General features: G+C 42.2%; 4 protein-coding genes and 1 long non-coding RNA gene across 10 annotated transcripts; 2 read left to right on the top strand and 3 right to left on the bottom strand.

Annotated features, from left to right (window-relative positions):
* Window positions 1–112,234: 112,234 nt before the first annotated feature.
* On the bottom strand, window positions 112,235–242,719 carry CCNG1 (cyclin G1). Of its 2 annotated transcripts, none has more exons than XM_053376480.1 (8): window positions 242,539–242,719; window positions 240,226–240,489; window positions 238,298–238,551; window positions 237,814–237,892; window positions 237,625–237,723; window positions 235,900–236,095; window positions 233,535–234,472; window positions 112,235–112,247 (listed from the first exon to the last, which is right to left on the bottom strand). In XM_053376480.1, exons 2-7 carry the CDS (start codon window positions 240,487–240,489, stop codon window positions 234,390–234,392), a joined length of 975 nt encoding a protein of 324 aa, XP_053232455.1. In that variant the 5' UTR covers window positions 242,539–242,719; the 3' UTR covers window positions 112,235–112,247; window positions 233,535–234,389. The 2 variants fall into 2 exon arrangements, with proteins under 2 accessions (XP_053232455.1, XP_053232456.1); XM_053376481.1 differs by having other exon boundaries at window positions 233,535–234,474; window positions 242,394–242,710.
* On the bottom strand, window positions 188,577–203,037 carry MAT2B (methionine adenosyltransferase 2B). Its single transcript, XM_053376479.1, has 7 exons — window positions 202,889–203,037; window positions 201,293–201,487; window positions 198,966–199,080; window positions 198,481–198,633; window positions 195,199–195,392; window positions 191,822–191,935; window positions 188,577–190,053 (listed from the first exon to the last, which is right to left on the bottom strand). The coding sequence occupies exons 1-7, from the start codon at window positions 202,949–202,951 to the stop codon at window positions 189,883–189,885; spliced, it is 1,005 nt and encodes a 334-aa protein (XP_053232454.1). The 5' UTR covers window positions 202,952–203,037; the 3' UTR covers window positions 188,577–189,882.
* LOC128407737 (uncharacterized) lies at window positions 204,395–209,004 on the top strand. The gene is made up of 3 exons (XR_008328869.1): window positions 204,395–204,463; window positions 204,581–204,749; window positions 208,886–209,004. It is a non-coding gene; the product is annotated as an uncharacterized LOC128407737 (long non-coding RNA).
* On the bottom strand, window positions 205,631–223,291 carry HMMR (hyaluronan mediated motility receptor). Of its 5 annotated transcripts, XM_053376478.1 has the most exons (19): window positions 223,163–223,227; window positions 221,837–221,895; window positions 221,612–221,710; window positions 220,603–220,676; window positions 219,754–219,843; window positions 218,254–218,442; window positions 216,544–216,624; window positions 215,915–216,015; window positions 214,340–214,411; window positions 212,848–213,026; window positions 212,412–212,530; window positions 211,799–211,971; window positions 211,317–211,433; window positions 209,930–210,088; window positions 209,266–209,412; window positions 208,746–208,845; window positions 208,004–208,180; window positions 206,407–206,569; window positions 205,631–205,842 (listed from the first exon to the last, which is right to left on the bottom strand). In XM_053376478.1, exons 3-19 carry the CDS (start codon window positions 221,613–221,615, stop codon window positions 205,799–205,801), a joined length of 1,989 nt encoding a protein of 662 aa, XP_053232453.1. In that variant the 5' UTR covers window positions 221,616–221,710; window positions 221,837–221,895; window positions 223,163–223,227; the 3' UTR covers window positions 205,631–205,798. The 5 variants fall into 5 exon arrangements, with proteins under 5 accessions (XP_053232453.1, XP_053232448.1, XP_053232450.1 ...); XM_053376473.1 differs by lacking the exon at window positions 221,837–221,895 and having other exon boundaries at window positions 223,163–223,290; XM_053376475.1 differs by lacking the exon at window positions 221,837–221,895 and having other exon boundaries at window positions 211,799–211,947; window positions 223,163–223,290.
* On the top strand, window positions 224,057–229,365 carry NUDCD2 (NudC domain containing 2). The gene is made up of 4 exons (XM_053376482.1): window positions 224,057–224,324; window positions 226,822–226,870; window positions 228,312–228,463; window positions 229,030–229,365. Exons 1-4 carry the CDS (start codon window positions 224,136–224,138, stop codon window positions 229,111–229,113), a joined length of 474 nt encoding a protein of 157 aa, XP_053232457.1. The 5' UTR covers window positions 224,057–224,135; the 3' UTR covers window positions 229,114–229,365.
* Window positions 242,720–288,358: the final 45,639 nt, after the last annotated feature.

Here is a 288,358-nt window from a genome sequence, read left to right as displayed (position 1 = left end):
TTTTGATTTTTTTAACCTACCTTACTGGATCCAGATAGTTTTGAATGTGACACAGAAACACATACCACACACCAAGTCCAATGCAAGAATGTAGATCCATGTGCCTCCAAATATTCGTGATATTCTACCTTAAATGCAAAAGTTGCCATTAAATACAGTTCAAAAAACCTACCTGCACACTCTGATGCATTTTTGCGTATGTTCACAGCATTCTGCAATCTGCTGCTATTTCATCACTATGTTTTTAAGTTAATATGGCTTCTTCATGATACGATCCCAGCTCTGTTGCTGCACATTGGATTGAATAAATGCTTAGATTTAAATTAATTCTGGGACTGTTCTGAATATTATATATTTTTTTAAAAAAGATATTTATTAAAGTTTTCAATTTTTATACAAACAAAAAGAAAAAAGAAAAAAAGAAAAATCTTTAAAACACATAAATTTCACAACTTATTTTTCAATAACATATTTCCCTGACCTCCTCATACCTCCCCTTCTTGTATCTCCAGTTCGAATTGTTTGTTCAGCAAATCCTTATCTCAAAGCATTACCGCTTATAAAAACACCTTATTTTCTATCCAACATCTTAGGTTATTATAACCTTAAATTTTTACTTATAAAAAACCATTTTTTCATATACCATTACAGCTAAAAACCACTTAATTTCAATCCAACATCATTCAACATTCCTTAATTTTACAATATTTCTGTAAATAGTCCTTGAATTTTTTCCAATCTTCTTCTGCCGACTCTTCTCCCTGGTCACGGATTCTGCCAGTCATTTCTGCCAATCCCATACAGTCAATCAACTTCATCTGCCATTCTTCCAAAGTGGGTAAATCTTGCATCTTCCAATACTTTGCAATGAGTATTCTTGCTGCTGTTGTAGCATACATAAAGAAAATTATATCCTTTTTTAACACCAACTGGCCGACCATGCCCAAGAGGAAAGCTTCTGGTTTCTTCAAGAAGGTATATTTAAATACCTTTTTCAATTCATTATAAATCAATTCTGAATGTTCTGAATATTATATACTGGGGGGTGGGGGAAGGATATTTGAAGACTTCAGCATATTGACAATCTTGATGTATTGTGAAATCTGGCCCCTTGATTTGACTTGGTATGAATCATCTCTCTTCAAAATTGGTAGAAGGCCTTTGTGTGAATGATAATGTATGTGTTGGTCATATTTCATCAAAAAGACATACAACATTATCATCTCCATGTCTAATTGGAAGTAAGTTCCATTGAGTTCAATGCAACTCTTTTTCATGTATATGTAGAAAGCGTGTTCTCCTTCATGGAGAGCACGTGTTGCGGTGGGGTCTGCTGAGCCACCCCTCTGTTACCAGGCAGGGTCTCTAAAGATGGCCTGGGGCAGTGAATGGTTCACTGGGTTGCTGGGGTAAAAGTTATGTTGCAATTTTGGTGGGAGGGGTAAAATGTTTAAATACTCTGCACGCAGCCTGGAGCTTTCTCTTTGCTGTGTGCAACGGATCACCCGCCCACCCGCCCTTGAGTAAGGGGTTGTTGCATTGACCTTGCTATGCCTGTCATGGGGCCGTCTGCCATTGGGGCAGGGGCTTGGTAGGAATTTTGTCCATCTGGCTGATTGGCTGGGCCATTTGGTTTTTGCCTACTGCGTAGCAAATCGTCACAACTTGTAAGGTTGCGGTTAGGCATTGGTTATAAATTGGTGGAGGAGGGGTTAGGATAGGCTGGGCCTGCCCCTCCATGGTTGCTGTGGAAAGGGAATTCCGTTAAAGGAATCCTGGGGCTTGCCATCTTTTCGTCCAATCCCTGGAATGGGACTAGGGCCGGCAAGCCTTCGGGGAGCATGCAGATGAGAATTGAGGGTCTGTGACTCAGCTCCATTTCTCCCCGACTTGCTTTCCCCCACACTGTCTTTCGGTGGTGCCCGGAAGTCAGTTCTGTCCCCAGGCGGGGGGACAGATAGTCTTAACCAATGCCTAAACAACCACTCACGGTTTTGTATTTAAATAAAGTTGTGGCCAAAATTATGCCAAAAACCTTAAACAAAAATTAAGTGTGTGTTGTGAGTTATTTGGGGGGTGGCTTGGGGACCTCGACACGCAACTGCATTTTACATAGTATCGGGATAGATAGATAGATAGATAGATAGATGATACATAGATAGTTCAGCTCAGCTCCTATACTACATCTCCAAAATGATAATAATGGTAAGCATACAGTGTCAAGGGAATGTAAGTTAATGATTAAATTACGTTTTTCATTTTTAAATGGGCACCATACCCTCAACAACCATGAAATTTGTTTTTAAGCTTGTGGAATTGAAAGCTGGTGAAGAAAACATTATGAATTAAAGAAGCCAACTGATATTTGAAAACCAGGGTCAGATATTTTCCCCAAAGATACATTCCCATTCCTAGAGAAATCAATTGTGAAAAGTCAATCAATTTTACACGGATCCTATGCATGTTTACTTAGATGCAAGTTCCATTGATTTCAACAGATTGCTGTTGAAGAAGTGTGTTATTTAAGATCGCAAGTGATGTCTACAGCTCACAAGCCACTGGACAGAAGTTTGGAAAGGGTCCTTGATGTCTGGGGTCCATGGAGATTCTCTGAATCAACGCTGTGGCGATCACACAGGGTCCCCGGATCATTTGACGGTCTATTGATCCCTGTGCCACCACTGATTGCTTTCCCGCTGCCACTAACCCGTTTCTCTCGGGTACACACAGAGTCCAGACAGTTGTTAACATTAACAAATAATCAAGTTTATTTTATAGGCATGAACAAGCTTATGGTTTCAGTTAATTTTTCTTGTCAGTTTCTTATTCTTAGTTTCTTTACTGTCCTATACGTACCTAACAACTTCAAATTGATTATCCCAACTATCTATCTGACTCCACCTAACAGTTCCTCTCACTCTCTCACAACACAACTCGACCAACCCACAGACTTATCCTCCCTCTTCCTTCTCCAACTCCCCACTCTCAACTGACTTCCACACAGCTCCAACTGACTCTAACTCCTCCCCTTGGGTTTCCACTGGCCAATCATATCACACCCATTTAACCCTTTCCTTATGACCCACCTAGGAGGCAAACGCCACATACGCTATGGCTGCAATCCTATCTACAGTTACTTGAGAGTAACCTTGACTGAAATCAGCACTACCGAGCTCTTGAGCAAACATAGATAAGATTGGGTTGTTGAAATACGTGACCTGAAGATTGCAGTCTTTGGTTCCATGTGGAGTGAGTTCATTGGCCATGAATCGCTGCAAATTTCATCCCACAATTTAAATTAAATAGCATTCATTTATTATTTGAAGGGAAACAAAAATGTCATTGTCACATGCTGTGGAAGCTGAGGTGCATGAGTTAGTTTCTGGGACTTTTAGATGATTGGAACTGCTATTAAAGTGCCATCAAAGCATTTTCAATTCTGTAGAATTAATCATGAAATCTGTTCCTGCCAGCTCACTTATCATATCCGAAATATTAATTTTGAGCAAAATTAAATCGGACACCCACCGACAGCAACATTTTGCCCTTCAGAACTCCCCTTCATATTGATTTATTAACGGCTGCCAGAAGTGTGCACCATAGCAATTTATTACTACTTTCTCAATGTTTTTCTGTGCGTACAAATAGTCCTCCAAAGTGAGAGGTCCTATCTGACAGCATTGTGACAAGGGTGCATTCTTCAATTTGCATAATTCTCTTTGGATTTATTGGGAGGTAGAGAAATGAATTTCATTTCACTATCAACAAGAATGAGGCAATTCATTCTGTTTTAAAGAAAAGTTTCAGACTCTTCAAAATGTTCTGCATCGTGTCTCTTTGAAATAAGTCAGGCCTCCCATTTTCACTGGCGAGCAGTGCAATTCTTGTATGGCAGCCAGCAAATTGTTTCATATATTCATTTGCACTGCCTTTTGCTGACATTACAAAATATGGTTGCTAAACACTGAGCAAAAACAAGCTAAACATTGGTTTGAAAATAATAATACAGTGGTACCTCGAGTTACAAACTCTTCAGGTTACAAACACCTCAGGTTACAAATTCCACTAACCTGGAAGAGTTACCTCAAGTTGAGAATTTTCCACCAGGATGAGAACAGAAATCGTGTGCTGGTGGCACAGCGGCAGCAAGAGGCCCCATTAGTGAAAGCACGCCTCTAGTTAAGAACAGTTTCAGGTTGAGAACAGACCTCTGGAACAAATTAAGTTCGTAACTAGAGGTACCACTGTAATCTAAAACTTGCCAAATTGAGGTGCCTGCTTGCGTCCTGCTGCATTCAGTGCAATGATGTATTTGCTGTGGACAAGAATCAAACACTGGAATTTGAAAACAGCTGTTTATGATAGCTCAGTTGGTTTGATTCCCATATGGGACAGCTGCATATTCTTGCATTGCAGGGGGTTGGACTAGATCATGAGTCAGCAAACTAAGGCCTGTAGGCCAGATCAGGCCCAACTGCCTTCTAAATCCGGCCTGCAGATGGTCTGGGAATCGCCGTGCAGATTGCCAGCGCATGGCTCACCAGTGCACGTGTTCTTTCCCTCTCTCTTACATGACGGCGGTGGTGGCAGTGCCTCCTCCCTCCCTCCTCCTGGCTTCTCCTTGCCCTGCCTAGAAGGGAAAGGGGGCTGGGCTTTGTTGGTGCCAGCCCCTCTCCAGAGCCCTTTTGCATGCCGCTCATCGTCCCTCCACTGCTGCCTCCAGCCCCTGCCGCTCGCAAGACACAGGAGCTGTGGTTGGCTGAGCACTCCTCTCAAGCGGCCGCCATTTACAGCAGCCCCTCTCCAGACCCCTTTCATGCGCTGCTCATCATCCCTCCACTGCTGTTCTCCCCCCCTTCAAAATATAGTCCGCCCCCCACTCAAGGTCTGAGGGACAGTGGACTGGCCCCCTGCTGAAAAAGTTTGAGGACCCCTGGACTAGATGATTGTCAGAGTCCGTTCCAGCTCTACAATTCTGTTGTTATAAATGTAGGCTCCCCACCTCCTTTTCCTGTTGATGGTCAGTGAACAATTCTGGAACTGGGATAAGAAACTTTTACAAATGAACATGGTAGTTAGCAATGGTAGCAGCAGCAGCAATGGTTAATCCTGTGAGGGTAATAGGTAAATATGGTAACAGGAATTCAATGTAGCACTATGGGACCCATTCCATCAGTGCACGCAGTTCCTCCTCTCCCCCTCCAACACTGTTCTGGTGGTTCTCCCAACACATCCAAGCCTATTTTGGAGGGTGGGGTGCAGGGGCAAGCTCTTTGTGGCTCCATAGCAGCAATCCCAAAGCAACAGCAGCCTCAAACCCTTCACGAATCGAGAGACACAGTGGATTCACCCCTCTCTACTGAAGTCGCCAACCATATCGCCTGCCGGCCACGTGCTTGGCAAATGTCAAAAGGAACCCTATCCATGTACCAACATATGAAGGCAGAGCTCCTGCTCATGAGGGGGGACCCTTATTGGTCCAGGATCCCTCTCCCAAGGAACAGCTCTATGCATGTACATTGGTATGTGTATAGGGCCCCTTCTCACACTAGTTGCAGAAACAGCCAGTAGGAGGCAGGGCACTGGCAGTGGAAAAGAGAAGAGCTTATACAACCCCATGTCCCCTTTCCATGTGCTTTAAATACATGAAGGAGTTCACCTAGCTGTGTTCATGATGCAGTGTGATTCACCCATATTACTTGGTCAGGTCAGTTTATTTCGGCACCCTGACACTTTGGCACATGTTCATAGCTAAGTCCATTTTTATTTCACCTGAAACTTGAGGGAGGAAAATGGGGGAGGGGGTATCACACACTAAAATTGCATCCATGTATGCATTTAAATGTGTTTTTTTGAACATTTGTTTCTCAGATGGCTGAGTGGGGAATCAAATCTTTATCTTCCAACTATCTAACCATTACATTTATGCATATATTACATAGATACTCATTTTTATTTTTTAAAAAATATTACAGATATATTGTTTTCTTTTTGCAAGTGCAGGCAAGAGCCCAAAACTACTTTCTGGGTTTTTCTTGGTCTTTTTAAGTATATTTTAAACTTCAGCACAGCAGATGATAACATAAAGAATGTTGTTGTGTGTGGGTTTCTTTTCTTTTTTTTAAGGATGATTTTTTTATCAACTCAAAAGTTAATTTGGGTGAAATTGAACTGAAGTAGTTCCTTTTTTTAAATGGATTTTCCAAGCACTGGCCAAAACATAGAAGTTCCTTACATTACCACGTAAATGGTCACTTTTTAGTGATTGAAGGGACAATGTTTAGGAGATAGCTACTCTTTCCTAGACAATTACTCATCCACCCGCTCTCATTAAAATTGTAGAGCCAGATTTTAATTACTAGAAATTTGAAGTTCAAAATATAATGAAAAGGTGTTTCTAACATTACAGCCTGAATATGGAAACTATTTTGTGCTTATCTAAGACACAAAGACCTTCATCTGGTGGCTGAAATATGCAGTAAGCCATAAAATCCAAATCATGATTTGATCCATTATTCGTGTCCAAAGCTCTGCATCATCATAATTCATTTGGAAGGGAGACGTTAACATCTGTCCCCTTGTTATCATCCAGTCCTTGTTCACCTGTGAGCTGCTCTTGATCTGAAATGCAGGCAATAATGTGAGGGTGCATGCTGTTTGTTGTCCACGCTGCAGGTAGGCAAACAGCTGCGCCACTGAAAAACAGAATCCCAGATGGAGGACATACCTAGAATATTTTTATAACCATATAAGGAAAGCAGCATTTAAAATCTAAGCTGAAACTTTGGTAGCAACATCACATTTGCAACCTGCCACCTGCAACACACACACACAAACACACACACCAAAAAACCTCTAACCCCAAAACTACTTTATTTCTGACTCAATCACTGCCATGATTCATAAGTAAAATGGCTTCAGCATATTAATCTTTCAGAGTGCTCCTCTGCTACTCTTACCGAACCAACCAAATGTTTCTGATCATTACACACACAGTATGTATTCCATAATGCGCAGATTCCCTGTTGTTCACAAATACATACATACTTAGATCCAGCAACGGGTTATTTGACACTTTTAAGGGCAATTATGCTAGTAGCAGTAGAGGACACTCCCCCCCCTTTCCCAAAAAAGCAACTCACAACTCAACAGCAATACCTGTTATGTGTGGTTTCATGTGTGTATGTAGAATGGGGGGGGGGGGTGAGAAGAAAAGAGAAGAATGATCAAATGTCAGGAAAAGGCCAATCGAAATGCTGGAGACTTAAGGTTTTGTTTTCACTGGGACACAAAACTTGTACCTGAACTGAATCTCTGCTGACCCCATTGGAGGCTCCATGATCTAGTGCTCTGCTATTATAGCAAATAAATATCTGCCCACAGAAAGCTACATGTCAGGAAGGGGGATTCTAGCCTAGTCTTAGCCCCAACATGCTAGTGTTCTGTGGTGCATGGTTTTCAGAGATGCTGCAACATGCTGCTGCCCCCACCAGCAGACTGCAATAAGTACAACTGAAACTCAGGTTCTTCAACTCAGTAAGAACTTGGTCTAAAACAAGACATGGCATTGTTGATTGCATCATGTGACATCTGCAAGAAGTCAGGGTTACAATACCGGGACAACTCCCCCTCCCCCAATTATATTGTTGCAGAAGGGGTGGGAGGAAGAGGACATATTTTTGATTTACATCAAGAGGCTTAGTGGTGACGCTCTGAGGGGGAGATTCATCACCAGTCCCTGACAGTACCACAGTAAACAGATACAAACTCAGGCAATTGACTCCCACACGTACTGAATAGATGACCAGAGAGAATTGCAGTCATTTCACACGGAGTCATTAATTTGAAAACGTCAACCAGTTTTATTTCAACAAGTACTTGTGGCCTATGGGTAATTGTTCAGAAGGAGAAGGTAGGGCTGCCAGTTATAATTTGTATTACATCTCAAATTAATGGGCAGTTAGCGCTCCCCCGAAGAGCCCTTCATCATGTATTTCTTAAAGCAACATCTCCCTTTCTTCTGCCAGTGTTTTCACCCCAATCCCAGGCATTTTTAATTGAAAGCAAGTCCTATTGATTTCCATAGAACCCATTTAGAAATAAGTGTCCTTAGGATCACAGGTTTTGGCACTCCCACGCTATCTACCTACTGCCTTTGAAGCTGGAACAACGTTACAACAAAAGGAAGTGCTCAGGGTCTTCTGTTACCATAGAACGGTAGATAGATTTCCTAGCCAATTATTATGTGACTTGTTTTTGTTTGACAAGAAGCACTCCACTGATAATATTTCATTGTTAATGTGAAGATTTCTCTTGGCAGCATACTCATTTATTTTACTAAAGAACAACCCACCATTAAGCATCAAGGTCACTGAATGAAGGCTGCAGCGCAACAGTCCTTTACTTTCATAATCAGTTTTCCCCCATTGTAACAGCACGTCTGTTTCCAATCCAAGATGGCCTGATGAATAAGATGGCATTTATATGTAGGAGTTGGATCTATGTGGCCTGGACTATGTGGTCCCACACAGAACAAGCAAGAAATGTTTGCCACAGCTGGTAAACATGGATTACTGCAGCACTAGCTCTTGTCTCTGAAATTGCCACCTTTTAGTCACTCACCTTTTTACAGATAATCTATTTTTTTTTTAAAAAAAATGATATTTATTCAAAATGTCATCAATACATAAACAAAAACAAGAAAAACAGAAAAATACAGCAAAAAATAAAACCAAAAGGAAAAACCAAAAAAAAGAAAAAAGAAAAATACAAATCTCAGATTACAACTTTTCATTTGCTTATTTCTTGAACCTCCTCACACCTCCCTTTTTGTATTCTAGTTTAATTCATTATTCCAGCAAATTCTTCCCATGTTTCTCAATTTTAATTTAAATGATTAATCTTCACAATCTATCTTATTTATTAATTCAACATAACCTTTTTTAATATAATCTGTTATTCAATTTACCTTAATCTCTTTAACCTTATCTTATCTTAAAAATCTTAAAATTTCAAAGTTTACATCATATTCATTCATATCTCCTTAAATCATTTCTGCTAAAGCCAATTTAGTTCCTTTCCAGCATATTCCCTGATATTTCATTAATGTTACACTAATTCCAGAATTAACAAAAGAATTTCCCTTGATATCTCTAATTTTTATCCAACGTCCCTTCTTCCTGGTTTCGGGTCATGTCAGTCCTTTCTGTCCATTACATCCAGTCCATCAATCTGGTGTTCTTATGTCCGAGGCCCTTAAGTCTCTTCTTGGCCCCCTCTGCACATTTTCTTGTCCTTGTTTGTGCTTGCACACTTCTTTGTCTATTGTTGGTTTCTTGGGGAGTGGGTCTCCGGAGGGTTCCATCTGGTAATAATTTCCATTTTCCTTCGTCAGACTGGCCCCTTCCCCCCAGTCCCACTCCCCGTCGTCATCTTTGTAATCCAAAAAGTATTTATCCAAAAGATAGTTGTTCACCTGTTTCATAGTCCCACTAGAGTTAAGAGCTTCCTTGACTTCAAACACTTCCCAGCACTCTCCAAGTTCAATCTTCCAACGCAGTGGCTTTTGTTCCTGCAGGACTTTGGATCTCTCCATTTGTGTTGTTTGAGGAGTAATCACTGCCACTTCCTTCTTCATCTGCCCTTGGACTTGCCTTGTCAAACCAGATTCTTGAATTGGTCGCTGTATAACTTCTTTATCCTTGTTCCCTGTTAAATCATATTCACTGGCCACAGCACTCATCAAGTCCAATTTTTCATGCATCAAGTTCATTTTCTCATTCCGCTGCTCCAGCAAGGCATTTGTCATGCCAAGGGCAGACACCAAACCTTCCTTCCAACACATTTCTATTCAAGGTCAAACGGCTGGTCCCACGATCCAAATCTCGCAGCTGTAAAGTCCAAGTAAACTGCAACAACAAACTGACAGGCTCCCTCTAGGGGACACAATTTCTATTTGTATCCATTTTTAAAATGTATCCAACAAAGGAGATTACTTTCGATTTCAAATCCTTTCGATTTTCAAATACTTTGTATCTTTAAAATACAGAAACGCAGAAGGTAGCATTGAAGTTAATTTGTTTCTCTTCTTTTTTTTTAACTATCTGTCAAAGCACTCCACTTTCAATCAACGGACGTCTCAAACAATTTCTGTCCCGACACCCCGTCCCCAGGTTTGAGACGATGGAAACTTAAATTCCTTTACTCTCCTCCTGCAGGATTAAACAGTCAAATCCCCCCCCCCTTTTCTCCTGCTTCCAAGGGGGTTTTATTGGTTGTGGATGCAGGAAATTTCCAACTTTAAAGCAGTTTTCCAGGCTATTAGGTTGCAAGGTCTTTGCTTCAGTCTATATACAAAAAGCGGAAGGCGGACTTCCTGTTTAAACCTTCCTGCTTGTGCCTAATTCATAAATTTTGCAAATTTCTTGATCCAATTCTCCGTTTTTACTCACGGGTACTTGATTTTTAGAGTCCAAATGTCATCAGGAAAAAGTCAGCGCTCTCCGGCGATGGCTGTGCGGCTTCCCTCCATGGAAATAGCGATCGGTTCACAGCACCGCTCTGCTCACCCCACTTCACTCCGGAGCCCCGAAAAGGGGTTTCCTCATGAGTAGGGGAGGCGTTCTTGGTGCTCTGCCGAACCCCACATTCCCAGGCTTCTCTGCCTGGGATTTCTAGTGGGCCCCTGCCTTCGCCGCGGCGGGAAGACCCAATTTCCACAGAGCCCGTTCCTCCGATCGGAGGAACTCCGCCATTCGTCATTGGCGCTAACCCGGAAGTCCTTTTTACAGATAATCTAGACTGTTTAAGGTTACTGATAAATTGTCTAGGAAACTCCAGCCCACAAGCCCATCACCAAGTGTTTCTAGCCAACCTCTAATACTCTTACTGAAGAAATGTACCTATGCTGCCAATTCTTGTAGTAGACCAGTATAAGGTAAGCAGCACATAAGCGGCACACAAAACACTACCAAACCATTCTACGTACTAAATCTTATATTAATAATCCAAAAATTGAGAGAGCTATGTACAAGATCTACTACAGAAGCCACAAACAGAAAACTCATTCAAATTGTGTCCAAAAGGAAGAATTCAGTCCCAAAAGTATCCAAAAAGTATTAAGACAACAAGAGACAAAATTGATTTTTATGTTCAAGACATTACAGCCGTGGGGACTGAATTTGGATCTCGACCTTTCAGTGTTTTATTTAAAGCTCTAAACTAAGAGTTTGACACATAGAAATAATACAGGTACTGTAAGTATTATCAGTATCCACATCCTCCTTTTTCCTTTCTAATGATTATCACCTATTAGACCACCCTTTGCGAAATGATATATATATCTGATCCAAAAACAGTAAATTTTGCTTGGTAAATGAATAAATGCTTAAGTCAAGAAAGAACTTAGCATATGAAGTGTAAGTATTGATTTTTGTATTTATATTCTCAGAAATTATACAATGAATGTTTAAAGGTTAATCAGATTTTGGTTTCTATTACCAGTGAATGTATGTAAACACACCAAAATCTTGAGGGAGAATTTCCTGAAGAAAGAAATTAAATATTGTAACTTAATCTAAGAAGAAATGCAACATATGGACTGTAAGTATAGACTTGTCTGCTCAGATATTATTTAGAAATTTTGTTTAAACACTAATAAATTTTGGTTTATGCCACCCGCCAAATGCGGTTGTGCTCCATCTCGGCGAAAATGACTTGGTCATTTGTAAAAGCATAATTCTTATCAAAACAGCGATTGTATATGCCACTCACCCCAATATCACGATTTTCTGGTCAGAACTGCTGCCACGCTTACATTGGCATGGCAACATCAAACCCACTAGACTTAATTACACTGTTGAAAAAAATCAATAGGGCAGTGCGCTCTGCAACCACACGCATGGGAGGTCGGGTCGTGAAACACCCCAACATTAAAGTTTACATGAAGGAGCTATTTAGGCCTGATGGCTTGCACCTATCGGACCTTGGTAACGAGCGTTGGCTGAGTGACATCAGGCATGGCCTGATTGACTGGTTGGCGGATGGTGAAGGGTCTTTTCAGATGTAGGTAGTCTTGGCGGCGAGACGGCAATCTTTGCGGTCTTGGGTGGCGGTATCAGGCCTTGGGCGGAATCCTTTTGTCCATCTTCCTCTTTGCAGCAGCGATACCAGGGTTCCCCGCTAAATGGGTTTCTGAAGGGAGGCTTTGACCGAACACCAAAAGGTCGTCATTGCTCTCCCCTGCGGCGGCGGCGTAACGGGGGCGGCTATCTCTGCTTGAGCAGAGCCGGCCCACCCCACACACAAACACTGGATAACCCTGATGCTCCCTAGGTCCCCGGCTGGGGACTGGGGAGGGAGAACGCCCAATGCCTGAGCCAAGGTCTACCCACATTTGAAATTTAATAAAGTTGTGGCCAATGTAATCCCATAGCACGTTGTCTTGAGTTGTTATTCCACATGACGGGGGGGCGCTCAGGATCTGGGGACTCTGCCTGTCCACGCAATGACCGCTCCCCGCATAAAACAGGGGGCGACCTTTGCGTGGACGCGCACAGCCCCTGGATCTGGAACGGCTCCATCAGCATAGACTTGGCTTTGCCTTCCCTCAGGTGGGATACCTGGAGGTCTCCGCCTACCCCAGTCAGTTGTCCAATCCCATCTGGGGGAGGCTTTGCCAAGGAGATCAGGCCAGGTAGGGGAGGGATTACCTGCCCACACAATAGAGGGTGGATCTTACCTGGGAATCCTGACTTGGCTCCAGAGCTTCTCCCACCCTACCCACCCTCAGTTAATGCCTTATTTTGCAGGTTAACTTTTCTTCATAGGTTTTGCAGGTTAACTTTTCTTCACAGGTATGCGGGCGCTTCTATGTTAATGTCGCTGTCAAAGGGCCGGAAAGGAATTTCATTGCATTGGCAGGTTTTGCCTTTCTCGTAGCAAAACTTCACAACTTCGGCGGTATCAGGCCTTGGGCGGAATCCTTTCTTCTTTTTTTTTCCTCTTTTTTTTTATTAAATATTTATTGGTATTTTATAACAATCAAAAAAAAGACAGAAAAATAAACAAAATAAAAACCACACAAAAATACATAAAATTCAAAACTTAACAGAAAAAAAGAAAAAAAAACACATCAAGTTTCAAATACTTATTTTCCTTAACCTTATTTCTCAGACCTCCTCACACCTCCCCTTCTTGTATTCTAATTTAAATTGTCAATTCAGCAAGTCCTTAACTTATTTCTTCACCTTAGCTTGAACATTTGTTCTAACATACTATTATTTTACTTTACTTCTTTTTTCCATTTCCTCAATTTATTTTTAACAGCCTTATTTTCAATTAATTTAAAAAAAAACAAACCAATTTTGCCTTATCAAAATTACACATCAATACTTATACCTCATTAATTATTCTTAAACCTTTTTCCTAAAGTCGACCAAAATTTCCCTTCCACGATTTGCCCAATTTCCATACCACTAACAAAATATATATAAAAAAAAGACAAAGCAAATTATACTTATGTACCCTTTGGATTCCCAACCTCCACCCACCCTTTTCCCGGTTCCAGTCCCCAACCAATATCCATCAGTCTTTATGTTATTTATTTAGCCTGGAGATCTCACGTCCGAGGCCCTTATATCTCTCTCAGTTCCTTTCTGCCGGTCTCTTTGATAGTCCTTGATGTTAAGCCCCAAGTCTCGGAGAGGCTCCGGCCCAACAGGATCCATGTTGCTTCCAGCCAGTCCTCCATACTTAAAAGCAAAGCCTATGGGGTACTCCAACTCTTGTTTCAAATTTCTTTCAAATCCAGATGTCCCCAAAGCTCCAACTTTCACCTTCAACAAATTTGTAATCCTCAGGTCTTCAGATCTCCTCCAAAGGGGATCTCCCCATTCAGACCAGGCTTTCCGCATCCAATTTTTATTGTCCTTTTTTATCATCATGTCAGGCCTCATATTGCAACTCTCCTTTGACTCCTGCAAACCTCCAGCTCCTCCTTCATTTTCTTCAAAAACAACATATTGCTCCATCGTATCTACACTTTCAGTTTCATTTATTTGTTCAGTTGAATGGGCTTCCTGTTTCAAGTCCTTATCAGGCTCAAAACTGTTGTTTACTGTCCAGTGTAGTAGTGAAACCTCTGTAGACAAAGCATTGTATTCATCTTGTAAGTTTCCCAAGAGAACAAGTGCTCTGTCCAATTCTGCTTGAATTTTACATGCTCCAGCCATTTTTGTGATGTAGTGTCCCTATTACCCCTCTAGGGGGATTTTAGTTCCTTAATATTCCTTTCAGCTCAAAACCAAAAGTCCAGTTATTTTGTATCAGCCCTCCTTATTTTCAACAAGTTATACCGAGTAAACCAGCAAAAACAGCAGAAACAATGTTCTCTTTTTCCAGCTGACAACTAGCTGACTGACAGCTCACTTGACAGCTGTCAAACTCTTCAATGCAACAGGCTTTCTCATAGGACGTTCCCGGGTCTAGGGGGGGGTGAAATTTCAGCTCCCAAAATTCTTTTTATCCTCCAGTAAATCTTCTTATAATGTCAAAACCGTGAAGTCAAGATCTTTTATTAAAAAACAAGAAACAGATTCTCTCGACCTTAGCTGCCCGGTCCTTTGCTTTAAATTGTTTACAAAGAGGGGGGGGGTGGACTTCCTTTTTAGCCCCTTCCCGCTCGTTCCAGATCCAAAATAAAAAAATTTTTAAGGTTCCAATCTCCGTATTACTCACGGGTTTATGTTTTAGAGTCCAATCGATCTTAGAAGAAGTTGGCGCTCTCTGTCAATGGCTTGCGGCTTCACTCCGTAGACGAGGGAGTACTCTCAGCACCACGCCTCACCCTGCCTCCGTTCCGAAGCCTTTAAAAAGGCTCCGTCGCAGATTGGGGGGGCGCGAATGGTGCCCGCTGAGTCTCTGTGTTCACAGGCATCCGCGCCTGTGATTTTAAGGGTCTCCGCTTCGCCGCAGCGGCCAGACCCAGACGCTACGGAGCCGATTCCCTCCGGAGCTCGGAGGGAATCCGCCATTAAACAATGGCGCCAACCCGGAAGTCGGAATCCTTTAGTCCATCTTCCTCTTTGCAGCGGCGATACCAGGGTTCCCCGTTAAAGGGGTTTCTGAAGGGAGGCTTTGACCGTACGCCGAAAGGTCGTCATTGCTCTCCCCTGCGGCGGCAGCGTAACGGGGGTGGCTATCTCTGCTTGAACATATGTTCTCCAGAGCCGGCCCATCCCCCACACAAACACTGGATAACCCTGATGCTCCCTAGGTCCCCGGCTGGGGACTGGGGAGGGAGAACGCCCAATGCCTGAGCCAAGGTCTACCCACAGTTGAAAATTAATAAAGTTGTGGCCAATTTAATCCCATAGCACGTTGTCTTGAGTTGTTATTCCACATGACGAGGGGGGCGCTTGGGATCTGGGGACTCTGCCTGTCCACACAATAAATTTTGGTTTATGCCATCAGTGAAGTTTTATTAATATATCAAAACCATGAGAGAGATTTTACTGAAGAAGCCCGAGACTCTTCATGGGCGAAACAGGTGACAAACGCCGCACCCTGTCTAACACTTGTGCGTAACATCACTGACACTTCGTTTGATCATAGTTATCCTCGTTGATATCTAACCCTTGAGTGCAACATTGCCGACACTTCGTTTGATCAAACTTACCTTTGTTGATATCTATAGGAGCCTGGCTAAAGGAACTTTAAAGACTGAATCTTCCTTTTGGACACAATTTGAATGAGTTTTCTGTTTGTGTCTTCTGTAGTAGATCTTGTACATAGCTCTCTCAATTTTTGGATTATTAATAAAAGATTTAGTACGTAGAATGGTCTGATAGCGTTTTGTGTGCCGCTTATGTGCTGCTTACCTTATACTGAACCTCTAATACTCTGGCCAGGCCACATCCTCTTGGATATACCCATACCCACTTCACAACCCCCTATCACCGGGCATGCCACACTGCAGCAGAGGTGCCAACTTGCCCCCCCCAAAGTGTGTGCCCAATGTCAACATGCACTGCGCCACACTGTAATGACATTGCAATGTTATGACGTCATTATGTTGTGCCGTTATGACTGAGTGGCTCCTGTGCCGTGGTAGCGATTGGACCAAGGCCTCTGAGTGCTGACTGCCACAGCAGCTGCATCCATGCGCCGCGCACAGCCTGGCACAGCTGCCACTACCTGCTGCCCCTCCTGCTAGCTCCTCTTGTCCCCCCCCCCCATCAGTATGTTCAGTACACACATAAGAAGGGGCTATATGTGCTGGTGTATGCTGTAGAGATCCTCCATGGGAATAGGGCTTCTATTTGAACTAGGAGCCCCTTCCCACATGCATCAAGCACCAAGTATTGGCAGTGAGAAGGGTACTCGTCTTCTGCAACCAACTGGGAGAACGGTTGATTCCCCACAACACTTAGCATATTGCTCCACTGATCATAGAAATCCTGCACTGTAGTACTACATTTTGAAACACCAGCACAATTTGCAAACTGAATTGAATCCCCCCCCAACCCTAGTTGGGGGACCCATTTAGAACAGTGTGGCAGGTAGTGCAGCAGGCTGCAAGGGGACAGGGAACCAGCATAAACTGCCTCTCTTCCCTTCTGCTGGTGAAAGCTTCCACTGAAACAGAGAAACTTCCACAAGCACAAGTGATGTCATGGGATATAATCCAGGGAAAGCAATGCAGAAATCTGAAGTTTCACCAGTCACAGTGCCAGCCACCTCTGCACCACTCCTCTCACCAAGTGTTTCAATAATATTTTGCCTGTCACAAAGTGTTTTTTTGTTTTGTTTTTTAAGGAACACAACACAGAAAGCACAGTATGCAAATGTTTAGTTATGGCACTGACTTCATTCTATGTAATAATTGAATGCTAGTTCCAGATAATTTGAGACACAGGGAACCAATCCAAAAAAGGAATAGGGAGGTGTGAGTAAGCATCTGAGGTGCACTGATGAAATGCAGCATCCCATTATTATTTAGAACAATGATTCCCAAACTCATTTTCCTACAGACCAGTTGAAAATTTCTCAAGGTCTAGGCTTTTATGATTTTTTCTGCCTGCTGTAAGTAATTGTAACACACTGTGCTGGTTGCTGTGTGATTTTTTAATTGTATTTTTAGGGGCTCACCACAGACCACTTGAATGAAGCTCCAGACCACAGTTTGGAAACCCCTCATTTAGAACTTAGTGTCGAATCCACATTTCTGCTAAACTGTAAAAGTGCAAGAGACCACTGTGATAAGCATTCTGTAAAGTCTTCGAAGGACAAACATTATGGCTTAAAAATCACTAAATAAATTCCAAAACAAGTTCCTTCTTTTTGGGTTAAAATTCCCTTTCCTACACACACACACACACACACACACACACAACCCTGTCCAAAGTCTCCACCTCCTTTTCAGTGTCCACAGAGAACTCCATCCAATTCCAATCTATTCCAACCACTAGCAAATTTCTCCCTTGCTAGAATGATATAAAAATGAACTGGATTCCTTCCTTCCTGGTAAACTCAGAATGAAAAGACATAACTACTGATTTATCTGTGTTCCAACTTCTTTAAGAAGCACCATTTTCCTAGAGAAATGTTCTTTTTCTGCAGGAGTTGTGTAGAGCAACAGTGACATCCAATGGCTGGCAACATCAGCCTTCAAAGGAACATCTCTTCCTTCCAAGCTCCACTTTCAGTGGGGGAAGGGAGGAAAGAGGCTCTTGCTTTTAATAAGGGTGAATTGAGCATTAGCTGTTCTATGTGCAAAACAAGCAGAATGTGTCCCTAGAAACACATCCCAAGGTGTTAAGATTTATCTTGGAGCGCAGACTTAAGCAAAAAAAAGAGAGAGAAAGAGAAATCCTGGAAATTCATTCCATTACCTTGCTAACAAGTAAGTCCCTTTGGGATCATGCAAATGAGCAAGAATTATTTTCATATTTCATTTATATGCCAGTAAGATGTGCAATTGTTGTTCTTGCTGTGAAGGGCATAACAATCTGGAAGCTGCTGTGCTTCTTTCATGTAACCAACAGGAAACAGAAATGTGACTGCATCTACCATATCACTTCACATGCAAAAGGGGAGGGAGGGAGGTTACGACAAGTGTTAAAATGCAGCCATTATTTGCCTTGCGGGGAAGCAAAATTTACATTCTCTAAATGTAAAGGAGTTCAGGCTTTAAAACAGAAGTCAGCTAGATAAATTTTGGCTTTTTTAAAAAAAATAATGGCATGGAGTCCAAAATCTAAATGCCTATTAATAGTACAGATGAATAACAGGCTTCTAATAGTTTGATGGCAGCGAGTTTCATTATGCAACAATAAAACTGACTTTATGACTTGCTTAAATACAGCCACTTCTCCATAGTGGGGAGTTTGGTCATTTTAATGTGTCTGTTTTTACATGCAATACAGAATCACTTTGCTGTTACTGATTTGTCCTGTTCTGATGCCAGATTTTCTGCATTTGTTAAAACATTCATTTATGTAACTCAGATTTCCCACTGATGGGTTTTCTTTTCTTTCTACAGCCAGAAACCCATGGGACATAAATGACAGAAGCAGGGTAAGGGTAATTTAAATGCAGCAGTAGTCCAAAGCAATATGAAACAAGGATGTGGCTAAAATTGGACAAAGTGTGACAGAAGGAGAATAGGACTGCAATCCTCTACCTATTTACTTGATAGTAGGCTCCATGGGACTCAATGGAACTAACTTCTGACTAAACATAGAATTGGACTGTAAGAAGGCTTGAAATTAGAAGTACTGTATGCAGCACTGTGCCTCCAGATGTTGTTGGACTGGAAATCCCATCATCGTCGACCACCAGCCATACTGGTCCAACAACTTTGCTTAAAAATGCTCTCAGCAAATGGATAAGCAAACATATGGAATATGCCACATTGGTTGCCCACATCCTTAAAAAAATATTGTATAGTTGATCCTGAAGTTTGCTTCTCAAAGTTGGGATGGGGAGAAGTAGAGTATGAGAGGAATAAGAATTTTGCACCAGGTATGCCTAATTGTTGGTTGTAGAGAGGCAGCTGAGCTAGAAAGGCAGCATCAATAGGGGGATCCCTCTTATTTTCAGGATTAGTTCTAGGATATTAGGGTGACCTGAGCATCGATGGTTCTTCATCAGTGGATCCTCTTAATCAATGAGGGATTGAGAGAGGCGGGTGATTGAACCAATTTAGTACTTAAAACATGACTCTTCACTGCCCCAGAGTTCACCCAGTTCTATCTTCTCCATTACTTGCATTCACCAAATCTTAGTCAAAAGGTTATTTTTTTTTAGCATAGCACACATGGGGAAGATTCTGTAAATAAATGCTATTACTTTTTTTAAATGATCTCTCTCTCTCTCTCTCTCTCTCTCTCTCTCTCTCTATATATATATATATAAAGCCTCTTGCTAATATTGGAACACAAAGGAAGCAGGACTTGGCAAAACAAATAAAAACAGATTGAAGACCAAACTTCTCATGGTCTCTCTTTTCCTGTTTCTTATGGCCCAGAATACTCATGCTTGAACTAAAGGAGTAAAATCCTAGTGTATCCAACAAACCCCACCTGTAGTTCTAGGCAGGCTCCCTCTGTTCCTCCAATAATCCATTCACTGCTTTTCAGCCACTAATCTCGACAGGGCAGCTCAAGATAAGGAGAGCTGAAGATAAGCATCTGGCTGATTTCAGCATAACCAAGATTGCAATTCTTCTCATTGTTTCTTGCATGTTATGTCTCATTGCACGGTCAATAAGAATTACAAATACGTGGCTGTCTATAGGATCACAGTCTAAGTCAGAGCACCAGCCTGAAGCTCTCCAGGATTCTTGACCCAGACAAATTAGATTTCCTCCCATCGTAAGTATCTGTGCATTTTTTGATTTGTTTCCCTTTCTATTGAGGTAAAAAGATGTGCAACATCACTAGCTCTGTGGGCTGTATATGTGTTTCTAATTAGCTAGTTCCAGTGGCTCGCTAGAGGGTATTTTGGAGTGTATACACTCTAATTGTCTCTGCTGGGTGTCTTGGGCGATTCCATAGACAACTTAACCTCACGGTAGGAGTGTTGAGCTTGGGGGCATGTCTCCATGCTACTTTCCTCCTTCCTAAAATCTTTGTCTCCAGTGCCACATGAGGGTGGCATGAATGCAATATGCTTAAAAATAGAATAAACATAAAATGAGACAATAGCACAAAGAGAATATGAACCCACAAAGTTAAACATCTAAAGTGAAAATGTACAGGGCTGCACTGGTAAATTGAAAAGGTTCAGATTACCTTTCTTTCTTGTGGAGTCATCTTTCAGGTTTGTCTAAGCATTTGTGGCTTTTTCATTCTCTAGAGAAATGATTTCAACCAATCTGGAATGGCAGGAAATTTGGCTGTAGTCAGCCAAATTCTATTTTTAGCCACTTTGGATGAATTTTATGGGAAAGTAGTGTATAAGTGTCATAAACAAAGAAGTAAGCAATAATTTTTTATGGTTACTAAACAAAAGACAAAAGACCTAATCAGGATAGATAGGGGGCATGGCTCAGCTTAGCAGAGCCCCAAGCAAAAGTGGTTTTATGGCATCACAACCAGTTTGGCTGGGTGCCGAATGTTAGAATCGCATAAGGGCGCCACTGAAATTTGAGAGCTCCAAGTCTGCCACTGCCCCAAGGGCTGAACAGAGTTTGGAGGACAGCATTTCACTTCCGGACCCAAGGAATCCCACTCCTGCCCATAACTAACCACTTTTAAAAGCTAGCAAAGGTTGCAGAAGGAAACCTGAAATAAGTTTCTAAACTTGCTTATCCAAGCTCAAAATAGAAGTTCAAACATTTGTCTCAAAATCTGACTCTGTTCAGGGTTCGGGGGTGGGGGGAATGCTGCGGATGTTAATTAACTAAAATCTGTTCTTAAGTGATGAAATAGGTAATGAAAAGAATGGCCACAATGCAATTCTTTGACATTTAAGTGCATTCAGGAGCCAACTTTTTTCAAGAGCATTAAAGGACATAAAATTATTGGGGAAAGCACATTCTGTAAATTCTACCATACTGTGAGCTACAAGCTTTGACCAAAGTATTTCAAATAAAATATTCATGCCTCCTATTACAAGGGCAGTAAATTCAGCATCCAGTCATGGGGATTACAGTGGCTGCAGTAAAAACTCCAAAGAAGATATGCTATAATTGTTTTTATAAGCAATGGTTTCAAACAGCTTTCGTTTATAATAAAGAGGATTTTCAGCACAATCCTCCATCTGAAGTTATGCAGCCACTGCATGCCCTGGTGCGGGGACTGGGACTGGAGCCAGCTGATTCCATGCAGGAACATTATTCCTTCATCTCCACAGTTACTGTGCAAGTTGAGCAAACAGGACCAACCACATGGATACAGCTTAGTCACAGCTCAGTGCTGATAATTTCTGGATCACGACTAGAGAGGCAATGGAGCAGAGAGGAGGCTGATATCAGTGCTAGATTTCTGAAGAACAATAGACGTTAACAACTCTGCAGACCATTGCAGTTGCTGTAGTAAGTCAGGAAATCAAATGAAAAGCCTCACCTTACCAGTAGATTATATGGAAGGGATGGCTCACTCAGACCTTTTAACCCTGCTATAACCCTATTTTTAAGTGGAGCAGGTGGGGCCACAATCACGGAGCTTTGGTCCCTCTGGTCCTCTCCAACAGAGCTTACTGTGACAATCCAGCCCTGTCACTGGAGAATCAGGTGACCTCAGTGACTAGGGGTGTCTTTTCCCAGCTCTGATTGGTTCACTAGCTATGACTTCTTCTGCACAGAAATGACTTGGCCATGGCAACTTCCAGATTGGATTGTGTACAGGGCTGCTGTTGAAGATCACTTGGAAACTTCAGTTGATCCAGACAATTGATTACAGGCTGCACATATAACCTTTGTTTTAAAATAGCTGCACTGATTGTCCAATTCTAGGTTCAACTCCAGGTGCTCGCTGTGGTGTTTAAAACCTTAAATGACTCAGGGCCCTAGTATATACAACAGCTCACTTCCTTTTGTTCCTTCCTCTCAGATTAAGATCAGCTGGGGAGAGCCCTCTTGGTAGTTCCCCTACTTTCAGAAGCTCAGGGAGAGAGGGCATTATCTGTGGCTGCCCCTAAGTTGTGGAACTCCCTCCGCATCTGGTAACTTCATAATGCAGTCTTTGAATGCTGAAGTCACACCTCCCAAAGCAAACCACCAAAGACCGTCTCAAAATGCCAAGATGAAAAATGACCATGAAAACAACCAACAAGGCTAAACTATCAGCAGCAGATAAAATAGTTATTAAATATAACCTCTTTAAAAAAAATCATCCCCATGCAGGCTGCCTTGTCTTCTTTTCCTGTATCTGATCAAACAAGAAGGCAGGGCACTGTTTTACATGATATCTCCATATTTTTCCAAAATATGGATTTGTGTGTACACTTTCTTCTGATATATGCATTTTGCATAAAAAGGTAAAGGTACCCCTGACATCTTTTAGGGAAAACTGCACCATATAATTCAGAGAAGTTGTGAAGGATACTGTATTACTGTACACTTTTTTGAGAAGTGTGGATTATATAGGTTTGCATTCATATTTGGTCTGAACTGTATCATTTCCCTCATCCTTCCTGTGCAACTCTTTTTGCAGGAAGCAGCAGTCAAGGGAAGAGGAGGGAACAGTGAGAGTCACCACTCCCTTCTTCCAGATGCTAATACAGGCAGAGCAAGGCTTGAATATATGTTTGCTCATTATGAGGGAAATGTGTGAATCAGCCCAAAGAGGATGTTGTGCCTTGGCACATGTTCATTTAACTTATCCCTGCTGCATTCAGCCTAAACAAGTATTACAAATGATTTCATTTTTGTACTTCAGAATTATGTCTTATAAAATCATTAGCTTTGCAAGGAGAATCGCTTTACATATCTGTAGGCTTGCCATGTTCTTTAAACGAAGCTGCATAATAAAGAAAGGGTAATTAGAAATGCCAGGGAGTTTTTCAAACAGATTGTGCTTAAATAAAACACATGCCCAGGCCCCTCCAGTTAAAAATCCAAATGTGAGACATGCGTACAAATAGTATTCTTATACAAATTTATGTGCGGGATAAAAAATGTTACCTGTCAGAAAAAGCCATAAAAAATTAAATACCTGCCTACCGTGAAGCTTCAAGTATTGCAAATGCAGCATTCATTATCATAAATGCAGTAGCATGATCTAATTATGCATTCTGTACTCAATTTGTCAGATAACACAATTTAAAAATGGCACAACTAAATCAAACATGTCTACTTACCTATTGAGCGATAGTCAAATTGCACATAAAAGACCTGCCTTACAGTCAGTTTTGTGGTGCTACAAGACTCGAGGATTTTGTTCAAGTCCAAACCTTCCGTGTTGGAAGTGGAAGGCAAATGTTGGATTGAACATTCCAGGAATTTCTCATTGTAATTGCACAGATTATTGCTACATTGTCTGGATGTCAGTCTGGCGTAGGGCAGGAGATATTTCAGGCCTCCTGATGTCCGTGACGCCCTGTGCGATGCCAAAATTTGGCACCCCATGCCTCATGCTGCCCATTCTAAATGATAGTTCTGGCATGCCACTCTCTTCATTTCCACCTTGTTGTGCAATACTTCCTTAAAACCCAAAACCTGAGAGAAAACCCGGAACATACAGAATATGGGTGAGGTAGAATATGGGTGAGGTAGAAGAAAGTTATTGATGACTCCTCCTTTAGTCTTAGACATTTGCCCTGCCCCAGATGCAGCAGCAGACATTTCCAGCTCAGTAAATTTTTGCCCTTTTAACTCAGACCCTGCAACAGTAGCTTTGGAGAGCTGCTGGAGACTGAGCTAATGAGCCACCATTTTGTATTTTCTATGTTTTATTGCTTTGGGGTACTGAGGGAAATTTAAATGGTGGATCATACCTGCTTGCCACTGCCATCAGGGAACTCCCAGCCCATCAACTTAGGAAGGGACCCTCCAGAGGATACTTTGCTGTGGTCTCCCCTCAACTGAGGTAACTTGGTTGGACAGTCTCCTCATCTAGCTCCCACATCATAATGATTCAGGGGTAGACTAGTGAATGATGGAATGATGCTGTACCAATACTGTGTGTCATCCCTATCACCTGGCTGTATCCCTCTACTACCTAGCCATGGCTGAAGCTGCAGGTATTCCACAGGCGTAATACCCTGTGAACACACCCACAACTTGGCAGTGGTCCTCTGTAAGCTTCAATCTCAAACAGAAGATTCAACTTTATTCAAAACATGAAAAGAGTAGATGAAAGGAGAGAAAAAAAATTATTAAAAAAACCAAACCTCTAGCATGCTTTTGCTGCACAGCATTTCTGGAGGGACAGAATTGGGCAAAAGATGAAGCAGAATAATGCAAGCAAGCCAAACTCCATCTATTTCTGTAGGTAAGGGGAATAAAGAATGACAGTAGACCAGAAAAAGAAATGCACAGTGTCTGATCTAATCTACTTGTTCTGTGGAAGTATTTGATACTGAGCTTCATAGGATATTAGTTACTGAAATTTTAAAAGATGGGTATCAATGCAGTTACAATCAGAAGGGCACACTCCAATTGCAAGGAGGAAGACAAAGTGTTGTAGCAAAAGGAAAAGGAAATATTTCAAGCTGGAGAGGAGTGTTCCATTCCTCAGGGATAAGTCTTGGGACTAATATTCAATATTTCATTTGTGGACTTGTGAAGGGAAGTGGAAATGTATAGGTGATCTTGAAGATAATGTTATATACTGCCATGCTGTGAAATGCAGTAGCTTCATACCAGCTTACATTCTACCCCATCACCTGGCCCTAAACTGTGTAGATTTGATCCCCTGTAAGCACACCTTGACTAATTTAAACTACAATCTCATCCAAAGTTACCTAGGAGTGAGGCCCAATGAGACTTGCTTCTGTGCAAGCATGTGTAGGATTGTGCTGCTCAATCTCTGTAACGACCAGGGGATAAAAACATTCAGTATTGCAATTCAGGGATAGTTTGAAGACAAATATGTTTATCAGCCAAAGGCTCATCAGCTGAAATTTATGAGAAAAGTGATCGCAGGAAGAATATAATCCAGTTTGATGCAGCTGCACTGAAAACAAATACATTTCTAGTATAGATAAGGAAGTGTTTGCACTACTATTAAATATACCAGTGAAAGCTTATTTGGAATGTACTGCTCGTCTCTTTTCTTCCCATTTCAGGATTCATACAGTTTGAGGAAGGGATTGGGAACAAACACCAAAATGGGAGAGGACATGGGTTGCATGAAGCAAAACATACCATTTTAGGGGGAGAGGGGGCCTAAAGACGTGGTTCTTAGTTGTTGTAAAATAAGCTTGTAATAGCTACCAACTCTTCATATTTTTTGTTGGCAATGTGGGTCCTTCCTTCCTATAATGCTTCTCTCTCTCTCTCTCTCTCTCTCTCTCTCTCTCTCTCTCTCCCTCTCTCTCTCTCTCTCTCTACTTGTGTGTGTGTGTTGGGGGGTACACCCCCCAAAGTCCCCCAAAACATTCCAGGCAAAGTCTTGCAGCTCTCACAAATAGCACTCAAATTACCACTCCCATTAGTCACCCAAGAATGAGGTAATGTGCTGGTCCCGGGGGCTAACCAAGAGGCAAGGTCCAAGTCCAGTCCGAGGTCGATGGTGCGGTATGGAGGCTGTCTGTCATAGCTGTAGCTGGGTCCAAGGCGGGGAGTCAGGTGGGGTCAAGAACTCTGGCAGAAGAGCAGGACAGGGTGCAGGCAGGAACAGGCTAGCAACAACGTTGCTCCCGCAACCTGGGACTGGGGCTAACTGGTTTTTATCTGCCCCGAGGCATAGGGCGGCCCCGGTCCACAGGTGACTCGCCTCTCCTGGCCTGGAGGCAAGCACTTCTCCTGCAGGAACTTAGTTCCCTCCGCCTCTCTGCCCTGAGCCTCTGCAGCTCAGGAGAGGCTGGAGGCTTACCAGACCCAGAGGCAACCTCCTCTTCCCCTGACGGGGCTGAGAGTGGAGCACCTGCAGGCAATGGGTCCTCCATCACCTCAGGGGCCAGAGCAGACTCAGCTGGTGCCTGCACCTGAGGATCCAGCACAGGTAAGGACTCTTCCGGCTCAGGCCCCAGCCCCGGCTCAGCTGGTTCTGGAGGCAGGGACTCCTGTGCAGGCTGGGATTCCTCAGGTTCAGCCTCTGAGTCCGAATCCCAGGCCATCACACGTAACCAGTTGGGGGCCATTTTGGTTTGTTTTAATGCAGTTTCCAGTTCATGGTCCCCTTTGCTGGAAAAGAGTGGATACAGATGGGCAGGTGTGTGTGGAAAAAAATCACAGCTGGACTGACTGAAGGAATACAAATATCAGCAGGGAAATTGAGCTGCAATTGCCTCCATTTCATCGTAATATGAATTCAGCCCTTTTGATCAGAACCCATGGGATGTGGCTAGGTTTAAGAAGACGGTCGATACCAGAACTAATGGTTACCATTTGTCAATGTATCCATTTTGGAGCTTTTAAAAAAATTCATTTGATTTAATTTTCCATAAACAGCTACATATGCATATAGTATTTGTAACCCCCACTCACCCCCACTTAAAAAAAAAGACAAAAGAGAAACAATATGGTATTTGGTGGCAATTATGCCTCAATGCTCAACCTAAATGTATGGTTGAGTGTTAAAGCATAATTGCTATGAAGGGAGGGAGGAAAATGAACAAAAGAAAGACAAACTCCCCTGCTTCAGAACAGAGCTGAGTAAATTTATGAAAGATTGAGGGTACAAGGAGAAGGGGATGACAGAGGACGAGATGGTTGGACAGTGTTCTCGAAGCTACCAGCATGAGTCTGACAAAACTGCGGGAGGCAGTGGAAGTTAAGAGTGCCTGGCGTGCTCTGGTCCATGGGGTCATGAAGAGTTGGACATGACTAAACAAATAAACAACAACAACAGCTTTGTGTTTTCATTCTCATGACTTCCCTGTGCCTAGGAGGTAATTTTGGGTTTCACCTCCACATAGTCTTGGCTATGCAGGCAAATAAATTCTATGGAGGGAGAGTCCATTGTGAGAAAGTCACCAAATCCATCATCCTGCCAAACTTGTGCTGTCAAGGGCATTACATGATGGCAGCTGCAGAGAAAATAAAATAATTATGCCACTTCCAGGGCTTCTGAAGGCATATCAGGAGAATAGGAGGGCTTTGGATCTTGCCAAAGTCTTCCTCAATCCACTTCAGAACAAGCCTTCCTACTGTTATCAGAGCACTGGTGGAATATAGAAAGATGCTTGTTACTAAGCATCTAATGGTCCATCTAATGCCTTCTGCGAGCAAAACGAATGCTCTGCCACTGAGCTATGCCCTTTCCATTACGAGGGGAGATGGCTGTGGAGGTTTCCACAGTCACCATGAGAAAGCTTCTGGAGGCAACAGTCCTTGCCCACCTATAGAAAGGGATGCCCAGTATAGCCTACAGCCCCAGGCATGTCCTCTCAGAGTCCAAGAATTGTGACTTCAGTTGATCTATTATCTGTTTTTTCTGTTGAAAATGTGAACATGTTTATCTACAACTCCAGGGGAAAATGTTTAAAATAAAAATACGGTATATCCCTACAACAGAAGGGAAGTAAGCATACTGAAGGACCTATTATGTTCAGATTAAACCTTCCAAGCTTTGTGGAGTGAGGGTTCCACACACGGACTCATAGGCACTTCATCTCACTCACTGCAAACCTTTGCATGCCAGAGAATCCACTTTGAAATTATGGATGTCTTTGAACAGTGCTGGTCCACTTTATTTGAGATGAAGTTCTATCTTTCCTTGATAGCTTTTGGCTGCTCGTCTTAGAGAATAATTCATTTAACGTGAGTCTTTCTTCAAGAGGTGTCAAGGACTTTTTTGTCATAGAATCCATTAATTTGCATTTAAAAGATTGGGGGGAAATCTTCAACTAATTATAATCAGTGGCTATGTCTTTATGCAAAAGCCTTTGTACATTCACAAAGAAAAAGATCAGCAGACACAGTTCTATTTTATGCTTCTCCGTGTTTTTCCCCAAATGGTGTTTTATTATTACTCTCTATGAATCTCATTTTCGTTTGCATTGCCTTTTCAGCATATATTTTATTGTGTACTTTTGAACATCCTCTGAATTCCAATATTCTTTTATTTAAGTGCATGTTACCATCCCTGCCCCTAGTCCTCCTCCTTTCAGATTTTATTCTCTTTAGTGTAGAAAGATTACAAGAAAACACATGACTTTTCCTATGTAACAAAGTGGGAAACCTGTTCACACACACACACTCAATTTGTTAATCTCTGTTTTGTTAAGCACAGTACTGTGCATATTTAATTAAAAGACACATATTGTGAATGTTTTTTAAATGTGCAGAAAAACTGAGTATGGCTGATATCTAACAAAGGGAGTTGTATTAGCAGGAGGCTGCTGGGTTCATAGCCAGAGTTTTTCTTTTGTACTATTGCTGCAGAGAGGCAAGCCATCTTGTCACCAAAAAGCAGCTTATCTTTTGGGCAGAAGGAACCAAGGCAATAAAAAAGGGGGTGGGGCGGGACTCTGGATAAAGATGCAGTTTTCTCAACTGTATGTCAGGGGAATGAGGAATGTATATATAACCCTAAAAGTATATGATAATAATGTACTCTAGCTCGAAGTCAAAGGGCAATGCACCAATATCTCTCTGTGTAGTAGGACTTCCAAGTTTCTTGCTTCTAACATTGATCTTGCTGCTTGAAAAACTGCTCACAAAACTCAAGACTCAAGAGAACTTCTGAAATAACTTCCAGTGCAGCCCGAGAATGGAAAATGAGAAATATAAGGATCCACGTACTACTACAAAGCCTTGTACTTATGGATTTTTTTGATGGATGGATGTGTGTGAATCTTTTGGCTTTGGCTCAACCCACGTCTATCTTTGGTCTGATCTGCTGCTGGTATGTGCCTCTCTGGTCACTTTCTCCCAAGGGAATGCTGCCTAACTTTTAAAAACTTCCTCCACACATTTTATTAAGATGACTTAATGGATCCTTGGTTACTAAAGAGAACAACATGGTCAGGGTTGTAATAATTATGAATAGACAAGTTAATGAAATAGCAATAGAATGACAACTGAGTCGTCCTACGCACATTCCTTTGTCAAAGAAACAACAAATTTTGCTCAGTCGGAAATCAGACCAACTCTCAATAAGGGGGCTCAGTCCAAAGAGTTGTTACAGTAGCCAGAAAGGGCCTGACTACATTGCAGAATAATTTTTCTTTAAAAAAGAGAAAAAATATGAAAAGTCACGTTGGAAGAGACTGGTTCCAAACAGATTATCAATGGGCAGGGGAAGGCTTAAACATCCCTCATAGCTTCTCTGATCCATACAGAGTGAAATACTAAATATGTGTGTGTGTGTGTGTGAGTGAGTGAGTGTGTGTGTGTGTGTGTGTGTGTGTGTGTGTATTTCATCTCATTTGTCAATCAATTCAGACAATAGTTAATCTGGAATATCAATCTGCTAAATTGCATTACGGGGTGGGGGTGGGGTAGAAAGGCACAAAACTATTATAAGGAAAAAACCAAGTGAAAATGGTCATAAGGTTTCTGTGCAAGTTGGAAAAGAGTGTCAGGTTTTGCTTTCCAGAGGCAACTCATAGAAATCACATCACAGCACTAAAAGTATGCTAATTTGTTTTGAGGCTGCACAGATAGATCTGTGTATTAGGTATATCTTATGCATACGGTCGGGTGTGGAGTGGTGTGTGTGGGAGGATAGTTTATTCTTTGTTTCATTAAGAAATAATAAATAATTCAGTTTTAAAGGACAAAATCATCAAACAACCCAGTCTGTCTAGCTTTTCCACTTCAAATGTGTCCTATTTAAACTAAAGTCGCTTTCATAGTTTCCTTTCAGAAAGGACAATTTCCTCTTCTTCGGGAATACTTCATACATTTCTAATGAGCTTCTCTTCACTGCAAGGCAGTTTACAAACAATGGGAACAATTTGACAATTCCCATCCGTTTCTATGGGGTTGGCATACAAGAATTTCATGTTGGAAGTAATATTATTAAGCATCGTAGGAGATTCTACTCACCCACCCACGCCAAGCTATTTTTATTCCTCCTGTATAGACAGGGTAAAAGAAAGACCAGGCATGGAGAAAAGCAAAAGAAACTCCCAAGTCCAATCTTTTGCTCTCAGTTTGGACAAAATGGCAAACCATGATCTTCCTCAAACTGGCATGGGAAACGGAGATCCCCTCATGTGAAAGAAAGAGATAGGGAAACAGAGTGTATAAGTTGCTTTCGATGCCACTGTGACATTATGTCATGACTTCGTGTTGCTCCTATCAATGTATGCAATCTCTCTGACATTTCAGATATGAATAGACTGCCCTTCAGCCATGCTTCCAAGGCAGTTTGAATAAAAATGAAACAATAATGCAGATTCATAATATAGAGCAGCATATAAAATAAACCAAAAGTTCAAAAGCTTGGAAAACAAAAACATGTTTACCTGGAGCTGAAAAGATGACAATTTTGCTGCCAAAACAGCTTCATAAGAACATACATGCATAGTCCTGCTGGATCAGGTCCAAGGCCCATCTAGGTCCAAGGCATCCTATTCTTATGGTGGCCAACCATAAGCCCACAAGCAAAACATGAGAGCAACAGCACTCACTCTACCTGGGATTGCGTGGCAAGTTCCCAACCCCCCCCCCCCAGGTGGAAATAATGACACATGACGCAATTATTAAGGTTAATGGGCTAAAAAAGGCCACAATTTTATTGGTTACAGGTGATGAGCGGTATTGGCTTAGGCATTGGTCCTAACCGACTATATCTGACTTCAGCCCGTCCGCTTGAAGTCCCGGAAGGGTTAACTAGCAGTAGGGGGAGTCCTGCTGATGCACATCAAGTAGGAACTCTCCCGGGGTCACTGATTGGGGGTGTGCCTTAGGCCCTAACCTCCCTAGGCTTTGGACAGGGCCATGCCCCCAGAATCCTTTAACAGACTACCCTTCAATATGTGGGGCGGGTGATGGCACTACCTCTCCTCTTCCATCTACAGAACTATACCAATGCCTAACCGCCAATACACAGAAAGTTGTGACAATTTGCTACGAGGTAGGGGAAAACCAAGTGCCCCTCAACGGCAACAGCACTCACTCTACCTGGGATTCCCCGCAGCTTTCATTCACAGGCACCCGGCCCATGACCATGGAGGTAGAGCATATTCATCATGACTAGTGGCCCTTGAGAGCTCTATCCTCCATGAATCTGTCTACTACTCCTTTTTTAATAATAATAATAATAATAATAATAATAATAATAATAATAATATTTATTGGATTTTCCAAGTATAGAATTGTAACAATACAAAATACATATCCATGTTTAGATATTTCTTCGAATGTCTGGACTTCCCCCCTCCCCCTCCATCAATCCTATTATCAACCTTTTCACCTGCGTATTATTTTATAATCTATATTTTATGTCACTCCATTTTGTCCATAATATTTGCTACGTTACAAGTGCTATTGCAATCTTGCTAATGCTTTCATCTGCTTACAGTGGTCTCCCAGGTAAATTATAATTTCCCCCATTCTTTATTAAAGTTTTGGTATTCTTGGTTCCTGAGCTTTCCAGTCAGTTTTGCCATTTCGGCGTACTCCAACAGCATAGTTTGCCATTCCTCTCTGATAGGGACTTTGTCTTCTTTCCATCTCTGTCTACTCTTCCTTTAAAATCATCCTTGGGGATAAGATTTCCCCAAGTCAAATGTTTTGCCTGGCAGGTGTGTTCAGGAGAGTGGTGCAACACAAAAAAACCCTTGTCTTTTCAAAAGGTGTGCAGTTAAAACTTTTGCCTTTTACATTTCTTGCAACTGGCCTGACAGCACAGCCAACGCACATCTAAAGCACATGGCTTCCCGCAAAGGATCCTGGGAAGTGTGGTTTTCTCTTCTCAGAGCTACAATCTTCATTCCCATAACAAACTATGGGTCCCAGGATTCTTTGGTGGGGGGAGTGATCTGCTTTAAATATATGTTGCGTGTGTTTAAATGTATTGTGTGGATTTGTCCACATAAAAGCTTTGGAAGCCAGTGTACTGTAGTGGTTAGACTAAGGCAAAGCCCAGGGAGTGTCTAAAGACTAAGTACAGACTGCGACCTGTAGTGGAAGCAGAATTGTTGCAGTTATATCTCTTACACATGGCTAAATACAATGAAGTCCACTTAAGTTTCCACTTTTACACTTGAATACCACATGTTTACTGTGGTGAAATATACCTCCTGTCTCCTTAGGAAAAAAATTGCCAATATGCCTTCGAACGTTTGTCTTGTTGATGCCGAAGTCCAGATGTTCCTGGCTTTGTTTCATTCCACACAGGCTATAATAACCTGCATTCTGCTGGTCTCCCTGCACACACAATTAGGGAACACAGCTGGTACAAAATGCTGCCTTGCTAGTCTTCTACCTGATGCCAGATGGAAAGCAAGTACATAATGACAGCCTTGTCTCAGCTACAGTGCCTGTCAGTCAGATTTTCTCTATAAAAATTTCCAGGTTTTTCTTTCTTTCTTCTTCATATACAAATGCTTTAAATAATGCTTTCAGATTTTGCCCTGTCTGGTTTTTATTTTTTTGTGCCATTTCTTCAGGTTATATCACATTGATGTATGACATGAAATTGAGTGTGGGAAATGGAAGAAAGCTGAGGGAAATGACTAATGTGCAAACATCCCCGAGAAATAAACCATTGGTCAGATTTATGAGTTTGCATCATAATGCCATAAATAGAACATAAGGGTTTTAAGAGATTAGCTCCTGTAACAAAACCAAGCTCAAATGCCTCTTTCCATTTAAAAAGCTGGTATCCGTCATTGACTTTTTCCTGTGTCCAGCACTACAAAGAAGGTTCTCATTGTCCATAATCTCGAAAACCACCCAACATGTAGACACTGATTTATTCTATTGCCCATGACAGAAGGAAACATCTGGCAGGAGGAAAAATGAGAAATCTCCAGTTTACACCTTTTCTAGATAGTTCTCTGGTCTGACCAAGTCTTGGGTACTGTTTCCTCCTTACCTATGGATCGAGGAAACCAGTCCTCTCTGATTGAAGGCTAACTCATTTGCCTATGCAATTCCCACTCTCCCCGAATTCATCCTTAAATTGAGATGGGCTTTCTGCTTCCATTTGCCTTCAGCTGAAGCTAGTCAGGACCAGGTTTTGAGATTCTCCCTTGTCAATGGAGGCTGTAAATCTATTGAACTAAATAAGGATTGTAATCATACTTTAGCTAGAAAAGAAATCACTGTTTCAATTCTTTTTCCATAAACGCGACCTCACTACTTGAACTTTATGGAATCTTTTAAATAATAAAATAAAACCCTCAAATGGGAACTCTGGAAGTATTGGAAGGGTAATCTTGGGCAATGCAGGAATATTTTGCCCAACGGGGAGCTCAAACCCAGGACTCTGAGATTAAGAGTTTCATGCTCCACTGACTGAGCTATTCCTGGAGTCTACCAAGAATGAATTGACAAGAATGCTCTGCAAACTAAACATTTGGCACTGAGGACTAGTTCTCAGCATTGTTAGTGGGTCTTGTTTGTGCAGATAAAGGCCTCTGCAACAGACTGACCATCCGTGCAAGCAGTGTGTGGATCAATCTTTTGAAATATGCAAGTGGTTATTAGTTGTTGTGTTGCTGTAGCTTAACAATCTCCTTCATATAACCAGTGGGTACAAGTGGCGCTGTGGTCTAAACCACTGAGCCTCTTGGGCTTACCGATCAGAAGGTTGGCGGTTCAAATCCGCACAACGGAGTGAGCACACCAGTGCAAGTAGATAAATAGGTACCGCTGCGGCAGGAAGGTTAACAGCGTTTCCGTGCGCTCTGGCACTCATCACTGTGTCCTGTTGCATCAGAAGCGGTTTAGCCATGCTGGCCACATGAACTGGAAAACTGTCTGTGGACAAACGCCAGCTCCCTCGGCCTGAAGTGAGATGAGTGCTACACCCCATAGTCAAGTTGGACTGGACTTAACCATCTAGGGGTCCATTACCTTTACCTATATAACCTATATAAGCAAATAATAAGGCTGACTAAATGAAAGTATTTATAATTGCAACAATATAATCGCACAGTTAGAAAACAACTAAAAAGTTACAGTTGTAAAAACAAGGAAAACCATTCCAGCTAAAACAAAACAGAATAGATTGAGCCAAAGAGGTCAGTCTTACAAAACAAAATACCTTAACTATCAAATGTCAGGGTAAAGAGGCACATCTTCAGCAGAGAGTGGTAGCTGTACACAGAAGTTGCTAGAGGCACCTCTGTGGTATTTCAGGGCCTCCAGTCTGAAACATGCTCTGTCTGCTATGCCAGGAACAAGCCTCACAAAGAAACACTGGGGTGCACACACTGGGAGTCCCTTATTCATGCCGACTCTTACCTGAGGCTACAAGCAGGATCACTAAATTCGAGGAGAGTGAAGCAGCATGCAGTAGCACGAGCAAAAGAATGACAGTCCATGAAAGAGAATCAGAGTTATGGAAAAACAGAGGGTAGAGGGAGATGACAAATGCTGCTGCTTATTTAAAAACAAAAACAAAAAGGGAGGGTTGAGCAGAATGTGGGATTGAGCCAGTGTTAGGCACTTAAGTCCTGTTGATTTCAGTGCCAGAGGTCATAGAATCATAGAACTGTAGCGTTGAAAAGGGTCCTGAGGGTCATCTAGTCCAACCCCCTGCAATGCAGGAATCTCAACCAAAGCACCCATGACAGATGGCCATCCAACCTTTGCTGAAAAGCCTCCAATCAAGGAGAGCCCACAACCTCCCGAGGGAGTCTGTTCCACAGCTCTCACCATCAGAAAGTTCTTCCTGGTGTTTAGCCAGAATCTCCTTTTAAAAAATTAATTTCCTTTCTTATTTAGTTAAGCAATATACATTCAGACTTTGCTCACTATGGGGTTGGCCAACTCAGGTGGCACTGTTCTCACAATCTGATTTGTACATGTATCTTCATCAGGTAAGTCACCTTACAATAATCACCTAAAGTCACCCCAAGTGAATAGTGCTAGACCTGAATAAGTAATCAACTATTTCTTGAATATATGGTGTATCAGTGCACTGAAAATTCCAGGTAACTGTTTGCAATTTTTCACCATCAGATTAAATTATTTCATGCATTATAGATTTAATAGAGAATTTGTCCTTGAACATTAAAAGAAGCTATTTTCTCATGCAGTTTATAATCATTATTGATTTTTGCTCCATTTATTTGTAGATTTATTTTTATGTTTTGTTTAACACTCAAGCATCAGAACCTGTAGAGTTTATAAAATGTGATATCTTATTTGCTTTTTACAATCTTATTAGAAAAAAATTGACTTGCCTCCAAGACAGATCATTTTGTTCCTATTACAACATGAACATAAATTACCCTGGCAGTAGAAGGGAAATGGAGATTTTGCAATTATAGATATAAGTAAAGAATGAGGAAAAGAAGAAAGTGAAAAGATTACTGAAACATTTATTTTAAACATTTTCATGAAGGTCATTAAAGAAATTGACACTAATAGATATATTTGTTTTCTAAGCTTCATGGATATATATTTTTATAAATGTTAATACTTCATTAAATGAATGCATGTGAATACAAAGAACGAGTCCCTACTGTGCACTGTAAATATTTTGTTATGAATGCACCTCATATTGTTTTATTAATGCATAATTTTTATAATCATGCAAAACGATTTTACTTCGGGATAAGGCAAGGTATAAAAGGCTTTTTATGGATGAGCAATGATATAAGCTTATTTCATGACTGTTTTTAATATTCCTTAGTACAGCACAGAGAAAATTATCCATAATATATTGCCTACTTCTAAATGTCACATCCAAGTTATGAGCACAAGCATATGGGCAAGAATGACCAAGTGAAGATTTGCTTTTGAAATGGAATAATGGAAATGGAAATGGAAAAGTTAAAGAAAGGCTTTATAATGTAGGAGCAGACTTTCACTTCACCAATGAAATCTTCAGCAATACTGTGATTATGTTTTACTGGAGGAACTTCACAAACCAATGTAGTAAATCACCTTTACTTGGGCCAGAAGCCCTACTCTTAGGAAAGTGAATCAGGAGGATTTTCCAGAAAGTCCTGCTCTTCTTTCTCACCATGAAAAACAATAACCACTTTCTCCCCACCACCGCACACATGTTAGACCAGTCCTCCTCAGCCTTAGGTTCCCAGATGATGTTGGAATACAACTCCCATCACCCACAGCCAACAGGGACAGCAGTCAGGGATGATGGGAGTGGTAGTCCAACATCTGGGAAACCACAGTTGAGAAAAGTTTGGGTCAGACCAACATCCAAGCAGGTTTTCAGTCAGGGATGTGGGTGTGACTTACATATCTCAGTAGGATTTGACAAAGGACACCTGAATTGCAGATTGTTCGTGGCCATGGCACGCCAAGTCCCAGAAATGCTTGACCAGAAGGTAAGCATAGTTCAGCACAATATAGAGCCACCAAATGTGATCAAATTTGTTAACTATATCTTACTGCAGCATGTGTGGCATATTGAGAGAAAGGACCAGACTTCAAAACACAAACACAGGGCAATCCTATTGAAACTGAATTTAAATAGAGTATCCTAAAAGAGGGCAAGGCTGGCTGGCTGGCTGGCTGGCTGACTAGAACCCTGAACAGAAGCACTCCACCCTTGTTACCCACTATTTCTGAATCAATGCATTCTTTGAAGTACTATCTTTGCCATCTCAAACAAATTTTTCATATTTATGGAGTAAGTTATAAAGTCAGTATCCTTAACACAATCCAAAAAGTAAACATGTAAGTCCTCCCTCCTAAATTTTACATTGTCCACTCCATATAATGATCCACTCAGCATCTACAGCCCTGTGTGTTATATGCACACAAAACATGGAAGCAAAAATCCATCTGTTACTAGTATCACCAGTTTTTCACTAACTTTTAAGGTACACAATAAATTGTAGACTAACCTTGGATCTCTTGATTAGAGGCTTACTTGAAAACTGGATCTTAGAAAAAGTCCCAAGGTCACTGAGTGATGCATTCTGTAAAAATGTGTGTTAACATTTTAATTTTTTTGCAGTAAGTTTTTAGGTGATTAAGTTTTATAATTCTGTTTCCGTTAATGGCAGCCTTACTCCATGTATTCCAAGCTAAGCACTGAGATCATCAGGAGGAGGACCATTAGTGGTCCTAAATGGACCAGAAGCAAGTCTTGTATCAACAAAGAGTTGTGCTTTCATTGTAGTGGGCCTAACTCAGTTGAACTCACAGTAAAAGCCAGACAGGTACCTGCTAAGTTGCTGGTTAAAACAGTTTAATTTCAAGAGTGCTTTGCAATAGAAACATTGTTCTAATGTTTTTATTTTCTGATGTCTTAATCTATGTTTTACATTCTGAATAAGTTATGTTCCATGTTTTCTGTAAGTTGCTTTGAGACATATAGTGAAAAGGGGGGTTTAAATTCCTTAAATAAATACATTTTTAAAAATACAATACTCAAGAGACTTTTCAAGATGCCAAAGCAATTCAATACTAAGTTATGACAAACAAGTTTTGTTCTCAGCATTAGCTATTATGAGAATATGGCACAGTGACTGCTCTGTTCCAAGAGAGAAACAGATTTGAAGAGAAAAGAAAAGAGACACGAAATAATTAAATGCTAAACTTCTACTTCGGAAAGAGGGGAAGTATTTTGTACATATCACATTATTCATTCACTGTACAAAAGAAATTACATTTCACTATTTTAATGGCATTGCAAATATTACATTTCATCAGAATGTGTGATTTATAAATACATTATTATAAGAATAAAATGAAATATTCTGTTTAATCAAATCAATTTGAAATAACTTCCATTGCTACAACCATGGAATGTGCTTATTCTTTTTAGTCTTTTGTTACAGTCTTCTCTAGTGTATTTTGACAATTATCCATGGAAAACTCATTTTCAGCCCATTATGGCACTCACCTTTTCCTTGATGTGGTTTCATTTATCTAAGCTTCAAAACTCAAATATAGGATCCTTACATTATCTCCTTCAGGGCCCAGTCAAACACTTAGCGAAACATTCATGAAATGAATATCCTGGCTGCAGCAGAAGCCTGCTCCACAAATACATGGAAGGTGGCCATAGTGTAGCCTGGGGTGTCATTAGGCTTCGCTACATCCATTACCTGTGTCAAATTAGGTAAACTGGTGAGGATGGGCAGGAGTGGTTTTGTGTGTGGAAAGACTGTAAGCTCTCTTCAGGTACTCAAAACAAATTTCTGGGCTCAGGGTTATTTCATTTTAGGTACATATCATTTGCATTATGCTTCAGTGAATCTTGGGATTCTACAAGGAGAAGGAGAAGAAGAAGGAGAAGGATTTATCCAGTCTGAAGTCTACCTACCTCTGTGCTGGCTCTGCTCACCTCTCTCTCTCTCTCTCTCTCTCTCTCTCTCTCTCTCTCTCCTTCTGCTATAATGCTATGTACAAAGGTCTGTATCCCAGTTCAGTGCTAAGTAACTGTCCCAATAGCACATGTGTGATAGGACTATCCCCCTTCTCCCCATCACACATGCCCCCCTCCCCATATCTTTTCCAGAGAGTTGGGGGATTCCACAGAACAGATTTAGGGACAGCACAGGGGAAGAAAGAGGAGAAAGTCCATCATTGCACAAACAGAAATCTCTGTACTGATGGGACCCTTGCTTAGCATTGCGTTGGACGGAAACCCAACTGTGGAGTGATATAGTTACCTTCTCTGCACATTGGAGGTCTCAGAAGATATTGCTTGAGGTCTAACCATGCTACACCTCACTCAGCATGCCCAAAGTAGATTCCTGAATGCATTCCAGATGTGGCTATCCACACCGGATTTTTGGCAGAGCATAATAAATTCATTCCACCACCACCCAAAAAAATATATTTTTGGAGCAGAACCAAATTGTTCTGCTCCTCTCTGCTTTTTCCAATAAGCTTCCAATGAACCTCAGAGTTCATCGGAGCGTAGTTTGAAAATCATGGCTCTAGAGATATTATCTCTAAATACTATCACAAACTGGCACATGAGCAATAACTCCAAATGCTAAGATCTTTTCTAAAGGCAAATACTAGCCCAGAACCTGACATTCAAATGTTATTTGACAACACCAGCTTGAAATATTCAAAGCTGAACAAAGCTGAACTCAAAATCTTTGGAAAGTTGCACTTGTATCAGACGGATTACTGCATTCCTGTAAAATCCTCTTCTGTGAAAGTGTTGGAATAGTTAAGATTTTTGGGTTTCTGTGAAAGTGGAAGATTAAGGGCCAAACTACACACTAAGTATACTTAGGCTGGTCACTTTTACTTAGAAGTAAAAGAAGCACTGTATGGGACTAACCTGGGACAGGCTCTCATTCCAGATTGATGGATCCACACTGATGTCCTGCTGAAAATCACCTCCTCTTCTGCTTGCTGTTTATCAACAAAAGTGGTATTTTCTCCAAGTTCTTTTCAAGGCAAATAGCAGGTGGGGAGGATTTTTGTTGTTGCTGCTGGAAAGCGACCTAGGGCCCCAATCCCAGTTATGAACATGTTGTGCATCAAGGGCCCACTGGAATATGGAGTCATCTAGAATCTGACTGCAGTTAACTCTTATGGGGTGAAGATTTGCGGTAGTTCAGGCACAAAGATCAAATCTAGCTTTGAACTTGCATTCACAGTTTGAGGATACTTTTCCAACAATTTTTGGGTCATTGGGTAGGAAGTTAGGAAAGTCAGATAGTCTGCTATTTGAAATGAAAAGGGAATACAATGAGAACTTTCATCTAATTGGCTGGCACACAAATATTCTCTCAGAAAAAAAGAGGGGAGAAACCAGGGCACCTTCAGGAAACAGGCATATTTTATCACCCTACTTCAAAAGCCCAATTGCCTTTTTGCTAAGGCAGGTGCCACAACAGAAAGGGAACAAGGAGGGGGGGGATTTATTCTGCACAGATGAGTTGACCTAATTCTATGGGTGTTTTTTCATCTTAAGTTTGGGATAAGACTTTTTGTGTGATGAAATCAAATACAGAAGGAAGCACCCTGGGTTTATCTCTGTCTTTTGTTTCAGCTTCACACCACACATTACAAAGTACTTCCTGAAGAAAAAAAGTAACTGCTATGACTACTGGCATGTTGGTTCATATTGTATTGAACCATTGATCAATACTACAGAGGAAATTTTCTATCATCCTTGTATTCCTCCATGTACCTCAGGATACCATATAGTGGGGTTCACATGGTATCTGTGCAACAACTGTATGAAATAAGTTAGGTTGAGATATGGTGATTTGGATACTGAGTCAGAAACTTAAATACAAGCTTCTCTCCCTCAAAATCAACGTGTCCATGCAGCCTTGATCTTGCGGCTGCCTGGTCTGTCTCATCTGGCAGAGACAGATTTAAGGCTGTGTCAGTGGTGTGCACACACTGGGTGCTGAGCTAAGGGCGTGCTCTCTCAAAGCCTGGTAAGTGAGGTACTGGACTTTGGGAAGGAGATGGGAGGGCTCTAGGACCCTGCCAGAGCCTCATACCTCCTTCCCAAAGCCTGGCATCTCCTTAGCCACCTTTGAGAATGCAGTGTGAGAGCTTGGGAGAGGGGGACACACAAAATTTTGGCCTTGTGTAAGGTGTATCCAAGTCAGCCACTGCATCCAGGCAAGGTCTGGCAATGCCAGTGTCAGGATGGCAGCTCCAAATTTCTGCCCCACCACACTAGACAATACCGAATATAAATAAATTCAAATAAAAAACAGCTAAGATATGATGTATCTATGGCAGTGTATTTCCAGCCCCATAGTATTTCTCTGATACTAATAGTTGTTATTAGGCTTTCAAATACCCATAAGATTGGACCCTGTTATTTCCAGATTTTGGGTTGTTGTTTTTTGTTTGCTTTTTAATTATTTTTATCTATTCCTGTAAGATATATATATATATATATATATATATATATATATATATATATATATATACACACACACACTCAGGGGCTTAAGTGTGAATAGTATTGTGGTGAGTAAAGAGCTGATATTTATATGAGGAGTCATCTGCTTTCCAGAGGCACGATGGAAGAAAGAAGCTCTTGTTTTTGATGTCTTTATTATTAATAATAAGATGGCTGATTGTAGTTAAAGGCTGTAGGGCTACAATTTTTTCCCTTCAAAGAATTCTAGGCACTGTAATTTGTTAAGGGTCACTGGGAACTGGAACTCTGTAAGGGGTAAACTATGGTGCCCAGAATTCTTTGAGGGAAAGAATGTGCTTTGGATGTGCTTTAAAGGTATTGGCAGCATGAGAACACGTCTAACTCTCTATTACAGCACAAACAGACAAAGAATATTCCAGGCAGGAAGGATGAAACGGAAGGATTGTGCTTTCCCTTGTTGTCAAAGAAGATACAAAAGAAGCAGCAGCAGGAGCCAAAAGGAGCATTGGGGGGGGGGGGCGTTGGTCACATGTATTGATGAGAAAGGTTTAGACCCCATTGTAAAATTATATCATCAGGCATGAGACATAATATTGAACTGGACTCAGAATTAACCAAACAATTTCCCAGATTTTTTCAAGGGCTTGGTTTGTCAATCCAAATCCTACCCTGTAGGGAAGCTCTGGGCCAGAAAGGGGGTGTGTGGTACTGCTAAGAAGTGCCAGTTCTCCAATGTTTTATCCTAGAAATCCATTCATATTGTACAGTCAGCTCTAACTGTCCTCTGTTTGCTTGCTCTTTAGAGATAAAGTAATTTTCTTCTTTCCAATCTATTCATGTTCCTCATTTGATCCTGCTCTTTTCCCCTGTTGCATTATCAAATAAAATTACATCTCTTTGGTCTAGCCTGCCTGTTCATCAGTCTGGCTTTACTGATACATATGTCTGAGAAACTGATAACTTCAGATGGACAGGCTTTGGATTCTATAATAGGAGACAGTCTAGTATGTCTCCCCCCCCCCTTAATGGTTCTTATTAATGAGTTTTGTAGCTTAGGGTTCCATGCAGTGCTTTTTGTTCATTGTTATAACTAATACTTGTCAGTCTAGGGAATTTGTCATTGAAATCCTGATAATGTCCTTTATTCTTTAGTTCTCGAGAAATGTGGGACTGGATTATACCAAATCTGATCAATTAATGAATTTCACATGAGCCAGTCAGTCGATTATAAGGATTTCAGTAAAATAACAGGAGCTTATTTCCACCCCATCCCCACCCCCCAACTGGAGGTTGATACAGAAAATTTCTAATGCTTTATGTGTATAATTGGGTGTTTCATACAGCATTTTTTGTTATATTCAGACAAAGCTAAATGTTGCACTAGCTTTCACAAGATGTAAAAGGTTGTATCCAATTCTGTGTGCATGGAGTTTTGCTCATGCAATGGGACTTCCTCTTCCTCCCCTCTCCCCATATACCCTCAAAATCTTCTCCAGTCCTCTAACCCTCTGGAGCAACTTTTGAGGGTGCATGAGGGGCTATAGGGAGAGGAGGGCAAAGATCAATTGCACAATCAGAGCGGAAAGACACTATTGGATACAATCCAAAAAAATTCTGGCATCCCTTTCTAGTCAGATATTTAAAATGCACACACAATGATGAATAACATTTTCTGTTATTTTATTTGACAAAGGTTGCATGCCCACACATACCAACCTCAAATTAACAGGAGTGTACAGGGGAGATATCAGAGCCAGTAATGTAATAGTAAATATTGGAAGTGTAGGAGCTCATCATGAAGTCCCCATATCTATGTCCTCAAAGACAGTCCATAGCCATATATCTGCAAGGAGAGCAGAAAGAAAAGGCACTAGGGGTATCAAGTGTCATGACTGCAATTCTATGCCTAGCTTCCTGGATGAAAGCTCCATTAAGGTTTATTTAGAGACACTCATAGAGAAATCATTCGTATATGCAATCCAGCACCGGCATTCTGAAATGGTAGAGTCCTAGGAACACTATAATCTACATTGCCTATATACCAGTAGGTAGATCAGCCTCAAACCAGTGGAAGCTACCATGTGTTGTTTATTTCTGTTTTTTCTTTACAATGTTGTCAACGCCCATTAGGACTTGTCTCCATAGAAGTCTTCATCACCTACTTTTCTCCAATTTGGTCTCCAAGGTCAGCTGCAAAAAATCTTCCACATTATTCCTACATTATAGTAGCATAATCTGTACTTTTTTTGTTATCCCACATTTGCTAGCCATTTAATTTCCCACTCTTGAAAGGTTTGTTACGGTCTTTAATATGTCACCATCCTAATAAGCTAGTTGCCTCATATGCAATTTGCTATTAAGGCAATAGCGATACATTTTTATTTTTATTTTAGCATTTGAAAAGCACTGATAAGTTACAACTTTAATATGCTGTTTAGGGCTTTGCTGATTAGTGTTACAGCAGCTCTCTGTATTGAGTGTATTGTATGCTGATTTATTTTTTAATAGTTGCCCAAAACTTTATTATTATTATTTGTAAAGATAATGTTCATTGGTTGTGCTATTTCCTGTGTGTCCTCACTGATTATATTAGCAGTCTGCTTCATCAAGCTGGGTAACTACAAACATGCATGTGTGTATGAGTTGCACACCTACACAACACAAATAGATTTGAAAAGCTGCACTGAAGTTAAAACCTAACAATCAGGTGGGAAAATAGAGTGTTCATATGTTTGTTCCTTGCGTCCCATTACTCATTTTCTATAGCTTCTTGAGTACTTTATTGATTTTGCACTTTATTATAGGAATGCCACACAGAATTAATAACTATTGGACAATGGCTGACATATTTATGCCAAGCCACCATAAAGAGAGGGATTATGAATCATCCTCTGGCGTTATGGGTAAGCTATCTTGATTTTGGACAAGAGATGAATCTTTTAACACTCACCGTATAATTTTAATGGTGGTGGCAACACCTCCTTCTAGAATTCTTCTGATGAGCTGGAGTGTGGCTCTTTCAAGGAACCCAGGCTGGTTAGTTCCTGAGATGCACTCACTAGTGGACGACTTCTCAATGACTTAACACATTAAAAAGTAATAGACACTTGTTCTCTCATTTGAAAAAAAAAAATACAGAGAGAGATGTTTCTGTAGTCAGCTCTGATTAGTTCAAATCTAGCTCTCCAGAGGGGAAGGACATGACACTAAGACATTGAGTTTCTCTCTTCCAAGAGGCTTATTCTTAATAGCATGGATAGGGGAGGTGGGAGGAAAGAAGATTCTTTTGATCTTGTATTTTAATCTTAAATTTTAATTTGCACCATAAAAATTTAATCACTGTCCTCCTAGGTTTCAAAGAGAACAGCACTAAGTATTTCATGCACACTGCATATTACACATGTAAGGCCAGATCCCTTTGTATTTGCAACAGCTTTGAGGGCTGTTTATTAAATTAGTAATGACCATCCGTTGGAGACCGTCAGCACCTTTGAGCAGACATTGTGTCCTAAGCCGCCACTAAATTACATAATAACATTAGAGAGGTTTGTTTTCATAAATACCGCTGGACTGTGGAGTGATTCCACTTATTGCATCCACAGGGAATTCTGCATTCATTTACTATATTTCCTGCATTTTGTCATGCTTAAGGAGGTTAAAGTGCAAAACACTTGCTTGCAATGCTTAGAAAACAACCCCCTTCCCCCAAAGCCAATAGTAAATTTCACACAGTGCAAGCCGAGTATCATAATTCTACCAGGTAATGGGCAACAATTCCTCTTCCTTTAACATGAGCCCAAGGGGAAACAAGGTTAATTCACTTAAGAGGCAGTTATTACAACCTGAAGATTTGTTCTGGCTCTCTTAAAAGTGACCAAGGGCTCTATTTTCTGGGGGAAAGGAGCAATTTTTCTCTGAGCAAAGGGAGATAAAATGGTACTTAAACTGGCATGCATTCTGGCTTGTAACTTGCAATTGTTGCAGAACAAGGTGCTTTAGGCTCAAGCCTTTGCTCTTCTCCCGGTAATAAGAGGGTGGCTGACCACAGGAAGGTATTGCATCTTGGACAGCAGGACACACACGCTGCAGGGGGGAATGTCTTTGACCACTGATGCATTCTTGTGGTTGTAAACACAGTTGCACGTCATTCTGATCTCTGAGCGCTGAGAGACTTCAGGGGTTCCAAGTACTTTTCCCAGTTTCAGTTTCCCAGTTTCCCAGTTTCAGATTCTTTGGAAGGAAGGTCAGTGGGGACTGTGGTGTGGGGAATGGGGATTATTTGTCAATGCAAACTGCAGGCATGGGGGCCTGATCTGGATCATGACCACAGCGCAGGAAGAAAATAGAAAGCCTCCTGCCTCCCATTGCTAGGAACTCAATCCAGGTAAACACACTCACACTTGCAATCTGTGTTTTAAAAAAAACCTTGCCCTTAAAGGCAGCAATATGTAGATAACATATCCTCTATTTTGCCCCCACAGTAACCTATGCACTTATTAGAAAGCTTGTACTCTGAATGTGGAGGCTTATGTTTTCAAAATGGCACCATCTGTGTACCAAAAGGAAAACATGATCAGAAATGGGGTGGCCCCAAAGTTTGCAAAACTACAAAAAAAAAACCACAACCTTTAGAAAGCTGGGGGAACCAAAACAGCCCAATGGCCACAAAATGCTGAGTCTCTGTTGGGTGGAACGTCTCCTGAAAACTGGACAGGGAAAGGGATATTAAATGGAATGTCTGGCCTACTGGAACCCTGAACAAGAGCATTCCACACTGAAACATTTTGTTGCAGCTCCCACTTACTACAGAATCAAAGCAAGTAATTACTTTAAGAAAAGCCAAAACTCCATTTCACTTTGCAGTACCAAAGAGGCAGGTTTCCCACCTTCTGAGTTGAAAAGGACATGTTAGGTATCTAATGCTTGCAAAATGTGATGCTGTAGGAGAAGGCAAAAGAGACATCTGAGGCAATAAAGGTTTCTTCATTTTCTATTCCCTTTTATGCTCGTTGTTATTCATTATGAACTTTCCTTACATTTTGCAGGCAATAAAAAGTGAAAAACTTCTTTTCAGCAAATTGTTCAACCCCTTCTTCCTCTCTTTTAAAAATGCTTGCCTAAGGGGAAAAATGTGATAACTTTGTGCTTCTGACATGGCCCTTTATGGAGCCAAATGAGGGAGGAAAGAGGTCACATAGCAACTCATGTTTCTCTATTGAGGGAAGGTAAAACTTTTTGATGTGCTTCACTTTCCTTGCTTTCATCCTGCTTGTTACTGGCTGCAAATGAGCATGGGCCTACTGCATGGAAATGCAGCAAAATGTATCTTTGTGCAGTTGTCTCAGGTTATTTATCTCCTCGTAATGGGTGTACTTTTGCTTGCAAGGAACCAGTGTTTTAAATCACTTCCAGACTACTGCTAAATTTAGAAACATAGGGAGCTCCCTTATACCAAGTCAAACCATCAGTCCATTGCTTATTACTAGCGACACTGACTGGTAGCACGGTTTCAGCACCTTTCACAGCCCAATCTGAAGATACTAGGGATTGAACCTGCAGCCTTCTGCATACAAAACAAATGCTCTGCCACTGTGCCCTTCCCCAAATTTCCTGTTTATACCTGACAAAGAAAAAACTGTGACAGTTCTGCCTGTTCCCAATACAAAGTCCACAGCAAGGCAAGATGCATCACTTTGGGGTCCCACTACGAATACCTCTTCCTCAAGAAGAGGCCCAGACTGGTCTGGCACCACAGTGGACACAGGGAAGAATGAAATTGGACCACTTAAGGTTGAGGCAGATTGCTAGACAGCACTCAAAGGTGAAATGAGGCCAATAATATTTGCCTCTTGCCCCTGCTCTGTGATAGGTCAATTGAGAAGCCTCCTTCAAAGTATCAAACAGGCTCTGAATTTACCAATAATTTGTTTCATTCTTAGGGACAGGTTCTTTCAGAACTTCCTCTAGACTGGAAGGAGAGAGGCCAGAAATGAGGAAGAATGTTACTCTGTGATTGCCCCTCTCCCAGGATATGAAAACACATATGTATCCCTATTAGCACTTCTCATCTGGTTACAGCTCCCATTTGGGGGAAGGTTAATCTTCAGATCTCACAAGGAGTAGCCTGAAACAAGCAGCAAAAACAAGGAGAGTAAACTGCTGTGTTATTGAATTATCTGGCTTCTTTGGCGTGAAGCTTCTGAAGGAGCAACCTGTTGCGTATTCCAGCTCATGCTGAAAAGCCCAATTAGCACATGCCCACATGGGTGCTTCCAGGAGAGTATTTGAGCTTCTTGCTTCTTTTCCCCCTCATCATAGATGTGGCATTATTAGAGCATTGTTGAACAACGTTTGATAAGCAAACCCTGTGCAAGTTGCAACCTACCCAGATATGCATCTAGTGTGCATTTGATCTCTTCCGGCAGTTCACATCTGCCATCTCATGCTTGCTAGTTTCACACTTGTCCTTGTTTATTTACTTTGTATAAGCAGCAGTTGATGTAGACACAGCATGGGCTCTGTGGGGAGCACTACAGGGTCAGCTCATACTCCATTTAAGACACACTTACATCAAGTACTGCTGACATAAACATAAACAGCAAATGCTGTGGAGTTGGGTGATGGATCTCTTCCAGGTGTTTGATTTATGCTAGATGTATACTAATATTTGCCACCTGATGCTATTTGATATTGGATCTTGATATGTGATTTCCGTAATTGATAGCTGGCTCATTGATGCAGTGCACATGCAATTTCATTTAGAATTTGACAACTTAAAGCACTTGATATTTGACACCTGAGTAAAGCTGAGTCACACACCCATACACCAAACACCCAAGAGACTTCCAAACAACTCTAAAGCTCTCACTTTCAAATTCAAAGGTGAAATGTTTAATTCAAAATCTGAATTCTGTACCATCAAATTCTGATATATTCAAAAACATTCAAAAATATTAGGCATGTAGGATAAAATGGATGATGAAGGATATCATTCTCAGGAATTCCCATGATCACGGTTGTATCCCTCCAGTATATTGTACTTGCCTCCACAAATATCTCTGCACAGTTGGGAAGACTGCTCACATACTGAGGGTCTAGCTAGACTGGTGGGTGGTTGTTTTTTTGCTGGTGCATTTTATACTTCACTCATGCATTAGTAGTACATTTATTCTGGACTACTGCTGAATTGTTATGTGATGCTTCCCCAATGCTACTGCATCATTGCCTTCAGGAAGGGCACCCTTGCACTATAGTGCAACAAAAGTAGAATTTAAAAATGGAACATTTTAGGTATGGAAAGTTGCAGGACTTCAGCATGAAGACCTGCACCAATGGAAACAAAGCAGCATGGGTGCCCTGAAACTTTTGCAGGCACAAACAGTATTGAAAAGTGGGATTGTTTAGAACTGTTTTGATACCACTATGAGCACAGGTCATCAAGACTGCACAATTAAAAAGGACATGGCAGGGAGGGGTCCTGAGCCAGCCTACCACAAAAAGTCATGTTTCAAGGCACATGCACCATCCCAAGGGCTCAAGGAGCTGCCAGCTGAATGTCACCTTTAATTTCCTTTCTGCCTATTTATTTAATATGCAGTTGAGCTAAACATGTAGATTATGCATATGTATGTGTAAAAGCCTTCCTTCTCAACATGCTATTTTCCTTTAGATCTAAGTTTTATACTTTCAAGACAGAGCAGAGGAGACAAAAGCTTTGCAAGGTGACCCTTTGTTTGGGTTATCATCAAAAACTAAATCAGCATCTCGATTAGCTGCCATATATTCATATCCCTGCAAGACATGCATGTGTTGACTGCGCAAAATGATTGTTTTCTGATCAGGTGTTGGCACAAACACTTCATTCTCTCATTTTAAAATTATGTGATTTGTTGCAGAGTGTCTGGAAGGCTACATAACTGAGAGTTAAGGATTAATGATTATACATTTTAAAGCCTCACACTATTGATTACAGATGCTGCCTTTGATGACACTAAAAGAACTTAATAATACAGGGACATTTAAAAGTCAGAGTGTATTGAAGGTGAGCCACGGCATCCCATGTGCCAAAACTGATAACCTTGCTTGCCTAAAGGGAAAACTGTGCTTCCCTCTTTACTAGACAGAGTGGAGAGAGAGAGAGAGAGAGAGGTGGATCTAGAAGTATCATAAACACAGTAAAACAGTATTATAAACACAGTAAAAGCAGGAATTTGGAAACAACAGTCTGATCTGATGGGTCAGGAAAAGCCTTAACAAAAAGAGTATGCCACCACAAGGTATCTGAAAATATAGATGATGATGTTTTACATATGGCACAGGTAAGGGCATTCCACAGTACAGTGGTACCTCGGGTTAATAATTCGTTCTGGAGGTCCGTTCTTAACCTGAAACTGTTCTTAACCTGAAGCACCACTTTAGCTAATGGGGCCTTCTGCTGCTGCCGCGCTGCCGGAGCACAATTTCTGTTCTCATCCTGAAGCAAAGTTCTTAATCCAAGGTACTATTTCTGGGTTGGTGGAGTCTGTAACCTGAAGCATATGTAACCTGAAGGGTATTTAACCTGAGGTACCACTGTATAGAGGCAATGGTAGAAAATGCTTGTTTTCGGGCCACAACCCAAAGCTAATGACAAGCAGAACAGAGGTGGATTTAGGGCAGCGTGACTTGTTTTGCCACACTGGACACCAAGCCTAGAGGGCAGCACAGGACATCATAACTATGATGTAGTGAAGGCAGAGGCGGGGTGCGTGCCAAATTTTGGCTTTGCACAGGTTGCTGCTGAAATGTGAAAGTCGAAAGTTCACCCCGGGTAGAGACAACTAATTCTAGTTTCAGCCCCATCTTCCTACAAGGGCAACAATGAGACTAAGGAAGAAGAAGCGGGCAGACTGTGTCAGTCCTCGACTGGTTGTAGTAGGCAGGTGGGAACTGGCTGGTGGCAGACTGAAATTGGTGGGTCAATGCCCCATTCACCCAAACAGACTGGCTTCTAGCACTTTTATGCTGGCAACAAGAGATTGAATTATATTGACTAAACAAAAATTATTTGGTCACCTGAAATGTTATTTGTGACTCTGATTCTGCTGCAGGAAGTAGGACCAGGAGATGAGTTTTGGGAGAAATGCTATATTTGTTCTGAACTGTTTTTAACATTGTGCCTTTTAATTGCTGTAAGCCACCTTCGGACCTTGACAACATGCTTTGAACAAGTCTGCATACAAAAATGTGGCAGCATTTGTGTCTATCACAACTCATTTCCAAGTTTATTATTATTTGGCTGGAGAACTGTATTCAGAGAAAAAATCAGAGAAGTGCAAATCTCAAAAGATTGTTGCATTTCAAATTGAGAGAGCCAGTGTGGTGTAGTGGTTAAGAGCAGTGGACTCGTAATCTGGGGAACCGGGTTCGCGTCTCTGCTCCTCCATATGCAGCTGCTGGGTGACCTTGGGCTAGTCACACTTCTCTGAAGTCTCTTCGCCCCACTCACCTCACAGAGTGTTTGTTGTGGGGGGGGGGGAAGGAGAATGTTAGCCACTTTGAGACTCCTTAAAGGGAGTGAAAGGCGGGATATCAAATCCAATCTCTTCTTCTTCTTCTTATTGTATATTGCTTCAGGAAAAGTGAAATAGGTGGGCTCCTCTACCACAGCATGCTAGAATATCCAAAACCTCACTTATCTTGAATCCATGGTGGTATAAAGGTAATAATAATAATACTTAATAATGTGATGCCTATTCACGAGACCACTCTTCTATGAATCCCATCAAGAGAGACTATAAAGATCAACTTACAGTAAAGTCATCAGTGTTGTGTAAAACCATACTACATGTTCATTTAAAAAAATAAGAAATTTTATAGGCCTCATGTTAATAGTCGTAAAGTGATGAGTTAGAAGCAACAGAAATCTATATTACACAACAGGAAATTGTGCCTGTAAAGCATACTAATTTCAAATTACATCTCTTTCTCTTGTTTGTGATTGTTTTTGCCATATCTACTAGTTGTTTGTGGGCACACACACTATATTCCATATGCAAACAGCTAAATTGATTCTATTTTTCCATGCACTATTTTACTGTCTTAATTTAATAGAATATTAGTAAAACCATGCAGAGGAACAAGAATGCAAAACACACTCGACTAACTTTTGTCAGTTCCAACTACCAGAAAAATGGCCTTTTATTCTTAATCAGCCAACAATAGATTCCAAGGCTGGAATTCTGCCTTTTAAGAGAAAATTGTGAATGTCTATTCTCCAAATGAATTCACATGGGGAGCATTTTAATTTCCCACACTCAAGAGCTGTTGACCTTAGCGACCGGGCAAAGTAAAGTATTTATGATCCAGTGGCGTCGGGGATTTTTCTGCAAGGTTTAATTTATTTATTTTTTAAAGTATTGTTTCTATATATATATATATTTGTAAGATTTGTATTTCTTGCTGATGTTTTTGGCATTAAAAATCACTCAAGCTGTGCTGGAATATAATGATGTTCAGTGAACCATAGTACAGAAGGATAATTCAGTTCAGGAAGGTTATTCTAGCTCATCATGTACACAAAAGCTTGAAAGAAAATGCAGAGGAATCTCAGTTCTTGACATATGCTCTGTTCAATCTCTATTCAAGAAAAGGAAGATTCGCTTATAGACAGAAATGTAGTGGCTTACATCTGCAGAGCAGACCAGCTCTGGGATTCAAGATGCATACACAGCAGTGCTTCATTTGGTCTCCCTAGAAACCCCCATTTCTTTTACTGTAATCACATCAACAACAAACAAAGAAGATATATGTCTCTTCTCTTTCTCCTTACAATAACGTCCCTTGTGGGATAGCGGTGGCCATGACTTTTCAAGCAGACTGCGGCATCAAACTCCAGAATAGTTTTGTTTCTTTCGGCTATCGTTTGTGCTATATTTTCTTTCTTTCTCTAGTTCATCCCTTGGCCTTATTTATTCTCTTCTCTTCTCACCTCCTCCTCCTCCGCTTTCCTCTCTTATTCATTTGCTCTTGTTGCTTGTTGACCCCACCTGCTATTGTACAAAAGCCAAGTGGAAGAGGCACATTATATACTGAAAATGGATTCACAGAGGCCTGTCTCTCCCTCATCCTATGCAACAGTTTCCAAGCAAACACAAGAGGCACAGTTAAAATAATGAAATGCCAGAAATCGCTTCATCATTCCCAGGGCAGCTGAACACATGTTTTGCATGTAGAGAGCCCCAAAGTTAATCCCTAACACAGTTGCGTGTTCAGACCCAGAAACCTCCCCCCTAAATAAATTCACACTTGACTCAAAATTTTGGTTTTGGTTTTTGGCAGAATTTAGGCCACAACTTTATTGATTACAGAAGGTGACTGGTTGCATAGGCTCTGGTTTGACTAGCTCCCTGCCATGCAGGTAGCGCTGACCCAGGGTTCCAGCATAGGTCAGCCAAGGGTGGATAAGCGGAAAGCCGGGAATGGGCTAACTCCGCCACCCAAATGTCCCCCTGGACTCAGGCACGAGCACAACCCACTCACAGGGGTTGACCAAACCATCGAGTCCCTGGATTCCTTTAACGGAACACCCTTCACATAGGGATGGCAAGAGCCTTCTCCCATCCCTATCACCTGAACCAGAGCCTATTGCTATGTGGCAAGCGAAACCCAAATGGCACCAGCCAATCAGCCAAGCGGGGAAAATTCCTGCCATGCCCCTGTCCCAATGACAGACAACACACGATGGCATAGCAAAGCCCTAAAAGTAGGGAGAGGTGGGCAGGTGTTCCAAATGCACGAGCTGAAAGAGGAAGCTCTGGGTCACATGCATGAGCCTAAACAGGTCCCTCAAACTGTTTGGACTGCATCCCATTGGCCAGATTACACCCAGCTTCGAGGGGCCTACCAATCGGGTGTTGTGGCTGACCAATCGTACCCACAGGGTGTCGGTTTTCCAGGTCTCACCGCAATACGTGCCCTCTTTAAAGGAGGGCCCGATATACCATCCTCAGATCTCAGATGGCAGGACCTCAGTTTGAGAACTTGGAATTCCACAGCAAATCAAAGGAGACACTATTGGGGAAGATGGGTCTTGTAGTCTTTCTCAACAGAAGACAGTTCAATATGTTCTGTGTTTGAATACTGAACAACAGGGGCAGAGGAAGAGGAGTGTGGGGGGAGTGCACCACCCCCGGCAGTGTGATCCCGGTGGTGTCCCATCACGGCTGTCCCCCCTGCCTGTGTTGGGCGCCTCGCCCCCACAGGCGGCATGCCATGCCCCCGGGATGCCCACCGCACCCCTGTGGGTGGCGCGCCATGCCCCCGGGATGCACACCAGCTCTTTGCCCCCCGGTGCTGGAGCATGAAGCTCCGTCACTGCTGAACAACAGTATTAGTGCCCTTAAGGCAAGAGTGGGGAATCTGTGGCCTTCCAGATGTTGGTGGACTACAACTCCCTTCATCCCTGAACATTGCCCTGCTCCCTTCCTTCATGAAGTGCTTTTTCCAGTCTTTAATATATTCTTCAGCTGTGATAATAACTCTTAATTGCTTAGGTTGGTTGAGTGTGTGTAGAAAGCTCTGGAGTTTTTTTGTGCATATGGCTGGTATGTAGCCATGTGTGACATCTGTTGCTCCACCTACCTTAGCCCCCCGGCCCTGTCTACCACTGGCATGTGTCCCCCAAAAGGGTCTCATGAGGAAATGTGATCCTTTGACCCTAGCTCTACAGAGTCATTTGTTTTGCTTTATGATATGAAGAGTTAGCACTTCAGTGCAAACAGAGATGGTGTGGGTGGCTGCTATCAGCAGGAGCACATCATCTTCTATGGGTTTTCTGAGTTTGTTGAATTTAAATTAAATATTATAGCATGGAGTTAAGATGGCTTCCAACTTTTGTTGATAAAAGTATGCCTACAGCAGTAGTTGTCCAAATCTTCTGCACATCTTGAACATGTAAAACCCATTTCCACCGCATCCACCCTGGAAGACAGTGTGCACTGTCTTCACGTGTAAGACTGGCAAGCCAGGTGTCTTCCATCTTATATTTGTGCCCTAGGTTATTCCTGCCTAAGTGCAGAACCTTCCATTTGTCCCTATTGAAATTCATTCCGTTAGTTTTGGCCTTTCTCCCATCTGTGAAGGTCATCTTGAATCCCCATTCTGTCTTCTGCGGCATTAGCTACCCATCCCAGTTTGGTATCATCTGCAGATAAGATGCACATCCCCTCAATTTCTTCATCCAAGTCTGCATTTGTGCCTTCAATCTCTCTCCTTTAAGAAATTACCATCCATCTTGGACACTTAAAAAAAAAAAAGTATTTCTGACAAAGGACAGTTCACTTAAACAGAAACACAAAACCACTTTCAAGGCCACACTTTTACGGTGCCTTCTTTGACACACACACACACACGCTGCCATTTTGCCAGTTATATTCCTTAAAGCCTGCTTTAGAGCCATAATGGAGGACAATTGGGTCCATTTTCTGCTCCTTTGCTTTGAAACACCATCAGCTTGTGGAATCCCTGCTTCCTTCTTGGGAAATACTTAAAAGAGAATCCATATTGAAAGTTTCATGATTATAGCTTTGCTTTGGGTTCATAAAGGGACTAAACAGCTGCACACTTTATAAGAGCTAATCTAAATACCTGCTCCTCGTATGCGAGTAGAGGGAGATATTTATATTATCTATCCAGCTTTCCGCTAACCGTTGGGCTGAATACTCCCTGCAACTTTGCTGACTCAAAATAATGACTTGTAGGGGAGCTCTAATGACAGAACAAGGGGCAATTATAGACACAGCGTGAGGCTTGGAATAACTGTGTGATGTATTTTGTGCAGTTGATTGACCTCGTGTTCAAGTTCATTTGCGCTCCACTGGCGTAGATATAGCCTGTGCCTCAGGGTATATGGCTTGTTAATTTCAATATAAGAAGACAGAGCAGATTAGATCAGATCAGGCTGCTCCCAGAAAAACAAAAGCAGCAGCACTGCAAAGAGGATAAGTGAGAGCAAGGTGCGTAGGCTGCAGCAAAGAAATCTTTGAATGGCTTCAAAGGACAGAGCACAAGGTTATTATAACAGCGGAGATCGTCTTATCACCGATCTCGGCATATCAAAAACCCGAGGAGGTGGCATTGTTCTTTTTCTTTACATATTCAGAGAGTCTGTTTCTCCCCCTTCTGCTGGAACTTTTAAAAGTCAGGATAAATACATTTCCCCAAAAGTTTCTGAGAGAATGAGCCTGAGCACTTCTGAGCCAAATTGATTCTCTGTCTCTCCCCCTTTTAGATCCTTCTTCTTCTGACATATATCTTTGCTGGGTGGTATAAATCTCTAGCAAAAGGAGAAACAAGGTTTCCTGACAGGTTTTCTCTGACTTGGAGCTGGCAGGATGTTTTCGCTAACAAAATCCGCAGAAGGAAAGCCAAACAGAGGATGTTACGCGTTACTGAACAACCAAGTCTATGTGCATTTGTCAAAACAACAAGAGTCATGTGGGTCCTTAAAGACGTGTACAATTATTGTGGCAAAAGCTTCTGTGGCGCAAAGCCCATTGCGTCGAATGCAAGAAGTAATTGATGCACAGCTACATTAGGCAGCAGCTGGTTGCTATTCTGTATTTATTTAAGGGTGGTTCCAACATGGTCTATTCATGGCTTCGCCTTGAATCCAAGCTGACCCTCCCCTCCCATCAATTCAGTTTAGATTTGTATGTGGTAAACAAATTATTTTAATAGTTTGACATGAGCTTAGAAATGTCAGGAAGCACACATTTCCACTATGGAATACAGCCAAACTCAGCTGTTTCATTGGGTTCAACAGAACTTAGCCACAACTAACTTTAGCTGGATCCCAAAGCCAGGACTTACTTCATGAGAAAGTTCTGCTCAGCTATCAGCTTAAAGCAGGCTTCCTCAAACTCGGCCCTCCAGGTGTTTTTGGCCTACAACTCCCATGATCCCCCTAGCTAGCAGGACCAGTGGTCAGGGATGATGGGAATTGTAGTCCCAAAACATCTGGAGGCCTGAGTTTGAGGAAGTCTGGCTTAAAGAAAAACAAATTCCTTGAGGTTTGAGGCAGGTGCCTGAACTTCTTCTCCAGGTCACACCTAGAACTAAAGGGGTTGGAAGATACAGCACATAGAGCAGGGGTCAGCAAACCTTTTCAGCAGGGAGGCCAGACTATTTTTTTGGGGGGGGATGAACGAATTCCTATGCCCCATGAATAACCCAGAGATGCATTTTAAATAAAAGCACACATTCTGCTCATGTAAAAGCACACTGATTCCCAGACCATCCGCCGGCCAGATTTAGAAGGCAATTGGGCCGGATCTGGCCCCCGGGCCTTAGTTTGCCTACTCATGACATAGAGCATAATTTCTTAATCTCTGTTTATCTGACTTCTCATTCTATACTCTTCGCTATTATTCGTTTATATTTCCTATTCAGCTTCTAGGACTGGGGATTGGGGGACTTCTTTTTTGTATGTTGTAAAGCCAAAAGGCTAAAAACCTCAAACTTATAGATTTGAAGATGTATGACAATCTAGCTGCCTCATCTGAAAGCAACACTGATAAAGATTTCTCAGGTCAGAATCATGTGAAATATATTCGGACCGATCAAGTTAAGAGGGCTAAAGAAAAGTAATGTTTGGCTTGAGTGCCATCTATTCAACATGCTCATTCAATATTAGCACCCATCTGATACGTTTCAGTGGTGCTGTGATGTTTAGAAAAGCCATCTTTTCACTTGTGTTATATCCCAATTACACAGATAAATTCTACAATGCAGCACTCTGGAACCAGTTTTCTTTTTATCCCTGTCATGAGAATGTCAGCAAGACTATTTCTTTTGTTGTAAAGGTCAACTTCTGATTACCATCTGTATTTGAAACAAAATAGTTTAATGAAACATATCTCAAAGATATGGTATCTTAAAAATAATAATAATACTGATTCGCTAATCTGACATATGCTGTAGCGTTGTACACACAATGACCTTTCTTGCCGCTAATGAGGATAAGATCTCAGTATGTACAACTTTGATTTACCATGTACATGAGTCGACAGCGACAAGATAAAGGGGGGAATGCCTTTGTGGGTTTTAAGTCTGCTGTTTTTATTTCCTTCACTGCATGCATCTGGGCCGGTCAGGTTCATCTAGCAAGCTGCAACCCTAATGAGATCTTGCCTGTAAAGTTTTGAAGAGTATTAAGACAAAAATATTATTTCTACAGCACCATCAATGCACATGGAACAGAGCTGGCTAACATAAGGAAAGGGGAAAGTTTCCTTTTCTGAGGAGCTTAACATTTTAATTTTGACTGCAGTGGGGGCATCTGAGAGATAAGGAAAGGGAAGAAGACAGCAACAAAAGCAGAAGAAGTACTTGGACATCTTTTAGTTGTTAAGTGATGATTAAGACTGGGCTGTCATGCTACCTTGGTAGTATGGGAGCAGCAGCATTTGAGGGGGAGTAAGAAGGATAAATTGGCTCTTCATATTCATATTCATTGCAGACTGACCTAGAATAATAGAATTGCAGGTTCAGAATAGCCTGGATCTGAGCAGAACTACAAGACCATCTAGGCCTGGGTCATCATGCTGCCCTAGAAACAGTGGAAGGAGTGATACTGTGGTGGCTTCCAAATTTCACCTCACTGAGGTAACCTAGGCCCAACGTATTGCTGTCCTTATGGTTCAGACTACAACTCCCATCATTCCCGATTATTACCCACCTCAGCTGGGACCAATGAGAATTGGAGTCCATAATTATCTGGATTACTACCCATGGTCTAAGTTGTAGTGTAGCAATAAAACTGCTGGCACATTTGCAAAGCTAAGCAGGGCCTGGTATGGTTTAAATTGGATGGAGGTCCACATGTTGAGATTCCAGCATTTCATGTGGTTGGACTAGATTATCCTTCGGGTCCCTTCCAACTCTACCATTCTGTTATTCTATGATTCTTAATGTGACCATTGCCATGGGGCAGAGGTGGCTCCGGAGGGTGAGAATGGGAAAATGTGACCTGTTTCCTTTCTTTCCTACTGAAACATATGGTTGGCTTCTCTAGAAGTGTGGGGAAGCGAAGCTGCAGGTGAGGCAGCTCTTAGCTGATCTAGGAGCAGGTGCAAGAATTATGCCTACACTTTACATTTTCTCTAGGCTCTGGAATTCAATGAGTCCTTCCTGAGACCCTGCTTCATTCATAATTTCCATTCCAAGGAGAAGATTTGAAAGCTTTATTGGCTGAACTGTCCTGTGCAGCACAGGGAGCGGGAAACTGCACACAGTTCTGTACAGGCTGAGGAATTGAATAGAAAGGAAGGCACTGGAGAAAAATTCCATAGGTGCAAAACTAATGTCTTTCATAAAATTCTGAGTTTTTGTTGCGGTGAAACAAAAAGCAATTTTATACATTACAAGGCAACAAATCCAATTTGCCTCTAAGGAGCCACAGCCATCCCTGGACCTCTGTGGTTTTTAGTGACCATTTGTGGGAGGAGAGCAGGCACTAACCCTTCCAGCATGGTGCTTCCCCATTGAAAATGGCTCCCCCTTCCAAGCTTCAGTTTGCCCCTCGACACAAATGCTACTGGTTTTCATGTGTTTGTCTGTTTCATTCACAATTTACATTTTTGTGTGTGTACCTAAGGCAGTACCTGAAAGTGCGTACCTGGAAGACACAACATGTTGTGGAAGACAACTCTTATCCTCTTATTTTCATTGAACTTTGGTCATGCTGGCTGGTGCAGATGGGAGTTGCAGTCCGCATGATCTGAAGAGCAGTATGCTGGCTACCCTAAGGCATTTAAGTTTATATTTATATATGCAATGTGCAAAGAAGCCCCAAAGTAAAATCACCCCCCAAACATTCCAGAATGTCTTTTCTTGCTCCTGCAGAAAGATGCAGCTGTTGATGCAGACCAGGTTAAAAAAAAGGTTTGGGGGTTTTTTTGGCTTTAGGATCATTGAATATTCTTTGCCTGCCAATTACCCTCTCAAATAAAAGCCTCACTCATTTTTCTGCAGGTACGTGATGCTCTTTAACATTAGAACAGCTACAGCTAATGCCTAACTGCACTGTATTGTCAGTGGCTTTCATGGGAGTAATAACATTAATGCAAATGGCAAATAGCTGAAAGTACAATCTCTGCTCATTTTGTGAATTACAGCTTGTGGCATAATAAAAAGAAAATCAGCAGCTCTCCGAGATTTAAAAAGAAAGATCATGTCGTTGGCGGAAAAGGTGAGAAATTATGTTGACAAAGGCTAAGTAGGGTACATTCCAAAGTCAATTAGGAACCTGGTTTTATTTCTTTTACAAGTGACACTATGAAATTAAAAGTAAACCTTACAGGCAATGAGGTTTCAAACACTTGGGGAAACTCTTTGCAATTGAGGACGTGGAGTATGTGGAAGATTCAATAAATTGGCTGAAATTCATTTTCATATCCCCTGCTTTCTGGTCTTGCTGATGTAAAATAAGAGTCATGAGGGCAGAATAGCCTGAATCTAAAGCTGTACTCCCAGTACAAAATCATATGGCCATAGGTCAGCCATAGAGCTTATGCTTTGTACTCAGAAGGTCTCCAGTTCAATCCCTCGCCTCTCCAGGTAGGGCTGGGAGGGACTCCACCTATAATCCTGGAGAGCCACTGCCAGTCAATGTGGATATTACCTATTTAGATGGACCAGTCTGTATAAGGCAGCTTTCTGTGTTCCATACATACACCATAGAGGCGCTCATGTTGACCAGATCATGGTGTTCTGTAACGGTTGAAGAAGCCAAATAAACCCAAACCCAAGGGCTTTAATGAACCAAATTTAAGACAAATCTGAAATGCTGGAGTGCTGGGCCAAAACTCACAATATGACATTCAGCAGAGGTATTTATGTACAAAGACTCAAAGGCCTGGTTCACGTGTAACGCTAAACCTTAGTTTAAAATAAATGATAATTTTAACATGATGGATTGGTGAACTGGTGCACACAGCTCCCTGTTTCTGCTGTGCTGTGTACAAAACAAGACAGTCTAGCTTGTTGTGAGGTCCAAATCCAGGTTCATGGTTTGTTTCCTCTAAATAGACCATGAGCAGTAAGACAAAAGCAAACCTTGGCTTCAACCATGGTTTGTGAGGAAAGAAAAAAAACACAGCCCAGGTTTAGACACCATGACTAGCTGGACTCTGACTTGTTTTCTGGCAGAGGCAGGGAAGCAGCAAAGCAACAATGTCTTGGCTGTGCCCACCATTCATTGTCCAGTAGCACCTTAGAGACCAACTAAGTATAAATAAATAAAATTATTATTATTATTATTATTAAGTTTGTTCTTGGTATAAGCTTTCATACATGCTGGTCTCTAAGGTGCTACTGAACAATTTTTTTAATTTTTTATATGTATTTCGACTGCTCAGACCAACACGGCTACCTACCTGAATCCACACCATTCATGTGCATTAAACCATTGTTTATTTTAAAGTACGGTTGAATGTGATGTGTGAAGCAGCCCAAAAACTTAGGTATAGGAAGGGAGAGACTTGGCTTGGCATGTGAAAAGGTTGCAGGTGTCTTAGTTGATCATAAGTTGAACATGAGCCAGTGTGATGTGGCTGCTGAAAAGAAATGAATGTGATCTTAGGCTCCATAAACAGAAGCATAGTGTTCAGATCATGAGAAAGAATAGTTCCACTCTATTCTGCACTAGTCAGGCCACATCTGTGTCCAGTTCACAGTGGCACATTTAGGAACATCAAGAAAATGGAGCACATCACAAGGATGAGAATCAGGATGATGAGTGGTTTGGAGTAGAAACCAAGCCCTATGAGAAAATTGAAAGAGAGAAAATAGGGGTCTTCAGATATCAGATAGCAAATATTAGAAGGGCTCTCACACAGAAGATGGAGCAGACCCGTTATCTGTTGTATCAAAGTGCAGGACTAGAACTAATGGGTGGAAATTGCAGAGGAGCTGAAATTAGCTAAACCTCAGAAGACACTTCCTAATGGTGACAGGAACAGGTTGCCTTGCAGGGGGTGGAGATGCTCGGTTTTGCTAGGAGTATTTTTGAGACTAGGTGACCATCTGTCGGGGATGCCGTAGTTGCATTCTGCATTGGAAAGTAGGGTGGACTAGATGGCTTCCAAGGTCCCGTTCAACTCAATGATTGTAGTCAACTAAAGGGCCCAGTCAGCATTAGGCATTTAGGAGCTCTAGATGGCATATTATTACATCACACTATGGCATTTCTTTAGAGATGAGTGAGATGTCCACCTCCGATTTTCATCACCGCTCTAGATTCTCTGGTATACAGACTGACCAAGGAGTTGCACATGAAATAATATCCATTTGAGAAGGAAAAGAAAAATGCACATATCTCCTCAAGAGACCTACACAAACACCAACAGCTCCCATTGCTCCACCTATGTGATTTTTTCTGTGTGTGTGTACCTCACCTGATAAAGAAGTGGCACACAAAAAGAAAAGAAAAGTGAAGCATAATTATAATGGAAAACATAAAAATAAAAGCCTTGGTTAAAAGATGTCCTATGCCTGCTTGACTGCCTTTATTTGTTGTTTCTAAAGTTGACTGAAAGAGCATTAAAGTGGCAGGAGCTAATAATAGGGAAGCAACCTCCAAGATGCTTTATAGATTCTCAACAAAACATCTTTACTGATATGATTTTAAAGAGTTCTCTCAGGCACATTGTTCAATTGCTGTAAGGAATAGAAAGCAGGCACCCTGTGAGAATGACAGATGGCATCCAAGGTGACTTGTCTTACAAACAGGTAAGCATTCATTCATTTGTAAATGGCAGTCATTTATCAAGGTCTATACAGCAGGGCATCATGACGGCAGAAATAAAATTTTAAAGGAAGGCACTTTATTTCTTTTGCCCCTCAGCAAAGCTGAGCCTTTTAGTACTTCATTTAAAATAATCAGAGCTCTTGGGGTGGTTTCCCTCCCTTTCCTTTTACATTTTAGAGGATTCTGGGTTTAAGGAGGGGGAAGAACCATAATGTCTCTTTCCACAGAGACAGCAGTGTAAAAGTAGCTGATTTCATCTTTCTCCCTCCCTCCCCTCCCCACTCTCTCTCTCTCTGTCTGTCTTTCAACCAGCAGGAATGTTCAGAGACATATTAGTGCTGGTGGCAAAAATGTGCCATTGCAAATGGCTATTTGCAGTCCTCCCTAGCAAAGCCTAATGGTTGCATCAGATGTTCATGACAGGCAAAATTCCAAGAGACCCTTGCAAATCACATCCTGTAAGTGGCGGGCAATTCAGTTAAAGGTTAACATTTCCCACATGCTCACAGTGACAGAGAGTCTCCATGGCAGTGCAACAGATGAAATTTCACTTGGAAAGGACAGAGGAGTACTCTGATTGTAGGGGTGACTGCACACATGAAGACAGCCCAGGGGCACATTCTGAAGGAAGCTGCATTGCAGCAGGGACAGATGAATGGCAGATCTTTAAGATACAGCTCTATAGCACCATGTTGAAGGTTATCACCTTCTCCAGCACCTGGAGTTTTATTTGATCCAGTAAATATACACCATGGTAACCTGAGGTCACTTCCCTTGAAATGCAATCTATGCACCATCAAAGCTGCAATGGGAACCAGAAGTTCTTAACACCTAGGGTGTGCCTCGTAAGGCTGGATTAACCTGGATTTCTATATATACAGTAGAAATGGGTAGGGAATCTGTGACCTTCCAAATGCTGCTGGACCACAATTCCCACAATCCCTGACCATTGGCTATACTGGCTGGGGCTGATGAGAGCTGGAGTCCAACAATTCCTAAAGGTCTACATGTTCCCTACCCATGCTGTAGAAAGAGATAGAGTAAGAAGCAGCACAATGACATGGTGCTTCCTTTGGTCCCTTCACTCTAAGGTCACTGCATCATCTCAGTGATGGGCCGGAAGGTGCCTTTGGCTATTGAGAGGGTATTTTCCCAGTACAGCAGAATCACTGTGTTTTTCTGACCTCTCAAGATACCGAGTGACTTAAAGCCACTTAAATGGTATCAAGTAGGCACAATAACGGCACACATTACATGAAACATAGGGAGGCCTCTGAAAACGAACTCCCAATGGTTAGTGTGCTACACTACAAAATTAAGATGCAGATTCCATTATACAGAGCATCCATTATGAGTAGAGTCTCCATACAGCTGCAATGATCCACATGGGAAGCTGATCTATGGTTTGGTTTGGACACTCACTTGGGCAAGTGGTGTCGAAATAGGCAGGCAGCTATCCCCAACACTGGGTATGGAAGGTAGTGCATCATATAAACATTCTGTGTGGAGCACCGAAGCTCAAATGCTTGATTTGCACAATCTTTCTTCCTGCACTGCATTGGATGTGGATTCACACCTGTTCTTTGGGTAGTATCTAAAGTGGGCCATGGATTTTTCACCCTGGAAGTGCTGTTTCTGGTATGTTATTTATTACTATGACTCTTTTATGATTTGTCTTTCGTATATTCAAGGTGATTTACAATCACACTATAGCTTTAAAAACAATACAAAACAACAACTAAGATAATTTTTAAGATTTACAGTGGTACCTCGGGTTACATACGCTTCAGGTTACATATGCTTCAGGTTACAGACTCCACTAATCCAGAAATATTACCTCGGGTTAAAAACTTTGCTTGAGGATGAGAACAGAAATTGTGCTCTGGCGGCGCGGCGGCAGCAGGAGGCCCCATTAGCTAAAGTGGTGCTTCAGGTTAAGAACAGTTTCAGGTTAAGAACGGACCTCCGGAACGAATTAAGTACTTAACCCAAGGTACCACTGTATTTATTTTTAATCCAGCTGGAAGCACTTGTCAATACAAAGAAAATCTTTACTTATTTCTGGAAACAACAGTATGCTTCTGTTGTGTATCAGCATGGATGCTATGCCACAAAACAGGGGCAGGTATGCTGAGAGCCCTGCTCTGACTTACTGTGGAATACAATGACCTACTGGGTATGTGAAGGCTAAGGGGGTTTCTTAAGTAACCACATGAATTTAACATGTGAACCATCCTTCAAGGCAGTTCCAAAAATGTCAACCTGGTTTTCTTTGGGCATTTTTTGGGGGGAGGAGGGAAATGAAAATAAATCACCATGAAAAAATGAAGAAGGTTGAGGGATTTGGGTAAAAATTTAGGGTCTGGGTGTGTGGGTGCTTCCTTTAATAACTTGGGGATGGGAGGGATTTGCATGAAGAAGGTCCCTGGGTCAACCCTTGACTTCTCCAGGCAGGGCTGGGTCTGAAAGCCTGCTTAGTGTAGACAGTACTGGGTCAGATGAGCCATTGGTCTGACTCTGGATGAGGCATATTTCTAGGTTTCCCATTTATAGTGTGAAGTGACCAAGTGCTATGACTGTTCTCCCTGATGCTAACTTTAGACATGCTTACCTTACCCTTCGAGGTGATAACCCTATGGCGGATTCCTATCATTAGTCCTTGATTATCTGCCAGCACTGCCAAAGCAGCACCCTTAATATCACACAGTAAGATCTCTTGCTTTATCATGTGCTGCTGCTGCAACAATCAACAAACCTGGCAAGCCTTTATGCGGCTAGACCTATTTCAATGAGTTCATGTGCAGCTGCTTCCAAGGGCCAGGGACATGTAGGCTTTTGAAAGAGTCAGTGCCGGATTTACATATAAACTAAACAAGCTATAGCTTAGGGCCCCACTTTCTTGGGGGGACCCAAAAAATTTAAAGGAAAAAACCCGATGTACATTTCCAAAATATAAGATTAAAAACAAATAAAATAAAACCTACATACAGCAACAGTGTTTTGTGTTGTGTAGGCTCCTATGATGTAAGTAACGGGCCCTGCCTGCTAGCCTGCTCATTAAAATATCACTGGTTTGCTCATTTCTATATACAGTGGTACCTTCATTCTCAAACTTAATCTGTTCCGGAAGTCTGTTCCAAAACCAAAGCGTTTAAAAAACAAGGCGCACTTTCCCATAGAAAGTAATGCAAAATGGATTAATCTATTCCAGACATTAATCCAACCCTTAAAACGTTGTATTTCACTGTTAATATACTTCTTCTTAATTGTATTTCAGTTCAACAATTACTTTGATAAAATACATAGTTTGTTATGTGCAAATGGCTTTAGATACCTATTAGGTCCATAAATTACCATATAGCATATATTCAACACACAAAAACAGTGACAATTTGTTGTTGACAAAAGACAGCTGGACTTAAAAAGGGCCCCATTACCTTCAGTAGCTTAGGGCATCATCAAACCTAAATCGGCCCTGGAAACAGTCCTTATTTGTACCCATCAGCTGTTTGGCAAGACCAGGGGAAATATAGCCCTCTTGCTCCCATCCTTGAACAGCCTATGCTCACCAAAAAAGTACTCTTCACCTGCAGCCCCAGTTGCTGGGTTGGAATGAAAAAATAAATTGCACACACAGCATCTGTTTGCATGCATGATTGCTCATCCAGTTAGCAACTGCCAGATGATCACCATTTCCATCTGCTGCAAGAAAAAAACAAAACAAAAAAGCATATTATAAAACCTTTAAAAAGCAAACATATTTAGCATGACAGAAACTTTGGTGGACTAGAGTCCATTCCATTCTTCATCAGCTAAGGACTCACATGCAGAAGCGTCTACTTTCTTTCTGTGGCCCTAGCACAGCTGGACCATCGGAATGGACTTTGGAAACCTTCATAGACAATCAAGAGGTGGGGAAAGCAGGCCATAAAAATACACACACCCCTTTAGTCATTAATACAAATATAGGAGGGGTCATGTTTGTACTGATATTTAAGTTGTTGTTTTGATGATGAACATCCAGCAACATGCAAAGCCACCTCTATTTTCCTCCCTGCCTTGTTATTCTCGAAACATTCCAATTCATCTGTCAAAACAATTGCTGATGTACTACAAGGGGGTTGCATTATCATCTGCTCCACAGTCTGCCTCTAAGCAATCTTGATCCACAGATTTGCATAACCAAAGATTATGACATCCTTGCCAGGCTTTTTGATATGTCTGTCAGCAAGATGTCAGTAGAATCAGCTAGATCCCTTCTTGATACCCACAAATAGCTGTGAGGCATGAAGCAATCATTCCAACACGAGAAAAGTTTGTTTTCTCAGGAAGAAGGGGGTGGGGTGGGAAATCTCTGACAAATTATTTGAAATAGCGAAAACACACACATACACAAAATAGGAGGATGTGTTGTTATATTTCCCTAGGGGCTCAAGGTGGACGGCTTTTCAGAATAATATTTAACGCTGATGTGCAACCTCTAAAAGAAGAAAAATAAAATTGACACCTGACCCTTTATATTTTGTAACCTTTGTCTGCAGCAACTATATTACACCTATCCTTTGAGATTTGCACTGGCTGCCGATTCACTACCAGGCCCAATTCAAAATTTTGTTGTTGCTGTTGTTACCCATCCTTTACCAGAATTCCCAGGGTGGGTTATAGCAATATAAAATACAGCATGAAAAAGCAGTTCGAAACAAATTACAATTACAACTAGAGTGGGTTGAGTGGGGGGTGGCTTCTAGATGAAATCTGGTGTTACAATGAGAGAAACCTAATTGCAATTAGTCCCAGGATGTCCAAGTATAATGTTACATTTTAGAAATTTGAGGTGTAATCTGGCTTCTGTTTCATTGTTGTCTGTATGGTTAGTCATCTGACTTAATTCCATACTACTCATCTGCCACTTGTGAGGAGGCCATTATAAGAATGTGCCTCTCATAAAGTTGGCTGTCCACCAATCAAAATCCAAAGAACAAAAGATCCTGACAAAGGTGAACATAAGAGGAGCCCGGCTGGATTGGACAAAAAGTCCATATAGTCCAACATTCTGTCCTCACAGTGGCCGGCAATATGCCTGTGGGACATGAGTGCAACAGCACTTTCTCAACTTGTGCTCCCCAGTACCTCATATTCAGAGACATGCATATTATTCTGATGGTAATATGCAGCCACCATGACTAGCAGTCATAGACTTTATCCTCCATGAATTTGACTACACACCTTTTCAAACTTTCCAGGTTGGTGGCTGTGGCGTTTGCCCTCCTATGTGTGTGACATCATACTGGGTTCATAGGGAAAGGGTTAACTAATTGTAAAATGACTAACCAATGGGAACCCAGGGGGCAGAGTTAACTGTGTATAAGGTTTATGCACAGGGGGTTTTTCTTGGTTTGTTTGTTTTTTGGTTGTTGTTTTTTGGAGAGTTAGAGTTGTTGAGAAGACAGACTGGAGTTAGAAGAGACAGATAAGAAAAGTCTGTGGGTTGGGCTAGTCTGGTGTGAGAGAGTGAGAGAATTTGTTAAGAGAAGTCAGTCAAACAGTTGAGATAATCAGTCAGAAGGTATTAGGAAGGTATAGGCCGGTAAAGAAACTAAGTTAAGATACTGACAGGAATATTATCTGAGAAACAATAAACTTGTTAATGTTTGTAAAATAAACTTGTTTTTTGGTTCACTTTTAACTGACTGGACTCAGTGTTTTACCAGAGAGTAACTGGTTGGTGGCAGCCAGGAAGCGAGCACAGTGGTGGCACAGGGAACAATAGACTGTTAAACGTCCAGGGACCCTGTGTGATCACCACAGTGGCCATCAGATCCCATGGTTTAATTATGTACAGTGTGAAGAAGTGGCATTATATGAGCAGGAAGCAGGAAGAAAGTGGTGTTATTCAACTTAAAGGTTCAGCTCTGGAAACATCCAAATATGGACTGATTCCAAAGAACTGCACAAATAGTTCCATATGCTCAAGGAAGCGCTGGGTTTGTGCTGCTTGAATAGCTATTTCTCCGTGCCACATAGTTGACCTCCTTTGGAACAGTGAAGAGGTTCAGGAGGCGTTTGGAACCTGCCATAGAGGGTCACCTCTACAAAGGTGAGGGAATCATGGTGCTCTTGGGCATGCCTAAAGTAGTTGCTTGGCTCTCAGCCAGCCAGAGCAATTCAGCAAAGATGAGATGGAAGATTGCCAAGCTGCCAGTGATGTTTTTGAGAGGAGGTTAGACAAACACTTAGTTAGTGCTTTAGCTGTAGGGTGTGTAGCTTCAGCTTGAAGGGGTGAAACAGTTGGACTGGATTATCAATTAGTTCCTTTCCAACTCTGTGATTCTGGAAGGACTTCCGGAACCTAGTCCTCTATCTGTTTTGTCATCTGCACTTATGAGTCAGCACTATATGCTCTGTAAACTGCCTTCTAAATAAGAGCAGTCCACAAGCTTGGTACATAGTGACTAATACCCACTTCTGCAAGGAACCTGTAAATTAACAATGCAACAAAGCTCTTGCTAAAATGAGTTGCAGGCTGGCCATGAGCACTCCCTGTGTACAGCAGGGAGTGTTGCAATGCCACCCACGTCACTGGGAGTCCCGGCCGTGTCATGCCCCACAGCTGACCAATCTGGTTGACCGGGGGTGTGGCTTACCTGATTTAAACATCCGTGTGGCTGGGTGTTCAGTCTCCTTTTCTCCTCCTGCATTGGGTCTCCTGCCCTCCCACCCTATTTTCATGCGTTCACCAGCTTGGCCTTGCTATGGACTACGATTGGTCACCTGTCTAGGGGGCCAGGTAGGAATTTTCCCACTTGGCAAATTGGCACCAGCCATGTGGTTTTCGCCTGCCTTGTAGCAATCGTCACAACTTTGTAAGGTTTGGCGGTTAGGCATTGGTAAACCTGGTTCATGGGAGGGGAGGTTGTGGGCTTCACCTGCCCCTCCTCTTTAAGGGTATTCCATTAAAGGGATCTGGGGGTGTGGATCCTGTCCGAAGCCCGGGTAAGGGCTAGGGCCATGCCACGACTCCATTGGGGACCCTGGGGGAGCTCACAATTGATGTACATCATGGGTAGGCAAACTAAGGCCCAGGGGCCAGATCCGGCCAATCGCCTTCTAAATCCAACCCTCGGACAGTCAGCGTGTTTTTACATGAGTTGAATGTGTGCTTTTACTTAAAATGCATCTATGGGTTATTTGTGGGGCATAGGAATTTGCTCATTCCCTCCCCCCCAAAAAATAGTCTGGCCCCCCACAAGGTCTGAGGGACAGCGGACTGGCCGCCTGCTGAAAAAGTTTGCTGACCCCGATGTACATCAACAGGGCTCCCCCTACTGGTAGTTGACCCTTATGAGCCAGTGTGGTGTAGTGGTTAAGAGTGGTGGACTTGTAATCTGGTGAACTGGGTTTGCGTCTCCGCTCCTCCACATGCAGCTGCTGGGTGACCTTGGGCTAGTCACACTTCTCTGAAGTCTCTCAGCCCCACTCACCTCACAGAGTGTTTGTTGTGGGGGAGGAAGGGAAAGGAGAATGTTAGCCGCTTTGAGACTCCTTCGGGTAGTGATAAAGTGGGATATCAAATCCAAACTCTTCTTCTTCTTCTTCTTCTACCTGCATGGTGGACAGGAGTCAGATATAGTCGGTTCAATTCCAATGCCTAAGACAATACCGCTCACATCTGTGAGTTGTGGCCTTATTTATCCCATTAACCCAAAATATTGGTGTCCGTGTGTTTCATTATCTAAAAAATGGGGTGGGGCTCGGCGGCTTGCCATGCAATAGAATGACTAGCACTCATCAGCATCTTCACTTACATGCAAACCTCCTTTATCTTCCTTGAACTTTTTGTGTAACAAGCCCAAGTTAAGTGTTCTGTCCCCCGTGCGTGTCCCCCATGTACTATTGTCCCTGACAACCCTCCTTTGATGGAACTGTCAACCTTAAATCCTCCCTAACAATTTGAAAGCTTTTTCCCATCAACGTACAGGCACCTGACACTTTATCTTACGTGCAGAAGGAAAGACAAAGATGCTTGACAGGTATTAAATATCATCACTCAGCCGAAGTTGGGAGGATCCTGCTTGGCCAAAATTGTCAAAAACCTTTGAACAGATGCTACGGCTATTCCAGTTATTACCTCAATTTCACACCCTACGTATTCACCGTGACAGCAAGTTTTGACAGTGTGCTCTCCTCTCTTCAGTTCTTTTGTCAGCTGTAGACATGTAATAGCTGGCTTACTGCTTAAACAATAGTGATTAGATCTGGTAGAGGAGGAAGCACAGTGGCAATAAAAATTAAGATGCTTCAGTAAGCCTTCAGGCTTGGAGCCCTTCAGTTCTAGGTAAATTTGGTCAATGCCACCCTCTGAAGTGTGCACTTTTTAGCAAACAAAGGAGTTACTTTTATTGCTTAGCACATTCATCCTCTGATTCAGCGCATAGCTAGCAGGGAGTAAGTTCCATAATTTTCATGGTACTTATTTCTATGCAAGAATGCATAGGATTATACTAATAAGACAAGTTGCCTGACTTTTAATATTTGAGGAGCTTGTCAGGCCTTTCTGGTTTCTGGCCTACGTTTTTGGGTTTTTTAAAAAAACCTTTTTCAGTTATCTAAATAGTAAGGCATTTAAGAAGGCAATCTATTAATAGGATTGCAGAGTAACTCAAGGACAATGGCTAGCATATTATTAATATAGGAAAGGAGACATGCCAATGCTGGATGAACAAATTAAGACAGGAGAAGCAACACAAAGGTTCTGAAGTGTCAAGGCAAGTTGGGGATCAACTGATTGCTTTTTCTAGCTATGCTCCTCCACTGTGGTCCTAGAGATGTGGGAGAATTGTGCTCCTTCTATTTCTTACAATAAAATCTGCAAAAGGAAAAAGCTTTTTTTCTAGTTAGAGTGGCCACTACATTTCACTTGGACCAAAAGGTTCCAACCAAGGCAAAACATACAAGGAATTATTAGGTGGGGAAGAAAGTGTTTTATTAAGACCAATTAACATTTCTGCCCACTCCTAATTTAAACAAAAGCATGAAACATGTTCAGTTCCATCTAAAGCATAATAACATGCTTCTACGTAGCATCACCCTGCTAGTGCACAGCCTATGTCTTTATCCCCACATGGTGTTGTAGAGGGGAAATGGCTAGGCCTAAACTTTAGTCAATAAAACTGTTTACCTGACAAGGGAATGAGAGAAGTGAGGAGGTTTGGATGGAAGTGACAAGGTTCCAAAATGCAAGAATAAGGACAAGAACAAGAACGTTCCTTACATTGGCAAACATTGCTTACATTGAGATACGTGTTTTGAGCTTTGAGCAGCGCTGAAAAATATGTTGCACTATAAGATAAGGAAATGCATTTGTTGTTCCAATGTTAGACTTTAGTTTGCTTATTCAAGAGGGCAGTCAGGACACCTTGTTGTACAGTGGCTTCTCCCTGCATGCTTATAATAAAGGAGCTACTTTCACTTGCAAATCATTTACTGCTCTGTGGTAGATGTGATTCTTTAATATTATTTCCAGCACTGCCATATCTCTGCCCATTTTCTCCTATATGACTACTTTTGTTATGCTATAATTATGTATTTTTTCATGTTTTAAACTGCCTGGAGCATGGTTTGAACTTTGGAAAGGCTTCATACTACTACTACTACTATTACTATTTTATTTATTAATCCCCGCCTATCTGGCTGGGTTGCCCCGGCCACTCAGAGTGACTTCCAACACACATAAAAATAATAATAAAGCATCAAACATTAATAGCAACAATCTGATCCAATATAAAGGCCCCAATAACTTTAAAATAAACAACATACCAAATAAGGCAATATTCAATAATCCATTAGAATCCAATAGTAAACAGTAAAATTAAATGTCAGCAAATAATGAAAAAGCCATTGCCTGCAGAAAGTCTCTCTCCCCTCAGTTCTTCCTCTGGAGCAGAGCAGGTCTCTTATAAAGACTCCCAGGACTGGAGGGTGGGGCAAGGCAGGTGGAAATAAAATTATGGATGTATGAATAAAGGCTTCCTGAATCTCTATCTTAGCATCTTTGGTGACGTCAACATTTGGTGCAGTAGGATTGATTCATGCTGCTATATTGGCAGAAGGAACTGGGTCAGTTCACATTGCTGGCTGAGGCAGCTCTTAAGCTGCAAAGCAGTCATCAATATTTCACAGTATATTTACCAGTGCAGTGGATCACAGCATCATGCTCTGAAATGACAAAAGTAGGGTTAATATGTTTGATCAGTAGATACTGCAGTGAATGCAATTCTTTGGGTTTTACACGATTATGCCCCCATAAAGCAGGCTGTACCTCTGCTAACAAGGCTGCCATTCGTTTTTTCAATAAATCCAGCCCAGAAGTATTAGGGTCTGTGAACTGACAATTGATTTACCACCTGGAAAATTATTCTTTATTGATTTATATTACATTGAGTTGACTACAAGCCTATAGCAGTCCTAATCAGAAAGAAAACACTAAAGTTAGTGTCATTCTTATTTAGTCAAGCAATTATAAGAGAGAATTGCTTTAGTACCTCTAGGTGACTTCTGCACATTATTCAATTATGAATTTCAGTAATCCATGAATTATAATACATAAAAGAGAGTGAGAGCAGGGTAATTAATTTTTGGTAATATGAACAGTGTCGTTTGTACAAGCAAGTATTTTAAATGTCAGTGCAAGGCTCTGTAATGCTGCATTTATATTTAAAGGAGACTTAATGAAAATTCTTGGCTTCTATAGGGAGCAAAACACTAATCTCTCTCTCTCTCTCTCTCTCTCTCTGTGTGTGTGTGTGTGTGTGTGTGTGAGTGTGTGTGTGTGTGTAAATTATATTATCAATGTCCATCTTCACAATCACATTTTTAAGCAAGAGCATCATCAAAATTGCATACTTTATGTTATTCTTGCCATGGGATAAAACAAAATAGTCACAAGATCTTTACAGTAAAACTCACTGGCACCCATCAGTGGTGGACTTTGGGTTCTCAAATTTCAGCAGTGCCCTGTGTGATGCAAAAATTTGTTGCCCCTTGCCTCTCATGCACCAATTCTACAGCATTGTTGTGGTGCCCCCTGCAGCACAGTATCCAGTGCGGCCAAACTAGTCCTGCTACCATTGAAGATACATCAAGGAAACATCATGAACAGTTTGGTCCTCAGAAGCAGAGACAACTGTGAGGGCATAGAATATCGCCTCAAAAGCATCCATACATTTAAAGAGCACCTTATCCTTCTGGTCTCATTGACATCTGCCAGACATCTATCCTAACCAGAGAATATCTCCTCCAGAAAAGTGAGGAAGATATGATCCATACCAAAACTTATTCATTTTTGTTGGAGACTGTTTATCCAGCATCTGTGATTTATTCTATGCCTTGGATAGCATATCAAGGATGCTGTGCAAACCGTTTCAGATCTTTGTACCTGCTTCACCAGATAAGCAACCACAGCAAACAAGGGAAGAGCGGAAGCCATCTGTTGCCTGACATATCATTCCTATCTTACATTCTAGACTACCACCAATTTGCATACTTGTCAACGTTTCCAGAAGAAAAGCTGAAAAATTCTGAGATACAAAAAGCAATGTCTGTATATCCTGTTGGAAAACTCTATGGTGGAGTGAGGAACCTCACACTCGGGGGCTAAATGTCATCTTCCAAATCACTCTGCTAATGACCCTTGCTTTTCTAGATGCAAAAGAGAGGGGTGGGTGTATAGAAACTCGCCTACTGTACAAAGATAACAGTTACATTCATTGCTGCATCCTGTCCACCACTGGAAAGAGAGCCCACAAAGTTTCCCAGAAGGAAATGCAGCAGTTTGACTGAAAAAGGTTCCTCACTTCTGCACAATGGCTTTAACTAGGAAGAAAGTTTAAGTTCAAGTCTCCTTTATAAAATCCTTTCACTTTTACACACCATATTTATTTGGAGAAGTTACCACTATTAGGGGGATGCAGGTGGCGCTGTGGGTTAAACCACAGAGCCTAGGACTTGCCGATCAGAAGGTTGGCGGTTCAAATACCCGCAACGGGGTGAGCTCCCGTTGCTCGGTCCCTGCTCCTGCCAACCTAGCAGTTCGAAAGCACGTCAAAGTGCAAGTAGTTAAATAGGTACCTCTCCGGTGGGAAGGTAAACGGCATTTCCGTGCACTGTTCTGGTTCGCCAGAAGTGGCCTAGTCATGCTGGCCACATGACCCAGAAGCTGTACACCGACTCCCTTGGCCAATAAAGCGAGATGAGTGCCGCAACCCCAGAGTCGGCCATGACTGGACCTAATGGTCAGGGGTCCCTTTACCATTACCTCTGTTAGGATCCTCATTGATATTCCAAGGACTATCCAGTGGCTGCAGTGCCTGTTTTGAAGGTGGAAGCAGAAACTGCTTGGTAGTCCCACTTCATTTTATGAGCAATTGCTTTCCTGCTTCCTGGGAACCATAAGATCTTTGGTGGTTTCCTCACACTATTTCAGGGAGGAATGGAAACAGTTAAAGCAGTCAATGGTGGAATGAAGAATGAGGCAGAAAAGTAAAGTGAAGCTAGCGCAGGACCAGTGTATGGTGTTATGGTGGCTCCAGGCTGTGAGGTCAGCAGGGCTGAGAATGCCCAGCAACAGTGTTGAGAGAATTGGTATACAAGCTAGTATTCATGCAGCTACATGCGCACACACACACACACAGAGAGAGAGAGAGAGAGCGCGCACTGGCTCCAGCCTTGCAACTCTAGCTACAGAAAATCTTTTCCTCTTCCACCTTATTGATGAAAGGCAATTCAGAATAATGACAAGGCTCAAAATCTCTGTGTCAAAAACCTGAAATCCTGTTGGCTTGGGGTTCAGCTACACAAATGTTTTGTTCATTCTATGGCTTTTCATGGAAACCAAAGTCTTTGGCCTTTGAGCATAGAAAAGTAGGTTTTCTTTGTTGTAGATGAGCAATTTAATGAAAATGATACTGAAATGCCTTTTCTATGAAAAGTAGTAAATCAATTACAAAAGCAATTTCCTTACCCAGTATGATTTTATTGTGTTTGACCAGGGCATTTGATAAGCATTAGTTCTTGCTGAGAGCAAAGAGTAAATTTTATTTCAAGCTTGCCTTTTAAGTATTGAAACGGATGCATCAGAAGGGCAGTTCAGTTGAATACTTGGTTTTTAATATATATCTCTATGATGTATGGTTAGATAGATAGATATTTGGGATATAGGTTAGGTTAGTATACCACAATCATTTGGTTCAATGCTTCGTATTTTTTTCTCCAGAAAATGAAACCTTATATCGAGATTTCGTCATATTAGTTGTGTTGAAGCTTTTGCCTGAGCATGTGAAGGGTTAAACTTTTGACAGGACAGAGACAAGCCAAGGTGTGCAAGCTACTCTTCAGATCTTCAAAAAAGTAGTGGGGGGAAATGAAACAGATATTGAAGGGTGTTTAATTGAACATGTTTAGAAACTCTCCCTGGGTTTGGGAATGCTGATAAACCAGGGTCCCCACTCACAGAGAGGTGTTGTTTTTTTAAGCCTGGTCAACTGAACATTCAGAGTTCTTAACAGTGGCTAGTGGACATGGTGGTGTGCCCAGTCTAATCATGGCTTTAGTGGGATGGACTTGCAAGCAGTGGCATATTGTGGGTTGCGAGCACCCAGGAAAAGAGGGGGGTGGGAGGGAAACAGACGGAGTACGCATGCACATTTAACTACATCACCCAGGAGATCAAAGCCGCAGAGATAAGAAAAGAAGAGTCGTTCCGCTGTCTGGAGAGGCCATTTCCTGGTTTGCATGGAGAAGCCATCTTCAATGGAGCAGAGTGACAGAAGCACGCAGCTGTATTGAGGCAACACCAGGTGTTAAAATTTCACACTCCTAAGAATTTTGCACCCGGGGCAACCACCCACACACTACATCACTGGGTAGAAATGGGGTATGTGTCTCTAAAGGGAAAAGCAGAAGAGACAGAGGGGCAACCATGTAACCTGGCAATTTGCCAAGGTAAAATCCAAGCTGTCAGTGAGTCTAAAGGAGCAGGATCAAAGCAGGAAACAGTGGTGCGACTAGGTGATTTTAGGGAAACCAGCCTTGTTGCATTTGGCAACTCTTCTCTTCATTCCACTGAGTGGGTTCCTGGGCATCTGCCCCAAAGTTCTGCCCAGTATGGCAGGAGACAGGCACAAAAGCAAAAGTTTAAATCAGGAAGCAGCCATTTTGGTAGGTGTGAAGTCTGGTTTAAAGCTGAAGTCCAAACTGTGCACACACAGAGAGAGTTGCAGTGAACTTACTGAGACTTATCACATCCACGCCATTCATTTAATTGATATAAATCCATCATGGCTTCCCTCAAAGAATGTGGGGAACAACTGTTTTCTAGGGGAGTTGGTAATTGTGTCTGTAAAGTACAGTTCCCAGAATTCTATGGGGGAAGCTATGGCAGTTTAAATGTTATGAGTACTTTAAAGGTGTGGAGTGGCTGTGACCGTACCCCCAAATAAAGTTGAAAACAGGGGTGTACTAACTTATGCCAGGGGGGAGTTAAAATGTGTGATTGCATACGGTCAAAGGGACAAAAATTATATTTAAATCCAAATAATTTGGTTAAACTGGTGTGTGGATTAGGGCGCCTCTTTTATATTAACACAAAAATATTTTCTTTGAGCGAACAGGAAGCTTCAATAAGGCCTTTGCATATATCTTCTTATATGGCTTCTGCCACAGCACCTGCACCTCATTTCCTTTGAAAGCAATTATAGTAGGGAGAAACCTGCTTGTCTATCTGCCCCAATACTAATTTAATACCAGCCATTTCCCTGATAGGATCAAATAAAGAATGAATCTATCTCCTTCTTTTATTAACAGTTGAAAGGAGACACCTCATTTCACAAATGATTATTTTTTCATTCATGTTGCTTGCTCAATCTCTATGTCTGACAATGGTAACATAATGTATGAAAATGGTATTTATACATTTGTGGGATATGGTGGTTCCAAAAGAGAAGCCAGCTGATATTTGATATTATTTTTCCTTTTTGTCATTGAAATGTTATCTTCCTCCCCATTCTTCTACCTGTCTTAAAAGTCTCACCAACATACATGAGCTCCTTGTTTCTCAAAGGACGTTCTTACTCTCTATTGTGCAGGACACTGAACAAAACTGAGGATACAAAAGGAAAAAAATAAAAATAAAAATATGTAATCCCATAACACCACATATCCATTTTCCAACAACATTTTATTATATCCTCAGAGAAGCCGCAGCCTCAGTGAGCATTTCAGCATATGGAATCATTTGTGGAAATTCTCTCCTCAAATTTAATTTGCTTTCATAAAAAAAACCCCACTAAAATGAAATGATACTGCAGCGTATTGGCAAAAATGTGATTCATTGATTTTAATTTAAAAATTGCTTGCTGAGATTCACCGACCACCACCTAGTGTGACAATAGCGAAGGTGCTTCAAGGAAACACTCAGAGCAATTTTCTTTTGTCTCCTCTCCTGCTGAATTCAATATTCTGGATCCACCCATAAAGTTAATGGAAACTTTATTTGATTGTGGATGTGTTTGATCTATGCCAGATATCCTTGCTAGGTATTTGAATCAGAGACAAGTGAGATACGCTTCTTTATAATGGGTTAGTTAGTGATAATTGCCCTGCAAACTAAAGTGGTTTGTTTTTTTTAAAAAAGAAGATCCTGTCATGGAAGCAATGACTTGATCTTTACTGCCCCAGAGGACATGACTAGACCTGATGGGGTTAAGTTACAGGAGGGTAGATTTGGGTTGAACATTAAGTGAGACACACATTTATTTATTTATTTCATAGAATTTATAAACTGCGGTGTTCATCAAGGGTAAAATAGTATAATAAAGAAAGAATGTCAGTTAAGAACAATTTCACATAATGTAACATTACAACACCAAAACTATACTGTACAAAACAGCCTAGCCCTGTGGCAGAATTAGTCAGTGCATCTAAAGGGCTAAGAGAAAAGATAGTACAAGCAGGTTGAAAATGGAACAGCAGTGCTCAAGCGGCTGCCATTTTAAGCAGCCCCTCTCCGGAGCCCTTTTGTGCGCCGCTCATTGTCCCACCACCGCCAGCTCCTGCTGCTCGCAATACACAGGTAAGCAGTGACTGCAGCTCGTGGTGCTCTTGCATCATTTTTCTTCTTCAAAATATAGTCTGGCCCCCCACAAGGTCTGAGGGACAGAGGACTGGCACCTGCTGAAAAAGTTTGCTGATGCCTGGATTAGACATACATGTTTTTATATTTATTTTAAATCCTTTTTATACTATTTTTCATTTAAAAATAAATCCCAAGGCACTTGACAACAATAAAATAATGAGAGTACTAATAAAACGTAAGAATAAAAAAGTAAAAAATGTTCCCACTACAGTACCAGGGCCATTAGAAGCTTTTGTCATTGGTTCCTCCATTGCCAGAACTGACTTGCCAATACACTTGTCCAGCTCAGCAGTGATTGAGAGGTTGCTGGTTATGGTGGAACCCAGGGACACAACATTTTGGGAATAGCATTAATTTTATTCACCATCTCTTGGTTTGTTAAAATGACTTATGGTCATAAAAGAGGATATAGCAACTACGGTACTTTTTGTTTATGATCATATTGGTAGATGGGAAAGTGTAATCAATCTATGAGTGAATCAGAAGTGGATCATGATGTCACCAGATCTGGGCATTGTTCAGTATTTATTCATTTGTGCAGCTCCTTGGCTATATTTATTACCTTCAAATCATGAAGCCTCATTTGTTGCTTTGGCAAAGGGCATTACTAAACTCAGAAAGCTGTAAGTTCATGTCAGTGGCAAAAGCTCCTTTTCCAGCACTGGACATTATTTTTTCACCGTGATGTACTAGTATATAATTAAGTCAGTACATAATAAATTTATTATGCTATTAAAACACTAATTGCATTACAAATACATCCTCTTATTTCTGAAATATTTATGATCTCATTGAATTGATTAAACTCCTATCCCTGTGCAATTATGCATTTACTGAACTCACGATGTAATCCATCACACATTTAGTTGGAAGGAAGTCCCAATACATTCAATGGGGCTTGCTCCTGGGGAAGGGTGGCTAGTGAGAGTGGAGAGCTGGATTTGGCTGGTGGGACAGATTATAATTATTATCTCCCCTGCCCCCCAAAGGCCAAATTTGACAGGTGGGTGGGATTGCCCACTGTCAGTCACCTGACATCACAGTGACATCAGGTCATGGAGTGTTTTGGGGTCTCAACAACTTTCAGCACTTTTTATTAGTATCATTAATTTTGTATAGCACCCGATCCGTCATCTTTGGGCTTGCAGAGAACCCTTCACAATGTCTTGAAGCGCCACTGGTCAGAGATCATCTGCACTCCAAAGTGCCAAGCAGGGTCCTTAGCCCAGAGCTTTGCAAGCCCTTTCAAGGATTGGCTAGTATGGAGTCGTCCATGGGAAACTCTAGTACAGGTGATTCCAGGGAGTCTGAAACAGCAACACATCAGTGCTGACTTCTGGCTCCACTTTCTGCTGGCTCAAAAGGCCAGTGTTGCCTCACCTGTGGTGCATAGGATTGTATTGTAGCCAAACAGAAGAAGAAAGGCAGCAGTCCGTTATATGAGCTAAAGTTAATCTCCCAGCATTAGTTCAATGGAGAGTAGAGAGGAGGAAGGAGGAGGAGAGCTGACAATACATCTTTAAGATGCTACCACTTCTCAATAAATTGTGTTTGGATGTGTGAGATCAAACTGTAGCTCTCTACTGGTTTATATATTGCATAAAGGCCCGCTTGTTGTTGTTGTTGTTGTTTACACATTTATCTACCTTAGTCACAAGAGACTTTGTTTCAGTGGCACTTTAATTCACATCAATATGCTTTGAACAGTTGTCTGAAATACATACATACTCTAGCAGATTTGTCAGGACTATACAGACAAGCAAAGAGGGTATTTCCTTAGAATCAAGGCTGATTATTCACAGCTTCCAGCAAACTTCACACTGTGAATGGCTGAAGGAAAATATGTTTGTGAATGAAATATAAGACTTGCCAGCACCGAAACAGGATGTGATGACACTCCTGTTTCTCAGTGTATTTCCAGCAAGAGAAAAATGAAGAAGCGGGCAATTTAAAATGCAAATGAGATGCAAGGTATAGCTTTAATTCAAAATGAGAGAAACCCAACGTTTGAAAGAATCAATTTCTTACAAGATGTATCCAGTTGCACTTTCTGGGGTGGGGGATTATTCTCTAAAGCAGATCTGGAAATTTTGGAGCAGCCTACTCTGGCTGAGGCCGTAATACTTCCAAGATCACTTCTGTTTGCTCTTTGTTTGAAGCAACCAAACACCCCTGTTGAATAGAGATTACACCCTTGTGCCTTATATCCTCGGCAGCTTGTGGCGTGGGAGCCTCTAGCTAGCATATCAAGGAAGCCTCTGATTGATTTCCCTGCCGCCTCTACTCAGGAGTTTGCTGAGATTGCACCACTTCAGGCTCCCTTTCAGAAACAGAAGATTTCTGTCTCCAATACTGCAGCCTTCTAATTTGACAAACACAAATATTGCCCCATAAAGAACAATGAAATGCCACACAGCAGAACGCGAAGCCCATAACAGAGACAAATGCATTGCGTTTAATCTCTTATCTCTTATAGAAGCCTAGAGAATGCATCCCGTTCCATGCTGCTAGCTCTTATTTATGGGCACAGATTGCCTAAGTGAGCACAATCTCTAAATAGCTGCACAGCTATTATGATAAGAACAGCAAGTGACCACTAAAACCTTGACATTTTATATACCTGAAAGGATGATGATGTGTTTGGGAGGTGTATCATAACACCTACCAAACACTTTAGGTGGCAGCAGGGACGTAGCTTCCCCCATTCAATTTCATTAATAGCAAGGAACAGAAAAATATGCATACCTCGTATGTACAAGGAGACACCCTCCAGCTTTCAGCAATTGCAGCTGAAGTGACCCCTTCTGCCCCAGCTGTCATCTCAAGGCTACATAAGAACCATCTTGTCCATAGCAGAGGAGAGAGCAGGTAGAGCCAGCCTGTCACCAAATAATCTTACTGAGAAGATCAGCATAAACAGAAGGGGAAAGAGCATATCTGATCATCAGCTCATGGGAAACATAGGAGGCAGGTACCGTGAACACAAGTTTTGAAGACCAGTGCAAAACATGTGTCACACATATTGTGAGCGGCACTGCATTAAACAGGGTAATGAGAATTTTTCATTGGGGAAATGGGGATGGAAGGAAAGGGTTTTACAGTCCCATGTGATGGTTTGGAGGTGAATCTTCTGAAGCCACTTCTAAGTGTACTTTAAAGGGGGTATTGCACATGTCCTTGTGTGCATCAGGAATGGGAACAGAGGTGGGGATTCCTCCACAATCAGGTTGGACTGCTGATCTAGTGAGTGTGTTAACTGAACCTGTGTTGTCACAAAAGAGTCAAGGATTCCCTCTCACCCCCCAGTTTAGGTAAGTGCTTTTTCTGTTTTAACCATCTTACACAATGTATCTCTTGACCCATTTACATGGCTTTTCTAAATTCTCTGTGGTGGTAACATACTTTAATTAGGGTTATGTAGGCTGACCTACTTGCTGGATCATCACCTTGTCGTGGTGAGTGGACTTGCATGTTCCTATGACCCTTGTGAGCTAAGCTGTCGGGAATCTCGTACTCCCAGCAGGGTCACCCAAGGTGGTAAGGTCAAAGGGAAGGAGCTAGACAAAGAATGATCCAAGATGTCCTCAACGGCAGAACAGGTGGGTGATAACAAGAGGTATGTTACAACGGCTATGAAGGCTGCAGCAGATAGGAATCTACCGGTTTGTCGTGACTACTTCATGCCATCGGAACAGACTCCTACTGCGAAGACTGTGCGTTGGTCAGCGTGCACTGATTTACACACATAAAACAAATTCACACACAAGCGTTTTCCAAAAACCCAAAAACTGTGTTTATGGAAGACAATCTTACTCGGCTATGAGAGATCACCAAAGAAGAAGATGTAGGCTGAGCTATAGCAGAGCGGCCTGTGATCTGATGTTTAAATCCATACTTTTTTTTAATATTGGAACTTCTCAGCTGCTGATGGAAAGCTGCTTTGTTGTAGTAGTGCAAACATATGGAAATAACAACCAAAGCCACCAGCTACTGGCCCACGCCTTCTAAAAGATCCAGGTTGTCATTGCTGTTTGCATATGTTGCTGCTGCACCATGGATTACTAAAAACATGAAAGCAGTTCTTTGGCAGCTACCCTGCCACCCAAAAAATGTGTGAATCCAGCCTTAGGGCAGGAGCTTTGAGGGAATGGTCTTCAACACCCTTATTGCCTCTTGGATGAATTTGATTCTATTGCCTCTTTGAATAATGAGTCCTTTGGAGCTATATAGCTTTAAGTTAGGAAAGTGTGGTTGTTGCGGTTGTTTTTACTTTCAGCCCTATCTGCTGAATAACTCTATAATAATATTACAGACTCCTCCACCCCTCAAGATGGGAGGGGGGCTCAGCCCCATCCCAACAGACATGGGGAGGAGGCTGAAGACCCCTAAGCCCTATAGAGTTGGCACCTATGCCTGTATTACTTCTATGAAAAACAACAGCAGAGGAACATCACCAAACTCATCTAAAGATTAACTGAAGGAAGAAAAATGTGCAACATTACATTCAAAAGGAAAAGCCAATGTGTACTTGACAACTGGGAGTTGGAATACTGATTTAGATGCAGGGTTATTCGGAAGGAGTGTGATTTTTCTTTTAAAAAATCAATGCTAGGTAAAGCGTTTATTAGGAATGGTTAAACGCTCTTATGAGGATTCCTAACTCATGGTAGAGGTTCAACCAGATGACCCCAGCATTTCATTCCAACTCTTATTATCTATAATTATGTGCTCTGTAGCAGTGACTCTCATGGACTAATTATGCCCTGCCAACAAAGAGATCAGAGATATTGTGTTACTGAAGGTTAATTAACATCATCATCATTCTAATAGATGTCTATAGTTTCCCAAGAATATTGGGTCTAAAAATGATGCTGAAAACATCTTCCTTCCAAAATAGTCTTTCACTGCATGTTTGACCTAAAATGTAAGCCTACACTTGTCTACTCAGAAGTAAATCCCATTGAGTTCCATGGGACTTACTACCAAGTTAGTATGTACAGTACAGGATTGCTGTCTAAACCACTTAGAATACACGGGGCACGTTTCCAAGCTATGACAATGGCTATATTTGCTAAATGAATTTAGTATGCTATGCAGTCTGGAAGAGTATTTAATAAATGCCAAGTCTGAACACACAGCAAGAAATGCAGTGGTTATATTTGCATATTTGTTCAGGATAATTGATAGAATTGTTAATTAAATGTTTTAAAAGGCAATGATCTAATTCAGTGTGAAGGGAAGAAAAAGTACTAAGGCAGGCATTTATTGGACTCAACTTTTTGTATAGTTAAACAAAGAATTATAGCTCTAAGAGTTATAGCTCATATTAGGTGAAGCTTCATGAGGAACTTCATGAAGCTCAAGATCTAGATTTTTATTACATAGACCTAATAAAAGTTCTAAGAAAAACAAATATTAAGAGATGTAGAGAGAAAAGATTCTTTGGTCAGCTCAATTGTACATCGTGGGTCGGCTGCCATGCACATCATAAAGATTCTACAGTATATGCCAAAGTAAGGGAAAACATTTCTGTTTTATCTCTGGCTAATTAAGTTTTCATCTTTCATTCACCTTTGGTCAGCAAATATTTCAAACTTTAGTGAAATATTTAGTACAGTTTTTCACTCCACTCCTACACATCTTTATTCAAATTCTGGGCCCATAGAATGGCAGCCATTTAAAAATGTACAGAAGTCCTGTAGATTCAAGATTTTAGTGAAAACAAACCTTGTCTCAAACCTCATAAAACTGCTTTGAGGTTTGTTTCTTTTTTTTACAATCAAATGGTATATATTCATTTTATGAAATAAAAATAAATAAAGGGCAAATGAAAAATAAACAACTTATTGGTTATTCCTGGTCAAGGGAAGGAAGGGATTTGTATGCTGATGGTTAGCGTGAACTGCAGTTTTCTAATGTAGTTAAAGTAAACATTCCAGTTGTGTATCACTGGGCAACCACCTAGACATGTTCTTATCTTAACTACAATTATGTCCCAATTTAATCTGTTAAAAATGCATAGATGCTTTAGTTCTTTTATCATCTGGAGCTGAGAAATGGAGGTGGCTTGTTACAATTAATTTCATTTGGCACATTAGCCAGCTGATTCCATTATCTCTAATTTGCACATATGGTTGAAAGCTACATTTGCGTATCTGGATTCAATTTCCTTTCATATATCTCTTTATTTGTGAAAGTGCTGCATTCGGAACAATCTTATTAATTGGCCACCTTGATACTGCCTTAGCTAACATATCGTTCTTTAAACCCTCTTCATGATCTCTTTTAGAGATAATTTAGTTTCTTCACTGTTAGCTTCAAAAGATCACACCACGATCATTACAATTTCATGTACTTTTAATTTCCTTTAGTCTTTTCACTGCTAACACTTAATCACTTTCCTTCTAGGAATATAATGGAGGAAAATGGATATTCCTCAATGTCTCAGAAATGTAGCCAAGGAGTGATAAGAAGTGCCTCATGATTAACACTGTTTCTAATCTTAGTTTTATCAGTCTGCAAACCTCCATTTTGTCTGCTTTCCCTAAATAAAAACGGTAAACTGATTTGCAGAAAAGCAGTATCTAATAAATGAATAAATGACATGGGGTGGCAGGCATATGGGGCTGGATCACGTTGTATCCCTACACTCCCAGAAGGTTATTGGATCTAGTGGAGGCTTCCATGAACAGAAAGTGAAATCTCAATTTTTTGGAGGTACAGGGAGCTTCAGATGGAAGAGCAAATGGGGGGGGGAAGCTTCCCTCTTTCATCCATTCACAGAAGCCTCCATGGGACCTGAGAGCCTTCCATTTAGCAGGTGTCACAGTCTAGTTTACAGGCGGTCAGAGTCTCGGCTGAGGACGTCGGGACCAGGAGCAAGACAGTGGAGTGGGAGCAGGAACGAGAGTCCTGTCGCCAGGATTCAGTAAGCCAAGAGTCCGAGGGTCAGAGAGCCGGGAGCCAGGAGTCAAGAAGCCAAGGGTCTGAGGGTCAGAGAGCCGGGAGTCAAGAAGCCAAGGGTCCGAGGGTCAGGAAGCAAGGAGTCACAAAGCCAAGGGTCTGAGGATCAGGAAGCAAGGAGTCAAGAAGCCAAACACAACAAGGCAGGAAGCGTGTTGCTGTGGCAAAGAGCCAAAGGGAAATGCTGACCTAATATCCCTTCCTGGCTCTTCACACCAGGTGCTGTGAGTTACCTATCAGCCTCACCTGTGTGGCCGCACCTTGCCTCTTCAGAACAAACTTAGGAAAGCCCCAGTCCTGCGAAGCACTACTGGTCACAGGGCCTGGCTTCTGCGTGTACTCCTGGCAGAAGGACACAATTGGATACAACCCTTACACAGTCATGTGTCTCATAACCACCATGCATTAAGTGGAATTCAGTGCTTGTTTCCTCTGCTCTATCCCACAGTGTCTACCAAACTGCCTAAATTTAGACAGAGGTGCATCCAAGCAGGCTTATCTCTGCTTTTATTCCCCCCAAGCTGTGTATTATGTATGTGTGGAGTGGGGGAAACCCACTGTATTCAGAATCCCTTGCTTTCAAAGACACTTCAGAGACATGGCTTCTGTTATATTTCACTCACATAGTCATGAATAACTCTTGCCACTAGCTCAAGCAACACATTCTCTCCCATACTCTTTTGTAATGATGGGCAAAAAATAAATGTAAACATTTTCCTGGCCTTCTTACAAAAATAATCCTGAACAAACCCAAATCCCACTACTTTAGAGGGTGAAGACAGGGCCCTGTCTACTTTTATCTGTGTAAAGACTCAACCAGGCAGAGGAACTTCTCAGTAGTGGCGCCCACCCTGTGGAATGCCCTCCCGTCAGATGTCAAAGAAATAAACAACATCTGAAGGCAGCCCTGTTTAGGGAAGTTTTTAATGTCTGATATTTTATCATATTATTATTATATCATCATCATCTATTCTGTTGGGAGCTGCCCAGAGTGGCTGGGGAAGCCCAGCCAGATGGGCAGGGTATAAATAATAATAATAATAATAATAATAATAATAATTATTATTATTATTATTATTATTATTATTATTATTATTATCCACACCTCAGTTTGCAAAGGCAGATCTAGGGGAGCATGACCAGTGTGGTCACACTGGAGCACCGCAGGGAGCACAGCAACTATGACTTTCAATGGAAGACGAGAGGCGCAGGAGGTGCCAGATTTTGGTGTCGCACAGTGCACCACTGAAATTTGAAGTGCCAAGGTATGTCACCGCCATTTGCCCCATGACTTTCCCCCGGGGAAACTGACAGTTTAGTGCTGAAACAGAACCAATGGCAATTGGGTTCTTGAAGGACTGTTGTTTGTTTTAGCAGTAAAAAGCAGGTTTTTTAGGGGGAAGCAAGTAGAAGTGTGAACAAGCCTTAAGAGTAAACAGTAAGCAGATAACAGATTACACTTAATGCAAACACTTAACGCAAAACAGCTTGTGTGGAATTGGCCACTTACAGGAATCCCCTTCAGACTTTCATCTGAACTCATGAGGGCTCAAAGTCAGAAACACAAGCCATGTCCTCACTGCCCCTCTGCCACAAATGAACTGCTCTTCAGATCTTTGTTCAATCAGCACAAAAGCCTAAAGAGGTTAGGAAATGGAGATTATTTCTGAATAAAATACTCCTCATTGGCCAAAATGTTTTTGATTTATGAACTTAATAACAGGCATAGGGCTATGTAATCAAAAGGAAAACGTGTGCCATAACACAAGCAGTGTGTGTGTGTGTGTGTGTGTGTGAGAGAGAGAGAGAGAGAGAGAGAAATAGATTACCCTAATCTAGCATATCCATCAGGCTATGAACATAGATTTTCTTTGAGAGCGAATGGCTTTTTATTAATAACTCCATCTCGTGACTGTTTTCATAACATGAATTCAGCTTGGAAGAAGGAATAAAACGCTTGCTACCTATGACTGATTTGACAACTTCCTAGCATTATGAAGACTGTATTATTAAAATCCTTTCCCAAGAAGAGTTACTTCACATCTCAATGATTCCTTAATGCCTTGCGATATGAGAGTTTTCTCGTCACTTTTCTAATGCAGCTCTGATTAGAGTATGGAAATGTTACTTCTTATTACTTCTCAAACAGCCCTCTCCACAATTTAAAGCTCTGCCAGCACAATACATTATTGAAGTTGAGAGCTCTAATATAACACAGGTCCAGAGATGGGACAGTTGACATCAGCTGAAGAAAACTTGAGTTATGAGTTTTAGTATGAACTATTGAGTTCTAGTTGTGCTGTCACCTTTAATTTATTGATTGACTGGTGGATTGATTGATAAACACAGTGTCCTATAACGGGGCAGAGAATGGTTTTAGGGTTTTCAGGGATAGAGACAGGAGTACCTAAAAGGAACCTTTGTATCTCTGGGAGACCTCCTGGTGCTGGGCACAGAGAGAAGCGAGCAGAGTGTCCCATGCCAAAGTTTGACAGTGGGAGTGGAAGCTGGCTATGGCAAAGGTATTGAGGTGAATGAGAGAAGACACACTGGGCAAATGACAATGCTTCTCTACATTTGTATGTGTGTTGTGGGTGGGGTTAAAGGTAAAGGGACCCCTGACCATTAGGTCCAGTCGTGACCGACTCTGGGGTTGCGCGCTCATCTTACTCTATAGGCCGAGGGAGCCGGCGTTTGTCCGCAGACAGCTTCCGGGTCATGTGGCCAGCATGACTAAGCCGCTTCTGGCGAACCAGAGCAGCACACAGAAACGCCGTTTACCTTCCCGCCAGAGCTGTACCTATTTATCTACTTGCACTTTGCTAGGTTGGCAGGAGTGAGTGGGATTAGGGAGTGCCAACTTGCTAGGTTGGCAGGAGTGAGTGGGATTAGGGAGTGAGTGGGATTAGGGAGTGTTAAAAGAAAAATAGCCCAGCTGGTGAGCAGAGGGTTCAATTCTGCTGTCTGCAGTGGTCTCCATCACCAGGGTCGTCTCTGCATGGAACATGCTAGAGAAGCAGCACTCCACAGGGCCAAACCCTTCTGCTCTCTGCAGTGCAGTCATGGGGTGAGGAGATTCAGTAGCTCCTTCTTCCCTAGCTCCCCTCCTGACTGGATATTTAATCAGGGTTTAAGAACCTCAATTAAATATTAACCCCACCCCTGAATTAATTTGGGCCTGGATCTGGGTCAGATGTTCCCCAGGCTGGGTCCTCAGGTCCTGTTACTTGGGTGTGCTCAGCCCTATTTAAAAAGTCATAATTCAGCACTCTTGATGAAGTCTAACCTGGATCCAGATGACATAAGCAACTATGGAACAGTGGCTAACATTCCTTTCTGAGCTAGGCAATTGGAACCAGGCAAACTTCAGTCACTTTTGGATGAAATGATTATCTAGGTTCATTTCAATTGAGTTTCAGGCTTGGTTTTGTGAAAGAAACTCCTTTGGTTACCCCATGGGATGACCGCTGTTTTGAGAAAGGAGGGTGGGATGGCTCTGTAGATTCTCCAGGACCTCCCAGTAGTTTTCAAAAATCATAGTATCCATCTAGATAGGCTATCCAGATAATATGCCAGAGGCAAACTTGGTGGTTGCTCAGCTCCTACTCCATATTTTTATTTTGTATTTAAATGTTGTTGTTTTTTTATTATTCTAAGAAAGTTATTTTATGAAGTGGCACACAAATGTTGTAAATAAATCAAAATATTGCAGGTCTGTGAGATGCCTCCTAATGACTCTCAGCACCTTTAGCAAACTGCAGTTCCTAGAGTTCTTTTGGGTAAGCCATGATTGTTAAAATGGTACAAAGAGTACTTTAAATGTATTGTGCGGGTGTGACCTTGGATGGCTTAAAAAAAGATTAGACAATATTATGGAGGATAAGTCTCTCAGTGTTCCACCTCCACTTGTCAGAGACAGTATGCCTCTAAATACCAGTTGTTGGAAATCAGAGGTGGAGAGAGCGCTTTCACTCAAGTACTGTTTGTGGGTATCCCATAGGCATCTGGTTGGCCACTATGAGAACAGAACATTGGTCTAGATATACTTTCTCATGCTAACTTTTCATACAGAGCTTACTGCAATTCTTGAAAGATAATGCTTGAAATATAGCTGTGCACAGCAAACTTTTCCATCCTGGCAAACAGCTTGGCTGTGTCTCTGAGATTTTCTCTCTATTATGGAGTAGCTGTGTTTGAAGGAGCACATTGGGGATTTGTTAAATTGAAAGAGCAACTCTTTTAAAGGCTCAAGGAAGGGATGCAATTAGCCTCCTAATTCAAACCTGATGATTGAAGTCAGATTATCCTTTGATTTAGAACAATCCTGAAAGACATTTTAATGGATAGACGTGTCCACTGGTGAACAATTAGAGCTGTCAGGATAAGTGGTCAATTGAAGAAGTAGGTTAAACTGCACCTTTTCAGATGTTCCATGACCTTGCACTTTGAAATCTTCCTCCGGAATCACAATCACAGGCATCGGCTGCCTAACTGGAATGTCAGAATCTAATTACAGCTGAAGAACTGGATTCTTTTCAAATATCTCACAAACAGATGGCTGCAGAAAGAACCGTCGTTGGATGAGTCAGTTCAACAACATATTAGCAATGGAAGCTATCTGACAGGGACCACGATCAGACAATTAGTGTGTGGACAAGCCCCTTGCTTTAAATCATACCTCAAAGGCAGGGGGTGGGAGAGGAGAAGGAGAAATAATAATAATTGTGGGCTCATTTTATCATCATAAGCAGATGGAGCTGGTGAATCTCAGCTGGTTGAAATAATACAGAGCTGCAGAGATCCTGTGGCTCTCCATTTCAGTACTAAGGGGGTGCCTATGAGACTGAGCATGATAGCTGTGGCTATTCTCATCCTGCTCCATGAGTTGGAGGCCAGCCATCTCAAGTGGGGGATGCTCCCTGCTTCAGACAATCATCCTCCAACTGAACTCATGAGGGATTATGAAAATGGTGTTTAGGGATCCTATTGACATCCCTGGGTTAAACAGGCAGCAAGACGCGATGCATAAAAATCTGATTCCTGCTCTCTGCTGATATATTTTAACCTATCTTCTTTTTCTACAGGAGCTGTTGACTCATCGAATGCCATTTACACCACATTTTGTAATGACAGCAAAGCATCCACTCAAGATGGGCCTAATGACCTGGAAGTAATTGGGAGAGTTGGCAAACAAAGATAGCTGCCAGATCCCAAACAGGCCTGATATTTTATTCACACAAGCTTCTAGCTACTACAATAAATCTGGATCAGCTACTGTACTCATTAAGAGAACAGATAATTAAAGCTTGAGAGAGCCTGGATAAACCCACCTGGCAATACCACACAAGAGAGAAGGAGAATGAACTCAATTAAAATAATGGGCTGTTGCTTTAGAAGAAACTACTGCCCTCTTGTCTTGAGTGCCCTACAGATAGCAGATGTAAGGACTGAGAGAAAATGATTTAGTATCCATAGACAGTGCAAGTTTTATCCCAAATCTCATTTTCTCATTCATTTTACAAGTCAACACTAACCTTAACCTGTCACTCAAGATGTTCTTCCCCCACCCCCACCTCTTTTCATTTCTCCTCTGATTTTAAGAAGCTTTGTGTTATCTCACAGTTGTAGCAGGATCTGGCAAATTTGGCAGCAACTCCATTAAAGATCTGCACTTATTAATGACCACCCACCCTCATAGCTGGTTGAACAGACTGGCCAGGGCCACCCACCCTGAGCTGGTTGAACGGACTGTGCCAGTTCAGATTGCATGAGGAAGAAATCTGTTTTTTTTTATGTCCTAAAATTATGTTTGTTTTTAAAATCTTTCCATACAAATTGAAAACTAACATAGTGCAGTTGAAATTTCTAGCCCAGTCTCTCCCTTCTGCACTAGTTTTCTTCTTGAAGGAAGGAATGCCTAATGTAGGGTCAATCAGTCAGAAATCCGAAGCCTCAGCTACAGACTGAAAGGATGCAGTCTATTTCCCTACATAAAAAAATAAAACTCTACCAAGCTGTTCCCACATTAGTCTTTTAGGGGACTCAGGCAGACACACATACCCCACTCCCAATGTGTTGAAAGAATGTGTAAGGCAGTTGTGAGACTCTCACAATATACCCCCAATAACAATGGACCTGGAAGTCATGTGCTCCTATCAGAATGTTTGGGTGGCATGTGAAGGGGTTTTATATGTGTACCAATGTACAGTGGTACCTCTGGTTATGAACTTAATTCATTCCGGAGGTCTGTTCTTAAGCTGAAACCATTCTTATCCTGAGGCACGCTTTCGCTAATGGGGCCTCCCGCTGTGCGTGCGCCTCTGGCACACAATTTCCATTCACATCCTGGGGCAAAGTTCACAACCAGGAGCAGCTACTTCTGGGATAGCGGAGTTCGTAACCCGAAGAGTTCGTAACCATAAGCGTTCGTAACCAGAGGTACCACTGTAACTGAATTTAACACAGGAGGGGTGGGTCAGGCCCATAATGGATCCCCCACGAGTGGAGGAGTTCTCTGCGAGTATCTCATTATGCGTGTAGAACCCCTTCACATGCTGCCTGAATGTGCAGGTGGCAGGAGTGCAACTACTAAATACATCAGCGGCCGTGACCTCCCCAATACACCCTTTTTTTCAAAACATGGATGGTTCTCAGTCTCTCTCACACACACACACTGGGGGAGCAGCTGGGTATACTTGCCCTAGACTTCAGAGGGCTAAGTGCCCAGGGGGTGGGGTGCCAGAGGCCTGCTGGACTTACGTGGTCATGCCAAGAACACCCAATGCCTCCCAGCCAACCAAGAGACTTAATAGGCAAAATGGCCATGGGTGGAATGCCTGTGCCTGTCCATATGCACTGCAAGACGCTGATAGTAAAATCTGGACCTGTGTTGCTCCGTACTAGAGGGTAGTGTCAGATCAGATTAAGCTGCAGCACCATGGTGGCACATCTCCTAGACTGCAAGTCTGTTCCAGCCACCTGTCTGGTCCTGGTGTTATCTTGTGTCAGCAGAGCTTTGAGTTTGTAACTTTATTCCAACAAGACTCCCACCCCGGGGCTCAGACAAGCTCTGCACTGGCCTGCACACACACCAACACACACCATGTAAATGGACAACCAGCTGATTATCTACATTCCAGGGGAATGTATGCAAATGTGTCTTTGCCAGGATCAAAAACATTTTATCATCCCATTGTGGCCTTGTTAAATAAACAGTGCTTAATAAATTCCACTTGAGTACCTGCACTAAAGGAGTCAGAGGCATTGCTGAGCTCCTCTCAGCATGATGCCCAGTAAGGCAGCAATGTCATCTTGGGGTTTCTCTGAGCAAAATCAGCCTCTGTCTTTTTTACATCAACCGCCACTTGATTGTAATTGCTCAGTGATCAAAATTCAATACGATCGATTCCCTTTACAGTTTCCTTTTATTCTGCTCAGAATGCTGAGGTGTTTATGATAAGAAACAAGTATATTAAATTCAATGATCAAAGAACCTGCCACTCTAAGTCCAAAGTAAAGATTATCTCATGTTTGCTCAAGCTCCACAAAGCTGGGAAATTGAGAGCTAAGGCCTTAACAGACATGCACCATGATCAGCAATGATGATGTACAATGTCACAAATTGCACTGGCTTGCAATTTACACTCCAGGGGCACAAACTTTCCATTAGTCCTTCAGGTCCAAATGCAGATGAGGAAACTGAAATGTCCCAGTTCTGTATTGCATTATGAAGCATCTGGGTCTCTCTCTACTGCTAAAGAAATCCTCCTGTGAGCTGACCCATGCCTGCTCACATCCGTAACTGGCAAGATGGGTTAAAGCAGGAATGGGGAGCCTATGGCCCTACAGAGGTTGCATTCCAGTTCCCATCAGCCCTAGCCAGAATGAGCAGCTTTAAAAGCTTGTAACATAGGAGAAGTTTCATTTGAATTGATACTGTCAGATTTGTAACTCTGCCGCCATATTCCAAAGCAGTCCATTCACACACCACTTGTATCCAACTGTGTGCTTGAAGGGTCCATTTACATGACTCAAATTCAGTTCAAGTGCTCTGCAACAGAGATGGGCAGGCGCTGAAACAATTATTGGATCGCTCCCCTGACAAGGAGGGGGATAAGCAAAATTATGTTGCTCATTGTGTACTTTAAAATCTTGGCTTTTTCCACATAGACAGCAATGTGGGGTGCATGGACCCTTAACAAAAAGGGAAGGGATGGGAAATTAAAATTTATATTAAAGGTATATTGTGGCAATAGCATTGCAGATGCTTTGGTAAAAGCCAAATGTCAGAGACAATAACAGTCTAATCCATGGTAGGGACAAGTCAGTTTTATCAATAGCAGAGTATTAACTAACAGAGATCAAGCAAAGAGATCATATCTGCACTGAAATAATTCCACTGGCTCCTATTAAGCTTCCAAGCTCAGTTCAAAGTGCTACTCTTAACCTTTAAAGTCCTGCATGGCAAAGGACCCAGTTATTTATTTCACTGCCTTCTCCCCCGTCCATCCACGGAGATTGTCAACTGTGACCATAATTGTTTCCAGTTGTGCCCGCTCTGTGACGTGGTAATGGGGGGTAAGGATAAAAAGAACATGTCAATTTCACCTCTCTTGGTTTCTCATATTTCCAGTCTTGAATTCAGTTCTTCACATTTCTGCAGCAATTTGCAATTTTCTATTTTTAAAAATTCTAAAGAAAATTCTGCAACATCTTAGTGCAATTTTTTTCTAATAAACATGCTTGTAGGCAGCTTTGACTAATGTGCACATTTTTGCAAGCAGTTTCACCTAATAGAGTGCATTTTGTATATTATCTTAGCTAAACTATTCATTTTAATTTACATTTCCACCAGTATTTGAACTTTTGTAACTATTGCTTGGTTGGAGAACTATTGCAAAATTCAGAAATGCATTCAGAATATTAAAGGACGGCTGTCTTTCAGCTCAGTTTTTCCAAAAAGTGTGAATTTGAACAATTCAGCTTTAAATGCAAACTGAATTCAATATTTATTGTTTTAAAATACCACCTTTATACCACAAAATATAAAAAGCCCTATAAGTCATATGGGGGGGAGCCTCCCCTTTTCCCACTGGGAAGGCTCCTTTTCTGTTGTGATTTTTCATCTTTGGAATGCCCTCCCAAGGGAGACATGACTGGAAACTTCGTTAGTCTCATTTAGGCACCAAGCTCTATCTGTCTGTCTGTCTTTCTCTAGGCTTATAGAAACTGCTAATGTCAGCTGATTTAGAGCAGTTAGATTTTACTGTCAATTTGAATGGACCATTGCTGTTTTAATTTGTTGTTCTAATTTGCTGTATTAGTTTGTATGAGTTATTATTTTTCAAATTGTACTTTTAGGCTGTTGCTAGTTTGTTAGCCGCTCAGGGAACATAAATTCACACTGAAGTCACAGAATATAAATTATGTAAATGAATGAATAAATAAAACTACTAAATAGGAACAGACACATTTCAGAATATCTCTCTACTTCTGCATAGTTAACCTGTATTTGTGTATTAAGAATCATACCGCTTGCTACTTGTATCACAGTCTTGTAAATGATTCAACAAGCTTATGGCATAGTTCATGTTCGAAAGCCTTGATTTTTTCCCTGAGGTTTCTGAATTCATGACCAGTACAGTATGAACAAGGTCACCTCATTTACATTAAAAGAAAGACACATTTAACCAGCTGGGAAGTATTAATGAAATTTGTGAATGAGATCTGTAAGTTAATAACTTGCCTTTAATATAATATTTACCCCTACTGGCTCTTAATTATGCACTTTTGGCTTACAAGTCATCTATGTGGGACGAAGCCTCCAGTTTAGCAGCAGCTCTATATAACCATATTTGAGAGCAATTTTTAAGGATCCATTTTCCTCCTCAAATTAAAATGTAAAGCACAATAACACCACTGATTTTGCTGTCAGGTAATCACCACCACTGACTTAGTCAGGTAGGGGGAGCTTCCAGGAGGCTGATGAAAAACCGAGGCACCTTTAACTTCATCAACTTAGTCAGGTAAGGGAATTAGTAATATAATGATTTATTTTATAGTTTTGGGACTATGGGTTTTATCCAGTGAAGTAACCCCATAAGTCCAAGGGTGTCTGGCTGCAGAATAGAACTTCCCTACTCTCACCTGTCCTCAAGCACCCCCACTCCCCATCCTAAATCTGTTCTCGGTTTCCCCCACCCAACCCCCTGGAGAAGATTTTGGGGGGTTGTGTAGAAGCACACAGAGAGAAGAGAGGGAGGAGAAGTTCTGTTGCACAAATGGAAATCTTTGTGCTAATTGAACTACCTCTTTGGATACAGCTCTGCAACTTCCATCATCCCTGGCCATTAGCCATTCTGGCTGCAGCTGATGTGAATTGGAGTCCAACGTGGGCTGATCTGTCAGATCTAGACACTTCTGCTATAAAATGACTGGAAAATGCCCAAACAGTTTGAGAGGTTAAAATCAGTAGTCTGATTTTCAGTCCCAGCAATCTATATCGGCTCTACTTCCTTTCTCACCATCTCCCTGGGCATGTGCTCCAGCTATCAAACACACCAAATTAAACACACACACACACAAAATAAAACTCGGGCGCTTCCCCTCTTTCCAATCTTCCTATTTCCTCTCTTCCTAATGAAAGGATAATAGTGTTGCCTTCTACCAAATAACAAGCATTTCCGGCTTGCTTTGTAATCTCCCATTTCCATGTAAATCACCCGCACAGTTTGTTGTGTGGCCAGCCAACATGGCAGTATTTTATGATTTCAATTTGCTCAAGTCCTCTGAATTTTGCTAAGAGTCTCCCATTTGGTCCTCGGGATTTTTACAGTTAACAGATGTTCACTTGATAGGACCTCACGTTGAGCTAATCATGGTGTCTCTTCTCCGCAAGAATGTGTACAATCAAAGATACCAACTCCTATGGGAGCGACATGCTTTACTTCCAAGAGTTGAAAGAAACCAAAGTGATAATCAGAAATCTGCCCCATCTCTTAGTAAGCATCTTGCAGTAAGTTTTGTGTGGGTGTGGGTGTTTTAATTCCAGCAGAATGTGTTCTGTTAACTAATGCATTCACTGGCAGTGGCTTTTCTTCCTCCTTGTTAGTGATCTGCAGCAGAGCCTGCAGCAATGGACTACAACAGAGAAACAAGCCAACTAACACGGCTTTATGAAAAACAATGTTGTTGCTGAATCAATATTTTCATGGCCTTGAGCTATTGGAAATGATGGTATTTTTAATACTGCCTGTACAATGTAGTGTCATTTCCAAGTTTCAAAGCTCCAGATCCCGACTTTGACAGGGAGAGAGGGAAAGTGGAGGGAGAGAAAGTAGATTTCTTCAGAAAAAAACAAAAAACCAAAATCAGGCTTGGCTTTGCATAAAGTATAAAAATCCAACTGTGTCTTTTTTTAAATCATTTTTTTAAGGGGGGGGGGGACAGATATGAAGCGGAAGCCTCTGAAACACTTCCAAGCTCATAAAGGAAGACATTTTGCCAAAGTACCTAACTTTTTTTAGGGCAGCTGTTGTGGCTGCCTAATTCTTCATTGACCAGGTTTTATGGAGTCTGTTGTAATGCCTGTTGTAATAGTGCAACTGAAAAAGAAAAGGCACAGTCCAAAGAGCTGTGTCATTGTCTGAGCAGATGACACACCAGCTCCCATATAGAACTTGTTTGCTGCGGTTGTTAACCAAAGACACCCTCCTGTCACCGCCCAAAAAACCCACACCCTGTTTCTCATTTTTCTAATTGCTATTATTGGGAAATAGAAATAAAATCCAAAATGATCTTTATAGAATGGGAAACTGGGCTGAAACTAACCACAGTGAAATTCAACAGAGACAAATGCAAAATTCTGCAGCGAGGATGATGGGGGCAGAATAAGGATAATATGGGAGATGCCTGGCTTGGCAACAGTGTATGTGAAAATGCTGGAGGAATTGAAGCCAATCACTGGCTGAGCAAATGAGCTGTGGTAGAAAAACTGCTCAACCCTTGCCATCAAGTAGGGCTGGGAGAGACTTGTGGCTGAAATCTTGAAGAGCTGCTACCAGTTAGATGAGACAGAACTGAGCTGGGTGGATCACTGTTCAGCTTAGGTCTCATGTTCAGCTTAGGAACATGGGGACCTCTCTTATCCCGAGTCAGACCCTTGGTCAATCTAGTTCCATATGTTGCTGGACTTCAACATCCATCCACTCTGACCAGTTGTCATGCTAGCTGAGGTTGATGGGAGCTGGAATCCAACAACATATGGAGGGCCACAGCTTCCCCACTCCTGCTAAGCACAGTTTAGCATTTCATGTGAAAAGATCCAATGAGGATTCTCGGTACAGTCATGCAGCTCGCCCAGACTTGCCCTTGCCCTGCCACTTTCCCCCAGGGGAAAGAGGCAGGGCAAGGGCAAAACCACACTGCTCTGTGCTTCCTAAGCATAGGACAAGTGTGAGTCTGAATGAGCCCTTTTATCAAGCACATGCTGAGGGCAGAGTGGCTTGGCTTCGAGAAAAGAAATGGGAATTCCCTTCCCAAGAAGGACAAAATAAAGCAGTGCTCCCCACCACCAGCTCACCCCAATCTTTTAGAGTTTGTGGAAACATTTGGAATTTTGAGGGAGTGCTGTGAGTCCTGCCTCACTTCCGAGTCACTCCTCTCTGTCCTGTTCAACTTTTTGGGTGCCACCCTCAGCTTTCCTCAGCTGCCTGGGTGCACATAGAGCAAATGGGCATGAGTAGGCTCTTCCCATTTCCTTTTTCACTTCGACGTGTTTGGGTGCTGATTTGAGTTGAAAGAAAATGCGAGAAAGAGGGTCACACTTCCAGATTCCTCCATCCACTCTTTGTCTTTCAAGGGGTGGGGGAAGAGACACCACTCTTGCCACCTCATGATGAAGGAAGGGGAACTGAGCAAGAAGTGGGGAGACAGAAGCTTCACAAGTTATGGGGAATGTCCTCGAGGGTCTAGTTGTGCACTGGGAACATTTGAGGGAGAGAATGCTGTCCCCCTTTGTTTTCTACCACTTATTGTGCATATTTAACTATACAATATAAAGAAAACCATTTATAAAGAAATAAAACTGGAGGCGAATCAGCAAGGCTAACATGAAATACTGACAAGTATGCCAGTGTGATGTGAGACCACTCATATTTCATATCATACATTTTTTTACCTTCCTGGACTCAGCTGCTCAGGCCAAGGTCTTCTGGGTCTGCGAAAAGAAAAAAGAAGAAAAGAACAGCCCCCAAGAGTGTTTATATTTTTTTGTTCATGACCATGCTGTTTAGTTTTAATTGGTACCAAGCTAGCCAGCCAAGAATTCTAAATGAAATTTCATTTCTCTGTGTACTGCTGATCAATATTCACTCAACGCACAACAGCTCTTTGTATCTCGGTGGAATAAAATAAATTGTCAGTCAGCAGCATGGTTTTTGTTGTCGCTGGGTCTTCCTCCCCCCAAGCTATATTATTCACCTTCTCAAAAGGCAATTTGATAAATGTTTATTTCTTCATAATGCATTCTAACAATCACTGATTTGTGACACTCGCTGTGAATAGAATTTAAATTCATAGAGGATGCTTTCTTTCTCTCTCTAAGAAGACGCTAAGAGAGACAGACGAGAAATGGCTCCTGGAATGTTGCCTCTTTTCCATTTCAGATATTGCAGTGGCCTCCCATGGTATAAGGGGCACTAATTGAATTTAAGAGATGTAATAAGTGAGAAGCGCACCCATTCACATTGCGTCAGAATAAGAGCTGGCTCAATGGATTTGGCAGAAGCAGCAGCACCGGGACAGCGCGTAAGCACCAATTTCACAGTAAAGCGGAAAAGACTGCAGAGCGGTAGAGTTCACTGATGAGTTCTAACAGAGGGCAGGGAGATATATATTGGGAGATGAAACTTTTCCCAATGCACAGCATTATGAAAAAGGAATCACTAGAGATAAACTTTGGGTAGGTTGTCTTCTAGCAAAATTCAGATTTATTTCTCTTTCATAAGTGCTGCAGCATCTAGTATATGACTGAGACGGCTATTGTTTACTATGCACAGGTAACCATATCTCTTTTTTCCCCTTTCCTCCTTCTTCCAATTTTCCTTTGGGGGAAAAGTTGTACTATTTTTACTATTGTACAAATATTGAATATTGTACTGTTCTGAGAATTAAAGTGTGGTATTGAGAACTTTGGGGGGGATGGAATTGTGCTTAACATCATAGCAATTCATTGTTCTATGAGGGCATATTTCCTTGTGGGTAACGGGAAGGAGGAATACTTGTCAGTGGCCCAGAGGCAAAAGTGAGAGGAGCAATGAATGTGAATCTTAAATTAGCCTGCTGTACAAAGTTCCCATGCGCATTCACACACACCCTTTCGATCCAGCGAGCAAGAAGCATTATCAGTGTTCAGTGGTACGCACGTGTGAGTCAGAAACTCTCAAGGAAGCTGCAAATCAGGGCTGGTGAGATATGTGACCTAGGAAGAGGGGATGTGGCCAGGGAGAGTCCCCTAGGTCCATCCAAAGCCTGGAAATGTCTTTGTGGAAACCTACATAAGAAGCTTTTAAACTGAGCTGCCACACATCAGGCACTAAGAATGAGTTTCCTAGTTTTTTCCCTGTTGACTTTCTGTTAGAGAAAGAGAAGGGGAAAGCTCTTGTAGCGCTGGCAGGAAGACTTTGAAGCAAGTTCTAAAGAACATGATGGAACCAAAGTTCATCCCATCCTTCGTTTTTTATCTCAAAGATACCCCGAATGTTCATCTCTCCTGGGATAAGACAGACCTGGAACATAACAGTGAGAATCTCACAGAGAAGGTTGACAGGTAAATGACAAAGATGATTAGTGGGAAATGGCCTCAAGCATCTCTGCAGCTGCTATCAACAGACTGCTGGGAAAGAAACCGACCATGAAAGAATATTTTGCGGTGGTAGGTGAAAGAACTAAGAAGGTAAGTCCAAAAGCAGAGAATGTAAAAGCCTGCAATATTCATCACACACAGAGGGAAGCTATTTGTGCTAATGGCCAGTCACATCCCACCCCTCGCTGCCTGCCGACAGTCCCCCACATGCTCCCATTGGCTGAAAGAGATGCAGTTTTTTTCTTACTATTTATTTTGATGCCCTGCTGGCCCTCTTTGTTTCCTTCTTGTAGCACCATTATATTTGTAGCTAAGGTTTCCTTGCTGCTTCACTGCACTCCATTCTTTGCCCATGCAGGACTAATGAATTCAGGTTTGATTCAAATGTAAAACAAGGCGGGACCAGCCTGCTCCCCCCCCAAAAAAAAGCAGATTTTGATGCAATGAAATGGACTGCTGTCTTTGCCATAATTCCACTCCTCTTGCCCATTAATCCAGTTTTGCCACCTTGAGCCATCATTTTCCTTTATTTTCTCAAAATTTACAGTTACATAGTATCATCCTTCCCTTGCCTCAAATCACCCTCCCACTAAAAAAAAAAAAATCCTCCCTAGAGCAACACATTTGCCGTGCTCAGCAATATACGGGAGCAATCTCACTTAGTAATTGCTAAGAAAATTCTGTGTCCCTCCTCATTGTATTTCTTGCAACTATGATTTCTTCCTCTCTTTCCACCTCCTAAGTCCCCTGCTGTGCCAATGAACTCTGATAATCATGCAAGTAGCACTGAGATAGAGATCAAGTGATGCAGCCAGCTCTATCTCAACTTTGACTTTCAAGTCCACATTTACTCGGATGCATGCATTACCGTCTGAGGAAATATAAAGTCATTCTTCCTCAAACGAAAACTGCTTTTAGCCTGTGGTATAAAGTGCCCCAGATTTTAAGAAGCAAAGGAAATATTCCTCCTTCATTCTAAAAATGGAACAAGCATTCCTTCTGTGAGCTGTTTCTAGTCGGTATCATCGCTTCACCCAGTCCATATTCATTCTGGCTGCAAATATGCAAATAGGAGGTCAGTGTTTATTGAATGCTTGACTCTAACTATATAACCCATATATGGATTATAACATAAATCTTGAATTCTGTTGTACTTTTCAATCTACTGTATTTTGAATATTAAATTGGAGGAGTACTCAATTTGGAGGAGGATTGGACAAATTCATGGAGGGTGGGGCTATTAATAGCTACTAGCCATGGCGGTTTAGCTGTGCCTCCATAGTCAGAGGCAGTAATATTTTTGAATACCAGTTGCTGGAAGCCACAGAAGGGGAGAGTGTTTTTGTGCTCAGGTCCTGCTTACAGGCTTCTCACAGGCATCTGGGTGGCCACTGTGAGAACAGGATGCTGGACTAGATGGGCCATTGGCCTGATTCACAAGGCTATTGTTATGTTCTTAAATATCTTTGGCAATATCCAATGTGCTCATTCTGTTAGTGGAAGGATTTATGCATGTGCAACAGAAACCCCTTGCTCCCCTTTCAGGCACTCTCTCCATATCTGTTCCAGGGAGCTGGGGGGATCCCTAGAACAGATTTAGGGGGGAAAGTTCTATTACACAAGCATATATCCTTGCGCTGATGCAACAATTCATGTTGCACTACTTTGGATACAACACTTAATCTTTTAAGATTCAGACTACTATAGAGGCTTTATTATTTCCAGTATATTTATTACTTGGGAGAGTGTTCAGAAAGGGTGTTTCTGCAGTGATGCTAATCTACCCTTCCTACCTATCTCCATTCTGTTGCATGTGTCTGTTCTAGGCCTTCATATGCAACTACATCAGCTGTCTTCCCTAAGATGTTTCCTGGGAACAGCTTGTGCAGTCCTTAACTTATTCAAGTAGCACAATTGATTCTATTTGTGTAAACTAGGCTCAAAAAACTCACACATGGGTCTTTATTTCTTTACATCTATATCTAGATTTTCTTCTGCCATGGAACAGACAGGTGGCATGCATGTGATTCCCAGCCACTCAACCAAGCACTGGCAAGAACCCAAATCTTGCTTAGCTTCAGTAAGGTGGTGGCTTCATGTGCCTTCAGACCATAACCTGGGTGTGGATATACATACATTGGGTGGGATTCAATGAATAAGTCCCATCAGCAGAAGCCCTGTGAAATTTCCACTTGTGCATTGGGGCTTTACTTACTTTCCTCCCCAGAATTGAACATGGAGAAGAAGAATCCCTGAAACAGCATTCAGAGAGAGGAGAGGGACATTGACCCATCTGGCAAACCTAATGTTTGCCCTGATAGAGCGAGTGCCTTAGTGCAACACTGAATTGCTTCCCTTGTGACTGCCATCGTCATAAGTCATTGCCACTTATCTATAGTGTGTACCTCAAATGGCCTCCAACAGGACAGATTTTAACCATCACTTTCCGCCTTTAAGCCACCCATATAGCAATTTTGTGGATCTGTCTCTTTCTCCTTTTACAACTGAACTGATTTCTATATCTTCCTCACACCTCAGACCTTTATGGAAGGCTATACCTCGCAGCAATCTTGTGCACTGAGTGTACAAATTCATTTGCCAGTTGTTGCCTGTCTTTCTGCTATCCTAGTATGCCTCTGTCTCTGAGTCACAACTTTGTTTACCTGTTGACACCAGCTAATCCCTTCTTCTAGTATTGTTGAAACTCGGTTGAATCCAATTGCCTCTCTGTATTAACAGAGGGCTCTTTGATCCAGTGGAAGCTTCTGTGAATGAAACATCAGAAGAGCCCTGCTAGATCAAATCAATGGCCCATCTCTGTCCAGCATCCTGTTTGTGCAGCTGACAACCAGAGGAGGGAGAAGTGGATTTTGATTTTTTTCTGAAGCCTCCACCTCCTACAATATGCCGCAAGAGGTTGAAAAACTCTCCAGAACAGTTTTGGGTTATTCTAGGTAGCCATGAAGCCTCCCTTACAGAGAGCACCCCTCTCTTTAAAGTAATCCTTTCTCTGAAGGCCTGCATGATGCAAGTCCAGTTTAAAGATAAAGAACCATAAGGCCTTGAAGTTGCCCATCAGCAGACTGGTCACTGTAACTCTTCCCCCTCTATGCTCAGATGTATTATATTTCTATTATCATAATGATTTCTGAATCTGTACATATAAATTGGCACCTGAAAACATATATAAAAAAATAAATCAAATTATATACACTTTCATCCTTTTTTCCCCCTTGCAACGTTTAAGTGGTTTCCCTATAGATAACTTCAGGAGCTTCAGGAGAAATGAAGCTCTAGAAGGGCTAGAAAGGCTGTTAGCCTGTTCCAATAGAGCTCTTTTTGTGTTCTTATACTGTTGAATCAGAGCTTGCACATGGGGGCAACTGTGTATGGAGGTGTGGGTTCTAGCAACTCCTAGCACAAACATCACAAAATCTTTGCTGCTTCTAGTTAGGCAAAGTCTCTTGCCTGCAGTCAGATCTCTCACAATCCATTTTCATAATCAAAAAAGCAAAAGATCATCCTGGATGCAAAATTTGCTTGGGTCTGCTCTCTATTTCAATATAAATTGAACATCATCTTTGATTTATTGTTGTGGGCATACTGCAAAGTGATATGCCATCAAGCGCTATAAAAATTGGATTTGCCCACTCCAAACTGTTTTTGCTGGCAGAAGTATTTACCAGGTGCCACGACATGAAAATATATCCATCAGTGAAGAAATATATAAGCCAACCATACAAAGAACAGCCTATGAGCTCAGATATCCAACCTGTCATCCCCGTACTATTTTATAAGGATTTGGTTTACGCTTCCTCTGACGGCTTTCTTTGGAGCAATCTCCTGAACTATGCATACATCCAATGAAATGACTCCTGTTGAATTCACTTGGATTACTTCTGAGTAAACATGTTTAGGCTTACACTCTCAAAGTCTAAAGCAACCTGCATGAGTTTCTGAAGCAATCATGACAGTTGGGTAGTAGTGGAAACCTAGGGGAATCAGCTATCCCCCTAGAAACTCAGTCAATTAAATTCAGCCCGGAAGGATACCAATCTAATATCAAAGATATTGCCAAAAGGATCAGTTCCCTGGAGCACAAGGTTAATGATTTAGAGCATGTCAGCTTGGCCTGGAGCAGATAAAATAAAACTAGAAATACACACACAAACACGCAAAGGTCAAAATATTAATAGATATAAGAAAATGCAACCATTACAATAATAATTCAAGGAAGATACACAAGGACTTACTGGAATCTCATTTCTCTGGATTTTTTTTAAAAGCAGTCCTTAATTAATATCCTTTTCCCCCACATTTAGTATACAGCAGGGTACCAGAGATTTGATGGAAAGTTCAGGAAGGAATCAGAAACTGGAGGTAGTGACCCAGTTTCCTTATATTAACAAGTCCTTATCATCTTTTGCTACAGAACAAAGAGGAAAACAAAAAATACGGAAACCAGAAGAACTATGGCCATGTCAACAAGCAACACTCCAGAGGGACAAAAACCACAGGCAGTTAATTTATTCAATAATAAAATGCCCTCAGTATTTTGAATGGGGCTCTTTGTTGGCTCAGAATCTATAAAGATTCCTTAAAGCAGATCTTTGGGCTCTTCCAGACGATCTGTTGAGAATCTGCTTGCACAAAGCTTACACAGTGGTTAAATTAAGTTGGGTCTTATTGAACACGAGTTCCCATTGGTTTCCCGGGATGTTATATGGCACTGAGCATTCATAGTGATTTGCTTGCATGGTGTTGATATCTCTTCTCATTAATCTTCCATTCATTTCACAGGTTTCAGTGCATTTGTCCAGCTGTGTTTGTGTGTGTTAAATACATTTGTTATATAAGGACAACTGAGCACTTTAATTATACAAACCTACATTTGTAGTATGTGCTCGAATCTCTCCCACAAAATCCTGACAGTCTGGAGGTGACCTGTGAGCGCAGATCTCCTGTAGCAGGTATGTTCAGTTTGAACATGACAGTATAGATTCTTCTCTAACTGAAGAATTTTGATTCCTAAATAAGTCATTTAATGGGCTTCTTTCTTTATATCACAAATATGGTGGTAGGGACAGAAATATGAAGGGCCATGGTAGCCACAGAATTGGAGAAACTTTGAAGGGAGTCAGTCTTGTTGCAGGACCATCATCAGGTGTTAGCACTGTTGGGTACTTGTTATCTGGGTCCAAAAGTGGGGGGAAGGACCTGCCTGGGATTCTGCCGGTCCGTCCTCTTGCAATTTCCGTTTACCTGACCTCTTTGAAGAAGAGCACACATCCTGTTCTTCCTCTATATGAGGAAGAGCTGAGACCATTAAGGGAGGGGAGCTCATTGAAAACATATTGCGGAAGCTCCACCTCATAACCCCGTGAAAACAATAGTCTTTCTGAGTGTATATGCTTAATAAAAGGTTCATGCTTGCCCTGTTCTTCTACTGATGTTAAAAACAAGTCAACCATCAACCCCTCACCCACCCACCTTGCTCTTGTTAACCAACTCTTTATGATAAATTAGCAAAAGCCAATCCATGAGAAGAAAAATAGTTGGACTTCTACCAACACAGAGGAAGAGATAGGTAAATGAGGCCATGGGAGGTGTTTTTCAGTAGTGCTATTATGACTGTATCTCCCTTCAATCCATGCTGCTTTTCTAATGAAGATTCAGAAGAATAGGAATGAAATCTATTGCATCAATTTGGAGAACATTGTAGTGGTCCCTCTCTGCAGAATAATCTTCCTAGAGCAAGCATAATCAAACTCCGGCCCTCCAGATGTTTGGGACTACAATTCCCATCATCCCTAGCTAACAGAACCAGTGGTCAGGGATGATGGGAATTGTAGTCCCAAACATCTGGAAGGCCCGAGTTTGCCCTGTCCTAGAGAGACCTTCCTGGCACCTACAGTGACATCATTTTGGCACCAGCCTGGCCTTTTAACATCTTTTAAGGTTTTTAATCTGTTAAATCTGACATTGATTGGTATTTTAGTTTCTACTTTGATAGTATCTGAGAATTTTATTTTCACCCTGATGGGATTATTGTAGCTCTCTCTCTCTCTCTCTCTCTCTCTCTCTCTCTCTCTCTCTCTCTCTCTCTGTGTGTGTGTGTGTGTGTGTGGATAGAGAGATTGCTGGTGTTATTTTATTAGCTTTGATATTTTATTGCATTATCTGAATTGTGTTATGTGTTGCCTAGCGAAGTAGGCAACTAATAACTGTAAGGAAATAAATAAATGCCACGTGTACCCTGTTGCATTAGTGATTAGAATGGGGAAAATATTTACAGTTAATTTCTCTGAACTTTATACTGAGCCTGGTACAAATCTGAGCATTTGTCAAAGCCATCCTCTTGACACACACAAACCAATCAAATAATACTTTGGAACTGGGAGGGCAGGCATCTAAATTTGTTGTATTTATTTCTCACATCTGAGTGGGATTTCCCACTCCTCCCAATAAGCCTGTGACATACATTAGCCTGAAAGAGAATAAATAGTCCAAGGTAAGCCAAATTTCTAATATTGTGTTCCAAGCTTTTTGGAATGAGTTGACCCTCTTGGCTTTGCCATTCAACTCCCTGTTTATCAATCTCCTTATTTTGGGAAATTTGATATTTTGAAGCCAAATGTGGCCATGTTGGATTTTCATGGCAAATGGCCATTTAAATGTATATTTACATGGTTCTTACTGCTTCTAGTGGACCATATACAGCCATGTAGAGCCTTTTCCCAAGATTCCCAAGATTCCCAAGATTCCCTGTCTTTTTGTTCAGACAAACATAGCATCTAGGGTTGTTTTCATGCAGAGTTTTAGGATCATCTCTTTGCCAAAAAAAAAAAAAGGAAGAAGAAGAAGAAGGAAGATATTTTTTCCTAGTGTCATGATATGGGGCTTGACGCAGATTAATTATTAATATTTTACAGCCTTCAATTTAGAAGACATCTGCCCCATTATCTTTGAAGGATGCCCCTATTAAACAATCCCTGTGAGGCTGCCATGGGGAAGTATTAAATATTGAGGAGTGTAACTTCTCTCTATTTTGTCAGCTTGATCCCAGCTAACTGATGCTTCCTGTCAAAAGACTGTATCGAATTATTTAATGAGGTAGATGCAGTGAGTTACCATGATTAGTAATTGACTGTTAATATCAGAATGAGCTGGAATGGGTTTCAGTTTATTAGGCTATTTAAAATGTTTGGACATTTAAAACAGTTATTAGTTCCGCTTTGCTCTGCACCTGACTTTTTACAGCACAGAGGAATGAAAAAGAAAAGCAGCAACTGCAAGCTGAAGTTTCAGTCTTTTAAAAATCAGCATTTGCTCTGCAAATCAGTAAGCATGCATGGTGGTGCTATTAGAGCAGATATACACTATAAACGTATGCCAGTTTTAGACATTTTAACAGCCAAGACTTACCCCTAAAGAATTCTGGGAATTGATGTTGGCTGAGGTCATTATCACTAGCCCTACAAGTTCAGCTATGCAAATAATTAATAATAATTAAGGCTTCCAGTACTTTTTTGATTGTTGCTTAAGTATATCAGGATTTTTGTTCAGCTCCTCAAAGTTCAGGCTGATCTGTGTTAATCTCAAACATCTATGATAATTATCAGGGCCAGCTCAAGACATTTTGCTGCCTGAGGGCAGGCTGCATGGAACACACAGCTCTATCCTCCAGCAGAAAGGAAAGGCTGTTGCCAATGCCCTCTCCAACATCACCAGCATCTGCCACCTGAGGTAGCTGCCTTCCTCTGCCAAATGGTAGAGCCAGCCCTGCTTATTGTATTGCTTTGGCAATTTAGCCTGCAAAACTACAGTGGTATCTCTGGTTACAAACATAATTCATTCTGGAGGTCCATTCTTAACCTGAAACCATTCTTAACCTGAGGTACCACTTTAGCTAATGGGGCCTCCTCCTGCCTCCATGCCACTGGCACACAATTTCTGTTCTCATCCTGAGGTAAAGTTTTTAACCCGAGGTACTACTTCTGGGTTAGTGGTGTCTGTAACCCGGGGTGTTTGTAACCCGAGGTACCACTGTACCTGAACCAAAATAATGAAGTTCCTGGTTGCCCAGTAATTTGGCTTGGCTTTATTCATCTGGGAGGAATCTAGTACTCAGGAAAATACTGAAGCTTTTTAGAGGGAATACAGTGGTACCTTGGTTCTCGAATTTAATCCATCCCTGGAGCCCATTTGACTCTCAAAATGGTTCGAAAAACAAGGTGCAGCTTCCAATTGGCTGCAGGAGCTTCCTACAGTCAAGCAGAAGCCATGTCGGACGTTCAGCTTCCGAAAAGCATTCGCAAACCGGAACACTCACTTCCAGGTTTGTGGCATTCGGGAGCCGATGTGTTCAGGAGTCAAGCCGTTTGACTACCAAGGTACCACTGTAGTTTGGAGAGAGCGGAGAAAGAGTCACTGTTCAAATAATGAGAAGGTGCAACAGAATCTACTGATTGCAGCAGAAGAGGGTGGCTCTTTCCACAAAAGGTGATTAGAACCGTCAATGTAGTTAATGAGGAAAAGCCTGAAATTTGTCTCCATTCCTAAAAAAAAATGGGGATTGGCTTAATGCTAGTCCTAAACTATGACGATGTTTAGATGCGCCATGTTCTCATTTGTTTGTCACTATTCCCCAAGCAAGAGGAAGGTTTTGGATTACTCTGACAAGATAGAATCATTATTTTTGCCATGCCTTATCATTAAATCACTTGAGCCCTTCCTCTTCCTTCCTCCCCTCCCCCCGCCCTGCTTGCTTTTGCATGTAGCATGGACAGAAATCCTTGAAAAAGAAAGATAAAGGAAGCAGCAGCAGAGGGACCTTAGCTTTAATGCATGCCTTCTGAGAGAGGTATTTAATGTTATCAGTAATACTATAAGCTTGATGCCTTTGAGACATTCCTTGGGGATGCTGCTCTAAGAGAAATACTGACTGAAACGGCAACCCTTCATCCGTAAGGTCACAGGAAAAGCCATTCTCATGGACTCGGTGAAAACTGATGTGAAGGATATGAATGAAAGCAAAGGAAAGTTGCCTACTGCATACGCACATCCAAAGTAAATAAAAAACCTTTGAAAGGAAATGGCACAGTTACCGAGGTGAATGAAGAAAGGGAGGAGGGGAGATAAATTATCTCAGGACACCAGATTCACTCCCCTGCAATAAGTCATTGGAAACTTGAGAGGTTGGAGCAAGAGAAGATTAGAAATTTTGGAAGGTTTTAATAAATCAAAGGCTCGATGACTTGCCCAATGCACATCCTAGGCCTTCTCAGCCTAGATCTGCTCTAGACTTGAAAGCAATGCTGAAAGCAATTAGATAGAGACTAGAAAAGGATGCTTTTGATAGTATGTTAAAGTCTGGCATATGCAGTAAACACATAAGACGCACACAGACAGGGAATTCTAAAAATGGAAGCGAGCAGAGAGTCAGGCAGAAGTGCAAATGAAAGGGAGTCATTGGGCCAGGGGGTTGCTTTTATCTATGTTGGCATAAATTCTTTTTAGGTGAGAAACTCTGGGTTTAGACAAGCAAACTGTAAATTAGCTGAGCCTCATTTGCAAACTGAGCAAAATACAAAGTCAAAATTTCACACAGCCATTCCAAAGCCTTGTTCTGGGAGGCTCCAGTCTCTGATGTGATACTTATTTCTAAGAACTATAAGGAGGACTATTGAAGCAGGCAATTCTCATTGCTAAAAATGGTGGCAGCACCTAATGGGGAAAGAAAAGGAAAGATCTATGTGAAGAGTGGATGGAGAAGAGTCAATAAACAGTGTTATGTACACAGTAAAATAGCAGGCCAAGTGAAGCAAAGCTATATATTCAGCACCGTGGCATTTATCTGTTTGACTGACTGACTGACTGACTGTCTGTCTGTGATGTGATAAGTGCTGAGAGTCACAGCCAATAAATTTCAAAATGTCAAGTAATAGCCCAGGCATGAGTGGGCAGAACTCTATTGACTGTGGAGAAAAATCAGAGAAAGATATTTGTGGGAAATCAGTATTTTTGTATTGCAATGCAAACTATCAAGAGGGAAATTGACATGAAGATAATAATCCATAGACTGGGTTGGCATGTTACGCTTCCCGCAACCCCAGGTTCAACAGCAATCATAAAAAGACAGACTAGATAGAGGCATGTAGAGCATACCCTTCTGATCCTCCTCAGCTACTTTCTGTCTTCTTCAAAGCGCTGTGTCTCTCCTGTCCTCTAAATCTTAAAATATTTCCTCTTCTTTTTGCCACCTTTAAACTCCCAAATGTCATTGCACCATTACACAGCACGCCCCTAACGCATTGTCTTAGCCAGTTGGCAAGGATTATTTCATAATTGTGGCCACCAGCCTAGATTTAATTATTGCAAGGAAATGGGCAACCCTGGCTTCAGAGTCTTAAAAGACGTCATTCTGCAAGCCTTTAAAACAAAATCATGTAGAACTGAGAGGGATGCAAATTCTGGCTATCTTGGCACATAAGATCCTTCTCAATAATCTGGACATAAGACCCTTCTCAATAATCTGGACATAAGACCGTTCTCAATAATGGCAGTGGTGCCCACCAGAGTGGTGCTGGGGCTGAGTTCTGGCTTGCGCCTCACAAGCACCAGGCAGGGCACTCGCCCAGCCCATGCCACCGGACGGGGGTGAGTGGAGGGTTTTCTTCACTCTCCACTCTCCCTAGCCCTCACTGCCATTGGGAGGGTGCTCACACACTGAGCAGGTGTGGGGCGCAGAGCGTGAAGAGCATCATCCGCACTCCCCAGCCCTCGCTGCCGACGGGTGGGCATTCGCCCTATGCTCCACCACTGCTTGGCCATTGTAAAATGGAACCAGACATGTAAAGCAGGTTGAGATCAGCAAATGGCGTATACAAAAAAGAAAGGGGTGGATTACTGCCCTTGCCTTATTATATCATTTGCCTGTGTGTGTGTGTGTGTGTGTGTGTGTGTGTGCATGTGTGCGTTCGTGTATGCATAAAAGTGGTCAACGATCTCGGTTAAATCCCTGCACATCCTCTGATTAATTTCCTGAGTTTTCTTCCCAGAAATCCCCAAAGCCATTTACACATTTACAAGTTCAGTAATTCATTGTGCTTGTCCTACCCAGGCAATAAAGTGTGTGATGCTCGCTAAGTGGCGGGAGGCAAACAAGGAGATTTCATAGAATTCAAGGTCAGGCAGGAGGACAAAGCTTTACATTAAGAAAGTGCTGCAGTCTACAAAATACTCCAGGTTGGGACATGCAAAGGACAAGAGGGAGTACAATTGGAATGGGGATTAGAGAAGAAGCTAGTGAGCGATGCTCATGTGACAATTGGGGGTGGGTGGGAAGAAGCAGTTGTATAGTCATTGTTTTAATGAAGTGAATTTGAAAATGGGTGGGGGACTTGATATCTTTCAGGTGCTCTTGGTCTCCAGCTCCCATCAGTTCCAGCCAGCATGACCAGTGGTTAGCAATGATGGGGGTTTGAGACCAGGAATACCTTGCAGGCCACAGGTTGCCCACACCTGTGATTTGGAGTTGGGTGAGAGAGAAATCTCACTGGCTTTAATTGTGGGAAATGATATTTGTATACAAAAGATGAGTCTGGACCTTGTCACCATGGTGACATGACAGCCTCGCAATAAAAATAACTTCTGATAGCTCAGTCTAAAAATATTTCAAAATCAGTTTACTAGATACGGCAGACTGATACGTCATCCGCTTAACAGGAAGACTAATTGCCCAGTATTTACGCTTCTAGGGTAATCTGTACGCAGCTTCAAAATGAGAGTTATTAAATTATTTTCAAATGCTAATGATGCTATTCATCTGAGGGTTGCACAGAAGTTTCAAGCAATTCAAGATGAACATTTGCTTTTAAGAAGTTAGCTTAATCTTTAAGAACGCAGCAGCAATGCTATAAATAATAACTCTCCCATGAAGAATACTGGTCTATGAGCCCTCTCCTCTGGTCAACTTGGAGAAATTCAGGAAAGGTGCAAATGAGGCAAAAAAGCTCAAAAAAAGCAGCAGCAGACACATAGGAATGAACATCTGCACTTGCTGCTGAGGGCTTGGCTCCTCCTCACACAAAAGCCACCAGTTTCAATTGCCTTGTGAGGAAGAGCAGCATGACCATCTGCTCAGGGAGTGGCGTAGGAACTGGGTCCCTGCTGGGACAGGAATGACAATAAATTGGCAGATTCTAGCTAGGCCATGGAAGGTAAAGTTCTCACCAGGGGTGGACTTTGGTCTTTCAAATTTCAGTAGTGCCCCATGCAGGTCCAAAATTTGGTGCCTTCTAGGCTCAGCACCCAGTGAGGTGGAACCGGTCACACTGTGCTAAACCCGCCTCTGTTCTCTCTCACTAAAGCCAACTAGTTCTGTCTGGGAAAGCTGGATTGTGTCCACATTATGGACTCATCCACACTTATGCTTTATGCCTTCTAGGCACAGGTCCAGGCTTTCTAGGTCGGTGTCCAAGTGGGTTTTGTTTTTGCTTTTTGTTTGGTCCCAGCACTTTGCCCAGGGAAACCCAATTGCCGCTTGCTTCAATTCAGTAGTAAAAGACAGGTTTTCCCAGGAAAAGGTTCAGGACAAAAAAGAAAACTTGCTTGCACCGGGACCTAGAAAGGCCAGAAATGTCGCACAAAAGAAAGTATGGATATGCTTCATCTCCCAGGTGCTCTCTAGGCTTGTATTTTTGTGGCAGGTTTTGGTTTTTCACTTTGATAGACATTTTCCCATTCAACTGGTCCATATATGAACCTTGTAACATCTGGAATATGATTCCCGAGTTTGCTTGCTTTTCTCTTCCTTCTCCATACCTTTTTTCCTTTTGTATGGTGTCCTTTTAGATTGCAGGTGCCGTGTCATTTTTATTGATCTGTAAGCCACTTTGAGAGCCTTTGCAGACTGAGATGGTAGGTTTTCTGTACCCAAAGTGATTACACTTTAAGCATATAACAGTAAGATGGTGACACGCCTGCATTTTGGAACACAGCAGCCACTTGACTGTTCTAAATAAGATAAGGATGATTGCATTGGGCATTTCATTAGGAAGTCCCTTTTTTGCCCCATTTCCCCTCTTCTCCAGCTCTCCCACTAGGCTTTGAGATCCAAAGTTACCACAGCAAAAAGAAGAGCAGATGTGGAGGAGTGATATTCTTATAACAAGACTGTAGGAAGCAACTTTGTACCAAATCTGCTCCATCTAGCTCAGAGTGGTCCAATACGCAGCCCAAGTGACCTTGAGGCCTTTTTTTGGGTGGCCCTCAGTATTATTTGATGCTCCCATCCTAGCTGCCATCTCAAAGCTAGGTAATGAAGGTTCTGGGCTTTGGAAAGGAGGCATGAAAGCTCCAACAGGGTCCTAGAGTCCTTTGGTCTCCTTCCCAAAGCCTAGTTAGCACTTTGGAAAGGAAATTGGAGGGTTTGGGGACCATACCAGAGCCTCATGCCTCACACCTCCTTCCGAAAGCCTGATGCCTGGCTTAGCCAGCTTTGGGAAAGCAGCTGTTGGGGGCGTCAAATGTTGCCCTTGCTTCCCCACCCACCATGTGATAAGGCAGTGCACAGCCTGTGGGTTCCATGCCAAAGTACTCTCATGGCCCATTTGGCATGAAAAGGTTGACTGCCCTGATCTAGATCAATATTATTGACTGGCCATTCTCCCAGATTTAAACAGGAAGCATTCCCAGTCCTACCTAGAAACAGCAGGCTTTGAACTGGGGACCTTCAGCATGTGACACATGTATTATTCTACTGAGCTTTCATCCTACAGCGTATGTGTGTGGTGGATGGGGAGGAAGTACAGGGAAGGGACATCTTCAGAATTCATTTCCACCCTCTGCTTCTCTGCCGTGCTACATTACAGTAATAGCCTCTACATGCTTTTTTAAAAGAAATTCGTGTATGAATTTAAGGCTACTTTCTCAAATGGTCTGGTTAAGCATGCCTGATAGGTTCCTTTGTATAGCTATCAAAGCTGTGGCAAAAGGAGAGTTTCAACTCTTTCAATATTTTCAACATTCCCTTTGTGCACCAGACAAAACAGATCTCTTCAGTGCCAGCTTCTGTTTATAGTATTGTGTATGTTTCTGTATGGAAATTTCATTTGGGGACTGAGCATGAATAGAACAAGCTTCCATAAATAGCCCAATTGCTCTTGTTCATTCTTACATTAAAAAGAACTAGGGAGTGGAACTTGAGGAAGACAGCACCTACCATTTCCTTTTTAACCTCTGCAAGAACATAAGGAGAGCCATGTAGGATCAGGCCAGCCCAGCATTGTGTTCTCACAGTGGCCCACCAGATGCCCATTAGATCGACCTTTTCTGGACAGAGCGTGCAGATGGAGGCTTTCCACATGGGAGATTTCTGACATGGGCACCAAAAGGAGTTCTGGAGAGACAATACTATAAGCAGCCATGTCTTTCCCCCAGAGATATGCTAGGATAAAGAGGCATCCAAACAATGTTAAGTTAGCGTCGTCTTCTCCCTTTACCCCAATAATCCGGACCTTGCAATAAATGCCAATGTGTCATCAGTTTACGACAGCCAAAACTTTAATCTAGTATTTGTGCCACCGCTTGCCTTAACAAAAACGAACCATCGCTGTTTTCTTTAGGCACACACACTACATGTATTAACAGATAACAGAAAGTCATAAAATATTTACAGAGAATAGCAAATGTCTCTACTTGGAGTCAGCGAGTTTTTCAAACTACAACCTGAGTACCTGTCATACAAGGATCAATAATCCATAAATCATGTGCCAGTTGGAATTGCCCTACACATCAAAGAGCACTCTTGGTTTGGTTCTTTGTACAGGGCCTCACAAAACTCAGGATGATGTGGAGCTTCTGTGGAAGGTCCATTGGGAACCATGACTCCCCTACTCCAGTTTTGTATACTACAATGTTGGACGTTATTGTCTCCCCTGTTTTAAGCTGTTAAAGTAGGTCAGCTTATTTGTATCGATTTGCTGAATATTTATATAATGTTGTATATTCTAATTTTTATACTCATTGACATTCTGACTACTTTTAGTTGTTCTTTATCAATTTTGTTATATTATTGTTCATCTGGTATGTTGTGAGTTGCTTTGTGGGAAAGAAGCATACAAAAAAATGGTGGTGGTGGTGATACAAGCATAATGAGTGTCACACCCCACAGTCACCTATGACTGGACTTAAATGTCCATGGGTCCTTTACCTTTTTTACCTTTTACATGACAGAATGACACACTGCTTATTGGACAGATCCAGCTTCCGTATTCATAACTGGGGACTAAGGTAATTATACATTAATGTCCCACAAAAAACCCCCGTTTTTTTGCCCCGTAGAATGATTAAAGTGAGAGTTTCCCACTGATGCAGGTGTATGGTATGGGATATTCTTCTAATTCCCAGCACTCCGCACATCAGCACTGGTGACCACACACCTGAGGTGATAGACAATTTTGCCTACCTTGGTTCCACCATAACCAGCAACCTCTCCATAGATGCTGAGCTGGAAGCATATTGGCAAGGCAGCTACACCGATGGCCCGCCTCTCCAAGAGAAGAGAATGGGAGAATGTGACACAAATGGCCAATACCAAGATGAAAGTCTACCAGAGGAGAAAGTTGTGGGTAACTTACAACCATTAGGAATCACACCTCAATGCCTTCCACGTGTGCTATGTCAGGAAGATTTGGGGTATCACATGATAGGACAGAGTTTCAAACAAAGATGTGCTCTCCCAAGCCCACATTCCCAGACTCCTGTCCCTGCAATGTCTACAGTGGCTTGGTCATGTACACAGAATGAAAGATAGCAGGTTCCCCAAGGATGTGCTCTACAAGGAGCTGGCTGTAGGCCCCAGGCCCCAGTGGCAGACCAACTCACGTGTTTCAAAGATGTCTGCAAGTATGACATGAAGGCTGGCAACCTCGACTCTGCCGTGTGAGAATCCCTTGCAGACGACCACAATGCCTAGAAACAGGCAGTCAAGTCATGTATCCATAGCAGTGACCAGAGGAGAAATGAACACTGGGAGGAGTGCAGAGAGAAGAAACGGTGTGGTGTATATGTAGCAGCAAAACCGGATGCCTTCATCTGTCCCAGCTGCAACAAAACATGTCTCTCCCATATCGGTCTCTACAGCCACAGCAGGCACTGCAACCTTCCAAATTTTGACTTCATCCCCAAAGGTGCGCTCCTCCAACAAATTCATCTTTTGTTCTGTAGGGTCAAATAAACCATTTAGGCTATTCATGCAGCTCTTTGTTGAATGTGGAACTGGGAACCAAGCTCAACATCATAAAAACACACATAAGATAACGGCAAGGCCACAATCTGTTTTCTAATTACTGAGGCATAGGTCCTGCAAATCATCACTATTCAACCTTATTCAGCTCACTTGATACCAATTCACCATTTGGGTGGTGTGGCTCACATACTAATAATGAGGAACTATGGTTAAATGAAGACTTATGGGGTTTATTGTAGTACTTTATTTATTTATTTGAAACCTTAAGAGAGGATGAGAGAAATGGTTCCGTCTATGAAAAAGGGACTCAGTATATGGTTGCAATCTTATTTAATATTAACCATGATAAATAATAATTTACTTAATTGTGTATTCAAAGCAGTTTAAACTTTTATTGGGCTATCTAGGCTATTGCATGGCTTTATTGTAACACATTATTCTTTTTCTGGTTTTATGTTATGCTTTCTGCTCCTAAATTTTTGTAAGTTGCTTGGAGATTTCCTTTAATGTGGCAAGCTACCAAATAAATTTAGTAATAACAATAATAGTAATAATTATAGAGATTCTGGGGGGCCTGTACACAGTTTTCATAAGAGCAACTCAAAATGATGGGAATGGGTATAAAGGAGAGTTGAACAGTTAATGTGCATTTTTTCCCTTATTTGTATTCTATAGCGCTGCACAAGAAAAAACAATTATAAAGCCATTCATTTTTGCTAATTAGACTTCATTTGGTTTGTTGCTCATTTTTTTAAAAAAATATATTGCACAAGGGACTTCCTTGTCCCTTTCCCCTATTTTCGCCCATGATCTATGGGGGCCACAGAGTTGTTTTCAGTCATAGCTGCCACTATAATTATTTATAATGCCCCAACCATTACAAGGTATTATGGGGGAAATGATGGTCCACAGTGAAACATGACAACACACATACATGCAGCATTATGGCAGAAAATGACAGCCCCCAAGAGTGGGTGCTTAACTCTGCATCTGCTGCCAGAGACATGAACGTGCCAACCACTCCCCCCCCCCCAACCCTCAAATTGGAAGTACTGAAATGCATACCCATTCTTTGCCCTGTGCATTCAATTTGGAATGAATGAAAATTAAACCAAATGGCCTTCATTCAGCTCAATTTTTTTGTCTATGCCAAGATCAATACACACCCTGACAGTCCATACACATCTCGCTTCAATTCTGAGCTTCCCCTTATGGGCATATTTCAATTTTTCTGGCACTTACCCTTATCCTTCTGCATTTCCATCTAAACCATATTGTGAACGTATGGCGGGATTTTTTATGCCATTAAACAGGGTTGGTGGGTTTGGTTTTTTTAAAAAAAACCTCTTCTCCCCCTCCCCCCAAGTTTCACACACCACACCCCTGCTGTAGGATCTAAACAGATGGATACATTGCAAGGCATGGTGGGATTAAACAAGGAAGCAGGACCAGGAAGTACAGACACCGCTAGACTTTCCTTCCTTCTCAGTAATTAACTTTCTTAGAAATGAAGCCGTGCATTAACTCTGGCACTAATAGACATCTTGTAAAACAAATGGTCACAGTTCTCTGTTTCATTTGAATAGGAACAAAAATGTTTGCTTAGCATTAAAACTGCAGCAGTAATCCGTGGAATCCATGTCAAATATTAAGTGCACACATTTGGATTCAACCACCATGAAGACTTCCGAGCATCATGTCTTTATGGTCAAAAAGTAACCATGCAAAACATCTCAGGTTCAAACCCAGGTGTCTCCAGGTAGAGATGGAAACATCCCCTGTCTGCAACAATGAAGAGCTGCATAAGCAGTTTTGGGCTAGGCAGTGCCCATGTGGTCTGGCTTTGTAGAAGGTAATTTGCTATGTTACAACCAGATGACTTGTTGTTAAACGCTTGTTGCTCATAAAGCTGTTGAACCTAAGTTGTACAGCTGTTCACTCCAAGGTGGGCCATTTCTAGCACGCCCCAATCTTCCAGCAGAAAAGAAACTATGATGGGCATGGCTAAAGGCAGTGGGGATCCACCCCCCTTATCTACTGACTTGTGTGCTATGCTTCCTTTCTATAGGCTATGGCATTGCATCTTGTCCCAGCAGTAGAATGCTTGGGTTGCTATTTTCTTAATGCCAAGCTACATGGGGATGTCAGGGAGCTTCTGTGTGAAGAACAGATACTCTTCCACTGAACTGTTTTGCTGGTAGATGAATAGCCTGTTTTTCTAGGGTTTTATATACAGTGGTACCTTGGGTTAAGAACTTAATTCGTTCTGGAGGTCTGTTCTTAACCTGAAACCATTCTTAACCTGAAGCACCATTTTAGCTAATGGGGCCTCCTGCTGCCGCCACGCCGCTGGAGCACGATTTCTGTTCTCATCCTGAAGCAAAGTTCTTAACCCGAGGTACTATTTCTGGGTTAGTGGAGTCTGTAATCTGAAGCCTCTGTAACCTGAAGCGTATGTAACCCGAGGTACCACTGTATAAATGTTGCTTCAAGGAAAGAGGGGAGGGTTAGGGGCACACACTTCCAAAAGAATCTCATGTGTTTTTTCAGCAAGCATACAGATACATAGGTGAGGGCACAGGCGCACGCACACACACACACACACACACACACAGAGAGAGAGAGAGAGAGAGAGAGAGAATAAACTTTAAAATTCTTTGCCCACCGCCTGAAAGAAGGAATGAAACAGTTGCTGAAGCCTGCACATTCGTAATTGTTAGTGCTGCCACAGTAAAACACACAGAGAGAGCCTTGGTGTGAATTATGGGACAGCATCATTTTTCTGTGACTTTCCAAACTTACATCTGCGCTAATAAAAACTCAGTTTGTCACAGTGGGATTTGTGTCAGTGCCCCATTTTCAGACTCTGCCAGCCAGCCTGTGTACGATCCAGAATAATGGATGAATGAGTGTGATATGAAAGATTTAATAAGGACTTTACCCAGCTGCTCATCCCTGTTGCAAACTCATATCAATGAGCACTTTATTTGTTTACAGATACATCCCGTCTCCCCCAGACTGTTTGCTGTTTGCTTCATGTTGAATACACAATTATAATGGAAGTGGGAGAGAGGGAGTCTTGACAACTCTGTGAGCATGCAATATCGAGAGTTGGCAGGGAAGTTGGGAGCGTGGAACGGAGTTGCTCAGCTACTGCCTTGCCCCTGTTTATATGGAGGATTTCAAACCGCAAACAAAATAACTCTTAACTGCTCAGTCTTCATCTGCTATCGAAATGCGGTCCCTTTAGAGGGAAACACAGCACACAGTTAACAGGACACTTTACAAAGCTGCAGTACGGTAGTAAAGGCAGCAAAGCGATAGGGAATGCCTACTGCTAATGAAATGGCAGGAAATGTAACACTGCAGCATTTGCATACACTCCATGATTTCCATAAAGTAACATTTACAATGTGACCCACACCATTCCCCCTTCTCGACTTTTCAGCATTTCCTCCACCTTCCGTGTCCTTCAGGATCAGAACCTCGCACAGCTGAGGAACAGTTGCTAAAGGGCTGAATATTTCAAAACTTGGAAGGGGAAATCAGCAATTCACGTGTATTTGGGTGATACAGTTATAGTTCATAAAGCTAGAGTGTCACCAAGTGGCCGGTAACTGAATGCCTGTGATAATCTGCTCTCTTGTTCTCTCGCTCTCTTTTCTTCATCTTCAGCTCACTGCAGGCCATGTTTGCTATATTATTAGTAAAAGTAAAATGGCCCAGCAGGTCAGTTTTACAGGAGAGGCCAGATGAATTCGGGTAACAATCCTTTTAATCTACAAATACAACATTAGGAAAGGGCGGACAGAGAGATCTCCTGCAGAGCTTAGTAAAGTGGACAGAATTTAGTAGCTCCAAGTAAGCAAGGAGCACTTAACATTCTGCTGCGACACAGAGACCCTCGTTGGCCTGGTGATGAAGCTATGGGCCTTTCTACACTTAACCATTTATAGTACAATAGTTGCAGGGGGCAGGAGGTTCAGATTTTTTGGAGCATGTTGCCATATGATGTCCGCATCGTTCAGCTAGGATTCCAGAATAATGTACCCCAAAGCCTGCTTTTTCAGATACTGCAAAAAGTATGACTTTTGTGAAAGATCCAGAACAATTCCTCAATATTTTCCATTGTGTGGCATGTGCACAAGCATCGTCCTGGTTTATGTGTGGAGCAGGTGGGGATTGATGGGGGTGGCTTGGGAGATGTCTATTTTGAGCCACTTCCCTCTGACTGGTGTGAGCTATCAGTCTGCAAGCTCAGTTCAGAGGAGAGATATGACAGATAAAGCCAGTGGTGCTGAATCAAAGTACTGCCCGTGACAGCAACCATTAGCTGCAGACAAAATTCCACCAGTATAACATAGGATCACCGTTGCTCAGGCAGACACATAGTTCCTCTTTGAATCTCCTATACTCCCACAAAATCAATATTCTTGGATACTTCATTGTTTGCATCTGTCTGTCTCAAGACAATGGAGTGCGCCTCCAGGAGTGTAGCCAAACCACTGGAGAATCACAGCACCCACTATGGCTGCAGAGACCGGTAATTCATAACTGCTGCCTCCCACATTGTTTTTGCTGCCTTAGCCTGGGGTGCAAGTCTGGGCAGTGTGTATGGAGGTCCTGGGCTGCACAGACAACAAGATGTGGTCCAAAAGAAAGCAGAGCAAAACAGAGACTGAAAAGACGCAGCTTAAGAACTACCGCCCCATATCACTGCTTAATGTGGATTACAAAATCTTTGCAGACATTTTGGCCAAAAGATTAAAAAAGGTGCTAGCAGAAGAAATTCATAAAGATCAAGCGGGTTTTCTCCCGGGTAGACATTTGTCTGACAATACGAGGAATATAATTAACATTATAGAAAAGCTACAAGTGAAGATTAATACTAAAGCAGTCTTGATTTTTGTGGACGCGGAGAAAGCCTTTGACAATATTTCTTGGAGTTTTATGAAGAAGAATTTATTGGGGATGGGGGTTGGTCAAGGTTTTGGAAACGGTATAGGTGTAATTTATTTAGAACAAAAAGCCAAGTTAATTATAAACAATGTAGTGACGGAATAATTTAAGATTGAGAAAGGAACACAACAAGGCTGCCCAATCTCTCCATTGCTTTTTATATCAGTCCTGGAAGTTTTGTTAAATATGATTAGAAGGGACCAAATGGTAAAAGGTATACAAGTAGGAGCCAAACAGTACAAATTGAAAGCATTTGCTGATGATTTGGTATTGACTTTATATGAGCCAGAATCAAGTACTAAAAGAGTATTAGAACTGATTCAAGAATTCGGTCAGGTAGCAGGTTTTAAGTTGAATAAGATGAAAACAAAAGTTTTGGAGAAAAATCTAACTGAGATTGAGAGAGATAAGTTTCAGAAGGAGACAGGATTGACACTGGTTAAGAAAGTGAAATATTTAGGGGTAAACATGACTGCTAAGAATGTGAATTTATTTAAGGATAATTATGAAAAATGTTGGACTGAAGTGAAAAAGGATTTAGAAATATGGTCAAATTTGAAGTTATCGCTTTTAGGCCGAATTGCTGTGATAAAAATGAATGTATTGCCAAGAATGTTGTTTCTGTTTCAAACACTGCAAATTGTGGATAAAATGGATTATTTTAAGAAGTGGCAGAGAGATATCTCTAGATTTGTCTGGCAGGGCAAGAAGCCTCGTATAAAATTTAAGATATTAACGGATGCAAAAGAAAGAGGTGGATTTGCCCTGCCAGACTTAAAACTTTATTACGAATCAGCCGCTTTTTGCTGGCTGAAAGAATGGCTGCTTCTTGAAAACACTGATGTGTTGGATTTGGAAGGTTTCAATAATGTATTTGGTTGGCATGCATGTTTGTGGTATGATAAGGTCAAAGCACATAAAGCGTTTAAAAGCCATATTGTCAGGAAAGCACTGTTTAATGTTTGGTTAAGATACAAGGATCTGCTTGAAAATAAAACCCCAAGGTGGCTGTCACCAATGGAAGCGAAAGCTCAGAAAAAGCTCAATATGGAGGCTAAATGGCCGAAATATTGGGAAATTTTGGAACAAGAGGGAGACAGACTAAAATTGCAGAGTTTTGAAAAATTAAAAAATAGAGTGTGAGATTGGCTCCATTATTATCAAATAATGGAGGCATATAATTTGGACAAAAAAATTGGCTTCCAGGTGGAAAAATCAAAATTGGAAACAGAACTGTTAGATCCCAAAATTAAGAACTTGTCAAGAATGTATAACTTGCTGTTGAAATGGAATACTCAAGATGAAACGGTGAAATCTGCTATGATTAAATGGGCACAAGATGTTGGACATAATATTATGATGGCTGACTGGGAACAGTTATGGACCAATGGTATGGAATTTACGGCATGTAATGCCTTAAGAGAGAATTTAATGAAAATGATCTATAGGTGGTACATAACACCAGTCAAGCTTGCAAAAATTTACCATTTGCCTGATAATAAATGCTGGAAATGTAAGGAGACAGAAGGTACTTTCTTTCACCTTTGGTGGACATGCCCAAAGATTAAGGCATTCTGGGAGATGATCTATAATGAAATGAAGAAGGTATTTAAATATACCTTCCTGAAGAAACCAGAGGCCTTTCTCCTGGGCATGGCTGGCCAATTGGTGCCAAAGAAAGACAGAACGTTTTTTATGTATGCCACAACAGCAGCAAGAATACTTATTGCAAAGTACTGGAAGACTTAAGACCTACCCACCAGGGAAGAATGGCAGATGAAACTGATGAACTATATGGAAATGGCGGAAATGACTGGCAGAATCCGAGACCAGGGAGAAGAGTCGATGGAAGAAGACTGGAAAAAATTTAAAGTATATTTTTAAAAATACTGTAAAATTAATGAATGCTAGAAAGATGTTGGAATGGATTTACATGGTCTTAGCAGAAAGGTTATAAAGAATTAAGTAAAAATGGATTGTTAATGGGTTAAAGTGTAAAATTTAAGGTTAAATTGTGTTAAGATAAATTAAGGAACAAAATTTGAGAAAAAGGGAAAGGACTTGCTGGAACAATTATGAAATAGAATACAAAAAGGGAGGCGTGAGGAAGTCAAGGAAATAAGTAAATGAAAGATAATGATATGAAAATACTGGATGTTAATGTTTTTCTTTTTCTTTTCTTTTTTTCTTTTTTCGCTTTAGTGTTGTATTTTTTATTTTATTTTTGAAGTAGTGTAATCTTTTTTATTATTACTGTCTGTTTTTCTTTTTTTGTAATTGTTAAATTTCAATAAATATCTTATTAAAAAAAAAGAAAGAAAGCAGAGCAATATGATTTGCAACTTGGCTACAGGAGATGCTGGAAGAAGGCATACAAGGCACCGTCCAACCAACTTTGGGACCCCACTTCAGATTTGTGTAGCTTTTTCTTCTCCCAAATATGTCCCACAAGGCAGCGGGTACAGATTTTTCCTTGGGTTTTACTCCTAAAGCCTTTCTCATTAATGAATATAGCCACAGGGATCAAGGATTAGGATCAGAGTTTTCCCTCTCCTAGATGAGCTACCATCCAAGGTTGATGAGCACCATTCGCCCCTTCTCAAATACTAGACATTAAATAAATAATCTTAGAAGCAGCAAAAGGGCTTTCCCCTTGCACATGATCATAACTCTAACATTTACTGGCTGGAGGAGGATACATTAAAGGTGTGACTACAGCCATGGAACTTTTCTCAATTCATGCTCAACTCACCACTCTTGTTCTCTACAGACCATTGTCTATTATTTTCAGGTAGTGATGGCAGCTGTAGTAAAAAGAAGATTGGGTGAGTGGGAGGTAGAATCTGCTTCATGCCAAATCTGTAACCTTATTTTAACAGCAGACTCCACAGATTAGGGCTATGGAGTCAGCAAACAATTAGTTTTTCATTGTAACCACCTGTTCTTCTGGCACAGCCTTGTCACCTGCATATTTCCAAAGGGCTAGCACAGTGACTCCCAATGCACATCTGAGGATGTAAGTTCCATCTTAAAAACAGGTCTAGTGTGAGAATCCCCCCTCCATGGCAGTACCATCTCTTGCATATTCTCTAAATGTTTAACCTGCCCACTTTACATCTTAAAAACCAGAAATAGGTGCAAAAGAGGGGAAGAAATGCCTCGTTTTCTTTCCTTTCTTTTTTCTTATTTACAAAAGCTTTCAGCATGCCCAGGTTTCTTCAAAGTTAAATATGTTGACTGATACTGTATTGTACAATAGCTCCTGCCTCCTTGGAGATCAGCAGAGTTGAATGGCAAGTGCCTGAAAATACTTACCTACCAATTTATCGTAAATGAAGTGCAGTATGTTGTGCCTGATTCTGAATTCTCTGATAAATGAATGTTTATCCAGGGATCAATGGATCAGGATGAATGGCAGACTGAAGTGCCAATTGCTTTTTTTTATTATTAACAAAAAGAATGATCCTAAATCAATCTCTTTTGTTTGATGAAACTTAAATTGCAGAAGGAATATTTAAAAAGAAAATCCATAGATAAAGCTACCGCAGACAGTATTTAGCAGAGCTAACTAGTGTTGACTCCCCACCCTCCCTTCCAATTCCAAACTGAATGCTCAGTCTAACTGTAGCACCATTAAGATCCCCACCCCTGGCCAAGATTTCCTGATAATTGGGATTCAGGTAATACGTTCACCTTGCCATACGGATGAGTTAGAAGATGAAAATAGTGAGCTGCTTGTGGGTTTCCCACTCTAGCTCAACTTTAGCCAGTGAAGAAACCCATTTTGCTGCTGTTAGCTAAATGAAACCAGCATGAGCATTCATGTGCTGTCATTACATGTGAGCACAGTGAGCAATCCTTCAGGAAGGAAGGAAGGAAAGACGGGCTATAGCTTTCCTGGAGACTGATTTACCTTATGCTTCATAATGGTGCTCCTGCAGGTCAAGTGCATATTTATTCTTGACATAATTCAGCAGCATGCAGAGTTCTTGGCTCTTAAGCATTTTACAGTCCTTTTCAACAAAGCATTCAGGTAACAGACTTGAGCAGCTGAAAATGGCATTGAGTTTGCACGGGAGTTTCACATGTTACAATTCAAGCTATGCCGCATCCGTAGTAACATTATGTACGCTTCCTGGGGTGAAGGTCCAGCTGCCACGTTCTTTGTGCAAAATGAAAATAGCAGCATTTTACACCCATTACTACCAAGTGTAACTGACAAAACCAACAGAGCTGGAGACACGGGTGTACAATGCATCCAAACTTTTAATTTCATCTCATATGCTAATAGTGCTTTAACTGGCACACAGTTATAGCCACATCTACAAATAGGAGCAGCATACAAAGCACTTCAAAAAGAAAGACCCATTTTTATTGCAAAGCATGTATGCTATATGTACATTGCACCAGTTAATACGGTCTCAGAAAGGTATGCTGTGATGGGCGAGTAAAATGAGTCCTTTCCCTCTACTATACAAATGCCCAGTCATGTGGGTGTTATACTGGACTGATTTATGCCTTTATAATTTTTTTAAAAAGAGAAGAAATACCATACAAACCGAGTTTTTACACATTTGTCATTTGCCACATCTGAGTGGTAGAGCATCGGCTTTCCATACAGAAGGTCTCAGGTTCAGTCCCTGGTAATCTCCAGAACAGGCTTAAGGAGACTCCTGCCTGATGTCCTGGAAAGCCACTGTCAGTCAGTATGGGCAATACTAAGCTAAATGGACCAGTGGTCTGACTCTGTATAAGGCAGCTTCCTATGTTCCTCTGCATGGAGGACCAAATTTGCGCAGGAGGATGAAATGGAGGGACGTGCCATCAGATTTGCAAATGGCACCAAACTGAGTTGGGTAGAATAAAACCTAGATTCAGTGTGATCTTGATGGGGGAGAACTAGGCAGAAACTAACCAATGGATTTTAACCAAGATGAATCTAAAGTTCTGCTTTTAGGTAGGAATAATCAAATGCACAAATCCAGAATAGGTGGCACCTGGCTTGGCAACTGTCTGTGTATAAAGTATGTATGGGTTTTACTCGGTGCTTTTTTCCTAGCATTGAGCTGGTACTTACCATGAAGTCATTACAGTAAGTGCCACATTTTTTAACAACAAAAAGAGGTGCCGGTTCTGCGTACCTTAGAGTACCCCCGGGGGGGGAGGAAGGACTGGTTTTACTAAACCACAAGTTAAACACGAGTCAGCAATGTGACGCAGCAACTAAAAAAGGCTAATGTAATTTTAGTTTGTGTCAATAAATGCCTAGTGTCCAGATCATGATAAGCAAAACTACCGCTCTAGTCTGCTTTAGTCAGACCTCCTCTGGAGTCCAGTTCTGAGCACCACAACTTAACAAAGACATCGACAAATAGGAACATGTCCAGAGGAGGCCAACAAACATGGTGAAGGATCTAGAGACCAAATCCAATGAGGAGAGGTTGAAGGAGCTGGTTATGTTTTGTCTGGAGAAGAGATGATTAAGGCACAACTACATCACCATCTTCAAATACAGTATTTGAAAACAAGCTTGTTATTGGTTCAGATACTAGCATCCTGACATTATCAAAAGGGACTTCAGCTGAACATTAAGAAGCACTTTCTGTCAGTATGAACTGTTTGACAGTGGAAAAGACTGTATCAGAAAGTGAAGACTTTCATTTGTTAGAAGCATTCAAGCAGCAACTCGATGACAATGTATCAGAAATGCTGTTTGAGTGGGTTTCCTATATTGGCAGGGGATTGGAGAAGATGACCTTTGAGATCCCTTCCCATGCTATTATTTCTCTACCTTGTTGCAGCAGCGCTGACTACTAGTGAGCATTATTGCACTGACAGTTACATTTGCATCACTTACCTCCTCCCTTCTTCCTACAGTGGAAATACTGGTTTTGCTGAAAGGGAGGTGGGGGTGAGAATCAATCTACTGAAGAGCTAGGGTGAGAGATAACTACAAAATACAAAATATATAAAAAATCCAAGCTGCACTGTGATTTTGGCAGACTTGCTGAGGTGGAGCTTGCAAATTCACATCCTACCTCTAGTTTAAAAAAACTTGGATATCAAACTGCATCACAATGCAGACCCATTAGTACCCTTTTCTACTTTTAACAGCATAAAATGCTAATGTTCATGTCAATTAGGTTTTAAGAAATATCTGCTCCAACTACAGCTGTCTTTAATGCTGATTTAGGTTGCCACCATCCACCATCCACTTTGGAACTCAACTTTATTCAGAAAATGTAATAGAAATCCTTTTTTTTTAATAGCTTCTAATTATATTCACAGTCCAACCATCCTCCCCTAAATCTTCAGTGCAGGTTTTTATTTTACTTTGTTTTTGTAGAAGGGTAGAACAGAGAATTGAAATATCACCCTGAGTCTAGAGCTGGTCAACCTATTGGAGGATAATATATATAATTGTCAATATCCACAAAAATAGGCTACCTGTTATAGGAACTCTGATGCACACCACGTTGCTTCAAGCAAATTCATACGCTTAGAGCAGTGTCACTATTTGAAAGAGTTTTTGTACTTTTGTCCATCCCTTTAAATGCCAACACAAGCTCAGGATATTCTCTGGCAACACTTAAAACAGTAGTCCTTTGAACAAGAATAGTCTATGTCAATGCAGACACCATTAAGCAGGGCCAGTTCTAGCTTTAGGCAAAGTGAGACAGGTAAACTCAGGTGGTAGCTGTTGGGGGTAGTGGCAGTCCCTTGGTCATCCCACCCAAGCTCACTCTGGTTGTACCCCCTAAGCACCCTGGCCAGTTCCATGCTTGCAAATCAGAAAAGCTCACATGCTGTTGTTCTCTAGTCCCTAAACTAGTCTGCTGTCCTCAGGTACGGTGGAGAAAGCTGCCCAATCACAATCATTGAAGTAAGAACAGCTGCCAGACTGGTGGGATTCTATATGTGAACGGGAGCATCTTGTCTTTTGCCAAAGTCAGCCTGTTTTCTCAGGACAACCCTGCTATAATAATAGTTGTTTTGCTGTTACATTCCTAGGAATAATGCAGCTGCTACATTGAACACAACACAGCTGCTGCTTTCTTTTTGTTGTTATGCTTCAATTTCAAGGATTGGCCAACTTTTGTCTTTTATGGGTATTTGGGGTTACTGTTTGCTTTCAAGATGGTGACTGACAAACACACACACACACACACACACACACACACACGTCATGTGTAAAAGCAGAACTGGGAATGGACACACACACACACACACTTGCCAACACATCCTCCTACTCTTGTGCTTCCTCAATATTTTCTGGCTATGGTTTCAACCTTGATCACCTTTTGTTATTTGTAGTCCCTTCTATCAGCAAGCCAACCCTTTTAGTTCTTCTCCCACCAGTGTTCCACACTGATTAGCTTGCATCAGCCACTGCCTGACCTCCATGGGGCAGTCCATGCCAGGTTGCTCCAACCCCAGATACCTCTTCTCCTAGCCTCCTCTACCCCATTCTCAAATTCCTGATAGGCTTCATTCACACTTACCCTTCTCTCTGTCTCCTTTTGGGTGCAGGAGTCCCAAGATACAGGCTTCATCCCTGGGCTACAGGCTGAGCTAATCGTGTTGCTTTGTTTCTTGTCAATTGCACACATGGCTGGAAAGCACAGCCACTCCTGGGTGGGAAGAGACCATGGAATTGACTCTGTCCACATTGTTCTGAGATATCTTCATTACCAGAAGAGCTTGAGGAAGTATCAGGGGGAAGGGCACCTACACCACCAAATTAAGCATGAATTGAGCCATAGCCACATATTAACTGGCCCTTTCTTGTTTGAACTGGGAAAGCTTAACTCTCTTCACATGTTCACTGACCGCACAAGGGGAGCAGCAGCAGCATGCCTACCCTCCCCATTCCCAATCTCCACTCAACAGAGATATGCATGTCCAACAGTGCAAATAAAGGGCTCTTGCTACAGAATGGGAACCCCTGTTTCTTCATGGTTGCTGATCTTTCCAAGCAGGTAGGCTTCTACACATGGAGGCGCTATTCACACCTACCACTAAAGCTCTAGGCATCACAATCCTACCCTCTTCCCTAGGCTCATTCAGTGACTAAGCGACTTCCATGTCAACAGGGTTCAATTGTTGGTCTAGTTCAAGTAGACGATTGGTTTTATTGTGTCTGTTTTCTGTGTCCTGTTCTGTGTGCAACAAAGGCCATATGCAAGGAGAATGGCTCAATCGATGTATCAATGCCAGTATCAAACTGGAAATGAAGAGCTGTATAGCGGTTGTTGTTGTTTTGTTTTAGATTTTTATCTTTATCATTACAGGAGATTTTGACAGTACTTCAGAGCCTCAGGATGACAGTTGAGGAAGTCTCCAATTTAACTCTGCCATCAATGAGTGATGAGCATGCATAGTGCCATTAATAAAACAGATCAAAATCAAACACCCCAAATAAAATTATGCAGCAGCTCATATTTCATCTTATTGCTATGCTGTGTTTTAAAGGGCCTAAACTAACCAGGCAGGTAAGGAAAGGCACACAGCTACATTATAATAACGAAGCCTCTGGCATGTCAAGAGTTAGGGTTCTTGCCATTAATTAAGGCATTTCGAAATCATCGCAGTACAAGCAAGAAACAAATTAATAACAGCAGCTGTGATAGATATTATCAAACTGTCATTTCGTAAACCTTTTAAGCATAACCAAGAAACCAAGTCATGCTAACCTCCAGAATATAAAAACGTGATGACACCCAGATAATAAACTGTACCCACCAACATACATGGAGTGTAAATCTTTATAGTCTCTTCCCAGGTTTTAGAGCCAGGTAGGCGTGAAATTAATTTATTTTATTATCAGGAAGGGAGTAACAGAACAGATACTCCCAACAACAACTCTGGAAATGAGGGAAATGGAACCTTTCATAAGGCCTTCAAACAATGCATCACCAATGGCCAGACAATGAGGAATTCAAAGTATTACTCAGTGGTAAGCCTATTAAATGAATTTGAGTTGCCTCACTAGCAGCGGCTTACAAAAATTAGTCCACTGAGCTAACTCTAGAACAGAAAGAGAAGGGGGTGCTGAGGTTTTGCAAAAGAATTTCCATAAATTAAGTTCATTCAAAAATAAGACCGTAAAATTGGCATTTTACAGGGATTATTTGACTACTAGGTTCTGTTCAAGAAACATTGTTATTTCATCAACAGAATAAGTAATTGCTGTCATCTGGGGTTGGCAAGGGGATATACATATAAAGCTTCTGAATGCCATACAGATTACAGTTGTACGGACTACAATTATAGTTCTTCACTAGAAAACGTTGCTGTCTATATGGCTAAGATAATGGACCAAGTTTCTAACAGTGGGCGAATCCTGATCATACATTATATCACACTTCCTAGCAATTTTGATGAAAACTACAGGTGGAGACAGATTATAATGGGAGCATCTAATTGAAATTCATCTCCGTTTTACTTCAGATGGAAGACACGCTGCTTGAGCCCTGAAACGTATTCAATTTTATTCAAATTGAATGCCGATTTTTCAGGCAAAACTACATTTGAAGAAAAAAAATGCTTCAGAGAAACCTTCATGAAGGCTGTAAATCTTTAGCGCTGTATTTTTAGAGGTGTGTGTGTGTTTGTGTGTTTATCGGTACTCTCCATTCCTTCATGTTGCTAACTCTAGAAGGCTTCCATGCTGAGGTAGAAGAACAGTGATATGAATCCCATAGAGATATACCATTTTGATGGCATCTTGACATGTTTCACTGACACTTCCAGTCACTTCAGGTCCTTGTGGATTCACTGGGATATTAGTTTTTCAGCATGGTGCCTTCCAAGAGCTTGCTATAAATATATATATAAAATGGACAGCCCTCTTTCCTTCCACTGAAACCATGACTTCACCTTGTCTGGCTGGCATTTCTCATAAAAGAAAAGGGGTAGCTAAAGACTTTGACAGAAAGATGGAGAAAGAGTCAGTTAAAGTAAGTATAATGATTCCTACTTTGTCAAAACCTAGCTTGTCCTAGACATCGGACCCATAATCTGGGCTACAATGGCCATTTGCTTCTCTCTGATAAAATGTGTTAATTTAAAATGTCAGCCTCTTCACCCTCCTGTCAGCTCACGTGTCAGGAATGACTATGAAAATCCAGACACAGTTAACATATTGCAGAGGAAAGTGAGATGCGGTGTATTTACATGACTAGCTTTCTGACCATCCACTTTCAGAAACTGATTCTCTTAGCAAGTTTACAACTGAAGTGATTCTGTTAGCAAGTTTACAACTGAAACTGCAACCCAATAGTCTAGCTTTACTTGGTTTCACACCCTGGCTTCAGACCATTCAGAGTTATTGAAGCTATTGGGACAGTTTATAACTATTTCCCAAAGAAGGTCACAAAAACTTGCCCTATATAAAAGAGGTCAGAGAAATGGAAAAACGTATCAAGGCTCCATATCAAGAGTGTAACTGCATAAGCAATACAAACTGGGACTAAAGCCAGATCTCACAACTGGTCGTTGTATACAATGAACCCATCATAACAGGCAGGCAAACAGAAGAGAGATGCCTAGGGCTAGGCCTATGTCACTAAGTCGTCTTATTCCAGTTCCCACCTTTTCATTCATCACAGATCATCATCATTTAAACCAGCATTCCTCACCTTCAGATATTTTGGACTTTGTTGTTTAGTCGTCTAGTCGTGTCCGACTCTTCGTGACCCCGTGGACCAGAGCACTCCAGGCACTCCTGTCTTCCACTGCCTCCCGCAGTTTGGTCAAACTCATGTTCGTAGCTTCGAGAACAATGTCCAACCATCTCATCCTCTGTCGTCCCCTTCTCCTTGTGCCCTCCATCTTTCCCAACATCAGGGTCTTTTCCAGGGAGTCTTCTCTTCTCATGAGGTGGCCAAAGTATTGGAGCCTCAGCTTCAGGATCTGTCCTTCCAGTGAGCACTCAGGGCTGATTTCCTTAAGAATGGATAGGTTTGATCTTCTTGCAGTCCATGGGACTCTCAAGAGTCTCCTCCAGCACCAGAATTCAAAAGCATCAATTACACTGGGCAACATTTTTTTACTTTTTGAATGTTGTCTAGATTTCTACAACTGCTTTAGGGTATTTTTGCACTGCTGAATCAGGAAATGGTATCCGTTTCTCTCCATCAGGTCATGTTTTTGTGCTATGTTAATTTGAAAAAAATCAGATCTTGTGACAAAATCGATTACATTTTTGTGGCATTATCAGCTGATTTTTGTCAACACATATCATCCTAAATATGTTTTTAAGAGAGAAAAAAATGTTTTCCCAACAACATATATTGATTACCTGATAGAAACATCGATTACTGTAAACTGAATGGTGGGCATTGATAAAGGTAAGTACACGTAAATTGCATGTTGCTTCACCATTTTTCAAACTTCAGGGCTTGAACTTCCGTTTCTTGGAACTCCTGGAATGCTCAGCGGCAGGGAGGTCTCTCTTCAGAGTCCAACAGTAGTCAGCCATCATGACTGCGTCCCAGCGACCCTGATACCTGGTCTCCATCTCTTTCATGTCCTGATGGAATCTCTCCCCTGCTCGTCACTCATTGAACCCAGGTTCTCAGGAAACCAGTCCATATGTGAAAATAGGTAGTGCATCTTGACGCTCATGTTGCAGCCCAGGTTTCTGAAAGCAGTCAGCATGTTGTTGACAAGTTCTGTGTAGTTTCTGGCCTTATTGTTGCCAAGAAAGTTCTTCACTACCAGAACAAATGCCTTCCACGCTTCCAGTTCCACTTCGTTCATTGAGTTTCTGAACTCTGGATCTCTGAGGAGCTGACGGATCTGAGGACCGTCAAAGATGCCAGCTTTCAACTTCTCCATGGTCAATCCTGGAAAAGCCTGGCACAAGTAAGTGAAGTAGTCACCGTCCTTGTCCAGAGCCTTGGTGAACTGCTTGATTAAGCTGAGCTTGATGTGCAGCGGTGGGAAGAGTATTCTGTCTCTGTCCACCAGAGGGTCGTTGATGACGTTCCTTTTTTTGCAAGCCACCAATTCCTCCCGCACAAGCCAGTCCTTCTTCGTGTAATGCTGAGCACGGTCCCTACTATCCCACATGCACAGAAAACATGGGTACTTGGTGAAGCCAGACTGTTGTCCCAACAAAAAGTTCACCATCTACAGGTCAACACAAATAAACCACTTATGCTGATCATAACTAATTTTCTCCAGCACATACTTCACCGCTTCATAGTTCTCCTTCAGTGTACTCAAGTGAGCCAGGGGTATAGAGGCAAACTGGTTGCCGTTGTGTAGCAGAACACATTTCAGTGATCGCTTGCTGCTGTCAATGAACAGTCTCCAATCTTTGGGTTCATACTGTGGCGCTCCAAGCTTGAGCAGAAACTGTGCAATATCTGCACAGTACACCAAGTCCTTCTTTTCCGAGAAAAAACGGAAGTACTCTTGATGCCTGTTGCGGAAGAAGCTGATGCAAGCACTGTCAAGGAGGAGGTTTTTTCCCTTCAGTCTGGATGCCAACAGTTCGGCAGAGTCCTTTGACAAGCTGAGGTCATGAACTAGATCATTCAACTCCTTTTGGGAAAATGGATGTGGAGCATCATCTTCAAGAACCACTTCTTCTTCATGTCCTTCAACACTGGAGGCATCTTCGTCACTAATGTCAGGAAGTTCTCCAAAGATAGGCACTGGAATTTCATCACAATGAGCTACAGGACGACATGCTGATTGAAGATCAGGATACTTGAGGCTGCTCCGGTTCTTTCTGTTGATCCCAGTCACATCAACAGCGCAGAAGTAGCAGTCAGTGACATGGTTTGTCGGCTCCCTCCAAACCATGGGAATTCCAAAGTTCAGACTCCTCTTGCCATTGGTCCACCCATGTAGAGTCTCGGTGCATGCCTTGCACACCATGTGTGGCGCCCAAGCTTTATCCTGGTCACCAAGTTAAATACCAAAATAACTTTATGCTTTGCCGCACCAATTTATGGAAGATTTCGAGGTTTTATGACTTCAAACTGATCCCTTTTTGACATAATCACCCAGAACTATCGGACCTGAATACTTCTTGTCATTAAAATAATCATTTCCAATCAAAACAATTATTCAACATGGCATTTTACCCCCACCAACTTCTTCTAAAATGCTCCACAAGCGTACATGTGAACAAAAACGTAAAAAAACAACATGTGGCCATAGCTCAAAAACTTGACCTGATTCAGCAAAACCAATGTGATTTTTGGATTCAGCGCATCAGATTCGTCCCAAATCATCTGAAAAAACGCAGACAACAAATTTGTTGTTGAGCAGTGTTATTCGACGATCAGCCTTCTTTATGGTCCAGCTCTCACTTCCATACATCAATACTGGGAAAACCATGGCTTTAACTACTGCTTTTTGGACTACTGCTCCTATTATCAGCATTCAGTTTGAATAAGAATACTGAATATGGTGATTTTGAACACATTCAAGAACCACTCTGGATCTTTCACAGATGTAGGGGGGTATTTTTTGCGATAGAAGGAAAAGTGATTTGATGACTGCAGGGCAGCCCCGGACATTTTGCCACTTGAGGCAAAACAGAAAATATCACACACACACACACACACACACACACACACACACACCTACCTCTGCCTCTTCCTCTTCCTTCTCCACAGCACTGTCCTGCTAACACCGACCCACCACTGTTACCACTGCTGCCGTTTAAGGCGAGCTGGGGAAGCCTCAACATGCTGAAGGAAGCATGGGAGAAAAAAGGAGGCCGGATAGGAGCAATGGGAGCAGGTGTTATGGTGGAGGAGAAGGAATAGGCAACAAAGGAAACAGAAAGCAGTGCACTCCTTGGGGCAGTGGATTTGCCATACCTCCCTGCTGACCTCAGCCTCCTGCCTGAGGAATGGTAACAAAGTAACTTAGAAGCATGTAGGAAAAACAGCATCTATAGTGCTAGAAATGGTATGAGTAGAAGGGTCCTCTGACTCTGACTATTTGTGCTCATCCATTCCACTAACTCAGTGGTGGACAGCAGCCGAACATATTACAATGAAATAAGTATAATTCCAACAAAACTGAAGTTCAAGGCGAGTCCAAGCAGAACTAAAATAAGTTGATCCTGTAATAAATTGTCATTTTCAAAAAAACTTCACAGGGTTTGCATTTAATTTTGCTCTGATTTATGACTCAGTCTCCAAAGTGCCAATTGCATATAAAAATTCATTAACTTTTGAGAAGGCAATTGTTAGTATTTTTATAATATAAAAAACGCATACTGTTTATCTCATTATTGCTTAGGAAATTAGGTAACATGCCTTCTAATAGCCTGCGCCAGAATACTGTAGCAAACCACTTAACTCACAATAATAGAATATTGACTTGGTACAGTGATATGTGAGACAGTACTCCAGCCAGATTAGACGAGTTCCATGCTGAGTTAGAGTCCTGTGGCAACACACTGATGCTACCTTAGCAGACTTTCAGAAAGAGATTAGCTGGAAATACTTAAGAAGATCAAATGGAAAATATTTCTCTGTATTGCTTTGTTTTTAATTTATAAACACTTAATAATGATGTATCTTCCCTTCTTTCAGGCAAATTATCCCTCTCCACATAGTATAATACTAAGCACTGGGTTGGAGTTGGCGTTTAATTGAAAAGAAAAGAAAAAATTAGGCGGCTCCCTGTTTTCTGCAAGAATTATACCCTCCAGGGAACTTATATTAAGGGAGGATTACATCAAAGCTTAGAAGTTTCAGAACTTCTGTTCAGATGACATTACAGGCCTGTGAATGTCATAGGGTAGCACCACAGATTAATAAAAGAAGTGCACTGGTGTTGTGTACTTGCAGATATGCAACTATGCACATGCAGGGAGCCAATATTGGAGCACCCATGCAAGCACTTTTGGGTGCTTATGGGGACTCCCAGACTTGATGTGTGCTTCAATCACACAGAAGCACAGTTTGTGAGATTCAGTGTGCCTCTCTGTAGAACATCTCAAATCTGCTTAACTGAAGTGGCCTGGAAAAGGTCTACTACGAGCGAACAAAATTGTGATGGCTGCATTTATAGTTAGACAAACACACACACACACACACGAGAGAGAGAGAGAGAGAGAGAGAGAGAGAGAGAGAGAGAGAGAGACCATTACTCACCATCTGTGCCTCTATATGAGGTAAGATTGGCTACAGGCCAAGTGGCAGTCCCAACATGAAGTTCCTGGCACTTACCCAGAGTCTGTGTTTCCTTTGGAATGACATATATACAACCTGAGCCTATGATGGGGAGGTTCACAGCTTTAACACCCCAAAAGGGCCTTGCTTCCCCCATAGCCACAGCCTTGGATTTAAACAGAAACCAAGCATCGCTCTGTCTCTCTCTGTTCCCTGTTTGCTTCTTTGCTTCTAGCTCACATCACTCCAAACCAACTGCTCTCAACTCTCTCTTTGTCCTTCTAACTACCCACAGGTAGGGTAGGATTCCCCACCCATTTTCAATCTCTTCCAGAGCCCCTTTCTTTGTTTTCCTGAATGGAATTACCCAGGCTATCACCTGATTATTCCAAGAATTAGAAGCCTTCATTAAATTTCAGCACTTGCTCGATCTAGGGATTAGAAGGGTCTACAGCTTAACACCTTGCACTCATAACACTATGCATTTTTGTGTTTTTATATTGTAAACTACCCTGTGATCCTCAGATGAAGGGCAGTATAAAAATACAACAAATGGAAAAATATAGAAATTTACTGGAAAACAAATCACCAAGGTGGTTATCCCCAACAGAAGCAGAGAAAAGAAGAAAAATTACATTGGGGATAAATGGGGTACCTACAGGAGAACCAAAATTGGGGGGGGGGGAATAGATTAAAGAATATGTGTCGGATTGGCTAAATTATTACCAAATTAACTCAAAATTTAAGGCAGACAAAAATTTGGGATTCACAGAACAAGCATCACAATTTGAAAAAGAAATATTAAGATCTAAGGTTAAAAACCTATCTGAAATGTATAAAATATTACTTGTGGGAAACAAAAGAAGAATTAGTGAAATCACCCATGATCAATTGGGCATAAGATGTGCATCACAATATTGATTTAAATCTATGGGAGCATCTGTGGAAAACAAATCTAAATTTTACTGCTAGTTATTCGCTAAAAGAGGCCTATTTAAAAATGATCCACAGGTAGTATTTGACACCAAACAGACTAGCCAAGATGTTTAGATCTAAAAGTGACAAATGTTGGGAATGGAAAGAAACAGTTGGTACATTCTATCATTTAGGATAGTGCAGGATAACAAAAGAATTCCTGGATGTGGTGTATAATGAACTTAAGAATGTGTTTAAAAGAACGTTTCCCCAAAATCCAGAAGCTTGTCTTCTGGGAATAATAACGACAGAAATCCCCCCAAAAAAACAAATTACCTTATGCATGTATGTAACTACAGCCACTTGAATTCTAATTGCACAAAAATGGAGAATACTGTAGATACAGTACCATCAAGAGAAGAATGACATCTCAAAATATTAGAATATTTAGAAGTAGCCAGTATGACAAATAGATTAAGAAATAAAGATGATAAGAGACTGAAAGAGGATTGGATATTATATACAGATTATATGGAAAAATATTATAACAAGAAAATAATCATAACAGGTTGAAAAAATACTCAGCAGTAGATGTTATAACGTGAGATTATGTAAGGTAATGAAAATAATTTAGTAGATTAATAAAATGCAGATAAAAGGATAGTAGATAGGAAACCATGGAAAGAGTTGAAGGGAGGTATAAGTTAAGATATATAGGATATATTGGTTTGTAATTATTATTATCATTCGTTCATGTTTTATATCTATGCTATCTTTTTCTTATTATTTTATGTTTGACTGTAACATAGTATGTGTTGACTGTGAGATATAATAGAAAAGCAAATAATTTTATTTTTTTTAAAAAAAGAAATCCAATAAATGAAACAAAATAAACAAAGTCAGAATGGGCATGGTAGGGTGGGAGGTCTTCCTCTTGGCACAATGAGTGAAGTGGGAAATATTCACATTGGCAGCCTTGCCTGTGTAGCTGGGTGATTCTCATACATTCCTCAGCGACAGTGAGGTTGATTGACAGGAATACACCTCCTATATGGTCATTCTTGACTTGATCATTGTTCTCCTAATCTGAGTCAAGTGCCTCCCAAGTCTGAAACTCTCTGCAATATTTTGTGCAGAGCCATGGCCCAACACATAAGCCTATCTTCAGCCTTGAAATGACAAGACTTAATTCCTATAGAGTACCATGCGGTTTGGCATCAAGAAGAGAGAGGCTGACAAGAAGCACCATGTGCAGTGAAAAATGGCTGCCCAGAAGCTCCCAAATTAAGGCACTTACCTGCCGTCTTGCCGCATAATTGTTTCCCATTCCCTCTCTCTTCATTCACGCTTGGCACCAAGGGCTCCCATCTTTGAGACAAGATTGGGATATAAGAAAGAGCTGCCTTGAAATGCAAATTTCCTTTCATGCAATCTGGATTCAGCACAGCCAGCTCTGCTTTGGCAAAAAGAATAAGAAAAGGAAAAAGAAATGTATCAGCTTGATTATATGAAAAAGTAAAGGCAAAGTCCAAAGTTTAGTGCAGGAAAAAAAGGCAACAGCAGATCCAGAAAGAAGGAAAGAGGTGGAACCAATGGCAAGAAGAGTATTAATTTAGCTATTAATTCCATTCTCTTCTTTTTTCTCTCTTTCTGAGTATGTGAACCAAGTTCCTTTGAATGATCGATTTGTGTGCCAAGCACATCTAGCACTATTCATTTCCAGAGCTTTCAAAAAATGAATGATGAAGCATCTTCCCTCGTGATACACAGCAAGGCAGCAAACCTGTTAACTCGCAGCATAGTAGTACCTTATTCAGTTGCCTACATTTTTTTTCTTCAGGTATTGAAGCTGTGACTGTCTATTGGAAAAGACACACTGGAAGTTCCAACAAAAGCAGTACAAGAACTGTATTTTTAAAACAAAAACAAAAAACTAAAACTAAAATGTGCATGCAAAGGGGAAAAACTCTCAACAACTCTCTTAGGAAATTAATCAGTATGCATCAGTATACAGGAAAGGTAAAGGACCCCTGGATGGTTAAGTCCAGTCAAAGGTGACGATGAGGTGTGTTGCACACCTCCGCTTTCAGGCGGATGGAACTGGCGTTTGTCCGCAAACAGCTTTCCGGGTCATGCGGCCAGAATGACTAAACCGCTTCTGGCACAACAGGACACCGTGACAAGTGCCAGAGCACACAGAAAGACAGTTTGCCTTCCTGCCACAGTGATACCTATATATCTACTTGCACTGGCATGCTTTTGAACTGCTAGGTTGGCAGAAGCTGGGACAGAGCAATGGGGAGCTCACCGCTACCCAGATTCGAACTGCCAACCTTCTGATCAGCAAGCCCAAGAGGCTCAGTGGTATAGACCACAGCGCCACCCGCATCCCATCAAAGGCACAATGCTGTATCCAAAATTATATTCAGGAACTCCAGTATCAACTGGGATTAAACCAAGAAGAGCCCATGATCAGCTTTGGCAGATGTTCCAAGGAGCTGTCTCAATGCCTATGGAGACCAAATCAAAAGGAGGAACGGGCTCCTATACTTTTCACAGAGGAGGGAATGTGTGACAGGTGCAAGTTGCAATGCAGCAGTGAAAAAAGGTGCCCTAGCTACACAACTATTAAAGGGGAAAAAGCATGTCCTCATTTTCAGCTGTCTATACTAATTGCCCCCTCTGCTTTTAAGGACTGAGATAAGAGGCCTGAAAAATGGCAGGTAGGGCGTTTGTGTCTGCGTGCAAGAGGGAGGGGATTATATGCAAATTGCAGACAAAGTGATTTTTTCATCCACCATTCTATCCTCATATCAACCCTGTGAGCAGTGAGAGTGACTGGTCCATGATTTACCCAGCAAGCATCATGAATAAATGGACATTTCAGCCTGGGTCTCTCTTGCCCTAGTCCTAACTATCTTACACCAGTCTATGCCTTTCTCTGTACGCACATAGACTCCCTGCACATTTTAGTATTTAGAATATTATACTCTCCAGGGTTCTGAAACAAAAGGGGAGCTTCCACAATTGCAGGAGGTTTCCCACTACAGAAGATCACCCTCCAACCCCTGGAGGGCAATGAAAACATCAGGGGGGGGCACAGAGCCAGTGCACATATTCCCCTCTTGTGTTTATACACAATATTAATGTCTCATGGCAGCTTTTGTCTTGTGGAATCTGGTCCCTCACTTCCTGGTTCTGTTTTCTGTTCCAGCACCATCCTTTAACGGAACTCTTGCTTCAGTTTCTCCATTTGTTAAATATGAATAACATTATTTACCTACCTTTTGAGGGCTTGGAAGCCTTAATTCATTGTTTGCTCTTCTTTATTGCCTTCTACATGAGAATCTTGGTGTACCCTAAGTAATATTTGTGAGTAATTTATTTCCATTATTCATTTGAGAGTTTAGCAAACAAGAGCCAGTTATTGAAATATATAATAACCATGCAGCAGTAAATAGGAGATTAAAATGCAAACAAAGGAAATATGAGTGGGGGATTCTTAAATGTGAAATCCTCCCCAGGGAAAATCAAGAAAGTTCCTCTATACTCTGAAGAATTGCGACATTCAAAAAAAAAAATGTTGTCTGAATGAAGTATATCTTTGCCCTTGGCTGGTCAGGGGACATACCTGCACTTTTCATGGAGGAGTTTTTCTGTACTTGGCCATGGCTGTGGTAGAGTGGCCTGTATGGATATCTGGACCAGTGCTGTTCCCTAATTTTAGAGGTCAGGCTTTGGTTTGCACCAGTAAACCTCAGTTATCTCCATTTACGAAATCCCCCTGGCCATCCTTATCTACAAAAGGAGGCCGTGTTGCTACCAGATAACACTGAATGCTCAGACGAAGCTCTTTCCATGTTCAGATGAAATCAGTCTTTTCTTCTTCTTCTTTTAAAAAAAGAATGTTTTCAAGTTTGTAGAGTCAAGGGGAAAGCAAATTTGAGTCTAACTTCCTGGTTTAAAAAGAAAAAAAAGTTAATTCCTGGTTTGACAAGGATGGTGGTAGCTGTGAGAGAGTAATACTAGTGACTTCAATGCCAAAAACAACCCCAAATATTGGTAAAGATGTAAGTAAGGTGAAAATTTCAATCCACTCGTAGTCACTCACTCACAACAATACATATTTCTGGGGCGTGTTCATAACCTGATCCACACCTTGTCCACATCAGCCATTTTGTGTTATTTCACATGCTCACAGCTCCTGTTCTGTGACAAGAACCCACGGCCCTTCCTCAAAATCTCAAATGTGAGCCAAAAAGATTGGCCATTTCTAAGTGCAATTAGGATTCCAGCCTTAATCTTGAAATTAGTGTGATTTTTTTAAAATGACATTACATGGAAGGAGTTGTTTCACTGCCAAGGGTCTCAGCCATCTGAGCCATGCTAGGATTATACCCTGTTACTATGACCCTGCTTTGTGGTAATGGGGAAATTAGGATGCTACAAAAGGAATAGTTGCTCATTTGAATTACTGCAATGCATTCTTGTCTTGGAAAGCAGTTGAAAACTTCAGCTGGACCGAAAGAGAGCAGCGAGATTGCTAAGAGGAACTGGCTGATACGGTCATATTATGCCAATGCTTTGTTACTTACACTGGCTTCCAGTCCATTCCCAGATTGAACTCAAAATCCTGCCAGAGTAGGTCTTTTTTTTAGAGAAAGAGCCTTTTTAGTGTTGGCACTTGGCTAAGAAATGCCCTCTTCTGAAAGGCTTGCCTGATGCCCATGCTATGACCCTTTTTGGTGCCAGATGAAGAACTTTTTATTTTCCCAGGCTTTTCAATCTTCAATATGTTTACTGTGTTTTAGATCTGTTGAACTAATGGCATGCTTTGCTGTCTGTTCTAGCTTCATTCTGTTGTTGAATTTATTCTGGTTTCTTTTTTTGGAATTGTATGGCTATTATTATTATTATTATTATTATTATTATTAACCAGCCAGAGAAGTGTTGTTATCGGGCATATATAAATACTGAAAATAAATATGTGGCCCAAAATGGCAAAACTGAAGTGTCCCTATGGAAAAGCAAACAATAAGTTTCCATTTCCCTGACTACCCTCCCAAATAGAACAATACCGTATGTCTTTCCCCCATATTGCTGACCTGTCTCCTTTGTATTGTCTTTTCCCTTTTTCTACCACAGAATATTTTTCAGAAGCTGCCCCTGTTCAGTAAAATGAAGCTGTCAATGAGGACAAGAGAATCAAATGTAGGTGAATTTGTTACAGCAGCCAGCAGTCTTTGTGATTTGCCAGTGATATTAGCAAACGGGGAAGGATCCTCATTCCCTTCCTTTCTGCTTCTGCAGCCAGGAATCAGAGAGGGCATGAAGACACAGATGGATTACTGCACTGAATAGAGTATTGGTGATTTTATTGATGAGCCTCTCAAATCATCACTAAACCAAAATAAGCTGTTCACTTCCCAGCTGGAGTCAAAACAAACTGATTACTGTTGTCTCAACCTTTACAGATGATAAATGAGGTGGCTCAGGCCCTTGACCCACATTCAGAGCTATTCTAGTGACCCAGCCAAAAATCTTTGAAAAAGAAGAAAGACTGGCTAATGAAGCATGTCTCCATTCCTACTACCATTTCCTGTCACTCGAGCTGTAATTGATTTGCCCAAACATTTTTTCTAAAAATAATAATAAGATGACTCAGCTCCATAATATTAAGTATCAGTTTCCCCACCCAATCCTCAGCACACCAACACACGCCTTTTAAAGACACTGCAGATAAAACACCTCAACGGCATAGCTGTCAACTTACAGATTTGAAAATAAGGGACCAGCAGCCTCGAAAATAAGGGATTGGCAGCCAAAATAAGGGATCAACAATTACTTTGATAAAATACATATTTTGTTGCATGCAAATGGCTTTAGATACCCATTAGGTCCATAAATTACCATACAGCATATATTCAACACAAAAAAAACAGCAACAATTTGTTGTTGACAAAGCACAGCTGGACATAGAAAGGGCCCCATTACCTTCAGTAGCTTATTTAAGGGACATCATCAATAAGGGACAGCAGCGGGACATGGCCCTGGGATAAGGGACTGTCCCGCCAAATAAGGGACGCTTGACAGCTATGCTCGATGGATTTTGATGCAGCCAATAGTAGAAGATTGTTGCTGGGTAACATTAATTAATTTTTGGGTGGTGGCACATTTTTGGTAGTAGGGAGGGGTTGGAGAGGCAGAGGAGGTCTGGCCATGACCCCTAAAAGTGTGGTGGGTGGGGGAGAACTTAGAAAGCTCCAGAATAGAGTAATGCCCCTTTTGCAAAGGTCATCATTGCTGCCCGCTAGCCAAGGCAGGCATCTCCTTCATCCCTTGCTGGGGGTTACTTTTTTAAAAACATGATGGGAAGGAAGTAGCAGTGGGGTTATTTCTGCACATTCAGGCAGCTGCATGGTGGGAATCTCCTTCATTCTGTGTTGGAGATAGCTGGAGAATATGGGAAGTGGGTGGGGAGAAGCAGTAGGGAGATCCCCACAAATTGAGGTTTCTGTTGCCCACCCACAGTGGCAAACACCTCCTTTGTCAGATGGTTGGGAAGGGAAAGCCTGGCAGCAGGGGTATCCCCACATATTCAAACCACTGCTGTCCATCAGTGAGGTGGAGCTGCTGGCAGGTGTTTCCTTTGCCCCAGGGATGAGCTTTTTCTGATTGTGCTCAAGTAGTGTATGTGTGTTGAGAGAGAGAGGTGTATGTAGATGATTTGTGTATGAGAGGGAGAGAGAGAGGCCCTTCTTCATGTCCCAATTCTGTGCTGTGTCAATGAAGAAGAAAACCTTCTCTGTAGTCTCGGGGAATGAAATGCCTGTAGGCCAGGGGTGGAGAAGAGGATCCAACTAGTGTACCAGCGTAACTTATTTATGAAAATGTATATAGACCCCTACCTTTTCATCTGCAAAGATTTTTTTTTCTTTGCCTTTGTATACTGCTGTTGTATCTCTGCAGATGGAAGGGTGGTGGTTTAGATGCATTTTAACCGATAAATAAATTTAACTTTGGTCATTTAGCTAAGCTATTGCACTTTTTAATTTTGATATGAAATTTAAATTTTTATGGCAGACATAATCTCATGTCAAATCTCAGTGTCAGTTGTGCAATAGCATTTGTAGGGAATGCAATGGGAACATTTATTATCAAAATTAAAGCATTGCACACTGTCCTTTTAAAAGTAGTTGTCTAACCTCAACGCTTCAGAAGAGTTGATCACAACTCTCTCTTTCAGCCAGCCTGGAAAACAGCCACAATCTTTGTTCTCACTGCGACCTGATCATTCTCGCTAACATGTTCTGCTGGGCTGATCTTTTATCAACGCCATGGTTGACATGGGAAATGTTCTCTTGGAGCTTAGGAGAGGACAATAGAGATTCAACCCATGAAAGTGTAATAGGCAGGAGACAATTTCTCCAAGATTACTTTCCATAAAACTGAATTGGCGACATCTGCTCAATCTAGTGTAGATAAACAGCAAACTATTTTCCATCTCATTAACTCAGAGGATGGGATATCAAATAAACCCTGGGGGCTTCATGCTTTGTTATCACATTTAAGGCATTTCCCAGACTCTACATTAGCTGCTCTGGGCACGGCCAAAACTTAAAACTGCAATTAAACCATTTATATTCCAAGGTAGCCTAAAATAAGAAAGCTTCAGCTTAATCTGACTGTGTCTCTAATTACAAGTCACTTAGCCTAAATTATTTACCATGTCCTCAGCAGTGATGTATGGTACATGTAAATCTCCAAACAGGACTCTAATAGAATTATCTAATTCTATTAAACTGCAAACAAGTACCCATTAAATATTTATTAGCAAGTCTGCATTCAGTTAAGATGGATTGGAGCATCAGTGAAGCACTTTGCTAACCTTTTCTACTTTTCAGTCTCAGGGGCTGAAGATACAGAATGGTCTAATTGGAATAACACCTATTGATTAACTACCAGTTACGTTGACTATTGGGGTGGGGTGGGGGAATCAATGAAAAGAACAATATCCTGGAAGAATTGATAAAGCGGGTTTTTAAATAAATAAATAAACTGCACAGTTTAAATCAACAAGTTTGATATACACCAGTTTGCGTGATTATGAAAGTCTTTTTGCTCATTCTACTCCTGGGCAACAGTGGGAGTTATTATGGGTTTTTTTATTATTTGCTGTGACCACAAACCGTATTTCTATTCAGTGATTAGGCACAGTTTTAAGTCATTTAAAATAATACAGTAAATTATTGCTGCTTTCCCTAATGATTTCAACACAATAATGTAACAGGCAGATAAGATCCCAGAATATGAAGGCATTACCCTACACTGAAAACCAGATCATACAAAACAGAAACACAAGATCTAGAAGAAACTGAGGTTGATACAGGTTTCAGCAGAACTGGACTTGAGACAGCCCCAGATTGCCTCAGGTCAGATTGGTCCACTTAGAAACATCCAGGGTTGTCAGGCAAAAGAGTAGAAGCAGGAGCAGAGAAGAAGAGACAGGCAGACTCCTCAAAGAACAGTAGAAGATTGTTTGCAAGAGGGCTATTAAATAGCCCGTCCACACTGCAATTCGGCTGCGTATACCTGATCCCAGGAGGAGGGACATGTGTGTGAAACCAAACTGAGCAGGACTGAACTCCAGTTTGCTGGCTGGTGAAGGGAGGACTCAATCCTGCTCGCTGCAGGAGTCTGCTTCACCAGTCCATACCCCACAGACAACATAGTGGCCGAGCAGATCCCTGCAGGATCAAACCCTTCACTCACTGGTGGGTGGAAGTTTCAATCCTGTTCTGTGCTGTGTGTTGGGATGGAGTGTCTCCTTCTTTTCCCTCATGACCACATGTTTACTTATGCTTCAAACCTACTGCTCAATGTCCCAGTACCCTCTAGCCTAGCCTACAAGAAGCATTGCTCATAATAGTGGTTTGCAAGACCCAGTGTAGTTGTGGTAGTATGGGAGGTGGGGAAATAGAAGAAAAAATATTGTAAAAACCAGGGCTTCTGCCCTGTTTAAAGTATGAAGGGTCATGATATCAATGGGTAGTAGTCACGGTGGCTATATGTTACCTCCCCAGAGGCACAAAAGCAGGAGAGGGCTATTTATTTTTATCATATCCTGTTTGTGGGCCAATGGCAGCACCAGAAAAAAAGTGGGGCCACAGAAGGAACATATTTCTAGGTGGGTGTGTCCCACTTGTTAGGATCTCTGGAAGAAAAGTAATATTATATGTTAATGACAGGAGTCTAGCAATGGGGGTCAAGTGGAAGGGCAGCTCATGGTGGGGGCATTTGCCCCCTACTAGCCCCGGCACTATTCATGTTGAGGGGCTTCCCATAGGCATCAGTTTGGCCACTCTATTTGGCCACTGTGGAAACCAGAATGCTTTTTTATGCTCTTGAAACATGGCATATATTCTTTTGATGGTTGAAAGAAGCACAAGCACTCATCCTTTTACGACAGAAAGCGGGAGTAGAAAAAGTGATCAATTTGTGCTGATGGTGAGGATAGATGATAAATTCTGAAACTGACTCACTTTTAAATACAGGAAGAAGGAAACAAAGTGATATTTCAGCTGACCCACTAGAACACATTTGCACGTAACAAAGATTATTTTTCCAAGAGCCACAGTGAAAGCAAATCGGCAGAGGCCAAATCATTTAAACTCAAACCAAGTTTATTAAACAGCTGCAGCAAAACAAACAGAATTCACCAAGTAAATCTTGCAAGTGCAAAGCATATCATTCTATTTTCCCAGGTCTTTCAAAAGCTGCTACAGATGAAATTCAAAACCACAAATGCTGTTTCATTTCAACTCACCCATAAACTGTCTATTAGAAAAGACCGAACAGCAACAAAGGAAATAACATAAGCAAAACAGAGGGGAAATCAGTTGCCAACAAAACATCCAGACCTCAATATGCGAGACTTAAAATGCTGAATTTTGTTTTGGACTTTGTAATGTTTGATATAGTTCTAGATATAGTTCGCTTCCTCGCTCCTCCACATGCAGCTGCTGGGTGACCTTGGGGCAGTCACACTTCTTTGAAGTCTCTCAGCCTCACTCACCTCATAGAGTGTTTGCTGTGGGGGAGGAAGGGAAAGGAGAATGTTAGCCGCTTTGAGACTCCTTAAGGGGAGTGAAAGGTGGGATATCAAGTCCAAACTCCTCCTCCTCTTCTTCTTCTAGATATCTCAACACCTCAACCAATACCATGTCTGCCTGCTCATTCCAGTTTTATTTTCCCATCCTTGAAATACCGTATTTTTTGCCCTATAGGACGCACCCTCCCATAAGGCGCACCTAGTTTTTTGGGGGGGAAATAAAGGGGGGATTATTTTTTTTCCCCAGGTGCGGGGCTGGGGCAGGGGAAGGCCAAGCTTTCCCCGACCCCAGCCCCCAGAACAGGCAACTCTCCGCAAGCCATGGGAGCCCAGCGCCTTGCGGAGAGCTGCGCAAAGCCTGGGCGCGCTGAGCTCAGTGCGCCCAGGCTTCAGCATGCAGGCAACTCTCCGCAAGCCGCAGGAGCCCAGTGCTGGGCTCCCGCACCTTGCGGAGAGCTGCGCGAAGCCTGGGGAGTGAGAGGGGTCGGTGCGCACCGACCCCTCCCGCTCTCCAGGCTTCAGCAAAAGCCTGCATTCGCCCCATAGGACGCACACACATTTCCCCTTCATTTTTGGAGGGGGAAAAGTGCGTCCTATAGGGCGAAAAATACGGTACATATCAGGCAGAACTCAGTATTCACAGAGGTTCATGGCATCATTCTTCCAGCAGTGCAATTTTTATGTTTGCAAAGAAAGAGACGGTCATGTGGTTTCAATTTCACTGATTGTTTTCTACAATGTCTGCCAAGATAGGCAGGGGGAAATTTCTATCATATAGATAGATAGATAGATAGATAGATAGATAGATAGATAGATAGATGATAGATAGATAGATAGATGATAGATAGATAGATAGATAGATAGATAGATAGATAGATAGATAGATGATAGATAGATAGATAGATAGATAGATGATAGATATAGATAAAATTAGGAAACTAACACAAGGTTAAACTTCATGGAGATTAGGTCTATCAATGGCATAATTATGAAACAGAATTTAGAAAGGTCAGAACATCAGTCCACCTAGTTCAGTATTGTGTACACTCCTTGGTTCCAAACCTCAGTCCCAGTGCCCCCTACCCTATAAAAAGCATTGTTCATAACAGTGGTTTGCAAGACCCGATAAGGAAGATCAATCAACCTTGAGTGTGCTGTGAATGCTTGAGAAAGATTTCCTAATTCCCCTCAGACTACCCAGTGGGTTGCCACGTAGCATCCATATCGTTGCTAGTTCTACCTAATCACTCAACACCGAGTATTTAGTTCAAAATGGCTCTTGATTCCATGCCCCTCAATGGTCCCGTTTTAAGTGGGACAACCTGGAATCATGGAAACCAATCCCGGCTTCTGTTTGGATGCTGGAATGTTCCATATTTTGACCCAGCTCTCTGGCACAAATCAGCAGGGTGCACCCGAGTGCCAGAATGAAAGCTGCTCAGTTTTTGGTCTTGCGAGATTAAAAAGAGTGTATTTTAGTCTCACACTCTCATGCATGCGTGAGTGCTTAGGACCAAAAATGGCACCCGATTTAGGTGCCAAAAATTTTGGAGGGTATATGATTTGTATTGACAATAAAAATCCTATTGCATTACCCTGCCCTGAGTGGCTTTTCACAAGCTTTGCCTCTCGCCTTCATGTACAAAGCTGATTGTTCTGTGGCACCGGGAAAATGATCACCCTTCCCTCCCAGGCCTGAGAACTACTCCCTTCCAAAAGCCAGGCCTCCAGCACTTCAGATTTGAAGGTCCAGTTTTTTGTTGGCGTTTCCCTGCTGTGGGGTACATGCTTGTTATTGCTTCTGTGTGCTGAGCAACGTGTCTCAGGTCTCTCGGAGCTGGTCTGACCTGTCAGACCTTGGAACTTAGTTCTGAAACAAGTGCGTAACTGCAAATCTGTATGGATCTTGCCTATGTTACCACCAAGGGACAAAGAAAGCCTAGGTGCTTTTCGATATTGAAATGCTTTCTTGACTGTCTTGTGTGTTCTGATTTCCTGAAAAATAAGCCCATTTTCTCCTAGTTCATTGTATTGCTACACCTGCGGCTTTCAACCCCCTACGCCTACCCACGCTCAAAGGCCTTGTTGTCTTTGTGCTATTGACAATCAATTGCGTTTTGGGGTCTTTATATGAGGCACCCCCCCTAAATGGCTTGAAGGGGAAAAGAGGCATATTAATTATTAAGGATTGCTTATTAAGGTCCATTTGCAAGGGTGGCCGCTCATAACTACCATTTTGAGACTATTTTTGACTATATTAACGGAATGAACTGCAGGAGCTGGTGTAGTAGGAGGTTTTTTAAAAAATGAAAATAGAAAAAGCCTCTTTGACCCCCTGCCTTCCCCCAGCCTCTCTGCAAGCATAACCTATGAGTTTTCTGAATTCATAGTCAACACATGCAATGCATTAAACAGAGCCTGTCAATTATCTCTGTGTGACGTATCGAACTCCAGTGTAGAAAATCAAGGCATTGTTGCCTTTTTCCCTCTGATTAGAACATTTGGGACACATACCCAACGCTAAGGTGATTTTTGTAGTTGAAAGCTGCCTTCGACATCTGCAAACATTGCTTTCTTTGTGGAGGGGGGGAACACTTAGGCTATATCGCTGAAAGACAGAAGAGAATGGAAACATGTGACACCTGCTCTGCATGAGTAAATTGGCTGCTGAAGGCCAAAGGCAGCGAAAATCAAGTCCAATGAGACTTTTCAGGGAACAGAGCAAGCAGAAATTGCCCTCAGGTTTCGAAAAGTAGTCACTGCATTAGTTCCTCAATTTGAAGCTTCTCAGTGGCTGAAAGGAAAGCAATCACAGTGAACTACCACTGGAGAAGCTGAAATCATTTAAGAATCATGTCAACTCCAATTTGTTTTATTCAATCTCTTCTCAACACAACCAGATGCTGCTCATTCCAAAGCCCCTTAATTTCAGCACACAATGTTAGGCTTCTCTCTTCTTCTTCTTTTCTAATTGTATCGAGGCTACATATGCCTTCATGAAATTGTTAGGGCAATTGCCTTGGAGGGGGGATGGATTCTTCCTGTGCCCAAGCTTGAATAGGAGGAGGGATTAGTTCCCTTCAGTTCCTTCCACCAACCATCTTCTGAATGGATAAACCATCTGTCCTTGGCTTATATGGGACCATTGGCAAGCCCATAGAAAAATATAATGCCATTATACAAAGTAAACTGAAGCACTTAGGTGGGGAGGGGGATAATGTCGTAAATGCAAACAGAGCTTAGATGGATGTATAAAAGTCTGCCTGTAATGCATTTGTTCTTGCACCACTCCTGGAAAATACAAAAAAAAGCACCATTATCCACATGTAAGCTGTGGCAAAAAGAGAGTGCAGAGAATCTGGCTGCGTTAAGAGTCGAAGTACTCAAAATAGCACAACGAAGCTGCAGTTTGTGAGTACACTCGCTCACAGTGTTGGAATGAACATCTCCTTTCTTATCTGTGTTGAGCCATTTTAAACCCAACCTCTCAAAATGCAATCACGCTTTCCTGTAGCATCACTTTTTTGCCACCGAAGGCACCTGCAGCTGTCCCCTTAGCTACATATATTCCACATGCATTTCCTTTGGCTAGCTTTTCCTCCTCATGGGCCAAATTAGACTGGGCTAAGAGTGCCATCTATCTCTCTTTATTATTTAATGCAAAATAAGGTGACACAAAGTTTTACTAAAGCAAAGCAGCTACAATTTGAAAGAACAGTTTGGTTGGGTACAATCATGTTCTGATCATTATGTCAACTACGGAATAACACAGTTACCAAAAAAAGGCTGCATGGTTTTTAGAAAGAAAAATAAATAATACCATTCAGCTACAAGAGGACTGTTCGCTCCTACTAAGGTTAAATGTTATTATTCCTTTTGTTTCATGTGTAAGAGTCAAATGCATGAGATTCATCTATGTTACTTAGGTTTTTCTACTTAGGCAAATTGGACTGGAGAGCATGTTGAATATCCTTTGCATAAAAGCAGCTTTCATATGCTGATCATATTATCCTTTGTTTCTATTAAACACTTAGCTTTATCTTTGCTGCAAGAAAGGGCCAACAGATTGTTTGAAATTGTCTACTCTAAGTGATGTATTTTCCCAGTTCCTTCTCTCTATAGTTTTATTGCCAATACGACTCCAGAACTATTGAATCTAAACAATGCTCTCTAATTTTCAATGCAGTGTGATATTTAAAACAGAATGAGAGGCGTTTTAAGTTGTGTGCCATGAAATGAGCCCAAAGATGTTCCCGTCACTTTTTAGTCTCTTTTGACCTGCGATTTTAAAGAGAAACTTCTCTGATGAGCCAGGATCACCTTGCCAGCATCACAACATAGGAAAACCTTACCAAGCAGGGCTGTGCATGCCAGTTTTGAGTCCTGGATGGTGTCTAAAGCACTGATGCAAAACTCTAAGCCTACTCTCTCAAAACCAGAGTTGATCCCACCTGCCCCTCCTGCCCTGATACCTTCCTAGTGTTGATGCTGTAACTGCTTGTGGCTCTCTTCTTATTTAAAAATGTCACACATAAATGGGCATGCATGAAAGTGGATAGAAATATCTTACAACCAAAGAGGCGGATTTGCCCTGCCAGACCTTAAACTTTACTACGAATCAGCAGCATTCTGCTGGTTGAAAGATTGGCTGCTTCTTGAGAACACAGACATTTTGGACTTAGAAGGTTTTAATAATGTTTTTGGGTGGCATGCATATTTGTGGTACGACAAGGTTAAAGCACATAAAGCATTTAAAAACCATATTGTCAGGAAAGCATTGTTTAATGTCTGGATAAGATATAAAGACTTACTTGAAAATAAAACCCCAAGGTGGTTGTCACCAATGGAAGCAAAGGCTCAGAAAAAGCTCAATATGGAGGCCAAATGGCCAAAATATTGGGAAATATTGGAACAAGAAGGAGACAAATTGAAATTGCAGAGTTTTGAGAAATTAAAAGATAAAGTGCGAGGCTGGCTTCATTATTATCAAATAAGAGAGGCCTATAATTTGGACAAAAAAAATGGCTTCCAGGTGGAAAAATCAAAATTGGAAACAGAACTGTTAGATCCCAAAACTAAGATACTTTCAACTTGCTGTTGAAATGGAATACGCAGGATGAAACGGTTAAATCTGCTATGATTAAATGGGCACAAGATGTTGGACATAACATTATGTTTGCTGACTGGGAACAGTTGTGGACCACCGGTATGAAATTTACAGCATGTAATGCCTTAAGAGAGAATATTATGAAAATGATATACAGGTGGTACATGACACCAGTCAAGCTTGCAAAAATATATCATCTGCCCGATAACAAATGTTGGAAATGCAAAGAAAATGAAGGTACATTCTTTCACCTTTGGTGGACGTGCCCAAAGATTAAGGCTTTCTGGGAGATGATCTATAATGAAATGAAAAAGGTATTTAAATATACCTTTCTGAAGAAACCAGAGGCCTTTCTCTTGGGCATAGTCGGCCAATTGGTGCCAAAGAAGGATAGAACTTTCTTCATGTATGCAACAACAGCAGCAAGAATACTTATTGCAAAGTATTGGAAGACACAAGATTTACCCACCCTGGAAGAGTGGCAGATGAAGGTGATGGACTATATGGAATTGGCGGAAATGACTGGCAGAATCCGAGACCTGGGAGAAGAGTTGGTGGAAGAAGATTGGAAGAAATTTAAAGACTATCTGCAGAAACACTGTAAAATTAATGAATGTTAAAATGATGTTGGATTGAAAATAAGTGGCATTAGCAACAAAGTTAATAAGAATATGCAAAAATGGATTGATAATGGATGAAAATATAGAGTTATAATATGTTAAGATATAGAGTTAAGATAAATGAAAGAGGGTAAGGATTTGTTGATTTGATTATGTAAATGGGAATACAAAAAGGGGAGGTGTGAGGAGGTCAAGGAAACAAGCTAATGAGTTTAAAGATACAAAAAAATGGATTTGTTTTTAATTTTTTCTTACCTATTTGTTTTTTGCATTGTGTATTTTTAATTTTCTTTTTTCTATTTTCTTTTTTATGTATTTTTGTATGTTTTTTTATTTATTTCTTTTTATATTTTTTTTTATTCTGTAAACCTTTTGTTTTTTGTAAAATCTCAATAAATATTTTATTAAAAAAAATAGAAATACCTTACAACCACACTTGTTGGTGTGTAGCAATCCCCTCTCCTCAATCCTGAACATTCAAAATGTGAAAATGGAGAAAATCATCTCCCATGTCGCAACATTTTGTAATGTTTCAATGAGTTGTCATTTCCCTTTAACTGACGATCTTCTATTGTTCTCTGTGTTGTTTCTTTTCATTGGCTGTATTATCAACTTTATTCCCAAAATAAACACATGCATGATAAACAAACACACCTGCTTTTCTGTATTTTAGATGAAGTACAACTATCTGGTAAGAAGAAGAAGAAGAAGAAGAAGAAGAAGAAGAAGAAGAAGAAGAAGAAGAAGAAGGAGGAGGAGGAGGAGGAGGAGAAGAAGAAGAAGAAGAAGAAGAAGAAGAAGAAGAAGAAGAAGATCAGCACATGGGGAAACACATAACTAGTTCCCTGCATTGTTGTACGGCAGTTATAATAAGTTACCTCTTGGGAAAAGGCAATTTGTATTCCTCTAAAGTTTGAAATAAAAACGACAGCCGTCCTGATGGGTGGCAGCAGCGCTAGAGACCATTTCTCCCTGGTTCTTTTGGTACCTGTACTCACTGGGTGTCAATTTCCAGGGCTAATACAGGCCCATAAAACCTTAGGAAGCACTTCTCTATCTTAAAATGAAACATCCTGTCCTTTATGGTCAGTTGGAGTAGCTTTACTTGCATCCCAAACCGTTTGTATCCCTATGTCTTTCTCTAAACTATTCTCAAAGAATTCTTTTAGCTTTAAGGTCAGGAAGGAGATACCCCATTTAGAGATGTCCAGATTGCAGGGTTTTTAAAATTTTGTATAGGTTTTTATAAATAAGTGTGTTATGCAAAACTTTTTAAAAGATGAAATGTACTCTTCTCACAGTACAGTGGTACCTCGGGTTAAGTACTTAATTCGTTCTGGAGGTCCGTTCTTAATCTGTTCTCATCCTGAAGCAAAGTTCTTAACCCGAGGTACTGAGTCTGGGTTAGCTGAGTCTGTAACCTGAAGCGTATGTAACCTGAAGCGTATGTAACCTGAGGTACCACTGTAGTCTACCTAGATGCACCTCAACAGATTTCTTGATGGCAATTCCATCATGCCTGAACATTCACTATTTTGGTTGGGGCTCCTGGGGCGGGGGGACAGTTTCCCCACAACTGACATGTACGTTTGTCTAGGTTAAGCAAAATGTCTATAGCTGTTAAGGGAAATGCCAACTGATTGGCTTGGTTAATACGTGTAACAGCTTAGCTATTGTGTACATTCACAGAATCCATAAGGAATGTGCACATAATCCTTCCATGAAGGGGGAATTGTGCACATTTCCTAGTCCATATGCATACTGTCCAACCAGCCTTGGAAGATGTGCATATAATCCCAGCTCTGTGTTTGAATAAAGGCTAGATTCTTAAAGTTGTGGCTTTTATATTGCTTTATATTAATACAAAATCAAAAAAAAGTTTTGTATAAAAAATATCCCAAATGCTTGTCCCTGCAGCCAACTCTGCCTAGGTTATGAAAACAGCTACAGTTTTCATTTGCAGATATGCTTCCTAGCTAAATTACCAGGCGTCAAAAACTTTTCCTTGCATCATGCATCATAAAAAAAGAAAAGGAAGGAAGGATATTCACAGTTAACTACTTCTTTCTACTGAGTATTCACCAAGCCTGCATTTCCTCCTGTGGGGATTCTGCATGAAAAAGCCTCTCTATCGCACTGCCTCTATATATCAAGCCCGAAAGCACCTGCTGTGCTGCTCAAAGCATGAGGTCTGACACCGCAGTCATTTCAATGCATAGTCAATAGGCGATCATGGCAGCGGTGCACTTGCATGAGAAGAGCAGTGGCGAAAAGACTCAAAGAGAGTGGCAGGCAGGTTATTCCTTCATCCCTAAGTCAGAGTAGGAAAGTGAGCACAGTTTGAATTGAAAGCTGGATACACTGCTCTAGGCTGTGGGGGGGAGGGGAGGGAAACACTTCCTTATACATGAACTACTGTCTGTGTAACACCTTTCGTATCGACCCACAAGCATAATTATGTTTGCTTGACCTCATCATGTCTGGGCACCAATGCATCCCGGTACACTTGTTTTTGGCTACTAATTTGGTCCAGTCAATAGATGGGCCCAGGTGGCCCATGCTGTCGTGATTTAGTCTTTGAAGTTAATTTTCATCCCTGAGTAAAATACGCACACAGCTTTAAAAAAGGGAAGAGAGAAACAACTTACCGTATTTTTCCATGTATAACATGTCCCCATGTATAAGACACACCCTATTTTGAAATTTAAGAAAATGAGGGAAGATGGTTCTTGAGCTTTCCTGGGGGAGGATTGCCCAGAACTGTTTTTGTAGGGGGGGTTGTTGCCCAGGGTTGTTAAGCTTTTTTTAGAGGGGGAATGCCAAAAATCGCTCACCCACATGCGTCGCATAATCCGCCTCTCGTCTGTCCCCTCCCCAGCAGAAGCTGCCAATCGCCCACCCAATTTCTGCAGCAATAGCCAATCGACACCAGCCCTTGATGCAGCCACCAATAACATGCCCAATAGCCACTGACAGCCAAGGCAGCAACCAATCAAATGTCCCCCCCCATGCACTATCCATGTATAAGCCGACACCCACTTTTTAGCATAATTTTTAAAGGGAAAAACCTAGTCTTATACATGGAAAAGTAGGGTAAGATATGTGACAGGGAAGCAACTGTGGCTATGATTCCAGTGCTGACATGAGACGGAAGGGCAAGCCAACACAGTTTGTGAGCCACCAAATAAACATAGCCATGTATAGCTAGCAGGGCTTTGATATGTCTCCTGTTGGTCTGCTGGGAGAGGATTTTTTTAAAAAAAGGCTGAGACAGAAGTTTCTTAGTGAACTTTTCTTGTGAGAATTCAAGAGCTCCCAAGAAGAGGAGGGGAAGTTTTCCTGAATCATTCCATGAGCCAGCCTTCCCCCACGCCCCACCCTGTTTCAGAATCCTAACAGAATCCTAGTAAGGGCAACCTCCATTGGCTGCATTCTGATTGACTTAATGGTGTTGGCTGGTGAGCTACATATAGTGTAATCGTTACTGCTAGACAAGTGAGCATCGCCCAAATAAGCAAGCTTTACTTTTTAAAAAAGTTTGCTACCATTGCAAAGCATGAAGATAAACTTGTCATGTTGCCATATAGTATCTACTAGGTATAAAGTACTAACATTTGAATAACACACCCTCCACTGAAGTACTTATTAAGACTTCTCCATCAAATTACTAGTTATGACCCCATCAATTAAGTACTTATTACTTCCCTTTTAAAAATGTCCTAAATTACTTATTTAAATTTTCAGCAATTGTTCTCCCCATTTTTTTTTTTAAATCATTAACTGGAAACAGGCAAACCAAAGCATGAAGGAAGAAAAAAGAAAATAAAAAGACTGAAAGGTGAAATTCAGCCTGACCTACTTCTGATTATTTATTCAGTCAATTCAGTAAAATCCATAGGGGAAACCAACCCCCTATTTTAATGCTAATTCAGTCAAAGTGTATTGCAGTGGAGCTGATGACAAAGTAGCAAATAAGTGTCTAAGCCCTGTTTGGGGGGGGGGGGGAGATGTTGTGTCCTGAATTGTTTTTCTTATATATTCAGTGGTCTGTGTTTGTGTATGGACTAAGGATTCTGAAACCCTGTGTTCTGATTCAATACATGATATTCAATCACAGAACATTTCAGGATTTGGGCCTCTGCCATTGGCCCTTAAACTCTGAGTTATGATTTGCAGCTTAGGAGTTTAGACAGCCAATCACTTTGAGAGTGGGAGTGGCCCAAGCCTTCAGAAATGTATATAAGCAGTTGCTTTGCCCCTGTTGTCCAGTTCTGTTAGTTCAGTAAAGGCTCTTGCTGTTATCACTGTGTCTTGCTTCGTGGGAACCCACCTACACTTTACTTTTACTGCACTGAAGTCTATATATAACTTCCAGATATGCATAACTTTCAAATACCATGCATTCAGTTGCTATAAAAAGCAGCAAGCAGGAAAGAGAAGGGGCATGGATGGAGAATTTGAGAGCAGGGAACAGCATCACGCTAAAACATTCTACAGATCAACTAACACTGGAATGCCTCTACTGAGCTTTCATTAAGAAGCCCTTTTTGTCATTTCTGGAGCATTAATTGAATTTGTCTTGGTTGGGGAAGAGGGCTTGCAGCAGTTGAGAGACTTGAGGAACATGCTTGGCTGTTCTTGTCATATATACAGTTTATTGCATTGTGGCACACACTTCTGCATGTACAATATGCTGTTCCTTCATGGTGTTGTACAATGAACTTTACTGTGCTGCCCATAAAGATGTATATTCAGTCCGACTCTCTTTGCATGTAGACACTGAAGGCAGAACATGGGACTGTGGCAGGCAGGGAGGCTGCAGGGTTGGCGATGACCCCTATTGAACCTTGCAGGGCTGTAACGGAGAATGATACACACCTCCCCACAAATTGTTCCTATTGGAGGTTTTGAATTGGGAATTCTGGCCGTGGTATTATAGGGCAGGGATAGACAATGCAGTGCCCTACAAACATCAGTTACAACTCCCACAGCAGCGGATAGCATGGTGGGGCAGTGGTGCTCACCTAACCTCTAGTCAGCTGAATTGTAGTTGTTGCTGCTTCCTGGGAAGTAGAGGGGGAAGGACAAGTTCAGTAAGATCAGTGTGGTGCAAATGCACCAGCAGGAGCACTGGGTTGGATCCACCAGGGCAGTTGCACTGAGCCAATTTCACCACCCCCTTACCCATCCTGGTAAGCAGCAGCAACCACTGACCATGCTAGCTGGGTCTGATGGCAGTTGTAGTCCACGATATCTGGTGGGGAAACGACATTGCCTAGTCCTGAAATGGGAAGTGAAATTACTTGGCTGAAGGAAAGACTGTGGATCTTGCTTCAAAGGACCTTCTTGATAGAACGACTCTGGGAAGACCCATCTCTGTAGATTGAGAGCTTCTAAGATGCAACACAGATTTCCTTGAGTTATTTTCTTTCACTGATAAAAGCTGCTTAGCAATACAGTGGTACCTTGAGTTATAAACACCTCAGGTTACAAACTCCGCTAACCTGGAAGAGTTACCTCAAGTTGAGAACTTTGCCCCAGGATGAGAATGGAAATTGTGTGCCGGCGGCGCTGTGGCAGCAAGAGGCCCCATTAGCAAAAGCACACCTCTAGTTTCAGGTTATGAACAGACCTCCGGAATGAATTAAGTTTGTAACTAGAGGTACCACTGTAGTAGGTAGGTAGATATTTCATGATTTGGGGGTGAGGGGCTTTGAAGAAGTGCACCAGAGGACATTTGCCTTCACAACCCAATTCCTCCGCCCACCCACAATAAGGTAAAAGTAAAGGTTCCCCCGACCATTAGGTCCAGTCGTGACCAACTCTGGGGTTGCGGCGCTCATCTCGCTTTATTGGCCGAGGGAGCTGGCGTACAGCTTCCGGGTCATTTGGCCAGCATGACTAAGCTGCTTCTGGCAAACCAGAGCAGCGCACAGAAACACCGTTTACCTTCCCGCTGGAGTGGTACCTATTTATCTACTTACACTTTGACGTGCTTTCGAACTGCTAGCATCTTGGGAAAAGGGAATTGGGCTCCAGGAACCATGTCTTCAGAACCCAGTTCAACCAACATTCATCTTTTCCAGTTCTTTGTGAGGGGCACGCATACTCTTGCACCCCACCCAAAGCAGTGCAAGATCCCAAGGGTTCCAGGAGCGTACAGCATTAATCACTCAGAAAGTCATGCTTCTACCATAGCAGCAGCCTTAGATTCAAACAGAAATCAAGCATATCTCTCACTCTCAGGCTTCTGCCTACTTCTAGCCCAACTCACACACACACACATGCCCTGGCCTTTGTCCTTCTCACTACCAACCAGGTGAAGAAGGGAGCACCCCCATTTGCCCTCTGGCACAGAGCAGTTTCCTTTCTTATACTACTGACACGTACTTAGGGCCACTACTAAGAAGCTGGCCTGTCTACTTCCATAATTGAATCCTCCATTAGACTTTAGCCCTTGCTGGATCCAGGGGCACTCTCTCTGCCCCCAAACTCACAACAATACTTAACCAGTGCGCCTCATGCTCAGTCTATCAGTGGATGACCCCTGTACCCAGTGCTAACTAGTAGGATCAGCAAAGGTAGTGCCACAGTTATGACACAGTTATTCCAAATACTGTTGTTCACAGGAAGCATCGAAAGAGATATTTCCTTCACTTCCTGGTTTGCTTGGGTTTGCTGTTAACAGACAAGGGAATTGGATTTTTGAAGCCACAGCTAGTCCTAAGGGGTTGGGTGCCAACCAGGTTCTAACAGAAACAAAACCCCATTGTTCTAATGTTTGTGAAACCCATACACAGACTAAGGAAACCCTTGAATTGCCTTCCGCAGTCAACGAGGGAGCAGCATTTTGACTCCAAGGATGGATGATTAGGCTAAATGTCTGTCGTGCAGAAGGTTTATCTATAAACACTGCAGCAAGGCTTTAGATTTTCACCACAATAAATGGTTAGTCGCAATCAAATGCTGCTCAAATGAAAAATGTGGCCCATAGCTGTAATTACCAGTCTCTTGACTGAAACAAAGGGCAATTACAACATGCCGGAGAAGTGTGCTCGCAACCATGAAGCACTTGATTATAGAGTGGGGAGGCAATCAGCAAGCGACATATTTTTGCCTGCATGGGTCTAAGACAGATATCATTGGGGGTTTGGGCTGGGTGGGGTTTTATAGCCTGAGTTAACTCAAAAGACGTTTCTTGTTTTAATACATGCAGCGCTAGCTTTTTGAAAAGATTGGTTTGTTCTCTTTGGGGCTTGAACACAGGGTGGGAATACACTAATTCTGTAATAGTATGGTGTTTCTTTGGCTTCTCAGTCTCTTTCAGTGAGTTTACCGGTTTGTTTGTTTGTTTGTTTGTTTGTTTGCTTGCTTGCTTGCTTGTTTTTGCATGTTGCTGCAAGTTTGCTTTTTCATGTTAGACTTGGAAAGAATAGCCTCTGCTTAAAGCGGCTGTTTGTAATGAATTATATCATCTCCTGTGGATGATCTGCCACCTCAGGTCTCCTGTACAATCTAACTTTATTTGTGGTTTTACTGGCTATTTTTGGCTTGTGCCTAGAAAGCAGATTTACAGTCTGTATCCTGAAGCATGAAGTAATTTTTTAAAGCTATTTAAAGCCATTTCTCCATTTCACCCTTTCCCCCATTTCTTGTTCTGCCCCAAATACCTGTGGACTGGGAAAGAGAGAGAGGTAGTTTCAAAGCAGAGCATTGGGGAACTTGAGCAGAGTATGAGGGGCAGAAAGGCTAATGGGGAGTGTCACATATGCAAATTAAAAAGTAAACATAGGTGTCTTGTCAAAACCAACTACCCCCCGCTCAAGGTTTGATGATTTCCCCTTCCCAACCTGCCTCCTGTGTGGTTGGAAGAAATGATAAGCAGTGGAAAACATCAAGAAATGAACTGGTTGAGTGGGGCCAGGGGGGAATATATGCAAGCCAGTCTTGCCAGTAATGACATAGTTGGAGATTCATTGTCACAGCCAGACTCAGAACTCAGAGAGCTGAAGGTGGCAAGTTGATGCCAGGTAAAGTACAGTGGTACCTCGGGTTACATACGCTTCATGTTACACACTCTGCTAACCCAGAAATAGTGCTTCAGGTTAAGAACTTTGCTTCAGGATAAGAACAGAAATCGGGCTCCGACGGCATGGCAGCAGCAGGAGGCCCCATTAGCTAAAGTGGTGCTTCAGCTTAAGAACAGTTTCAGGTTAAGAACGGACCTCCGGAATGAATTAAGTATTTAACCTGAGGTACTGCTGTACTGGCAAAAGATGAGAGAGAGCCAGTGGCTTAGTGCGGATAAGAGAGCTCATCCACACCACACATTTCAAGCATGACTTGCCCCCACAGAGCTACAATTCCTAGCACCTTTAAGAAACAATGGTTCCCAAGATTGTTTCTTCAGGAGGAGCCTTGTCCTTTCAGTGTATGCTTGTGGGTGCAACTCAAACAACAGTCAGCATCCCTCTCGCTTCCCGATGGTTTCATTTTTCCTCTCTTTGTGCATTAATGAAGCACTAGTGAAGCGAAGGGAGCTCCACACAATGAAGGAGAAGCAGGGGACATGTCACGGTGGAGAAGCATGTCTGCTTCGCACATCCGTTCCGTTAGCTATTATGTTTTTGTTTGTTTCCGTCGCAAGGGACAGCGCGCAAGAGAGCCTGATGTCACATGCAATTAGTATTATCTCCGGTTCTAATTAATAACATCAGACACTGCGTCTGTCTCTTTCACCTTCCACCTTAAAAGCTTTATCATTTACATGACATAATGTCACTGACTGACTCACAGATTTCCCACCTCATGCTGAACCAAGGAAATGACAGGCTACTGATGTACCTTCATCAGATGCATACGAGAGGAGAGAATGAGAGCAGTGAAGCGGCTGAGGAAACCCAGGGGCTCTTCTGTGTTTTGTTCCTATCTCCACCCTTCTCTGCAGGATGGAGCTTGGGGGAAACCACTTCTGCAAGTGCTGATTAGATGGAGCCAGTCATATTTCAAGCCCGACTTGCTCATTTTTCATCACAGAACAGAGTTTCATATTTTTTTTAAAGAATATGTCTTAATTATATAAATTCACAAACATGGACTGCAACCAGCTAAGTCATTGTGGATCCACTGGAACCAATGCACTTGTTAGTCACACCCGTTAATGTCATTGGGTCTACTCCAAGTATGGCTTACTTAGTAAAAAAAAACCAGGAGTCAGTATGTACAGGCTATAGCTCCTCTGTTGGCTAGCAAGACCGATCGTACATCTTAATAACTGTTGATATATAGTATTGTTGTACTGTGTATTTTGGGTCTATGGACCTCAAGAAAGCTGGCTGTGTGCTTAATTAGATTCCACCCAGTGTTTTTAAAAACCCAAAGGTGAACTGCGTGCCTTAGAGCAAAAAGATGAGGCAACCCCACCAAATCAGCATTCACATTGCTTGCCATCAGTGCTATTTTTGTAGAAAAAGAGATGCTGGAACTCACCATGAATATGCTATAGTTGTATACATTCATTTAAATCTCCCAAGCATTTTTTAAACAAAAACAAATGGATATATATTTCTAATACTACATTTTCTGCTACATGTTTACCACTTGCCTGTTCTTTGGGAAAATAGATCACCATGTTTCTATTTTGTTTTATCTCCAGATTTTTCATTTGCTTTTGTTTAATATTTTCCCCCTTCAAAAAGGAAGGATTATTTTTAGCAACACATTGAAAATCTTTTGTAATTATAATCTACAACTTTACAGTCCTTTTTTCTATGACCATAGAAAGCCTATGAAGCATCTAATATCGTGTCTAAAGTTAAATTTCATGCGCGGGAATAACAGGTTCAGATTCTTGGACTTTGTTATGATTGAGTCTGTATGGTTTTAATTTCCTTTCTATGGTTGAAGAGCAGTCCTTTTAAAATCAACATCTACAAAGAGAAGTTTTCTTTTTCAAAATATATAAATCTTATGAAAGGTTTTGCTCCTATGATATATTCTGTTACTGGTTTTGAAATGGCCACCTGGAATGGACAGATAAAAATGCACTAGTGATTTTCAAAAGGTCAGCTATTTTTGATCCTGCCATATATTTAGAAACCATAACAGTGAATCTAATTCACCAGGAACAAACATTGCTTAATATATCTCCCAGCTGTATTGTATATGCAGCAGTCCTATGCCATGATTAGCAATATTGTAATATTCATACCCCACAAAAAATAATTAAGGCAAAAATAAAGCTGGGTGGACAATTTCCGGATGATGAAGGAGAAAATAACAAGAAAATGAATTATTGTGGGCTAAATGCAATTATATTTGGATGACAGATGCAGAAATTGTCTGGAACAACTGTCAAGACATTATAGAGGAAATGATTTTTTCCCCTGTCACTTTTCCTATCCTATTTTTGATGCTCAATGAGAATTCTGCCTGTGATTTATAAGATTTCTCATAGACATTTTTTTCTGATGGAGAAAAGTCCAGGAACACAATCTAGCAACTAGTTAAATAAGCCTTTGTCCTACCAACTTTAGAGGGATTTCTGCATGTGCCCTTTATTTGACCCAAAGTTATGTGAAGCCAACAGGAAAGGAAGGAGTCAATTCAAAATTATGATTAGCTACCATACATAGGCATTATTTTGGTAGAGAAAAAGTCATGCCACAAAAACACGCAAAAATATGTTTTCAGCGCCTAAGGAGAGAGACACGTCTGCAAACAATAGCCCAGATTGGGCATGCATATTTTGGTTTATGAAGCTGAGATAAAAAGGAGCATCATTTCCAGGTGCTCGATCCTTGTGCCATCCTTTTTTCCCCTTTGTGTGCCTCTATTCAGTACTTCCTGAATTAAATAGCTATACTTTCTTTTTATGTCTGAACCATCATGAGGATTGAAAAAGAGCCAGGATCATAAACAAACATTAAACACTGGTTTGCAATCCTGGCATGTTCCAATCCTGCTCACCATAAGTTCCCAGTTTAGGAGTTTCAGGAAACTATGATGATGTAACATGAGACGTGTCAAATCACAGTGTGCAGAGGTTTAAAATATACAAGCTGTCCATCCACTTTAACATGTCCCCTTTAAGTGTATGGAACTTCCACAGTCTGATGTGCTTTCTACCATTTGACCTTCTTAATATAACTTCCAGCAGCGGACAGTGGAGTGCTACCTGCTCACCTGACCTATGGTGGGTCATGTTGCTTCTGCTTACTGGGAGATAGAAGGGGCAGGGGAAAGGTGACAGGGAAGTTGGCGTTGTGCAAATGCACCACCAGAAGGGCCAGATTGGCTCCTGCTGTTGTGTTTGCATGACACTGACCTCCATCTGCTTTGCCTCCTCCCCTTCTGTTTCCTTATAGGCAGTATTAACACAACAGACCCAAGTTCAGGTGAATAGTGGCGCCCCAACCAAACTGTCCACTACTGATAACTTCTCATAGTGAAAGCCGTTAGAACAATAGCACTGCAACAGTTAGAGCATGGTTTATTTGTAGGGCAAGGCTATTCCAGAACTTGAGTGCCACCACAGAAAAGTACCTTTTTCCTGGTTGTTGCCAGAGAGAGCCGGCCCACCCATGAGGCAGGGTGAAGTGTCTGCCTCAGGCAGCGGAAGCCCAAGAGGTGGCATTCTGCCCACCTTACCACTTTCACTGTCACCACAACACCCCCTTCTTGCTGAAGAGGGAGGCATTTCAGCACAAGGCATTGCCACACAACTCTGGGGCAGAGAAAATGAGTGGCAACGCCATGCAGAATGCCCCAGCCAAATTCAGCAAGAGCCAGGGCATTCCTGGGTGCAATGTTGCCACTCATCTTCCCCACTCCCAAGCAGAGAAGCTGAACGGCAGTACTTTGCGGAGTGCCCTGGATTCCAACAAGTTCTATAAGACCCAGGGTATTCTGGTGGTGAAAGCAGTCGAAGAGGAGGGCAGGAGGCATCAATTCCCGTTTGCCTCAGGTGGTTCATCTGTTGCCAGATGAACATCTGTGGGTTGTGTCATAACCATAAGGATTACTGCAGTTGACCTGAGAACTTCTTAGTTCTTGGGGCTCACGTCTCCAAGCCTAAGCAAACAATACGACAGTGAATTTTCGGGTTGCGAACATGATCTGTGTGGGATGCAGATTCGCAACCCGCAAGGGCGCATCTGCGCACACGCGGGTTGTTATTCAGCGCGCATGCGCAAAGCACGATTTAGCGCTTCTGCCCATGCGTGACCCCCAAACCCAGAAGTAACCCATACTTCCAGGTTTCGGCAGGTCCGTAACCCGAAAAAATGCAATGTGAAGCATCTGTAACCCGAGGTATGACTGTATAGTGACCGGGATAACAAACAGCCACCAGTTCAGTTCAACACTTTGCACGAGCAGTGAGTCCTGATGGGGAAAGCTCAAGAATCAGAAATGAAAGGCAGCACAAAGCAGGGTCACAGCGATCAAGCGACGGGGGCAGAAATCCCTGCTAATTAACCTGAGCAAGTAAAAGGGCTGGCAGGTGATAGACAAGCAAAGGGAAGAGAGTAAATTGGAAAGATTCTCATCAATATATGCCAGACTTTTCAAAGTCTGGACTATATAGTTAAAAGGGAATCGTAATATGCATGAAACATTTCCAGTATTAAGGGTTTGAATCTTTTCTCCCAAAGACAGCTGAAAGTACTAAAGAGAATTGGTAATTATAGTTCACATCAGTTTGTCTAATTTGGTTAGCTTGAGTATTATGAGGCTGAAAACAGGTGCTTCACCGGTAGCGTGACCTAACGCCCGAGTGTAAATTAATGCCTTTTATTTTCAATGTGTTTTCCAATCACAAAACTCTTATGCAAATTTTATTGGGAGACGGGGAAATCCTAGCACAATTTGACACACTTCAGTAAGCACGTGGACAAGTTTCACTGTCCACAGTCGGGCAAACCCTTTAAAAGGAGCAAGCCAAATGCAGCAAAGGGAGCACTACCCTCTGCCATTATGAGTCGTTCTTTCAACCTTGGTTCAAAAGGTTTCAACTTTTCTTGGGAAGTGAACTTCACCTTTGGCACAGTGCTGGCCACAAAGGGCAAAAACAAAGAGACATGTGCCTGCACCTAAAACTTAGCAGGATATAGCCCTATATATATATGTTATAGTAGACCCACTGAAATTAACAGACCTGATTAACAGACATGGAGTCAAGCTGGCACTACTACCATCAGTACACCTGTGTAGCCCTAGCCCCACTGCTACCTCACCTCCCTGCCCCCTCCTTATAAGTGGAAGCAGCTCTGCTGCCAAGAGACTGTAACTGCAGCTCAGCTCCACTGAATGAGCCACTCCAGCCTTAGTTACTCAGGTTCATTAATTTCAATGGGTCTACTCTGTGTATGACTAACATTGTATACAACCCATGATGGCCAAGTTCAGATGATTATAAAACCATGCTTTAGATGGTTGGCAACAAGATTAGAAAAGTCCTCATGAAAGTTCACCTCATTTTAGTGCAAATTTTCCCTAATATAGGGGAACAGCTGAATATTCAAGAAGACCAATCAAATTTGGGTTGCTGGCCTCTATCAGAAATTGGTTTTACTGAGCCGCTAAATAAGTCCTGCTAATTCCTCTGCATCAGGAGTAGACAACCTGCAGTCCCAGAATTAGGCTCTCAACCTAATTTCAGCCATGTTTTTTCTCTCTCTTATGACCATCGCCACCACACATTGTCTCTCTCTCAGCCATCTTGATGGGAAGCAATTACCTACTCTTGCTCTAAATGCTCATTTGCATCTATGGCATTTACAAGTTAAATGGATGCCTTTGCTCAAGTTTTGAATCATCTGACAGCAATCCTTGTACATCTCAGAGTGGCAGCCATGTTAGCCTCTTGCAACATAAACAAATGTGATGGTGAAGGTGACATAGCTTGACTCTGTGTTGCCATTTCCATTCCTTTACCTGCCATGATCATATCATCTTGCAGAATGATTCTCTCCTGCCACCATATTCTAATAAGACCAGCACTACTGAACAGTCTGGTTGCATCCAGAGCCATTTTCATTTCCAGCAAAAACTCTTCAGAAGCTGCACCGTCCAAGTCTGACATTTAAAATACCAAGATTCTGATTTGCTACTACTGAAATGTCATCTTCTGAGATGCACCAACCCTGAGGCAGTATTGCTAGAAATATAATTAAAACACTAAGAGAATGGAATATTCAATGGCTCAGAGGATGGCTAATGAGAGAGGAGGTTTTAATCGCTAGGTCACCAGTTCAAATCCAGGCCAAATGAATCATCTCAAGTCAGTGGGATATCCACTAATAATCAGCACTTAGTAATGTGTCTAATGCTAGAGGCCTGTATTTGAAAATGTCAGCAGAGGTATTTAATCAGAAAGCATGTTGAGTAAGTATTATTTACAGAAGATATATTATGATTCTTAAATGGTTCATATAAAATATGGTATCTATGTTACTTTGGTGATATATAATTAGACTGTTTACTTCTATTTAAAGGGTTTTGTAGCCACAATCCAGATCATAATTATAGTATTTCTTCTCATGCCAAACATCAAGAAACCCACAGTTAGGATTAAGAGAAAGACAGAGGGAGAGATTAATATTAAACTTCATTGCACTTGTTAAGGACATTTCATTTCCCAGAGTTGTTATGAAGGTCAATATCCCATCCCCCACCCCCACCCCACCCCAAAAAACCCCCCTATAAAATGTACTGGGAAGATGAATCTATGTATTTGTGAAGTGGGGTGTCTATGGGCAACCAACCAAGGTGTCTAAATGTGGAGGAGCGCTGGGCAGAAGATGGTATGTGAACCACAGAGACCCCCAGCCTTGAGAAAAAATGGAATGTTGAAACAGTGTGTGTGTGTGTGTGTGTGTGTGTGTGTGTGTAAAAGGCTTACACTTGAACAACACCCCTGTACCATTCAGATAGATCTCTAAGGTCAGAGGCACTAGCATTGGGCCCACAATGGAAGGGTGAATTGTGCTGGGACCTGCCAGGTAAGCACCTCTGGAGATGCCATTGATCCATACTAAGATGCCCTGGGCCACAATGGGATGCATCCCCCATGTCAAAAGTTCTCACTCACTGAATCTCTTGAACTGCTCGGTGGATAAATTATGGGACACAATGCTGACCTTTCAGGGGCTTTCCTTCCTGTCCCCCTCTCCCTCACCAGTTGCTTTGGGGGCAAAGGAAGCTTTTAGTTCAAAGGGTGAAGAAAACAAAAGCCAAACTAGTCCAGAGAGGCCAACCAGATGCTTCCAGAAAATCTACCAGAAAGGCAGTTGCCCCTGCTGGTATTCAGTAGCACATTGTTGGTTTCTGTTTATGCCACTGTGCAGTGCTTCGAGTCACAAGACTCTGTTTTGCATTCCAGAGATTCCAGGTTGTTGGAAGTCTCACGGAAGACAGGAGACGGATGTGATGTGCCTGGAGCCTCATCAAAGGCTCAGGTTGTTAATCATCGTCGGAGGCAATTCTGAAGGACTCGACCAGAGGAGTCGCTCGGTTGAACGCAGGTTCCGACACTCATGGCCTTTGAACATGGAAGTTCTCTGCATCTGTTATGACTAAAAGTCATTGTCAGATGACTGAATCAGCCTGTATTGGGATGCCAGTTGTAGAATGAGCTGCTCATGTGAACATTCATCAACATTTTAACTGCTGGGGGGAATAAAAATGTTGACATCCTGTTGGCAAACAGGTCAGGTTCTGTGAGCAAAGCGAAAGGTTAGCTGGGCTGGGGAAAACACAGGACAGGATGAGCTACATAGGCAAAGTTCTAGAGCTGAGCAGAGATGGGATCCGAAGCAGGGCTACACTAAGTAAGCTGCCAGTTTCTGACCTGGACATGAGCTTTCAAGAGCACCTCCAAGTACAACCAACACACACCAAATTGGAGGGGAGATCCATGAGAACTGGGGTGTTTGCTCTCTGCAATCATTACATCCACAACCACATGCTTCGAAGCATTCACAATCACAATAAACACCAAGGCTGTGAGGTGTAAATCACTCATCTCTCTCTTGCAATCCATGTAAACATTTGGTTGTCAAAGAGAAAGTGGAAAGGGGGGCAGTGGTGGTGCAAATTATCATTCCGGCCAATGTATGCTTTTTGTTTTAAATCACATTACCAAACCATTGAAGGGAGAATTGCTTTAAACTTCACGTGTGAGAACACCACCAGAGGTGTAGATTTATTGCATGGGGAGAGGGGAAATGGCAAGGGCTGAAAGCTGAGCTTGATGAACAACTGTTGCCATACCACAGTCTGTGGGAGTCATTTGTTCCCAGTGTTGTCAAAACTGAGCCTCTTGACAGCTTTGAAACCCTTTCTTTTTCTTTTTAAGGAAGGGAGAGGACAACATCTATGGTTAAGCAAGCACTTCATTACCTCCCTATTGTTGGCCATAAATTACTGTTTACCTGTCAGCTGACATCAGAACACCCACCAGGTGCACTTTGAAGTTAACCTATTGGATATCAAGAGTTGTTTAAAGAGCTGTTGAAGAGCTGCTTGATCTTCAGACTGAGCCCTTTGAAGTTGTGAGCTAATGGCAGATTATTTTTATTCCAAGTGATCAAGCAATTAATGAGATAAAATAGTGGGAAGACAGACTTAATAGAATTATTGTGGCTCAATCACAGCCTAAACCTTCCATAAAGCACTTGGAAAAGAAGGCGAAAGCAAGCAAGAAATTGAGCCGCATATGGAAGGCAGGAAAGAAAATAAAGAGGAAGAAATAAGCTGTAGACTTCTTAAATAAATAAATAAGCTTTCTAAATCTTCTTTGGCAGAACTAAAGATATGTAATGCCTGTCTTTCACATTCCACAGCTAGTAAAGAAAACAGTGTTTATATATACACACACACACACACACAGAGAGAGAGAGAGAGAGAGAGAGAGAGAGAGAGAGAGAGAGAGGCAGAAAGAACCATTTTCTATGTCATCCGTCCATGCTGTAGTCATGACAGTGGTGTCAGATGTCATAGCAAAGTGGACACACATAAAACAAGACAAGAGTTATGCCTGAGCATATGCCTGAGATATTTTTGTTCATCTAGCCCAGTATTGTCCTCTACTCTGGCTGGCAGAGCTCTTAGGGTCACAAACAGTCTTCCATGCCACCTGCTGTCTTATGCTGTGTAATGGTGTTGTCCTTGGTGTGAGTGGACCATCTCAGCTGGACAGTGGAATATAAATATATGGCCCTCCATATATTGTTCAACTCCAGCTCCCATCAGCCAGCAACACCTGAAGGGTCAAAGGTTGACCACACTCCTTGGCACAAGGTGACCAGAGCTCAAACCTTTGCTTACTCTTGCAGCTTTGTTGGTAGCAAGCAGCAGAGCTGTCAGCCTCACCTGCCTCATAGCCATAGTGACAATGAAATGGGAGTTAGCCCCAGATATAGCACCACTTGCTTGTGGGGAAGAGACGATGTACAAATGTTGAATAAATAGATTCCCTGACACGTCTTATGCATTCTACAGTCTCTATGAAACATGTTCTGCATTATAACAGAAAGCAGTGATAGTCTTTCCAGTTGTTGCAATATCTGTTCTTTGGGGATTCTGTAAAAACACTTCAGGTTTAAAAGGAAATCAAGCTTTTGGCGAAGGTCTGTCTTCAGTTGTATCCATCTCTTTGCCAAGAGAATCATCAAAGCGACACTTAGTAGAAGGAGAAATGGAGGCAGCTCAAATATTTCTTGAGCAAACAAATGTCAAAAATGTAAAGACAACAGCCCTTGAAAGCGACTGGCAATCTTGCTTGATATCTTAGTGTGCTCCACTCTTAGCTTCCATAAATCACAACGAAATGGCAGAGGATTTCAGCCCTGTGTCACTTAAGCTGTGATATCCCAGTGACAAAAAACGTGTTAAAGCCTGGCTGCTTCCACTTCTTTCCAAAGTACTTTTTTTCTGCCGTGGGCTAGAAATGGCATGAGGAATTGCGAGAGAGCGATTATAAGGAACAAGGGAAATCAGACTGATGTGTCAATAGTCCTTCACAGAGAGGAGGGAATCTGTGGACAGCAGCACCTTCTGAAAACAACTGTGAGTGGCAATGACCATTTTTAATTCATTTTTTTTTTATTTGGTACATTATAATCTTTGTTTGTATCTGACAATTCCGACAGTCTTAGCAAAGCAAAATAGTGCCCGTAAAATGAAGTGCCGTCTTTTCTAGGTATTGAATATGCAAAATAAGCAACAGATGTTCGAGAAGGGTCTGTTGCTCCTACCACGAGGCAGTTAGGGCAGCCAAGATGTCTTACTTCACAGTTTCTGCTGCATCCTCTAGTAATTGTCTTGCAGAGCTCTTCCAAGTTGTCTGGAATCTGGTCTCACCTACTGGTGGGCACAGGTCTCTGCAAGCTATGGTGCCCTGCTGAGACCATTTGGCCTGTCATTTTTAGGACAGCGTTGCTCGACTCCACAGCAATTTAGATGCCACCGTTTCAGTTACCACAAGGGCAGACTTTGGTTTTTAAAAATTGCAGCAGCATCCTGTGCAAGGCCAAAATTTGGTACCCCTCCCCAACTCTTGCCTTTCATTCTGCACATTCACTGTGTCATAGTTGTGACACCCTGCAGCAACCCCCTCAGCTCAGGGAAAACCGGTCGGGCTGCCCTAAATCTGCCTCTGCTTACAGTCTCAGCTGAGGTGTCCAGTGCTCCCTCTTTTCTGACTTTGTGGGATCAATTTTGGTTACACTATGGACAGGTTGCTTGCAAAAATGCACCTGACTATGTGCCTCTCAATTTCTGCCTGTCAAATTATTGACAACATGTTACTGTGCTGCTGAGGGTGCTGCAGTGGTTGCTGATTTGCTACCAAGCCAGGTTCAAGATACTTGTGTTAATTCACAAAGCCCTAAACAACTTGGTGCCAAAGTACCTCATTATGTTCCATCTCAATTACTAAAATCCTCTGATGGGACACTTCTGGTGGTTTGCCTCACCCTTGAGGTTCACTAGGGACTGAGCTGTTTTCTGTTTGTTTATTTTTCTGATAATTTCATTGTTTTAGTTTTTGAGGGTTGTTATTGTTTTTAACAATTAAGTGGTGCATCTTTCTTATGAAATAAATAAAATACTATTTTGTCAGATTCCAGCTTTCACATTCATTAAGTTGTGGAAACAGAGCAGTAATTAATTTTAAAGATGATTTTTTAAAAAATGGGTTGGGCTATGGGCTATGCAAGGAACTGGAGAAATCATGGAAGGAGAAATAAAGGAGCAAATATTAGAACAAATCATGTAAGAATTGGTCAGTACAGACATAATTCAGATATTTAGTGCTGGAAAAGTCAAACAGCATCATCTTTTTTAGCCCTTTTCAAGGCTGATGACATTTTAAAAATATCTGCAGTGCTCAGCTCCGATATTCTGTACAAATACATTTGGTGTCAGATTGGTAATTTATGGATGCAATTACCATAACACTATAAACAACTAGGGTGAAGTGTGCAGGGTGTAAAATATGGGTGCATTTAAGAAAGAAAAGGCTGAATAAATTTCAGAGGTGTTCCTGAAAGCTTCAATTTGCAAACCAAGACTATAAAATAAGGCTTTTCACTGATTTGAAAGAAAAAATGATTAATTTCAGCCTGATGACCTTGTTCCTTTAACACAACGGAAGCTTAATTCATCTCATTTAGAGTGCTTCTAACGTGTCTCACAATGTCACTGAGCAAGTAGTATCAAGTATTGGTTGTTTTGTAGGTGTTTAATCTGTCTTAATGAATACAAATACAATAAAGCGCAACAGATCTAGGCAGCCTGGTCCTGATATCAGGCAACGTAAGTCTTATCCTTGAGCAATACAAATGAGAAATGCGTACGACGAGAATCTTAGGCAGAGAATGATAACTGTTGCATTTATCCTCATCGCTGCCCTTTCGTTCCTGTAAGAGAGCACTTTGCAGCACACAGTACCATTAGCCAATAACTAATTGGTGACAGAAGGAAAAACAGGCAAAATGAATGTGAGATCTGGGCACTGTAGAGAAATGTCACGGTCGTTGCTGACTTATCCCAAGATTGCAAAGGTAAACTCAATCCTGCCAGGCTACAGACAGGCCAGACCTTTAAATTGAAAACTGCCGATTCCACTCCTCGCCATCCCATGCTGCTACTGCCTGCTCCATCTTCCACTCGCTGTGGAGCTACACAGTCCCGCTCTGCCCATTGGCAGGTGAACAGAGAAGATAAAACAATCGTAACTATAGCAACACCAGGGCTGATTGCCTGCGTGTGCACTCAAGAGTCCACAGATTGTTTAGGAGATGGTCACCTTCTTGACATATTGGGGAGAGACTCCCGACAGAGGCGTCCGGTTGTTCTCATTGGGATCAACTAGTAACCTCATACAAATTTGATCTCGATGGACTCAGATAATAAAACTAAGTGCCACTGAGCTGAATGGCACTAAGTTGCACCCAGAGCATTGATCCCAGGCTGCACAATTTGTCTGGTGGTCAGAGCAGGCTTGGTCCTCTGCTTAGTCAGATCGCTTTTCTTAGCTCAAAAGAATGTTATGGAAGTCTGATGGCCTCTTCTCTTTTAAAACCATGTTCCATAGATTGTTATGTACTATTTCTGAATAAGAAGGTGGACATTTTCACTTCAGTTTCTTACTATGCAAACGTTAAGTAAAGTAAAGGGACCCCTGACCATTAGTTCCAGTCGTGACCGACTCTGGGGTTGCGACGCTCATCTCGCTTTATTGGCCGAGGGAGTCGGCGTACAGCTTCCGGGTCATGTGGCCAGCATGACTAAGCCACTTCTGGCAAACCAGAGCAGCACACAGAAACGCCGTTTACCTTACCTATTTATCTACTTGCACTTTGACATGCTTTCGAACTGCTAGGTTGGCAGGAGCAAGGACCAAGCAACGGGAGCTCACCCCGTCACGGGGATTCGAACTGCCGACCTTCTGATCAGCAAGTCCTAGGCTCTGTGGTTTAACCCACAGCACCACCCACGTCCCTTACGTTACGTTTGCCTAAAGACTGGTGCCGTTTGTGTCACGGAAACCACTTCACATGTTACATTTTCCATTCTGAGATGAGTGTCGGTGTTTTTGCAAGGAATCACACATCATCATAATCATCATGCTACTACTTATTTTCTGGCACAGAGATTGAGTCGGAAATGCATCAAATAAAATGTGGCAGGGGATTTGTGTGGCATCTTCTCTTGACTCAGGATGGCAGACTGCATGATTTTAACCACTGAATTCAAAACTGCACTTGGTTTCCTCTCTCTCCCTCTCTCTCTCTTAGCATTCCCAAGGGATGCCAGGTATGAGGCTGTTATCTGACCATATTTATCTGCCACCTGATAACCTAAGTTATCTGGGCAGTTCTCCAATAAACCCATCTACAATTGCTGATGCCACCAACCATTTGATCTTTTGCTTCTCATCCAAAATGTCAGCTACTGCTTTCTCTTTACCTTTCCTTGGTTAAGCGTGCGTTCTTACAAAATGCCATTTCTCGGTGCCTGGGCTTTGTCTACTGAAATTAATACAGAATAAATAAATAAATAATCCATTAAATAGGTGCATTCCGGACATAGAGAAAGGTGCCCAGGGCTTGCCAACCATCCTGTTTCTCTTTCATATGTCACTGTGCCAGAACCTGAATGGGTTCTACATGTCGTGGGGAAGGAGAGAACACCTGACATCTCTCTGCTTGGACTTCAAGGCCAGCTTTCTCAAATTCAAAGCTAAAATGTCTTGGTAGAAGTCAGTGGTGTGTCTTATCCTCTTAACTTAAGAGGAGAGGACTAGGGGTGAGATGGAGGCAGTAGATCCCGATATAACCTTCCCATGTTGCTGGGCATGAAATTAAAAGTCATGCCAATAAAGATATGTCATAAAGATATTTAAGGTGTCAGGCTTTGTAATTTGCCAGGCCTTTTAGAACTACATTTTAGTCCTTGGAACATAATGTTTTTGCTGACTTTTATGTGAGAAATTGAATTGATTTTAATGTTTTAACTTTTGTATTGACTATTTGAACTCCGTGAACTGCCCAGAGGATCTTGTTGATTGGGTGGTCAATAAATGTCCCAGTCAGTCCGTCAATCATCCAACCAACCATTTAACCTTCACTGCCAAGCTGCATTTTCTTTCAAAGCATGGAAGATCACCCTGATATGAACAAAGTAATATACACAGCCTTTTCTTTACTCAGTTTCTGTATACGTTTGAGTTCACATGCTTCCCTCCTGCCCAACAACTCCAGAAAAAAGTTTTCCTTTTTTTATAGAAAAAAAGCCCTTACGAACAACAACAGTGCTTGAATTTCTGTGCTACCAAAACCACACAGATAGAGAAGAGAAATCACGTAGTAAATTGTTCATATCTGCAGACCTTTGGACTGGAAGCAGTGAATGGACCTGATTTCCTCGCAATTTGTTTGAGGGTAACACACAAACACAAATGCAGGAGGAGGAGAAAGAAAGCAATCCCATGAATAAATTATTGCTTGCGAGATATTTGCTAATCCCTTGCCAGTACCTGCCCTGAATTTTAAAGTTAAGCACATGTGATTTCAGATTTAAGAAATCCTTCTCCCCTTCTCTGATATATACATACACACACTTCTTGCTCATGGCAGCTTGCTCTTTTCCCCGTTCTCAGAAACCTCTTACAAACCGGGCAAACTGCCAGAGACAGAGTGCTGAGCATTCAGGGAGAGTGAGTGGCAACATTTATGTAATTGGAATCCATTTAGAGCGCAGTACTGTGCCACTTTCTTCTTCAGGTTACATGAAAATCCAAGAAATGTGTTACACAAGATTTGAGTCAAAGCAAGAAGCACCCAGTGTGGCTCGCTCACATCTCGGACTTTCAAATTCTTAAATTTGCCCTTTACTGAAAAAAGTCAATGATTTCCCCAAGAAAGTTTGATTAGTTTCTTTTACTTTCTGTAATGAAGTGCCATCCTTTTTACACTTGAAAGGATCTTTGTAATAATGCAACATTGATCTTTTGAATACAGATGAGCTAACCTAGATAATAGGATTTGGTACCCAAAAGATGGGACTTGAGAATATCTGTAAGGTTCCAGTGCCATCAAGAGGATTTGTAAGACAAAGCAGCTATTCGTCACTGAGCAAAAAGCCCTTCCAACAATGCTTTCTTCACACACATATACCCCTCCGCCATTATAGTTTAGGTGAGATTTTCAGCTCAAGGAACAATTGGTAGAATACAATAGAAAATATAATAGAGAAGAAGCTGTTAGTATTCATATGAATGACTGTGGGGTGTGTCTAATTTATGAAATCAGAAGAACATGCTGGTGGCATTTCAAACATTTTGCTACAATTTTTTTTCTAGCCCCGTGCCATGGCATGATGCCTAAAATTGTAACATGTAATCCTGGAGGGGGGGAGTATTTGAAGAAACACAGGAGTAGAGCAATGGATATTTTCAATTTGTTGTGATGAGGTTCTACTTTCTATATTCCTTCATTGTTTCTTAGGTCCATGTAACAAGCAAATCTGATTTAAAAAAGAAATGGGAACGGAAACTTTTCCAGCCTTAGGACCACATTGCTTTTCACCTTCCTGGTGAAAATTCAACACTCACCTCCTGCAAAGCTGTTCTTTTCAGTGCATTTAAGCAAACGGCAGCTGGGGAGGCAATTCCTGTCCACCCCAAAATATTTTTAAATTAGATTTCAATATAGCCTAATACAGATTCTACCAACATAACTTGTATAAACAATGAGTAAGGAAAGTATGCATGTTTTACAGCATCAAGAGCTGGAGCAGAGGGAAAGGGATAAAGCCCCTTTGCCACACCATGGACACAATCTGGGTCAGATGTTTATTTTTGTTTCAAAGGGAGGGGTATCATCCCAAACATAGGATTCAGAGACACGTTGAACATCACATCTCATGTGACCTCAATTCCAGAGCAGGGCAGGAGTCAACTAATGGCCTGCAATAACAGAGCACAAAGTTCTGGTGTGGGCCTGCCCCTTAATAAATTGTTTGGGAAACTGGTGCTCTAAAGATCACCGATTCCTATTTCCTGACACTTGCTTGCTAGAGCGCACGAGCCGCAGAGGGCAAACGCCGATGTTTTTAAATGAGAAATAAATAGATCACCCCAAAGCCTTCGATGTTTTCTGCTGTCGATTGAATTACACAATATATGTGCAAGTCCCTGAGAAATGAATGACAGGGCCTGCTAAACACTGTCCAGCATTGCTTCCGTTCATTTCTGCACACGTATTATCCCAGTGACATTTCAAGCTTTCTACCCCCTCTTCTGTAATTGCTCTATCAGAGCAGAACTGAACCACCTATTCAGATTGTTAGCATGCGTCAATCAAGCTGGCAAACGAAGACAAATCGTTCGTGGTGCTACTTCCAGTAATATAAACCCCACAAATAATGCATGGTATAAATTTAACTACCTGTCTCATTCTACCTGAAAATATGAAATTATCTTGTGTTTCAAATAAGATACACACTCTACACAGCCAAGCAAAATCAAACAACTGGTCTCTTCTGCCGTGTGCCAGCCAAGAAAGGAATACTTTGGTGGGGCAAGGCTGACACCTTGTGGCAAAGACAAGTAGCAACACTGAAATTCACAGCTAAAGGTTTTCTGATAGTTGCAACTCTTTGTTTCCAGGGCCAGCATTCATTAACATTTACTTTCCAATACTGTATGTATATACCATATAGCTAAGGGATGAAAAAAAAAAGTAAAAGCACAGCCCAAGGGGATTTCTTTAGTAGCTGTACTGATACTCTTTTTGTATCTGATTTGGCAAATATGTATTATTTATTTTATTTTATTTTATTTTACTGCGGAGATGATTTTTGACCTTTGATTAGTATAAATTGACCTTTTGACCTTTGAGTAGTATAAATTGTTTTGGTAAATAATAATCAAACAAGCAAACAATACTGTTTTCTGGTGTGCAGATGTCCATCAGCAATTAGTCTTATTCAAGTCTGAACAACTTCCCCAGGAATTGTGTGACAAAATGCAAACTAACTGAGAGATTCCTGGTCTTCTAAAACAGTATGATAACATCTTTGTTGAGGAACAATGAACTTATAACGTCTGGAAAAACTAAGGGTAGTAGTGAAGTAAGATTTACTCAGAGTAGACATGTTGAAAACTTAATTTCATATATTTATTTGTGTCTGCTCTGAGTGAAACTGAGTGGAATACCACCCTAAGGATGTTAGCAGTAATATTGTATCATGTCTAGATTCTGAACCCTTAGCACTGTCTTCTCTGGGGGGGTCTCACAAAATCCCTCAACTGCTCCATTCTTTTATTTCCAAAGTGCCACTATCTTGGAGTTTCCATTACTTTAAAACCTGCAAATGTCGGAATCTGGAACTATGCCATTACTGTCCATGAAAACATAACACTGCAGGTTTCCTCTCCAACTTCTGTGAACTGGACTCTCTTTATAGGTTGCCTTGAGGCAATACCTGGCCAGAGCCTCGAACTTGACAAAATGATATGAAAAGCAAGATGTGTTTCCATGGCAGCTAATTGCCATGCAATTTTCCTTACGTCTTTTGAATGAGGAAGGAAGACATGAATGGGGTCAAAAGCAGATCTCTCCTACCCCTTTAGCAAAGGATGTCATAATCCGGAGGTGGTGTGCATGAACAGAACAAAAGACCGCAGTTTGTGTGAGACACAGAAGCACAGGGAGCTCTGTAAGCTAACACCCCCCTCAAAGATCTGATATGGTGGCCAGGAGCTTTGACTGTCTGTGCTTAAAGTGTGCCTGTACACAGAAGCAGGTGCCATGGGGCCAGAGCTGCTCCCTCCTGACACCATTATTGAAGCTACTTCCTTGGATGCAGATTAGCTCCACTAGTGAATACACACAGCCCTGAACTCCCTGGTGCTCTGCTCTGCTCTGCTCTGCCCTCACACCGACAGTGACACTGGTGTCAAGGGAATAGCTCCACAGTACCATCCCACCAGGCCAGCTGCTCCTTCCTCCACCTTTGTCTAAGGTGTGTATTTTATTATGCTTTTATATTTGTTGCAAGCCATGCAGAGTGGCTGAGGCAACCCAGTCAGATGGTCCGGGTAACAGTAGTAGTAGTAGTAGTAGTAGTAGTAGTAGTAGTAGTAGTAGTAAAAAATTCAAATATGGTAAAATGATTACAGTGGTACCTCGGGTTAAGTACTTAATTCATTCCGGAGATCCATTCTTAACCTGAAACTGTTCTTAACCTGAAGCACCACTTTAGCTAATGGGGCCTCCTGTTGCTGCCGCGCCACCGGAGCCCAATTTCTGTTCTCATCCTGAAGCAAAATTCTTAACCCGAGGTACTATTTCTGGGTTAGTGGAGTCTGTAACCTGAAGCGTATGTAACCTAAAGCGTATGTAACCCGAGGTACCACTGTATAAGATTTTAGTGCCTTCCTTCCAAAGGAAGTCAGATCTGGGTAAGTTCTGTACTTTTGAAACTTCTCATCAGTTAGAGAAGAGGAGTGATCATATCAATACCAAGAAACCCAACAACAACTCTTCATGCAAAGTGGATGACTATTTACCCAGACATTTTCTGCATTCCTACAGATGCCATGTCCCTAGCAGAGATAAGCTCACATGTTCGCCTAATGTAAATGCATTCAGATGCTTAAAAAGAAACGCATCCCTTGGCAACAGGTTCACATCTGCAGGACAATATAGCATCCTTTATTCATCTTGTATTTCAAGCAAAATACTTTTTTCAGGGACAACCGTCTTTACAAATAAGGCAGCTGGGTCTCCTTGGCCTCTCAATTCCAACAACTGACAAATGTCTAAATATTATGTCTAAGTTAAAAGCTGTAGACCTGCTCAGACCGACTTCAACAACAATGACTTATTGGAACAGACTGAGGCTGTCAATAAAATATTTTCCCAGGCCATTAATATTGACAGCAATTACTCGCATTACACTTGTAAAGGCAATTTCCCATGAACAAGGGCTTAATTTGAAGCACATCAGGAAAATGGATAATGGGTTGGACTCTAATTTAGTCGAACTAAAATCAAAGGGGATTTAAATCATAACTAAGTTTCCCTGTTAATTTCACTGGGACTTAAATGCAGCAAACTTAGCCTAGATCAGCAAATAGTTTTTCCCTTCCCCCACCCCAGCACTGAACTGCATTTCGGAAGCAAAGAAACAGCCAAAACAGGATCAGTACCTTGGAGAGGGACATAAACAGAAGTTTCAGGACAACAGATCGTGGTTCTGTAGCTGAGGCTACAGACTTTCAGCAATGTCACAGAGCAGGGGTCGGCAAACTTAGGTCCGCGGGTTGGATCAGACCCAATTGCCTTCAGGATCTGACCTGCGGACTGTCTGTGGATTGGCCTGGGGATTTTGTTCGTTCGGACTGCGCCATTTCCCCTCCTGCTCCATTCCATTTCCCCCCCTCCCTCACACACACTGCGGCAGCGCCTCCTCCCTCCCTCCTCCTGGCTTCTCCCTTCCCTGCCTAGAGGAGGAAGGGGGCTAGGCTGAGCTGGCTGAGCGCCATTTTAAGCAGTCCCTCTCCGGAGCCAGCCCTTTTGTGCCACTTATCTTCCCTCCGTTGCTGCCGCCCTGGTGCTCCTGTGGGCCAGAGAGTGGAGCAGACAAGCTCCCTCTGCCCACCCACAAGAAGCAGCGGTGGTGGCGGCAGCAGGCCCTGGGAAGGTAAGCACAGTGGCTGGGCCTGGGGGGATGGGGAGGACTACTTGCCCCTCTCCCCTCTTCTTCTACCCCCCACCCCTGGTGCCACTTCTCCAGCCCACCACAAGGTCTGAGGGACTGCAGACTGGCCCACAGCTAAAAAATTTGCTGACCTCTGTCCCAGATCAATAGCAAATCTTTCTAGCCTGCTCTAGGTCTTGATTGACTTCACCCCTTCCCTGCTGCATCTTGCCTCCCTGTGCAGCCATTGGCTTCTTCTAATTGGGGGCAGGAACCTTTGGCCCTCGAGGTATTGTTGGACTCCAACTCCCATCAGCCCCTGCCAACATAGTGAATGGTTAGGAATGATGGGAGCTGTAGTCCAGCAACATCTGGAGCCCCATAGGTTCTCCATCCATGATTTAGAAAGTGTTTTAAAATTGAGTGTTTTATTTATTCGCCCTGCACTGACTTATTTTTCAGGCTCTGGTGCAGCCAGTTCAGCTAATTGATCTTCTTGTCATCGTTTGTCTGTAGTTCAATGAGTTGAACAGCAAGAGGCATGGGAATACAGATGAAGAGCTCGAATCATAGGAGGGACAATTTCAAGAAACAAAATGCTGCCTTAGTCACACCTGTGGAAACTGTGCCCCCACCCCCATATTCCTGGACTCCCTTCAGTCCCAGCCAGTGATCTGAGCTGATGGGAGTTGTGGTATAACAATGTAAGTTGATAACAGAAACGGTATTCACATATTACATTCAGTGAGTGTATATTATGTACACCGGCGTACACAGTAGTTAAGCTTTATGAATCAATAAGTATGGAGGGTTAAGGCTGGGGAGCTCATTGTAGAAAAAAATAGGAGACAGTAAAAATTGTCTGTAAAGCCATGTAACTTTGAGAAATCAATAGTCTAGATGCTTGGTGTATTTATGTAGCAGTGCCCCCCCCCCCAGGTAAGTGTGTACTAGTAGACCTAGCAAGGACATTTTAAACAAAACCCAGCCAGACTGGATCTACATTGATCTTTAAAGCACTGATCTTTAAAACGTCAGAGGGGTTTCCTTACCTTTAACATGCAGTTAAAGGTATTGCGGTGGCTGGTTGTTCTGCAGCGCCTTCTGGTGTCACATTTTAATAAAGCATTAGAAACATTATAAATCTCGGGTATAGATCCACCCCCAATGAATATATTTAATCATGCTAAAATAAGAAACAAAACTATTTCCACAAACTTCTATAACATTTAAGGGCAAGAGGGTTTCTCTTGATAGTCTCCTAGGACCTTCTAGCCATCTGTTTCCTTGATTCAACAAATACCCAAAGAGGATCAACAAGAAAACTTATAGCAGCTTACAAACTTATTATGCAAGAAGAAGTTTATTTGTCTTTAAGGTATCACATTGTTGTTGTTTTCCACAGCTGACTAAGGTAGCTCTGGTTCTGGAAATTATAAGACAGAGTGGCTTTCAAGTCCTTTATTCAGCTCCATTTAAAAAATGACAAAAATACAGCTCAGCAATTGCAGACCACTCCATGAACATGCTGACTGTCCACTATTCTGAAACATGTTAAACACTAGTTGAATATTGCATTGTGAGGATAGTCAATGCATTGTTTAAATGACTCTCCTAGGAGTTCCACTAGGCTTTAAGGATTCGGGAAGGGAGCAAACAAGTCAGCCACTTGGGGTGTTTCCTGGACACAGTTACAGTAGTTAACTAAAGACCTTTTTTAAAAAATCATAATTTTTCCTCCACCAAAGCTTTGCATTGGCTATTTGTTAGGCAATGTTACCTGAGACAATTAAGAGAGCTGGGGTGAGGAGATAATCCATCTTGACCTTTTGCCTTGTCAGCCTTTAATAGTTTTAATTGCCTGTTGACTTTAGTATAATGACAAAGCCTTTTAACATCTCACTTCTTCTTGTTTCCAGAATGTGACCTCCTTCAGTCATACTAATGAATAATATGCTACTGTTCAGGGTTTTAGCCAGATCAGCACCATTCATCTTCATCTTTCTCCACTGACTTCCCACTGTCTTTTCGCAGCTTAGATGCTTACATGAATAAATACACTTATCCCTTGGGCTTATCATCCATCTTCTCTCATTCCCCACCCAAGCCCCATGTTGGTCATGAAGGTCTCTTAGTCACAGGCTTCTCTGCAAGCAGGGAGAAAGCAGCGGCAGCAGTATGAAATTCATAATGAATTCTGCTTCTCAAGAATCTCCAGGGACAGCTGATAACATCTCTTCTAAAATATTATTTATTATAGTCATTCCTCTCCTAACCCTTCATTTCTTGATCCTGGGGTGGGTTGCACATAGAAATGTTGTTGTTTAGTCGTGTCCGACTCTTCGTGACCCCATGGACCAGAGCACGCAAGGCACTCCTGTCTTCCACTGCCTCCCGCAGTTTGGTCAGACTCATGTTTGTAGCTTCGAGAACGCTGTCCAACCATCTCAACCTCTGTCGTCCCCTTCTCCTTGTGCCCTCAATCTTTCCCAACATCAGGGCCTTTTCCAGGGAGTCTTCTCTACTCATTAGGTGGCCAAAGTATTGGAACCTCAGCTTCACATAGAAATAGCCTCCAATAAAAACTAAAAGTAAAATATAACATTGACACATTAAACAGGTAGCAGCAATCCTCATCTAAGTATATATAAGTCATGTTATCTTATGAAGACCCTACAAAGGCCTGGGTGCATAGGAAAGTTTTCAGCCAGTGCCAAAAGGTCAATAATGACAATGCTAGCTGCATCTCAGGGGAGAGGGGATTGCACAGCCAAGGGACCACCACCGGGATGCTCATATACTGGGCCACCACAATGTAAGCTTGCCACATCAGTGGAACCACAAAGAGGACTCTTAAAACTCAGATAAGCTGATACGGGTAGAGGTCCTCCTTCAGGTATTTGGGTCCCAAGTCGTTTGGGGCTTTCACCTCTTTGAGTTGTGTCTGGTAGCACACAGGGAACCAGTGCAATATTTTAAACCCACTCTCGGTTCTGGCGATCATATTCAGCAACAACTGAAGCTTTCGACCCACCTTCAAAAGTAGTCCCCCATGAAGTAAGTTACAGCATTTGGCATGCGGTGCTAAATATTTCTTGTGCTCTGAACTCCTGGACCTAGCAGGGACCTATGAACGATATTAGTATTCATTAAATTTGGAGGTTTAAATTTGAAGTTTCAACGACATGCTATCTCATGCCCGAGATTCGAACTAAACCTTCAAGTAGAGATTCTATCACTAGCACAGCAACCCTGCAAAACTCCTACTGGATGGTAAAGTGCTTTTATGCTTCAGTGCTTTCTAAAACGGCCAAGAAATTTCCTCAAGTGATTTGCTTCTGAAAAGTGGTTTTTTCTTATTGAACTCGCAGGAATCCAACTTTCTGGGAAATTGGTAGGAGTTATTCCTTCATGGCTTGGAGCTTGAAAGTTCAAGCAGCTTCGGTCCTTTTCTTGTGCATGTGTGCACATTTTCTTTCTTTCTGCAGTTTATCAACTCTCAGTTGTGAAGTTCTTGGAACAGATCCATATTACTTGGCTTAAGCCAAAATGTTCACTGCAGTGTGGCTCATTCCGAGTACTTTTTCGAGCTAAGCAATAAAGCAGAGACAGCGTGCAATGAACTTTGAAGGGCAAAACCCAAGGCCACCTGTGCTCTATGGCTATTAGTATGAAAAGTGCTACTTTGAAGGAATTTTAAATTCAGGATATTACAAATGCCACTAGGTTAATCTACCACTCCAATAGTAGAACATTCCCTTGAGAATGTCTGATTGGCACCCACATGAACATTTCTGAGCCTCTGTTCAAATGCTGTGACTTTGGCTGATTAAGGGTAAAAATGTTTAAACTCTTGCCATATAGTACAGTGGTACCTTGGGTTACATACGCTTCAGGTTACATACGCTTCAGGTTACATACGCTTCAGGTTACAGACTCTGCTAACCCAGAAATAGTACCTCAGGTTAAGAACTTTGCTTCAAGATGAGAACAGAAATTGGAAGAGGGAGGCCCCATTAGCTAAAGTGGTGCTTCAGGTTAAGAACAGTTTCAGGTTAAGAATGGACCTCTGGAACGAATTAAGTTCTTAACCCGAGGTAACACTGTATTTCATTTTTTTTAAAAAAATTGTTACCGAACTATTAATTTCCTGATCCTTGTAATAATAATAATAATAATAATAATAATAATAATAATAATATCTATTTATACCCCGCCCTCCCCAGCCAAGGCCGGGCTCAGGGCGGCTAACAAGCAATAATAAAAACAAGTTGTATGTATGTTGTATGTTTTCATGAACTATTTGAGCACTAACTGTGTAAAAGCAGAGCAAACATAAAGTAGATACAGTGTGATGTACTGGTTAAGACTCTCCTCCCTGCAAGTGAGGGGAGAGGTTGTGGGCGGGAGCCGAGCACCGCCCCTAGCAGGGGGCGTTAGCCCCCTGCCTCCATCTCACCTGGCTGGCGCCCACGCCCCTCGGCAGGCATCCAACCAGGTGCCTGAGAGGGAGCGTGTTCAGCAGCCTTTTGCTGCGGCGCCAGCCTCTGCCCGGATGCCTGCTTGGCGGGAGGCCATGGCACGACCCTCGGTGACATCAGGGGTGAGCCTATAGTTTGATTAGCATCAACAGGCTCCACCTACTGGTGAATAAACCCACTTGCTTGAGAGATCCAATGCCTAAGCCAATACCTTTTCACTGCTGTAATCAATAAAGTTGTGGCCTTTCATTGCCCATTAACCTTATATAACGTCTCCTTGTGTATTCTTTCCACATCGCGGGGGTCGGGTCCTCGTACCACAAGTATTGGACTAGGACATGAGAAACCAGAGTTCAAATCTGCTCAGCCATGAAGCTCATTGGATGACCTTGGGCCAGTCACTGCTTCTTAGCCTGATGATCAAATGGTGAAAAGAACAATTCACACCAGCTTGCATTCCTTGGAGGAAAGGTGGCATATAAATGTAAAACAATAATGCCAAGCTATTGCAAACAGTGCTGACTGAAGGTGAGTTAACATGCAATTACTGAAGCTTTCATTTTCATAAGCAAATGTGTCAGGAAAGAGAACAGATTCAAGGTGAAAGCTATTTCAGCATTTGTTTTGAGACCAAGATGTATAAATCATGCTGCTTTTAAAATATTCACAGCAGAAGCCTAAGGGAGGGGGAGGGGAATATACGGATCTGTACAACTCACTGGGATAATAAAATTTCTTTTTAAAAGGCTTCAAATATCACTCGCGTTACTACTAATGTCAAAGGAAGAGATTAGCAACAAAGAATTTATTATGAAAAACTAAGCAGGCTTGTAACACACACGCTGTTCTGTGACGTTTTGAAGGTGAACAAAATTAGCAAGGAGAGCTTTACTATTTTGTGAAAGGCATGAAGGCTGTTTTTAAAGAAAGATAGCTGAAGTGTAAAAAAAAAATGTGAATAGTGGAGGGAAGACTATTTTACAGCATAAGAGAAAATGTAGAGTTACAGTGCATCATACAATCAGACCTAAAAGTACCCCCAATTTCAATGGAATAAAAATAACTGATGAATTTTACAACTGACACAAAAACTTGCATTGAAAGGTTTTACCACCTATAGGATACAATTGCCGTATTTTCCGGCATATAAGACGACTGGGCGTATAAGACGACCCCCAGCTTTTCCAGTTAAAATATAGTTTGGGATATACTCGCCTTATAAGACTACCCCTCTTCCAACGCACATCAAATAAAAATTTTAAAAACCAGTCTCCAGTCCGGCTCAGAAATCCGCTCCACTTCCCAGTGGCCAGGGGCATGGCCGGGTCCGTTTAAACATTGGAGCGAGCCAGAGGGCTTCCTCTTTGGAAGTGGGTGACTCCTTCGCTGTGCGTGGGGAGCAGGGCATTTGAGGGGAGTGTTGCCTCAATTGCCGCTCTCGCTTTACAACTTTGCCGCCCTCATGGCGAAGAAGCTTCCAGGTTTCTCCGTTCCCGGCCACCTCCCCCTCTCAGCTTCCCCTGCCCGAACTGCTCCCTTCGTCGTTGCCCTCGCAGCTTGATAATTGGCTCCCCCCCAGCCATTTTCTACCTTTGCTTGCCCCTTCGGCTGTGCCACACTCTGCTGCGCTTAATGCTGTTGTTGGTTCCCTGCCTTTGTTGCGAGCCTTTCCTTTTCTTTTACTGTGGTGGCTGCTTGGGCTGAGGCAGTGGCCACGTGTCTAGTTGCTGGGGCAACGCGAGGCTACCATTTTGGACGTGGTCTACTACTGGGAGTGGTTAGGGTCGTTCTGTTGCTGGTGATTGGGGGGGCTTCTGGGGCCAATTTTCAAGCTTATTCCTGCTTCATCTAGAGAGCTTGGTGTCCTCTGATTTAATTTGCTGTCATTTTGTCCTTTGGTGGGGAGTTGCTGCAGGAGCTGCTGCTGTAGCTGACGTATAAGACGACCCCCGACTTTTGAGAAGATTTTCCTGGGTTAAAAAGTAGTCTTATATGCCAGAAAATACAGCACCTGCTGTAGCAAGAAAGCCATTCAGTCTTTGTTTTAAAAGTGTTGAGTTTTCCTTATGAACTTGAACATGGCAACTTCAGGACTCTGTATTCTTCTGTAGCTTGTTTTCATATGGTTAACTTAAGGTCAGAGGGCTGGATTCAACTAATACAGCATGTTAGCAGAAACTCACTATGTGCCCTCCACCCCCAAATCCACTGGGGGGGTGTCAGAGGAGCCCCCAGAACAATGTGGGGAGAGGAGAGGTGGGGGATTGTTCTCTCTGGTGAGCAGAAATGATGGCAGTGATGAACAATAAGAAAAGTACAACACTGAATTCTTCCCAGAGAAGACACTGTGGGACCAGAATGTTCCTCCACTAGTTTTCCAAATATCAGAATCTGTGTGCCCATTTATTTTCTCGCATCATGCTTGGTGTATACAATTTGGAGTTGCTGGCATGTGACACCCTGATTCCTTGTTTCTGTTCCAACCCAACATTTATCACTTGCAGGGAACACAAATATCAAAAAAGTTCATAATGAAAACCTCATATTAATATCATGCGACATCACTCGGCCAACAAATTTTCTTTTCCCTTTCCTCATCTGAAACTCACGATAAGAAGTTACAAACTGATTAGTACTGCAGTGGCTGTAAAAGTAGGAGCACTTTATAACAGGCAGAAGCAACAAATGGAGGCTTCAAAAGACACAGGAATATAGGAAAGTGTAAGCAGTGGGGGCAACATATCCTCCAAGACTGAAAATACCTAAGGGCACAGCACATTACAAAATCCTTAGATGGAAACACTTCCACATAAGGATTAGCATACAAGCTATGTGTGACGATTTCAAATGTATAAATATTGCAGAGGGTGTACATGCATTGTATAGCTATGACTTCTATGTTTTTAATCCTTAGCTTTGAAAAGCAGTGGCCAATGTTCAAGGATGGGAGGTACATTCTAGGCCACAGGTGAAGCATGTAACACAACCATGACCAAATTTTAGCACCTAATTTTTAGTGGATCTCCAAATGCTCTTAAGAAGGCTAAATGATATTCCTAGTCATTTGACTATTATGGGGCCACCAGTCGAATAGCACTACCATTTGTAGTTAGCAGGATAAACATGATCAAATCTCCTGAAACAAATTGCTCAGTTTTCATGCCCTAACTTTTTTCAGGTGAATGCGTGAGCACTGAGAGTGCCATGCCAAAGGCCATCAAAATTCCAGCATCAGCATTAGATTAGTATGTTCTGTGATCATGTCCTCAAATAGCTTACTGGAAAATTGGTTGGAGAGAATGAACTGCTGACTTGTTAATTTGGAGGGTGAAATTTATAAAAAGTGTAAGTGCTCACACACTTAAGTAACAACAGCCTTCCCAAAAACCTAACACAGCCAGAAATTTCCACAAGAAATGATGAAGACACAAGATACCATGCCAGTTATATATTTTTAATGTCGTTTTGCATTTACAACTTACCAAGTGCATATCAAGATGTCAGACTGTCAGACTAAGACAAACAAGTCAGGATATGTCCTTATGGAAAGGGAATGACAATATGAATGGCTTAGAGATATTTTATGAATCTGACTGATGCTGTTTCACCACCTTTAGAAGGTTTTTTGTTGGATGCTTTACCTTGGTCAGGAGACAGAGGAGAGAGCAGAGGAGAGAAAAGATACGCCTGCCACAAGCTGCCTTAGGTTTTCTTGCTTTAAGTAAAAAGCCTGGTTTCAATACGTACACCCTAACACTCTATTGAAGTAAGAACACAAAATTTACACAAAAGTCACTTTGCCATTTAAGCTAGACATTCATGCTGAACAGCATTAATAGTTTTGAACTTTCTCACTGTAAGCATAGAATTTTCTCTTCAGAAATAGGCTAGTACAAATACCTAATGCAGCCATCTTATCTGCATGTATGCAATGAGGAATGAACAACCAGGGATAGTTCTATTGGTATAGCTCTTTTGGTCCAACTGAAGCAATGACAATTCTGATACAATGTGTAAACTGGTTGTTTAATGAGAACATCTAATAATTTTCTGGGTTCTATGGGGTTCTCAGAAACACCAATAAAGAAAAGACAGCAATGTTTGTATTTTGTGCCTCCGACACCCACTATGAACCAGTGTGCTCATTAACACCGCGCATGTGACAGAAAGATATATGAACTATTTTGTACAAATGTAAGAAAGCAATTGGATTTCAAAATACAGAACATCTTTCAAGCATTAAAGCTGCACATTAATTGCAAAAATAAAGCATTACTTTAGAATATTTTGATCACAGCTAAAGCAAACCCCAAACTTCTCACTTCCATTTCAATCAAATCAGAATACCTTTTTAAAAAAATGAAATGCCAAAATCCAAAGCTTTATTTTAATTATTTTGGCAAATAGGGAAATAATGTTAAGAGAGATACTCTTTTGAAATTGAAGACACATAAAACAACAGTGTATTTCAGGAAACCGGATCTCATCTCAACCATTACTGATGGTTGTAGTACTCAGAGGTTGCTAAATATTTAAAGAAACCAGTGACGGAACAGAAAGAAATAGCAATCACTTCGAACAAGGTTCTTTTTTGCCAACACCTCTTATAAGTTCACTAGTGCAAGACCATATTTTTACCTGATTGAATTAAACTTGTAACATAGAACACTCAATACAAAACCATTCTCCCCCCCCCCCTTTTTAAAAAGTGCCTCATACCATACATGCTCTAAAATATTTCCAACTAATGGAAGACCGTCTGTCTCCACTTCTTATCGGTAAGGAATGGCCAGAGTGATTCTTTGATCCCAACACGAAATGGAGTGTGCTGTCCAATGCCCAACATCTGTAGTCTAGAACAGTCAAGCTGAGCATTCTTGGGACGAAGAGCTCCCACAACTGGGCTGTCTGTAATCTTTAAAAATAAAAATAGGCAGTAAAAGAGAAATATGCACTCTGTCTAGAACAAAAAATAAAAATGAAGAAATTTCTTCTCAGGAAAACACTCACAATTCTGCAATGTAGGATAGCCTAAATGCTTTCCCATAACCTTACTCTGCATTGAACACTAGTTTTTACTAGTATGGAAAAGGGGATACAGAAGTCTTCTTTGACAAATCATTGTCCTAGGAATCCAGACCGCCCATCATACACATTGGAACTTTCCACTGCAGCCTCTTCCGCTCACTGGAAAGATGCTGCAGAAGGCACAGCAGTCTTGCAAATAAGCATACACCTTCCTCACCCAAACCAAAAAGTCTGCGAAGTTTTACTAGCTGATGGCAGAGGAGGAACCATGAGCTTGCTGCATTTCTACACTACTTCTCTCCCCTGGTAGCCTGGCTGGGAAGAGGGAGGAATAGTGCATTCTGCCCATCGTCTGCCAGCCTGTAATTCCATGGGCTTGCCTGCCTGCATTTCCCTGTCGCCTACAGCTACCAAAGGAGTGGTCAGTTCCAAGGCTAAGGTAGAAAGAACTGCTGAGACTCATATTTTAATGTATGATGTTTTGTTGTGTTCTTTTAAATTCTGTTGAAAGTTGCCCAGAGTACCTGGGGCAACCCAGTCAGATAGGAGGGTACAAGAAATAAATTATTTTAGTTATTATATAATGAAGAGTCAAAAATTGTAGTCAGGTGGGAATAATCTCCCTTAGCTGCATGTGCTGGGTTCCCTGAATCTCAGCTCAAGTTTCCAGCTTGCAGAGTTATGTGGTTACCTTTGAAACTGCAGAGGCGAAAATACAAGAGAGTTCCAAACTGGTAGAAAGTAGCTCTGTGGATATGGTTTATCAATCTGCATTATTTCAAAGGGTGGAAGATAGGAGATGCAGCCCATTGGGGGGTGGGCGGATTAAGGGAGCCCCAGGAGGTGGAGCCCGGCAGCCTGACAAATGCAACCACCAAGGAGGCATCAACACCCTATTGGCTGAGACATAAAGCCGCAGCCGGCAGCACAGGAGAGTCCCAGACAGGAAAAGAAAGGAGAGGCAACGAGAGGAAAATGGGCAGACAAGGCAACACAAGAAGGGGAGACTGAAAGGGAAGCAGGGTGAGAGTGTGGAAGATGAAACCGCAGAGTGGCTGTGGGAAGGTGTGCGAGTGAATGAAGGAGAGGAATGGGACAGGCCCACAGAACTTAGTGGACAGTGCTGATGCAGAGGAGGAGAAGCAGGGAGGAGGAGAAGGAAATGGAAGAAGCTTCTGAGGGTATGGTGAGAGACCTGTAACCAGTGAAGGGGCTGCTTGTGTGAGAAGTTAGAAGGCTCTACCTAGAACAATTAGGGGAGGAAGCAGAAAATTATGAAGCTTGTTCTGCCACCTAAAGAAGAAACTGAAGTAGTATTGGCTGCACTCTAAGGACAGAACAACAGGAACCCTGAATCTGAACAAACTGTTCACAAAGCATGTCTGATGATGGAAGGAGCCCTGAGCTTACCAAGGTGACAAGCTCACCATCTGTCTCTGATGAAATGAGAGACAGTGGGACTCTAAGGAGCCTCAGTTGGGACCCTCGGTGTAAGAGAACAGCCAAACCACAGCTGGTGAACATTTTGCAATTATTTTATATTGTATTGTGTAATATTACTCCTGAGAAAGTTCTGCCTTTGATAAAACTTTGTGAGAGTTTTTCTTGCACATTCCTTTTTCTTTCTGTGTCAGGGGTTATACACTATGACTTACTGGTCTCAAGTGGCTACTGGGAAGATTGAAAGCATCCGCCATAGCACATGCCATTTCAAATTTAGTCATCCGCTCATTACCAGACCAGTGGAACGTTCCTCTTATTGATGGATCCTAAGGAAAAAGAGAAGTATACAAAGTTTATGTTCTTGTTTATTTTACGGTGTTAAATAAATACAGAGAAAACACCATAAACAAAGCTAGAGAACATTCCCTTTAAGGCTAACTTGAAAAGCAAGTTTTAAGTCAATCTAACATATCTGGATCACCCAGATAAGTTTTTGCAAAACAGAGAATTTCACATATGATCATTCTAAAGCTGATCATGACAATTCTGCCACCCTAACTCAAAGAGAACTTATTTTTCCATAAATAAATATTCTGCCTAATTGCAATTCCCAGCCTTGTGTTTTTCTGCAGAGTAAAAACATTCAGTTTTAGCTCACTCTTAGATTTGTTCAAAGAGCAATCTTTTTTTTCCCTATATGCCTTCTTATATTTTGTCCCCCCCTCTAGAACTATTTGTTTAGCCATGCGGTTATTTCAGAAAATGTGTAGAAAACACAACAGCAGCGAACCACCTTGTTCATAACCATGTTATTGGAATATTATACTAAACAAGAAGCTCAATATCCCTGGCTCTTTTCTATATTCCACAGTTCTTTGAGTAGTAGCTTTGCTATGAAAAAGGATTTGAGTTCCATTTCAAGCAAATCTCTGTCCACATAAGAACAAAATCATTACGTTGCTGGATCAAGACAAGGCCAATTATTCTTTTAAAAACAGTAATCCACCAGATCTCTCTCCACTTCTCTATTGCACTCTATTTCACTCAACTACTGAGGGTTTCCCCCCCCTAGAACTACATCAGTTCAACCAAGTATTGTAAAAAAATAAATAAAATAAAATAAAAATCTGGGCGGCAGTTTACTTCCTTTAGAAAGCAAAACTTCACACATCTTACTTTTCTATGTTTATATGAAAAGACTGCCACAATCTAGAGCTATTATAATCTCTTGTGTATAAGCAATGACTAGAACTTGCTTGCCAAGCATTTCTACCGCAATATCACCTCTCATTCCAAGATAAAGCTATCATGATGCAAGGTCAACAGAAGGGGGGGGGGGGAGAACTACCTTTAGTTTAAAAACCCTGGCAAGTGTTCTGAAGGTTACATGCACCTGAATGCAACTTCCTAGTATAGTCAGCATTAAATCAGCAGCTTATGCATTCCTCCTACAGAGGAATTCAATACTGCACTAAGAAGATTGCTCTGTCAGTGTGAACAGTTTTGTTTACCTGAAGGAACCATCTCCTCCCACCGTGAACATACTGTTCTGGGTGAACCAGCAACTAGCAAGATTGAACTCTCGACTTACCAGCTGATGAGCAGATGCTTTGACAGCATGTTTTCCACAGTGAATGTGCTGCCAGAGCAAAACTGAACCCCACCCAAACAGCATGTAGCTGTGTCCTCAGAGAATGCCTGCACTCTAACCTCAGAGGTCCACCTTAGATCATACTTTCTTGCCACCAGCACATTTACTGACCCAAAAAATAATCCCCCTTTGCCACCGCCACCATTCTTCTAGTCCCTGGTAAAAATTCCAGTCAAAATATCAACCCATCTATCGTTTCTATAATGCCTACCACATCACAATCTAGCCTTTTTCTGAACAGAATGGTGCTTCTTATGTTACTGCATTCAGAGGGAATGTTACAAAAAGTACTGGTTTGTAGGGTGAGGCTGCTCACCTGACTTCCTGTTGCCTGAATGCTTTTGCTTGCCTGCAAAATGGATGGGGAAGGTGAAGCTTATGCATCTCCACTGGGCTGTCCTAGCTGCCCCCTTCTCCTTTACTTCCAGGTAAGCAACTGCAACATGGGCAATGGGAGATCAGCGGAACACCACCACCCTGCCCACTCTTACAGTATTCAAGACTAGTTGTAACAGTTAACATGGGGTTGTATCCAATGGTAGCTTTGTGATAGCACAAACACTTCCCCTTGTGCAAAGCGGGGCATATACCCAGTGCACCCCCATGCCTTCCAAAAGCTTCCCCGTAGGGTTCTGGATGCTCAAAAACAGTGGGAAATATTATTAGTTCTTGTAGCTTTCCCTTCCTCTCATGACAACAACAACAAAATGCAACATTAAAAGTGGAAACCTCAATGCAAAATAAAATACAGAATACAATATGCTGGTAAGCAATAGATTACTACAGCTTGCTGGAAAAAGTAGGTCTTAAACTGGCACCTGGGTAACAATCTGCTTTCAACAGGAACGGAGTTGCACAGGTGGGCTGCTGCCACTGAGAGGACCCTTCTTCATGTACTGTGCCCTCCCCCAGGCCATATTTACCAGAGGCATGGCAAGCAACCTTCCCCTGCAAATCACAAAGCCTGGTTTACTGGTACTGAGGAAGGCATTCATTCTAGTACTTGGGTCCTCAGCCATTTAGGGCTTTGTACACCAGTACCATGAATTAAGCCAGGCAATTCACAGGCAGCCAGAAGTGTTTCCAGGATCAGTGTAACATGACCCCATCTCACCACCATAAAGAAACAGGATGAGGCATTCTGCATCTTGTGCAACTTCCAGACCATCTTCAAAGGAAGGCCTCTGTAGAACACATTGCAATGCTCAGATCAGGAGGTTATTATAGCAGGAGCTTCTGTAGCTGGATTATCCCAATTCAAGAACAGTTATAGCTGGCAAACCAGTCAAAGGTGGGCGCAAGCATTCCTTACCACTGAGGCCACACAAACCAGTTAGTTAGAGCATGGTGCTGATAACACCAAGGTTGCAGGTTTGATCCCTGCATGGGGCAGCTGCATATTCCTGCACTGCAGGGGGGTGGACTAGATGATCCTCAGGATCCTTTCCAATTTTATGATATCTAACCTCTAGTGACAGTTTGCAAACCAGGAAAAAACCCCGACTACCCATCTGTTCTTTAAGAGGAGTACTACCCTGACCAGAACAGGCTATCTACTTAATTCCCAAACCTAGGAACCACCTACCCACAAAGCCCCCATCTTATCATAATTGTTTATTACTGGCTATCATCCAGCCCATCACTGTGTCCAGTCACTTGCACAGCATCATCTGGTCCAGATGGAATGGCATAGAGGACTGCAACAGGGGGACGGACGGGGGACGGGACGCATTGGTGAAAATAGGAACCATGACCTTGCAACAAAAGTCATCCATTAGTGTGAAGGCACCACTGGATACAGCCCACAGTATTTTTGAAATCTTGAATACATCATAAAAACACAGAATCACTGCTAGTACTACTACAATCTTACACATATGATAATATGTGAAGTAGTCCGAAAAATCCTGGCTGAAATTTATTTTAAGAATATCTCACCAACATTTTCTTCTCCGCTAGCTGTCGACAAACACTGGCTACATCCTTGACATAGGTGGGAAACCTCTGCTGCCAGTGGTCCATATTGGCTGATTTATTATTGAATTGCACTTTATCAAACATAACTGTCACAGCGCTCTCTTCCAACCTTTCAACCTCTCCATATAAAATAGGAATTCTAAGCACAGCAGCACCTAGAAGATGAGAAAAGCTATGAATACAAAGCTGTATTTATGAACAGGTACAATGAAAATTCCTCAGCTCATCTCTGAAAAGAAAATTAAACCACCTTTGAACTATTTACAAGACACTTCACTCCCTTGAAAAGGCAAGTCTACTTATGTGGAAAAGAGAATAAATCTCGGTGGGTGTGAAGATTTCAGATGAAGACTTCAGATTATGTACACTTATGCAAGGAAGAAGTGCTAAATTACATCAAAAACACCTTACCATGCAATAGAAAAGATGCCCAGGATCCACATGATAAGTAGGAAAGAAATAATGGTATAAGTCAACATCTACTGTTATCCCATCATAAAACTCATTTTTTCTCCTTGAAATCCTGTGTCACCAGTATATGAGAATGTTCTACAACAAACCTGCAGTTAACTACCAACCCAAAGTAAGCAACAAAATGACTGCAAACACTCATTACAGGTGATTTTCAAGTTATGTAGGGATTATATTCTGGGGATATCACATAAAGCCTAATTCACATATTTTCAAAACACCTGGGGTCAATGGCGGGTGGGATTGCCAGTGCCTTTTTTCCTGGATGCTTGCGCCCTTTGTTTGCCAAGCGCATAAACCTGAATGTGTGCAAGTAAAATGTGTGTAAGTTGCGAGTTACCTGTTCTCAGTCAGCCCTGCATTACATGAATGCACGCAAACTGGTGAGCTAAATCTGGTAGCCATTCAGTGAGTTCTCACTATCATGTATCCCTCCACCTACCATTCCTAACAACTGACATCCACATTTCTAAAACAGAAGTTGGATCCAATTGGGACGAGTCAACTTGTCTAAACAGAGGCTTTGGATTCAGCTAATAGTATCACTATACAATACAGATGACAGGGATCTGCTTGTTTCTAATGATTACCCAGCCAATGAACTCTATTGCTCTGTACAATCCTTAAAAAGGGTTAGGAATCTTTTCAGCTCTCCAGGTGAGAACTTTTATCAGGGATCTTAGCCTCGCAGGCCAAATTTGACAGATGAGTGGGGTTACCCATCTATCAGTCACCTGACATGACAATGCTATCAGGTGATTGAGCACTTTGAAGCCCCAAAATTGGGACTTCAAAGTGCCACATACAGGAAATTTAGCAGGCTTTGGCTCTACTGCCCAGCAGCTGCTCAGTGCTATGTTGAATTTCTCCCTGTGCATGGAAATAGTTTTAGTCCTGAATCTGTTATTAATCAGTTTCACTAGATAATCTAGAGATCACAGATTTTGGGGAGGAGGAAAAAAATCTCTCTGTATAAGTTCTCTCATCATTTGTAATTAATAAGCCTGTGTCATGTTCCTCCATCCTGACCACAGTAGTCATTTTTGCTAAACTAAATCCCACCAAATAGTTTAGCTTTTCTGTATAGGGAGGGTGTGCTAACCCCCTGGACATTTTTACTGCTCCTTTTACAGCACTACATTTTGACTTCTGAGATGGAGTAAGCAGAAAAGTGCATAATACTCTGGATGTATGATTTTCAAGCTCTTTCTTTTCTTCAATGCCCCTCCAAAAATCCTATTTTCTTTTCTCCCCAACCATTTCCCCATACCCAGTTTACTCCTTCCCTATAGCACACAGGCCTTTAATCTCCCTTTCAGCTCTAAAATTATAAAATGAGGCAAAACAAAAAGCAAGATAAATAGCATAGAGTTGCCAGCAGGTGGCAGTGATTGGGAATTTCCTTGGCCTTGACATTAAACACTGAAAAGGAGCAGTTAGGATAAATAAGAAATGGAATAAACCCTTAGTTAGACCTCCCAGTGATGTATTCTCATATGGCCCCAAACTTTATGGCTCCTTTCTTTCTTATGTAGTTTTGTCAAGCATGACTTCCTGATATTCATTAATATACAGTAGGTAATGATTGTTTCTGTATGTTGTTCTAATTTTTTTTCACTTTTTGTACAACACTCACAGAACAATAGCTATTGGGTGTCCAGTACATTTGGTAAAATAAATAAATAAATAGAATCCTCAGCTTGTAGGCCACCAATACCAATATAAATCACTTAGGAAACTGAAGTGATCATCTAGTTTGCCACTACAAAACATATAGCCTTGCTCTTCACATATTGTTGGACTACAGTTCCTACCAGCTCTGACCAGCACAGCTGGAAGTTCAAGTCCAATAACATCTGGAGGATACTCGGTTGGTGAAAGCTGCTGTGGCCATTCTGACACCCAATAGAAGTTGCCAGAGAGAAACTCGAGAACATGCATCATCATTCCCTTTGGCACACTAACAATATTGCTTTTGTCATTATCTACTCTATTTTAGCAAGTCTTGCAGAAGTTCAAATCTCAGCACAGTGGTACCTCTGGTTGCGGAAGGGATCCATTTCGGAGGTCCGGCCAGATCCCGAGGTTTTTGCAACCAGAGAGATCACTTCTGTGCACACATGCATGGTAGCAGAGCGCTTCTGTGCATGCACACGCAGCAAAAACTCGGAAATATACTTCTGGGTTTGCCGCTTAAGAATCCCAAAGTTCACGTAACTGGAGGAATACGTAAACGGAGGTATGACTGTATCATCTTTGATGGATTGATCTGAGGTGCAAATGAAAGGGGTAAGAAAAAAATAACTAAAGAACTACCTCTAGTTGTTTGGAAAGGACAGGTGCTCTGAATTCCAACCGCTTTTTATTTTCAAATTTCATTTGTCTTGCTAGAGTTTGTGCCTAGTTTTTCCCCTCTCAACAAGGTTTTCAAATTTTTGCTTCCTCTGCTCCTTACCCCTAACCTCAACCTCAACAATGAATTAACAATGCTACCATTCTCTCTCACCATTTCAAGTCAGTGGTATACATTTTATCTGACCTTCTGTTATATTGGTTTTACATAATCTCAAAACTTTATAAAGAGACTTGATTCTATTTATTCTCTGCAGCTTCTTTTTAAACCCACTCCCCATTTTAAAATATGTTTCTTATTTTGAAAATAAAATAAAATTGAACTTCCAAATCCATTTGCTCCTATTTATGGAATTCCAGTAAAAGATTTCAAGCCTTAACTGTTAAAGAAAAACCTACCGGCTGCAAATTGACACTTACCTTCATTGTTTGCTAAAACTGCCTTTTCGCCCTCTAGTTTAGTTTTCCCATAGAGATTTAGGGGATTTGGTGCATCATTCTCTTTGTAGGGAGGATTTGTTCCATCAAATACATAGTCCGTACTAATGTAGATCAAAAATGCTCCTACTTGAGCTATAAAAAGAATTAAAACAATATGAAAAGATGTAAATACAAAGCAGTTACTCTCTTTATCTTTATTCTCTCCAAGAATTTAAAACACACAAACAGCAAATATTTACGTGATTGTGAAAGACCTAAGTATTTCTAACCCAGAATTTGTTTCCAACAGCTGGCAGCTAGTTCCCACTATCCGTCTCCTCCATCAATGCATGTTACTCAAACAGCTAATGATACATTTCTTGTGGTAAGAATTCTTTAAGTTCAGGTGTATAACCCATACTTATGATGACACATAAAAGATAATTATGCATCCTGAGAAGAAATGCAGACCAAACCTTTTTTACCTGCTTCTTTTGCTATGTTCCCTGAAGCAGCCACATTGAGCTGAGAAGCAGCATCTGGTTGACTGTCTACAACATCTGGCCTTCTCTCAGCCGCACAATGTACTATCACATGAGGCTGGAAATTAAACACCCATTTTAATGAGCAAAGAACAAGCAAGTAGTTGTACCAAATCCACACTGTTCATGGAAAGCTAGCAGAAAATTGTTCCATGGAGTAAACCACATCTAAAGTGCAAATTTACTCTAGATCATCTCTGACTAAGTTGTAAGGCTCAACATAGATGCAGAGAAAGAAAATCATCTTTTTTGCTCAGACATTTCTTCAAGCTGTTTCTGCAGCGGTTTAGATATGAAGAATTATTATTTTTTATTTTTTGGCAAACTAACATTTCTCAAGCTTTAGAAGGAGGAGTCCTTATACTCTGAAACACAGTGAGCAAAAATAAAATAGTTATTATATCAGTGAATACAGGAGCCTTCTGACTCCTTTGTTTGCTTTGCTCATTGGAGGTGCTCTTTCCCCCATTTTTATTTGCATAACCAAAAGAAAGGAATTCCCTAATCACTCTCTAAGTGAGAAGCCCAAATTACCGTATTTTTCGCACGATTGGACGCACCGGACCATAGGGCGCACCTAGTTTTTTGGGGGGGAAATAAAGGAAAAAAAAATTTCCCTTTATTTCCCCCCCAAAAGCAGGTCAGGGAAACCGAACCAGGTCGAGGAACAGCGGGATAGTGGCGCTGCGCCTCCCTGCTGTCCCCCGAGCTTGTGGGGCTGGCTGATGTCTGCCTGGCGCGCGCGGTGCTCTGATTCAGGGCGCCCCACCCGCTGGGCGGCAGGCTGCTATCCACAGCTTGGGGAGCCTTGCGGGGAACTCCTGCAGGGCTCCCCACCCTGCGGATGTCTGCCCGGCGCGAGGGGCGCTCTGATTCAGGGCGCTCCTCGCGCCGGGCGGCAGGCTGCTATCTGCAGCTTGGGGAGCCTTGCGGGGAACTCCTGCAGGGCTCCCCACGCTGCGGATGTCTGCCCGGCGCGAGGGGCGCTCTGATTCAGGGCGCCCCGCCCGCCGGGCGGCAGGCTGCTATCCGCAGCTTGGGGAGCCTTGCGGGGAACTCCTGCAGGGCTCCCCACGCTGCGGATGTCTGCCCGGCGCGAGGGGCGCTCTGATTCAGGGCGCCCCGCCCGCCCGCCGGGCGGCAGGCTGCTATCCGCAGCTTGGGGAGCCTTGCGGGGAAATCCTGCAGGGCTCCCCACGCTGCAGATGTCTGCCCGGCGCGAGGGGCGCTCTGATTCAGGGCGCTCTGATTCAGGGCTATCCGCAGCCTAGACATCCCTGCGGGACCTCCCGCAGGGCTGCCTAGGCTGCGGATGTGTTCCCAAAGCGCCGGGCGCTCTGCTTTCAGGGCGCCCGACGCTCCGGGAAGCAGGCTGCTATCCGCAGCCTAGACATCCCTGCGGGATCTCCCGCAGGGTTGCCTAGGCTGCGGATGTGTTCCCGAAGCGCCGGGCGCTCTGCTTTCAGGGCGCCCGACGCTCCGGGAAGCAGGATCTCCCGCAGGGTTGCCTAGGCTGCGGATGTGTTCCCGAAGCACCGGGCGCTCTGCTTTCAGGGCGCCCGACGCTCCGGGAAGCAGGCTGCTATCCGCAGCCTAGACACGGCTAGCGGAGCGCTAATCCCGAAGCTTGGGGCTGCGGAGCTCAGCGCGCCCCAAGCTTCTGGGTGCCGGCAAGGTCTAGACGGCTAGCGGAGACCTTGCCGGCACCCAGAAGCTTGGGGCGCGCTGAGCTCCGCACGCCCCAAGCTTCGGGATTAATGCAGCGCTCCGCTAGCCGTGGGAGAGCTGGGTCTCCCACGGCTAGCGGATACCTTCCTGAAGCCTGGAGAGCGAGAGGGGTCGGTGCGCACCGACCCCTCTCACTTTCCAGGCTTCAGCGAAAGCCTGCATTCGCTCCATAGGACGCACACACATTTTCCCTTGCTTTTTAGGAGGGAAAAAGTGCGTCCTATGGTGCGAAAAATACGGTATTCTGCAGTGTTATTCTAAAGCAGGCTTTCCAGGTTCTACTAGACTACTAGTATATGGCTACTTTCCTGCACACTAGTTTTCCTCATATCATGCACCTCATATACAGAAGGTTCACAAGGGTTGCATCAGAGATTACAGAGAAAAAAACAATACATAAACAAAGCTAAATATTGCTGTGATAGATAGTGGACATCAATAATCAGTAAAACTTTATGTGACCAACTAACATGAATTTGCTGAAGAAACCTTCAGATAAACATGGTGGTTAGCCGCTTTATCCTTCTTTCCACCATTCTCACCTGAAAATCCTGGATGACATTGTGAACAGCAGTAGTATCTAGAAGATTAACTTGCTCAAACATTGGTCGAGCCCTACTGTACCCACAACCGACAGCATTCCAATTATTTCCTTTAAATTCCTTATACACAGATCTGCCAAGCAACCCAGTAGCACCAGTAATCAGAACACGTCTGTTTGGCGTATCAACATCCTCCTGTAAAAAAAGAAAATTGTTATCTTCTATATTCTTAACAAAACTTAATCCAGTTAAATATGTGTTTTAGAAGGCTTTAGGGGACATTCTGTGCAAGTCTACTCCAATGCAAGCCCCACTGAGTTCAATGGGACTTATGCCAAGGAAGCATGCACTGGACTGCACAAACAGCCCACAGTATACTGAAGACAACAACCTTAGATTGCTTATAGCTCCAAGCTTTACATTTCTAGCATCAGAAGAAGGACATATCTTACTATTGTTTACTGAAACTGACTTCCATCAAAAGGGACTGTTTAAATATATCGTATAAATAAAGATAATGTTTACAATTGTTCCACCAAAAGGCTAATTCCCAGGCAGCTAATTTAGTAAGCTTCTTTGCATAGCAAAAATGGTGACTGGAATGATCAAATTAAATATTCTTTCAAATATGTGGGTTGAAGTGGAATTTCCAGCTATGTGAGGAAGTACAGGCGTGGTTAAAAGGAGGGCGGGGGATGAATGACTAGTTCCCCATTCCACCTCCCCCACTCCAAGTTACAAGCACAGGGAAGGGGCTGTTAGTTACAGAGAGAGACCAGTGACAAGCTGTTATTCCAGTTTTGGTTTTGTATTGTTTTATTTGCTTTTAATTGCTGTAGGATCCCACTGCTGTTGCAACCCACACTGGGCATCTTAACGGTCAGAAATCCCACGAATTTTTATTTTATTTTACTTAAGACAGAGGGCATGGAAAACATTGTAACAAACTGATCCTGATCTTGGAGCAAAATCCTACTATGATGAGCGAGGCTTCCTCTCAGGCAGGCAACATCTGAAGCGTGCATTTTGCCCTCCCTTCCCCAGCCCAGCAATAAGGCCTTGGGGGTGGTGATTACAACAGAAAGAAGTACTTTTGGGGTGGTACGCATACCCCTAAACATTTTGTGAATCTTTGTACTTTTGTCCATTTACTGTATTTATTTTTCCCGATTTGGCCTGTCAAATGGTGATTTTCTGGAGTCAAAATGAGAGTAACCCTAAACAAGATAAAAAGCACTGCCCGAAAGTAAATCCCGTTGCGCACAGTGGGGCACCTAAAATCGGATTACTGTATTATCACCATTGCCCTGAGGCTTCCCCCATCTTAGCCCGACGGAGGTAAGTTGTGTTTGGGATCGTAAGGAGTAAGTTAGTGCCACTCAAACCAGGGGTGGATTTTTCCCAAGCGGAAGCCTACCCTGCAGGGCTGGGCTGGCGGTTACAAAGCTTTGCCCAGACCCCCGAGCAGCAGCGGCCCCACCTCGGTTCGCCCCACCCCGCTCAGGGGGCGCGGCTAGTATCTGTTTACCTCCCGCGGAGAGAAGGAAGGGAGGGGAGGGAGGGGAAGAAGGCCCAAAGCCGCCAGCTCTGCCTCACCTCCTCCAGCCAGCACCTGCCGGGCTCGAAGCGGATCCGGAGCCCTTTCTCCCACCCGACCATCCCTCCGCCTGCCTCAGTCCGCGCCCGCCGCTCGCGCTCAGCTCCACTTTCGCGGTGGCGGCGGCGGCAGCAGCCATTCACAGGCCACGCCCACTCGGCAGCCCCGCAGCCCATTGGCTCCCTCGCCTTGGGAAGGTGGGGCCTCAGAGGGGCGGGCGGACGCGCGCGCGGCTGCCGTTGGGACACGTTCAAGGCCAGCCCGCTTATTGGCCCGTCCCTCTAGAACGGGGCGGCGCGCGAGCCCCTCGAGAGTCTTGCGCGACGGAACACGTCGAGCTCACTCACTTCCCCCCTCCCCCCTCCGTTAATCTCCGTTCGCAATGTCTAAGCGCTCAAGCTCCTTGGCCGTATAGCTGTAAACACTCTAGTCTTCTTGCTTCCATTTACCGCACACGTATTTCCGCCTACCCTTCAGTCAGGGGCCCTGTTTGGAATGCTGTTTATTTTATTTCTTAATAAAAAAATCTGCTTTCAACACACAGACCAGCACTGCAAAGTGTTGGGCATCATGCAGCAGCCTCACATTGTCAATTTAAGCACAGGTCGCCCTTCCACCTTGGCTCAGGCTGCCAAACCTACCCATTGCCAAAATGAAAATATAGTGGTACCTCGCAAGACGAATGCCTCGGAAGACGAAAAACTCGCAAGACGAAAGAGTTTGGTTTTTTTTTTAGTTGCTTCGCAAGACGAATTTCCCTATGAGCTTGCTTTGCAAGACGAAAACATCTTGCGAGTTTGTTTCCTTTTTCTTAAAACCATTAATACCCAGGGAATCCGTGCTTCACAAGACGAAAAAACTCGCAGAACGAATTAATTTCGTCTTGCGAGGTACCACTGTACATGTTTTTCTCCTGGTGCCGGAGACTGTTTTCTTGTACAGCTAGAACAAGCGCTGCAGTGATGTGCTGATGCAGGAAGCAGTCGTGGAACCAAAGTAGGGCAAATGGGTGAGGCATCCAGCCAAGAACTGTGCTCTGCATCAAAATGGGGAAATTGACTTTAAAAATTTGTGGCATGGCATACTATGACAGTGTCTGTTTAAAGAAAGTTTGTTCCTGATTTTAAAACAATGTAAGAATGGGGTGCTCTGCAAATGGCAGTGAATAAAAGCAGCCAGTGCACAACAAAAGCCTCTTTGTGGAATGAGGGTGGGTTTTTCATTATTACAAATCGCCCATTTCTGAAGTGATCGGGGGGGGGGGGGGGGAGCCAGTATAGTAACTTGACTTTTGAAAAGATAAATGTTAGAACTTTGTCTATAATGTTTAGTTCATCTGCTTGTTTGGACGTTCTTGCAGGGGAGCACAGCTATTATATACTCTTGACTGAAGAACAGTACACTCCTTCTATCTGGGATAGTTGTCCTCATCCACCGAGCACGCAGCTTCGGGAATGAGGGAGAAAGGAGACACCCACCAAGCCAGCCAGATCAGTTGAATCAACCCTGGCGATCAGTGGGGTGACAGATGTCACAGCCAGATTGCCCTCACATGGCAAGTTAGAGAACCAAGGGTGAGAAATGTAACATACTCTACAGACCTGAACAAGTTAACCAATGGGCAAGACCTCTGTCCATAGCCCTTTCGTATTTGGAAAATAGCATGTTTGTTCATTTTTATTTTGTTCCAGGATGGGTGTGAAGTAAGGAGCACCAAGCCTACAAAATTTGCAAGACTGAGGGTCCACGAGAATTAGAGAACTAGAAAAAATGGAGGAAGGGGGAAAAAGAAGAGGGGATTGCTAAATCCTTTTCTCTGCAGCCCCGGAAAGTTGGGAAATCTTCTGGAACAGCGTTAACGTAAGGTAGAGGGTTGCGTATGTAAAGGGACCTCAGACAAAATGGCTTCCCTTTCTTCTTTCCAATGGGAGCACCTGCTAGATCTCAGTCTTGTGAATAAAAGTAGCCCTTCTGCTTGCAGAATGCAGTCTGGATGCAGCTTCAGGATCACTAGGACCTTCAGAAAGACCATTCAAGTCAGGTTACTGGTAACAAAGTCTATTTCCAAACACAACCTGCACTACAAGAGTGAAGCCTTTCAGGCATTGGGCCCATTTGGTCTCTGGAATGTATCAGATGAATTTCAAGTGCCTATGGAAGAGCCTTCCTTTAGTGCCCCACCTATTACCTTTTTTCTAAACAGAAACTCTAACTCAATTGCAGCATTGTGCTGAATTGAATATTGAACTCAGCAGAAGTAGCTTAATGGGTAACAAAGTTGGTACAAATTCCCCTGCAAAAGCAGAATAAAATATTCCATTAAGCAGCATTTGATTTCCACGCTTTCCAGCTCAAGAAAAAATTCCAACATCTTAAGTATTACAAACCACTTTATTTTTTCAAAAAACATAAATTTAAATTGCCAGTGTCTAGAAAGAAGCACATTCATAGCTGAACTATTCTAACATAGAATGATAAAACCGAAACTACTGTTTCAATTTCTAAATTGCAGAAAGATACAATACTTGCATACCCTCTGTTACAGTAAACAAGTGGCACTTGGGATACATAGCCTTGCAGCATTGATTTTTACACAGCAAGCATGACATGTGTTTTTAGAATTTAAACACCTGCAAATATTAGATGCAATGGCACATAGAAAATGTCTAATTGGGTCCTGCTGCTACCTCAAGTATGTCAGTGCTATGGCAAGTTTCTCTCTAGGCAAAAGAAAAAAAGGACACTGTGAAAGGAGATCTTTAATAGTTGCTTTAATTTCAAGAGATTTTAAAAGTACATGTTTAAAGACACCATTCAGTTGAATTTAATGTTTAAAGACACCATTCAGTTGAATTTAAAAGTCAAGACTTGTATTATGTTCACATATGAAGCAGCAACGTGGGTTTGTTTCATGGTCTGTTCCATAGAAATAAGGCTGGATTTTGTTTGTTACCTATTGTACAGAAAAGACATTGTTAGATACTTGAAAAAGCCTTCTTAGTGTGCATGGCAGACATGAACAGTTCAGAAATAATGCAGGAAATATTAGGATGGAAATACAGATGAAGAAAAATCACAGGACTACTGCTAATCTAAGCCGGGGTGGGGAACTTTTATGGATCTGCAAGCCAGAAATTTCAGGATCCAGCCTCACAGGACTTCAAAAGCACTCTTACCACCTAGGCAACAGATGCATGAAGGAGTTCCCTGTGAGGTGGTAGAGATTAAACCTGCTTTGTTTTGCCAACACACTATCAGGAATGCCCTTCTAGGATTCTGATTGTGCACTGGCAACCATATCTCAGGCCTGACCTACATATAACCAGGTGTGGGGCAGGTTTTTGTTATTTGGGTAAGCAAGTACTTGCACCTCAGTTCCATTTTTGTTTTACTGTTCATTACTTAATTATAAATTTAAAAGATAATACAAATTAAAGAAATAAGGTCATTGGAGTATTATCAACATCCTTAAAAACACTTGAGAAATTTGAACTGTGGTATATTTATGCAGACTCACTTTCTTTAAAAGGTGTTTTTGGACTGACATTTTCTTTGACAGAATGCTGAAAAGCTTTAGAAGGATCGAATCGCTTGATGCCTTGAATCGCATTCATTTGGTCCTCAAGCTCTCCCCGAACTTTCTTTTCCTTTGCTACTTGAGATCGTAGTTTTAATACCTCCTAAAGAACAGAAGACTTCAATGTAAGTTAAACAACAAATTCGGTGACAACATGAAAATATGTGACTCAAAACCGCTTCAGTTAAACTTTATCCGACTTAATTCCACTCAATCTGAAGGCCTAAAATGCACAACAGCTTAACAATTAACTCATGGATTGTGTATGTACAAAAATTTTGATCATAAAAAATCTAGTTTTAATATTATGGGACCATTGGGAAAAGATTAGTCCTTGAAGAATGCTCTTCGACTCCCCCGCACTCCCAAAATTGAAATTCCCCCTTTCATTAGGCAGTACAACAGGAAATTCTCCCTTACTTTTACCTGCAAATAGCTCCTGACTGGTCTCACTTTACACTATTGTTGGCTCTGTTTCCACATCACAGTAAGCCATTTTAAAAACACAACTCTGGTAGCATGCTGATACAGGCTCAAGTTTGTCATGCTGCCTGGCCTTGTGAATTGTTTCTCTCCAAATAAACTATGAGCAGGAAGCCAAGAACAAACCTTGTTTACTACTACAGTATTGGTTTCCATCTCTGCAAACAAACCATGACCTAGGTTTGAGGCATAAAAAGAACAACGGGAGCTGAATGAGAACTTTTCAGCACCTATTCACATTAAATCATCGTGTTTAACTATGGTTTAACGTGACATGTGAACCGGGCAATTGTAAAAATCCATTAGGCTTTATCAGCTTTTAAAGATATCTACATCAAACATAGCTCTAGGACACATTCAGAATCTTCTGTGGCTATGACTATCAGAAAGCATATGTTCAGCTTTTAAAGGACTAAACTCAATGGGTCTAATTGCCAAAAAATGAGGAATAGCAAAAGAAACTCCTTCTCTATACATCACATTGTCTTTGTTCCGACAGGCATATCCTCAAACCTTTTTCAGCACAGACCTTGAAATAGTTGACTCAGAGTTTGGCTGGCTTGTGGTTTCTTTACATCCTCTTCTGCAACACTCCCTGCTGCCCCCAGCCAGGTGCAAAAATAGTCATCTGCATCCTGCCAGTTGACAGGAACTTGTGAAGTAGTCCCCTCCCTCCCTCAAATGCTATTTTCTTTTAATTCACATGTTTATTTCATCTAATTCTTAACTCACCCCCTTCAAACAAGCAAACCTATGGTAGGGTACATTAATCTGAAAAACAGGCAATTCCACTAAAAACCTTAAAAGAATCAGTATAACAGCTACTCCTTATGTATTGTCAGTGGCTCAATATGTCAACAATCTACCTTAAAAAGCCCGGCTGGTGCTGAAAACATATGCATTTCTTTGTACCTCATGCCATCTCCCCTACCCCTCACAGTGTCAGGCTATTGCTGGATTTTTTCATGGCCCCCATTTTGCATCCTAACTGATGGGTACTCAGCCTCCTGAGTTTGTTTTGCTCCAAGCCATAGCAATGCTGCATATCACAAACCTGTTTCAGTTGTGCATTCTCTTCTTTCAGTTTCACTACATGTTTGATTTTCTGCTTCTGATTCTGATGGCCCAACAGCTTGGCATATGCGTCGCTAAGTTTGTTCAGCTCTTCTTGGGCAGCACCATTCTCATTCAAAAGGGCATTCTTCTCCGCCTCGTATGCATCAAGTTGTTTCTGAAATGTAACATTTAATATACGCTGAACTACAAGCGATCAGCAAAACTCGAGTTGCTTTCAGATGCTGTGTCCTTACTGTATAACCAATTCAATAACGAAACTGCCCATTACCCCCCACACACCCCGGATCAAATCCAACATCAACCCCTCATGTGCTTGAGGGTCCCCAACCCTCCAGAGAAGTTTCTGGAAGGCATAGAGGGTTGTAGAGGGGAAAGGGAACTGCACATGTATGGTCATCACTGAATTTTACCCACAGCTAATAGTGTTTAAGCCAGGGGTAGTCAACCTGGTCCCTACCACCCACTAGTGGGTGTTTCAGGATTCTAGGAGGGCGGTAGGGGGTTCTATGGCACAAGCTGAATCCTCCTTCCATCGAGCTCTGGTGGGCGGTAAGGAAATTTTACCATCAAGAAAGATGCATTAGTGGGCGGTAGGTATAAAAAGGTTGACTACCCCTGGTTTAAGGCAGCGGGAGCACCTGGAGAGTAGTGAAAATTCCAGAGTTTATTTTGGTATTTTTTGCAGTATCTAGACTCTTAATGGCTTTAATCAGACTAACCTGAAAGGGTTTGACTTTATTAAGCAGGTCTTCGTACTGGGTACGCCATGTTTCCAGGCTCTCTCTGCAATCAGCTTCTACTTTTTCAGCAACAGTTCTCCTAAGGAAACAGAAGCCATGCAATTCATTCCTCATTTCAGAGATCCAATTACCTGATGCAAGACCCAGGGGAGCCTGCATTTGGGGCATCAAGGAGCATGCTTTTACACCTGCTTCACCCTAGTCTCCTTCCTGGGATCCTTATAAAAGAGGAGCTATGGTGGGAAGGTGGCTGCCCAAAACTTTATTTCTGCTCTCTGGCATTCTGGACATTCTTGTCTCTAGGTAGGTGGGGGGGACATGTATATTTTTCATACACACACACACACACACACACTTGTTGGTTTGTGTGTGTTGGGATTTTGTCTTAATTTTTGTAAACCAAGGTTATTGCTCGAATTTCATATACTTCTTAACCTTTGTGAGCCACCTTTTTGGCCAGAACACAGCACAGAAATAAACTCAAACTTGTGAAACTTACCTTTCTATTTCAAGTTGCTTTTTAAAGTATTCACTTTGTTCTTCAAGTTTTGCTTGCAGATTAGCAATTTCCACAATACTCGATTCTTTGATTCTTTTTATTTCTTCATCTTTTAATGCTACTTTTGTCTGGGCATCCAGAATCATCCTAAGTGGGGAGTGGGTAAAGAGAGGGAGGAGATCTTTTTAAATTCTCCACCTGATGGATGGTCGGCAAAAAAATAGAATGAACATATAAATAAATGGCACAAATCGCCCTGAGAGTCAAGTACTAAAAGTCAGTCAAGAGTCAAGTACTTTGACTAGATCCTCACTTTGTAGGATCAAATCTGTTATGCAATTTACACACTGGTACAATGTGAAGGATTTGCATTTTTAAATTATTATTATACAAGTCCTATCCTGTATGCATGCTTTTCTTTGATAGGACCAAGAGACAAGACTGCTCCCCTCAGCTGTTATGTGGGCCTTTGGAGATGAATATGTAGCTTATTCTGTCTAAACCTTTTGATGGGGGGGGGGAGATGTTATAATTTATTATCTGTGCTAGTGACAAACAACTCTTTAGCCTAGACAGTCAGAAATCTGGCTGAGCAAACACATGTAAATATCATCCCACTTCACCATCAGGTCTATCAGGTTAAATTTCTTATCATTGCCCTTACCTTGCATTTTCTTCCTGCGCCATTTCTTTGGCAAGCTGCGCATCTTCCATCTTTTGGGTCATATGCTGAACAGTTTTGCTCATCTCAAGTAATCTGTCCTGCAGGGCCGTTTTCTCTTGTTTGAGGGATGTGATTTCTTGGACCACAAAAGCTTTGTAACTAAGAAGGGTTACAATATTTACATTCCTGCTTCACTTGTGCGCTCAAGCTCTCCTTTGCCATGCCTTACACACCATGCTTTGCCCCACTCTCACCCCTGGCATTGGTCAACTCACTCTTCCCATTCCTCCTTGCCTACATGTCAACAACTTAGATCGAGTCGGGGGAGGCAGGAATTAAACTTCCTTCACAGGTGCAAACTATCCGGACAAGGATCACGCTGCTTCAGAGCTCTGCACAGCAGAATTCAAGTCACTCATGGGAATTAAGGTTTTATCAAGGGCTTAATGCCAATTTCCCCATGTGCCACACAAAACCCCATCATGTTTCTGGTCAAATAATGCCTTTAATTTTTCTATCCCTTCTACATAAGGGATGGGAAGCCTTCCAGATGTTGTCAGACTCCAACTCCCATCATACCCAATCACTGGGCATGCTACTGGGATATGATGATGGGCATTGAAGTCCCAACAGAATCTGGAGTGAGCAACCATTTATCCATTCCTGCCTCCTCCCAAAAGGGAGACTAGCAAGGTTGGTGTCATAGACAGCTATTAAATTACCCACCCACCCTCATTTCAGCAAAGTTAGTTAAATATATTGAACCTTGTAACACGGCAACAAGGTAGTCCATACTCATTTTATGGCATATAAAAAGCAGCAATACCAGGGAGTAGATGAGGGCAGGGGAAAGGGACTGCCCTGCTTCTGCTACTCCTAGATGCTTTCCTTCCTCCCCAGCACCACCTGCCTTTTGGGAAGGATCCCAAAGAGAGAGTGTGTCTACTACTGTTTAACAACACAAAATCCTTTGTTGCAGAAGCAAGTCAATGCACATGCAAGATGAATGTGTCTGCAGCAGTTTGCCTTGATAAAATTCTGGAACTGGGGTGGGGGGCCTGAAACCCTCTGCAAGTGTTCAGATTTGTGTTAATGGGAGATGAAAGCTGAAATAAATAAGAATCATTGGGGGGGGGGAACGGACACAGAGAGCTATCCAATGCCCACAATTTGCTTTGCCCATCCCATCACCATGTCCTGATTTGGATGTTTTCATGGGCCAAAGGAAAAGGGGAAAGGCCAGTGTTCTACAGTTCTTAAGACCAGCATCAACAAAAATAAGTCAACTGTGAAAGGGGGAAAGAAGGAGACAGAGGGGAAACACCCCATTTACACAAGAGCAGAGAAGAAATGAAAGCATCCACTTACTACCCAAAGACTTACGTACGTTTCAAATTCAGCAACAGTCTCCCCAAGCCTACACAGAGTATTGCTATGCTCTTCTTGCATCTTCACAACGGTACTTCTGCGCAATGAACCTAACTTCTCCAACTCTTCAGTTTTCCTGGGGTAGGGAGTGGTGAGTCAAAAATTGAACAGCAGTATTTTTTAAGAACAGCCCCCCAAAGCTAGCCAAAATTTTATGAGCCAGTGCCTCCAAGTGCATGTTTCTGAGTCCAATGCAACCTTTCCTTTAAAGTACCCTAGTCCTTTTGAGTTAAAAGCAATGTGCACAAAATGGCTTAGTTCTCTCTCCCTCTCTCTCTCTCTCTCTCTCACACACACACAGTTTTGTCAATATATGTCATCTGATCTTTTTCACCTGCAGCTTGAAAGACTACAGCTCAGGTACAGGTTTGCTCACATCACCTGCCATTTGTGAGAACTGTGTCTAAATGTAAGTATGCAAATCACTGTTTCTCTACACACCCTCTCAGTTCTGCTTCCAGTGCTGCTAGCTTCTCAGCTTGGGATTCCTTCACATTTTCCAAGTGTTTCACCACCATCTCAACTTGGTCTTCTTTAGCGTGCAGTCTCTCCAACTCAGCCATGGTTTCTCTCAATTCTCTTTCCAATCCCTGACGCAAATTAGCAGAGGCCACCTGAAGTAGATTCAACAAATAGCATGTAGCTCGAGTGAACCCATTAATCAGAACAATCTGCCAAGTTATCCTTCTTTCTGATCATGTTCTGCTTCAACCCAACATTCTCTGCCACTGCTTCCTAATTTAAGAAAGTATTCTAGACACAGATGTTGTTTTTTGAAACTATTTTGATGAAATTTTGAGACACTACCCCACCACTACGCCCACAGCCCAATCTCTCCGTGGCAAATTGGGGTGGCTGATTCAATAATCTGAGACATAACCCAAAGCTATGCCCATTATGCTCCAATACTGCCAAGAGTGAAATAGGTTAGGAAGCTTCAGATAATGTGAAATAGCAGCACAAAATCTCCAACAGTAGTTGTTCTTTGTCTGCAAATGGTGACTAGCGGGATAAAATTCTTCAGCTTTCTAGACTCCTGCTCAGCTTTATTTACATTATAGGCTTCCTTCTGCTTTTGGCGCTCCTGTTCTTCTTGAATCAGTTTTTCTTTCAGAAGATCTATTTGCGCATTTGCCGTTTTCTCCTTTTCTCCATATTCAATTAAGCATTTCTCTAAAAAAAAAAAAGAATACAAAGTTACACAAAAAAACTGCTTGGATAGAACTTTTAAAATTCTAACTTTTCTGCCATTCCCAGTTCATTCCTAGATTCCTGCATTTGTGTCTCCCAAAGTAAAAGTAACATACAGGAAGAGGTTTGCTTGGCACAATGATTTCCACCACCAATAAAAATAAATTGCCTCATAATACTGTGCACATCAGTCAAGATTAAACTTGGAGCTGTCATTGAGAAAATGAGAGCCAGCTGAGGTCTGTTTTGAAAGTAACGTAGGCATATTTGGCCAAAACACACCGTAACTTTATGGTCACCTTTTTGCTGTTCAAGCAACTTGCATCTTTCATGCAGTTCTTCAATTTCTGTAGACAGCGTTGCTTCTTTCGTTTCAAGAGTATTTTGCAATGTGTCAATGTCCTTATTCTTGGCTTCTATTATTGTCTCTAACTGGATGACATCCAGCTTGTATTTATCAACTTGTTCTGAAACATTGCTGTTGGGGAGAAAAAGAGAAACACATGATATTCTTAGTTTACAGTAGGTTTACTCTGGCAAAAGTTAGATCTCAGCTCAGCAACTTCCCCTAACTTTGCAATGTAGCGAGTCTTATTTTAGGCCTCTGTCCTGCCAGCAGTCTCTTCTGAGAAATATTCTGAAGTAGTCACATTTTACTACTGCTTGAAGAGGAGATCACAAGAATATCTTGGTAAGCCTGCCGTAGTTATTTTTGTTTTGTTCATTTAAAGGTTATATTTAGCATGCTGCTCCTTGATCGGATCTTCATTTCATCTTCAGGTAAGGACTTGGATCCCATTAACATCTTCAAACTCTCCAAACCAGAAACAGAGGTCACCCAAAGTCCTTTAGAAATCAATGCTTGAAACAACTGCTGGGACTGAAATATGCCAAAAAGTTACCCCAACAGGCCCTTATGATTTCGTTGCTGTTCCTAAAATGCCCAAAGATGCATTTAGGAGAGGTACTGGCTCTCGTGCAGTTTTAGAAGCTTCTGGCTGATGACTCCTCAACGTATATTATTCCTTCAAGGGGAATAAGAGTAGCAGATATCCACAACCTAAACACTCCAGTGTCTAAATGCCTTCCCAAATAAACATAAGCTGGTATGTTAGCCAAAGATATAGTAATATTAGCAAACTGCATTTTCTAGTCTAGCCTTTCCCAAACTGGTACCCTCCAGATAGAATCCAAATCCCATCAAACTTAGCTAGCAATGCCACTGGTCTGAGATAAACAGATGCTGTAGTATAGCAATATCTTGATGACACCTGGCTGGAGAAGACAATCTTAATTAACCATAATCTCTACCCTTATAAATGATGGATGCACCAGCATCTTGGGTTAGAACAGCTACCTGCTGGTAGTCTCTTCTTTTCTCAACATTACCATCAATGCTGACTCAAGATTCATCAGTAAGCCAACATGGACACTTGTGGTCCATCCCATCCACAAATGCCAACTTCTCCACACCCTGCCTTCAGTTCCATAGAACAGCAGCAGCCTAGGCAAAAACCCAGCTTTTATCTCAGTAAACATTTGTGACACCTGCTCTGAGAACTAGCAATGGACTCGTCACCTCTAAAAACGTAGCTCGTGGCAGTTATGGCTTTCAGAACCACTAGCTTCACACTTCAGTTTAACAAGTGCAGACAAATGCCCAATTAGGCAAATTCAAATCTTAGGCTTTTCGTAGAAATAAAATGTACAAGGCCAAGTCCCAAGGTTCCTTTACCAGACAGTGCTTGTGTCAAAGATGTGAAATTAAGACTGTAAGTATACTTGACTTACGCAAGTTCTGCAATGTATTCCAGGAGATTCTCTAAGTCACATGTCTCTTCAGCTTGCTTTTCACTTGCTGTCCTAAAACAGAATGAAAATGTAGGGGAGCATGGAAAAGGGTCTTTAAAAACTCGATCAGAAAAAAGTGAGTGTTAAGTTTTCCAAAAGGAACGTTCCAGCCATGTAGGGGCCTAAAATATGTAGTTAAGTTTTCAACTGGAAAGTACAAAATAACCAAGAAATGGAAAGAAGCAGTTTCTTTCCTAGGGTATACAGAAGATCAGTTACTTAGAATCCTTACCACAGCCCAGGTAGCAGCTGAGCTTTACAAAGTTGAAAACCATTGGGAAAAGATGCAGAGGACCATATTCAACTAACTCCTGCTGAAAGGACCCCCACTGGAATTAATGAACCTAATTTAGTCATGTCCATTAACTTTAATGGGTCTACTCTGAGTAGGACTAGCATCAAATATGACAATCCCCTCTTATCTTAATGTCCCAGAAGTCAAGCTTGCTTGGCAGTTTTTGTTTAACTAGGTGCATAAAGGCATCAATGTCACCTTTCTGAAATGTGTTTTTCCATTAAAAAAATTCTAGGGATATATGTTCAAAATCATGGCCTATGTTGTCAAATGTTCACTGACAATTTGGACATACAATCTCTATTTCTATCTAAGCATTATTTTATCAGTATCCAAGGGTACGCAAAGCCATAGCAAATAAAACCTACAGACCAACTGAACTGTGGAAAGCAGCAGCGTGGTGCTGCTCATGTTATCACATAATGTTTACAACAAGCAATAGAGGCCACTCAGTAGAGACTCCATCCTCAACCACTACAGGTTAAGACCTGAAAACAATCACTCTGTGTTGGATACTTCTGGACCATTGATATCCCTACAGTCATCATGTTCCAGCTCTTTTCTTAGCTATTTCTCTTAAAGGCAAAGGCACTTAAGAGTTCAGGAGTCACAGGAGAAAGCAACGCTAAATACAAGGACAACACCCCTCTTTCTCTCCACTCCCAGCTAAGCCATTGTTATAAACAGAGGTGCTGATTTTGAACAGAAATTCATTTGGATAGAAAAGTGGGGAAGTTTACTGTCCAACATCTGATTTCAATTACTATTGATTAAATGGCTCTCCAGTGAGCAGATGGTACTGCTTCCTGTCACTTAAGATGTCCAACTAGGACACGCTAGTCAAAAAAACAACATGTTATGGCTCAAATTGCTTGGCCGCTCTAAAAGATTCCAACAGAGCATTATTGCTAACTAAGGAGCAAAGTAACTGAAGTTGAATGGACTAACTGAAGGAAACATACTTTAGCTTGCAAATGTATTTCACTGGCCACTCACCTGCACCAAGTCTGAAATATTTAAGTAATGCCTCTTTTTTCTTTTTTAAAAAAAGCCTTAAAAAGTAACATTTTGGTGTTTCAAAAAGCAGTTTGCCATAGAAGATGGTTACAGACTCTTACCTCTTACCTTTCAAGACCCATTACACTTAAAAGGTTAGCCTACTCAAGTACCACAAAGTTAACAAAAAGGGCTGCTGTTTGACATTTCATGCAGTAACTTACAGTTGCTCTTCCAGCTGTGCTACTTTTTCCTGTGACTGCACCAAGTCTTTTTGAACTTTGTGCAGTTTCATTTCTGTGTCTTCCTGTTTAACGGGGCCTGTCTAAAAACCACACACATAGGCATTACACAAAAGATTAAAACCTTAAAAGATAATCAAACCTTCCCTTATTGAATTTTTTTCAAGTTTAGCAGCAATAAGTCAACCAATAAAAGGAACCTAACCTGAGCAATGTGAACTCTCCCACTGTTCAATGTCTACATTAGCAATTTTGAATTCTCCCTCACTGATGGATTCATGAAGAAAATCTGTAGTCGTAGCAGATCAACATTGAGGGTGGTATTCACCTACTGCATCCCAGCAGAGCAAGGGTGTCTGCTTGCCCATAAGAATACTGCCCCCAGCCAAATTTGCTTGTGTTGAGGGAACCCCAGAACAATTTTTCTGGGATGTGGTGGTGGTGAAGGGAAGAACATCCTTTTGTGCAAGGAGAAATCTTTGCACTAATGGAATGAGACTTAGCATTACATTAGATTTCACCCTCCCTCTCCCCATAAGCCAAGAAGTTTAAAGTCTAAGTTATACTGTGATAGATATGGTTTTAATCCCAGTCTGAGTACTGCAACTCACCTTCTTTGCATTCCTAAGATTCCGCAGCTTCATTACCTCTATCCATAGCCTTGTATTCTTCCGTGTTCCATCTTCAAGGAACTTAAGGGGAGAAAGCAGGAGAGAAGGAAAGTTTTCTTCTCAATTTTAGTTCTGATCTCTAGGAATCTTCAGGAGCAACCTAGCTAGAACAAATCTTATCTGGCCAAAATTACTCTCTGCCATTCTAAATTACAGTGGGAACAAATTGGAGTGTGAGCCTACAGAACTGTTCAAGGTTGTTAAAACAAAAGGAGTATGTGAAGAGCTCCAAAAGGACCTCTCCAAACTGAATCGGTGGTAAAACAGCAAATGAAATTCAAGGTAAACTTGTAGAAAGTGATGCATACCAGGACAAAGATACCCTCAATTTCACATGTTTACTCTTGGGTTCTGAAATGGCAGTGGCTGGCCAGGAATGAGACCTTGGGGTCATAGTGGATAGTTTGCAGAAGATGTTGACCCAGTGTGTGGCAGCTGTGGGAAAAGGCCACCAAGTTGGCTTTAAAAGAGGATTAGACAAATTCATGGAGGACAAGGCTATCAATGGCTACTAGCCACAGTGGCTCTGCCACTGTCTCTGAATACCAGGTGCTGAGAATTGCAGGTGGGCAGAGTGCAGTTGTGCTCATGTTCTGCTTGCAGGCTTCCCACAGGCATCTGGTTGGCCACTGTGAGATGGGTCATTGGCCCGATCTAATGTAGAATGCCCCAAAAGTAATTTAAATAAAGAGAAGGATTTAAAGGGAAGTCCCCTTGCAGTCAATGAAACGTATTCCCATGCCTTGTGTGTTCAGCAGCCTTGCCCAACCTGATGCCCTCCATACTCCCAGCATCCTTGATCATTGGCTAGGCTGCCTGGGGCCGATGGAAACTGTAGTCCAACACATCTGGAGAGCATCAAATTGCAGAAGGCTATTGCAGGGCATTACAGCTTCTAGCACGTGCATAAACCCATCCATTGGAAATCAGTGCTTTGAAGTGCACACAATACATAGTTACTTCTGTGTTCATCTTTTCAATGCCAATGTAGGGTGTCCTGATGAAAGAGAACTTGCTGCACAAAACCCTCACATTTTAAAGTTTGTTAAAGGGAAGAATGTCCCATGCTTAAGTTTGTTACTGTCCAAAATCACATTAAGTAGATAGCGAGCCAATACAGTCAAACATTGGTTGTTGAACATAATCCATTCCAGAAGCCCGTTCAGGTTCCAAAACGTTCAGCAGTCGAGGCGCGGCTTCCGATTGGCTGCAGGAACCTCCTGTACTTGAGCAGAAGCTGCATCGTGTGTTCAGCTTCCAAAAAACATTTAGAAAACCTGAGCTTTTATTTCCAAGTTTTCAGCATTCGGGAGCTGAAACGTTCCAAAATGGAGGCGTTCGGGAGCCGAGGTTTAACTGTATACACCCCAAAATTAGTATTTACTTGGTAAAATAAAGGCATAATTGTAAACAACTTAGCAGGGCCACCAAGAAAGGTGGAGAAAGGATGGACATCATCTCTATTTTTTTTAACTACACAGATTATAACATGTTTGTGAAATTACTGTTCACCCACTGTGCCTTAAGGACAGACCCATTCAAGCACAAAGCTTTGCAGGAGGAAACTGCCACCAGAAGATAGGTGCTCATCCTGCCTCTTAAAGAGGGGCTAAACACCACAGCAGCAACATAAACCATAATGATATGTACCTTTGATTTCAGTAATTCATTGGTCCTGATCAACTCCAGCTGCTGCTTTTCCAGAGAAGCAATATTCGCCAAAAGTGAGGTTTTCTCCCTAATTGCAGCAGACAGCTTTGACTCAGACTTTGCAAGATCTTCCTCCAGAGCTTGCAGCCTTTTATCCTGCTGGCCACGTTCTCCAAGCAGCACCCGAATCTACAGCAATACACATGAAATTAGATGAGAAATAGTTCCAGGAAGCAAGTCCCCCCTCCCCCACAATATTGTTTCATTACTAATTAAAATTCCAAAATGTTCTCGTTATAAGTAACACAATTGAATTAATTGTCCCAGGGCACTTGCAGACTGTCATTATTTTTGGGTGGGTTTCAGTCCAGTGTTAGAAACTGAGAAATGAAAGCTAGGACCTAAATGGCAACTTAAAACTAGGTTGTGGGCACAACAACAGAATGTCTGGGCACTCTTTTTTATAACAAGAATACAAAGCTGAAAATGAATGAACTGCAGCTAAAATATTATGTTCATTTTTCACATGGTCTAGTCCTTTCCCCCCAATATTCCCCTCCCCTAATATTCTTAAGAGGCTCTCTTCTCCAATCTTCAGAGAGTAGAAAGAAGTGAGGAGGCAGAAAAATGGGAGTTTCAAACACTGATTCAGTTGCAATGCCAGCAAATTCAGTTTGCCACAATTACAGCTGTTTGGGAAGGCTTGTGTCACAAACCCACTTCCCTGAATGATCAGAATTTTTGTGATATAAGTAAGTGGTGGGGAAATGCAGTGGAACTGATGCAATGTCATCAAAGCTCCCTACAAATACATACGAATGAATGCTCAGTAAAGCAAGCTGTCTGAATGGAACCCCAAGTCACCCACCAGAGCAATAATTCACATGTCAGCTTTTATAAATGATTTCAAAGTAGTTTACAAGTAAGCCAACCATAAATCCAACATTACATATAAACAAAGAACTATCACTGAAACACTCCAGACACCTGTAACATCAATGTCAAAATGGTTTATGATGTTGAGTTTGATGATAGCCAGGTGACTTAAAGGGCCTTGGGTACTTCCAAGGGGAGTTTCCTATTGTGCTGACTAATACACAAATTGATTTGGCCACCCACTTATTTAATCATCACTAGGAAATTTGGGGGGACAGTAGTGACACTGAGGGAAAATGCTGCACTCCAATATATCCAGTGTCTTCGGTCAAATTATATAGTAACAAATCTTTGGCTCTCCAACAAACCTGAAAAGGTTTAAGAATTAATTGAGACAAAGAAGAAGAAGAAGAAGATATTATTTATATGCTGCCCATCTGACTGGGTTTCCCCAGCCACTCTGGGCAGCTTCCAACAAATTAAATGCATTAAGCACAGTAAAACATCAAACATTAAAAACTTTCAGGTTCTGCAAACCTATTCTAAAAGAACCATAGATGTTCACACCAGAAATGCAATAGATTTATTTAAATAAGCTACTAAAAGAGATGTAGGTGTTTATACCTCTTTTTCCAACTCCTTGCATGTTTTCAGGTCTTTTTTGCTGGCCAAATCCTTTCCTGCTTTCATTCCCGAGCTGTTTGGCTTTAAATTCTAGAGGCCAAGAAAAACAGTTTGTTTCATAAAAGGGCTGAAACCCAAAAAATCAATTTCCTTTTGCTTTCACCCACACTTTATGAGCACAGCTTTTCAGAAGTACAAATGCAACTTATCCAGCAGGCAGTTGAGAAATATACACATGCACGTTCCCAGTTGCTGGGAAAAAACATTTCCCCAGATTTCTGTGCATGAAGAAACTCCTAAAGACAAGTGATCTTTCGGTCTATCTCAGTTTGACAGTTATAAAGAAAAGAGAAAACTTTAGCAAAATTATCCTGGGTGGGGTGCAGAGTTTTGTGGTGCTTATCTTACTTTTATGGTAAGTAATGGGTGCGTGCTTTTCCTTTCATTCTAGAAATTATCTCACCAATTGTCTGCCCTCTACAGCCTTCATGGGTGCCCATATTTCAATTAAAGTCCAGGGGAGGAGGTCATGAGGAGGCAACTCTTCCCACAGGACTTTCTCAAGTCAGGAAGCTCAGACAGCCAGGGAGGCTGCAAAGGACTGGAAAATGTTTGCTATAAAGTGTGCATATATAACGCTCCACCCTATGCCATCTTGCAACAATAAGGTAAGCTCGAAACCTACATCCATAAAAAGTATAGAGAAGTTCTATTGAGTTCCAAGAACAAAGCAGAAACATGGAAGCCATTCCCCGGGGAGAAAAAATAATAATGAAAAGTTAAAGGGCAGATTTTGACACAGCACTAGAAAAACGCCAAGGGAGACGCAAAATAGAATATGAATCCTACTTTCGAGTCAAGTTTTCTTGCAGCAGTTGATGAAGATTTCATACTGGTAACATTCTGCTGAATTCCTGCATCCTCTACGAAAAGAAAAAAATAAGAGAATTTCCACCAGATTCCATTTCCAAATTATTTGTTCAACATCCTTAGATGTTTGGCATCCATAGATAGGAAACACAAGAACAATCCATGAAATGAGGCTGGTGGACAAAATGAAATGGAGAACCAAGTGTATTATGCATTCAATGCAACATAGAAACCTGGCAGATCAAGGTTCCACTTGCACAAGTATAAGCCTATCACCCTTGAATTAGAAGAGGGTGGCAAAGTTTTGCACTATTGCATTTGTCTGTGTTCCCACATGTGGAATTTCCATCTTGCAGAACCATCTGAAAAAGGTTTATGTTTCAGCCATTTTTAAAAAAAGGACTAAGCAGATGTACTTCTATTTCCCAGGTGTCTCACAGAAAACTTTATACCACCATTCCCACATTGTCTAGACATCACAAAACAAACACTGACTATAAGCAAATCCACTTTGGGGCATGGATAAGTGCCACAGCATGAAGTTACAAGGAGAAAGTTGGAAGCTAACATGTACACAAGCACAAGTCGCCCTCAGCGTTATTTCACCTTCCATTATTCTTTGTGTGTTTAGACTAGACACCAAAATGAACAAATTTATAATTAAACAAGTAGGAATCCAACAAACAGGAGCTCTAAAGCAGAAGGACAGTAAGTGTTAATGCACATCCATAACAAGCACAAGCCATAACTCCAGCAAAAGCTCCTAAACCTCTCAGTAGTGTGTATATGAACATACATGAGTGCTGACTGCGCACATGTGAGTTCAGGTACACACGCATAACACTACTGGAGGTCATTGACAAACATGGAACATGGTTAAGAATGGAAGATGAGAACAGACTCTTCATGCATGAAGCACAGCTCTGAAGCTTGTTAAAGAAGCATCAAGCAAGCATTTGCCAATCCAGCTTTTCCACGATTTCATTACCCATATGCTCTTTGAATCGTTGGGACTTGTCAAAAGACACAGGTCCTTTTGATGGATCTGAAGTTTTGACATCGTAAGCGCCTGGTGATGGGGCACAAGCTAGATAAGGTGGGAAGAAGGATGAACATTTAGCAAAAATCAAAGCCCTAATTACAAGACCCCCATTTTTTAAAAAAATCATTTTGGATAGCCAACTGTTGCAGAAAAAGCTGAATTAATCCTTACTGCAGTGTTTGCATTCATTACATTGTGCATTGAGGTTCTTTCACTTCCTTTTCATATTTCTGTTGAGGAAGGGGACATATTTTGATAATCTCTGAATTCCTGATAGTCACGAGATGAAAGGATAGAAATGACCCAATTCAAGGGACCCTACAAACTTTAGTCTGCACCAACTAAATCAATAACAATGATCGTGAATGCATTATCAGGGCCCATTGAGAAATAATACAAATATTATACAATGTAACCATTTGCAATATTTTTATAACTTGAAAAGAAAAAAAAGCTCCAGCCATTTCCTGGTGCCTTAAGAATTGCTTGAAAAGTCAATTTTAAAATGAAGGTGGCAAAACTTAGGGCCAGTCCTACTATCAGCTAGAGAAAAACAAAGGAAGGGAGCAGTGGCGATGTGTTGGAGGACTAACTCTATGTGCACAAGGCCTGTCTGGCACCACGTAAGCCAGCCGGTGCCTTTAGGTGCAGTGAATGACCCTGTACCATCACCAATGTTTTATTATTATTGGGTTTTAAAAACGAAAATAATGTACAAATAAGTATACCAAGTTTTCTCATCTCATTTGTACAGTATATCACAAAAATAGCATAATAAATGTGGAGTAATATCTACAACATATGGTTCATTATTAGTGGTCAATGTATGAGTTCTTGGTTCATGAATTGCTTTAAAAAACAAATAAACAAAAAATGTCCAGTAGCACCTTAGAGACCAACTAAGTTTGTTCTTGGTATCTTTCATGTGCATGCACACAAAAGCTTATATCAAGAACAAACTTAGTTGGTCTCTAAGCTGCCACTGGACTTTTTATATATATATTTCGACTGCGTCAGACCAACACGGCTACCTACCTGAATTTAAATAACTAGGAAGAAAAGAGGGGGAGGGGAATGGTAAGTGGTCGGGTGGTTATGCTTCTATTCTCCTACATACCATCACCACTGTTTAAGATTAAGAACATTTATACATGGAATGAGAGGCAGAAGTGTCTTGCCCTTTGCTTCGGGCAGCAAAACATCTTGAGCCGGTCATACTAGTCTACAAACAGGTTGGTACCCAAGTGAGACCGGGCTCTGGACAAGAGAAGGCCAAACATCGCCTTCAGTGGGGAGGGGGCACAGAATTAAGTGGAGCTTCCATGTGTGCCTTAGAGAAACGGGGACAAAAAGAGGTGGGGGGGGGAGGACTGGGTGGTGGACTAGACGGGCTCTCAGCAAAGCCCTGGGTAGATACTCCCCGCTGCTTATTCACCCTCTGCGCTCTTTGGAGACGCAACCGAGCGCCCCTTCCCCACCTCCCGACCCGTTACTCACTTGGTGCCTCATTGAAGCGCCTGAGAGGAGCCTTCGGGAACGACATGGCGAAAAGCAGCGTCTGCCCAGCCTGCAGCGAGCAGAACGAATTCAAAAAACCGCGGCGCCCCGCCTCCCGCGTCATATGAGCTCAACGCAGCCAATCAGGAACTCGCGCCGACGGCCAAGAGGCTGCCACTGGGAGGAGGTGTTAGCGGGAGGGAGGCGGGGCTGGCGGGGGGGCAACGCAGAGATAGAAAGGGGAAGAGAAGCCTCAAAGCAGTTCTGAAGCGGGACGGCTCAGAAGCCAGTCCCCTGGGCTTCCTTGGGGCTTCCTCCCAGGAAGGCGGGCCAAGGGCGACGCAGACTCATTTAACGGCCTCGCTCTGCGTAAATGGGAGGGCTCTGACGTGGAAATCTATAAACAGTCTGGGAGGCGTCAGCAAACGAAGTCATCGCATTGTGTTAAGGTCTCCATGCACAGGGAAAACTTTTCCTAGATTCCACCCGTTTTCGTTGTAATAGTCTGATTTTAACGCGCGTGCTCCTCTTGAACTGTAGGCGACAGGTGTAGTTTTCTGATCCAGTTGCGGGTATCCAAAGCGCCTTTCCTTCTGCGCGCCTCCAGCAGGATGCATCCGCGCATCGTCCGGGGACGCATCCTGAGTAGGGAGCGCATTCCACAAACGAACACAATTTGCATTTCAAATCAGCGACAAGAAGCCTTTCCAAACATGAGTCTGACTGGGTGGGGTTAGGTACAAGTTTATATTCTCCAAGATGTCCGCCTTTCCTTACTTGTAGAACATTTTTTTAAATGGAGAGTGCTCTTATTTTTTCTAGCTCTATGGGCAGTGAAAAGCTGGCGGAAGTGGGGCACTTCGAGGACCACTTCCGGGGACGGGTTGCGAGGCGAAGGGACGAGGGCGCATGCGCCCTTTCCCCGGCGCTGGGGTCGTGGTGGGGGGAATGAGGCGAGGCGCCCGCTGAGTGGATGTCGGCGCCGTTCGAAGAGCGCAGCGGGCTGGTGCCGTGCGCCACACCCTGGGGCCGCTGGTACCAGACCATGGAAGAGGTGTTCATCGAGGTGGACGTGCCGCAGGGGACCCGCGCCAAGAGCGTCGAGTGCAGCCTCAAGAGCCGCCACCTGTCTCTCTCCGTGGCCGGCGAGGAAGTGCTCAAGGTGCGGGGAGGAGGAGGAGGGACCAGGGGCGGCGACTCCGCGCCCAAGCGCACGGCTTCCCCCAAAGGAATCTGGCAACTGCAGAGCTAAAGTTCTCAGCGCCCTCTATGACTGCAAGTGGGTTGGGCTAGATGGCCCGCGGCGCCCCTTCCAACTCTTCAGTCCTGTGGCTCTGGGGGTTCTTGGGAGGAAGCCATGCGCGTTGGGAGTGCTTTTTTAAAGTGCATGGTTGCGCATATTTCCTTTCTTAGTCTCTTGTAGTTAGGCTTGCTGAGTCATAACCATGCCTTGGACTAGATCCAGTGCAGGGTTTACATATAAGCTAAACAAGCCATAGCTTAGGGTCCCACTCTCTTGCCCCCCCCCAAAAAAAATAAAGGAAAAAACTGGATGTACATTTCCAAAATAGAAGATAAAAAGCAAATAATATAAAACCTACATACAGCAACAGTGTTTTGTGTTGTGTAGGCTCCTATGTTGTAAGTAATGGGCCCCACCTGCTTGCCTGCTCCCTAAAATATCACTGGTTTGCTCATTTCTATATCAATTACTTTGATAAAATACACATTTTATGTGCAAATGGCATTAGATACCTATTAGGTCCATAAATTACCATATAGCATATATTCAACACAAAAAACTGCAACAATTTGTTGTTGACAAAGACAGCTGGACAAATAAATGAGCCCCATAACCTTCAGTAGCTTAGGGTCTCATCAAATCTAAATGTGGCTCTGACTAGATTATTGGTTCCCAACCTTTTTTTGGCCATGCCCCACTTAAGCATCTCTCAAATCCTAGTGCCACTCCCGCCCCCCGACATATTATGATTATTATTCAAAATGTGAACTCCTATTCATGTGGAGGAAGCCTGAAAGGCCATTAACTGTTAATAACTCATTCTCGGATTGCCCCCCTTAAAAATCAAATTGCCACCCTATGGGGCGTGTGCCCCACGTTGGGAAGCACGGGACTAGATGATCCTTGTGGTACTTTCCAACTCTACAGTTCTATGATTCTTCTTTCTCTAGCTCCATAGCCTACCTCCCAAAGCTAGTCTGGCTGCATACTAAACCTGTAACTGCCTCAGTTCCTCTGGTGTAAGAGGAGACATTCTGCATCAAGGCAAAAGGTCCATCTGTCTTGACTCAGTGGAAAAGTGATCAGTTGATATGCTGGGAAGAAGAGTTTCTGGCAATGGTGTTATATTGTGAACCGCCCTGAGATTTTGTGATGAAGGGTGGTATATAAATGAAATCAAATAAACAAACAAACAAACAAACTATTCCGTGACATTATTGTACATGTGAGCCATCACTTATTATTTTATTATTATTTATTGAATTTATATGTCGCCCTATACCCGGGGGTCTCACTTGATGATAAGAGTCTTCAGGTGATGAATATGCATGTGTCAAACAGGGCCTCTGCCCATTTTATTGGGCATTCGTGATTATTTGTGCTCCCAGTGGTATTGGAGTGGTTATATGTGATCCCACTCTCAGTACTGTTTGCACCTGCAAAATGGTTCGGGGCAGAGATACTTCTTTGTTTCCAGTCAGTGCATGTCTGCCACTTCCTTCTGAAATCCTGTAACTTTTCATACTACTGGTGCCCCAAGTAGTCTTTAGTCCTGCTCTTGTTGCGCTATAGTCTCGTTCATGAGTGTACATGCTGACAGCAATAATGTGATAACATTGGGACAACATTGCACAACACCTCATAAACTGGAATGATCTGTGGAGGGTCCAGTTTTAAATCCACCACAATACACTGTTATTGCATCAATGACATGTTGCAGAATGCACCCTCAAAAAAACAAACATAAACTATCTCTAAAGACCTGAGTCTTTGAAAAAAGAGCTGTCTATCCAAGAGGAAAGTGAGTGTGGGAGTTTGGTAGTATCCTTGATCTCTTTCCTTGCTGCCCCCTACACTCTCTTAAAAGCGCAGGTCTGACCATACGTACTCAGAACTAAATGCTGTTGAATTCAATAGGCCTTTCTCCTAGGTAAATGGGGTCAGCCATTAATGTGGTCTGAGCCTTGTACTTGCAGATCTGTGCACATCATTAGATTTCTGCATTCCTTTTGTGTGAGCAAGCATTTGCCTGCTTCATCACATGTGGAAAGTTGTATGATTCTGCCTTTGTAGATTAATGGAATACAAATTCATGAGAAATAAAGGAGTTTATATTCAGCTTATATTGCACTATTGGGATGTTGCACACATAATAGAATCCAAACTGTATAATTAAAATGGCAATACCAGACAAGGAGATTGAGTCCCTGTAATTAAACAAATTTACTAAACTAGTTAACAAGTAGTTTTTTTCAAAAAATAGACCGAATCCAACAATTATCATTTACTTACATGCAACACAAAACAAATGATATTTCTGGAACCACCTTAAGAAGTTTGAAGATTTAAGCAAATCTTGTTTGTTTACAAATGCATGATACAACACACTTTTTAAAACAGTTAATATTTCTTTCAGGGTAAACTCTTTGATTCTACAATAGCGGATGAAGCAACATGGACACTAGGTAAAACCTTTGTTTAAGTGAACTTTTGGGAAGCAATTTAGTTTCTTTGTTGAGTTTTCTTCCCCAGTAAAGTTAATGTTTTATTCGTGGAATTTGCATGGGGTTTTCATCCTTCCTTGCAAGGGCACAGAAAGATTCACACGTGGATTGGCAGAGCCCTGTTTCTCCCTCCCTTCTCCTGAACTGCCTGGGGAGTGGAAGTAATGGATGAAATGAAGTTTCATACCGAAACTGTTTCCATAATCTTTCCACTGTTTTAGCATGCTTGTTATAAATTGTGGTTGTGTTTGCTGCCCTTCAGGAGGAAGAGTGGGATATAAATTCAACAAATAAATAAAGACTGTGCATGCCTCCCATACACCCATACAGCCTCCCTATTATGTTATGTGAGTTCCAGTTACTGCCTCATTTGGCTGAGCATAGAGATAGTTGGATGAGGTCATGATAGGCAGGCACAGACCTCCAATTCCTCATTAAGGCCTGTTGTGCTCATCACTCATGCATTGGGGCTAAAGCGGAGCATGTGGGGCTGTTACTGCATCTGCATGTGGAAGGTTGGTTTCTGTGACGTTTGTCTTTTATGCAGAGGTCCATAAAGGCACTCAACAGCTTGTTGCTGGGGAGAACATTTTATTTTTATTTTGCTCTGGTACAAGCACGAAAACAGAAAGAACTCTTACCTCCTTCTATGTATGCCTAAAGAATTATGCTTAGAGGAATGGCAGGTGTAGGGAAGCTAGAGAAAAAGAACTATCTTTCTTCTTCCTCTCCCAGTTCAGTAAATTTTTCTCAGTCCACAATACTCCTGCAGAGGCATGAAGTTTGTTCTTATTAAACGATTTGTGTACCACCTTACAAGCTTCAGTCACCTGGGAATGTGTTAATGTGGTGATAAATCTCAGAATCTCTGACAGCAATTTCGCACAGCCAAGCTGCCTGTCATATGATTGCTACTGTTAATAATTGGCAGTGGCGTAACGTGGGGGGTGCAGGGGGGGCCGGCCGCACCGGGCGCAACATCTGGGGGTTAGGGTTAGGGGGCGCAAATCCACGGGTTAAGGGGCGCAAATTACTTGCCTTGCCCGGGGTGCTGACAACCCACGCTACGTCACTTATAATTGGTCATCTTCCATCAATCTAAGTGCCCCACACCGGGGTTGGAGAACCACTTCCCCTCCCAAGCAGGATATCCATTGATATCTGAAGGGTGCTGACCCCTGCAGCAGTCTGAGGATGAATATATGAAGACAAAACAACTTAGTCACAAAAGGAGAGCTTGTTCATTTGGTGTTGGCTCCACAAACACTGTGTGTAATAGTTTAGAGAGAGCACATGCCTTTGCTTGCTGGTCAAAAAAAAGGAGCAGGTCTAAATGCAAGCAAGTTCCCAGCTGTTGTGTGTCATCTTCCTCTCTTAAAAAACACACTTCTTTAAAAAACAGAGGACCAGAAACTGATACGAATCGTCTTGACGAAAACCAACCGTGATGCTGGAAATTGTTGGAGTTCTTTGCTTGAGAACGAGTATGCTGCTGATCCTTGGGTCCAGGACCAGATGCAGAGGAAGCTGACGCTAGAAAGGTTCCAAAGAGAGGCAAGTCCGGGGACATCAGTTAATGTTTGTGGCTATGTATTTGAACCAAGATTTGTACATTACGAAAGCAGGGTATTGAGACGTATCCTGAATATAGCCGCAGTGGTATATAAAATATCTAAATAAACAAACTAGCGGTAGTGATCCCACGGACCATATCCCCAGTGTCCCTAAGTTGTGCCAGTTCTATCCTCTCTACTGCTGACATAGGAGCTGAATGTGCAATGGTCTGGACTGGGGCAGAGCGGGTGGCAGAGAGGCAGTGCGCACAGGGATGTTGGGGTGGGGTGTGCTTCCTACACAGTTTAGGGAAGAGACGGAGAAGCTATGGCCCTTTGGATGGTGTGACTCCCATGAATCCACAGCCAGTATGGTCCATGGTCCTCAGGGATAATGGAAACTGCACTTCAGCAACAACTGCAGGTTGGCCACCCCTGGGTTAGACCTTTAGAGTAAATGCTTCTTTTAATTTGCAAAGCGGTTAGCAAATGCTGCAAGTTAATCTGATGAATGGGTATAAATGAAATATTGCTTTTTTCCATGTGTGTTTTTATTTTCCTTCCCAGAACCCTGGATTTGACTTCAGTGGAGCAGAAATTTCTGGAAACTACAGCAAAGGAGGGCCAGATTTCTCTAGTCTTGGAAGATAGCTGTCTTTTTTCCCCCCCAAATGTATTCCCTTGAACTCAAGCAAAAATGTTGCGAAATATAAATTGGCCAAAGAACTCACCTGTGAGAACTAGGCTTAAAAATAGTTCACTGCTTTTTCTCGATAGCTTTTAGATCACTTAACGACAATAGGCTTTTATTTAAATTGTGCTAACATGGTAATGCTATGGCATATACATAGTTCACAAGTCAGTACTATATGTATATCAACAATAAAAAACCTATAATAATGCTATTATTATTATTATTATTATTATTATTATTATTATTATTATTATTTTAAAAACCCTGCCAGCTGAAAGTTATGTTGAAAAACTATAGGGTGCATCATTCTTTAGAATAAGAATACCACTCCCCTTGTGCTCCTGGCTTTAATTTTGACAGAAAACTGCCAACATGGCAAGTTAGTAAAATGAATTTTGAAGTGATGTTCTATGTTGTGATATATAAAAGCACGTTCTTTTGAAGGCTGGGTAATTAAAAGCAGATGTGGCATGCTGTTGCGATTCTGTGTAGCATCCACTCAGTTGACCCAAGCACAATTTGGATTATATGGAAGTGCCTGTAGACCCAGCTGTGTATGCTAAATTGTAGTGTACAGGTAGCTCATATCTTACGTGAGGGTTCAGTTCCAGGGCTTCATGCGTAGGCACAAAAATGCATAAAGCTAGAAAACCCCAGAACCGACCCCCGTGCAAGGTGGAGCACTGCTTACCTGACTTTGAGAAGGCAGCGCAAGGGCTCTGGGATGCTGCAAGGGCTCTTGCGTCGCCTTCCCAAAGCCACGTCAGCCCATGATTGCAACTTTGTGTGGGTGGTTGTGGGGAAATAAATAAATGGAGAGCGGTTTTCTTCTGGTCTTTATTCCCCACCCCACCCACACAAAGCTGCAATTGCGTAAGTGAAATAAGCGTAAGATGTGAGTTACCTGTAATTAGAGTCTCCCATACTTTTGTGCCAAGTTCATTTGTAAGATAAACCCTGAACCAAAAGCATGAAGCCAACCAACTGCAGTCTTGGGCAGAGCAACCTTGCAGTAATATTCTTTCTGGGCTTCTACCCAGACCAAGCCAGTCATCATTCCAATGGTCTCTCCACAAGGCTGGTGGTGGTTCTGACTTTGAATCAAAGAACTGCCTCGCATACAACCAAGAGTTGTGGCATTCCCAGTTGGGATTTTGACTTTTGGTATTTGATGAGGGTCTGGTGCTGTAACTGCTTTAGAACACAGGAAGAGTTTCAACAGGGTTTGCCCTGCAGCTTCCCCTCTTGCCGTTTGAGAAACTCCGGCCCAAAATGTTATTGGGCATGCAGATGTAGCTGCAATATTGTGTTGCTCTTCAGCTCTTGTCTGTACAGTACTGCACATAAAGCTTTAAATGTTTAGTTTGTAAACATCTTTTTTAAATAAGAACATAAAATGTACTTCTCATGCAGTCAAGAAATGGTATGTTATAACAGTTGCACCCCATTCTAGAACATTCTAGAACCTGTGGTTCTTCATACTGTTGGACTCTAGCTCCTATCAGCCAACATTGCTAATTGTCAAAGATTATGGGAACTGGTCCACCATCAACTGGAGAGTCATAGGTCCCCCACCCTAACAGACAGTAAGTGCAATGTCCTTTTGTTTCCCGTAGTCATACCTTGGTCTCAAATGCCTTTGCTCCCGAACAAATCGGCTCCCAAATGATCAAAACCCAGAAATGAGTGTTCCAGTTTTTGAACGATTTTTGGAAGCCAAACGTCCAGCACGGTTTCCGATTGGCTGCAGGACACTCAGAAGCCACACCTTGGTTTTCGATTGGTTCCAGGAACGCATTGTTTGAGAACTAAGTTACAATTGTATATACACAGTGAAATGAATACAGTCATACCTCAGGTTACGAACACTGTGGGTTGCACATTTTCGGGTTGTGAACCACGGCAAACCTGGAAGTACTGGAACAGGTTACATCTGGGTTTCAGCGCATGTGCAGAAGCACAAAATTACGTCATGCGCAGAAGCGCCAAATCGCTTCAAGCTGCGGGTTGCGAATGTGCCTCCCGCTTAGATCATGTTCGCAACCAGGGGTATGACTGTACACTTAATTGTAGTTTGTCTGGTTACCTCCTTAATAGTGTAGGCCCTACATCTTTCTTTAGGTTCCTTGCGGAGGTAGTAATTTTCATGTTTGAGAAAATCAAACCTTTCCATGAACTAGTTTATACAATATGCAGAAATTGGGATGTATTTATAATTTCCAAGTTAAAATCTCTTTGCTGAAGCCTACTCCAAACGCTCAAAGCTATTGTTTTAGCTATTCAGTTGCCACATGAACTGTATTTGTGAACAAATTCATCAAACCTCAGAGCAGCTTTATTTTGTTTATGTTGTGTCTAAACATACACTTAGCTTCCGTGTGGCTGTGGTGGGTAGGAAGCCTTTGTTGCTAAACGGGTTACAGTACAGTGTTGAACAAAGTTGTCTTGTAAGCCAAAGAGCTTCTGCCTGTGCAACAAGACTTCCTCTTTGCTTGTGCACCCCATCTGCTCTGGGGGTTGGAGTAAAGTACCAGGACAGATGTTACATGGGGAGCCGAAGTCCTTGTACCAATGAGACAACTTGGTTTTATACAGGCTGTGTCTTGATCATTCATTGAGCTATGATGTTGCTGTATAGCAAACATAATTTTAATTTGCCTAGGTAAAGGTACCACTGCCCGTACGGGCCAGTCTTGACAGACTCTAGGGTTGTGCACTCATCTCACTCTAGAGGCCGGGAGCCAGTGCTGTCCGCAGACACTTCCGGGTCACGTGGCCAGCGTGACGAAGCTGCTCCGGCGAACCGGCACCAGAGCAGCACACGGAAACGCCGTTTACCTTCCCGCTATAAAGCGGTACCTATTTATCTACTTGCACTTAAGGGTGCTTTCAAACTGCTAGGTGGGCAGGAGCTGTGACCGAACGACGGGAGCTTACCCCACTGCGGGGATTCGAACCGCCGACCATGCGATCGGCGAGTCCTGGGCACTGAGGTTTTACCCACAGCGCCACCCGCGTCCTCAATTTGCCTAGGGCAGCAAAAACTATGCCAGACCCATCTGCAAAAAGTGAAAACTAGCACTTTTAGGATGTGTAGGAATGACTGAAGAGCAGTCCCCCTGCAAAGTTTATTTCCACAAAGGAAATAACTTCCATTTATGCAGTGGCACTCCACACAGACCACTTTTTGTCTGGTGCACATGTAACCTAGACAGATGCTTACCACTCAATGACTAGTTTTGATTTTAACTCCCTATAGTAGTTTAAGCATTTTTAAATCAATGCTTTTATTCCGCGCCCCCCCCAGGAAAAAAAACATTTCAGAGCTTAACTTCTTAGTACACATTGTGTAATTCCATTATTACTGTTTTACACAATCCATTTGCAATTTGAAACACAATATGGGGAAGAGGCTTAGAGCTTTTGGCTTATGCAATTTCTCATTTACACATTGCCCTCTGCAGGACTTCTATATGCAGGGAAAAAAAGGACAGGGAGCTCTTCACCTAGTCTCTACTCTTTGGCTTCAAATTTTGCACATGGTTCCGTAGTATTAGAGGTGTTTTGTTCCTTTGCTTAAAGCTAATTACCTGCGGGATGTAAGGCAAAGAAATTCACTTACACAACTCCGTTTCAGTATGCTTTATTGAAAGGTACACTGTTTCTTACAAGGCATAATGGCACTTGTTAACTAATTGCAGCATTCCCTGACTCACATGGAATAGATTTGTAAATTCTCTCTACATCCAGATGGCAAAAGGCACATGTTAGGAGATATCAATGCATCAGTAAGTATCATGGTATGGTCACTTGGAAACCAGTGGCTTAAGGAAACATTCTATCACTTCATTTTGAGTAGCTTGTATTGAGGTAGAAGTTGGTACTGAAGTTCTAGAATACTTCCTCAGAGAGTTTCAGCCAGCAGCTTTAACACAGGTAGAAATGACCATATATGCATTTAGACGAGGAGCTACATTCATTACAGAATAAGTTACTAACCCAGTTAACAGCTGGAAGACACCTAGACTAGAAGTGGATGCCATTCAGAGTAAGTAATGTAGAGGTGCTGATTCAGCCAAGCTAGGAAAGCTACTTCTGATGTACAGTGGCACAGGGCTTCAGTACATCATTCACAGCCATATGGCAAAACTGCACTAAGCATTACTTGGCTGTGTACTTCAGGAGGCATTGTGCTCCCAAGTCCTCACTCCCAAGGCTGCTGTGTCCGCATTCAAGTGGTCATGATGCGAAAAAGTTAGCTCATGTTTTCTTCCCCACCTCAGCTGTCCATTTCAACCTTCCAATACTCATCAATGGTAGCTGGTCCTAACTGGCTCACACTGGCATCAAGGGAATGGTAAAACCCAATCATTGCCACATCTTCCTCTAGAAACACTTTCCAGCTTAAAATAAAACAAGCCTGTGTATGAGGTTTATAAAACCAACCTAACGCAATGTTCTACTGCAATCCCCACCTCACATGCTTTGACCAGTCACGATTGTGTTCCCCAAGATGTACTCCAGGACTGCCTTTCACACTTTCTACTTCCGCACATTTTAAAACTGTTTAACTCAGTACAGACTTTGGACAAAGCGTCTCAGACAGCCTTTCTATTTTTGGGAAGTGCTCATGTCCCAATGCTTGACCTACATTCTTACCTCAGCTTAAGTGTCAGTGAACATTGTGAAGTTTCAAACAGTGTTTTTAAAAAAGCAGACATTAAGCAGCATTTAAACTTTGCTAGAATGTGCAGTGAAGTGGTGCTAGTCACATTATATATTTAAATGCTTTACTTCTAATACCCTGGTGTTTAAAACACATTAAAAACATCATAGTTTAACTCAAACACTTGCAATACTCATCTGATTCAGTCCTGGCACAGACATATAATCCAGTTCCATACTTGTAAAGTGCATCATTATTTCAAGAAGTTTCAGAATCCTGGATTCAGTTGGGACATTAAAGTTTCACTTCCTTAAACGTGGTCTGAACATGTTAAAAAGTTTGTGTAGAAATGTTTAGGACCAAACACTAATGGTAGTATGAATTTCATTTTCCTCCAGAAGTCAGAATGTAACATTCAAATAGCTGCCATTTGTGTATGCTTTAGGCCCAGGGATCATTCTGTAACAGTATCTTCATTCTTCATCATGAGGGGTTAAAAACAAACACCTCTGATATAACAAGTAGCAACATTTTAAAATAAGCATGGATACTGGTTTTCAGTAGGGTTCAAGATATATCCAGCTGATTCTCTGCTCCAATACAAAAGGAGATCCTAGCCAAATCTGCACTCCCATCTTCTCTTATGGATTCTCTGTAGTTAAATGAATAATAAAAAAATGTTATTGCAAGGTAGAAGTAAAATAGTATAAGTTGATTTAACATTCAGTTCTCTCTCTTTTTTAAAAAAAATCACTCAAAATCACAAATAATCACAAATAAACAAGATTCTTCTGAATCTCTAGACTTCTCCCCTCCGTAGGTTATTTGGTTAACCTTTTCAACTGCATATTATAAATCCTCCTAATTTTTTAGTCGTCCGTTGTATCCAAAGTTTATGCAACATAACGAGTTACAGTGGTACCTTGGGTTAAGAACTTAATTCGTTCTGGAGGTCTGTTCTTAACCCGAAACTGTTCTTAACCTGAGGTACCACTTTAGTTAATGGGGCCTCCCGCTGCTGCCACGCGATTTCTGTTCTCATCCTGAAGCAAAGTTTTTAACCCAAGGTACTATTTCTGGGTTAGTGGAGTCTGTAACCTGAAGCATCCGTAACCCAAGGTACTACTGTATTTAAGACCTGCCAAAGAGTTCAAATGTTTACAGTGGTCTGTCAAATATAATACAAATTTCTCCCATTCTTTGTTGAAGTTTTGATCCTCCTGGTTTTTGATTTTCCCAGTGATTCTCACCATCTCTGCATAGTCCAATAGTTCAGTCTGCCAGTCCACTAAACAAGGTCTCTACAACATTCAGTCCTCAGTAAATAAGCAAGTTATGCAGCGGGAAGATTTACAAGAATTTCCCCACTCTTTCTGCTTTCAGGAGCAGCGAGTTTTGATCTATTTCAAAACCACAACTTAGCCTACCATAAAGACATTACTAATGGAAAGATGGCATTAATGTGCAGAAGCACTGCTCCCCCCCCCCCCCAGAAATCTGGCACCTCTGAGGTGGGCACCATTGCCATTCTAAAAGAACAAGGGAGGCGTTCATTGACAGTTCTGGCACTTCTTTTTCGAGAAAAATAGCACTGTGCACCACCATGATCATTTTGAAAACCTAGGTCAGTACTTTCACCACTGGGGAATAGGAATCTGTGGTCATTCCTGACCACTGACAGTGCTGGCTGAGGCTCATGGGAGTTGGGAGTACAACCTCTGGAAGGCCACAGGTTTCCATCCTAATGTTACGCTGCTTAGTACTTCAGAGGCAGACTGCTTTCCTACTGGCTACTCATTCGCCCACTTTTAGTGCCGCTCGTGAGTGCTGTCAATATAAAGAACCTTCTTCCCTTCCTCCTTGAAAAGATCAGGAGTGGAGCAGATATGAAGCTTTGATGTTTAATTAGCACCGCTGACCTAGCCACACACTATGACACAGAGTGGGGGAGGGTCAGAAAGTATTTTTTAAAATTCTTCTAAGCAAATCAAAAGAAAAAACCCACATGCCATATAGGCAACTTATTTAAAAGTGATAACGTTATAGTTTTACAGAATTTTATTTCAAATTGACTCACCTTTCAGGAAACCACTTTCCGGGATCGTGGGAAGATGGGCGATTCTGTAGTAACTGTGCTTTAGCTGTCGTGCCGTACGGCCGGACACAATCCATTTCAGCTTCTGAACATTTGGTTTGGAGCACTTGCTTGAGGAGTATTCCAAAAGGCACTTGGACACAAGCTCTTTCCAAAAAGACAGCTCTCTGTCATTGATCTGCCAAAAGCAAGTTGGAAAATAAAAACTAATCAGTGCCACTGAGAAAGCAGCAAAGCTTTGTTTGAAAGTCAGGTGTGCACTTGGCTTTCAAGATAAACACTAAGAACCAAGTAAGCTGTTGCGATTGGCAGACAAGAACATACAATTTGATCTGCCTCCTGATGAATGATCTCCATAGGGACAACATGTCTGACACCATCATTGTCAGTTTTTAGGTGCCAGGCTAAGATATTTTTTATTTACCCAGGCCTTTGGTAGTTAAGTTAGATTTTACTGTGATGCTCATATTTTAGTAAGGTAGGGTAGGACTTAATCTTCTTTCTGTGTTGCTGAGAGGTTCATTTTAGGAATTCTGTATAATAAATTGTTAAATTTCAGGCTTTAAATCCATTTTATCTGTAGTCTAACTTGCTAAATTGAACTGAGGTTGTTTTTTGGGTTTTTTTGTATAAAGCAGCTAACAAACAACACTACTGCAGGTGGAGTCTTTTCTGAGCGGGGGTTCCATTCCTGACCCCCCCACACACACAGGCAGAGTCCGCAGAAGCTACTCTGCCCTGTTACACCTGCCAGCACACCTATTCTACCCTCTTCTGGGTCCAAAAGGATCCGTGCACCAGCAGTTGCACATCAACTGGATGCGTGCAAAATGGTCACCGCCTGTACTAATAATACTACTACCCTTAAGCAAGGTTTCAACACCACCCTGTGTATCAAGCTCCAACACGTTTTGACATTCTTATTCACTTAAGTCTACACTCTGCCACCTGACAACTGTCCAAACCAGATAGTACCATATCCTGCTTCCCCAGGGAAAGATCTGTATATCAATAGGGGGTTGGGCTAGCAGATCTTTGAGATCCCCTCTAACCCAGTGGTTTTCAACCAGTGTGCCGTGGCATCCTGGGGTGCCTTGAATGATGGTCAGGGCTGCCATGGGCAACACTGGCCTCTGTCCCTCTTTCCTTCTCTCCCTCCTCTGATGCCTTCTTGCGTCTCTGCCTCCCAAAGGATTGCACAGCTGTTTCTTGCAGCAGACCTGACTACAAGCTCCCCAGATGAATGGTGCCTCCGGGGCTGGCCAGGGGGTGCTTTCCAGGCCCCTGTGGGGCAGTGGGAGGAGGTACCTCTCCTTGGGGCAGAGGGGAAAGCTCAGAGACCAGGGACAACAGCAGCAGCTGCCTGGAGGACTACCAAGGAGAGGAGGCTGAGGGAACACGCCACAAGGGAAGGTGTTTGAAAAAGGGTGAGGGGCTGCCAGCGCTGCAGGCAAGGGGTGACATAACTGGGCTCCTGACCCCACAGGGCAGCCGCAGAAAGAATATAGCTGGTCAAGGGAGCTGTGGTCCCCAAAAGGTTGAAAACCTCTAGGATTCTATAGAATCTAATCACGCTGAAAACCGACATAGACAAAATCCTTCATTGTACATAGTCTCTTATTAGGCAAGAGGCTGTATACATTAACTCAAGGCTGCTGGAAACAAAGAGATCCAATCTTCTGGACTAAGCATTTATCTACTGCCTACCTTGGAATGTATTTGAAGGTGTTCTATGGTGCCCTCCAATCCTGGCAGTTCTTCTTCTTCAGCTTCCAGGACCAATATTGAGAGAGCCAAGACAGATGGCTGAGGAACAGACAAAGCAATTAAGATGACAATCAATCCTCTCCAGGTCCTGCAGAATATCTGCAAGCACCGATCAATCAAGATCCTTACCTTTGCTTTCGAAAGAACAATCCTGCAGTGACATGCCTTGAGCTGGGCTTCAAGTCTCTCAAAATTAAGATGTTTCTTCCTGTAAGAAAGTGAGACCTAGTTTAGTAGAGTCTCGTCTTTGCGCACAAAGTTTACATGGCAAAGCTAACCTTACTAAGCTTTGAACAGCTACAGAAATTTTAGATCAGTTTAGTAATATTCATTTTTTATTATTTCTAAACCACCAACTTATTAAATATATATATATTTAACACATTATAAAACTATGAAACCATAAAATACAGAAGAAATGAACAACACCGAATCAAATTATCTAAAACCAGTTTTCAGACCAGAATCATTTTCAGCAGGTGACAAAATATCAAAATGCAGGTGCCTCAGATTTCACTCTCCACTGTTCTCAAATTCCATCCAAGCAAAGACTTCCACTCTGCCTAAATGGAACTGCCCATTCCAAACATGTTCTGAAAGGAAAATTCTCTACCTCTCATAGGTTAGGCTGCCATGTAAGACCGAGTGATAAAGTTGCAGAAACTGGAAGGCCGTCGTTGCTTTCACTTTACCACACAGCTTCTCTAGAATAATCTCCTCCATTCTCATCAAGTCGGAAACTGTGAATCGGTACTGGCTTATTCTAATTAAGTCGGTGGCTAATGGAACATTCCTCTCTTCTTCTGTCACTTTCACTGCTAGGTAGAAGCAGCTTAGCCCAACACAGCCCAAGTGTTTTGGCTGTACCTGGAAGAGGAAAGACAGTCAGAGATTCAGGGTTTTTCTTTCTAATGTGCAATTTCATTTGCTTTAGGCTGCTAACAAACAGCTAATCAGGAAGTAAATACCTCCGTACTCAATGGGAGTTAAGACTTCACAGGATTAATGAGCTACAAGTCCAACGGTATATTTTTATATGTGTAAGATTAATAGGCAGCTAGATGGTTTAGGACAGCCTTCTGCACTCCTGGGTCAGATCTATCAAGCTTCAGGATTGACTGGTAGCAACCACCAGGGGTTCCAGATGGGAACCGTTTCAGGATCTAGCTGGGAATTGAGCTGGAACCTTACACATGAAAGGCAGATGTTCTGCCATTAAGCTGTGCTTTCCTGTAGAACTTCCAAAAGTTCTCCTCCCACCACCGGCAATTAATCATCTTAACTTCCTTGAGTGGAAAGTTCATTCCAAATATCCTTGCATAAGCCTACAGTCATCCCTTAAATAGAAATGCATGCTCAGTTAGCTCTACGCTTGGGGAAGCAAGGCAACTATTTCTCGCTCCCCAAGCACCCATTGTCATATACGTGTCTCAAATGTTTTAAGGCTATTCAAGTTCAGTAGATAACCCCTGCCCTCTTGCAGAAAGGGCAGTCGATAAAGATTGTATGCCTGGCACACAGCAGTCCATTGCTTAAATACTTTTTATTTCATTTTAAAAGGTACTGTTTGTTTGTTTGTTTGTTTGTTTGACTGACTGACTGCTCCTAAATGTCTCCTGCTGCAATTCTACAAGGTTTGTAACATCCTCCACCCCACCTGGAAATGTCCTTTAAAAATATTTTTCAACAAACCACAAACCGGAATTTAATAATGAATACTGACATGGTAGACATGATTTAAAATAGGATAGAGAATGCAGCTTGAGAACTGGGTCTTGCCCCCACCCACTTGCCATACGGTTTAGGATGAGTTGGTCATGATCAATTTGGTGCTTGGCCCAAAAACGGTAGAAAACCCCTGTGCTAGATGAACACATTTTCTTTTTGTGGTGGATGGAGCAACCACTACCAGCAGTTTGGGACAATCCCACATAGCTCCAACAAGCCAACAAACACACCAGAAACAGAAGGTCCTGTGTGGGATACACTTTCACCCACATTGTTCAAACCACTCAAAAACAAGGTATTGTGTAAGTTGCCTACTTGTGATACACAGCATCAGCCTCGAATACTGAGACCTCAGAATTATATGCATTCTACATTTTAAGGGCAAGCACAGTCACAGCCTCACATCTCTTTTCAAGGCAGCTAGCAGATATACAAAAGAGACTATACAACTGGTGAAAGAGAGGTGACATTAAACTTGGCATGCATGTTCAAGATACAGTTATGCATTTCATGTTGAAACCCAATCTCTACTCCTGGCTCAAGAGGCAGGAGCAAATGAAGCCTCTCAGACATGTGCTTTGATAGTGTTTAGTCTTTGAATGCATTCAGAATTGCTTGAATCAACAAGACAAGGAGAAGTTTCTGATGCTCTGAACCACTGAGACCTCAAAATCTGAATTCCAGATTTACATAGCATAACTGCATGCATGCATGTTGAACTGAATGCAACACTCCTTTGCAGTCAAAGACTTTAAAGTCCATATGGTTACGAAGAGATGAATGAGCCTACAGCTTTGTTGTTCCAAGACTTACCTTCATTTTTGACAGAAACCTGTCTAAGTAATTCACTGTGAGAGAAAACGTCTCTGTACCAAAGCCAAAGAACTGAATTAAACTAAGCAGGTCCTTCACTTCAAAGTCTCGCAACCTTGCCGTCATCCGGAGCCCATTATCGTGAGCAGATTCAATTATTCTCAGGCCAGATAACTTTGGCTGACATCTTAACTCTTGATCCAGTAACACACTCAGCTGCCGCAGCAATTCCAAAGTCTCACTTGCTGCCAACATTTCAATCATCTGAAATACAAGACTTGGGTCAGAGCAACTGCTTACAGCATAGCATTTGTCTGCAAATTCACAAAAGGAGCACATTTAAAACTGCCAAGGTAGATCATCGGATGCTATAGTGGAACAGCTAAGCAGCATGATGCGTTGCCTCATCTTAAATGAAAGCTCCCACAGACACCTTTGATGAGATACTGCAAAATACAGGGGTAGAGAGGGAACAGGTGGACAGTAGTGCCAACAACCCATGTGGACATAGTCAGAAGGGAACAGTCACAGTGGCAGGTGTTGCATTCTGCTAAAAATGGGCTGAAGTTTAAAAGGTTACAGACATTATACGCGAACACTATGCATATTCACATGAGAATGTGTGGGCGCTCTCTCAAAACAGGCCTAAAAAGATCAAATCCCCAGGGTTAAGACAATCTTTGTCAAGTCCACAGACTCAACTCCACATTGGAGCCACAGCAATTAGAGGGTACTGTGTGAGTCTCAAAGCCCAAGGGATTGTTGCTTGATATAAACAAAAGCAAGACAATTGGCAGACTAATGCTCCCAGCTACACTGTGCAGACATGACTGCTTTTAGGCCACATCACTCCCTTTTAAACAGGCAGCAGGGGCCACATCTGGACTGAAGATCAGCAAGGAGGGGTTGCTAACAGCTAACTGAATGAAGGGCATCCTTTCTAGCGAAGACTTAAGGATTTACTGGTGAACCTCTTAATGCATGGGCATGTGTTGCCAACCCCCAATGAGTTAGCGATATTAGATTATTGCAACATGCTCCATGTGGATCTGCCCTTGGATCTGGTCTGGGAAGCTTCAGCTAGTGCTGAATGCTCAACTAGACTGTTGACAGGATCATGGCACAGGTGTTGAAAGACCTGCTCTGGCTTCCAAAATGCTACCAGGTCAAGTTTAAGGTCCCTGTACTAGTGTGCAAAGCCCTTAATCATTTAAGCCCCAGATGCTTTAAGGACCACCTTGTCCTGTAGTGCTCCTTGGGTGAGTACTAGTAAGGCCAGAAGCATCAGTCAAGTCAGGAGTACCTTCAGTGTTATAGGCCCAACTCTGGGGAACTCTGTCCCATAAGAAGTTGGGGCAGGAACTGGCCCTTACTGAGTGTCAGACGCTTGGCCAAAACTGTTTCATTTCCGGGGGACTTTGCACTCTGAATGCTTCCCAGATATTTTCCTTATTTTTCTTTTTTAACAGTATTTTTTGATTGGTTTTTAAACAATGACAAATACAAAAACAAGAACTAAAACAGTTATCCAGCAGTACATCTAATGGCTTTTGTCATACCCACTGAATTTAGACATAAGCTTGCACATCCCTTTTATGAGATTTTTAAAAGTTTTAAATGTTGCATATATTTCTGTTCTATTGTTGTATGCCGCTTTGAAACCTACATGGTGAAGAGCGGTATGCAAAGTTTAAAATAAGCAAACAACATTTAAGTGAAGTTGCAAGGGCTGGCCTTATGCTGAGGCTTTGGGCTCCCTGCGTGTAAAACATGACCATCAATGGGCCGCCTGGGACCTGCTCCTTCTGCGATTATACTCCCTAATTTCAGAACTGAGTAGGGGACCCATGAAATGAAAAATGAAATCTGCACTTTTATATGGAAATCTAAATCTGGGTCTTCCCCCCCTCCATCCCCCCCCGCCCTTATTTTCGTTTCGGTTCTATTTGCGGCCCTTACGGGTCTTCATAGTGAAAAAGCAAATAAAACCTTGCAAAAGCCTGAGGTCCGCCCGCCTCTTGCGCCTGCGGCAGCAGCACCTTCCTGCTCTGAGCTTTGCATGCCCGGGCTTGCCCGTTTCCTCTCAATCTCTTCCCTCCCCCAAAAAACTGGTCTTATGCGTCAGAACCAACCCACCTACCCACTGAAACCCCTCGCCTGTCACTTACCTTGTGCCCCAGGAGAAATGAAAACCAGACGATTGGGAAGCGCGGCTGCTGCTCTTGCCCGTCCTCCTAACTGCAGGCGAAGTACGCGGAAATAAAAGATTTGCACTAAAAACAAATAAACTTTTAAACATTCTACAGAACTTACTCTTTCGAAAAGCAGCCGTTTATTTTAAATAGCATTTTTAAAAAGAGAGCAAAGATCAGGTTTACGCAGAAATAAGTTCTTCCATTTCTTTTACAGTCCAGCCTTTTCCTCCTACTATTGCAAATACCTTCCACGAAGCTCCGCCCCTCCGTATATGTATAAAAGGATCGCTCTCTTTCGATTGGTCGCTACTTTGACCTGATGGGCGAATCAAAGCATCTCGTTCAGCCCCGCCCCCTGGCAGAGGGAGAGAAAGCCCATAGAGAGAAAGAGGTAGAGTCGTGCAGGAGCTCCGGTATCCCGTTTCACCATCTCGGTTACCGCTGGTCGAAACTTAGTTGGCTCGCCTGGCTTTGCGTAGGTTAACCAGGACTGCAGACAGGCCACAAAGAGTGAGGCAAAAACCCCCACTGCACAATCATTCCTTCAATAAATCTGACTGCTAAAGGGATTTCTGCATTAAGGACAGAGGATTAAAACCTCTGAAAGAAACTTGTAAAAGGCTGTAAGCCTAGTCGCTATCTCATATGACGATTGTTAAACATGTAATGTAATGTTTGCACGCACTGAAGTTTGAAAAACGGTTTGGGTTTGCAAAGTAGGGGAGTTCGTATTAGGCAAGAGAGGTTTGTCTCTAGCTGTTACCGGAAAAAAATCCGAGGGCTCCCTTGGACAAAAAGTAAAGACACCAACCAGGATAACTTGGAGCAAAACAGCAGCCTGTAGGCTTGGCCTTTATTGAACTGTTGCAACAGGGTGTTCCCCTCACTTGCAAGAGAGAGGAAAGATCCAGAAAAATAGTGTGCAAGGTCTTATAAAAACTTTTTGAAATTCCCCTCCTCTAGGTCAAGCCCACCCCCAGAAACATCATGCATACATTACAGAAAGGAGGGGTTGAGGGAGGAGTTGGTGGTAACCTGAGTGTCTTGTCACCTGACTAGTTCCTCCTTTCCCCCCTCCCCATGAGTCACTTCCAGGAGACAAAGGGGAGTTTGCAGTTTCCTGCCCCCAGAGGGAAGATCTGATCATTGTCCTTTGTTTCAGTCCATGTTGAATCCACTCCCATATGCAACTTCTTTGTGATCTTGATTGTCTTCTGTCTGGGATCATCAGGGTTGGCATAGCAACTGGGCAGGGCTCCTGTTGATGTGCTGAGACGGTGAAGGGATTATGACTGACCAGGACCAAGCCACCCCCCTTTGATAGTTCTTGTCATATGGAGTAAAATAAAATGGAACAGTGCAAATCCGATGTATGGTTGATTTTCTATGAATTTATAACAGAAATGTGGCGTATGTAGTGTGTGAGTGTGTGTGTGTGTGAAGTTTGTACAAACAGAATGATTGGGGTGGGGGGGTTCCTGCTACATAGCAAATGCAGCAAGGAAAGGCTGGGTGTTTCAGCCTTTAGGCTAATAGACAAGACCGGCACAGGTGAGACAACCACCTCTACTGGTAGGATCCATAAGGACAACAGATCCCAATGTACCGTATTTTTCGCTCTATAAGACGCACCGGACCACAAGACGCACCTAGTTTTTGGAGGAGGAAAACAAGAAAAAAAATATTCTGAATCTCAGAAGCCAGAACAACAAGAGGGATTGCTGTGCAGTGAAAGCAGCAATCCCTCTTGCTGTTCTGGCTTCTGGGATAGCTGCACAGCCTGCATTCACTCCATAGGACGCACACACATTTCCCCTTACTTTTTAGGAGGGGAAAAGTGAGTCTTATAGAGCAAAAAATACGGTAGATCTTTATCGCCCAACCCCTTGTTCCTGATGTAGATATTCACTTCCCCCTTCTTTCCTGGCAGCATGCGTGTTGCCAGGGGGTTGGAGAGGGGCAGCTGCTCCCCGTTATATCAAGTAAATAAATAAAAATACATAACTAAAAGTAGAAATAGTCAGAATATTTGAAATTGAAATGCTCACTGAGATACCATGACCTCCCTCCTTAGCGAGCGTTTTCCTAGGAAAAGAGTTAGGGTCTGCTTTTGTTACGCTTATGCATGTTACATATCATTTCATCCTTCATTGCACTTTGTGAGCTATTCTCTGCAGACATCAGAATTTAGAATACTACAGCAGTGGTTTCTGGCTGGCTATCTCTCTTGCTCAGCCACGCACCACTTGTACAGAAAAGTGGTTATTCAGTACCTTGCAGAGAGTAAAGACTTGGCTAAGGTCCACAGTGAGGGGGGCGGATCTCAATGGGCTATATTTACAGAGTGTGCATGGAAAATTGCATTGGAAAAAGGAGGAATTTGAGAAGGAAGTGCTGAAAAAGTTTTAGTTTAGATTGTTTTAAAACTTGTTTTAGTTTAGTTTTTGTAAAAATAATATGAAAAAGGCATGTTAATTTTTTTTAAAAAAATTTAACTTTCTAGTTTTCAAATAACTGAAGCTTTTGACAGATTGTTCTGAGCACTTGGGGTCAAAAGAAAGTAAAGTGGTACCTCGGGTTAAGTACTTAATTTGTTCCGGAGGTCTGTTCTTAACCTGAAACTGTTCTTAACCTGAAGCACGACTTTAGCTAATGGGGCCTCCTGCTGCCGCCGCACCGCCAAAGCACGATTTCTGTTCTCATCCTGAAGCAAAGTTCTTAACCCGAGGTACTATTTCTGGGTTAGTGGAGTCTGTAACCTGAAGCGTATGTAACCCGAGGTACCACTGTAATTTAAACAACTGTTGTTGAGACATTTCATTCCGGATCTGTGAGACAGAAAGATGATGATAACATGGGGATGTCCTCTCCCCCCCCCCCCCATAAATCCTGGCTATGGCCATGTTTTATATCTGTATTTCTGAGGGCAAAACCCAAGTTTCCCAACTGGAGTTAACTATTGGTCAGTGGTGGTCTGCATGTGTTTTCCATCCTGCCTGCATATATAATAAAACAAAATCAAATCATTTGAAAGTTGTCTGTCTCTGTTCCTTTTCATAATACTTTATGCTTATGTGTACATTTTTACCATCAAGGCTTGATACCGTAGCAGTTTAGGTTTTGGGACCGCCTAAATTTTGGCAATATTAAATATCACAGCAATTAATAAAAAAAGTTTATCTCAAGTCTTTATGTATTGTAGTTTTGGTATGATAATGAAAAATAAGTAGCAAATCCAGTTGTGGGTCTGATTGTAATGATTTATTATTTTCATTAATTTCTTGAAATATTATACAGTATTCCAAAATGTTGCAATTCCCTCACATGACCACCACATGGGGGGGGGGGAAATATCTGCTCCCACAGTCTCCCCAGTACAAAGGGGAAAGTGTATTATTATTTATTCTGTTTATTATGTGGGGAATAAAGGACCAGAAGAATAAAACTGTTAAAGCATTCTCTCTGACTCTGGCACTGATTTTAAAAGCAAAAGTTCATTGAACATTCATCCTGATTCATTTTCACAAAGTTTGTAGAGAGGTTAGATAACGTCCCCTTGATGCAGAACAAAACATGCTAAGGATGGAAATACCGTATTTTTCGCTCTATAAGATGCACCCGACCATAAGACACACCTAGTTTTAGAGGAGGAGAACAAGAAAAAAAAATTCTCTCCATCTCTGCTCAGTGCCTCTCCGGAGAAACAGAAGGGGCTCTGTTTCTCCTCCTGCTTCGCTGAAGAGGCGCTGCACAGCTCTCCCTCTTTGCGCAGTGCCCCTTCAGCGAAGCGGCAGGAGAAGTGGAGCCCCTTCCATTTCTCCTCCCGCTTCGCTGCAGGGGTGCTGCGCATAGAGGGAAAGCTGCACAGCACCTCTCTAGCGAAGCGAAGCCAGGAGAGCAACAGGCTTCATGTTGCTTTCGCTGAAGCCAGGAGAGCGAGAGGGATCGGTGTGCACCATAAGACGCACACACATTTCCCCTTACTTTTTGGGAGGGGAAAAGTGTGTCATAGAGCGAAAAATACGGTAACTACAAATAGCACTTCTTTTTCTGGTTATCACTGGTATCCTGTGAAGGCATTTGGCCTTGCAGTGGAAAATGATACGATCTGACTGAGACTGCAAAGACTGCTGACAGTGCATAGTCTTTTACAGGCTACAGTTGTGTAGGGTTAAGCCCTCATTCTCTTCTTTGTAGGAGAACGACAGTATCTTAGAAGGCCTCAGGAAAGAAGAGTCGACTAATGCTGAAAGTAGACACAATGAAACAGCTGCACTCCTAAAGTAGCAATTCTGTAACGAGCAGCTGTTGATTGCATATAATTTTGTCTTTCAGCTGTTAAACACCATTTATGGCTTTCTTTTCTTACGTTGGAGAGAGTGCTATTTGCACCGAAGAAGTTTAGAATCGAGCACAATTAAGTTAAAAGTTATGCATACATTATCTGTTCCACTTCCTGAACTGAATGTGTGTGCCTCTGTGTGTGTCTATTAAAAACGCTGCAGGATAGCAATTCACCTAATTAATGGCTGCTGCCTGCCTGGGTGCTTCCAGTTCAAGGTACTGGTTTTGACTTAAATAGCTCTTTATGGCTTGGGGATCCCAATAACTTCTGGAATGCTTCTTCTAACATGAACCTTCCTGGACACTTGGGTGCCCATCCAAGGCCTTTTTCTGGGTCCCTCCAGAGAGACAGGCTTGGAGGGTAATGGTGAGAGAACAGAGGCTTTCAGTGTTACACCAGGTAAAGACTTAGGGCAGGATTGTTGCATGTGCAGAACATGTGCTTCAGATGGGAAGTGTTAACTATACCAATACAGTAGGTCGGAATGGGGGTTACAGCTATCATAATCAGATGTGGACTGGGGTTGACATATAGCATTGAGGGTAAGCAAACACACTTCCTGTTTAAGGGTACTACTTCCTCTAGAAAAAGCCCTTATTGAACAATGTTTCTTAGAGTCAAAGTGCATAAAAGGTAAAGGTAAAGGGACCCCTGACCATTAGGTCCAGTCGTGGCCGACTCTGGGTTTGCGGCGCTCATCTCATTTTATTGACCGAGGGAGCCGACGTTTGTCCACATACAGTTGTTCCGGGTCATGTGGCCAGCATGACTAAGACGCTTCTGGCGAACCAGAGCAGCGCACAGAAACACCATTTACCTTCCCGCCGGAGCGGTACCTATTTATCTACTTGCACTTTGACATGCTTTCGAACTGCTAAGTGGGCAGGAGCAGGGACCGAGCAATGGGAGCTCACCCTGTCGTGGGGATGTGAACCGCCAACCTTCTGATCGGCAAGTCCTAGGCTCTGTGGTTTAACCCACAGCGCCACCCGCGTCCCATCAAAGTGCATAGGGGTGTACTTAAAATGGTATCAAGACTGAGATTCTCAGTAATAATTTGCCTTCTTGATAAACCAATGGGTGATTATATCCTAATAACCAAATCCATGCAAATTCTTGCTCTTTGCTATTCATCTCCTAATGTCTCCTAAACTGATGTTTAGCAGGAAACTGATGAACTATATTGCCAGATATACACTGTGAGTGAAAACTGAGGAAGATGTGATTCTCTTTCCTTCCAGGTCAATTGCAGGTAATGAGGTCAGGATCATATGTTTCTTCTCTTCCATGCTTGCCTATAAATATCAGTCAATGACTCTGCATGGGGGACATTTCCTACAAAAGGTCAAGTGAACACTAGGAAGGAGGTGGGGGACTCAACGCTGCTGTAAGGGTGCCGTGTACTCTGTAACTAAAAGAACAGAAAAACAAAATACCTCCAACAGCTTATGCAACAATTCCACAATCTGTGCAAGTACTGTAATGTAAATTAAGATAATTGGTACAATTTCACATATTTTGTGTAACTTATTCTTTTTTAAATAGTCTGCTTCTGGAAAGGCAGAAGGAGTTGTGATGGACCCTTGAAATCTTATCCAGCAACTCCTCTGGCCTCAGATTTCATCAAATGCCCATGCACATTCAAGCACATATGTTTAAAAATTATTTTTAACCCACTAATTTGTGAAATCTGGTACATTGCAAATGCTGTATCTCAAAAATAATTTAAAAGGGGGGTGCAGCTAAGCAATCTTCTCTGTGCATGCCTATAATGGTTCTCAGATTTCTGGAACTGAGGGAAGGTGGGGAAGCACTAACTCAGGAGAGGGGACAACAACACGCAGCTTGAATATATTCCACCAAGTACTGCCCATGGCATGGGAAACTCTCAGACAGAGTTCAACTGAAAGTGCTCATGTGCGGATAAACATGCACAAAAGTGCACATGGAAAAATCAGACCTGTTACATCCATGTGCACATTAACACCCTGATGTGTACGCAGCCCTAATATTGCTTACATTTTTTACAATAAAAATGTGCTCTTAGCATGCTTCCTTGGCACTGTGAGTTAAACCACAAAGCCTAGGGCTTGCCAATCAGAAGATCGGCAGTTCGAATCCCCGTGACGGGGTGAGCTCCCGTTGCTCGGTCCCAGCTACTGCCCACCTAGCAGTTTGAAAATACGTCAAAGTGCAAGTACAGTGGTATCTCGGGTTACATATGCTGCAGGTTATATACGCTTCAGGTTACAGACTCCCAGAAAATAACCCAGAAATAGTACCTTGGGTTAAGAACTTTGCTTCAGGATGAGAACAGAAATCGTGCTCCGGCAGCGTGGCAGCATCAGGAGGCCCCATTAGTTAAAGTGGTGCTTCAGGTTAAGAACAGTTTCAGATTAAGAACGGACCTCTGGAATGAATTGTAAGTACTTAGTCCATGGTACCACTGTAGATAAATAGGTACCGCTCTGGCAGGAAGGTAAACGGCATTTCCGTGCGCTGCTCTGGTTTGCCAGAAGCTACTTAGTCATGCTGGCCACATGACCCGGAAGCTGTACGCCGGCTCCCTCAGCCAGTAAAGTGAGATGAGCGCCGCAACCTCAGAGTCATCTGTGACTGGACCTAACGGTCAGGGGTCCCCTTTACCTTTACCGCCCCCCCAATATTTGTAAGCAAGTGTCTGTTTGGGGTTTTGAGGGGATCAGAAGGTCTGGAACAGGCACAGGAAACCTCGGCCCTCCAGATGTTTTGGGACTACAATTCCCATCATCCCTGACCACTGGTCCTGTTAGCTAGGGATCATGAGAGTTGTAGTCCCAAAACATCTGGAGGGCCGAGGTTGCCTATGCCTGGTCTGGAATCTGAAATGGTCTCCTTCTTCTATTTATCTATTTATTTAATTAATTTATATACCACACTATACCCAGAGGTCTCAGGGTGGTTCACAGAACAAAATCAAAATATAAAACCACAAAATATATAATCAAAATAAAAAACAACAACCCAATAACCCCCCCAAACACCCCACATTTGAAAAGGGCATTTGTTGTTGTTGTTGTTTAGTCGTTTAGTCATGTCCAACGCTTCGTGACCCCATGGACCAGAGCACGCCAGGCACTCCTGTCTTCCTGTCAGGAGTGCACATCCTGCCTCCTGAAAAGGGCATAGGATGTCTAAAACCAGCTATGCTCCTCTACCTGACCCCCCAACCTGCTCTTTGGAAAGGAAATCTTTTGCAGCATGTTCTTTCTTTCTTATTCCTGTCAAGAGAAGAGCCTGTTCTAATGGACCATGCATACTTCTGCTGTTTCATAAGCTGCCTATGACAGGAGCCTCCGTTGTTTCAGAGAGAGGGAGAGCGAGTGAGCAAGCAAGCGAGAGCGAGAGAGGAATGTGTATGTGAAAAAACTAGGAATCAGCCTTCAACTCTGACTGTATTGCAGGGCTGCTTTCTCATGACTCATCTTGCCAGCAAAGGAGAGTCATATGCATAATCAACCTCCATGTGGGGATTAGGAGAAAAGGCACTGGCTTCTTTGAGTAAATTTTTCAGAGGGCCTCTTGAAGCCACAAATCACATAGCCTCCGTTAGCAAGCATTACAGGTTCTATTTCCAGCGTATGTTGCTAATAAAGGTTTTCTTCATAGGCTAATGCTCAATGGCATAGGCCACCTCATAAGAAAAGGTTATTTTTAGCGTTTCTCTTCACCGTCATTTACTTATGAATATTTATCATGGAATAAAACTGCAGTTAATTCTGGAACCTCAGGAAAGGTTTCCAGATGGCATATTTAAAAATAGCTTCTATTGTAGAACACCAGAGGGGCAAAAAAAATAGATTCCCATGTGTTTGTCATGAGATTTTTAGCTGTGGCAAGTCAAAAGAAACATCCATGATTAGATGCAGTGTATCTTGGGGTGGCTGACTTCTAACAGTCATGCCCTGCTTGTGAGTTTCCTAGGGGGTTGCGTCTGGCCACTGCTGGAAATAGATCTTACATTAAAATAAAATACAGTTTTAAAACAAACGGTATGGCCTTGTGTCCAAACGCCAAAACTCTTTGCTTCACACCCAATGTCTACTCAAAAGTAAATCCCACCAAGTTCAATGGGGCTTAATCTCAGATTAGTCGGTACAGAATACAGCCTTACATAGGTGCCAACTCACCCTCAGGGTTGTGGGCACCCATCACTGCAATGCAGACACAAGGCTGCATGTAGTTGCATATGGTCTGTTTACAAGAAGATGCCATGCTGCAAATGCACCCTAATAAGTGCTTTTTTATTATTCTACTGGCCTGATGGTAGCCAGAGCCAGCCAGCCCACAAGGTGGGATGAAGCAGCTGCCTCAAGCAGAGCCCCCTAATGGGCAGCTCCCCTGTTCTGCCACCCAGCTTTGACGCCAGTCTCCCCAGCCTCTAGGAGCAGAGAGACCAGCTCTTCTTGCTGAGTCAGTAAGAGAGAGGATCTGGAAAGGATCCCCCCCTCCTACCAAGTGGGGGACTCTCTGTCCCCCATCATGGGTATGTAGCGGTGCTTCACATCAGATGCTGAAATGCCTTGGGCCACCCCTGCTGGCGGCTGTTAAAACTGCTTCACCATGGCTGTAGCTCAATGGTGGAGCATCTGATTTGCGTGCAGAAGGGTTCCTGGCATCGCTAGGTAAGACTGGAAAGACTTCCTGTCTGAAAACCCTGGAGGGCTACTGCCACTCTTTGTAGACAAAATTGAGCCAGCTGGTCCAATGGATTCAGGCGCTCAGGGTTTGGCTGTGTTGCATGGTCACAAGCACCTCCCAACAGGGGTGTCGTGAGAAACGGGTTGCTGGCAGTACAGCCCAGCATGATTCTAAAGTCGGTCACTTCTCATACCCTTGTTCCCCTAGCAGCCCCTGCATCTGCTACCCAAGACAGAAGCTGTGAGAGATATAAGCAGCCATAGTCCAGTGAAGAAGGCCTGGCCTGTAAGGAACTAATATCTGTCTGCTTCTAGGCCAGGAGCATCTTCTGGAGAGTGGGAGAACATATAGTGTGTGTGTGTGTGTGTTGTGTGTGTGTGTGTGTGTGTGTGTGTATTATATCATTAGCCTGCTTGAGAACTTCAGTTAGTTGACAGTGTATAAATGAACTAACAAACATGTAAATTGGTCCTGAGTCTTTCTAGAATGGCAACTGCCTCCACAAAAGCTTCCGCCGATTCTCTTGAAGAAAAACAAAGCTTTTCTCAACTGGCTAAGCTAGTGTTAACATTGCATTTGCTGGACTGCATGTGCAAAGTTAACACAGAGTTGAGGAGAGGGACTCAAGATGTTGGACCACCACTTCAAGCCTCCGCAGTTGTGTCATTTAGACAGCCCATGCTGTCTTCCAGCCCTGCTGCCATGGGCAAGAGTTGGTCATCTGGACGCTGACACCAGGCTGACCCTCGTTTATGCTTTTCAACTGTGAAGGGGCAGATATGAGGAGATGTGATTGTGACAGAAATTCCAGCAGCCGCTGGCTGGAGCTGCCAAAGGATGGAAAAGGCTCTTCCCCATTTGCTTTCTGATGCAGTTCAATGCAACACAGGACCGTACAACAGGCAAAGCTGAATATCTGAACCACCACTACATTTTTAGATTTGTTGAGGAACGGAAGTTGAAAGGGACTGTAGGAGGCTAGATATGCTTGAGGACATCGCAATAAAACCACTTACACGTGACATAAAATATATTTGGGAGGGTGTTTGGTTATGTTTTAAATCGAATCATTCACACACACAAACACACTCTTTCTTTAAAGTTCTTATTTATTTAATGCAAAGCAACATTCCTTGTTTTGTAGGCTCAGAACAAGAGGCTATTTATTGAGAAAGAGGCTCACACACAGCTAAATAGAAAAATGAAAGTAACCACAAGAACAAGCTAATGGGTGGAGCCTTATCTCCAGCCCCTAATAACTGGAGACAATATTTAACTTTAGAATTGCCTTTTACAATATCAGCTCTTTCTCTATATGATTGTTCCTCACCCACCTCCCACAAAATATTCAGTCGGAAAACGTGCTTCAGATTGCAGCCTGCAAGGACTGCAGCACAGCACATAGGTATGTATGGAAGTTATAGCTGTGCATTGGCTTTGGGAGGAAGAAGTGGATCTGAAGGGGAGGGAGGCGCCGCAAGTCACAACTGGATCAGAGACTGGCAATTCCCCACCTTTGACATATGGCGATAGGGTGACCCATACAAGGAGGTGGGTTTAGAGAATCCTAGACATGCCTATTCAGAAGGCAGTCTCATTGAGTTCAATGGGACACCCTTCTAGATAAGTGTATCTAAGTTTGCAGCCTGGACAGCTGTCTCAAGGAATAAGTTTCAGAGTGTGGACCTTTTCCTCACCCATGCCTGCCATGATGCATTTGGGGATGTTCCCATGCAACCGTATCAAAGGTCCAAGCTTCTTGCCCTCTTTTTGTCCCTGGTTACAAAACAATATATTGCATTGCGACTGCATTTGCTTTTGGCCTGACTCATTTCTCGAGTCCTTGCCTTTCCTCGCTCTTCCCTGCAGATGGCAGTGTCGTTCTAGCATCGGAATTTTTCCCCCTAGCGCTGGGAACGATCAATCTAAATTTAGGTGGAAAAAAGCACTCTCCAGAAGAGTTCAATAAACATTGCACTCTTGTTCTTCTCTATCCCACACAGTCTTGACATCCACCTCTTTGGAGTCTTCCCATAAATCGTGACAATAAATGTCCCCGATGCTTTCAAAACAGGCTCTGAAAGGCACACGAAAGGCACGAGCTTTAATTAAGCTCACTGACATCTCACGTTCAGCTCTGGGAGTACATGGATCTGAAAGGTGTTTCCATTATTATTAATGGATTGTTGTGACAGTAGGAACAATTCGAGAGGGCCCCGCAAGCGTTTTGGTTAGGAAGCAGGGCAAGGAAGGAGAACAGTGGCTCTTACAAAAAGAAAAAAGAAAAAAAGAGGCTACTAACAACTGGAAATAAAGAGAACCCCAATGGTGTCTCTTACATCCATTGCAGTTATCCAGAAGGGCAGAAAATGGCCATTGTGAAGGCTCTCTATTTCAAAGAATTATAGTTCCCACAGCCTGAACCTCAGGAACAGGTTTTCTTGACACTGAGGGAGAAAGATGAAAGAAATAAGACAGGGGGTGTAGAATATGAGCTAACAGTTAACCACAAGATTTATTTGTGTGTGCATTCGGTTTGTGCCCAGTGTAATGCACTGTAAAACATCATGGGGGAGTAGTATTTTTTAAAGTAAAAAACCCCAGAAACGTTTGTATCTCCCACTTTCTTCAATAGACTAATGACCCCTTTGTCATCACAACCACCCTGTAAAGTAGGGTGAGCCTATGATAGAGGGGTTCACAGCAACCACACCCCAAAGGGGTCTTGTTTCTCCCATAGCTTTAGCCTTGGATTCAAACAGAAATCAAATGTTGCTCTGATTCTCTCTCCTGCTTGCTGGTTTCCTTTCACATTACCGCAAACTCCCCACTCTAAGCTCAGGCTTTGTCCTTCGATCTATCTCTGAGTTGAGGGAGGGTCCCGAGGGTCCCTACCCATTTGTCATCTTCCACAGAGCCCCCTCTCCTTTGTTCTCCTAATGGCCCATCACCCAGATGATCACCTCAACACAGGGAGCTAGTCTGTCTTATATTTTAACACCTGCTGGATCCAGGGGTTAGAAGGATCTCACATACAGCCAACTTCCTCCCTGTATCCCCAGACTTATCACACTGCTTTCGCTTCTCCATCATCTTCTTGGAGAGCTTCATTTTCTGTGAAAGCCCTGAGGCCTGCAGTACCAAGCAAGAAGCAGGTCAATCAATATTTGTGCTGAAGATAAAAAAGATGCAATTTCTTTAAATGATGTCTTTTAGGATGACACCACCAAGAGGGCTTTGCATGGCTGGTGCATCATCACTGTGGATGAGACAAAGAGCTGGCAAAGGTTTGTTGCTGCAGGAATTTGTGTATCTGATTAACTCATTAAGTTATTAATTGTTCAAATAAAAAAGAGGTAGCACTTCCCTCAAACTGATTTGAGTAAACTGTTTCTCAAAGTTCTTTAGTTCGGGCCCAACATCTTAACTTTGTGGGACTCCTCATGCTTCCCATGCATTTGGTGGGTGAGTGTGTGACGGTTTTAGATGCAGCATGCATGAGCATCTGTGTCACAGAGCAGGGGTTTCCTAAAGGTGGTCTGTGGATCACCATTGGTCCTCAAGCTTCATCCATGTGGGCTGTGGCATGTCCTCATTAAATATCCACATTGGTTTTCAATTGCATTTTTATTGCTGTCCTTTATGTCTTATGTTCTAACTTATTGTAATGCAATAGAATACAATATAAGAAATAAGAGAAGCAATAAAAAAAACCTGGTTAAAATAATCTAGCACCCTGCACAGTGCATTACAGTTGCTACAACAGTTGCAGTTCAGCAACACCTGGAGGGCAAAAGGTTTCCCAACACAACACAGCTAAAATATAGATTCAGGATTAAGCATATGCAATGTTAAATAAACAAAATAAAACACCTTTCATTTTCATTTTTTGGGAAACATTTCCCCCCCCCCCAGCATTTTGTTAATTGCTTTCAAATGCATTTTATCTTCATTTGAATGGCATTTATGTTTGGTTTTCCAGTGATGTCAGTGGAGATTTGCTCTGATGCCTGTGACTTTGTCTTTCATATCCAAAGGACATGAAATGTGCATGTATGCTACCTGCCAAAATGTAGGCATATTGGACAAATTTTAAAGGCTTTTTAATATTTTTTTTAAAAGGCCATCCTATAAGCATCTTATTACTTTCAATAGAGACCCACCCTGTCTTGTGATACATGTACCTTTGATGTCTTCCATAGAAGTGGAATGAAATTTCCAAGCATTTCAGTACCTGAAAAATTACAGACAGATTGAGAAAAAAATGTGAAAATGCGAGTAAATGTACCCACATTTGTTCTTCACATTCATTTTACTTTTGTTTTTTTCATTTTTTTAAAAAAAGAATGTCCACTCTCATTTATTTTTATTGATCCATGCATTTATATTCCTGTGGCACCAGTCAGACTGAGTGCCTGACCCAAGGTTACTAGTGAGCTTCATAGTCAAGTGGGGATCTGAACCCTGGTCTCCCAGGTCCTAGTCAGAGATTTTCATCGCTGCACTGGTCTGAGAGATTGAGTATAAATAAAAAAGTTATGGAACATAAAATACCATATTGGGGGAGGCAGGTTCAGAAAGCCATCATAGATTGTCCGAGTGAAATTGCCACATACAGTGGTACCTCAGGTTAAGTACTTAATTTGTTCCGGAGGTCCGTACTTAACCTGAAACTGTTCTTAACCTGAAGCACCACTTTAGCTAATGGGGCCTCCTGCTGCTGCCGCGCCGCTGGAGCCCGATTTCTGTTCTTATCCTGAAGCAAAGTTCTTAACCTGAAGCACTATTTCTGGATTAGTGGAGTGTGTAATCTGAAGCGTATGTAACCCGAGGTACCACTGTATAGGGATTTTTCAACTTGTTCTATTATTTTAAAAAACCGAGCCTTTCAAAAAAAACGATTAAAAGAGACTTTGAAGATTGAGATGGGAAGGAGTGTGTTATAGGGTATATCGGAGTTTCTCTAACACCTCTTAATGTGTAAAACTGATACCACCTCTTCATTATTACAAGGACAGTATCTGTTATTTATAGGAACTTTATTGTATCTGCAATCCGAAAGCTGAGAGGATAGGGCATTGGAAAATTTCAAAAAAACAACAACAACAAACATTCCTGTATTTCACAATATATAGCCAGTTTAAATAAGATATCCCATTCTTACTATTAAGACATGGGAGCCCCACACAGCTATTATGGGTCAGTATCTATTAGTCTCTGTTTAATAATATATTGACTTGCTCACAGTTTGTAGATAACAGATGAAGAAAAGATAGCCTAGCTGAAACAACTTTTTAGAACAATTGTTTCATCCCAGCAGACTTAGAAAACCCATCATTATCTGGAACAGAAAGGAGATGGAAGTAAGCAAAATATCATTATGCAGCCAAAAGTAAAAGGAATATCAATATATCCAAGCCAGGATACTGTTCAATGATGTTATGCTCACTAATCCAAGCTTTCAGCTTCAGACACAAATAACTATGATAGACTTTCCCTGTTACAGATAGTAAACATATGGGTCAGTAATTCTTTGGAGAATATTGAGTACCTTGCTGGAAAACTGGAATAATAAAAGTTTTGAACTAAACTGTGGGTATTATAGCGTGTTTGTTTATTGAAGAGAAATGGGTGGACCGTAAAGGGGCTCACCAGCCTAGATTACATTTTAATTGTTCAGAAGTGAATACCATCTGGTCCAGGGTCCTTGCCCATTTGGAAGTTTGTAGGATCACGTTCATGTGAGTAGAAACTTTAGACCAAAATCTTGCCCACAGTGCACTAATATGTTGTATGAACTTGAACTCTGTAAGCTGGAGAAAACCTACATGTCAGATTTCCCACACAGGGCAAATAACAACTTTTTTGGGTGGGGTGGGGCAGTGTTGAAGAAGAAAGGCAAATTTCTGGTGCGAGAGGGGACTATCAGTTGCTGCTTTTCCAGCACGAGCAGTAGTCCACTAGATTGCTCCACAAATGTCTCAGTTTCAAGCCTGGCCACAAACCTAGAAAAAGTTTTCCAGGTTTTTACTTGGCTCATTGCCTTCACCCCATTTACCCTGATTTCCCAAGACTCTAGCAAACGAGTGCCAGTCTAACGATGCACAGTTAACAGACCTTTAGATGGTGAGCAGAGATAATAATAATAATAATAATAATAAAAATACAAAACAGCAGAATTCATTTGTTCCTTGGACACTATTAAACTAGCATGAAGCAATTTTTCTTCAGTCGATATTGAACTGCCGTAATGGGGTTGTCAGCCTTGCTTCTCCATTTGTTATCAAAATGAGAGCTTGGGGGAAGCTGTCTTAAGTAATAATGATATGAAATCAACCTGCTATTTCTTTGTAATGAAGACACTGCACAAGAAATGAGCTGCAACTTAGGTGGCGATGTCTTGGTGGATCACATATAAAAAGAGCATCCCTGGGTAAAGGGGGAATCCAGTTTCCAGATAGGGTTGTTCATCTTGGGGGGGGGGTGTTTTCAAATCTTACTGAACATGTTGCTACTCTCCCACACTTTGTGGGCATGCATGCTTTGGTTCCCCTGTGATTCACTGTGACATATGTCAAAATACTGTCCAAAATTTTTGTTACGTGAGCAAAATTCCTGCAATATTATGGCTTTCCAGGGAAGTGATACCACACACATTCACACACCAGAAACAATTAACATGGAAATGAGGAGTAAACTTACACTAGAGTCTACTAAATTTCTGGAAGTGGATCATGTGAAAGATCATATGTGTTAAGTTGTGGGTGAACATATCAGACGACACAGCGATTCTCCAAACAGATCTTGTTTATTCACAGGTCAGAACAGAACTGAACTGAAGGGTTCAGCCAGCCTGCTTATATAGAGCTCCAGTACAACGTAACTGTAACAACTTTCTGTAACTATCCAATCACTGAACGTCACTTTTGATCCCTTATTTGCATATGTGGACCTGAACTATCTACAGTATCCCCCTGCTGGCCCAGGGTGAGAACTTCAGTACATAACAATATGAAACATGAAAATTATCAAGTAAGAAAATATCAGTAAGATGGAATAAAGTGCTATCTGAATGCAGCGATCATTGGGACAACTCACTCAACACCCCTCCTCTTAAAGCAGGGTTGAGAAACCTACATTGTGTGGACTAATTCTATATGCCTACTCAAAGCAGACCCATTGAAAATAATGGACTTAAGTTAGTCATATCATCAGTTACAATGGCCTTCTTTTTGGAAAGTTCTGGGCACTTTGAAAGAGTGGTTGTTGCTTGCAGTAACATTACTTCCATTTCCAGTGAACAGGTTTAGCAAATAATCTGTAATCTGTATTGTTTCAAAAACCTACAGAACTTGTTTAACCAGAGGCAACAGCAGGACACACACAAAAAAAATCTTGTGTAAAATGGCACAGTTTTGGAGGGCCAGGCACCAAACCATTTTTAGCCAGAACATTGGAACATAGGAAACTACCTTATAATGAGTCATAACACTGGCTCATCTTTACATATTGCCTGTGGGCCAGATCCATATCTCTTCTACTAACTTCTGGGCCAAGTCTGATAGATCCATCCACCCTTTTAATATAGGATGACCCAACTGGATCAGGACAATGGCCCACCTAGGCCTGCATTCTGCTCTCACAGTGGCTAACCAGATGTCTGTAGGAAGCACGCAAGAGGCCCTGAATGCAAAAACACTCTGCCAACCTCTCATTCCCAGGGCGTGCTGTCTCTGACAGTGGTGATGAGACATCACTTGCAATGACATCAGGCAACTCATTATTGCCCCCACAGCTGTGCAGGCACTTTGCAAGCCCCAAAGACCAGCTGCTTGTCAGGATTTGCAATGTCCTGTGCAATGTGCAAGCAAGCCCCAGTGATTAGCCTGAAAATAAAGAACCTTTCAGCCCTGCTGTGCTTTTAAGCTGCCTTGCAGTAGCTAGGTGTGGCTTGGCCAAAATGGCTTCATAGCCCAAATGTGAAGGCTTGCCAGGTCTAGTTAGTCCCAGGGAGCAGATGTTCCTCAACCCTGATCTACACTGGCTGGGAACAGCCCTCTAGGGCTTAGGGCAGGTGTCTTTCGCAGCTCAGTCAGGAATTTAACCTAGAATCTATCAGGTACGAAGTTCTAACCCACTGAGTTAGATCCCTTCACCTTTTCTCTTAATGTTTGTGTGCATAATATCTCCAGGGAAAGACAGAGAGTGGAAAAGAGAAAGGAATAAACAGGGAAAGGAAAGAGGGAAAGTGGGGAGAAGTAAGGGGAGGTGCAGCTACATGCACAACTGCTCTAACTCACATCAGAGCTGGTCCTGCCATACAGCACAATGAAGTGACCAACTTCAGGTGGTGCAATGAGGGAGAGAGAGATTGTGCCTAAGCAGTGCTGCAAGATGTATGTCTGAATAGTGGAGCAAGACTTTTTAACAACCTACCCTCTAGGAGCCTGTCTAATAAAATCATTGCCAAGAAGCCACCCAACTCCCTGGCACATTAATCGCTCCTGAGAATCTGCACCAATTTTACTCACCTAAAAGCTCAGATGCAGTTTAAGAGGGAAAGGACACTACCAGATTGTCACTATTTTCCAGTGGGATTCAATCATATACCAGAAAATGCAGCTTGGGTAATTAAAACTCAGTGGGAGGTTTGGGGCAAGCAACCTGCTGACCTGCAAAATCAAACTTTTGGTGATAAGAAAAGTGTTGGGGGAAATGCAGTGCGAACTGTGGAATAACAATGGCCTGATGCAACAACATATACCCTCCCTGCAAACAAATAATCATAAATGCTCAATGAGCAGCTGATGGTGTCTAACTTTGTGCAAACAAATCAGGGTGAATACTCAATAAACAGGTTGACCAAACCCACAAAAAGGCTGCAGTGCAAATGTTTTAAGAAACAAATATTATCTGTGTACCTTCTTCCCTTACAATCTATCATGTAGATGTCTTTCTTTCCTTTCTATGATGACCACTTTTCTAGGTTTGCACATCTGCTAACTACAAATATTGTTATTCCACTTAACAGGTTAATGAAGCAGCATTAAAACTTTGATTTTCCCCTCCTTTAGTCAAATAACATGTTTGTATAGCAAAGGGGGAAAGCCAATACCCAATGATATCATGCTTTTCAATCTATGGCAAATGCTCTTAAAACTTACAGTTTCCCCATAATGTATCTTTGCATGCAGAAGGTCTTTTGACCTTGCTGAATGTCAAGCCACCCAAATCTGAAGTTATCCCCTAGAGAAATCCTGCATATTGGAAAAGCTTTCTGCACAATGTCAACCTCATGGTTCCTTATAAGATATGCCCACATAATTACCCATGAATCAGAACTCAAGTACTTAAAGTATTTGCAGATGCAGAACATTAACAAAAAATGATTACAGTAAATCAGGCTTCATGAATATGCAGTATATTTCTGGTTAGAACACTTGCCAGTAAATAATCTGAGTTATCTAAATTAAAGTACCAAATTACATATCATGAAGGAAGTGTTCTTCTATTTTATTTTTAAAAAGAGAACATCCTTTGTGACAGTCTTCCTGAAATTACTGTGCATATAATCAGCCTCTGGATCAAAAAGGACTTGCTCTTTTTTCAGTGTGTCTTAAATAGCTTTCAGATTAACTCGCTGTTAAAAAATAGATCCCATCCTTTCTCTCTGCAATGGACCCATAGCAAAACAAAAATGAAGTTGTCATCCGCAGATTTGACTCATAATACTCCCTCCTCCACCTTGCAGTAAAATATACTTTAACTTCCATCATTCCAAGAGAAAGATTTTAAAGCACTGATAATTAAACAAATATTCCCTCTGGTCTCTTATGAGGAGGATGCTTGAACTTAGGTGTAGTAAACTGGAATTGCAGTTCCAAATTACTTTCTGAATGTCACAGAACAGCAATGAGCAGGCAAATGATAGATGCTTTATCAGCCCTGTTCAGGTGTTCTCTACAGGCATTCTGCACTTGTCATCAGAGGCCCTTTCTTATGTCCCCCTTCCCAGAAAGGTTTGAAGAATAGCAACATGAGAAAGGGCCTTTTCAGTGGTGGCTCCCCATTTGTGCAATGCTCTCCCTAGAGAGGCTCACCTGGCACCCTCATTACATGTGTTTAGGCACCAGGCAAAAACATTCCTCCTTACCCAGGCCTTTGGCCATTAAATAATCTGTGGCCTGTTGAAGTGGGGATGTGTGTGTTTTATTATTTTATTATTATGCTGTCTATTATTATGCTTTTTATTATGTTTTTATTATTGTGATCCATAAAATGTGTTCTTAATGTTGTATGCTGCCCTGGGATTTTTGATAAAGACTGGTATATAAATTGAATAGATAATAATAAAACATCAGGGGTATGGGACTTTTATCAACTTGAGGGCCACCTTCCCTTCAGAGTAACCTCCCAGGGGCCACATGCCTGGGGTGGGTGGAGCCTTGTAGGGATATTGTCCCAGGATGTTTAGCTTTATTACTGTTACTAATTTCTTTCAGTTTTTGTAAATAATAATAATAATAATAGTAATAATAAAAAATCAGTATTCAGTGGTATTTTGCCATTATATTATATTTACGTTCCATCTTATATATTTCTGGTATTTAATTCTCTTGTTTATTAAAATCAGCATAAGTTAGATGTACAGTGGTACCTCTGGTTAATAACTTATTTCGTTCTGGAGGTCCGTTCTTAACCTGAAATTGATTTTAACCTGAGGTACCACTTTAGCTAATGGGGGCCTCTCGCTGCCGCTGCGCCGCCACTGCGCAATTTCTGTTCTCATCCTGAAGCAAAGTTCTTAACCCGAGGTACTATTTCTGGGTTAGCGGAGTCTGTAACCTGAAGCGTCTGTAACCCAAGGTACCACTGTATTACTGACAATATTTTCATGAAAATGTAGGCATTAGCTGTTACTGTAAATGAAGACTGAAGATCAAATTAACACCCTTTTAATTAATTAAGAAATTATTACTTGCCTTTCACCATAAGATCCCAGGGTGGATTGCATCTTTAAAAGTTAATACAATAATATATATTCATATTGTATTAAAATGTTTTAAAGCTGCTTAAAAGCCTTTGCTTTAACTTTTTTTCCAATACAAAAAAGCAGGGCCTTTGTCTGAAATACTATTTCAGAAGACGGTCTTGCATAAATGCTGCTATTTCCAAAATCTGGAACAACAATTGCAATCATACGCTTCTCTTTTCTTGATACCCAAGGAAAGAAAAAACAGCTGACAGATATAGCTACATCTGTATCTCGCTATCTGTCTATCTGTCTATATTTAGCCTGAGCTTCAGCTTATAATTGGAAGTGGACCCCAATGTGCTGCTCTTTAGTGTGAGAACACAACAAGGATAAGCAATTTCCTCCTAGCAGCGGATGGGTAGTGGATATAATGAAACATGACTGATGCAACTAAATGTGTTGTGTTATACAACAAGGTGTCAGGAAAACTCGCTATGTTGTCGTGGGTAAGAGCCGCTTTAAACGCACAGTTCACTAGCACCCAATAATGGCTGCTTAAAAATCTATACCATTCAGACAACTGCCTCAAGTGGCAAGGAGATTGGGTCCCTGAAGGTTGACCAGGATCAACCAAGCTCCTGCTGTATATAGATAGATCCACATATTGTTTTGTCTGTTTTTTCTTTCTTTCTGGGATATTGAGTTGTCGGCACCCTTCTGTCTCAAGAGACGATGGAGTGTGCCTTAGTCAAACTGCTGGAGAATCAGAATGCCTGCTATGGCTGAAGACTGGCAACTCATAACTCCTGCCTCCTGCACTGTTTTTTTATGCATGAGCAGCACTGAAGTGATCTTCCTGGGGCACAAGCCTGGGCAGTGTGGAGGTCCAAGTCTGCCCAGAAGGCCAGACACCCCCCCCCCGACTTGCTAGTGTGGTCCAAAGGAAAGCAGAACAATACATTTTGCAGCAGCGTGGCTGCAGGAGTTGCCAGAAGGATGTGTACAAGATGCTATCCAACAATCTTAAAGACTCCACTCCAGATTTGTGTAGGGCTTCCTCCTTAGCCTTTTCTTCTCCCAAAGATGTCAACGTAAGGCAGCAGGTATGGATTTTTCCTCAGAAATTACTCCTGAAGCATTTATCACAAATGAGTATAGACGCAGTATAGACGCAGTATAGAGAAATGAGTATAGAATACAGAGTTTTCCTTCCCTTAGATGGGCTGCTATATGCCCTGGGATACTGAGTAAAGGGAAAGAACCAACATTCATATAAACACTGTTCCAGGTATGGAGATATCAGCATTTATACAGCTTTCCTTTGACATGTACATGCTGTGACATATTTATGGTTGGTTCTTCACACCATCTCACACTCTATTCTATCACACAATGGTCCTTGGGGATTACAGTGACAGTGACACAGCCTTTGCAAAGTGCAAGTGAACAGGCATGGTGTATGTCTATACACACATACTGAAAAACATCAGGAACTGTAGGAGCAGCCATGTACATTTTCCCTGATCCAGCACCCAGGAGCAATTGAAGCTCCAAGCCTTGCTAGTGTCCTCGTGGGCCTGGACCATTCTATGCCTAGGCTACATTCATACCATACATTTGAAGCACGATGACACTGTAGGAATCAAGCCTAGTCAGAGGAATTGGCCACTCTCCAGGCACCCGGCTTGAGTTCCTTGTTGACCTCCCCGTCTGTGACTCCCGGCAAGATCAGGCGAGATCTCAATTGGCGATCCTCCTCTAACGTGAGAAGAACACACCACTCCTCCCCTGCCATCCCCAGGGAGGGGAAAGAGACAGACAGAAATGTATTTACATGCCTTTATTTCTGTCTTTCCAGCAGTACAGAGAAACGTGTCTGCACTCTCTTAACACCAACAGCAGAGAGAGAAAACTCCTCCCCTGTACTTCCAGTACAGGTCAGATGACACTCTGAGCTAACATCCGGTGCTCAGTACAATGAATAGACTGTTCCTTTGTTCCCACGGTACAGTCCCAAGCATCAACATCCTGTTTGGCTTTCCAGCCATCTGGAGCTCGCTGCTGCATTGCTCCTTTTTCGTAACAGACACAACTTTAAATAGTCATGGTTTCCGCTAAAGAATTCCAGGAGCTGCAGTTTGTTAAGGGTTCTGAGAGTTGTTAGGAGACCCCTACTCCCCTCTCAGAGCTACAGTTCCCAGAGGGGTTTAACAGTCAATCCCTCTTCCCATGGAATGCTGGCTGTCTAGCGAAGACAGGAGTTGGAAGGTCATGGGTTCCCTATCACTGGAGTATAGAATTGCAGGTTTAACTTGACATTCATAATAGCATTCAGAGTGACTAGTGCTCTTCCCACCCTCTGCAGTTTCAAGTTCAACCAGAAATGAGCAACCTCAATCCTGGTTCTTACTAACTGAGTGGTTTACTGACTGAAGCAGGGCTTAAGAATCCATCACTGGGTTCCACCGTGACTTTCCTTCTGCATTATGTCCTTCAGCTTGTAAAAGCAAGAGAGCTCTTTCTAGCTACAGGCCAGCATCAAAACAATGTGATCTGCATTCCTTGCTTTAAATCAGTCCTTACAAAGGTCACTTTGTCAGGCTGTTGAATATGAAAAAGTCCCTCCAAGCCTTAAAGATCTAAGTTTCCCAGGAAGCACAATGTGCATGAAATTATCCTCATCCTATTCCTTCACAATTTTGTCACACTTGCACGTCCTGCCTTTTGTTTAGGAGGGACTTTTCTTCTTGAATATCTCAAGGAGTGGCAGTATATGTACATTGATGCAGCCCACATGAAATTCACCAGGTTGAATGTTAGTTATAGCTTCTTCAGTTTACTTCAAATCACCTTATCACATAACACTATCCTTGTTAGGCCACGGTGACTGAGATCAGAGCATAGCTTGTGTGGATAACATCGACATATACTTGCATGTCGAGGTCCCCAATCCACCCCCCAAGTAACTCACAACGGACATGTAATTTTTTGTTTAAGATTTTTGGCATGATTTTGGCCACAACTTTATTAAAATACAAACCGTGAGTGGTTGTTTAGGCATTGGTTAAGACTATCTGTCCCCCTGCCTGGGGACAGAACTGACTTCCGGGCACCACCGAAAGACAGTGCGGGGGAAAGCAAGTCGGGGAAGAATTGGAGCTGAGTCACAGACCCTCAATTCTCACCCGCATGCTCCCCGAAGGCTTGCCGGCCCTAGTCCCATTCCAGGGATTGGACGAAAAGATGGCAAGCCCCAGGATTCCTTTAATGGAATTCCCTTTCTGCAGCAACCATGGAGGGGCAGGCCCAGCCTATCCTAACCCCTCCTCCACCAGATTTATAACCAATGCCTAACCACAACCTTACAAGTTGTGACGATTTGCTACGCAGTAGGCAAAAACCACCCAGCCAGCCAATTTGCCAGGTGGAAAAATTCCTACCAGGCCCCTGCTCAAAGGCAGACGACCCCATGACAGGCATAGCAAGGTCAACGCAACAACCCCTTACTCTAGGGCGGGTGGGCGGGAGATCCGTTGCACGCAGCAAAAGAGAAAGTACAAGGCTGCGTGCAGAGTATTTAAACCTTTTACCCCTCCCACCAAAATTGCAACATAACTGTTCCCCCAGCAACTCAGCAATCCAATCACTGCCCCCTGGCCATCTTGGAGAACTTACCCAGCAACAAAGGGGGTGGCTCAGCAGACCCCACCGCAACACGTGCTCTCCCTGAAGGAGAACACGCTTTACCACGTGATAACGAAGGAAGATAGAGTGTTTTAACCTCAGCATTTTACTGTATTTGAAATGCCAGAAATCCCCTCACTATTAAAATAAAAAAAAATCCCCTCAATAGCTATTAGTCAACTTGGCCAAAGCAACTAGGAATCCCAGGAAGCACAGATTGTCACCTGTTCCCATTGGTGATAGCCCAACCCATTGAGTTCAGTGAAGCTTATTCCCAGGTAAGTGTGGAAGGAGTGACAGCTTTAACCTCTTATTCCCAGGCATCTTTCCTTAGACACATGGTTCCTGGTATGTTCTACCAACAGCCCACAGAAATTGAAGGATGTAGCCCCCTAAGGCTATGTGCTAATTCTGTTCCCTTAGAACTGAAGCAAGTCCCAACATTGTTAAGTGTTCGACATTTGCTGAAAACTTTGTTTTTCTCCCAGGTCTTCCTGAGTTAGTCTATTTTTTTCTGCAGTTTTAAATTGTTATTGAGCTTTGTGCTTTAATATCTCTTTATCACCTGTATTATGTTTTCTGTTCTCTTTCTGCACACTGCTTGGGTATTCACTGAATGTGGAGCGGTTTACATGTTCTGAAATATATAAGTAAATAAATAATTCTTGCGTTAAGTTTTTGGTTGGAAGAGTCACCACAAATTGACTCTGCTCAATATTCACATGGTAAAATGGTCCTGTGGCCAGAAATTAGTATGCTTAAGAAACACAATTTTTAAAAGTGTCTCTCAGGTAATGGTGATTTGTAATTTTTGCCAAGTGGCAGCACTTTCATAAGATCACTTTACATCATGAACATTCGGCAAGGCATGGGGGGGGGGGGAATGGAAAGATTATCAGGATTCTCTTCAGTCTCTCTCCCCCCACCCAATGGGCCAGTGCACCAGCTCATTGCCATGTGACTTCCAACACCATGTTCTGATTCCATTCCCTTGATGGGAATGGTGCAAAGGTCTTTCCTCCCTTTCCTCTGGTATTGCTGAAAAACCCTATGTGGAACAGCTATAAGTAGTCTATCGATGTTAGAGGTCAAAAATTGTTTCAAGTGGAATTAAATAATTTTGACAACCTGCACACTTCAGGCAGCAACAGGGCTTTCAATTGTGCTGGATGCCTAATGACACTGGAATTCTGAAACCTTTTAAAGGCAGCGCTGCTCCAGTCTCATAACAATGGGCCAGCGATTATTAGCAATTTCATATTTTGATATTCAGCAACCATTTTACTTAGACCCATTTTCTCCTGGTACTTCAGATAATCTCTTTACCTGACTCATTTTATCTCATTAAACCATGTCCTTGGATTCCCTTAATATTTCTTCTCCCTCCCACACCAGGAAAGGGGAAATATCTTGCAATCAAGTGACACGAACATTTGCTTCTCAACATGAAGAGGTATAATTAATCGGAACACTAATTAGATTGGAATGTGAAATAATTGAGTGATGGGTAACTATGTGAGGGAAAATGAGGTAAATTGGATTTGTTTTGTTGTACTATGCAGCACTAACACATTACTACTCTCTCTGACACCTCAATTGCTCTGGGGTGGCTGCTGTTATTTCTTAATTCCCTTGCAACTTGCTCCTTGATAAGATCCTTCCTTCAAATTTGCAGCATCTGAGGACTGACCCTGAGCACTTCTGCATACAACAGATATGGTCTATCTCTGAGCTATGCTCCTTCTTAAGATAACCTATCCTCAGACACTGTATCATAGCCACGTTATAGCTCTTTCTGCTCAAATGTGCCACACGCTCCTGTGTCACTCCTGAAACCTGGAGTGAATGTTGGTCTTCCATGCCACAAACTCCCAAGCCATTTAATCCCCACCACCATGTATCCTAGAGCAAAATATACATCAGGAGGCTAAGTTTGGTCAGAGGCAAGCATATACTTCCAGAGTTAACATTAAATACATTACTTCTGGTAAATGAGCCACCATAACTGCCAGAGGGCTGTCAACATTTGTGTCCCAGGCTTTTTAGACTCGTCTACCCATGTACTACCATGTACAGCAGTCACAAAATTAAAAGACGCCTGCTTCTTGGGAGAAAAGCAATGACAAACCTAGACAGCATCTTAAAAAGCAGAGACATCACCTTGCCAACAAAGGTCCGTATAGTTAAAGCTATGGTTTTCCCAGTAATGATGTATGGAAGTGAGAGCTGGACCATAAAGAAGGCTGATCGCCGAAGAATTGATGCTTTTGAATTGTGGTGCTGGAGGAGACTCTTGAGAGTCCCATGGACTGCAAGAAGATCAAACGCATCCATTCTTAAGGAAATCAGCCCTTAGTGCTCACTGGAAGGACAGATCCTGAAGCTGAGACTCCAATACTTTGGCCACCTCATGAGAAGAGAAGACTCCCTGGAAAAGACCCTGATGTTGGGAAAGATGGAGGGCACAAGGAGAAGGGGACGACAGAGGATGAGATGGTTGGACAGTGTTCTAGAAGCTACCAACATGAGTTTGACCAAACTGCGGGAGGCAGTGGAAGACAGGAGTGCCTGGCGTGCTCTGGTCCATGGGGTCACAAAGAGCCGGACACGACTAAACAACAACAACAACAAACCTATGTACTATCTGAAACCAAAGGCACGCCTTGGTTGCCAAGTGTGAAATATACTGGCATTATTTCTAGCTCTCCTACCCCACTAGAGGAGGCAGTTGAAAGGGGAAACGGTAGCTTAAGAACAGCAGTGAGTTGCAGGTATGTTGGGAAATGAATAGCAGATGAGTTCAAAGGAGGCCAAGATTGCCAGATGGAAGCCAGTCAGTGGGAGAGCTGAAGTAGGATTGGAGATACGTCTGGAAGTCTGCAGAGATCATTCAGTGGGTGGGAAGGTCTGTGACATGTAACTACAGGCAGTTGACAGTCTGCAGCCTTTATATGACACACCAACACATAGCGCTGAAGAGAAGTGGTGAGGATCAACAGTAGGCTCTGCCGGTTTTTTACTGTATTGTCTGGGATCACACATTTCAGAACTAACTTTTAACCAACTGGGGGAATCATATGGATGATTACGGAAGAATCCTGGCCAGATTTGACGAGCAATTTATTCCCAAGCATAATGTAGCTTCTGGGAAGGCCTGTTTCAATTAGAGAGCTCAGAGGCATAGGGAGTCAGTGGAATCCTTTTTGAGAGCTTTGTATGAAATGGCAGAAAATGGTGTTACTCAATTGGGCTGCCAGGAAACCTCTTCTTTTTGAGGGCTGTCAGTAAGCTGGCATATATATTTATATTGTGGGTGTGTAGGGGCTCCTTGCCTTTAAGCTTGGTCAGACAAAATTGCTGGGCAAGCACAGGTCACACATGACAACATCAAATCCCCACTTGCTGGTGGTTGCAGCTGGGAGGAGAAGTGAGTGAACCCAAGTAGAATAGTTATGGGACTTGACCTGCATTGAAGACTGTTGGTTATCAGAATATATTTAAAGAAGAATCAGTTAAAATAAAGCCAAGATATGCTGGGTTTATATTACAAAGGAGCAGGGTGATGCAGTGTGATGTTAGGCCAGACTTAGCAAGTAACAAACAAAGCTGATGAAAATTCTAATGGTACCAATTATGGTGGAAGCAAGATGACAGTGAAATTGTCAGAGATTCCCCTGATTGTTGCCAAATAGCTCTATTTCAAGACTGCTCCACTTGACCCCTTTCCCCTCTCTGTCTTCCTCAGTGCCAGGAGCTTGCACTTAAGATTCTCATTCCTCCCTCCTTGCCTTCTGATGACTTGCAGTCTGTCAGCACTCACCAAGCTAGGACAAGACCGAAGCTTTTTATTACATTTACACTACATTTTTTTAAAAAATGAAGTTATCAGTGGTAAGCTCTTACTGCTGCTGATTGGCATGACAGTTCCTCCCAGCCCTACTTAATTTAAAGTACTACATTAACATTCTTCCCCCCACCCCACTTCCCTTAGAATTCAATTACATTTCAGCCCAAAACTTTTGTAACAGTTTAAAGAGAACAGTGATTGATTTGGGGGTTTGGAGCTTTCTGGCTCTCTATAGAACCAGATGCACTTAAGGAATATGCCCAAAGTGAAGGGAATTCAGATAATTTACCAAGAACTTGTGTGTGTGTGTGTGTGTGTGTGTGTGTGTGTGTAACAAATGCAGCTGAATCACTACATTTTGAAGTAAGTAAATAATACATATTGCCCTATAAAGCTGGCCTTTCCTTGCAAGGTCATCTGAATTGAATTTACATTGCCATCTAAAGTGGATTGGGCAGGACTTAAAACAGTAAGTCCAGAGTCTTGACTGTTTCCAGATGGACATTTATTGTGGTATCAGGGTTCCTCATGCATGCCAGTTTCTTTTTCAGTGTCTATACAATGTCGTTGGAATAAACATTATCAACCTGTCCCCACCCCACTGAATTTGGGAAAAGCTCCAAAGTTGTTGTTTTTTTAAGGAAACCTCCCCCTCACAACATTTCCCATCAATTTATTTGCATTGTTTGAAATGACCCATTGTTTGAAATGACCCGTAACAGCACCACTCTGACAGAGGAGGCTGATTGCAAGGAGACCAGGTCAACCTAAATTCATGAATCATGCAGAGTTGCAGTTGCAGCAGGTATGAGTATTTCTGTCCCACAGGAGTCTTTAATTTTTTTAATTAAGTAGCAGTCCTCTCGTGGCCCATAGTTCCTCAATCCTTTGTGCAATAGTTATGTTTAAGACTGTGAGCTTGGTACTGGAGAGCATGCATGTGATCACACCATCACAAGATAACTTGCCAGAGCTCAGACCAGCTGATACCTTCCTGCAACCACTTTGCATTGGGGTGAATAGAATGAGATTTGGGGAAGTCAGGTAAGGGCTGAATTTAGTAGCAACTGGCCACCGAGATACCTCTCACCAGCTATCTCCTTGACTACCCACCTGGAACAAATGGTAAGCAGTTCACTCACAGGGCATGAATAAATTGTGATTTACAGCTCCTAAGACGTGTCCTCTTATATGACAGGGAAAGATAATGCTCACAAATAGGATACAAATGCAAGTTTTTTTAAAAAACAGCATATTCAAAACATGACCACATGGAGGGGGCACCAGTGACATTTGCTGGCGGTGCCACTGGGTCTAGGGCTAGCCTTGACTTAGGAAGTGAAAATGTTGTCAGAAATGGGGCCCAGACTGAACAAAATCAATCTGCGAACAAAGACCAGCAAGGAATTGGTTTAGGTAGAAACAAAGGTCAGGGGCGTCATAAAAAGAACAGAAGTGATCGCAGGGTATCACCAGTGTGGTTCTATCTGCTGGAAGTGTTTTCCTGTGGATTATCTCATAAATCAGCTGGGGTGGTGGGGAAGAGGCTTTGACCTTCCAGATTTTTATTAAACTTGATGGAGACAAAACTCCCTGCCTTTTATGCTGCCTTCCCCTACCTGTAATCAAGTAAGAAAAAAAGTAGATGTGTAGCTGCGTGCTATACATCTGGGGGGAAAACCCAGTTTTATCCTAACATTTCCAGATTGCATCATTACCATCTCTGAAATTGTTGCTTGGATCTGTGTTGCTATTGTGTTTCCAGGCACTAGTTCATCTTGGTCTGTACGGTTTCATGTTAGGAAATGTTAGATAATGCTGAAATGTTTCATTTATTTTTTTTGCTTGAAGAAGTGCAGAAAAGTGGTATTTTTTCCCTTTTTTATGAGAGCAGTATACTGTTGTGTGTGACCTGTGTTCTCTCACAAAACAAGAAGCCACTTTTGAGCACCGTGCTTTGAGAACTGAGGTCTGTAAAGCAGTTACTTTCATAACCGTCAGAGGAAACCAGGCAGAGGTATACAATGTGAAATGAAAGTATTGAAAATGTCTCAGTCCATTAACTAACCAGCTCCTACTGAGCTGTATCTTGATCCATTTCGAATTTCTGTTCTGAGTGGGAAAACATTGCTTCCTGTAGGATGTGTTTGTTACCAGATACAAGTAAAATTAAAAGACAGCCTTTTGAGCAAGAAAAATGATATCCTGGTTCTGGATATATGCACACGCTCTCTCTCTCTCTCTCTCTCTCTCTCTCTCTCTCTCTCTCTCTCTCTCTCTCTGTGTGTGTGTGTGTGTGTGTGTGTGTATGTGTGTTCATGTTCCCCCTTATCAGAGCCCAAGCTCCCCCACCCTTTTTTGGTCAAGTCAGGTTTGCAAGAGGCAAAGGTTAAGCTTTCATTCTGTCAGACCTGGCTGTCTATGTATGTGCTGTATTGATTCTGCATTTATTCGCTTCCTCTTTTCGGCAGACATTTCATTCAGATGATCCCTGCTAAGTGTTAATCATCCTGGTGTTGGACAACTGACCTTCTTCCCTCAAAATGTCTCATCCATAAGTCTTTACCTATTTTGGAATAGAAACCAAAATGTGTGTGTGTTTTTTAAAAAATGATTCAAAGGGTACAACCCTATTCTGAAGATCCCCTGGCTATATTAAGCATTTCTGGCTACATGATTTTCCTCTCCTAGGGCTGAGCATATGTCAAATGTGATGACTGCTCCACTGGTGCAGATCTGGCATAATGTGGGTATAGGATTGCTCTGTAAACCATGTTAGGACTCTCAAATCTCACAGGCCACATTTCCTGACGAGGAAAACCTCTGGCTACTTTTTTTATCTTAATTTTGCATAGCTGAGTGACAATGACTTTTGACATGGAGTATATGTCTGCGTAATTAAAAAGAGCTCTGGAAATATTTTAATTCATAGGGAACTTGAAACTTGTTGGTAATAATCCAACTTCCTGCAACATTAAGTAACAGTTGAATTAAGTAAAACCTGGAAATCTGGCATTTTCTATCTCTAAACCTGAAATAGCACATAGCTAAGCTGTGGGTTAAACCACAGAGCCTAGGACTTGCCAATCAGAAGGTCGGCAGTTCAAATCCCCGCGATGGGGTGAGCTCCCGTTGTTCAGTCCCTGCTCCTGCCAACCTAGCAGTTTGAAAGCACGTCAAAGTGCAATTAGATAAATAGGTACCGCTCCGGGGGGAAGGTAAACGGCGTTTCTGTGTGCTGCTCTGGTTCGCCAGAAGCGGCTTAGTCATACTGGCCACATGACCCGGAAGCTGTACGCCGGCTCCCTCAGCCAGTAAAGCGAGATGAGCGCTGCAACCCCAGAGTCGGTCACGACTGGACCTAATGGTCAGGGGTCCCTTTACCTTTACCTTTAAGCTAGGAACCCAATATGCATATATATATATATATATATATATATATATATATATATATATATATACACACACACATACATACATGAATGAGACTTTCATCAGTAACCCTTTCCCTTGTTTAAGAACACTCACAAGTTTTGCCTTGGGAACGCAGATGCTCTTGCCTTGACTCATATATGTCCGAGCCTGATAGGATCTAACCCAGGCATAGGCAAACTCGGCCCTCTAGATGTTTTGGGACTACAACTCCCATCATCCCTAGCTAACAGGACCAGTGGTCAGGGATGATGGGAATTGTAGTCTCAAAAACATCTGGAGGGCCGAGTTTGCCTATGCCTGATCTAACCTATGCTATTTGATAGCATTGCTTAAGAAAGTGGAAAGCTCATAGATTAAACAAGAAATGGAAGTACAGAGTCTATATCACTTCAGCTCCTATTTGTGCCAGACAGGTACTTTTCCTTCTTCTCTGGAGATGGGGTGGGGGCAGGGAACTGCAGCTACTAGTCTCTGACTGAGGTGTTGGTGCTAAAGCTGGTTAGCCTTTGATCATGTGTGATAAGGGTCTGAAAGGCAAGCTGACCAAAGCAGACCAGTCACTGGATCCATGGCAAAGATAGTCTTGTGATAGCAGTGGGAAACCATAGCAACCTTCCACTTTAGAATGCGCAGCATATAATCTATCTGTCCTTCAGCAAGCATTTTGTAGTCCAGAAATAGTCATTGCTTGGTGTGAGAATAGAAAAGGTCAGGCAGTTGGAACCTAGGCGACTATGCAGTCCTGCAGCCTTGTCACGTAGTCTGTATGTGTGCTCCATAATTATGGTTGACATGTTGAAGAGGAATGATACCTGAATCCTGGGTTTCATTTATTTTAGAGGGGAAAGTAACATCACCTGTTTCAATCTGTAAGCAGAAGTATACATATATCTTTTTTAAAAAATATCTCCCTTTCTTCAGCCATATGTATGTTTCCCTTTTATTTTTGGCTCAATTTCCTAAAATTACAGTATTGTGCATTTTGGGAGTTTTCTTGTCATCAGCCTCTTTGCTATCGCTTTATTTAGGTATAAATAACTGCAGAAGCACTTGTTAATTACATGGTATCGAAGATACCCTACAACTTGCTAATGCATAAGTGCAACTGGCCAAAGCTGTCAGCCCCTGCTCAGCAGAGCTGCAAAGGTCAGAGAGAGACAGTTTTATTGCTGGTCTTGTGGGAACCTTCAGGAAGGCAAAATCTAAGGGAACATCTGTATTAAACTGCTTAAAACGTCCCAGGTTCGGAGAGGTAGAAAGGATTAGGAGTGGAACTGGGATCTCAGAAATTTGAAGGAAAATGCCCTGTAGAATTTTCAAGCAATTGGGCGTTTTGTAAAAGCCTATGTTGAATTATCAGAAAGAGTTCTGAGTTTCACAGTCAGGAAAATGCTTTGTTTTGCAGAAGGATTAATTCCTGATATGGGTCATTCCATTATTGTATTTTTAGCTTTGAAAAAGCCTTAAATCCATCCATGTTTTTAGAAGGTGTGGAGGGTGTAAAATATACAATTCTGCACCTTCAGAAAGCCAGAGAAATACAGGTAGATTTCACATTTGAAAACTTATCTGCTAATGTAGAGCAGCTAAGCATCTTACATTCAATAGTCATGTGAAGGAGGTAGGGAAGCAGCCTGACAAATATTGTCTTGCTTTTTTCAATTCTATGTTTTGCTATTGGAATGTAACTTAGTTTTTACTGGTAATATTAATGTTACCACAGTATACTCAGCAACCTACAAGAGTAAGACATAACTGCAACACAGGTATATCCTGTAAGCTATTTAATATGCAATATTGAAGTGAATACTGCAAAATGCGGCATGAAACTGTAGGTATAATTTTTGCTTTCCAACGGGGGGAGCTGTTGATACATGATTTATGTTGCCTTTCCCCCTATTTAATATAATGCTCATTAAAGATTGTGCGTTTCAGCATATTTATACTAAGCATTTCAGAGAGCTGCAAAATTATTTCTACATGTAATTCCAGGGCTAAGATGTACCAGAAAAGAATGTGAAGGAAGTCAGGTTTAAAAAAATGAAAAGTATTTAAATTGAAACTCCCACAAGAATGATTTTCAAGTTCCAAAGAGAAAATACAACAGCTTATTGAAGGGAGGAAACTGTTATCATTTTGACAAATTGAGGTAGAAAATAAGTGTTTAAAGTTCTAAAACTTTTTATTCCCTTCACATGATTTTGTCATAGAACAAGACACACTTTGCATGGCAAATGCCTCATCTAATATTCAACTGACTTGCATATCCTCATACGGTGTGTGTTTATAGGATATACCAGACATGAATAGGAGGTAAACAGTGGCTCGTGTGTGTTTGAGGGATAGGATTCTTGTAAACAATGCTGGGCTGATCTTGGACGTATGTTCTTAAGCCAGAACATATATTTGGAACTGCTTACTGCAGATTACTGATCCTTTAACTCAGAGGAGATCCTCAGTGGAGACTGACTCCTATTCCACAGTGTGTGTACATAATGCTGATCTGTATAATGTTGGAGAATATCTGTCATTTGTGCTTCCTTAAGATTGTGCCCAAACTTAGCCCTCTTTCGGAACTCCATCTGATCACTGTGCTATATTTTAGTCAGCTTCAAAATTGTGAAAGCTGTAGAATTCTCTGGATGAAGTGTATGACAGAAATGTGAAAATTTTACTATACCCAAAAGTGAAAATATGCGTTCAGTACTGCTAAGAAATGTTTGTTTTGGAGTTTGTATTTCAAAATGTATTTGAAGCATGTCACCAGACTCCTTGGAAGTTTTTTGCCTAGTTCAGGGATAGTGAATCTGAGGCTATCCAGCTCCCATCCAGGTCATCCAATCCCCAGCCAATAGTCAAAGGAATGATGCAACCTCCAGAAAGCCGGTTTCCTCAGTCCTGATGAAATTAATTACCATATTGGTAACCTTTCTTCCTTTACAGTACAACAAGTCAACCTGTTTTCCTTAGCTAACAATAGAAGGTACTGATTAATTAAACTTAGGGTGGAATTCAGTGTTTACCAATGTTCTCTTTGTAAGTTACCTTGATTTTATACATATAACACACACAAAAAAGGGGTTTTGATCCAAAGAGCTAGTTCTGCACTATCACTTGCTACAACGTTCTGTTGCACTTCCTCTGCCTGGGTAATTTGCCACTGGTTGTCAATTTGTTCCTCCACACTTGTTTCACTGTGAAGAAGAAGAAGAAGAAGAGGAGGAGGAGTTTGGATTTGATATCCCGCTTTAACACTACCCGAAGGAGTCTCAAAGTGGCTAACATTCTCCTTTCCCTTTCTCCCCCCCACAACAAACACTCTGTGAGGTGAGTGGGGCTAAGAGACTTCAAAGAAGTGTGACTGGCCCAAGGTCACCCAGCAGCTGCATGTGAAGGAGCGGGGAAGCGAACACAGTTCACCAGATTACAAGTCCACCGCTCTTAACCACTACAGCACACTGGCTCTCCTGAGCATCTGGTGCCTCTTCTTGACATTGACCTTTTCCAGTGTTTGGAGCAAGGCAGCTTGTCATACTTAAACGACAGAGGGGATAGAAAATCCCAATCCCAGATCAGATCACATAAGCAAGGTACATGAAGCGAATGTGGTTGTATAAAGATGGAACATTTGGTCAATAATCCCTTAAACCGTTCACCAGCGTTGGAAGGAGTTCTTCATCTTAACTCATCTCCCCGCCCCAGACACCCACAAGAAATTCAATCAATGGTCTTCAGACCTTTCACCTATGTATATGGATTTTCTTTCTTCCAACTATCCAATATCACACATGGTAGTAGAGGCAGATAAATGGATTAAGTGACAAAGAAATGAATCTTTTACACCTCACAGTGCTTTTGGGGTGGATGGAGGAGGAAGGCTGGTGGGACTGCTGAGGGACAGTATGAGAATAAACCATTGCCACTCACTGCATGAAGCACTGCAAGGAAAGAATTCAGATTAGAATTGTGGTTTTTTTAAAAAATCTTCTCCCAACCTCCCAATTTGGATCATAAGAAACTTTTAACTTGTTTGCTGGTGACTCCCCTTTTAAAAAGATTCCAGAAGCTGAGTAACCATACTTAAATTCCTCTTTACTGGTTCTGTTCACACAGCAGTTGAAATCCCCTGCAGGGAAAGGAGAAGCCTTTGAGCACATCTCTGTGAGTCCATCCTCTCTTTACTGACACAGGACTGCATTACCCACTGGCTTGTTCTATTTCATCTCTCAAACAACAACAATTATGATGAATGTGGGTAATTTCCTGCCATAGTTTGGCTTGGGGCTCCCAAAAGAGGCTGGGTTGAAGCAGTGATACTTAATGGAAAGGCAGAGTCACATCTGATTGGGTAGAATCAAAATAGGTTATGCAGGATTACAATGGGCAATGTCCTGCTGGGAAGGTGCTAACTGTGGTCAAGAGCAGACCGGGGATTTGGGGGCTCAGGCACACCCTGCATTAATGACATGGCATATGAGCTAGGCCCTGAGAGAAGCAAACATATGGACAATTCACTAAGTATCCATGACTTTCAGTGACAGAGATTATGCAACAGAAGGGTAGCACAAGTGGCTTGAGTGATTAGGGTCCCTCAGAGGGTATGGAGCAGAGGGCCCCCTCAAACTTGGCAGTGCCACAGCTTATCAATGGCGATTGCTGGCAGTGATGGGGTTACTTACAGTGCAATTGAGCTAAACCATGTGGTAAGAGCCTGAAAAAATTATGGTGGGGAACTGTTTTCAGCACCATTTCTGTGGGAGAACTAGCAAACACACAGCTCAGCTATGAGAGCAATTTCTAAGCACATACTAAGCTTTTCGTGCATTAATTTTGGAAAATGTGCTGATGAGCCTTGGTGTATTTGAGCAAAGTGTAAACTTGTCACTTCTGTCAGTGAATATGCCATTGCGCTGGTGCACACCAGACACTATTGCAGCACCTCTCGATGGCTGGAGGCCCCTTAGTTGTCTCCTTTGCTCTCCCCTGTCCTTTGCAAACATTAATTCAGGCCGAAGGAAACTCAGCAAACAACCTCCAGATCATGAAGGTCTTCCACTGGCACACCACCACCAGTCTTCCACCTTGAGTTTTCCTTTCATGCTCCAAAAACGAGGAACTGGAGCACATGCCTTGTGGGCGCAAATGACCTTTGGAGGAATATTTTGATAACAGTTGTCATCTCTTTCTGCAACTCCTTGCTATTTTCCCCTAATCCACCTTTCTACCCTTCGTCGCTCCCCCTTTACCAAAAAACATGAACAACAAGTTGCTGCTGAAAAGGGTACTTATGTTCAAGGTTTTAAGAGAAGCTTGTCACTGCTCCACTGCTGCACTTACCACAGAGGCTGAGCAAAGCAGAAGTAGCCACTTGCCATTGACCCTGATGAACAGAGGAGATAGCCAACCCTGCCCTGGGAAGCTGCAGTGCCATTAGACAAACGGTTTGCTGCATTGTTTGCTTTGTTTACAAAAATGGAAGCAGAGCATATAGGAAGCAAACAGACACCTTCACTGCTGGCACATCATTAGATTCCCGAAAGAATAGTGTGGACCCCATGCCCCCTATGTAGTTTTCAGTCCAGCTCCAACATTCTTAGGTTGCTCAGGCTCCCATATCAAAGCACGGTATATCTCTTTTCTTTCACACATTCCCCACCATGAGCACTGGTCAGAACCCACAGGCATGAAACTGCCCACTCAAGGAACCTAGCCCATTATTTTTCATTGATGGGAATAACAAACGATCTTCCCTGACTATGCTTCCTTCACCTGCTACTTAGAGTGCAAATTCTTTGAGCAGGAAACTCAGGTTTTGCAATCAGAACAAATTATGCAGATTGGGCCAAATCCATTTAAAATTTAAATCTGATTTTAATATAATTTATTCTAAAGAGGGGATTTAGGATTTTTGCTTATCGAGCATAATTACCAATGTCTTCTGGCTATCTCCACATTTCCCCTAATCAAGCAGCACCCCCTTCAAATGCTGTCTTTATCCTTAGGAGTTGCTTATTACAGCTGCAACTCTGTATGCGCCAATTCCATTTTTGTGTGTCTAGTCTGCCTCTACAGTATGAGCGTTAGTTGGAATCTATCTTGTGTTAAATATCAAGGCAGGGTACAGTTATCTAGTGGTTAAATGGTGGTCACAACAGTGCTTTTCCTGGTGCCTTTGCGTGCTTTCTTTTCTGGGACAGAAGTGCTGTTACCAGTCATTTCACAGCAAAAAAAATTGCCATGCAGATTTATGGGCTCAAGACAATAGCAAGCAGGACACCAATGAGAGAAGGATAAAGGTTCTTGAGTGGCCTCCACATTCTTCTAAATAATTATTAATCACTTTCCAAAAAATAAAAAAAATAAAATTGATGGGTCAGTCCCTTCATTATATTTACCCTGTTCATTCCAACAACACCCTTGAATGAGATGTCACTACTGCTTCCACTCTTCAGACTAGAGTTTGCAGCTTGGTCAAGACTGAGTTGCTGTTGAGCTCATGGCTGAAATGAGATTTGAATCCAGACATCCTGAATTCAAGTCAATTGTGTTATCCACAGGGCCACTCTAGTTCTATTTTAAATCAGGTCCCTGTGACTCCCTTCTCTTTCTCTATGGTTATTTGAAATATGCCTTTTCTAGCTGCAATTCTGTAACCACTTAAATGGAAGTAGATCCCACTGAACAAAATGCACTGCCCACTAGACACCTATAGGATTTTTCTCTCTCTTTTAAAAAAGTGGAATGTATTTTAAACAAACTCCATTTTCTCATAAAGACTCTCCAACACATTTGTGCATTTCCCCACCTAGCTTAAGGACCTCCTGACATGATTTTAGAATGTGGTGGTGGGGAATCCCTTTATGCAGCTTTGAAATACCGTCCTCGCCATCCCACCACATTATATTTGTGAGCCCGGTGCAAGTTCCTTCCTACCCCCAGCTTTTCAGTTAGCTGCTGAGTAGCGTTCCTAAGTGCCGATCCTCTCTTTAAATGTGTTGCACTTCAGAGCTGTACCTGGAAACTTTGTAACATTTCAATGTTGGTTAGTGTGATGGAGTGGAAGAATTCAGCACGGTGTCTTCTGGCCAAGGGATTAAAACAATGCCCCAGGCTGCTAGCTGGTTCTCCAGATATTGCTGAGATTGCCGGGGGAGGGAAGGGAAAGAGATAACCAAGTCCGACAGCAGGAGCCCCTGGAGGGACATATTAATGAATCTGATTGACAGCATGCATATGATTTACCAGTGGCCAGCAGCCTCAAGCTAGTGGTATTAAGCAAAAGGAAGGGGATTTGAGTTCTCGGAGTGGTCAAATGGTCTTGTCCTCTTTCTCTTCCTCCAAAAGGGACAAAGTTGCATAACCAATTCCCCAAGATTGCCTGGTTCACTCCCTGCACCCTATTCTGTTTGGATAACACTCATGGCACTGGGAAATTCAGTGACACCTTGGGCTAGAAAAAGCTCTGCTTACTAGTTTGGAAAAGTTTGCGGGGCTCAGCAAGCCCTTGGTGCACTTGCTTGGAGGCCTCTTCTGCATTGAGAAAAACAAGCAAAGCACTTAGCCCCTTTCCCTGCATGAAAACTGTTTTGGTTTAGCTGCAGTGCTTAAGTAGTTTTCATTATCAGAAGGAGGTAATGCTTCCTTTTGCACATAGGAGTCAAATCCTAGGAGCCATGGGGTCTTTGCCCCCCCCCAATAAAATATTTGAGGGGGCCATCTCTCCCAAGTTGATGGGCATTGCCATTCAAATGGTGTGTGTGCCGCAATATGTGATTGATTATGTGGGATGGGGCTTGCCTGCCCCCCTATTTTGTTCAAATTGCCACCCCTGTATTAAAATACAGAAGAGTTACTTGAGGTCTCTAAATCAGGAGTGTGCATCGGCTTGGGATGGAGGGCAAATAATGGGGCAAATTGGGATGATTTGGGGGCATAGCTGTCAACCATCCCTTATTTGGCGGGAAACTCCCTTATCCCAGTGCTGTGTCACGCTGCTGTCCCTTTTTGATGATGTCCCTTAAATTTCCTGGGTTTCAAAGGAAGCAGCCAGCAGGGAGGAGGGAGGCTCCAACTGTGTTGCTTGGCTGCCCGGTCCACCCCCCTCCGGCCTCCTCTCACCAGCCTCAGCCCCCGGGAGCCCCTCCCTGCCAGGACTGGCGGGAGCCTTGGGCCCTTCCGCCACCATCCTCCTTGTGGCCGCCGAACTGAGCGTGTCTGCCTGGGGCCTCCTCTCTGCCCACTGCCGCCGCTCCCACTAGGCTGTACTGCGGCTAGGCCGTACTGCATACTGTGCCGCCGAAGGACCCGGATAAGATGGGCAGTCTGGCGCGGCCTATGAATTGCTGAGGAGCCTTGAGAGGAGAGTGAGGGCAACCACAGAGAAAGCAGTTCAGAGAGAGGAGGAGGAGGAGGCGAAGGCGGAGGTGCGGGCAGGTGTTCCAAGGGCTAACCATAGAGGGGGAAAGCGGAGGAAGGACTGCAAGCGCTTCTCCCATAGATTTGTAGTGGTAGACTAGCATAGATGGTCTGATCTGCGGGTTTACTTCGGGTGCTATTTCCCTCCCCCCTTCCTCCCGCCCCGCCTGATGGAACTGAGAGCTGCAGATGGAACATGAGAGAAAAGATACAGAACTGCAGCAGCATCTTCGTAGCTTGGACTTTGTTTTGCGCAAAAAGTGGTTGCTGCTTGTCAATACCCTTTACAAGTTGAATCAGAATCCTCACAAAGCCACAGGGCACTCTCTCATGTTCTTTTTCTGTATTTTTTTTTGGGGGGGTGCAGAAAAGCTACATGTTTTTGAATATCTGTATCTCTAAGTTCAGGGGCTTTGCAAGAAGTGAAGGTGTTCAAAACGTTAGCTGTGGAACACAGAGGCGCTCTGGGTTGTTGTTATTACTGTATTGTTAATAGCAGTGGATGGTTTCTTTTTTAATTTAAATACTTCATTTAACTCAACAAAAAACTTATTTTGCTCTTCTTCAACAAAAGCAAACCAAGAGCTCATCAGAATTCCACCAGCAGTGTTTGAGACAGTGTCATGTTGCAAGAGGCCTGTGGCCTCTTGGAGGACACAAGCAAGGAGTGTAACCAAAAACTAAGGCTGGTGTGAAGCTACAAAATTTTAAAAAATGAAAAACCAGAATGCACATCACTTGGCCACCTTTCTTTCTTTCTTTCTTTCTTTCTTTCTTTCTTTCTTTCTTTCCTGCTTTATACCTGAAGTCTCAGGGTGGTTCACATCTTAGTTATTTTTAGGTAATAAAGATCAAGACCAAAACTTGCACTCCCTGACCAAGTGATTATGGATGAAAGAGAATCCCTTTCACTTTCCCTACCCCCCAGCCAAGAGGGGCTCCTGTGTCTGCAAATTTCATGCACTTTGGTCAAAAGGGGAGAAGGACATAACCATTTTTAGATTCCTCATTACAGTGAATGGAATGTCAAAACATGGAGCTTTTTAAACATAAAGAACAGCTTAGGAATTGAATTATTGATGAACCAGCAGCGAATAATAGTACAGTGGTACCTCTAGTTATGAACTTAATTTGTTCCGGAGGTCCATTCTTAACCTGAAACTGTTCTTAACTAGAGGTGTGCTTTCACTAATGGGGCCTCTTGCTGCCACTGTGCCGCCAGCACAAAATTTCCATTCTCATCCTGGGGCAAAGTTCTCAACTTGAGGTAACTCTTCCAGATTAGCAGAGTTTGTAACCTGAACCGTCTGTAACCTGAGGTGTTTGTAACTCGAGGTACCACTGTATTAGGAATCTGGGAGAACAATGCAACCTTACCCACACCACCCTACAAGCTGCTACTGCCAGCCAGTATTGGTGGGGACATATGCTAAATAATTGGTCCTTGGTCATTTCATGCTCTTCCTTCTGTTCTACTAGATTTGGAATATGTTTTGATTCAAACTGCCTTTTGATTGCCACGGCAAAAAAGGCCATCTTAGCATGCTAGATCTCCAAAAAATAAGTTGCCTATTCAATATAACCTTAATCAGTTCAGGCTAGTCTTCCTGTTTGTCCCTGTCCCTGAAATCATTTATCCTGCGCTACTACTGTCTTGACAATGTGCAACTTTTGTCTCTGCTTCATCTCACTTCTTGATCAACTTTAATCTCTTCAGAATTGGGTCATCTTGTTGCTCTGCAACGTGTCGTGCACGCTGATGGTATCATATAAAGAAATAACTACTGATAATATCCATGCGCATAGCCATCTGTACATGCATGTATGACTAAGCTGTTGTGCAAATTGTTAATTTGAGAAGCTTTTCTTTGACTGTAGTAAAGAGGTCAGAACCCGTCTCTGAGCCAAAAAGATTTTCCCCAAGGTTATTCATTGTCTTTTGCTTTTATCTTTCTGTCCTCCCTGTTTGGTTTCCACAAGCGATAATCCACTTTTAAGTAATGCATGCTCATCATTTCTTAGCAAGGGAAAGATCACAAACATCCCTTAGGGGAGCAGCTAGCAGTGAGTCAGTAAGTACATGGAATCTCGAGCCATAGTTTCAATAGTAAATTTAACTTTGAAAACTTAACTTTGATATGTGAGCAACTTAAGATGGATGACCCCTTTTGATGTCATGGATAAAGTCCTTTGTGGCAGCTTCATTAATCTGTGAGAGTATAAGAGGAACGCTACTGAGAATAGTGGGAGAGGACCCCTCGGGAATTGCCATATTTAAGAAGAATCCGAGAACACACCTGTGCCAATATGAATGAAAAATAAAGGTGGCGACTGTTCTTTCAGTGACCTCTCTATGGGTCCCAGTTTTATGATGCCACGGCAGCTTTTCCCAGTCTGTGGCCTCCCATATATTTTTTACTTCAGCCCCCATCATCCCTAACCACTGGCCGTACTGTCTGGGGTTGATGGGAGTTCCAGTCCAAATCATCTGGAGAGGACCAAATTGGGAAAGACTGTGCTATGATGGCATAATGTTAATATAACAGTATGATCACATCTGTGTCAGAAGGGCCTTTAAATTTGTTATATGATCCAGTGTATACACAAAATGTAGTGAATGTTGAAATCCACATGTTAATGCTGGCAACTGCAGATAAGTTTTGTTAAATGACAGAAAATCCAGGGATACGTCAGTAAGTGATGACAGTCACCTAAAATGACAACATGGAGTAATGAACTCCTGCATAGGAGCCAACTGATAGGGGCTAAGGTCCCTTCGCCTCCCCCCCATAAAATATATGAGCCCCCTCCAACTGATGGGTATTGCCATTCAAATGGTGTGTGTGTGTGTGTGCCATGTTTTGTGATTGATTATGCAGGGCAGGCTTACCTGGGTCCTCCAATATTTTATTCAAGTTGACATCCCTGAGCTTCTGGGAAGTCTCATGTGCAAATAGATCAAGACGGCAAAGCTTGAAAAAGAAAAGGGGGGGTGACCATTCAGGATCCTACTCTTCTTCACATATGTTTCAGCTCACTGTTTTATCTTTGTGAATTTCAACATTAACTGACCTGATCTGCATTTCTCAGACTTATGTGTGGTTTTCACACTTCAATGTTCCGTATTCTTAAAATACTTTTCAAAATGGAGGACAAGAATATGCATCTAAATGCACATTTTCATATGTATCGAAAATATTTTGCAGATTCATGTGGACCTGGCAATGAAAGGACTTATGGGTAAAGATTTGCAAAGGAGACATGGACAAGAAATAGTCTGAATCATTCATTTATGGCTCTAGCCCACATGGATCTTGACCTAGTGCTTGGAGCACTAGAGAATAAAACTACAGCCTAAGATGAGTTCTGCTTAGGCCACGTTCCCTCCCTGCATTTAAAACACTATGATATCACTGTAAACAGTCATGAGTCCACCGCCCAAAGAATTCTGGTAGCTCCAGTGTGCTAAGGGAGCTGAGAGTTCTTATGAGACTCCTCTTACCCTGCCAGAGTTATAGTTTTCAGAGTGGTTTAGCAAGCATGCCCTGTCACAGGGAACTCTGGGTATTGTAGCTCTTGGAGGGAAATAGGGATCTCCTAACAACTCTCAGCCTCATAACAAACTGCAGCTACCAGAATTCTTTGGGGAAAGCAATCACTGTTTATAGTGGCATCATAGTGCTTTACATGTATAATGGGAAAGTGGGCATAGGAAATACAGGAAGGACCAAACTGACCAGGATTTTGTGAAGATAAAATGGAGAGAAGAAGAAGAAGAAGAGTTTGGACTTGATATCCCGCCTTTCACTCCCTTTAAGGAGTCTCAAAGCGGCTAACATTCTCCTTTCCCTTCCTCCCCCACAACAAACACTCTGTGAGGTGAGTGGGGCTGAGAGACTTCAGAGAAGTGTGACTGGCCCAAGGTCACCCAGCAGCTGCATGTGGAGGAGCGGAGACGTGAACCCGGTTCCCCAGATTACGAGACTACCGCTCTTAACCACTACACCACACTGGCTCTAGAGAGAACCACATATGTCACTTTGAGCTCCTAGGAGAAAACGTGGGATATAAAACAAACAAGCATTATTCAGGAACTTGATTGTTCAGTTAGTTGAAAATTGAACATTGTTATTATTGGAAACCGGCCAGAGTGGCTGGGGAAACCAGATGGGTGGGGTAGAATTAGTTGTTGTTGTTGTTGTTGTTGTTGTTGTTGTTGTTGTTGTTGTTGTTGTTATTATTATTATTATTATTCTATGTAATCTTCCTTCATGTGCAGATACTATATACTCCAATATTCCTTAGATTAAAAAAAAGGGATTGCAAAGTTTCAGAGAAAGATACTTTTGGACTCTGACTACTGGACTACTTTTGGACTCTTGTATGGCTGTATGGCTTAGTACACTGAAAAAATGCTGTAGAAATGCTTAATAATCCTCAGCATGATCCATCCCTAGCTAAGCATTTTACAATACCATTGATTGTGATAGCACAGTTAAGTACAGTATGCCTTACTCCCACCACCCATTAAACCAGTGGGATTTATGAGTGCTTAAATGTGCTTAGTTGCAGCCATTGTGAAGTAGGTTATTCATTTCCTGTCTCTCTCGCACACATATACACACACATATGCATGCCAAGGAATCTTAGAGGCTGTGATTTTTCTTTTAGGAGTAAGCTAAAAACAGTAGGAAATGCTGAAATATTACAAACTGAAATCCAGTTAGTGAAACCATTGAATCCCTTGCGAACAAGTCTGTCCACACAACACGAATAGCTTGGCATAGGCTGGAGTAGCTATCCAGACACTGACCTCCTGATATTTTTTTACAGTTCACTTATAACTAAAGGGAAGCAATTAATTGACTATGCTGAGTGACTAAGATTAAGTGCTCATGTCATAAATATTTCAAGGACCTTTCAGAGGTTCACTTCCAGAGTAGACTACAGAAAGTAATTCTTTAGGCATTCCCATGCTGGGCTTTTACATTGATCTCTCTAGTCAGGATACTTTGTGCTAAAAGATAAAGATCATTTAAGCTGGAGGACTTGCTCAGAGAGGCCCTAGAGTGCTGCAGAGAGGGGGGGGGGGAAACTATGATAGGAAAAGTATCTTAACAGGGATTGTCATGGAGACACAGGCTGAGTTTTCTGAAATCCTTCTCTCCTGAAGCACTTAAAACACCAGAGAAGGAACAACTGAGTGGGGGAGCACATGCTCAGCATACAGAAAATCCAAAATCATTGAAAGGCAATTGGTAGCTGGTCTAGGGAAGACGTCTAGGTACTTTGGTTAGTCATTGCAAAGTAGACGCCACTAACTAGATGGGGCCAGTATAAAGCAGTTGAGCTTGAAATATCCACATCAATATTTAGTAGTGCATAGAATGACAGTTTTGTTTCTCTTGGGAATGTTCAGTAGATAGGCTATATTTCCTGCCAAGAATCAAACAGATTTGAGATCAAGAAAGAATCATTTCCCAGAGCAGACTGGCTAGATCTTTCTCTCTCTTCCTGTTTAGGTTTCTTCCTTACCTTAGCGCATCTTTACAGAAGTCTCGGGCCAAGCGACAGGGAACCTGCTTCTGTAGATGATGATGTACTCCACCTTCTATCAGCACCGGCCAACATGGCCAAGGGGGATGGGAGCTGAAGTCCAACAACATCTGGATGGCAACGGCTTCTGCATCCCTGCCCCTGCTGAAGGACTTGCATTGTCTATGCTTGTAGCAAAGACATAGCTGTAGATTCTTCAGTTGTGATTCCTGCATTGCAGGGAGTTGGACTAAATGACCCTTGGGGTCACTTGTAACTCAACAATTCTATGATTCTATATAGAGGTGGGTTACTCAGGGTAGTGAAAATCAAAAAATTCCAGAAGCATTTAGAGAAATGGAGTGAATGGACAGTAAAATGGCAGGTGAGGTTCAGTCTTCAAGTTAAACTTTGTTAAAGTTTGGGAATGACAGTCTTATCCCTAACACAGCAATCAGATGGATTTTGGACTTAATAGGTTCTTAATAGGTCATTTTCTCTTTTCCTGACTACGATTCTGAAATATACTCAGAGTCAAGTGTGAGTTTCATGCTCTTTATTCAGGTCATAGTAGCAATGAATGAAACTTTCCCCCAAACGTCTAGCTATATATACATTATTTACACAATGGGCCCCGTGTGATTGGCTAATTCCAGGCTGCTCCTGTAGGCCAATCAGGTTGCAGATTCACCTCCTCCAGAAGCCTGATTGGCTGCTCCTGCAGGCCAATCAGGTTGCTGATTCACTTCATCCAGGAGCCCGATTGGCTGCTCCTGCAGGCCAATCAGGTCGCCGATTCACTTCCACCTAGAGCTGGATTGGGTGGCTCCTACAGGCCAATCAGACTGCTGCATTCTGGATCCTATTGTTCTAGGATTCTGCTCAGTACATAACAGATTCATTTTTGTCAAGCATAAAGCTAGGTGATCAGCAGTTATTCTGGATTGCCTGGAGCACCCAGTGTGGAGATGGTGGTTATGCTCCTTCCTGTTCCAGGCTCCTTTGAAGCTTTCTGAAGCTCA

The sequence above is a fragment of the Podarcis raffonei genome, chromosome 2 (genome assembly GCF_027172205.1).
Source record: "Podarcis raffonei isolate rPodRaf1 chromosome 2, rPodRaf1.pri, whole genome shotgun sequence".
Lineage (NCBI taxonomy): Eukaryota > Metazoa > Chordata > Lepidosauria > Squamata > Lacertidae > Podarcis > Podarcis raffonei.
This window is presented reverse-complemented; position numbering and strand designations above follow the sequence as displayed.

Excerpts from the sequence above, each read along its gene's own strand:
- MAT2B (XM_053376479.1), bottom strand. The coding sequence starts at position 202,951 with ATGGTCGGGTGGGAGAAAGGGCTCCGGATCCGCTTCGAGCCCGGCAGG. Across the intron at positions 201,488-202,888 it reads GCAGGTGCTGGCTGGAGGAG|GAGGATGTTGATACGCCAAA; the intron begins GTGAGGCAGAGC and ends CTTTTTTTACAG. Across the intron at positions 198,634-198,965 it reads GAACATAGCAAAAGAAGCAG|CTCAAGTAGGAGCATTTTTG; the intron begins GTAAAAAAGGTT and ends TTCTTTTTATAG.
- HMMR (XM_053376473.1), bottom strand. The coding sequence starts at position 223,286 with ATGACGCGGGAGGCGGGGCGCCGCGGTTTTTTGAATTCGTTCTGCTCG. Across the intron at positions 221,711-223,162 it reads GCGCTTCAATGAGGCACCAA|CTTGTGCCCCATCACCAGGC; the intron begins GTGAGTAACGGG and ends CACCTTATCTAG. Across the intron at positions 205,843-206,406 it reads AAAAACACCTTTTAAAGAAA|GTAACAAACAAAATCCAGCC; the intron begins GTGAGTCTGCAT and ends TCTGTACAATAG.
- NUDCD2 (XM_053376482.1), top strand. The coding sequence starts at position 224,136 with ATGTCGGCGCCGTTCGAAGAGCGCAGCGGGCTGGTGCCGTGCGCCACA. Across the intron at positions 224,325-226,821 it reads CCGGCGAGGAAGTGCTCAAG|GGTAAACTCTTTGATTCTAC; the intron begins GTGCGGGGAGGA and ends TATTTCTTTCAG. Across the intron at positions 228,464-229,029 it reads TAGAAAGGTTCCAAAGAGAG|AACCCTGGATTTGACTTCAG; the intron begins GCAAGTCCGGGG and ends TTTCCTTCCCAG.
- CCNG1 (XM_053376480.1), bottom strand. The coding sequence starts at position 240,489 with ATGATTGAAATGTTGGCAGCAAGTGAGACTTTGGAATTGCTGCGGCAG. Across the intron at positions 236,096-237,624 it reads ACCTTCAAATACATTCCAAG|ATCAATGACAGAGAGCTGTC; the intron begins GTAGGCAGTAGA and ends TGCTTTTGGCAG. Across the intron at positions 234,473-235,899 it reads GGAAAGTGGTTTCCTGAAAG|AATCCATAAGAGAAGATGGG; the intron begins GTGAGTCAATTT and ends TTAACTACAGAG.